Raw genomic sequence first — 288358 nt, 5'->3', positions numbered from 1 at the left:
AAACCTTCCCAAATTTTGCAAAGGACATAAATTTATAGGTTCAAGAAGATCGACAAATCCTAAGCAAGATATAGAGAAAACCACGCATAGGTCATCAGAGTCAAATCAGTGTAAAGCAAAAATAAAGAGAAACTTTCAAAAGTAACCAGAAAAAAACATATTACATGTAGAGTCACAGTGATTCAAATGACCAATGACTTCTCATCAAAATCTCCAGAGGCAAGAAGACAGTACAACAGTATCTTTAAAGTGCTGGAGAAAATCAAAACCGACCATCTAGAATTTCAAATATGATGAAAATATCCTTCAAGAATAAAAGCAAAATAAAGACATTTTCAGATTAAAAAAAAATTTAAGTAAAACCATGAATAGGCATGCACAATAAGAAATGTTAAAGACATTATTTAAGGCTAAAGGAAAATGATATCAGATGGAAACTTGAAACTTTAGGAAGGAATGTAGAGAATAAAAATATATATATATCTAAATAAAAAATCATTTTTTCTCAGTTTCTTTAAGATACGTAGGACTATTTAAAGCAAAAAATTATGACATTATCTTGTAGCATTTATAATGTATGAAAGTGTAACACTTATGCTAACTATAGCATAGAGGAAGGGAGTCGGGGGGTAAAATAGAATTATACAGTTGAAGGTTTCTACATTTTATGTAAAGTGGTACAATATTAATTCATTAACTCTAAGTAGGCAATGAAAATTTAAATGATTCAAAGAAGTATATAGGTAAGGTCAGAAGATAAAATGGAATTCTAATACAGTAGGAAAGTAATTACAAAGAAATAAGAAATGGATAAAAAGAAGACAAATAATAAAATTGCAAAATTAAATACATCATCAATAATTGCATTACATGTTAATGGATTAACGACTCCAATAAAAGGTAGAGATTGTAAGAATGGGTTTTTAAAAAGCAAGACCCAACTTTATGTTGCCTACAAGAAACACTTTAAATATAAACACTCAGGTAAGTTGAAAATTAATGGAGAAAAAAGTGTATGAGAAGGCAGAAGTGACTTCATGGATAATAGGTAAAATAGACTTCATAATAAAGAGCACTACTAAAAATAAAGAGGCTCATTCCACAATAATAGTTCTTTCATTAAGAAGGTATAGCAGGGGCACCTGGGTGGCTCAGTCGGTTAAGTGGGTCTGACTTTGGTTCAGGTCATGATCTCACAGTTCATGAGTTCAAGCCCCACGTCGGGCTCTGTGCTGACAAGCTCAGAGCCTGGAGCATGTTTCGGACACAGGAGCCTGTGTCTCCCTGTCTCTCTGCCCCTCTCCCACTCATGCTTTGTCTCTGCCTCTCTCAAAAATAAATAAACATTAACATTTTTTTTTAAAAAGAAGCCATAGCAATCATGATTGTTTCTTTAATAGCTTCAAAATACATGAAGCAGAATTTGCAGAAATAAAAGGAGAAATAAATAATTGTACAATCATAGAGATTTTAACATCCCTCTCTTATCAATTGATAGAAATAGGTAGTACAAGTTGATAGAACAAAAAAGTCAGTAATGGCAAAGATCATCTGAGAAATTTCTTTAGGGAGAAAAGGAATTGATGTGTTTTACTACTGGGAGGAATTTGGCAATTCTCTTCAGAGAATTTGTGGGAAGAATTAATGATAGTTATATTCAAAGTCAAGAAAATCATGAAAACAAGACTAGGTTTGAGAAAAACAATAAGTTCAAGAAAGAAAATATAATTGTAATAAATAATATGTGAACACATAGTGATAATAATGTAAGCCCTGGCTACTGACCTAACCAAAAATTTTATACAACTTTATGATATTGGGAGGCTGGTGCTAGAAGTGGATGTCAGATGTGGTATAAGAAAGTTAAATCCTCCCTGAAGATGACATTAAGTTCTAAAATACATAAAGCAAGAATAGCAATATACAACACCATTCAGATATAAAGTGGTAGAAATCTCTAAAGGAGTTGGAAAGTATCTGCCTCTAGGAGAGCCAGACTCAGAAACATGGTGAAAACTAGGGCAGAGGATTGCTGATTTTCATTATAAGCCATATACCCACAGTTCTATTTGACTTCTTAAATTCTGCACATGTATCACTTCTATAGATTTATAAATTAAATTTTTTGATTGGCTCTGTGATTTCACAATTCCACATTCAAGATTCTAGGCAGTTGTTACCTCTACATTAGTGGCACCACCGAATTCAATAACGTTAATAAAAATTAAAAATCGGAAGTAAATTATCAATTCACTCGAGAAATATGGCATGGAATATTTTATGTAGGAATACAGGCATGGAGAATCAAAGGTCCCTGTGTTGAGTGGCAGCAACATATGGTGATGGTTTCAAGATGAAAACATTGAAGTTTTTTAATGCTTTCCTTACAGTTTACTCTCCCTTCCAAAACTCACCACAGCTACTCCTTTATTTCATTGCATTCCATGCTTGATGAATTTTATAGTATTGAGAAAAAGTTTACAGTCCTTTTAAGAGAATCTGAAGGAAGAATTAATGACAGCTACCTCTGAAACTGAGCAAATTGTTAAAACAAAGGCAATAGTTAACTTTAAGAAAAATACTTTTGTTTGGGACTGTTAATGAGCTGTTAATCTCCTCTTTACACCCAGTCATGCATATTAGACTGTTCTGGCCTTTGTGTTCTGAATTTGCCTATTATGCTAAAGTGATTTCCATGAAGTGGACTTGGAAAGTAACAGAATCATGGATCACTCCTTCAGTGGCCATCTTTGTCTCCACCTTCTGTAGGAGATAGTTGTAATAATCAACAGATTCTTAGCTACTAATAAAAAATGAATAATTTGCCTTCTAAATCTCCTCTTCTCAGATATATAATTTGTTTCTGTGTTTGGGAGGATATATGGATAAATATGGTCTCCTGGGGGTTGAATGCTATGCAAACTGAAGGAGGGAGTGCAAAATAGACTCTTCTTTCCAGCTGATGAGATTATATGTATATCCATGACAACTGCATACTGTGCCCAAAGCAGCCAATATTTCTCTCAGCTTGTAACCAGGCTTGACCAAGTTTTTATTGAGTGGCTACTATGTGCTCATGACTATACCAGGCACTGCGTGGGAAATACAGTATTGAGACATGGGCTTCATGTGAATGCCCAGCTGGGATTACTCACAATCCAATCCCCAGTTTTCTTTGATGACTCCCCTAGTGCCTTCACACACCAACTGCGCCTTCTCTTAAACTCTATTGCACAGTGATCTCAACTCAGCACAGTGCTTGGTACAGAGTTGGTACTTAATAAATATGAATGACTGCTTTTTTATACAACATATGACCATAAATATGTTATATATATATATAACATAACATGTTTTATATATATATATATATATATATATATATATATATATATATATATATAACATAACATGTTTTATATATATATATATAAACCTAGGTTATATATGGTTATATATAACCTAGGTTAGGTTATATATATATATATATATATATATATATATATATAAAGCCATCTTTAAATATATGAATATATATATATTTAAAGATGGCTTTCCTGACCACCCAATCAAAAATAATGGCCTCCCTACCCCCTTTTCCTATTCCTTCACCTTCTAATGCTTATTTTTCTTCATCTTACTGAATGACTTTACACTAAATTCTGCCATTATTTGCCATTATTCTGACATATGCCATTGTCTTTCTTTTCCCACTACAGCAGAATGACAGCAGTGGAGCATCAAGAGTGAAGGCAGGGGAACAGCTCACCCCAGGAACAGGCAATAAGGAAATGCATTGTCTGTTGGGAACTTAAAAACACTACTTAAACCTACAAAAAGCCAGTGTGCTTTTTATCATCACCATGCACCACCAACTCAGAGAAAAATTCCTGGGTGTCCTGCCAGGGAAGACTGCTTCCCAACACACTGCCCTTGGTAAACCATTAGCAGCGATTTCATCTGTTTTGTTCACTGCTGTACCCCATCAACCAACGAGAGAAATAACTGCTCTTGAAAATGCTTTCTCCAATGTTTTAAGTATGCGATTTACCCTCCCACATGGATATCTGCATTAAGAATATGTCTTAATACTGTGTGTATATATGTGTGAGTGAGTGAGTGAGTGTGTGTGTGTGTGTGTGTGTGTGTGTGTTCTGCATAGTGCCCCGGTAGTGAACGTGTCATAGGCACACAATAAATATTTGATCGAGCTTGGTTAGAGCTTGTACCCACTACCTGGAAGTTGGGATGAGCAAGAGTCTTGGCAGAAATGTTGTCAGTAGATAAGGTAGTCCAAGAAAATAATTTCTTGACAAGGCAAAGGAAGTATGATGTCACCCCACCCCTCCAGCCCTTTATTGGCAAACTGCAAGGACCCTGAGCCTCTTACCGCCACTCCTCTGCTGCTTTAGAAATAAACTTTAATGGAGAACCTGTTCTGGTCCAAGCACTGAGCTCTCCCTTTGCATGTGTTATCTTATCGAAGCTCTGGACCATCACAGGAAAAGCTATGCCCCTGTTCCACAGGCAAAGAAACTAAGACTTGATGCAGTTAAATAACTTATCCAAGGTTATTCATCTGGCAACTAGTCAAGCTGGAGTCAAATGGTCTCCCACCAGAGTTAATGCTCTAACGAACACAGTGATTTAAATACAGACTATCCTGGGGTGCCTGGGTGGGTCAGTCGGTTAAGCATCTGACTTCGGCTCAGGTCATGATCTTGTGGTTCATGAGATTGAGCCCCTGCATCAGGCTCTGTGCTGACAGCTCAGAACCTGGAGCCTGCTTCGGATTCTGTCTCTCTCTCTCTGCCCCTGCCCTGCTTGCACTCTGTCTCTCTCTCTCTCAAAAATAAATGAACATTAAAAAACATTAAAATAAATTAAATAAATACAGACTCTCCTAATCAAATTAATTACTATAGGTGATTTCACTTCCCACAAATATCTTTAGAATGGAGACATTGCCAGTAATGCTTCAGCACAGGATTCTGTTTAGCCTTCTCCTACTGCATCAGTTTGAACCCAGAAGCCAAGCTGGTCACACGGCCTTTGACAAGCTCTTCTCACAGAACTACACGTTACCTCACCCCTTTCACAACACCACAGTAAAGAGCTTATCGGCCCCACTCCACTGGCGGCAGAACGAAAGCACGCAGCTGGTCATTGACTCCTAGCTTATTTTGTGGTCCAACCCCAATGAGCCAAGTCCTAAGTAAAACCCAGAATAAGCTCCATCATTAGAATGAAATATTGATTATAGTTGATTCCTCACAGACTTAATGTGCCTTTAAGGTCCCCCTCCTGTGAAGTCACCCATTCAAACCTGTGAATAGGTGTTACCTCAGTGCCCTCAGCTAGTTCTCTCTTACTCCACAATCAGGACCCCAAGGCCAGCCTATAGCCTGATATGATATGACCCCCACAGAGCACACTTACTCAAACCATGCTAAATCATTTGGATTGGAACATAGGAGGGGATGGGGAAGGAGGCATGTTTATGTGACCTAAAGCAGGGCTTCTCAAATTATAATGTGCATGTGAATCCCATGGGGATCTCATGAAAAATGCAGATTTTGATTCAGCTTTTCCAGGGTAAGGTCTGAGATGCTACATTTCTGGCTCACAGGTGATACGGGTGCTGCTGCTCCCTGACCCACACTTAGAGAAAAGAAAAGAAGCAGGTGAACCTCTGGGCATTTTGAAAGAAATAAAGCCTGTTTTCAGATTCACTAGTCCCTTTTCTGGAGTCTTCCTTTCACACACACACACATACACACACACACACACACACACACACACACACACACTTCTTGTCCTTTTTTCCTGCATCCTCCAGGGTTTATGCTATCTCTTAAAGCTCTACCCACCCTCCCTTCAAGCAGCTCTCCACACCTAGACATTTCCCAGTACGTCCACCACAGCTTACCTGTGTACCTAGTAGGTAACTGGCTGGCTAACCTAGGGAAACCAGAGGACTTCAGCCTGCTCCTCCTGGGCAGACAGCTGCCCTGGACTCTGCCACACAAGGAAACAAAGGGTTAAGGGCAATATTTAGAAATTTCCATGTGCTGACAGGACTGTCCCAGCTCAACATACCAATTAGATTTACACAGAAAGATGAGAAAGTCCTGAGCAGCATATCCCAGTGCTCATGTATGAGTGCATGCCTCCCAAAAGGGGTTCATGGCCAAATAAATTTGAGAAACACTGCATACCATTTCCCTTCTTCAGTTGCACATTAGCATATCAAAAGCTCTGAAAAGTCCTGCAGCGAAGTTCATTTAATATTTTTTAAGCTAGTGAATCATAAGTTCATTTGCTCATCATGGAACTTTTATTTTTTTATTTTAAAAAATTTTAATGTCTATTTATTTTGACAGAGAGGGTGAGACAGAGCATGAGCGGGGGGAAGGGCAGAGAAAGAGGGAGATACAGAATCTGAAGCAGGCTCCAGGCTCCGAGCTGTCAGCACAGAGCCTGATGCAGGGCTTGAACTCACAAACCACGAGATCATGACCTGAGCTGAAGTTGGACATTTAACCGACTGAGCCACCCAAGTGCCCATGAACTTTTATTTTTTCCCACAACATCTCATGGGACCAGTTTTCCATACAGCATTTAGGGGTACCTGTTTTAGAGGGCCAATAATTCCAATTCCATTTTTTAATATGACTGAGACATGAAAGTCTCCCTATGAGATTTAAACTGGCTCTCATCAATTTTGCAGCCCAGTAGTCTCAGATCGCTTAGGAAAAGAGTTGTCACTGACATTTTTTTAAAGCACAATTCATAGGCAATATAATAGAGAGGAAGTAACTCAGGATTGGTAGAAACTCAGGTTTCAATCCCAGCTCTGCTACTTATTAGCTGTGAGCCCAGGCAAGAAAACCTACATCTCAGGGCTGTTATGAAAAATGCAATAACCTGCAAAAAAGAGCCAGGTATTTAGAAATACTCAACACTTGGAATATTTCAATAGGCTGCACTAATCATCATTGAATCACCTGAACAGCCCCATGGTCATGGACTGGAACTGTTTCCACTTGTTCTCTCTCTGACTTTTATTGCAGCCTCATTTAACTACATGCAGCTGAGCAGTTTTTATCAAGCAATGACAGGTTATCTGATCATAGGACTTTTCTTTAATGGGCATGAACTCTGACAATCTTTGCAAACTATGGCTCAGATCCATCCTGAGTCACATCTTTTGTCAGATAATTTTAGATGCATTGAATGTATTTCCCTGAGATTCACATCCTCCTAAATATCACCTAATTAATGTAAAAGCTGCATATAGAAGAAAGGGCATGTGTTGGAGAGCCAGGTACATTTTAATCCCAGCTTTGCCACTTATTGACCTGTGGACTTACTCTCGTTCCACCTCCATATTTATAAAATGTAGATATTATTGTTTCTATTTGGCAAATTTGTTCAGAGAATGAAATGTGTAAAATAAAAATCAAATGTGTAATTAAATAAATGAATATGTAAAACACAAAGAACATTGCCCATTGCTTGGTAAGCGCTCAACAATATTAATTCCCTCCTCTACCTCTCTTATACCCAACCACCCCTAAAGGTAGAGAATGAATCTGGTTAGGCAAACCAATAGTGATAGCCCATGAGGAGATAACTCTGGTTCTACAGGAAGGGCCATTATTATCATGGAGACTAAGATCATATAGCAGATTTCAGACCTCCCAGATAAGAAGACCATTCTTTGAATAAGACTTTTGTTCACTTCTCCCCACCAAACAGCCAAAATTCTTTCTGCTAGTTATAAAAGTGACCCAGATGATTAGAACCCTGGTAAAATTAGCTGTACTTTCTCTTAAGGAGCAGTTACATAGAAGAGAGACTAGACAATTTCTGGCAGATTGTTTCCAGGCCAGAGATGGAAAGGATACATCCTGCCCAGTCTTCCTACAGGGACTCACATCAGTGGTTTGGATGGAGTGAGGGGGAATGTGAGGGCAGGCACAAGGGTAATTAGTGTCTAGGTTCAACCCACGCAGTGCCTACAGCAGAAGAGCTGGCTCAGAGTGTGGGCTCACACATTTGGCAACCCACTAGCTGTGTGTGTGTGTGTGTGTGTGTGTGTGTGTGTGTGTGTGTGTGTGTTTAACTAGCTTGCAAAATGTTGAGCTGCCCTTTTTCCATGGTCATTTGGCAAGGATGTTCTTGTTGGCAAACAGCAGCAAGAGCCAGGTACCAGAGATATCCACAAATAGGTTTTCTCATTACTGAGATTCAGGTCTGGTTTCATTCTTTTCACAGCGGAGAAGAGGGAGGACATTTTCAGGTATGCCAAGATAGGGTTAATAACAAAATGAAAATAACAGAGGAGGGTCAGTGAACTTAAAGACAGTGAATCAATAGAAATTATCTAATTTGAACAACAGAAAGAAAAGAAATTGAAAAAATAAATCAACTGAGACTCAAGGAACCCATACAGTATCCAAGGTCTAACATTTGTATCACTGGAGTCCTAAAAACATGTAAGAAAGACATTATTACAGAAAAACAAATATGAAGAAATAATAGCTGAAAACTTCCCAGATGTCATGAAAATTTACAAAGTCAGCACATACAAATGTGCTATAAATTTACAAATTCAGAAACAATATAATCCCAAACAATATAATCTCAAAGAAAACTATGCCCATACCCAGCCACAACATAATAAAACTGCTGAAAACCAAAGATAAAATATCTCACAGTCAGAGAAAAATGACATATGCAAAGGAAAAATGATTCAAATAACTGTCTATTTCTCATCAGAAACCATGGAGGTCAGAAGACAGTAGGTCAAAATTTTTTAAGTGTTGGGGAAAGAAGTATGAATTCTAAATCCACAATCATTCTTGAAGGCTTAATATTCCTCTCACACTAATAGATGAAAGCAGTAAAAAATCAGCAAGGATAGAGATAACCTGAACAACAATGTCAACCAACTTAACCTAATTAGCATTTATAAAAGATCTTACCCAACAATAGCAGAATACACATTCTTTTCAAGTGCACATGGAAAATTTACCAAGATAGACTCTATCTTGGGTCATGAAGCAAGCCTTAACAAATTTAAAAGAATCAGAATCATACAAATTATGTTCTCTGTCCATAAGAGAAATAAACTTGAAATCAGTAACAGAAAAACATAGAAAAAAATCACACATATTTGGAAATTAAGAAGCACAGTTCTGGCAACCCATGAGTCAAAGAGGTGGCCTCAGGAAAATTAGGAAATATTTTAAGCCTGAAGAAAATTAAAATATGTCAAAAACTGAAGCAGGCAGCTAAAGCCATAGAGAGAGGGAAACGTACACATCAAATGCTTATATTAGAAAACAAAGAATGATCTCAAATCAGGAACTAAGTTTCCACCTTAAGAAACTAGAAAAAGAAGAGCAAACTGAACCTAAAGCAAGCCAAAGAAGGAAATAAAGAGTAAAAATCAGTGCTACTGAAAACTAGCACAATACAGAAAATCAATGAAACCAAGAGCTGCTAATAAAACTTTTAAGTGTCTAACCGGATTGATCAAGAAAAAAAAAAAGATAAAAGAAGCATATTATCAATATGATGAACAGAAGAGGAAATATCACTACAGACTCAGAGTCCGTATGGGGCTAATAAGAAATACTTTGAACTGTGTCCATATTTGAAATGGACTTACTCCTTGGGGGCAACAGAGAAGGAAGACAAACTACCAAAATCACTAAGCAGAAAGAGATAACATGAATAGTCTTATATCTATTGGATAAATTTAATCTGTAGTTAAGATCTTCCAACAAAGCAAACTACAGGCAAAGATGGTTTCACTGGTGAAGTTTACCAAATATTTAAAGAGGAAATAAATCCAATTCCACACAATCTTACCCAGAGAATTTAAAAGGGTGGAACCCTTCCCAAATAATTTTAAGAAGCTATTTTACCCTGACACCAAAGCCAGAGAAACACCATCTATGAAAACTTCAGATCAATATCCTCATGAATGTAGGTGCAAAATCCTCAACATAATACTAGTAAATTGAACCTAGCAATACGTGTAAAGACAATACCTCACAACAAACTGAGGTTTATCCCAGGAATATAAGGTTTGTTCAAAATTTAAAAGTTAAGGAGAGGAAGCAAGAAGAGAAGAGAATCTCCCTCAGTTAAAAAAAAAAAAAAAAAAAGCACTGGGGCACCTGGGTGGCTCTGTCAGTTAAGCAACTGGCTCTTAGTTTTGGCTCAGGTCATGATCTCATGGTTTGTGGGTTTGAGCCTTGCATCAGGATCTGTGCTGACAGCACAGAGCTTGCTTGGGATTCTCTCTCTCCCTCTCTCTCTGCCCTTTCCCTGTTTATGCTCTCTCTCTCAAAATAAATAAAAAGACATTTTAAAGGGGGAAAAAACATTGTATCATACTCAATAATTTTAAAAAACTGAATAATGGCCCTCTTAGATTAGGGACAGGGCAAGTACATCTACTGTCTCTACTTCTCTATTCAACATTATACCCAAAGTCCTACGCAGTGCAATAAAGCAAAAAAAAAAAAAAAAAGAAAAGAAGTATCTAAAGGCATAGAGTTTGGGATATACAAGTGTCCTAATTTGCATATGACATCATTGTAAACACAGAAAATCCCCAAAAATCTATAAAAAAAAAAAAAGATCTTAGAACTAATAAATGACTTCATTAAGTTGCAGGACCTAACCAATATATAAATATCAATACTATTTTTATATGTTGGTAATGAATAATTGGAACCTAAAACTGAGGAAAAAAACTATTATTTATAATGCCTCAAAGAGAAACATGAAATATTTAGACATAAATCTAACAAAATATGTACAGGATTTACATGCTGAAATGTATAAAACATTGATGAAAGAAATCAAAGAAGGCCTAAATAAATAGAGATATATACCATGTTGATGGATCGGAAGATCCAATTTTGTTAAGATACCAACTTTCCACATATGGATCTCTGAACTTAATACAATTCTAATCAAAATCCCAGCAGGACTGTACAGATACTAACAAGATAATTCTAATATTTATATGAGAAATCAAAGGAACTAGAATAGCCAGAATTTTGAAAAAGACAGATTTGGAGCACTTACACTATATGATTTCAAGACTTATAATAAAAGCACAATAACCAAGATAGAAATCAGAGTTTTGTTTTGTTTCTCATCTTCTCCCTTTTCCTCATCTGTTTCTATTCTGTCTCTTAGGGCTGAAAAGTAGGGGGGAATTTTTATGTGCAGAAAATATATCCCTTAAAAATAGAAATTCCCTGGAGTGCCTGGGTGGCTCAGCTGGGTTAAATGCCCAAATTGAGCTCAGGTCATGATCTTGCAGAATGTGGGTTCAAGCTCCATGTCAGGTTCTGTGTCGTCAGTTCAGAGCCTGGAGTCTGCTTTGGATTCTATGTCTCCCTCTCCCTCTCTGCCCCTCCCCTGCTCGCTCTCTCTCTCTCTCTCTCTCTCTCTTTTTCAAAAATACACATTAAAAGAGGATATTTGCAAATGAGAAGACATTTATTAAAAAAACAGAAGTTCTCTATTAGTCCTATCCTATATTCCCACGGCCTCATTTTATGTCTGATTTATCTTCACTGTGTGACAGAGTTGGTTTTTTTTTTTTCTCATCTTCTCCCTCTCCCTCATCTGTTTCTATTCTATTTCTCAGGGCTGAAAAGGGGGGAGATTTCTAGCCAGAAAATATATCTCTTAAAGATAGTGTAGTATTGGCAAAATGATAGGCACAGAGATCAATGGAACTGAATATTTGTCTAGATATAGATCTACATAAATATGGCCAATTGATTTTTTGCTAGATAAAAAATACTACTGATTTTTTACTAAAAGTAATTCAATGGAGAATGGTTATTAAACAAATAAATCTGGAATAACTGGACATCCATACACAAGGAAATTAATCTCAACTTATATCTCAAACTTTACACAAAAATTAACTCAAAATGGATCATAGGCTTAAAAGTAAAATGTAAAACTCTAAAACTTTTAGAAGGAAACAGAAGAAAATTTGGGGGAACTTAGAGTAGGGAGTATCTATATTGCATAGATATAAAGCTTAAACTGTATAGGAAAAAATGGATAAATTGGACATTATAAAAATTTTAGGGGCACCTGGGTGGCTCAGTCCAGTTGAGCATCCGACTTCGGCTCAGGTCATGATCTCACAGTTCGTGAGTTCGAGCCGTGCATCGGGTTCTGTGCTGACAGCTCAGAGCCTGGAGCCTGCTTCAGATTCTGTGTCTCCCTCTCTCTCTGCCCCTCCCCCGCTCATGCTCTGTCTCTCTCTGTCTCTCAAAAATGAATAAATGTTAAAAAAAAAATTTTTTTTTTTAATTTTTAAACTTTTGTTCTGGGAAAGACACTGTTAAAAGAATGAAAAGTTACAGACTGGGAGAAAATATTCACAAATCACAAATCCAATGAAGTTCTTATACACAGAATATTTAAACAATTCTCTAAACTCAAAGGTAAGAAAACTTCAATGGGCATAAAATTTGAACAGACACTTTACCAAAGAAAACATACAAATAGCAAACAAGCACATTAAATGATACTCAACATCATCCATCATTAGGAAAATGCAAGTTAAAACACAGTGAGATACCACTATAGAATGGCTTTTTATTACAGAACAGCTATAAGAAAAAAATTTTAAACTGATAATACCAAGAACTGGCAATAAAGAGAAGCAATTGGATGTCTCATATGCTGCAGGTAGTAATGGCAAATGGTATGGCCACGCTAGAAAATTTGGCAATTTCTATAAAGTTAGGCTTACACTTAAAATACGACCCAGGAGTCTTTATTCTAAATATTACCCTATAGAAATTAAAACTCTTGGGGCACCTGGGTGGCTCAATCAGTTGTGTCTGACTTTGGCTCGGGTCATGATCTCAGCTTGTGAGTTTGAGCCTCGCATCAGGCTTTGTGCTGACAGCTCGGAGCCTGGAGCCAGCTTCAGATTCTGTCTCCCTCTCTCTCTGCCCCTCCTCCACTTGCACTCTGTCTCTCAAAAATAAATAAACATTAAAAAAAAAGAAATTAAAACTCTTGACCACATAAAAAACTGTGCATTAATATTTAAAGAAGCTATTTGTAATTGTCCCAAACTGGAAATAATCCAATGGGCAAGTGGATAAACAAAATGTATTATAAACAGTCAACAGAGTCTTTCTCAGCAATAAAAAGGAATGAACTATCGATCAAAGACTTTATGCTTAGTGAAAGAAGCCATACTAAAAATGTTATATACCATAGATTTCATTTATGTGACATTCCAGAAAAGCAAAACTATAGGGACAGAGAACAGGTCAACTGTCACTAAGGTCTTGGGATGGGTGATAAATTTCCCTTATGAAGCATCAGGGAAATGTTTCAGGTGAGGGAGCTATTGTTTGTGCTGATCATGATAGCAGTTCTACAACTCTATGAATTTGTCAAAACTCACAAAACTATATACAGGATAAAAATTTAATATTACTGTATGTAAATTAAAAATAAAAGAAAGCTGAAGTAGCTATGCTATTAACGGAATATAAGAGCAGAAATCAATGAAATACAGAACAGAAAAATGATTAGGAATATAAATTTAACCAAAGCTGGATCTTCAAAGGGTTTGAAAAACTGATGAACTTCTTGCCAGATGGATCAAGAATAAAAAGACACAAATTGGTAATATCAAGAACAGCAAAAGGATCATCACTACAGATTCTATAGACATTCAAAGTAAAATAAGGGAATATGATGAATAACTTTATGCCAGTGAATTTGACAACTTAGATGAAATCAGTAAATTCACTGAAACACAAAAACTGCCTAAGCTGACAACTACCAATAGATAACCTGAATAGCCCAGTATCTAGTAAAGATATTGAATTAGAAAGGGAGGACCTTCCTATAAAGAAAACTCCAGGCCCAGCGGACCTCACTCAGTGAAAACTGCCAAAGATTTATAGAAGAAACATCAACTCCATCCATGCCTTTCTGGAAAACAGAAGAGGAGAGAACACTTCCTAGCTCACTTAACCATCTCATAACTTTTAAAACATCAAATGGAGAGCAGTACTTTCATTACTTACAAGGCCCCCAGATCGAAATCATTGCCCAAGAATTCCTCCAGCAGACTTGTATCCAGCGTCGGGTTCCCCAGACTGTCACTGGTCCCGTGAGCTGCGAAGGCAAATTGAAAATCTTGAGATTCATGAAGATTTCAGAATGGCTAACAGCTAAAGATATTGACATGGCTACACCCAAGAATTTTAAAGCAACTAAATGGCATAATACATTTACTGAGAGTGTGATCTTTCTTCCATTCAAATATTTCCTTAGAAATCTTTTTAGATTTACTCTCCTTCCCTGCCTGTCTAAGGCTGGTGTAGGTACCCTTTTTATGTGCCTCCATTAACACCCTGTGCTTTGCCTTATACACTATTATAATTGCTTGCCTTTGTGGCTGTTTCTCCATCTAAAGTCTTTAGGAGCAGGGGTGTTGTCCTTCTTAAAGTAGCCACATGAATCTATGATATAAAAAAGGCAGCAATAAACATTTATGGGATGGATGGATGCATATATGGATGGATGATGGATGGATGAATGGATGGACGGATGAAGTGAAGGAAGGAAGGAAGGAAGGAAGGGAGGGAGGGAGGGAGGGAGGGAGGAAGGTGGGATGGTTGGGCAGATTATTTCCAGTTAAGCTCAACAAGAAGTTCAGTATCTTGCTTCACATTTTTGTTAGACTTCACAAAATGTAACACAATATTTCTATCCTTTTCCTTGATTTAAAAAAATGAAAATAAACTTACTGGTTTCTTTCTGATAATAATAAAGATGTTAGAATTTAAAAAGAATATAAAACATAGGAATATATAATAAAGAAACAAAACAATATTTGTAGAAATATTTGTAGAACAATTTGTAGAAACAATATTTGTAGAAAATATGACTCTATACCTAGTAAATTCAGGAGAAAAAAGTGACAACAATTCAAAATAACTGGAAAACTCAATAAAGTAGTTGATTAAAAGTAAAAAAATAATTACCTCCTTACACACAAAAAATAACCAATCAACTATTCTGATAAATATAGTGCAGAAGATTCCATTCAAAATGACAAAAAGTATAAAATACCTAAACATATATTTGGGGACAATATTAAAAAAAAAACTCTATGAGGGGTCATAGGAAGAGATTTGAACAAATGGAAAGACATTGATCTTAGACTAAAGGATTCAGTATCATAAAACTTTTACTAGACATTATTGATAACATCTGCCAAACCCATATATTCATTTTCTAAGAACTTTACCCTTGTGAAAATAGTCTCTAGCAGCCATATTTGTAACACAACCTCTACAGGCACCTGAATCAGGAAGAACCAATCCATTGGCTAGCCAGTGACCAATTCAATTATTTCTCCTAAGAATTTGAACTAGATTTTATTATTTTTAAAAAATGTTTACTTATTGGACTCTTAAAAACTGAGAACAAACTGAGGGTTTGGGGGGGGTGGGAGGGAGGGGAGGGTGGGTGATGGGTACTGAGGAGGGCACCTTTTGGGATGAGCACTGGGTGTTGTATGGAAACCAATTTGACAATAAATTTCCTATATTGAAAAAAATAAAAATAAAAAATAAATGTTTACTTATTAATTTTGAGAGAGACAGAGTATGAATGAGGAATGGACAGAGAAAGACAGAGAGAGAGAGATAATCCCAAGCAGGCTTTGTGCCATCAATGCAGAGCCCAACACAGGACTCAATCTCACAAACCCTGAGGTCATGACCTGAGCCAAAATCAAGAGTCAGATGGTTAACTGACTGAGCCACCCAGGTGCCCCGAACTAGACTTTAGAGCTGATGATTGAGATTAAGTCATATAATTATTAGGCAAACTAGAGTAATAGTCTAAATATCTCCATAACATTAACCCAGGTCCTTCTTGATTTTTTAATCCTTACTAAAGCCTGGTTGTTTGACTTTTACTCCAATTAGATGACAAACTCTTGCATATACCCTATTAACCCCTTTGAACTGGTTTGTGTGTTGCCTGAAATTAATCCCCGAATTAGAGTGTTCTGAAGTTCTTCTAGAAGAATAAATAGTCAAAAATCACCAGAAAAATTATGGAGGAGGAGGTAAATAAATATTGAGAAATACACGCAAGGACACATCAAAGGATGTAGGATATATCCAGGATATATCAAGAAATATCACATATACATGTAACATATTAGGACTTTAAGTACACAATAAACAAATCCTTCGACAGCAGTGAGAAAAGAGTGATTATTCAATAAAAGTTTTGGGGAACACTGGTTAGACATATGAGGGGTAAAATATGGATTATTTTCCTACTTCCACACCAAAATTCCAGATAGAGCAAAAATTCCAACATAAATAAATAAAACTATAGAAAGAAGTGTGAGTTAATATTCTTATGATCTTGGGGTACCTGGGTGGCTTAGTCAGTTAAGTGTCATACTTCAGCTCAGGTTATGATCTCATGGCTCATGGGTTCGAGCCCCATGTTGGGCTCTGTGCTGACACCTCGGAGCCTGGAGCTTGTTTCAGATTCCGTGTCTCCCTCTTTCTCTCGGCCTCTCCCCCACTCGCACTCTGTCAATCTCTCTCTCAAAAATAAATAAACGTTAAAAAAATTTAAAGAATATATTCTTATGATCTTAAGATAAATGTTTCTCCAAACACAGCCTAAAAGCCAAAAATTATGATGAAAAAGATTGATAAATTTAACTTTGTGCATTTTTTGAGAGGGAAAGAATTTTTAACAATTTATTTTGAAATAATTTCAAACCCAAAGAGAAGCTACAGGAACTCACTTGCATCCTTCACTTATATTCATCAATTATTAACTTCGTGGGTTTTTTCCTAGGCACAATTTAATATATAACACATCAACTGTCTAGCCCTCACACCAAATATTCCTCATGTAATCCAGTTCCTTGTATTCTTCCAGGGGCAAGGGACGCTCACATTCAGATCACAGCACTAGTGACAGGAGGACCATTGTATGTTTAGCTTTTGGCTTTCTACTTCACCAATTAAAATAAAATTTTTAAAATCTTGAGCACCTCCCAAATGGGAAACATTGATGGATATCAGAGACAGGTGGAAGAGAGGGAGGAAGAAAGAGAAGAGGAGGGAATGAGAAGAGAGATCACCCACTTTTTTCAGTGACATAAACTAAGAGGGAAATAGATGGAAGATATTCTTAAGTGTTGCGATGGTGAGAAATGACCTCATAGTACATACTGGAGTTTAGTCTTGAGTGAGATGTTAAAGAAAGAATAGGATGGAGATGAGCAGGGGAAGACATATTCGTTCTATCACTGATTCAACTAATATTTATCAAGCACCTACCGGGGCACCTGGGTGGCTCAGTCACTCGAGCAGTTGAATGTCTGACTTCAGCTCAGGTCATGATCTCACAGTTGGTGAGCTGGCTTGCTGCTGTTAGTGCAGAGCCCGCCCGCCTCAGATCCTCTGTCCCCCTCTCTCTGCCCCTCCCCTGCTTGCACTCTTCTGAAAAAAAAAAAAAAAAAAAAAAAAAAAAAGCACCTACCAAGAGGGGGTAAAACAGACAAAAAGACAAATTCCCTCAGGGGGCCTGAATTCTAAGGGAGGGAAAAGTGGCATCAATGGGGGTCAGGGGAGGACTGATGTGACATATAAGAAACAATAAGTAAACAGGATATTTTCATAAGAAAGTGAAACAGACTGATATGATAAGCTGCAGGCTTATCATATCAGAAGGAAAGAGTTCCTTCTGATTGGAAGGGCGTCTCAGAAAAGAGCCAGCCATGCAAAGACCAAGAGCAGTGCATGGAAGGCAGAGGAGAACAGGAAGGGCAAGAGCACAGGGCTGGTTTGAGAAACAATTCCAGGGTGGCTAAAGCACAGGAGCACAAGGAAGGGGCCAGGGGAGGTGGTCAGAGCAATGGGAAGCCTTTTGAAAGCGATATGATATGCTTGACATCTTTAAAAGTTTTCCTCCCTACAGCCACTGTGACAAACAGTATGGAGGTTCCTCAAAAAATTAAAAATGGAAATACCATCTGATCTAGCAATTCCACTATGGGTTATTTACCCAAAGAAAATAGAAACACTGATCTGAAAAGTTATAGGGGCACCTGTGTGGCTCAGTCAGTTGAGCATCCGACTTTGGCTCAAGTCATGACCTCACAGTTTGTGAGTTCAAGCGTCACGTTGGACTCTCTGCATCGGTGCAGAGCCTGCTTTGGATCCTCTGTCCCCCTCTGTCTTTGCACCCTCCTGATCGCTCTGTCTCTCTCTCCAAAATAAGCATTAAAAAAAATAAAAGATACATGCAACCCTATGTTTACTGCAGCATTATTTACAATATCCAAGATATGGAAGCAACCTAAGTGTCCATCACTGGACTAATAGATAAAGAAGATGTGGTATATGTCTACAACGGAATATTACACAACCACAAAAAGGATGTGATAGTGCTATTGGTGACAACATGGATGGACCTAGAGGGTACCATGCTAAGTGAAATAAGTCAGACTGAGAAAGACAAATACCATATGATTTCACCCATGTGTGGAATCCACAAAAAATAAATGAATAAACAAAAAGAAAAAAAAGAAGGCCATTCTGGTTGCTTTGTGGGAAAGGACTATAAAGGGATAAGAACAGAAGGAAGATGAAGTCCAGAGCTATCATAACGGTCCAGGGACATTCAGAGGTAGCTTGGATTTTTGACTCTGAGCCAAGGCAAAGAGAACCACTTTACCTAACTCATTAATCCTCATAAGAGCCCTAGGAGGTGGACACTAATGTTTCCAGCTTACACAGAAGACAAAGTGGTTACATAGGTAACTAGCTTGTCCAGGGTCTCACAGCTAGTAAGTGGTACGCAGGGAATCCAAGCAGGCTGCCTGATTCCTGAGCATGCGCCCACTCCCCTCCCCACCATCACCACCCCATCCCCTGCTCCAAATTGCAGACAGGACTGACTTGCTTCTACTACTTCACTGGGCTTTGGTCAAGCCAATTGCTAAGAGAAGCAGATGGAGGGAAGGATCTGTTTAATTTCCCACTGAAGCCCCTGCTGGTGTCCCATCTGCTTTATACAGTATGCTCGCGCGCACACACACACACACATACACACACACACACACACACACACACTGCCCCGGCAAAAATTGGAGGTGGCCAACAGATGCTAAGACCTGACCAATGTATCACTTGCTTTCTATGACCCATGCTCCCCCACCTCCATCCCCCAGGCAGAAATAGGAGACGGTCCATAGCTCCCAGGACCTGCCCCATGTAGCCTGTCCAAACACTTTAATGAACAAGGAGAGTTGATCCCCGCAGTAGCCAACTTTCTCTAGGACTCTAAAATCACATCTATGCCTTCCAGACTCAAAGGAAATTACTCAACAAGATAAATCCATACTGTCAGATAAAATTGTTTTCAGAAGGCTTTACACGCACACAGGGAAACTCTTAAATGACTGTTAAATAAATCTCATGCTTTTAAAAATAATCACTTTGCTATAAGTGTCTTAAACACTTATTTATTACACCCAAGCCTGCAGAGATGGCATTGTTAGGCAGCCCACCCCCTGTCAGGGAGGCTTGCTTTCAAGCCTGGATTCTACCCTTTTCTACATTTGTCTTTTGTGGCTGTCACCATCCTGCTCAGAACGGGAGAAGCTGCCCAAGCCTCCTGGGAATGCCAGAGAACTGCCCTCTTTATTGCTCTCAGAAAGAAAGCCCTTCTTCACCCTAGGTCTCTGCCTCCCCTTCTAGGCACAGCGACAGCTGACACATGGTAACTTGTCCTGCTACCCTTCGGCCTTGGACAGACAAGAAAAAAACACATAGTTAGGGGATCAATCCACTAGGGATTAGCACAGACAAGTCCAAGTTGAATACACAGGACTTGTTAGGAAACAATACTTCTCCAGAGGTGTGAGTAGGGAGCAAGAACCTTCCTTTTATTTATTCTGCTTTCTCCATCCACCTGCCCATCCACCACCCACCAGTCCTTTCCTGTTACCTTCTGATAGACTCCCTTCCCACATCACTTTCCTCAACCCAGATGCCACCTGTCCCTTCCTTTACTGACTCTTTCACCGTTTGTCCTGCAGCATCCCTGTCCAGAGCACTCAGACAACAGCCAAGATGACAACATTTGTCTATTACAACAACTCTAGGTTTGTTTTTTTTTTTTTAGTTGAGAGAGAGAGAGAGCACGAGGGGCAGAGGGAGAGAGAGAATCCTAAGCAGGCTCCATGCTCAGCCTGAAGCTCAAGGCAGGGCTCGATCTCATGAACCATGAGATCATGACCTGAGCTGAAATCAAGAGATGGTCACTTAACCAACCGAGCCACCCAGGTGCCCCTAGGTTTTTAAAAGATTCTAAAAAGCAACAGTGAGGATCCCCCTAAATGGTTGCCCTTTGGGTTTAAACATAAAGATAGTTTCCCTATGATACACCAGTGTTCATGAGAAATTCAAGCAGAAATGCTAATGAGTACTCCAAAGGAGGAGTAGGAGGGGTAGGAGAAGAGAAGATGGAGGAGAGGAGGAGAAACCAAATTCTCTCATTTGCTAAGGACATTTTGTTTTGAAAATAAAGCTGGATTATATATATACATACATCTGTTTAGATGTATGTATATATATACATATATATACATATATCTATACAGATGTATATATACATACATCCATGTACATACAGGTACATACATACATCTGTACAGATGTGTGTGTGTGTGTGTGTGTGTGTGTGTGTGTGTGTATATATATATATATATATATATATATATATATATATATACAATTTATTGTCAAATTGGTTTCCATACAACACCCAGTGCTCATCCCAACAGGTGCCCTCCTCAATGCCCAGCACCCACTTTCCCCTCTCCCCCACCCCCCATCAACCCTCAGGTTTTTTTCTCAGTATTTAAGAGTCTATTATGGTTTGCTTCCTTCCCTCTGTGTAACTTTTTCCCCCCTTCCCCTCCCCCCTGGTCCTCTGTTAAGTTTCTCAGGATCCACGTATGAGTAAAAACATACAGTATCTGTCTTTCTCTGCCTGACTTATTTCACTTAACATAACACTCTCCAATTCCATCCACATTGCTACAAAAGGCCATATTTCATTCTTTCTCATTGCCATGTAGTATTCCATTGTATACATAAACCACAATTTCTTTCTTTTTTCTTTTTTTTTTTAACGTTTTATTTATTTTTGAGACAGGGAGAGACAGAGCATGAACAGGGGAGGGTCAGAGAGAGGGAGACACAGAATCTGAAACAGGCTCCAGGCTCTGTCAGCACAGAGCCCGACGCGGGGCTCGAACTCACGGACCACGAGATCATGACCTGAGTCGAAGTTGGCCGCCCAACCGACTGAACCACCCAGGCGCCCCTAAACCACAATTTCTTTATCCATTCATCAGTTGATGGACATTTAGGCTCTTTCCATAATTTGGCTATTGTTGAAAGTGCTACTATAAACATTGGGGTACAAGTGCCCCTATGCATCAGCACTCTTGTATCCCGTGGGTAAATTCCTAGCAGTGCTATTGCTGGGTCATAGGGTAGACCGATTTTTAATTGTTTGAGGAACCTCCACACTGTTTTCCAGAGCGGCTGCACCAGTTTGCATTCCCGCCAACAGTGCAAGAGCGTTCCCGTTTCTCCACATCCTCGCCAGCATCTATAGTCTCCTGATTTGTTCATTTTAGCCAGTCTGACTGGCGTGAGGTGGTATCTCAGTGTGGTTTTGATTTGTATTTCCCTGATGAGGAGCGACCTTGAGCATCTTTTCATGTGCCTGTTGGCCATCTGGATGTCTTTAAAGCTGGATTTCAAATCTAATGTCAGTGTTTAGAGCCACAGCCAATTCAGAGTTAGATGAGAAAAGATGGTATTTCCAATCATTAATTCACTAATTTTTCCATTCATTTATTCAATATATACTTAGTGTCCACTTTGTGTCCGGGAATAAAATCAGAAATGAGTTCACAATCCAGTGAGAGGGACAAGAAAGTCAGCTAGAGCCGTACGAGTTAAATGTTAGGATGGGTGTAGACATGAATACTATGGGAGCTTTCAATTAGGCTGGCAGGGGTGGGAGAGGGGAAGGACTCCTTGTAGGTGACACTTGAGAGGAATTTTTAAAGATAAGTAGGTAGTTATTAAGAAAAATTCTAAGAACAGAGAAGAGCATGTACAGATGAATTTATAAAACCAGCAGCAGGACTCCTGTGGAAATGTGCCAATAGCATGGCCAGAGCCAGGTAAAGAACACGTCAGAGACGGAGACAATGCCTGTTGCAGACCCTGGTGAAAGCTGAATGCACTTCTGTTCCAACCCCTGTGGTTGTGTGGTGTGTGTGTCTCTCTCACTAACCTCTAAGCCTCTCTAGGGGATAAACTGCCTCTTTCGTATACATCCTAGAACAAGGGCTGGAACCTTGTTAGGCCTAGCTATTCAATAAATATTGCATCTGTTGTATAAGTAATAAAATTTGAATGAATAAATGTGATGATGAAGAGTGGAAGGGGCATCTAGAGAAATTAATAGCCACCAGATCATGAAGCTTCATAGGTACCAAGGTAAGGAATTTATCTTGAAAGTTATGGAGACATTGCAACATTTCCATCAGAGGGGTAATGTGAGCAGGTTTATAGTTTCTCGCTGTTGGGAGACTGGCTTGAAGCTGAGTGAGACTAGTCAGGAATGCTGCCAACATGAGCCTTCCCTTATTAAATCACTCAACACACCTGCTACGGACCAGGAAGAGTCCCAACTGCTAGAGACACAAAGACGAAGAGGCCTTAGTAGTTAAGGGTCCTGGTTCTACAATCAGGCCTGGGATCAACTCTGGCTGTAGATTTGTGCAACCAGCTGTTCAACCTTGGGCAAATCATGCAGCCCCTCGGTGCCTCAATTTCCTTACCTACAAAATGAGGATAATAGGAGCATCTACCTCATAGGATTGTTCTGAAGATTAAATTTTCTTTCATGGTTGTTTATTTATTTTGAGAGAGAGAAAAAAACAGAACACGAGCAGGTTAGGGGCAGAGAGGGAGAGAGAGAATCCCAAGCAGGTTTTGCACTGTCAGCGCAGAGCCTGATGTGGGTCTCAAACCCACAAACCATGAGATCATGACCTGAGCCAAAATCAAGAATCAGATGCTCAGCCAACAGACCCAGCCAGGCACCCAAAGATGAAATGAGATAATGCATTTAAGATGCTTAGCATAGTTCTCAGCTCAATAACTACTACCCTTTGTCAGTACTATCAGTTTCTGTGCTCAGCAAGTTCACAGATTAGTGAGAAAGACTGACATAAACACATACCACAGCAATGTGATATGACAACAGAGATGTACATATGGCATTATGGGTCACCTAAATGACCTAATAAGAACAAAAAGGTGCCAGGCAAAGCTTCCAGGAATAGGGGTCCATGAGGCTAGAATTGTCAGCAGGGACAGATCCTGGGGTCTTAAATGCCATGAAACTCTGATCCAGTATAGCAGCAGCGGGGAGGGGGTGTCGGGAAGGTGGAAAATCCCTGGTGTCCTGGAGCCAGCTTGTACAAGCGTGTGCACATCTCTTCCCAAATCCCTATTTGCTGTGTTGTGTTAGCAGCTTGCAATTGGCCACAAGGGAGGGTTTACACCATGGAAATTGGCAAACACTACAAATTGGGAATTCTTTCCCCAAAGAGTTGGTTGTTTCACCAGCACACCACTGGATGAGAGTAGTATTTGAGAAGGGATACCTACTGGACTTTGTGACTGATTGGAAGGAAGCTAGGTAATTCTCTAGTCTAGTCTAGTTTTGGTGATTGGGTGGGAGGTTGTGCTCATGCTTTGAGGTAAGAAATATGAGAGATTTGGGTGAGGAGCCTGAGAAGGAGCTTGGAGATTTCATCTGCTCGTGTCATATCATCCTGTTTTTGCACTCGGAGACAGAAGGGAGCAGCAGGGCACTGATCCCAAGAAAAACTCCACCTAATGACCTAGAATTATTGGAGTCTCCCCAGTTCCCCTTGCACAGGAAGTCCTACATTGATCCAGGAAGAATCTAATCAGTTCTTTTAACCAGAGGGAACATGACCCATTGTTGGAAATGTGACCAAATTAAAAGACTGTCTGGACTTTAACATGATATGAATCACCTGAAATTTATGTGCCTGATAATCAAACGATAAAATAAAAATTAACCTTTATGCAACTTGAGTAAATAAATAGTTCCAGCACATTGTGTAACAGGATGGCAACGCCCACACGGGGCTTCCAGAACTGTCACAGATGCAAAATTCTAGAAAGGATCACTAAAAACTTGGCTGCCGGACTCTTACAAACAGCAGAAGACATTGAAGAGTCTTCATGTGCCCACCAAAAACTAGCCAGGTGGGTGAACTTCATTTTCTTGCCTGTCCAGCTGCCTGAGACTGGCAGATCAGGAGACTCTCCATGGAAATGTGTATCCTGACTTCAACTGGACACTTAACAGAATTCTTAATTCATTCAGCATTTGATAAATATTTAATGAAGTGTGTATATGCTAGGCACTGGGTATACAATAATGAGCAACACTCAATCTTACCCTCAAGGTGAGGGAGGGGCACAGGAAAAAAAACCAAAAAACAGGCAGCACCAACATAGTGTGGTAAGTCAGGCCCAAGGAGATACCTGGGGGGCTTCCAATCCAACGTGGGGAGGGGCAGTCAAAGATGGTTGTATTTGTAGCTAAGATGGAGAAAGGTGTGGAAATTACATTAGCGTTAGGTGAACTTATACCTGGGAGAACAACTGTACCCCACCATGGTAACCGAGAGAAAAATCCTAAAATTCAGCACAAAATGACTCTGCTCTCATCCTTGTCAATAAGGGTATTTGTGATTTTTAGAAGTATAAAGAAGGCAAATTGGCCAAGTATGGAGATGGCCTAAAGGAGGTAGGCGGGGCACAATATGTTTTGAAAGAGTCAAGTCGAATCTCGCTGACTGGGTTGATGGCTAACTTTGACAAGATGACATTCAGCAGGTGTAGCATTAAGCTCTACATTGACTTTTTAAATTATGTAAATAGGAGTTGGGGAAACTTGGCGTATGAGTGAATAGGTGAGATGAATAGGTGAGACAAAGTTCCTTTCGTTGGGTCATCATGAGGAAGTATTGGGAAGACAAACTAATGTTGAATTATACTAATAAAATCACTGAGTACAGAAGTAGGATGGTGAGGTCCCTGTTCCTCAATGCATAGGTCCAGCCATGATGACCTGGGCCCCATAATTTCAGAGGAATGTTGACAAATAGGGTGTCTAAGGGAGATCCAACAGAGTGGGAAAGAATCACAAATCAAGCCACATGAGAGATGGTCAATGTAGAATTATAATAATAATAATAATAATAATAATAATAATAAATACTTGGTAAATTTGTTGAGCACTTTTTGGGTACTGATAACATGCTAACAATTTTACATTTCTTTCTCATTCAATCCTCATAATAATTTTATTCTATCAAATAGGTCCTATTATTATCCCCATTTTTCAGAGGAGCAAATATTCTTAGCCAGCTTACATAACTTGTTCAAGTTGCAATAACAAATTGTTCTTGCACGGACTCAGGTGTTTTCTACTATACCATAATGAATGTGTTCTTGAACAACCTTGCTTTCTGCAAAATCATGCGAAAGAATGTAGGAAAGTAGGGTTGGGACAAACCACTCAAAAACTAACAGAAATAATAACATTCCTAATAAAAATGTAAAGGACATGTCAAGTTATTAATATTGTTAGGTGCTTCAGCAAATAGAGAAACTTACCCTTTATAAAAAGGATGATGGAAGAAGGTTGCAAAAAAAAAAAAAAAGTTACAGCTGCTGAATTATGAAGAGAAGGGGAGAGAGAGGAGGAATTTGAGATTGTGATAACTGGTTTAAATCAATTACATTAGAGCCTACCCTTCCTCAGCTCAAGGACTCTCCTCTCTCTAAAGAGATTAAGCTTCTGCCCGCAGAAAAGAAGGTGGCTGGACCACTACTGGGAAGGCAGCTTATAGCGTCTGCCATATACAGCTTAAGAATGTAGTAGATCTATGATCTTTCAGCACTAACGTTATTATAATTCCATATGAATGTGCCCAATTTGCTTTTTCACAAACTCAGGAGCCATTCAGTGTAAATAATAAATGATTGCTCAATACCTTTGGAGAGCTGCCCTTGTGGTGATTTGCATAGCTTCTCAGTGAATAATCTAAAAATTTGCCTGGGATTTAAAGTAGGTGAAAATGGTCAGTCTATTGCATCACGTGACCTCAATTTTCATGAAAGTATTTCAATGTCTTCATTAGTTGCTTATCAAGTTCACACTTCTTTTCCTCTCAAATTAGTGATTTGAAATATAAATTAGGCAAGATCCTCTGGACTTTCTGGGGGTCTGGGAATCCATTTTTCAAGGAGTTTTGGAACCTTACAGCTGAACTTCCTCCTAGCCCTTCACCATGAGGATTAAACTTTTATGCTTTGTCAATTTTCTCTTCAATAGCACATACTAACATTAATATATACAGGAATAAATAAATCACGATCAACTGCATGTTAACCAATACTAATTTTTAACTGTGGAAGATTCATTTGGGAAACAGAAGCTGAAGCCTTTCCTTCTTTTTTTTTAATGTTTATTTATTTTTGAGAGAGAGAGACAGGCAGGGGAAGGGCAGAGAGAGAGGGAGACACAGAATCTGAAGCAGGCTCCAAGCTCTGAGCTGTCAGCACGGAGCCTGACGCAGAGCTTGAACTCAAGAACTGTGAGATCATGACCTGAGCCGAAGTTGGATGCTTAACCGACTGAGCCACCCAGGTGCCCTGAAAACTTTCTTTTAAATGGTATAGGAACACATCAAGGAATCCCATTTGTTTTACGTTGAAGATTTTGAAGAATTATTGTTCTGGTTTGGTCTAATGTTGCCAAGGGCCAAAAAGGAGGAAGAAGAGGAAAAAGGAAAAAGACGAAGAGGAAGACACCCCACAGGAAGGTCAGCTAAAGTGGGGATGTCCACCCACAGTCTTTGCGGGTGGTTTGGTTCCTCTGGAATGGGCAGTGTTGAATATGAAATTGATGCCCCAGTGGGCAGACCCTGCATGGCACAAATTAAGGAAAATGTAACGCGGAAGCTGCCCACCCTGTGGCTTTCAGGCATATCTGTCCTGCCGCAGCAATGCCTTCCTCCTGCCAAGCCAGGCGGATATGGAAGGGACAGCCCAGCAGAGCACTGACTGAGGGCTGAGTCTTCAGTCAAGTGTAGGATGAAGGTTCACGTCTTCTTGGGTAGGAGAAATAAGGAGGGAAGCCCAGCAGACTTGGAAAGAGGTCAGGCTTGGGGTATTTATTGACTGGTTTCATAAATATGTTTGAGTGAATACTATGTGCCAGTCCTAGCTGCTGAGGCTAAAGGAATGAATGAGACATATTTCCTTCCTTCCTGTTGTCCATAGGAGACGGACACAAAAAAAGGCAATACACGCTTTTAGAGGTGAAGTACAAAATACTATGGAATACACAGGAGCCCTCAGGGAATGATGCCAAAGTGGAAATCTCAAGAGTGCACAGCAATCAGCCAGGTGAACACGGCAGACTAGGGCATTCCAGAAGGAGGCAGCCCCATGTAACCTGCAGGCAAGGAAAGAACGAGATTTGGAAAACTGCAATCAGGTCAACTTGGGGTCAATTCCACTTCTACTGAACCTCTCTGGGCCTGTTTCCTTATCTTGGGCAGGGGTGAGGGGGTGGGGGAGGAGGTGGGAAAAAAAGATGAGTTTTAGCACTGTAGAGCACTGCTCACAGACTAAATGTGACATGTCATCCTGCTGCTGTCAGACTGACTCCAGATCAAACTCTACTCAGGCCTCCTTGACCTTTTCAACAAGGCCTACTTTCATGTTTCTGTCTGTATCGTCCAATTTGAGCAAGAATCCTGACAAATCAGCTTAACCAGAATCCCCCATCCTCCATATCTGATCACCCTTGCTGTCTGATCAGCTTCCTTACCCCCACCTTGCCCCAGGGGGTGTCTGGTCACCTTGGTCAGCTCTCAGAAAGAATCCTGTTAGGTTGGTCTAGCCAGAATCCCCCTTACCCTGCTCCTTGGCTATACCCATGAGGGGTTGAGCCCAGTCTCTCTCCCCTACTGCAAAATTCCATCACAGCTGTCACTATACCTGTTGTGACACTCCTTCCCTTGAATAAAGTCATCCTTACTAGGCTTTAACAAGTATCACTGATTTTTTTTTCTTTAACACTGCTAATGTTCAGCACATAATAAATGTTCACTCCTTTCTTGTTCCTTCTCTGCTACTTGCCCCCAACTCCCAAACACAGGACTCAGAACAATGAACCAATTGCTGAAATCAGGGAAGATCAGTTTCATCAAAGCAGGGTGTTAAGCGAAGGCCCAAATAACAGGAACTTGCTGGCCCTGCTCTGGAGAGTAGGTGCGGTGGGGTAGCCAGTGGCCAGTTTGTGGGAAATTAAGGTGGTAACTGGGTTTCAGGAAGCAAGAGGACGATAAAATGGAGGAGCGTTTTCCAAAGACCTGCTAAGTTTACTGAAGTATTTGTCTGACATCTACCCTAGACTATGGAAGCCAGTGAGTCATGGCCAGTGTTATCTCTTTTTCCTTTGGGAAAGCAAAGTGGTATGAACATGGAAAGAACATTGGACTGGGAATGAGAAGACAAAGATTTTGCCACGACCACTGGCATTTACCAGTGTGGTTTTAGACACGTCAACTTCTTTAAGGTTCCGTTTTGTTCATCTGTAAAATGCCTTCCTCCCAGGGTTGCAAGAGGGACCAACGAGTGACGGAAATGAAAAAGTCTGTAAAATGTCAAACTCTATTATCCACAAGCATAATACAAATGGAAGGGTGAGAAGAAAACTTTGAAGATGGGTAGGAAGGAGCTGGCGAAATAAGAAAATGTAAAAATTTGGTGGCCGAGTAGGGACTTTTATTTTTTTCCCAACATTTCCATAAACAACCAGCAAAGGGAAGACCAAGTCCTGAGCACAGCTTGTAGCCCTGACACCTCAGTACCATGAAAGGTCAATTCAGATTCTCACACAGGAGCCTGATGCCCCCTGGGGAGAGGAGCAGATTATTGTCTGGGTCTTATCCCCATGCAGATAAAAAGAAGAAATGGAATTTTTCCAACTGCTTCTTAAGACACAACTCTTCTGGAGATGTGTGGATAATAGATTTTAAAGTGCCCTTCTACCAATCGATTGGAATTAGCCTACTCATGCTAACAGCCAGATCTTACTCTTTTATACCCGCACACAGAGTCATCCCAAAGTACATTTACTCTTAGCAGAAGAGACTTGATTAGCTCTTACCTTGTAAAATTTATAAGAAATAGTTTGTAGGTGTCCTTTCTGCCTCTTCCTGCATATAATACATCGTATGTGACTTAACAGATTTGTCTCAAAGCAACAAGCTTGCCTAACCCAACAAGGGAAGAAAGGAAAGAGGAACATTGCTTCTATTCTTTCCATCTATAGAATCCCACTGCATAGTAGAATTCCCATTGGGATACTCTAATCTGCTTTTGCACTGTTTTAATACACACAAATAGAAAAATAGCTATGTGGATTTAAAAACTGTTTCTATGCATGCTTTTATGGGCTTTTAAAAATATAAGTTGTACTTATACTTTACAGGATGTTAAACAGTAATATACTCTTTTGATTCTTTTTGGATTTCTTTTTTTAAATATTTTTTAATGCTTATCTATTTTTGAGAGAGAGAGAGAGAGAGAACATGAGTGGGGGCGGGGGAGGAAGAAAGAGGGAGACACAGAATCTGAAGCAGGGTCCAGTCTCCCAGCTGTCAGCACAGAGCCCGATGTGGGGCGTGAACCGGCAAGCAGCAAGATCACGACATGAGCCGACATCAGACAGTGCCCTTCTTTGGATTTCCAACCTTTACTTGCTGATTATCCACAGGCAAAAACAACAAAAACAATTAAAAGCATTAATACCTTTCAAAGAAGAGAATTTAGTTATGTGCCTCAAAGCCAGCTTCCCCAAACCCTGCCAATGCCCAGTTGAATGACCTGTTTGAGGTCAGTGGTTACCAAGGTCAGCAGATAACACCTCTCATATGAATTTTCCACCCCCCACCCCCGAGCCTTTCTGGAAAGACACTGACAGATCAAAGATCTAGTTCTCCTACAGTGAGAACGTCTCAGAACATAGGTTACACAAAGCAAGTTCTCTCCTTAAACTAAATTTGCAGTCTCCCGTCTTCAGAATTTCTTACAAATGGACTGTATAATTAGCACAAAATTCTTTAGGCTATTCAAGAACAGTACAATAATAACAATATATTCCTTTCAGTTTTGATTCTATCCCCAAACAAGGAATGCTCATGAAACCTTGGAAATACAGTACTTTCACTGTTCTGCCTTTTCTGAAAAATGTTGATTTCAAGACCAATATGGAAAAGCTGAACCTTTTGCAATAAAAGGAAATACTCAGTACTTTGTCCTATGTTGCTTGGCAACTAAGGGCTATAAATGGATTTTATGATTATAAAGGCTCAGGAATTAATGTGAACATGTAAAAGTTGTAATAACTCCCTGGAGACAGAAGTGTTTCTTTGGGAAAAAAAAAAGTGTGTGTGTGTGTGTGTGTGTGTGTGTGTTTGTATATAGCTTGTACTCATTCTTATTTCAAAAGAGAGAAAGAAAGAAAGAAAGAAAGAAAGAGAAAGAAAGAAAGAAATTTGGTTCCTTCACCTTGAAAATGTTATAATAAATCAATAACTATCATTTATTTCGTCATTAATCCTCACAACCCTAAGAAACAGATGTTATTATACCCATCCTACAGGTAGAGAAAACTGAAATTTTAAAAATGTTGAGTAACCGGCCCAAGGTCACATAACTAAGGAGCAGAGGAACCAGGATTCAAACCCAGGTATGCCTGAACCAAGGCCTATGCCATCATCCACAGCCATAGATTCATAGGAAGCATATTTCTCGGCTCCTAATATTTGAGGATATTGGTCACTTTAACCCTATGGGAGTGACACTATTTCCAACTATTAAGTCATTTAATGTTATCCTTAGAACACATGACCCCACATGGCTATATCTGACAATTGTGTCTTTTTTATTTTTAAAAAATTTTTTATTACATTTTTTTATTTTTGAGAGACAGAGTGAGACAGAGCATGAACGGGGGAGGGGCAGAGAGAGAAGGAGACACAAAATCCGAAGCAGTCTCCAGGCTCTGAGCAAGCGTTCAGCACTGAGTCCGACACGGGGCTTGAACCCATGAACCATGAGATCATGACCTGAGCCGAAGTCAGACACTTAACCGACTGAGCTACCAGGCACCCCGACAATTGTTTCATATGCTGCTAACATCAGGGTATCAAATATCAGGGTATCATCTCACTGGACTATTTGTCCTGACTCTGGTTTCCAAAAGCCAAGGAGAATTAATATCTGCTACTACACTTGTGAGCAACCCAGCTGCCTAAATTCTCTCTATAAATTTTTGGTTTGCACTGAGCAGTACTGTAGGCCAGCATTGGTGTTCTTATATCCTTGTATTCTTATTGGTAGCCTTATATTTTGAGTGTCTGTAGCTGCCTCCTCTATGAACATAAACTATTGCCCTTTTACCACTAACACCTGAGCTGGACTTTGCCAAAAAAATGCCAGAAAGCACTAATATACCAAGCACTCACACTCCAGAATAATTTCATCTAAGGAATGGAATTACGTGCAAATTGTCACACACACACACACACACACACACACACACACACAACCCTGGTTATCTGAAAAGGAGCCATAATTTCCACAGCTAACTCTACAGATGTTCCTTCGCAACCTGTCTAGAAGACACCGTGCACAGTGACTAGGAATCAAACCTTAAGAGAAAGATTTCTATCCAACTTCAAGCTCTGCTACATAATGGCTGTGTTGCTTTAGGCAAGGTACAAACCTTCTCTGAATCTGTATCCTCATCTGTCAAGTGGTGATAATATTATCTCCTTGCTCATTTTGTTGTACAAACTAAGAAGTAATACACCTGAGAGTTTAGTACAGTGTCTAACATAAGGTCAAGTGTTCATTAAATGGTAGTGGTTTTCTTCCTGATCACACAGGCTGCTACAGGGACCTCCTTTAAAAGAACAAACACTTGGGGCGCCTGGGTGGCTCAGTCGGTTAAGCGTCCGACTTCAGCTCAGGTCACGATCTCACGGTCCGTGAGTTCGAGCCCCGCGTCGGGCTCTGGGCTGATGGCTCAGAGCCTGGAGCCTGCTTCCGATTCTGTGTCTGCCTCTCTCTCTGCCCCTTCCCCGTTCATGCTCTGTCTCTCTGTCTCAAAAATAAATAAACGTTAAAAAAAATTAAAAAAAAAATAAAAGAACAAACACTTTCTTAATTATAGATTACTGATAATACCACTTCGCTGGGCAGTAACTGTGGGTCAGGCACGATGCAAAGTACTTCACATATATCAGCTTACTGAATTCTCACTCCTCTCCTATGAAATAATATCTACTTCACTTCATAGATGAGGAAACAGTCTCAGAGAGACTTTGCCAAGATTGCATTGTAAGTCCATTATAAGTAGAGGTGGGATTTGATCCCAGGGCAATCTGGATGCAAACCTGTGCTCTAACCACTATGTCACTCGTCACCACACTTGCACATTGGAGTCAGGAGCTTGGGGTTAATGTGTGCGATTTGTAATGGTGCCCACTTTCCAGGGGCAATGTGGGTGGGAAAGCTGTGTAATCAGACAGTCCCCCCAAGATCATTCCCACAACCCCCAGGGCCATTACTTTGACTGTTTCCTGGTGCTTGGACCTTTAGTTTTCTCCAGACTGCAGCTTCCACCTGTCTATTTTGACTGCAAAGCCTCCTAGTGACTTCTTCTTCTTCTTTTTTTAAGATCTATTTATTTTAATTTATTCATTTATTTTTGAAAGAGAGAGTGTGAGTGAGTGAGTGAGGGACAGAGAGACAGGGAGAGAGAGAGAGAGAGAGAGAGAGAGAGAGAGAGAGAGAGAATCCCACGAGGTGCAGAGAGCGAGAGAGAAAGAGAGAGAGAGAGGATGCAGAGACTGGAGTGGGGCTTGAGCTCACCCAACGCAGGCCTTGAGTTCGTGAACCGTGAGATCATGACCTGAGCCGAAGTCAGATGCTTACCTGACTGAGCCACCCAGGCGCCCCCTCCTAGTGACTTCTAAGTATTGATTCTGATTCTCAGCGCATGACCCAGTTTGAGTTAAAGCCTTAACCTGTTATAAAGGGACTAGGGTTTTGAATCTGCCTGTCCCCAGCCAGCACCTCCGCCATGCTTTCTACTGAGCGCCACACCACCTTCATTCCCTCCCTACTAATAGTTGCTTTTAAGGAAAACAGAGTTACCACACACTAGAGGAAGATCATTACTATAGGTCATGGATCTAACAGTAATCTACATAACCAGTATTGATGAGGAGCTGTGACTTCCTCTCCAGAGCTGGTTTGGATATTAAAATGTCGGTGAGAAAATGAACACAAACTGAACCACCATGTATAATAAAATAAGCGCCCTGCTTCTCCACCAGAAATTCTGGTCAAGAATCTCATTCACGGAACACATATTCAACAAACATTTCTCTAAGTAAGTGCTCCACGCAAGACATTGAGCCTGCAGAGGTGAACGACCCAAAGGCAAATCCTCACACGGAGATGCTTAAAGTGTCTTCTGTGGGAAACAGACATGTAAACACACAACTTGAACTTTAATGTAAAGGGTGCATATCCAAAGGTATGGACAAAGAGCTGCAGAAGCATGGAGAACTGTACCTCTAACTTTGCCCAAGGAAGTTGACTGGATAAAGAAGTAGGAAAGTACAGGGGCGCCTGGGTGGCTCAGTCGGTTAAGCATCCGACTTCAGCTCAGGTCACGATCTCGCGGTCCATGAGTTTGAGCCCCGTGTCGGGCTCTGGGCTGATGGCTCGGAGCCTGGAGCCTGTTTCCGATTCTGTGTCTCCCTCTCTTTCTGCCCCTCCCCCGTTCATGCTCTGTCTCTCTCTGTCCCAAAAATAAATAAACGTTAAAAAAAAAAAAAAAAAGAAGTAGGAAAGTACATTCTGGGCAGAAGGCACAAAGACCCAGCGTTAGGAAAGGGAAAGTAAAAGAATGTATTCAAGAAACCATGAAAATCTGTGTAGCTGGGGTACAGATAAGAGTAAGAACGATACTGAAGATAATAATAGTAATAACAGGCATACAGAATCCAGGTACTATTCTGAGCCTCATGTATACTGAATCATTTAACTTGCCCAATAACCCCAGTAGACAGTTACTAGTAACACTCCAGTTTTATAGATACATAACTGAGGCACTGAGAGATTAAGTACAGCTTAATCACACAGCTAGCAAGAGGCAGAGTCAAGATTAGAACTCTGGCCCTGGAACATGCTCTTAACCACCTGTACCAAACCACGTGCAATAGATATCAGTATGGGGGGAGTCCCCAGTGTAAGGATGCCCGGAATGTTATATTGGGACAACTACACTGAGCTCAGACAATGGAGATTCAACAGCAATGTTTAAGCAATGGCATCCACATGAGCCAATGGCAAAGTGGAAGGTGGTTAGCACAGGGACAGACGTTAGGAGGCTCTGGCAAGAGATGAATATCTGAACAAAGGGGAGGTTGCAGCAGGGAGACATTTCACCTTAGGGTGGAAGCAACCATTTGATAAAGGATTAGCTATAGAGTATAGGAGTCATCAGGAGTGTACCCCAGTTTCTAGTTTGGGAGGTCTGTTGGAGAGTGAAGGGAACACGGAGGCAATGAAGACTGAAATCAGGGAGGGAATGAGTTCCACATTGAATGTGTTGATTTGGGAAAACGGAGATCCATCCATACATATATATGTACCTTAAACAGCTATAAATATAGGTCTGAAACCTGGCAAATACAGGTCTGAAACTTGGGATATGCTGACCCATGGGAATGCCCCCTCAGGGTAAGCTTTTGGTGTTCAAATAAAAGAGTTTCTGAGACAGGACTCTTGGGCAGACAAGGAGGGGGTGAATTACTGAAAGCATCCGAGAGGAAACAGAGGCTGGAGGAGAACCAGAGTGAAGGTGCCATGGAATTACATAGGAGAGAGCTTCCATGAGGAAACAATGGGCGATGGTGACCAATCCCAGAGACAACACCAGGAAGATGAGCGCTGAAGGCTTTTTTAATATAATCTAGCAATTGGAAGAAATTTCAGAAGAGCAAGTCAGAGCAAAAGCCAGATTTAATTGGGCTTGAGATGCAAAGAATAAAGAGAATGGGTATTTTTCAGAGTTTGGTGATGAAAGAGAAGAGAAAGAGAAGTGAATGTCTGGAAGGAGGGATAGAGTTGAGAGAAGAGATTTAAATCTCCTCACTGACCCATTGATACCTGAATTTTGCTATTACTCCCCGCCCCCTGGGAGTATATATTGTTACCCTTGCCTTTCCCTTGTAGGGACTTTATTATACCAATTTTTAAGGTAACCTGTAATGTAAAGTATTCCCAGAATCTTTTCAAAAGCAGGCTAGGCACAAATAATCAACAAATGTCAATCCATTGCCAAGAGCTTCCTCCTGGCTAACTGGGCCTCCGGAAGCATCTCTTCAAGTGCTTCTGGAACAGCCCCCAGGGATAGAAGGAAGCCCAGTGCAGAGGAAATAATCACCCTTTTCTGGTCACGTCAACTGCTAGGGGAGAAGTCATGTGGTTTTCTATACCCACCAATGAAACTGAGAGCAGACTTTTCAGAATTCACTCCCTTTTAGGTTACAGTATCATTCTGGCAGGAGTGTTTTCCGATACAGTTACAACTCAGAATATAGAGATGAAACAGTTATTTTTTTTCATCACTGCTTTTAATCATGTCATCAAACCTCCCTTTCCCATCTCTTAACCACATTTTAAGTAGGGTCTATAAGTTTCTAGACTCTGATCGTTGAAACATGCCCCAGTCCAGGATCTTCTACTGGTTCAAAGTATGTCCTCTCCACCATGGGTGGCTCCAGGCTCTGGCTCCTTCAGGAGGAGAAGGTGAGAGGAGCTGTCAACGGCCTGAGACCAGCGCAGGGGTTCCTCACATCTTCTGAGTCGTAGAGCTCACTGGGCCTCCAATAAAAGGTGTGGAGACTTTCCCTAACATATGAGCCTACACAAATACCTACTTCCACTCACTGCCAGAGGCTTGGAGCCCGCCTGAATCTTACCCTTGGTTAAGGACTCTGGGAATAGAGTAACTTTTTTAAGTCAAAAAATGAAAATATCAGGCAGCCATAACAGTGAGAGTCTACAGATTAATTTTTTTAAAATTTCCTGGCAGAGGGGCGCCTGGGTGGCTCAGTCGGTTGAGTGACTGACTTCGGCTCAGGTCATGATCTCGCAGTTTATGAATTCGAGCCCCGCGTCGGGCTCTGTGCTGACAGCTCAGAGCCTGGAGCCTGCTTCTGATTCTGTGTCTCCCTCTCTCTCTGCCCCTCCCCCACTCATGCTCTCTCTCTGTCTCAGAAATAAATAAACATAAAAAAAATGTTCCTGGCAGATAATTGGGCAATACTTATCAAAGAGCTAATTAAAAAAAAAAAAAATTCTATATGGCAGTAACTCTATTTTGAGGAAATTCATGCAAAGCAAATAACTAAAGGTTCTCACAGGTAAGAATCTAGAACACACCCGAATGTCTAGCAATAAGAACTGGTTAAATTATGGAACATCTCGGGGTGCCTGGGTGGCTCCATCGGTTAAGCGTCCAACTCCTGATTTTGGCTCAGGTCATGATCTCCGGATTCACGGGATCTAGGCCCATATCGGGCTCTGGGCTGTCAGCACAGAGCCTGCTTGGGATACTCTCTCCCTCTCGTTCTGTCTCCACCCCCCCCCCCCCCGCAAAAATAAATCAATTTTGAAAACATTTATGAAACACTGCAATAGAGGTTCTCCCACATGTCCCTGGGGGCTGAAAATGGGAGGTGTTTTTGGTCTTCACTGCTATTTCCGGATTAGCTTCCCTCCTCCCTTCTTCAAATGAAGCAGATCCCACATGACTGGGCCACCTCCTGGTAGTAGCATCTAGCAACCTCTTGGTCGCTCACTTTGTTCACCGTCTGGTTCCCTCTTTTCCTCCCTGCAACACCACTCTTGCCATCACTGCTGGTGGCTTCAACATCCACCCGATACTTCCCAGCCTCTTGAATTCGTAAACTCCTCACCACTTCTTCTACCACCTTTACTCCACCTCACCTCATTCACCTCCTCTCTTGACACGCTGCTAAACCCTAGCATCAAACCAGTAACTGCATCAACCTCTGAAATCTCATTTCCACCTGCTGTATTCTCTGACCGGCCCATCCTTTCCACTCACTGACATTTATGCCTCTACTCGAATCAGTTCACCCACTGGGATCCCCTATTCATGAACCTTATTACCACTTTTCCACACCTCTTCACGCCCCTGCTATCCCCATTTCCCTTCTTACCCAGCTTAGATGTCAGGGCCCATCACTCTAATTACTCCCTTGCAAAGACTAGTCACTCTCTTCCCTTCTCTCCATCTGCAGGATTCATCTGGGAAAACCTCAACTTTGCAAAAACCCAATTCTTCACCCACCCCAACCCTGCACTTAAGCCTCTGAATGTTGCTCAGAAAATCATCCAAGTGTACTGACTGGCCTCACTTAAAGTAATTGAACACAAATCTTAAGTGGACACAGCAGTGACCAGCAATCCTATTTCCTAGCTTATTTGCTTCTTTATTTTCTGTAGTGAGTTGAAAAATGCCCCCCCCCCCAAAATGTCTGACCGCCCACGACCTCTGAATGTGAACTTTGGAAAAAAATGTCTTGGCAGAGGTAATTAAGTTAAGGATCTCAAGCTGAGATCATCCTGGGTGAAGGTGGGCCCTAAGTCCAATGATGACTGTCCTGATAAGAGAAGAGACTCACAGAGAAAATGATGATGTAAAAACGGAGGCTGAGATTGGAGTTACTAGTCTACAAGTCAAGGAATACCAAGGATTGTCAGCGTCACCAAAACCTAGGTAAGAGACGTGGAACACATTCTCCCCTAGAGCCTTCAGAGGGAATGCAACCTTGCCAACACCTTGATTTTGGACTTCTGACTTCCAAAACTGTGAGAGGACACATTTCTGTTGTTTTAAGCCATCAATGTTGCCGTTGTTTGTTATGTCAGCCTAGGAGACTAATATACTCTCAAAGAAAAGAATTTCACAACTTATTCTCCCTTCTAACGCCCCCAAATAGTCCCCTACCACACTCCGGCCACCAGCTCCCTCCTAACACACCTCACACTTCATAGGCAAAGCAGAAGTAACCTGTCTTGGGTTTCCACCCTGAAATCTGCCATACCACCTGCATCTGTTCAGATACTCCACCTCTGCTGCTATCACAAGACAGCAAGCGTTGCAAGCGTCTCCAGGTGCTCTGAATCCCATCCTGACCCACCTTCTCAAGGTTCCTCTCCCACAATTAATGGCCCCTCCCTCTTCTGCATCATGCAGTACTCCTCTACACTCAATCATTCCCACCAGCAGACCATGCTTCGTTATCTCCCATCTTTATTTTTTTAACGTTTTTTTTTAATGTTTATTTATTTTTGTGAGAGAGAGAGACAGAGTGCAAGCAGGGAGGGGCAGAGAGAGGGAGACACAGAATCCGAAGGAGGCTCCAGGCCCTGAGCTGTCAGCGCAGAACCTGACACGGGGCTTGAACCCACGAACCAAATCGTGAGATCATGACCTGAGCCGAAGTCAGACATTTAACCGACTGAGCCACCCATGCGCCCCAGTATCTCCCATCTTTAAAAAACAAAATTATCAACAACTCTTGCCTCTATACCCCCTCTGGCTTTGGCTCAACTCCTTGGCTCATGGGACAAAAGAACTTCTCAAAAACATTACCCATATTAGCCACTCACCGTCTGTTCCCTCTTCAACGCCATGGACTGGGCTTTCTTCCTCCACTACATGGAAACCGCTTGTCAAAGTCACTTAAACCTTCTTTCCCACATTCTATGCTGTTATCTGACATTTCAGAAACACTTAAAACATATGATCATGTTCTCTTTGAAACACTATTCTTTCCTAGCTCAACACCGCAAGCTCCCCTCTTACCTCATTTAACATCCCTTTGTTAGTTATTCTCACTTGCATCCCAAAGTGTTATCATGGGTCTCCCTGGTCTAGTCTGTCTCCCTTCTCAGGATCTCATCTTGTCTTAGGGCTTTAAATACCAACCATATGCTGATGACCCCCAAACTGATATGTATATCCCTGATCCCTTCCTTGGGTTCCAAATTCAAACATCCAATTGCCTTCTCATATTTTCCATTTTGCTGTCTAAAAGGTATCTAAAACTTGAAGTGCCACAAATGAATTATTGATTTCATATGTGTGTGTGTGTCCACATACGTACACACACACACACACACACACACACACACACACACACATATACACCTGCACTTCTGCCTAGTCTTGCACACCTGGGTACATTGTACCAACATCCACCAATTATTGGTGCCAACACCAGGGCATCATCCTTGACTTCTCTGCCTTCTTCATCCCCCACATCCTACCCATCTGCAAGTCCTGCCTATTCTCAAGGGTTTCCTATCACACTGAGAATAAATATTCAAATTCTGACGTCATCCCCTACCACCCTCCTCATTCTCAGTTAACACTGTCCCCTGCCCCCTCCAGCACGCTCTTCACCCCACCCCACCTCCACCTGCCCACTCCAAGCTCAGGGACTTTGCACTGGTGTTCCCTTTGCCTGGGATGTTCTTCTGATGGATGATGGATGATGACTGGTGGGCAACTTGCTCGAATATCACCTCCTAAGAAGATTCACTGGTTACCTTAGCTTATGTAACCCGCTCTCCCTCCCATCCTCAGTGTCTCTCTGCACTGCTATCTGGCTTTATTTTCTTCATAATTGATGACTATCTGAAATCATTTTATTCACTTGCTTATATCTTTATGGTCTTCTTTCTTCAGCTAGAAGAGGAGTTGCTTTGGGAAAAGGCCTCTGCTTGTTCACCACTGAATCCCCAGCCATTAGGGCAGCATCTGATTGCCTGGTTAATATAAACAAAGGATCGGAATGAATGACGAACTTGTAGCCACTTACTACCTGGATGACCTTCAAGCAAGTTCACCTCTGCCAGCCCCATGATTCTCATGGGAGGAAAAAAATCTCTCACAGGGCCCTTTTGATGTTACACAGAGAAAATGATAACAGGGTAACAATGAGAATTATAATAGCTACCATTAATTGAGCTCTCTGTGCCAGGCATAGCCCTTTACAACCACATTTCGAGATGATACAGTTATCCGGATTTTATAAACAAGGAAACTAAGACCTGCAGAAGTTTACTTCTCCATCATCCCAGAGGAAATGAATGGCACAGCCAGGATTCATATCCAGGATTACTGACTCCAAAGCCATGGTCCTAATTAAAATTCTATATCTAGCACATAGTAAATGCTCAATAAAAAAAAAAAAAAAAAAACAGTCCTTGGGGCTCCTGGGTGGCTCAGTCTGTTAAGTGTCCGACTTCGGCTCAGGTCACGATCTCGCCCATGAGTTCGAGCCCCGCGTCGGGCTCTGTGCTGACAGCTCAGAGCCTGGAGCCTGTTTCAGATTCTGTGTCTCTCTCTCTCTCTGACCTTCCCCCATTCATGCTCTGTCTCTGCCTCAAAAATAAATAAACGTTAAAAAAAATTTTGTTAAGTCCTTATTTCTAGTTATTATTGGAGGCTGTTGCTAGGACACAACAGGATGTCTAAAATTCCATCATTAGAGAGCAACCAAACCTACCCTTAGAGAAGGTGACTTTTTTGATTCATTTGACCAAACATCTTTGTGTTCTCTGAAAGTACATTGAGTGTAAGACTCTATAGAGATGTATGGTGGCATCAGATTATCTGCTGCTTGTACCTTGTGTGCAAGCTCAGGTTTTATTGGGACAGAAAGAGGAGGGCATAAGGGTGCTGGGAGAGTGAGAAAGTGGTGGTCCCCACGTGCAAGAAAGACAAAGGATTAAGAGGCTGGCCTGAGGTCAAAGATACCCTTTACCCAGGGCATCTGGGTGGCTTAGTCGGTTAAGTCTGACTTCAGCTCGGGTAATCATCTCGTGGTTTGTGGGTTCAAGCCCTACCTCAGGCTCTATGCTGACAGCTCAGAATCTGGAGCCTGCTTCAGATTCTGTGTTTTCCTCTCTCTCTCTCTGCCTGCCCCCCACTCATACTCTCTCTCTCTCTCTCTCTCTCTCTCTCTCAAAAATAAGTAAATAGATAAACATTAAAAAAAAAAAAAGATACCCTCTACCCACAAGACTGCCTTGCCCAGGGCCAGTCCCAGCACTGTAGTGTCGGCCTTCTGTCCTGCTTTCAGCTGTTCAGAGCTTCTGATTCCTCTCACGGGAATTCAGAGTCACCAACCAATTAGAGTTTGGGGGTCCCTGTCCCCACAAACTTCAGTGAGTGTGCTGGAGTTTCAGTCTCTCAGTGTCTTTCTTGTGTCTCCTTGTTATCTGCTCCTAGTAGGTGGTTTTCCCCACTCCATTCAATCAGGGCAGGAATGAATCTCCTCTTCTCCTTTCAGCATAAGCCAACAGGCATTTGAGAACCTACTTCAGGGCATTACCAAGAGCATGAGCTAAATATCTTCTCAATTCAGAAAACCTCCTCTTTAAAAATTAGATACAATGAAAAACTAAATAGTCTTCTCAAATCAATTTTTATAAAATGTTCTAAAAAGCCTGGGAATAAAAAGTGAGACCTCTGATATCATGGCAGTCCCCAAAAATACCGATGAGGAAAACAAATTAAGAATGTGAAGTCACAGCTTTCAAAAACAAAGGAAGTAAACTGAAGAACTGAGATTTACTGTATTTCATTTTCTTATTCCTTTTTACTCAGAGAGTTGTAAGAATTAAATGAATTAATGAACGTAAAGGCAACAGCATAGGGGTGGGCATATGGTAAATGCTTAATACATGTTGTTAGTAATCAGGGTCAAACTAAAGGTGAAATTGATAAAGTTTCCAAGTTAACCAACTTAAAATAGTTACCCATCTCTTTTTAAAGATAAAATCATGACTTTCTTTTAAAAAACAATTTTTTTTAATGTTTATTTACTTTTGAGAGAGAGACAAACAGCGCGAGCGGGGAGGGGCAGACAGAAGGAGACACAGAATCTGAAGCAGACTCCAAGCTCCAAACCGTCAGCACAGAGCCTGATGCAGGGCTCGAACTCAAGAGGCGTAAGATCATGAGCTGAGCCGAAGTCAGACGCTCAACCGACTGAGCCACCCAGGTGCTCCAAAACCATGACTTTCATACAAATATAGGATGGATGCCTATCAAAGATTTTATTCAACTACCTAATTAATGAAGCAGGCAGGAAGATGTCACAACTGGCTCAAGGAGAATTCAAACGGCATTTCTAGATCTATATCTACCCCATTTGTATCTATCTAGCTACACCATGCAATGAATTTACAAATAAAAGCAAAACTGTCTTTTACTAGAACTGTTGATCCCACTAAAAGTAAATTCATTTGCATATCTATAGACAAAAGTCATTTGCATTGATATCAGTTATCTACAATGTATAGAGTTTTAATATACCTCTAAGACAATAAAAGGTGTAAATCCCACAGAATCGGATAGCCCAGAAGGATGTGATCTTTTCTACGGAAGATGTCCATAATCTTTTTCATCTGTGTCAATGTCTTTTGTAATTTTTCTTTAGACGTGGATCTTAAACAGAAGAGTTTTGCTGAATTAAAACTCATTCTCCTCTATTTAAGATAATCGGATTATAACATAATACATTTCAATTATGAAGCACTTAGATAATAAAGTATAAAGAAGAAAATGAAAATCGACATATTTTTACCACTAAGAGATAACAACTATTAATACTTGAAGTGTATTCATCCAGTTGTTTCTATGTATATGTGTGAGCATGTATGTATATATATTAAATATTTTCAGATCACTGTTAATAATAAATTTTGTTCTGGGAAGCTACATATATAAAAATATTCAATTGTATATACCAATTTACAAACCACTTTTCCCCTTTATATAATAAACATTTTTCCTCATCATCATTTTCAATAGCTATAAAATATTCCATTATATGGAAAAACCATAATTCATTTAATTAATCCACCACCATCAGAAATTTAGATTGTAACCAAGTTTTAGTTATTAAAAAGAAAATAATATGCTTCTCTTCTGACACCCTTTCTCTTGTAGTGGTACCAGCTTTGTTGAAAAAGCCAAACATTTCACATGGTATCAGTCTCCAGAGGATGTTGGGATCCCTAGCACACCTGATCTGCCTCTGCTTTAGTTAATGGGCCTACCTGTGGCATCAGGGGCAGACAGGGAATTAGAATTAGAATTAGAATTCCAGCTACCCGAAACCACCCTTTGTTCTTATCATTTTCCTGAGACACATCGTAAAGATTTAGACATATTTGAAATTTAAAATAAAAACTAAGATCATCCTGAGCTTTGACCCTCAAGGCCATTTATTGTCAATCCAGATACTTTTGTCAATCCAGATACTTTTTCATACAAATGCGTTCATAAGGAAAAATGCAGCTAGGACTGAGTTTCTTAGAACAAAGAGTCTGAGGAAACAGAAAAATAGCTTTCAGCTGGGTAACAAATTGCCAAAACTTTTCTTGATTTTTCAGACCTTGTTTTTTTTTTTTTAATTTTGTTTAACGTTTATTTAGTTTTGGAGAAAGAGAGCGTGAGGGGGAGAGGGACAGAAAGAGAGGGAGACATAGAATCGGAAGCAGGCTCCAGGCTCTGAGCTGTCACCCAGAGCCCGACATGGGGCTCGAACTCACAAACCGTGATCGTGACTTGAGCTGAAGTCAGATGCTCAACCGACTGAGCCACCGGGGCACCCCTGGATTTTTTTTTTTTTATACAAGATCTCATTTAATTAGAACCGACACATCAACACATCAACAGGAGAACAATGAGCGACAACTGGTCCTCCTCACTAGAATATCACTGCTGTCCTCAGTCTAAGGAATACTTGAGAAAGGAAATCATTAAAATCTAAGGGAAAGACTTCAAAGCCTTATAAGCTACCACTTAAGGGAGGTGGTGTTGGACCAGGCACACAGCAGGTACTCAGTATTTGCTGAATAGTGGAGGTATAAACATTTGACAACGAGCTGTGTGGTTTTCAGGGGGAAGAGAATCATTTAAGCTGATGTCTCCATTTTTTATTTCTAAAAATGAAGAGAAATGACCCCTCCCTCATGAAAAAAAAAAAAGGTTTCAAATGGAAGACCAGGGTTTGGTTTAAGCTAAGAAAAATACTATTAAAATAATAATCAGATATTGTAGCAAGTGACAGAGAAGACTGGTGGAAACTATATCCCTGGAGACTTCTGAAAATAAGACAAAGATAGTATAGGAATCCTCTAAGTACAGCAGAATTTCCAAAGAACAGAAGGTAGACCACATTCGCTTTTCAGGTCTTCTCCAGTTACAGAAGGAAACTAAGACTCTATGCTTCTATAAAATGAATGGGTGGTTTCTCTAAAATAAAGCATATGGGGCGCCTGGGTGGCTCAGTCAGTTGAGCGTCTGACTTCGGCTCAGGTCATGATCTCACAGTCTGTGAGTTCGAGCCCTGCATCAGGCTCTGTGCTGATGGCTCAGAGACTGGAGCCTGCTTCCGATTCTGTGTCTCCCTCTCTCTCTGCCCCTTCCCTGCTCATGCTCTGTCTCTCTCTGTCTCAAAAATAAAAACATTAAGAAAAAAAATTTTTTTAAATAAAGCATATGTATGGAACTGTAGCCTGGGGCTTGCTACCCCCTGCCAGGATGAAAGTTACACAGAATATAAAATCAGGCAATAACAATCGATCAATGCAACGTTAGCGTGCCTACTGTGTACAGAGCCTGACCCAGGTAGACACACCGATTTGGCTACTGTCAGAGACAGAAAATTCAATGGGATAGATCATGACTGAGATAATGTGATAATTCTCTTGGTCTTAGCTTTCTTCTTGTCACTTCTGGCAAAATCCAAGCCACAGAAACTACCATATTGTATGTGATTCTTTCTGATGGTGACCTAGAATCTCACTAGTTCTTTGGTATGACCACTCCGTTATTTCGTACTGTTTGGTGTTGGGTCAATTCCATTCAACCTTTTTGCATCTAGAATTTGTCAGGTACTTTACTGATCACCAGAAATGCCAAAAGAACTCCTCTATATGCTGGTAACTGCCCTCTGGATTCTGTGAATAAACAGGTCTACCCTCAATTCTTCTCATACTTCCTCCTGAGAAATACCTTTGAAATGTGTAAAAGCTATGGTCACATTTCCCTTCACATGGAAGTCTGAGCATTGCTGATAAAGAACCAAAGACTGAAGTCTCTGATGGCGAGTCTTTGCTGACATTTTCAACAGACCCCCATTAGAATATCAACCCAATTAAATAATAGAAGCCAGTACTGCCAGTTTAGATTTGTAAAAGAAAGAAAATCTCTGTAACCACGTCCTATAATATGCCCCTCCCTTAAGAAAGAAGTACTCATTTCTGTAGTATGGCTCTCCTTTCAAAAACCAATCATTATTCGGTTGCACATTTTTAAAGTGTTGTGAAAAACAAAGATGAAAAGGGGAAGGAGGTGTTCTTTTACTGTTTTATATTTAATTTTACTAACAGAAAAACTATTTTAAATGAAATCTTACACCTTTCTGGTGCTATACTCAAAAACTTTAGAGACAAGACAAATCTGTAATTTTTGAAATGTAGGGGATTAGAAGAAATATAATCTAGCACAGGACAGAGACAAACCCTAGCCACATAGATACGCTGACCCTGTGACTCTTTTAACAACCAAGCTAGAAGATGGAAATCCTGTATTCTTTTAAATCACTACCTATACCATTGATTTTTCCTATGAACAGAGCAAATAAACCTCCACTTCAGATTTCAGGACAGTTAGTACGATAGCATTTCTTCCAAGTCCAAGTTTAAGTGAATTCCAAAAAGGCAAAACAGCAACTGCGAGCAGAGCCAGTTCTCAGAAGCAGGGACTGCATGTTGGAAAGTGGGCACTTACCTTCAAAGAACTGCTGCAGGGCCTCATTTTCCCCCACCACATCCATGGTGCCGCGGTCCCAGTAATGCTTCCTCACAGAACAAGGGTTCTCAGACCTCAGGAACTAAGTGCTCGTCCTCTGGACTTGACGCCTATGAATGCTCTTGAAAACTCTTCATTTTCTTTTTATTGGAGTGAAGCATATCTTCTGCCAACAAATTGTGTCCAGAAAGATGGTTAAATTCTCCAAATGATTGTAAGACCAGGCTATGGGACCATGCAGGAAAAAAAAAAAAAACCTTATGAATAGGGAAGTGGTAACAAATCTATCTTACTGTAGGGAACTGTTTCTACTCTGCCTTTTGTCTTTAAGGACCTTTGTCCTTAGTGACACATGTAATTACATAAATGGGCAATAAATACATAGTCTTATCTCTTATTTGTCCTTTTACACCAATATATTTATATCTCCCCCTCTGTCAACCAGGTCAATTTAGCCATAACCAGGCAAATATACAGTGTGTGTGTGTGTGTGTGTGTGTGTGTGTTTACCTAGAGAAAGGGGGCAAATCAATAATCACTTTTATAGATACCTAGAGGAGCAGATAATTTAGACAGACTTGTGATAATGAAGAGTTGGGATTTGTTAAGTATTTCTAAATTTAATCACAATGAAAACTTACATTCCCTGATACACACCTAGTCTGTCTCCTCCAGATTTTATTTTCTTTGAAAGTATAAACTAGAAAGCATGAGAAGTGCCTCTGATGAGCAAATTTGATTCGGTAATTCTTACAGTTGAGCATACACTTCACTTTTAGCTGGTTTCACTCCTAAATATAAAACTACATGCAAATAAATGTTTTGCTTTCACTGCTTAACTACTAATTTACTTCATAGCCTAAGAATATAATTAGGATATTCAATCGGCTCTTTAACCCTTCATTTTCTTTTTCCCCAACTTTTCATTTTGAAAAAGTCTTTAACCTATCGAAAAGCTGAAAGGATAATACCATGCAATACCCACCTACTCTTCACCCAGATTTATAGTTAATATTTTCCCACTTTTGCTTTTTCTCACTTGCTATATACACTTTTGGCTGAGTCATTTGAAAATATTCCTGACATCTTGACATTTCACCCAGAAATAATTCTGTATATGTCTCCTAACAAATAAGGATATTCTCCCACATGACCACAGTATTGTTATACCCAAGAAATATAATAGAAATTTAATACTAATATCTCATTAGTATTAATACCTTTGTCCCCCAAAATATCTTTCATGACTTTTTGTTTCCTGGTCAAGGATCTAATGAATGTTAATGCATTGCATTTGGTCATGTTTGTTTGTTTATTTATTTACTTTTAAAGTTTATTTATTTATTTTGAAAGAGAGAGAGAGCATGAGCAGGTGAGAGGTAGAGATAGATGGAGAGAGAGAATCCCAAGCAGGGTCCACACTGCCAGTGCACAGCTCGATGTAGGGCTCAATCCTACATTGAGGAACTGTGAGATCATGACCTGAACTGAGATCAAGAGTGGGATGCTTAATTGACTGAGCCACCCAGGTGCCCCTGGTTATGTATGTCTTTTTAAAAGATATAGAACATTCTCCTTTTGTCATGTTGGTTAGTTGCTTGGCTTTTTATGACATTGACACTTTTTTAACAATCTAGACCCACTGTCTTATAGAATGTCTCAATTCTGAATTTGTCTGTTTCATTATTGTTAGATTCAGTACAGGTGATGTGGTATGCTTCCTAGTAAGTATTTTAAAACTTCATACATATAAATGGTTCCCTGAAAACAGGCAAGCTAATTCTATACTGGGGGGGTGGGGGGGTGGGGGGGGGGAAGAGGCTTAGAATCCTATTTCAAAGCTCACATCGGGTTCCAGACCTTTAAGGACAAGTCAACAAGTTGCTTAAAGAAATTCATCTTCTAGTTTTTGCAACTAATTTGTTTAAAATAAAACAAACATAAAAGTAAACCAAAACACTGTCAAGGGCAAATAGCATATATGTGAAAACATGATTCAGCCTGCAGGACTTCAGTTTGCAATCTCCGGGTTAGAGCCTAACCTATAACAACCAACATGGTTTGAGGCAAGTAAAGAGAATGTGGAAGAAATTTGTTGGAATGGCTGGACAATATATCTGTATTAATGAATGAGTCCAGAGCACATAGCGAAAGGCGCAATCCAGCTGGTGGCCATGGGGATTTAAGGTTTTTCGCTCTCAGAGAATAACAAATACCATCCATATTTCCTTGATTCTGGTCTTTAGTCTCCACATCTCTAGTATCTTCTAATTCTATTGGGCATCCTATGTTGCACAAATTTGGGGGAGATTAGTTTCTTGAGAAGTAATCTAATGTAGCTGTGGTTTAGATTTGTTTTGGTATTGACGTTTCCTAGAGAACTCCAATAAATAAGTAGGTAGGAGCTGAGCTGCTGTGGTTAAATCTGGTGACGTGGCTCAAGTTGGGAATGTAATGATGGGAACCTTTTCTCTCTCAAGTCTGTCCCTGAGGTCTACAGCTCCAGTATTCACAACACAGTGCTTCATCTTGATGTTAGACCATGTGTGGATCTGTACTTCCTTGAGAGCTATTAGGGTTTCTATTCTTCTCTTTACTTCAGCAGCTTTGCTCATTTGTGGTATTGTAATTTTTCTTTTAGTTTTAAAAAGATGCTGGCTTGAACTCAGTGGTGGTAGTGGACATGGAGAGAAGTAGACATACCTAGTCAAGGTATGTTTTGCAGTGCTGATGTGGTTTGCTGATGGACTGGATTGGAGGTGGTGGCAACAGAAACCAAGAATAAGCCCTAGGCTATAGCTTAAGCAACTGGGCCAAGAGTCAATGTTAGGTTTGAGATGCACTCATTAAAATTTCAAGTGGAGTGGCCAATAGGCAAATGAATACAATAGCCTAAAGCTAGGGAAGGGATGTCAGGGTTGGAAATGTAGTTTTATATGGAACTGATATTTGGTTTTCAAGGTCAGGGACCCAGATGAGATGATCTAAAGAATATTTAGATAATGAGGGACGCCTGGGTGGCTCAGTTGGTTGAGCGACTCAGCTCAGGTCATGATCTCACAGTTTGTGAGTTCGAGCCCCGCCAGGCTCTGTGCTGACAGCTCAGAGACTGGAGCCTGTTTCAGATTCTCTCTCCCCCTCTCTCTGCCCCTCCCCTGCTCATGCTCTGTCTCTCTCTCTCTCTCTCAATAATAAATAAACGTTAAAAAAAAATTTTTAAAAGAGAATATTTAGATAATGATAAGGGGGCTCAGGCAAAACTCTATAGTGATTCCAGTATTGAAAGGCTGAGCTGGGGCACCTGGGTGCCTCAGTCAGTAAGGATCGGACTAATGATTTTGACTCAGGTCATGATCTCCCAGTCATGGGATCCAGCCTCGTGTCAGGCTCTGTACCGGCAGCACAGAGTTTGCTTGGGTTCCCTCTCTCCCTACCTCTCTGCCTCTCCCTCACTGGCATGTGCATTCTCTCTCTCTCTCTCTCTCTCCCTCTCTCTCTCAAAATAAATAAATAAACTTAAAAAATAAAATAAAATAAAAGCGGAGCTAAGAAAGAGCCAGGTAGAGTTGTGGCCACGGCTGTCACAGAAAACTTCCAAATTCGCCACCGTAGCTTACTGGACCTATAGGTCTGACCCCTGCTTACCTCTCCAGTTTTCTCTTACCAATCTCCCCGCCACCAACTGTACACTAGGTCTTTTTGCCATTTTTCAAGTATGTCAAGTGCAGGTCTTCCTCAGGGGCCTCCCACCAGCTTTGAGTGCTCTCCCTTGCCTGCCTCTCTTCATAGGCCTGGATCTGGTCAGAGCCCAGCTGAAAAATGTCACCTCCTGATTTGGCCTTTCCCAACCACCCAATCTGAAGTAGTCATCCATTCTCCTTCTAGCCCATTACCCCCTTTTAAGTACCTACAGAGCACCTGTTTCATCTTCTAACATTAGTCTCTTTGTCCACTCGTCACCGAACTGAGAGCTAGCCCCATGAGCACGGAGCTCCCCAGTCTTGCTCATTGCTGTATCTCCAACACCTGCAGTCACAGCTGGCACACACGAGACTCAAGTGTGTGGACGATGAGGTGGAATTCTCTCTAGAAGTTCTGTACAAAATTTATAGAAACTACTGGGTCCTGATTTGCCTATATATCAGAGACAAGAAACTTGTCTGCTGAGATGGTAATTGTACTGCACTCTGTGAAAAAAACGAAGAACTATATTTCTTTCTTTTTTAATTTTTAAAAATGTTTATTTTTGAGTGAAAGACAGAGTGCGAGCAGCAGAGGAACAGAGAAAGAGGGAGACACAGAATCCGAAGCAGGCTCCAGGCTCCAAGCCATCAGCACAGAGCCCTGACGAGGGGCTCGAACTCACGAACCGCAAGATCATGACCTGAGTCAAAGTCAGATGCTTAACCGACTGAGACACCCAGGCATCCCTTTCTTACTTGTTTAAAGTTTATTTATTTATTTTGAGAGAGAGAGCACAAGCAGGTGAGGGGCAGAGAGAGATGGAGAGACAGAATCCCAAGCAGGCTCCACACCATCAGTGCAAAACCCAATATGGGGCTTGAACTCACGAACCTTGAGATCCTGACCCAAACTGAGATCATCAAACACCCAACTGAGCCACCCAGGCACCCCAAAGAACTATTTTCTAGCACAAAAGTTAGACACAAATATAAATTCACACTGCTTTGACCTCTCCTCGTTTTAAACATTGTGTCAAAACTACTGAGGGAAAAACACAACAAAGAAAACCTTTGAAAACAAAAGCTTTGAATAAAAGCACATCTACTGTAGACTCTGGCTGCACAAAACAAAAACACACAGAATTCATGCGGTGGTGCTAAGTAGGTAGGTGGGTGGTGGCAAGTTAAGTGCTGAGATCCAATGCTCGGTAACCAAATCTCTGTTCTGTTCTTCCAGTGTAAACGATGAGTCAAAGGTTGTGGATTGTCTTAGAGCTGGAAACACGACAGAGGACACCTGGTTTAGCCTTTACTGAGGAGACCAGATGGAATGGTGACCTGCCTAACTGATCAGCTTTGGGAGCCAAGCCTGAAGAACGCAGGTCTCCTGAGTGACTCCTAATCCAACTTCTCTCCATGAGGTCAGGCTCTCTCCTCAGCTCTGAACCTATTTACAGAAACTTATCAAAAAGTCTTTTCTTCTTTTTTAGAGTTGGCAATCTAGGCAATTGAATTCTGTCCAGATATACTCTCCAGAGCCGAAGTTAATCAACACACAAATTATTCCATCCCCTTTGCCTTGCCATTCCTGCTAGCTCCTGTCTTCTCAGGATTTTTCTCTCCCTGTCACGGTAACACAGGGCCCAGTGCCATACTTCTCCATATCCCTTAAGTGCCTATCTAATCCTATGGCCAACTACCCCCAAATGTATGGCCTACCTTGACCTTATCATTGGATTTAGACTTGTGTATTGATACCAACTTAATTCTCCACTTTGATGCTTCACGGGCATCTCGATGAGTCACAAAAGGCGTTCTCGTCTCCATTCCATGCACACATAATTTGAACCTACCCCAGATATCTCTATATCAATAAATTGTAGTAACAGCTCAAGCCAAAAGCCTAGGACTCAGACCTGATTTCTCTTCTTCCCTCTGTCCCAAATCCAACTCGTCAACAGGTCCTGTTTTCTGTTTCTGAATGCAGGAGCATATAATTGGATTCATCGTTAACTCTTGGTTCGTAACACACTATCAGTGGTCTGTGCATGATTCTCTCCATCCACATATTTACTCTTAATAACAAATGAACCCATCATCCAACCCAGGGACGAGAATGTTCACAATGACTTACTCTTATATTTAGTTCCCCGCTTCTCTCCCTTTTCCTCCTCCATACCAGAGGTAACGCTATCCTGAACTCTGGGTTTATCACTATTTGGACTTTTTTTAGTTTCGTTCAGTTTTAGTTTTTGACCTTTATGAGAAAAGCATTAGGTCATGTTGTCTTCTGAGCATTTTGCTTTTTCACTCAATCCATTACATTAAGTTGCTGTGCTGCCTGCAGCTGATGTTCATTCATCTTGCCTGCCATGTGACTGTCCACTATGTGAGCACACTTTACTCTCCTATTAGATGGACATCGGGTTTCTTCTAAAACATTCTTATATTTGTATTCTGGGGCACTTTGTGCAAGTATTTCTCTTGTGTATATGCCTACAAATTGAGTGGTGGGCCATGGGGAAGGTTCAAGTTCTCAAATGAATGGTTTTTCACAATAGTTATACCAATTGACACTTTCACCAGCAATATAGGAGTAATCCTATTGAAATTCTCTGCAACATTTGACTTTGCTGGACTTTTTGCCAGTTGAATGAATGTAAACCTGTTACTGCACTCTTGATTTGCTTTCCCGGAGTATTAATAAATGAAAACCATTTAATAGGTTTACTGGCCCATAATAGGTTTACTGCACTGCCAACTCGTGGAGTACCTGTTTCAGTCATTTGCCCATTTTTCTGCTAGTGTTTGTTTTTTTCGTTGTTGGTTTGTATAATTTCTGTATATATTCTTGATGCTAACCTATTATTGGTTATGAGTTTTGCGAATATCTTCTCATAGCTTGTAGCTTGTCTTTAAAATGCCTTTTGAGGGACAGAAGTTTTAAATTAACAATTTATGATATAGCACAATTACTTTTTTATGGTTCTCTTGTATGGTTTCTTTTGCCTGCAGTTTAAGAAGTTCTTAGAAGCAGGATCAGGAAGGTATCCCTCTGTATTTTCAAAATATATTTCACGTACAATTTTAACTAGATTTTCTACGTCAGAAGTTCTAAAGTTTTGGGACATTTAAACAGTTGTTTTGTGTGTGTGTGTGTGTGTGGTATGAGGAAAAGATCCAATCTTGTATGTTTGTTTTTGTCAGCTCCATTTAATTATTAGTCCTGTCACTGACCTACCATACCATCTCTGTCAATATGAAATTTACAAATACGTGTGGGCCTGTTTTGGGGCTCTCTATCCTATCCATTGGTCATTTTCTCTATTTTTGCACAGTAAGACTTTCTTAAACACCTCAACCTCATAAAAAGTCCTTCTGGTAGGATGAACTCTCCTTCCTTTCTTGTTCTTCAGAAGTGTCTTGGTCATTATTCATCCTTAAATCTGCCATGTAAATTTTGAACAGTTTGTCAATTCCAGCAGAAATGTTGGGATTTAGTTTGGAGATGCAGTAATAAATCTATACATCCATTTGGAAAGACTTTTTAATTGTCTTTCTAATGAACACAGGACACTCTAGTCTTCTTTAACGTCTTTTAGAACTCTCTGTACACAGATCTGGCACATTTTTGGTTAGCTTTATTACTAGATACATCAGAATTGTTTTTGCAATTATTTGTTTTTTAAAGTTTATTTATTTTGAGTGAGCACACGTGAGTGGGAGAGAGGCAGAGAGAGAGAGAAGCTCAAGCAAGCTCTGCAATGCTCAGTGTGGAGCCTGACACAGGGCTCGAACTCACAAACCGTGAGATCATGACCTGAGCTGAAACCAAGAATCAGATGCTTAACCAACTGAGCCACCCAGGTGCCCCTTATTTGCTGTCTTTTTAAAACTCTTATTTTCTAACTGTGGCTGTATATAAGTAAAATTCACAATTAGACATTGGTCCTATATTTAGGCATTTGCTAAACTCTCCAATTATGTCGAATTGGTGGAAGACTTTTGATTTTCTATGTAGACAATCACATCCCAATGACAGTCTCTTCCCAATCACTGTAACTTTATTTTTCTCATCTTGTTGCACTAACACAGTTACAGTACAATTTTGGATAAAAGTGAAGAGAGCAATAATTTTGGTCCCAGTGTTGATTTTAAAGAAAATGCTTCTACTATTTCCCACCTTAGGATGGTGTTTACTGTAAGATTTTTAAAGATATCCTTCATCAAGCTGAAAACATTAAATGTTTTTTTGCATCTATTGATCAGGCAGGCAGTTTTTCACTTTTGTTCTATAAATGTGAATTCCATTTATAAATTTTCTAATACACCATTTTTGCATTCCTGGCGTAAATGCCAGTGTGTTACAGTGTTTGCTTTTGCAGATATCTTCATGACAAAATGAATCTATAATTTTCCTTTCTTGTATCAACTGTCCCAATCTGGTTTTACTATCAAGATTATATTGGTTTTTGATGTGCAAGACATACTAATCCTATTCCTGGAAGAATGTATCTGATTAGAATAACTCTTCACTCTTTAAAGTTTGTTAAAATCATCTATGCCTAGAGTTTTATTTGTGAGATTTTAAACTACTTCCTTTCCTTGAATAGTAATGGCACTGTTCAGGTTTCTGATTTTTTTCTAGATAACATTTTCTAGAATTTTGCCCTTTTGCCTAAATTTTCAAACATACCGGCATGTTGTTCACAATATTCAGCTGTTTAAAATCTGCAGTATTGATAGTGACATAACCTTTTTTATTCCTGATATGGGTTATTTGTGCATTTTCTTTTTCTCCATAATAAACTTATGGGAAATTTTTGTTCATTTTTTCAGTCAACATAGGACTTTGTTGATCCTATTTCTATTCTATTTTCTATTTCTGTTCTTATCTCTTGCTTTAGCTTTATCTTGTCCTTCTGAAACTTCAATTGAATACTAGCTCATTTAAAAAAATATATATATATACATATATATACATATATATATGTATATATAAAGATTTAAAACTACAAAATTTTCCTTGAAGCACTACTTTCTCTACACTTTTCAATTGAAGTATATATGACATATATGTGACATATATATATATATATATATATATATATATATATATATGAGACATACATTTTAGGTGTACAACATAGCAATTTGACAATTTCATAGTATTATGCAATACTCCCCACATGAAGTATGGCTACTATCAGTCACCAAAGTTACTACATTATTATTGTATAATTATTATAATAATATAACTAGAATATTATTGTATATTACTATATTCTCTATGATACACTTTTCATCCCCATGATTTATCTTAATCCGCTTCACATTTTGCTGGAAGCCCACTCCCCTCCTCTCTAGCAACCACCAGTTTATTCTCCGTGTTTGAGTCTGTTTCTGTTTATTAATTTGTTTTTGTCGATTCCACGTTTAAGTGAAATCATACGATATTTGTCTTTCTCGGACTTATTTCATTTAGCATTATACTCTCTAGCTCCATCCAAGTTGTTGCAAATAGCAAGATTTCATTCTTTTTATGGCTGAGTAATGTATCATTATACCGTATCTTCTTTATCCATTTGTCTACTGATGAACACTTAGGATGTATCTTGGCTACTGTAAATAATGCTGCAATAAACATAGGGGTGCATGTATCTTTTTGAATTGGTGTTTTCATTTATGTTGGGTAAACACCCAGCAGTGGTGGCATTACTGAACTGAATGATATTCTATTTTTCATTTTTTGAGGTACCTCTCTATATTGTTTTTCATAGTGGCTCCAATTCACATTCCCACCAAGAGTACATGAGGTTTTCCTTTCTCCACATCCACGTCAACATTCATGATTTCTTGTCTTTTTGATACTAGCCATTCTGCCCGCTGTAAAGTGCTGTCTTACTGTGGTTTTGATTTGCATTTCCCCGACGATTAGTGACATTGAACACCTTTTCATGCGTCTATGCTTATGGCTTCTTTTGGAAAAATGTCTATTTTGGATGTGTGCCCATTTTTAATCAGATTATTGGCTTTTTAGTGCTGAGTTGTAGGAGTTCTTTATATATTTCAAGTTTGGTATTAGTCACCCTAGTATTTTTAAGTTTCTTCAATTATTTCTATTACTATTGGTTTTCTTACTGAGTTTTGAACTCAAATTTTAGCACTATATATCACCTATCTCTATCCTTAATAATGCTTTTATTTTAATGTGTGTTTTGTTGGATAATAGCATAACCACACTAGCTTTCTTTTAGTATTTTCCTATCTTTTTTCCATGCTTTTATTTCAACCTTTCCATGTCCTTATGCTTTGTGTATAAATATATTATTTCCCTACCACTCTATTCACTTCTTTAGTTGGTCTTTTTTTCTTTTTTCTTTCCTATTTAATTAGTATGTTTCTCTTCCTTCTAACAAGATAGGAACTTTACCCTCAAGATCTCTGGTTTCCTCTCACTCCCACTATATTGATGCTGTAAAGAATTTTAATTCTACATTGTTATGCATATACTTTATTTTCTTTAGCCTTACTTTTTATTCTTTTAAAGTCATCAACAAACCTCATAAGTATCTCTTTTTATCACCCAAATCTCTTGTAGCATCCCTTGGATTTGTTTATCTTCATCCTTAGGTACTTTTTCCAAAAGTTTTTTTTTTTTTCTTTTTTTAAGTGCTTTTAACTTGCATCTTTGTGTGAAAAATTTTCTGAAGTTTTGAAAGTCTGAGAACATGTTTATTATGCCTTCACATTTGAGTAACTATTTATCAGGACAGAAAATTCTAGTTTCAAAGATCTTTTCATGCTCAATTTCAGATTCTTGAACTGGGCAGGGTAGTGATGGTTTCTACCAGTCCATACCATTCCATACTCAAATATCCTTTTGTCTGTAGAGTCCCATCCATTTTGGTGACTGAATCTTCCATAGGTAAGGTTGACCAAGTCTTTGAGGACAGGATTGAAAACAAGGTCATCTTCAGATCGTATTTGTAAAAATACAATCAACTGCTGTAGAGGGCAATGTGGCAAAGCAGATCAAATATTTTAAAATATACATACACCTTGGCCCAACAATTTTACATCTAAGCATCTACATGAAGGAAACAACCCAACAATGTGCAAAGAAGTATGCATAAAGATACTGATCACAGCATTATGATGCAAAAAATAATTTAAAACCTAATTTGCAAACAAGTTATATGAACTTCCTATAGTCAAACCATGTAGTAATTAAGAGGTGCAGAAAAAATATTTAAGTTAAAAAAGTAAGTCTAAGGGGTGCCTGGGTCGCTCAGTCAGTTGAGCATCCGACTTCAGCTCAGGTCACGATCTCACAGTTCGTGAGTTCAAGCCCTGCATCGGGCTCTGTGCTGACAGCTCAGAGCCTGGAGCCTGCTTCGGATTCTGTGTCTCCCTCTCTATCTGCCCCTTCCCAGCTCATGCTCTGTCTCTCTCTGTCTCTCAAAGGTGAATAAACATTAAAAAAAAAAAAAAAAAAAAAAAGTAAGTCTAGAGGGGGCACCTGGGTGGCTCAGTTAAGTGTCTGACTTCAACTCAGGTCATGATCTCATGGTCCATGAGTTCAAGCTCCGCGTCCGGCTCTGTGCTGTCAGTTCAAAGCCTGGAGCTTGCTTCAGATTCTCTGTCTCCCTCTCTCTCTGCCCCTCCCCCAATCACGCTCTGTCTCTATCAAAAAATAAATAAATGTTAGAAAAAAATTTTTTTTAAAAGGTAAGTCTAGGGGCACCTGGGTGGCTCATTCAGTTAAGCATGTGACTCCTGATTTCCACTCAGGTCAGGAATTCACAGTTTGTGAGTTAAAGCCCTACATCGGGCTCTGTGCTGACAGCACGGAGTCTGCTTGGGATTCTCTCCCTCTCTCCCAAAATAAATAAATACACATTTAAAAAAAACATTAAAAAAAAAGGAAGTCTTTTTGTTTCAGAAATATGCATATGCAGGGAGAAAACATCTGAAAGCCAAAAAGCTATTCTTCAGAAATACTAACAGTAGCTTTCTCTAGATGGATATAGTGAAGTGTTTTTTTTTTCTTTCTTTCTTTAAATAAAATCCTTCTTTGAGGCTCAATATACAAAACAGACAAAAATAGAGTCATTCTTGTGGGGGTATAGAGATGATCCTGTCCACTCAGCCTTCTTCTTGTCACAGGCTGCTGTGCAGTTTGAAAGCTACAATTCAATACATTCAGCTTACCCTACATACCATGTCAGAGCTAGAAGAGAAAGCAAAAACATATTCAATCTAACATTTATGTACTTATTTATTTAGCTTTTATTTTTGTTTTTTGGGCAACTATAAATTACAACCACTAGTACACCTGTAATTCTCTATAGTGTGTTCAACTAAAGAGTAAGCAAACACAGCATAGGTCAATTTAAAAGAAATCACAGTACTTCTTAGTGTAATCTGCAAAAGAGGGAAAAAGTCTTGGGCCCACTCCTTGGTAATAAATATCAAGTAACCATAAAAATATTCAGCCATTTTCCAGGTATTCAGGGAGGTTCATGCATGGTCCCAGGCAGAGAGCATCAGAGTTCCTCTTTGAAATATCCCAGCTTTGCCAATGACATCTCTTTTCTCAACTGCATAACTTCCCAAAACATCTGATCAACTATACAAATAGAAAAGGAGACACATAAATCATAAATTACCATCCTCATTATTTTTTAACTGTTTCACTGAGAATTTAACATTAGCTGAAATGCCAATTGGGCATTTCTGAATGACGTACCAAATGCCTCAACATTTTATTGCTATTTCAACAGAAACTTTTTCGTGTTATTTGTGAGCATCCCACTTTTATCACAACTGTTTGTTAGATACATCGATGACCACGTTAGCCCAACAGAAGGCAGACACTTTCAGGGTCCTGAATAAATGGCAATCCTAGCACCTTCATAAGTAATTACACTCAGTCCTCAATTATTCTAACTCATGGATCTTCTTGCTCTAGTTTGCTACATCTTGGCCATTCCACTGTTTATTAACACCAACAGAGAGTAAAACAGGAGAAAAAGGAAAACAAAAGACAGTCCAGAAAACTCAGTAACAGTCTTTGTAATAATAAGAAAGGTTTTGTATATGGCTCAAATTAGAAATAAAAATAAATGCAAAGGTTGATCTGTAAATTTCAATTATCTCTACTTTGGCAAGCCACTTCTGTAACTTGAAAAAAGTGGCTTTGTATTTCAGACAAAAGGTCTCCCTCTGACAGACACATCATCCGATTGGATTGATTTAGATCAGTGGTTCTCAGCTAGGGGAGATTTTGTCCTAAAGGGTACATCTGACAATGTCTGGATACATTTTTCATTACTGGCTTCTACTGAGTAAGGCTCAGCGATGGTGTTAAACATCCTACAATGCACAATATAGCCCCCACAACAAAGAACTATTCAGCTCAAAATATTCATAGTACCAAGCCTCAGAAACCCTGCTTTAGATTTAGCTGCCCTAAATCTTTTTTGGCAAAAGGCACAATTAACAGATTTTAAAATTAATGATAGTTATTTGCTATAAACTCGCAGAGTATATGATGTGTACCAAGTACTATGAAGTGGAAAAGTAACAGAAACCAGAGAAGAGACCACTCCTATCACCATCACCCCCACTACCACCCATGACAATTTCTTACTATTTTCATAAAGGAAATTATCTTTCATCTTCCCCAGAAAACCTTTTTTTTTTTTATTTTAATGAGAAAAAAACACGCTTGACAATTTAATTTAACATAAATCATCTGTTCTGTGGCTTAAATCCTATGATCTACCAACAGGTATTCAAAAATATTTCAATTTTATGAAAAGTCATAAAAAGTACTGTACAGTTTAAAGACTTTGCTGCTCAGGTTGAAATTAAACATTAATGAGAGGTTTCACCCTTATTCTTTTAGGCATTAAAATCTAATTATATGGGATCTTAATCAATATGTCTCTTCTCAACATACCAGAGCTTTAGAAATACTAAACTAAGTTTTTATCAGCATAACTAACTTTTCCACAGAATTAAGAGTCACTGGTTTACATGACCGAAAGATAATACGTTTCTTCCAGTTTTTAAATATAAAAGTATTTTCAGTGCCTAAAAAAAATATGAGTAGGAAATTCCCCTAACATCAAATACAAAATGGGTATGGACTCATCCCTAGCTTAGTATTTGCTATTTGTTTTAAAATAATCACATGTACTCAAGAAACACTGCTTTAGAGCAGTTGGGCCTTATTCATTTTTATGCCTGGCATTTAAGACATTTGGCTACAGAATCATCAGTAATCATGAAAGACTGTATTAAAAGTATTAAAACACTTGCATCATGTTGGCTCTCCTGAATATATCATCTACATGTTTCTGCTGATTCAGAATACAGTAATCTTTATCCCATTCAGAACTATCTTCATGACTGCTTTATTAATTCATACATAAAAGTAGGAAATATACAAAAAAATTATTGTTAGATCCTCATGGTTTCTACCAATTAAAATAAATCTGACCATGTCTAGAGCTTGAATAATAAAAATGAATTTATTATTGAATTGAATAATAAAAATGAATATTTTTATTTCTTAGGAGTAAATTCAATGAGCTAATTACTAGTCCCCTCACATTTACCATCTGGTTTATCATATATCTCTTAAGAGTTATAACTGATCCTGCTTAAAACTCAAAATTGGAGTAAAATGAGGCAAATACAATGATTGAATCATTTTAAGAGACATCAGTTCCCAAATTCTCCACACATTAGAACTGTAAGAGCTTCAATATAAATGCACCAATAATAAAACTTGAGCATTACTACTACGTTCTATACTTTTTGCTGAAGTCTTATGTAAACATTTTATAACCAGTTAAGAACACTCACCATCCTGCTGTTTCACGAGCCCCTGCTGAATATATCGAATGTATGTAAAAAAGTTACATACAGAGGTGATCTAGGCCAAAAGGAAAAAAAAGTCATTAGTCAAATGTCATATCAAAGCGAGCTTTATTAAAATTCATGGTTAAGTTACTTACCCTGTATCTGCAAAAGGGAGAAATATAGTAATAGTTGCTTGAGTCCCCTAATTTAATTCTGTGTTTACAGGACTTACTCTGGCCAGTTAGAGCACATTTTCTGTAAAATAATGACAAATTTTAGTTTGTTGTTTTTTTAATTAAAAACATTTTGCTCCTACCTTCTGTACAAGTTTTACATTTGCTAAGACAACAAATATTTCAGACCTACTGTGTATCAGGCACTGTTCTAGATGCTGGGCTATCATGATGAAAATGACAAAGACCCTGCCCCCTTGGGGCCTACATTCTAACAAGTTCAACAACAGAACATTCACCATGGTTTTCGAACAGAAACTAAATGTTTCAAATATATGTCCTATCCTGAAGCAAATTTACAAATGAGTAACCAGCCACAGGGCAGTTCTGAGTTTCCCATCAGGACTTCAACTACTTCCTCAGTTTCAAAAAAACCTGATGATGAGTGTTCAAGTCTCAAAACATGTTACTAAAACAGCTTGCAGGATAAGTTTCTAGATGTGGTACTTTTCGGTGGGTCTGGTTGAAGTATGTGCATTTAATGTGGCTCCAGGCCTGAGAAATACAGAGGAACAGGCCACCTTACAAAAATATTGACCCTCAATAATTACACAAAGTGCACTATATTCAGACATACCATCCTTTCTGTTTGCATACCATGGACTCTTAAGATTTGGTATGAAGGCTTTCCGGTTGCAATGAGGCTGTAAGTCTCTCGAGGATGGGGACTGTACCTTATTTATCTTTAAATGCCAGGCACCAAGCATGTGCCTGGCATACAGCAGACATTCAATAATTGCTGGCTAAGTGATGAGCCCCTGGTCACTGTACAGCTCAATACAATGATGTTGGCTTGTCTGCCAGAGCAGACCTACAGCAGCCCAGCTGGTACCCTCCGAAGCAAGCACCATGCTGAACACAACTACCACTCCCTCTCAAGGCAAAATGAATATAGTTGTAACTAAGATAAAGTGGCCAACATTTTAAATGACATTATAAATTATATAATAAAGAAAACTACGTTACACGAACATTAAATTTCAGCTATACTTGTAAGAAATATGATACAAATGCACCTCCATATTAAGAAAACAAATGGAGAATGTGTACTTAAAATAGGATAATTTTGGAGATGGCCATTCCACCCACAAAAGAATTCTCATCTTTTCAGAGAAAGTTTGCCTCATTGCTCCTTTCTTAGAAAATTCCATGGGGTGCCTAGGAGGCTTAGTCAGTTAAACTGTCCGACTTCAGTTCAGGTCATGATCTCATGGTTTGTGGGTTCGAGCCCCACACTGGGCTCTGTGCTGACAGCTCGGAGCCTGGAGCTGCTTCAGATTGTGTCTCCCTCTCTCTCTGTCCCTCCCCTGCTCACACTCTGTCCTGCCTCTCTCAAAAATAAACATTAAAAAAATTTTTTTTACTAAAAAAAAAGAAATTTCCTTTAATGATCTCTAAAAAGAAATTAAAAATACTAATTACTAGCTTGGGAAGGATAGAAGATCAAGAAATTTCAGGCACAAGTGTCAAGAATCCTTGGAACCGCCAAAGGGGTAATTTACACAAGAAGGAAAAGTTGCATTGAACTGATAAAAGTCAATTGATACACTACTCTTCCAGAAACAGACATACACCTGTTTGTCAAGTACTTTGTTTGATTTTGAAAGTGCTTTGCTAAAGTGGTTTCAAGTATCAACTTTTGAAATAATGACAGTGTTTATCTCATTTATAAAGCCACCTGTGAACTGTCACAGCCAATACATTTTCATTTGAGGTAGGATCCAATGCCAAGTCTTCTGACCTCCAAGTGCATTTTGTCAGGCTGCTACAGAACCTTGGTAGTCTGAACAGCTCTAGTCCCCAGATTTCAAACCCACACCTGCCATTTTCACTTGGGGAGGTCAACATGTCTATATGGAAACGTGGCACATCTCTAGCTCTTCTTTTCCCAGCCCCCACCTGAATCTCTTCCCTCCAAAATGCTCTTCAGATTTGTCACATCTTTCCCATCTACACACTCACCATTCTCTGATTTTTCCAGGCCTCCAATCACATGTACTTTTCTTTACTCAAATTCTACCCATGCTTCGAAAACCCAGATCAAATCTCCCCGCCTCCAGTAACAGCCCCTCATCACCATCACAAGACTGGTCTTGGCTTTCTCAACGTTCCTACAGCATGTGCCATTTACTTAGTGATTACCTTCACTTCACTACCTAGTCCAGGAGAGCCCTGGCTGGGGCCATACTGCACACTTCACAGAAGAGAGTATCTTCCTTAAGTTTTGTCACACGACATGCACTCCCAAACACCTGACATCTAACCCCACTGCCACAAGCACAATATCCCTAAACTATGTAAAGTGTTCCCTAAACCTGACATCTATAATTATTTTACCAAAACACTACATCAATTCGCTCTGATATGCTCATTTGTCATCATATGATATTTGCACATGTATAATATGTGTTCTATATAACGCAAGTAGAAATTTAAATTCTGTAATAAAAACTGCTATATGTTACATTTAAAATAAGGTACACATAGACCTCCAAAGCACAAAAACTGTTATAATTGATCAAGATAAAAACACTTGGGTGTTTGTTGAAAGAGTAGAATTTAGAAATGTAAATTTAGAGATTCAGAGGTCGCTGTGCTACCAGCACATGGGAGCATAAAACAGGACACAATGCTAGGTGGATGTGTGGCTCGCAGAGCAAATACTTGACTAGGCACTCCCCACAAACAACTATCTGAATACTAACATTGTGTGATCCTGTTAAAAATGGCAATGTGCAGCGGCACCTGGGTGGCTCGGTTGGTTAAGTGTCTGACTTCGGCTCAGGTCATGATCTCACGGCTCGTGAGTTCGAGTCCTGCATCGGGCTCTGTGCCGACAGCTCAGAGCCTAGAGCCTCCTTCAGATTCTGTGTCTCCTTCTCTCTCTGCCCCTCCCTCTCTCTCTCCCGCCCTCTCCCTCTCTCTCAAAAATAAATAAACATTAAAAAAAATTTAAGAACGGCAATATGCACAACAGGAAATGAGAAGAAGCACACAACTCCTACAGCAGGCTTTAACACAGACCTACTGGTTAATCTCAAAAAGCCCTTTCCTGGGGCGCCTGGGTGGCGCAGTCGGTTAAGCCTCCGACTTCAGCCAGGTCACGATCTCGCGGTCCGTGAGTTCGAGCCCCGCGTCAGGCTCTGGGCCGATGGCTCGGAGCCTGGAGCCTGTTTCCGATTCTGTGTCTCCCTCTCTCTCTGCCCCTCCCCCGTTCATGCTCTGTCTCTCTCTGTCCCAAAAATAAATAAAAAACGTTGAAAAAAAAAAATTTAAAAAAAAAAAAAAAAAAAGCCCTTTCCTCCTCTGCCTTCAAAATGACTCAGACAGGAGTCAATTACTGCTTTCTAGGAGCTTTCTCAGGCTTTCCAGTCACATATATACATCGTTCTGAACCACCAAGTAAGCAGCTTCCTCCAAATCTTTTCCAAGTCACTTTGCAAACATCTATGCCAAAGGTTCTAGGTACCACTGGTTTCAGTCTTTCCTCCTAGGACTGGACAGAAAAAAGCCTGCTCCACTATGAAATGTGGGAGTCTTACCTCTGAAGGTATATAATTGCCAAGTAGCTCTCATGTAAGACAGAACCGATTATTTACCAAAGTGAGAATCCTTTACACGATAGCATGAAACGGGAGGACTATTCAAGTCTTTCTGGTGTCCTGCTTTCATGCTTGATAAGACCTGGGCTAATTCACTGTCTTTCCAAACTATTTTTAACGGCAACGTTAGGAAGAAATATTCTACACCAAAACCTACTACACACAGCTATTTGTATATGTATAACAGACAAATATTCTGCTTATGACCCACTAAACTGATTTTATGATCAGTTAATGAGTCACAACAGATGGTTTAAAAAAATGTTTCTAACACCTAAGCTAACATATATGTATACTTTTGAATTAAAAGGGCTCTCCCTTTGATGCTACATTTGAAATGCTACAGCTTGCACTGAGGATTTGTCTTTAGCTGCACAAAATAGAAAACTAACAAGAAATTTAACCATTTAAAAGTAGGAAAACGAAATATTTGCAAATGTAACATTTTTAAAACTCAGTGTTTTCTACAAGACACAGTTCTAAAAACATACTTTGGTCCTCCACATTCGACTGCAGAAGCTTTCACAAATCGAATAGGTTGTAATCCCACTGGTTCAATGCTTAGAGTATTGTTTTCCACAGCCTCCAGAACGGCTGAAGCCAACTTTAAAAAAACAGAAAGTATCAGAAGCTATGCTGACATAAAAATATTAAAATTGTATTCTATAATAAACTAATCTTTAAAATTATTCTTTCCCCAAGCTCTACTGTAAGCTTAGTCTTAGCCAATGAAAAAGAAAGAAACTATACAATCTTGGTTTGAGTATTTTTACAACTCAAATATTATTATGAAAGGCAGGCAATTCAGTCATAGCTAAGTAACTTACCTCATTATCTGGAAGAGAACTGAAAGCATTAATTCCAATCTCTGTCCATCTCTTACCCACAATTAGCATCCACTATTAACACCACTTCAAGATGAATACCCTAATGCCTCATTTTGCTAAATTTATGCATATTTTTGAATACCAGTCATTCATAACACAGCAATATATACTAATTACAGCTATGTATTTTCTGAACTTGTACTTATGTGCACAAAAGAACTAGCTGAATTATCAAATATTAAATGCCCAGATGGAGATGGTAGCAACTGATCAACAACAGCTGAAACCAGCACATTGCTTCAGTCTGGCAAGATTACTAATACGGAATGGCCTACCTAGAAACAGACACAGAGACACAGTGAGTAACATATCTACATATCAAAAGTGTTTTACTGTTCATTTTAACTTCTCCTGACAAGTAAGGTTATAATTAAATCCTCTGAAGACTTAACATAAGACTCTTAGGATTACATTTCTTAGACACTGATTGACAGGATATTTATACACAAACCTTCCATATGTACAAATTAAAACTGTGACCTGACATTGGTATAGTACCCTACATTTTAAAAAAGTTTTTGTATGTACTTAATTTGCTTCATTTTAACCTCTTAACAGCCCTGTGACATAGGCAAGGAAGGCATTTTTTTCCATTTTAAAGATGAAGAAACTATGATTTTTTTTTATCATATATACATAAACCTAATAAACACCTCAGAGTATAGAGAACTTCCCTTACCCTGAGTGTTGGGCTAAGTAACAATCAAGAACTAAGCCCTACCCCCAGTGCACATTTAATACTTCACTCCAGTGTAACTAACACTTCACTCTATGAATGACCCTCTGCTCAAATAAGCAAAGATGTTCAGCAACTGAATGCCAAGAAATTATCATGATCTTAATATGGAATAAAGAAAATGGTAAATCACAACATGTTCGAATAATTTATTTACATAATAGAAAACATACAGCATGATTTAGCAAAAGGTACAGGAACCACTCTAATGCATTCCTATTAAAATAAAAAAAAAATTACCTCACTTTTTGAGAATGTTAAACATGGAAAGATATCTTCCTGATAAATTTTGTCTAAGAAAGGACACGATCTATCCATTGTGGGATCATCCTTCCAAGATCTGAATTCATTATACAGAGATAAGTCAGCCTGACAAACCAAAAACAAAAAAAAAACAAAAAAACCCATAAAATAATCTTTTTAAAGGTACAAAACATAAAATCACTTTATAAAACTAAAACCTAATTTAAACATTACTGAAAAAGAAATCCTACTCATTTAAAATAATGAACTGAACCATTCTTGATTAGTTGCAATACATGGTACCAACTTTCTTTAAAAAATTCAAGCTCTCAAATCCAAATGAGCCCTTTTCAACGGACCCACTATGGTGTCCAATGATGCTACCATTATCTCCACCCCACCCCTCAAAAGTGCTGGAGTTCCTCTTAAGACAATGTGCACACTGCTCTGAATATAAAACAAATGAGAAGTCTTTTCTGAAAATAATCCAAAAGTAATCTGGAGCGAAGTTAATTAAATAAAGTGTTTGACTAAATGGAGACTAAGTTGTGAAACCTAGTTTGGGTCAAAGGGGACACTAACTGTTCTGCTATCACCTGAAGGCACTTTCAAAAGAATTTTGAAAATGTTTCTTGTATAAGCAGCAGGTTTAAAAGCAGCATATATGTACCCTCCTAAATTGACTATCGTAAAACGTAACATTTATTAAGGCGTATTTTGCCACAGCAACATCAATGACTACTGTCTGAATTATCAACAATAATCCAGGCTGGCACCTGCCTCCCGATTCACTCTTCAGTTGTCCTTCGTTCCCCCTCCTCTCTTTAATGAACTGTTCCCCAAGTATTCTTCCCTCCAGATGCCCTCTACTCAGCTCAATACCACCTGTCACATACAGAGCCACACCTGCCCCCGGCTGCCCACTCAAGGTAGTGCCCCTCATCCAGCTCTAAGCCACTCTTGTCCAGAAGCACTGGACACGCCACAAACGACACACTGACTACAGCTCTGGCCTCTAGGACAGCTTAATCACATGTGCAGGTGGTTTCCATGGAAGTAATGAAAGGCTGAGTCTGAAATCCAAGCTTCCCCACAGACTTTCTTTTAAGGTATATAACAATACTTACATTTCCAAATTCATTTTCTTTGTAAAGTCTACCCTTTAATGGACATAAACCCCAAAGCAGGTTAAGTGGTATTCTAAGGAAAGATTCTAGTTTAAAGGCAGTAACTTAAACTATTAAGAGCTGACCCTGTGCGAGGAACTACGGTAAGCACTTCCTAAACACTTAATCCTCACAGCTGTGCGAGACAGACATTCTGCTCTTCACTGTTTTAGAGAAGGAAACTAGGGCTTAGAGAAAAAAGTAACTTGCCTAAGGTTACAGATCAAAAAACCAGTACAAGTTCAGATTCGTGTCTAAGTGACTTGACTGCAAAGTCTTGCATAATGTGTGTGCGTACACGCACGCACGTGTGCTTTTAAGTGCTTTCAGCAGATACGCTGCAAATATCGTGACTACCTGTCACTTTTTTTTACAGAAACGTGGGCATGTTTCACTTTCTCTCCAACTGTTTTACCTTCTTCTAAGGCTTACACAGGTCAACTTTGTGTGTTTCCTTTGTCCAATAAAACTTTTTGAGGGGCGCCTGAGTGGCTCAGTCAGTTAAGTGTCTTGATTTCGGCTCAGGTCATGATTTCACCTTTAGTGAGTTAGTAAGTTCGAGCCCTAGGTTAGCTCCAAGCCCACTTGGGATTCTCTGTTTCCTTCTCTCTCTGTCCCTCCCCTACTCATGTGCTCTCATTTGTTCATTCTCTCTTAAAAATAAATAAGTAAACATTAAAAAAAAAAACCTTTTTGATAAGTTTTCACAAAACATTAGAATACCGAATATATCTACAAACCAAAAAGTTGTATGTTACCTATTCACATTTTAAGAGTTCATAAACTAAGAACTTTAAAACGTTCCATGAGAAAACATTTAAATTTCGTTAGTGTAAACAATGGAAAACAAGGTATATAATCACACACACTGAGAAATTGCAGCAAAAATGCAAGTTGTACCAAGCAATTAAAAATGTTAATTAAATTCAAAGAAATTAAGGTTATAACTTAAAAAAGTTTCTTAAGTATTTCACGAACATGGATTTTAGATTCTGTCACATTCAGATCTGGCCACATATTGACCTTCTCTCTCACTAGCATCCTTTTTATTAATAAGTAAACAAATGCAATTCAATTAAAGTAAGTAACAACCCTGGTTATTCAATTTAATAAACTCCTGGCTTCCATGCAAAAACTTAACCAAATGAGCAAATACAACTTCTTAAAGATTAATGATGAACCTGAATAAAACAATGTAAAACAGAGCTCTAAAAAAGTGGGGGGAGGGATGGCTTAGTTCTATTTTTTGTTGCTTAATTATCTGAATTAACTCTAAGACTCAGTGAAAGAATACAAAACTCTACCTCTCCTAGAATTTAAGTAAAAACAATGTTCTGTTCAAGAAAATCACCTTATTTTCACACATTTCTTACATTCATATTTTGTTAGAGCATCCTACCAACAAATTCTGACCAGCCAGATCATTAAAGCCACCCACTCTCCTTTACATAACACAAGACAGTTTGCTCCCTAAATGAAATAGCAAGATGAAGAAACTTACCAAGTTTCTAGCAGGTACTCCAAGGTCAGCCAAGTAGAGAATGGAACTGGAGATTCCCTGAAAGCAGCCAGCTCTAGATAAAGCCTCCCCCATCTTAATATTGCATATTCTGTACTACAAGTTTTGCTGGCAAAAATCATAACTGACACGTCAGTGATGAGAATTACTAAGTATCAAGAGAGTCAGAGGGGACAGTCCTTGACGCGTTACCTCTTTGCAGTCTTTTACAATTGGCTGTATCACACTGAGGTCCTGATGACTGCCGCTCATAGCGCTGCTTGTACTTTTATTTCTTGTATGCCCCCTTTTAAAAGGTGTCTTTCCACCTGGCAGAGGCTCTTGTGTGGGTGATGTTGGAGAACTGGACAACACGAGTGTCTTCAATGCGGCTACTTCAGCTTGAAGTACATCAATCTTGAAAAGAAATCAACATAGTCCCATACACTAAGTTTTATGACAGATTCAGCTGAATGTCAGCAATTTGATCAAAACCCTTTCCTTTCAAAGATGAATATAAGTTTAATTGGTATTTGTTGTGGACTAACAAAAAGAAAGTAAAACCAAGTTTTTTCATGTTTCTTACAGTTCAGATTCAGCTGCTATTCACAATGTTAAAGGAAATTTTTCAAATTATCAAAATGTCTAACACAAACTTCATGTGAATTTTGAAAATCTCCAAATAGAATAGTTTATGATTAGTTGCGGTTGATTCCTAAAATAATAAAATAACAGTTTGGTGGGGGTTTTTTCAGTGAATTAAGAAAAATATTAACTTTAAAATGTGATTGTCTAGTCCTTTTGAGAATACATGTGATTCACAAGACTTTAAATCCTTTGGTTCTAATATCAGTGAACCCCAACTGTTCACTATTAACCCTATCTGTGTAGTGGTTATTCCCTACTTTATAGTTTCCTGCAGTTTCCAAATCTTCTAAAATAAACACTAGTTTACAATAGGAACAAAAGCCAATCGATGTTAAAGTATCCTTAAAACAGTAATCACTGATTTCTTTGTACTTTTTTACTATGAAAGCAGCAAAAACTTACTTTTCCTTGTGCTTCCTTTAGCTGCTTTTCTGCTGTTGCCTGCTTAACATTTGCTTCTCTCACCATCTTATGAGCTTCCTGAAAAAGGTGAAATCTCAAATTTCGGAAACGTATCGAGCATTTGTTTTCAAAAATCTCTCAAAAAGTATCTACAACAGTAGCAAAAATGTACTACCAACTTTTAACCTGAAAATGAAGTATTCCATGTCAATTTCTGAAATAACAACAGTCGTCTGACAGAGAAACTAGTAGGAGTTAGGAATAGGTACCTTCTTTTAGTACCAGTATCACTGAGGTAGCCAAGTTCAATCCTCCTGGTGAATGCTTGTGTAAAAAGACTATGTGAAACAATAAACATCCCACATGTCAAACCCAAATTCTCAGTGGTTAGGTTTCTGTAACTTGGGTCACAATATGCATACTCATATTATTAGTCATAGCAAAGATATACTGAAGGGACAGGTAAAAATATTAATACATCAATAATGCTGCAGTTTGTAGGAATGACAGCTGAAAAGCCTTAGGGCTTCCAATGAAAACATTCACAAAATGATATTAAGTGACAATTCTGTGCAGAGTTAATCTAAAAGGACAAATCAGAGATTAGCCTTTAGTAAGGTCTTAATTTTTTGTACAATAACTATGAAACTCTGGGTATTTAATTCCTTTTTCCTTTCTTATATTTATTCATCAAACATTTACTCATGACACCTTTTTGTGAGGTATTATTCCAGGTGCTAATAACGTACTGGGAAAAGAGACGGGTCCTTGTCTCTTAAGGAGCTTACGTTCAGTTTACATTGTAATAATCAAATAAAATGTCCAAGGAAGAATTCTGGCTCTTATTCTAAGTGCAATATGAAGCCTTATGATCTTTTAGAGGAAGACAGTCACTGATCTTTATTTTTAAAAAATTACTCTGCTGTATGGAATAATCCCATAAAGGATTAAGGACGGACTGGAACAGTACATAGGGTGCTTGAGATAATCCCCTGGGATTTAAGAACACATATGTTAGAACTACATTTTGCAGTTTATGAGAAGGATGAAAGAGAGAGAGAGAGAGAGAGAGACAGAGAGAGAAAGAGAGAGAGAGAGGAAGGAAGGAAAGGAGGAAGGAAAGGAGGAAGGAAGCAAGGAAGGAAATCAGCTTCAAAGACATTTAATACATGTTTGACAATGGCATCCTTACTAAGTCTGTCAACTTTTCAGTGGATGAGTAGACATTCTCCACATCAGAGTAGACAGCAGCATGCCCATTTGTTCATTTGCTTTTCCAGTGCTGTAGTGAACTGCAGTTTGTTTACATGCCCATAATATGAATTTACAGATCACATTAGCTTAAATAAGAGATGCTTTACTATCAATGCTTTATAATGAAATGAGATGAACTGAAAATCTTCCAAGCACAATTACGCTGGTTATCTTGTAACAAAGTCCTTAAGAGCTGCCAATTTAATAATGAGGTATGCATTTTTCTTTTAAAAATAATAAACGTTCCAGATTTGCTGAATTCTTCTGACAAGTGGCTGTCAACAGATCTCTATTTGGAAGATATTTTCAAAATAATAAACATATCTCATCTGACCCTTCAGGATAAGTGACATTTTAACTATAAACGCCAAAGTAACTCATGTGAAGGAGAGATTATCTGTTTAAATGTTTGGAAATGCACTCTGCCTTCCTTAACAGCAGACTATGCAATTTGGACCAAACTTCACATGGAGAATAAACAGAAAAGCTGGACAAGGACAAAATTTTTTTAAATGTGTCTGAAGGCATCAGAGAACTAACAAAAGTAAAGAACTAGGGGACCAAGATCCAGGAGAAGATGTAAACCCAAAGAGAGCTGGAATTTGGGGTGCCTTTTCCCTTAGTGATATGAGGGATACAATAAAAGAGAGTCCCTGGGGTCCCAAATGGAAACGTAAGAGAGCTAGAAGGAGGCAGAAGCAACAGCTAAAAAGATAACGTATAGGGTTTTGCAAGTTGACAAAAGACATCAAAAAGTAGATTCAAAACAAGTTGGAAAATTTTCTATCACTCTGCCATTCTGAAAGCTGGAAAAAATGCAAGTATCAGGTACACCAGGAGTCAGCAAACTTTTTCTGTAAAGGGTCACACAGTAAGCAGTTTGGGCTTTATGAGCCATACAGTCTCTGCTGTAATACTCAACCCTGCTACTGCAGTGTGAAAGCAGCCACAGACAACACGTGGACAGTGAACGTGGCCGTTTCAATAAACATTTATCAGCACTGAAGTCTGAATTTCAGGTTGCATGTCACAAAATACTCTCTTGATTCTTTTCCCTAACCACTCGAAAGTGTAAAAACCAATCTTGGCTCATAAGGCTGCACAAAAGTAAAGACAGGCTGTAGTTTGCAGACCTGATATAAACATTCATGTCTATACACTTCCAGAATTTGAAAACAGAATTTTTTTCCTATCTGGTTAGCAGTGATTCAAATGAAGGTGTTTTTACTCTTTCTTTAAAATAACGTTTAAACTCAACATTTGCTGATTAATTCACAAAGACATCGTTGATATTAGAGAATACAAATTCACTAGAGAATATTCTAGAAAAACTTTCACATAACCAGGAATGGAACTGAAAATTCAGTATAATGATTTAATATAGAGAAAGATGTATTTCTTCCATTTGGATCCATGTATTTGTGAGTTATTAGCTGCATTACATTTAATTTAAAATATGAAATTTAGACCAGAACTTCATCTGAATCATAAATTAAGATTAAAATTCTCTAGAACAAGGTAACATATGCAAGTGTACTACTTTCACTAAAAAAATATATACATACGCACAACATATTTTAGTGAGAATAAAACATTTCTGTACTATTATAAAAAATAAGCATTTACGATTGAGTTGCTTTATAAACTGGTGTTTTATAATTTATATAACAATTTATATATATTAGTATATACATGTAATTTGTAAGTAAGTATATATGCTTTTAAAACAGTGCCTGTCACATAGGTAATTCTCAATATTACGTATCTTCATCATAATAAAGGTACATGCTCAAATTGTTCTTTTATAGATTGAGTACATGATCAAAAAATGTGGCATCTACTGGGCTAGGTAATAAATACTAATGGCTTGTAAAATACGGACAGTCTGAATATGAGAAAAAGGAGAGTCCTCAATGATGACTCCTTTTCTGTGGCTTCAGACGAAGAGAAGTCCCATTTATGATTTACATAGTACTTAAAGTAAGGGTTGGGGTTATGAATTTGAATCTCAACATTGTTCCTTAACTTCTTATGCCTCATTTCCCTCACAGATAAAATGACAAAAATTTTCATTATATGCCTCATGGCATTACAGAGAGAAAACTAGGCATATTATAGACATTTACTAAAAGTGGTTGACAAAATGTAAAAAAAAAAAAAAAAAAAAAAAAATCTTAAGGCTACCCCCTTTTTTTCTTTGTAAAGCATTATTTCAACTGATTTCATTCTATATTATCTCAAAATCTGAGATACTAGGTGGGAATACATCTATATAACTTTAGAGTTCTTATTTTTGATAGTTTTTTTAAGACACAACTTTGCTACAAAGTATATTATATTCAAGATGATTCATACACAACAAACTCCTAATTTGAAGTTACATGTTAAGTTTGCCAAAGTTGTACAAATTGTTTATTCAAAATAACATTTAATTCTTAAAAAAACTGTATGTACATATATCTAAAATGCAAGCAAAAAGCTTTTTCATAATACAATGGTAAACTGAGATCATGAAGGCATAATTAAAAAGACCACAGAAAAATGTTTAGCACCTTTTCACAAAATTCATAAATAACTGGTTTGAAGACAATTCTCTTCATTACTGAAATCATCTTTAATTAATGTAACTTCTTTCCCAGAAAGAATACATAGTATCAAGGTTATTAGCCATTGTAGGATCAGGGATAGATCAGGGACCCAAAACCTTTTTTTGGTAAACTTTTTCATTCATTGCAAAACCAGCATTTGTGTTCCTTCACATCCCACTATGGAGAGGGAGAAGTTTCTCCTGTTTGTTCTCCTCCTACTTCATCTAATAGAATATACATACAAGTGCAAACAAGAGGAACTAAGCAAGGCTAAAATTATGGGCAGGCACGTGAGAAATTTAACACATTTGCTTTCTTATCTAGTACCTATACATCATTATGAAACTTTTCTGGCCAGACAATACTGGATGAAAAAGTCTAAGGTTTCTGCATACCCCTTCTGCAAACAAAAATGTGACAAGTCCTACAGCTCTTGTCTTCTAGAGCTTTAATTCCCCACTCTTCCCATCCTTACATTTATCTTTCTCTCATCTCTGAGGACTAGCTAACAAAAAATAATAATAGATCAGTTTTCCAATGTTCATGAAAGAAAATGATCCCAAAAAAGACAGAGGAGGGGCCAAAGGTGTGTGGCACAGAAAAGTCCACATCTGAAGAAACCCCCATTTAACCTGTTATGATGTTACTTACAACATTAAAAATGGTGGAGTACGTAAGTTGATAGATTAGGACTATCACTGCAATGACCATGTAAGTTAACACAAAAACATGTTATTTGAAGAAAAAATACAAAATATATTAGGATTACAATTATGTAAGAAAATACGCATACCTCTAAAACTGAAAAAAATGTTGCATAAATAAAAACAACAAAAATGGAAGAAATTTTTCTAAAATCTTTTACTACAAAGTTTTAAAAACAAATTTTTAGAGAAAAAAAAGAAATTATTGATGTGATAATGACAGTAGTCATTCCAGTAACACATCAACCTTTCTGAATAAGGAACTTTTATCTTAGGGCCAACACTAAGTACGATGGTTAATTTTATGCGTCAACTTGACTAGGCCACTGGATGCCCAGATATTTGGTCAAACATTATTCTGGGTGTTTCTGTGGAAGTGTTTCTGAGATTAACATCTGAATTGGTATGTGCAATAAGGCAGACTGTTCTCCATACTGTGGTTGGGCTTCATCCAATCAGTTGAAGGACTGAACAGAACAAAAAGGCTGATCCCCACAGAGTACAAGAGAAGTCTTCCTGCCTTCAAAATCCAAGTGAAACATCAGCTCTTGTTGCATCTCAAGCCTGTCAGCCTTAGGACTAGAACTGCGCCATCAGTTCTCAGGTTTCTCAGACCTGTGTACCTGGACTATAACTACACCATGAGCTCTCCTGGGTCTTCAGCCTGTTAACTCACTCTGCAGGTTTTGGGAACAGCCAGCTTCCATAATCACAGGTGCTGATTTCTTAGATCAATCTCTTTCTATATACACATCTTATTGGTTTCTGTGTCTCTGGAGAACCCTGATTAATATGTCAAAAAATGCAAAATGACAATGTCAGTGGAACCCTTAATGAGAAACACTGCTAGAACTGGGCAGAAATTTTGGTCCTGTTGGCAGGAGGGAGATAAGTGTGGGAATGCGTGAGTGGCTCAGTCGGTTAAGCATCCAACTCCTGATCTCAGGTCAGGTCATGATCTTGCGAACCGTGAGATCAAGCCCCATGTCAGGCCCCATGTCAGCTTGGGATCCTTCCCCCCTCCCCCCCAACCCCAATTGCTCTCTCAAAAATAAATAAACTTAAAAAAAAGAAAGAAAGAAAGGTAGGTGAAGTGTGCCTTCTAACAAGTAGGTATGCTTTCTAACAATCCTCAAACCATCACCTATCAGATAGCTACCTCAAGGGTTTCCCATCTTTGTTCTGGAGTCACATTGTAAGATTATCTTAAAGTAGCCCCTAAATACTTGATAAAAACAGAATTAAAATTTACAACCTTTCTTCCCACACGGGCATTTTTAAACAACCTGATTGATACTGGTAGCTTACGGTATCTTTTCCTTTTCCCATCATTTTAAATTGTAGACTCCATCTTAAAGATTTCATTTTTCTTAGATGATTTAGAAACTATGTAAAGCTAAGCATTACTTTTCCAAGATTCCCTCAAAGAACAAGTCTATGAATATAAAAAAAGCAAGACGTTGCTCTTGGCCAAGACATAAATAGACCAACCTCAAACAGACTGGCTGTGAGCTCCTCCAGTTCCTGTCCGAGTTGATCTCGTACTTTAGAAAGCCTCTCACACTCTTCATCTTTTAACTTCAGTTCCTATGAGAAATTGATCATTTTACTTTGAATCTCCATAGTTTGAAGTTAGATTCAACAGACTACATAATCTTTACTAATAAAATTACAAAATATTAATACTGTCCCCTCCTAAGGTTCACACTGAAAATGTTGATCTAGCACTTGCTGTGTGGAAAACAATGAGGCAAGTCTAAAATTACAAATATTTCCAACTTAAATATTTAAATTTTAATGTTTCTGTCATGAGACATACAAAGATTAAGATTACATATTATATGTGAAATATACAATTCAATAACTTCACTCTTTTTCCCCTTAACTGTTCTCTGAAGATATTTATTTCCATCCAGGAGGGAATTTCTTTAATTACGCTTATCCATCTCAATAAAAGTTCAGTGTGGTTTTTTCAAGTTTATTTTAAAATTTGTTCACTTATAGATAACTACGTACCATATGGCAATTAGTCTAAAATTTCCATTAGTAGACTATACCCATTTAGCCCTGCAACCAGAAGTGAATGAAACATATTTGCATTTAAAACTAAGAAAAATGTTAACGACAAAATCACTTCCTAATATTTATACATGAGTTCTCAAAAGGCATCAAACAGATGTTTAAAAAATCCCTTATTAAGATGTAAATAATATGCAATTTTATATGCTGTCCTAAATTAATCTTTCAAATTTAGGGCTAAAAAAAATCCCACCTTCCTATATATTGGTCACAATTACACTAATGAAATCATGGATTTGTTGTGTTGTAATTGTGGTGGCAGCATAGAATCCCCCAAGGGCAACTCCTGAAAATTAAATATACCAACTGGAAGGTCAGAAGAACCCAATGAGTACACCTTCAACAAAACTACGGAAGGAAATCCCCACAAATCTTAGACTGTGAGAGAACGTGGCTACACTACCAACACCAAAGAATCAGCAGCTATGTGGAAGGGGCAGCAGGAAGTGGAAGTGACTACAGAGGTATCGTTATGAAGCCTCAGAACCCAAAAATCATTACAAATACCCCAAAGGAGAGGACTCAACCTCTCTGAAAACTGGGAGAACAAGTATGAGAACAAATGGAGAAAAAGGAAAAGGTTTTCACAGGCTCCAAGTTGCAGGTGGAATGCAAAAATGTGTGTGTAGTCCTGACACAGCAAACAGTGCTGTAATGCCCTAAACTCTGAGGAATCACGCAGCATCATTCAGCTGATCAGGAATGATTCCTGATCAGGAATCATTCAGCAAAGAGACCCTTCTAGTACAAAGCCCACCCAAAGGGAAAAACTCTTGGAATCTGAAACCAAACTGCAGGACAGGAATAATGGACATAGAGAGAAAGAAGGCTAAGATATCAAAGGAGAAAGAGGGTGGCAAGGTTCCAAAGGATCACAGAAAGTAGTGTAAGAAAAAATAATTATCTTTTCTTATATTTCTACTAGAAATATCATTTTTAGAGATAATGTTAAGCCTGTAAAGTTTGCAGAGGCACTGGGCTAGAGGAGAAACCTTCCTGAACAAGGTTTACCTCTGAAAGACAGAAGTGGTGACACAGATACACCAATAACAACAGAAGGGAAAGCTCTTGAACATGAAACTCCTTGGTTTATCCTCCTCCTTCACAGGAACCTCCTCCTAACAGTCCAGGAAAATCCAATTCATTTAAATATGAAAAACAAACACAAATATGTGAAGTTACCATTATAAAAAAGTTAAACACAATCCAAGTCACCTATAAGGTAATCAGATTGGTATTAAAATGCCAACAGCAGTTTATTCTAGAAAACACCAGAATAACATTTTTTAAAAACATTTAACTTTATTTTTGAGAGAGTGCAGGTAGGAGAGGAGCAGGGAGAGGGGAACAGAGGATCAGAAGCAGGCTCTGTGCTGACAGCAGAGAGCCAGATGTGAGGCTCGAACTCCCGAACCATGAGATCATGACCTGGGCCGAAGTTGGACACTCAACTGACTGAGCCACCCAAGTACCCCCAGAATAACATTTTTAAGATAGTCAAGGGAAACACTGTGAAATGAGAATTTTATATTTAGCCAAAGGATAAAGTCAGAGACAAAGAGTTATAAACCTGCAGAACTTCAGAGAATCTCTCTCCTATGAGTGACTGAGTGACCAAGTAAAGAATGAGATTCAGATAATCCAGAAGAAGCTGGAGAAGCTTTAACGCTAAGGACTGAGGGTGAGAAGCAAACATATTTAACTGTAGAACTACAACTAAAAGATGACGATATCAAGAGAACGAAAAGACAAGCCTGGGAGAAAATTTCTGCGAAAGACATACCTGATAAGAGACTATTATCAAAAATATAGAAATTCTTAAAACTCAACAGTAAGAAAACAAACAACCGGATTAAAAAATGGGCAAAATACCTGAAGAGACAATTCAACAAAGAAGATATAAAGAAGGCAAATAAGCATATGAAAAGATATTCTGTATTATAGGTCATCACGAAATGCAAATTAAAACAACAATGATATCATCACACACCTATCAAGAGTGTCCAAAATCCAGAACACTGACAATACCAAATGCTGACAAGAACGGGAAGCAACAGGCTCTCCCATACATTGGGAATTTAGCATGGCTCAGCTAGGTTAAAAGACAGTTTGGCTGCTTTTTATAAAATTAAACACACTCTTACCATATGATCCAGCAACTGCACTCCTTAGTATTTACCCAAAGGAGTTGGGAACAGATTTACACAAAAACCTGTACACAGATGTTTATACATTCCTAATTGCCAAAACTTGGAAACAACCCAAATGTCCTTCAGTAGGTGAATGAATAAACTGTGGTACGTTGAGATAATGGAATATTACTCAGCATTAAAAGGAAATGAGCTACCAAGCCATGAAAAGACATGGAGGCAAATAAATGCGTATTATTAAATAAAAGCATCTAATCTGAAAAGGCAACATACTCTGATTCCAACTATGACATTCTGGAGAAGGTAAAACTGTGGAGACCATAAAAACATCAATCATTGCCAGAATTTGGGGGTAGGGAGGAATAAACAGGTTTAGAGGATTTTCAGGGCAGTGAAACTATTCTGGGTAATATTACAACTGTCAATACATGTCACTACACACTTGTCAAAATCCATAGAATACAGAACACCAAGGAAACCCTAATATAAATTCTGGATTTGGGGGGATAGTGATATGCCAATATAGGGTCATTGATTATAATAAATGTATCATCCTGGGGTGGGATTGGATAGTGCTGAGGGACCATGCAGGTGTATGGGAACTCTGTATTTCTCTCTCAATTTTAGGTGAACCTAAAACCGCTCTAAAAAAATTAAGTCTGTTTTTTAAAAAGGGATAGAGCTGACAAAACAGCTACTTAAATGTGATGAGCTTTAGGAATATAAAAATAACAAACATTGAGGCACCTGGGTGGCTCAGTCAGTTGAGCATCTGACTTCAGATCTCGCAGTTTGTGGGTTCGAGCCCGGCATCAGGCTCTGTGCTGATAGCTCAGAGCCTGGAGCCTGATTCTGATTCTGTGGCTCCCTCTCTCTCTGCCCCTCCCCTGCTAGCACCCTGTCTCTCTGTCTCTTTTTTTTTTTTTTTTTTTTTTAATTTTTTTTTTTTTCAACGTTTTTTTATTTATTTTTGGGACAGAGAGAGACACAGCATGAACGGGGGAGGGGCAGAGAGAGAGGGAGACACAGAATTGGAAACAGGCTCCAGGCTCCGGGCCATCAGCCCAGAGCCCGACGCGGGGCTCGAACTCACGGACCGCGAGATCGTGACCTGGCTGAAGTCGGACGCTCAACCGACTGCGCCACCCAGGCGCCCCTCTCTGTCTCTTAACATAAAAATGTTAAAAACAATTTTTTTAAATAACACACATACACACACACAAATAAGAGAAAGATGAAATTAAAGTCATAAACTTCTCAAATATTCATGGGGAGCAAAGGTATACAACTTGAGACTCACAACTTAACTAGTATAAACCTAAACATATCTAAGAGCAAGATATTAAAACTGAGATAAAACTTTAAAATTCAATGATACAAGAGAAATAAACAGGAACTAGATAATTTCAGTATTGCTTATGGCAGGGAACAAAGGCAGTATCTCAAGAAAGGCTAGGAGATATATACATCTTTGATTAAAGGAAAGTAACAACTAGAACGGAAATCAAACCTTCCAAAACACCAAAAAGGAAGAAGACACGAAGAAAACAGAGCACATAAGGGTCTGCATACACACCCAGGAGACATCTGAAAGCTATGTGACAGAAACCAGCCCAAACGTAACAAATTTATCAATAAACGTGCATGGGCGTAACTCACCTAATTAAAAGAAAATGATTTTCAGATTGGCTTAAAAAAGCAAAATTTATCTCTGTACTGTATACATAAGAGACACGCCTAATACAAAGTGATTCAGACAGATTAAAAAAAAGAATGGGCGAAGTATGCTTTAAAACGTAATACAAATAAAAATAAAATAAGAATCTGAATCTTGATATCAGAATACAGGGCAAAAATCACTGATGACAAAACTTCAGAACGCTGAAGACCACAATGCAAAATGAAAACTTTAAAATACTGCCAAATACAAAAATACAGAAGTAGTCCTAAACAAACAGGAAGGACACACCATGTTTTTGAGTAGAAAGATCTCATAAAGATGCCAATTCTCCCTGAGTTCATTTTTAAATCTGTAACTGCATAAATCTAATGCCAGATTCTTTCAAACTCTAAAATTTCACTATTTTACAATTTCCTATGAAAACTAAGCCAATTTATTCAACATTTCCTACTAGGTGGTCCCTATGGTAATCCCTCAGGATACAAAACCAGCTAAGATACTGCCCCTAGAGAAATTTCCAATCCACTAGAGCAACACACTGTCGTTCATGAAGGCAAAATTCTTGAATAGCTCCCTATCATTTACCAAAGTGGCACGGACCTCACTGTAATACTAAAGGCCCTCTACAACACGTGCTCAATTTCCCTTTCGAGTTATCTCCCTTGATCCATACTCTAGAGTAAAACTGGCCTGATTCACTCGTTTCACTCCCCATCCGAGCCCATCCATCTGGTTTAACCTTTTCCACGTAAATGTCTGACTACTTTCTCTCTATGCCTCAATGTCTATTCTCAGTCTACCTATGTGAAGTTGAATTTGTAATCCGTGTGACTATTTCTCAGAATTTGTACTTTTCATTATCAGAATGTTACACCGTAACATAGTTATTCAAGCTTCATTCCTTCAAGAAACATTAATTTTGTGTTGATTGAATGCTGATTCTTCTGTTAGCATCAGGCATTCATCTAGGTGCTGGGGACACTTAGAAAAGGAGTAAACCCCCATTAATGATTTTCCTGTTCAGCGTAGCAAATCTTTAAACAGATTCACGTGGCTATTTGATAAGGACTATAGTGATGCATACATACCAGAAAAAGTAGGAGTTTGCCAAATGCAGAGGAAGAAATAAAAGAGTATGTTTTATAGTAGCTAAAGACGAGGAGGGATAACCACCACAAAAAGATAATGCCAGCAAGTTAGGTTTATGACCTGTCCTGAAAAGCACTGCCTTGGAAATCAGGATTTCCTTTAAAGACAAAGGGAAATTATCTCAAAGGCAAATGGGAAGTCACTGAAAGATTTTAAACAGGATAGCAACAATCAGATCTGCAAATCAAAATGGTAACTTGGAAGTGTAGAGAGGTTAAAAAAAAAAGACTAGATACAAGAAAAACAGTTCACTGATCACTGGTATACTTTAGCAGCAGATACAAATTTAGAGTGGTAGTACTAAAGAAAAGAAATTTGAGAGATACTCAAACCACAGAACATTAGGACTCTGATCAAGTATATTCCAAACTTAAGACTATTGTATTTAAGATAAACATATAATACATCAAGAAAGAAAAAGTGCTGTCAATGAAACTATGTTTTTTTTTCCACTTGGAATTTTCATTTTACACATATAGGAAGAACCTTTTTAAGCTGACAGAGACAGAGATTTTTATTCTTTTTTTAAATATTTTTCTGTTTCAATGCTATCATAATGAGGTCATTTTGAAGACATTTAAGCCAGTAATTAAGACCAACAAATAAACCCAACTCACAGAGTTCAACTGAATTAATCACAACATGAACAACTACAACCAAGTTCACACACAAGTAGGCAATGATGAGTGTCATGAAGGTTAAAATCGGAAAAAAAAAAAAAAATATACAACTCCATATCAGTAAACATGACTGTGTATACATGTCTTTTCTCCCCAGCTAGTAAACACCTTAAAGACAGGGTCAAGTCTAATTTATTTTTGCCCCCTACAGGGCTTTGAACAATGCTGTTAATACTTTGGTTACTCAAGAAATATATCTGTTTATAAAAGAACATAGTACATGTTTATGAACATCCATGGCCACAGTTAGTAGAACCATGCTGAATATGGATTTGATACAGGTACATGTTTTTGAGTGACTTTATCTGGCTGCAAGTCATTCCACTGAATTTTATTTTACAAGTTATTTCACTCTCTTTTAAGGAAGAATAATTAAAAGCTGAAAGTAACACATTATACCAGTGGGTCTCACACTTAGTAAATATAAGAAACAATGAGGGAGTTTATTAAAAATGCATATCCCCAAGCCTTAGCACGATAATATTATTTCAGCAGAATCTGGGACAGAGTCCAGGAAGCAACACTTTATTTTATTTATTTTTAATTTAAATCCAAGTTAACATATAGTGTAATAATTTCAGAAACAGAATTTAGTGATTCATCACTTACATAACCAGTGCTCAGCCCAACAAGTGTCCTCCTTAATGCCTCTCACCCTTCTAGACCTTCCCCCCACCCAATACCCTGCCAGCAATCCTCTGTTTGTTTTTTGTATTTAAGAGTCTCTTATGGTTTGTCTCTGTTTTTTTATCTTATTTGTGCTTCCCTTTCCCTATGTTCATCTGTTTCTTAAATTCCACGAGTGAAATCATATATTTGTCTTTCTCTTGTTTTGCTTAGCATAATACAGTGCACTTTCACATTGTTGCACATGGCAAAATTTCATTCTTTTTGATTGCCACATAGTATTCCCCCACCCACCCACCCACACCTTCTTTATCCGTTCATCAGTCGATGGACACCTGGGCTCTTTCCATATTTTGGCTACTCTTGACAGTGCTGCTATAAATATTAGGGTGCATATGCCCCTAAGAAACAGCTCTCCTGTATCCCTTGGATACATACCTAGTAGTGCAATTGCTGGGTTGCAGCATAGTTCTATTTTCAATTTTTTGAGGAACCTCCATACTGTTTTCTAGAGTGGCTCACCAGTTGGCATTCCCACCAGCAGTGCAAAAGACATCCTCTTTCTCCACATCCTTGCCAATATCTGTTGTTGCCTGAGTTGTCAAGTTTAGCCATTCTGACAGGTGTGAGGTGGTATCTCATTGTGGTTTTGATTTGTATTTCCCTGATGATGAGTGATGTTGAGCATTTTTTCATGTGTCGGCTGACCATCTAGATATCTTCTGTGGTAAACTGTCTATTCGTGTCTTTTGCCCATTTCTTTACTGGATTATTTGTTTTTTAGGTGTTGATTTTGATAAGTTCTTTATAGATTTTGGATACTGGCCCTTTATCTGATATGTTGTTTGCAAATATCTTCTCCCATTCTGTCAGTTGCCTTTTACCTTTGCTGATTATTCCTTTTGCAGAAGTTTCCTTTGCCAAAGCTTTTATCTTTATGAGGCCCCAATAATTCATTTTTGCTTTTGTTTCCCTTGCCTCTGGAGACGTGCCAAGTAAGAAGTTGCTGTAGCTGAGGTCAAAGAGGTTTTTGCCTGCTTTCTCCTCTAGGATTTTGATGGCTTCCTGTCTTATGTTTAGGTCTTTCATCCATTTTAAGTTTATTTTTGTGTATGGTGTAAGAAAGTGGTCCAGGCTCATTCTTCTGCATGTTGCTGTCCAGTTTTCCCAGCACCACTTGCTGAAGAGACTGTCTTTATTCCATTTGATATTCTTTTCCTGCTTTGTCAAAGATTAGTTGCCCATACATTTGTGGGTCCATTTCTGGGTTCTCTATTCTGTTCCATTGATTTATGCGTCTGTTCTTATGCTGGTACCATACTGTCTTGATGATTACAGCTTTGTAATACAGCTTGAAGTCCGGAATTATGATGCCTTCAGCTTTGGTTTTCTTTTTCAGGATTGCTTTGGCTATTCAGGGTCTTTTCTGATACCATACAAATTTTAGGATTGTTTGTTCTAGCTCTGTGAAGAATGCTGACGTTATTTTGATAGGAATTGCAGTAAATACGTAGATTGCTTTGGTTAGTACCCAAGAAGCAACATTTAAAAAAGGTAAACCAAAGCCCAACTTCTACTTCAGAATTCCATCAAAACTGCTCTTCAGCAATGACCTACAGAAGGCCAAACAAGTGAAGAACTACAGTATCATTTCTGGCATCTCTGTACCTCAAAATCAATGATCACATTAGTATTCCCCCTACACATGGTATGGATTTGTTGCTGGGAAGTGGTTGCCCAGTAGGGACTACATTTCCTAGCCCACCACACATCTAAGTATCAGTATGAAATTGGTTTGCAATGGAATGTGAGCAAAAGTTGTGTGTGTCACTTCTAAGTCAAGGCTCTTTAGAAGCCAGTGTGCCTTCTCCAAGATTTCTTTTCCCCTCATCTCACTGGTTAGATATAGATAATAAAATTCCAAAAGATTACAAACATCCAAGACAGAAGAAAAAGGAGCCCTGAATTATTTCATAAAGATCTGCCTAACAACTATGCACATCTATTCCAGAATGGTCAATAAATAAAAGTTAACTTCTTTAAGTTACTAAAATTTAGGGGTTGCTTATAAGCAGCTAGCATGTCCCTAACTAACAAGTGTGTCTATTCATACAATGATGTAACTGCATACATATATATACATTCATTTAATCAACAAAACGTATTGAAAACCAATTATGTGTTCAAAATATAATCATGAGCAAAAAACAATTATAGCACAAAGGTAGGAAAAGAAGAGACAGGCAGTACACTTTTGTAAGGTTCTCACATTGTATGTGAGATAATATAATGTCATTAGAAACTAAACAGGGATAAGTTAATTATGTATACTATAAACCCTAATGCAATCATTGAGTCAGCACAACAAAGATATATACCTAATAAGCCAAAGGAGACAAGATGAAATCAGCAAAAATATGGAATTAATCCAAAAGCAAGCATAAAAGAAGGAAAAAGAAAAAGGAACATATGGAACAAACAGAAAACAAAAACAGTAATGATGGCATATATAAACAAAACCATATTAATAATCACATTAAATGTAAATGGTCTAAACACACCAATTAAAAGGCAAAGATTAACAGAATGGATAAAAAAGCAAAACGATAGCTATATACCACCTGTAAAAAACTCACTTTATAGAAGAAGATAAAAATAGGTTAAAGGTAAAAGAATGGAAAAACAATAACTCTCTGTAGTCTCTTAAAAGAATAATCAGAATAAAGAGAATGGTCGTTGACATAATTTTAATTCACAGGCTGATACAATCAAGAAATATTTTCATATTCAAGACATTTTCAAGACTTAACCTCTAAGTATTAATACTATCTTGTACATTCATAATTCACCATATGTATATGTTCACATGTCATTACTATTTCAATTACCTCAACAGGACCTCTAAATACAGCAAATAAGACTTTAAAAGAAATTCTCAACTGGAGCTAAGAAATTAGCAATCTGTTCTCATCAATAAGTAACCACAACATATTCTCAATGATAGATATATATGCTCAATAGTTCAGCTCTACATAAACTGTGATTGCACTTACTACTGTGTATTAAGACAACAGAGTCTGATCCAGATGGCTTCTGCCAAATACAATCACATATCCCTTCCCTTTGGAAAAAAGATAAAAAGGCTACTGATTTTTCTTTTCGATAAAATATATTTAACCAGAAATGTTTTAAAATATCTGTGTGGCTATTTTAGCTATCAGCCATTCACTGAAGCATTCATAAGGAAGCATGAATGTCAGGCATTGTACTGAATTCTGCTAAGCACTAGGGATACAAACAACAATTTACACTCTTAAGAGACAAATCTGGTAGCAAGAGAGAAGGAATATGTGTTTGTGAAATGTCATAACATGCTAAAAATTACACATTTAAAATATGCCCTATCTTCTCAAGTTTCTAAATGTGAATTGGCCCATTTGACCTAAGTTGTCAAATTTATATAGGAAGTTGTTCATATTATTCCTTTATTGTATTTTTGATGTCTACAGAATCTGTAGTGATATCCCATTTCATTCCTGCTATTAATAATCTGTGTCTTTGTCGGTCTTGTGAGAGGTTTGTCAATTTCATTATTTTTTAAAGAATCAGCACTTTGTTTCATTCATTTTCTCTAGTTTTTCTGTTGTCAATTTCATTGATTTCTGCTCTTTATTATTTTCTTCCTTCTGCTTGCTCTGCTTTTGCTTTTTCTAGGTTCTTTTTTTATAATTTTTAAAAATGTTTTTATTTATTTTTGAGAGAGAGAGAGCGCACACGAGTGGGGGAAGAGCAGGGAGAGAGAGGGAGACAGAATTTGAAGCAGGCTCCAGGCTTTCAGCTGTCAACACAGAGCCCAACATGGGGCTCGAACTCACGAACCGTCAGATCATGACCTGAGCTGAAGTCGGACACTTAACCGACTGAGCCACCCAGGTGCCCCTTTTTTTCTAGGTTCTTAAAGTGAGAGCTTAAGATTGCTGATTTGAGACTTTTTCCTTTTTCTAATTATGAATATTTAGCACTATAAATTTCCCTCTGAAACTTAACTGCAGTCACAGAAAAAGAGCAAGACATAGCCACAAATCTGGGAATAGCAGAAATTTTAAAGATGACCAAATGGGAAACAGAACAAATTACCAAAAAAGGAAAATTCTCCAAGATACAGAAAATATTCAAGCCCAGCTGAATGGCAAAGGGAATTATTACTAAAACAAATCCCCCCCCCAAAAAAAAATGACTTGAACTAAATGACTTCAAGTGAAGGACCATAAAGTCAACCATATACAAGAAGGGGAAAACCCACACATGGAACATAACCCATCAAATCTGTGTTAATATTAATGTAAGACAGGGAGCAGGCAATGTAGTGGTTTCAGATTCTCATTTTTCCAATTAGTAATCTTAGATGAGCTTTTTTACTACTACTCCACCAATTTCAGAGATTCCCAGATGCTGCCCAACAGGAGCTGAGGCTACACATATAAGAAGGTAGGTATAAAACTACAATGATTTCATTTGAGTTGCCCCACTTCATGAGTAAACATTAATTTCAAATACAAAACATGGAAGAATAAAGCATCTTTTCTGCTTACCCTCTGAGCTTTTGCAAGTTCTTCTTTTAATCTTTCATAGCCCTTTTCTCTGACTTCCAAAACAGATGGGCTTCGTAAACGGGACAGACTATCAGTACTCAACCCAAATATATCGTCACTGCCATCACAAGCCTCTGGTATAGTAGCACCCTGTAAAAACTCCCTCTCTGCATTACAGTTGTCCTTTCTCGCAGTTAATTTAGTTAACCCAGCTGTGACTGCAGAGGTAGAACAAGGCGCTGGATCTGTAACATGGATGCTATAAAGGAGAGTTCAGGAAACATCAGCATATGCTCATACAAAACTAGCATAAACACAAAAAGTCTGGAATGGCACTAATATTTAATTAATAGCCTTAGCTTTAAAACTAAGGTAATTTATAAATTATTTATTAATTAAAAAATCAGTCAAAGCTAACACATTTCAAGTCTAATAGCCACATACGGCCAATGGCTAGCACATTTTCATCATCACAAAATTCTATCAGATAGTGCTACTCTAGAACTGGGGTCGGCAAATTAAATGTAGGCTAAATTCAGCCTGCTACCTGTTTTATAAGGCTCACGAACCAAGATTCATTTTTACATTCTCAAATGGTTGGGGGGAAAAAATCAAAATAAAAATACTTTGTGACATGGGAAAACTATATAAAATTCAAAATCCAGTGTCCATATGTACAGTTTTATTGGATTTTTTTCATTTATGTACTGTCTGTGGCTGCTTTCACATTTTAAAGGCAGAGCTCAATAGCTGCAACAGAGACTGTATGGCCAGCAAAGCCTAAAATATTTACCACCTGGCCCTTTACGTAAAAAGACTGCTGACCCCTGCTCTTCAACATTAACATGTATTGCTCTCTTCATGGACATGCTTTTATTATTTAAATTTTCTAAAATATTAAAACTGAAAATAAGGCAAACAAGCAAGCTGTCATTTGTTTAACATGATACTCCAAAATAAGTATCTTAATGATCTCCTACCTGATACTAGATATTTCTGCACAATTTAAACGTCTGGGGGATGAATACACAGGTTGTGTAGGAAGGTCGGAAACATCTAAGGCATTAGCCTGAATGGGGGCAGAGCACAGAGCTGAAGGATGTGGCCGGTAGATGACACTTGGTGAGGTAGTCTGCTCTTGAGTTCCTGATTCATACACACCAAGAAGGTCTGGAGAAGTAGGTGAAGCAAGATTTACTTCATGGAAGCCTTCCAAGGGGTCATTAGCCATAGCAAAAGCCTCATCATAAGATAACCTATGTTAAAACAAAAAGCGGAGTTATTTTGATAGTGCCATTTAAAATTATATTAACAAAATAAAACTAAATTAAAATTAAATATATAACTTGTAAAATGTTTTTTTAATGTTTATTTATTTTTGAGAGAGACAGAGCATGCATACAACCAGGGGGTAAAAAGAGAGACACAGTGAGAGAGGGACAGAGAGAAGGACCACACTGCCAGCAGACAGCCCAACACAGGGCTCAAATTCATAAACCATGAGATCATGACCTGAGCCAAAACCAAGAATCAGACGCTTAACTGACTGAGCCACCTAGGCGCCCCTTTATAAAATGTGTTTTTAACAACAGTCCATTATAAAGAATAAACTTCTAATAAAAATATTTAAAAAAACACTATTATCACTTAACATTTATTAAGGGATCTCAGAGCATAAATATTACAAAATACAAACAATCTGATTTGGAATAAACTTGAAAGTTATAGCTAATGTTGTCAAAGTGAGTAATTTAATAAGTAACAATGAGGAATAAATAAAAATTTCTTTGATATTTTTAACTTTTCTATCATATGATATTGGTTAGAGTAAATAGAAGATGCAGTAAAGATATGTGTATGTATGTGTGTGTATATATATAAAGATATATATACATAAAGATTTATATACATATCTATATATATCTTTATATATATCTATATACATGTATGTATATCTATATACATGTCTATATATATCTTTATATATATATACACACACATATATACATATATACTCACACTTAAAATGAGATATATACACTATACTATATAGTTGACCTTTGAACAACACTGTGGTTGGGGCACCAACTGCTGAAAATCCACATGTAACTTTTAACTCCACAACATCTTAACTACTGTTAGCCTCCTCTTGACCAGAAACCGTAATGATAACATAAACAGTCAATTAACATATATTTTGTACTTAAATGTATTATATATTGTGTTCTTACAATAAAGCTAGAGAAAAGAAAATATTAAAACCATAAGGAAAAGAAAATACATTTATAGTACTGTATTGTGTTTATCCAAAAAAAAAAACCCCACATAAAGTGAACCCGTCCAGTTCAAAGTCATGTTGGTCAAGGATCAACTGATAAATTCAAGTTCAGGTAAGAGCTGCAGAATTTTCATATACCTTTTACCCAGATTATGAAACTGTTAACACTTTGGAACCACTTGAGAATAGGTTTCAGACATGATGCCCATTACTGCTTAATATCTCAATATATGTATCTTAAATGCAAGGACATTTTCCTGTCTAACCACAAAACCATCAAAATCAGGAAATTAACACTGATTGATATTACAATCTATTCAACAGGCCCCAGTCAAATTTCACTGATTGTCCCAATAATGGCTTTATTTATAGATCCAGGATCCAATCTAGGATAATGTGTTGCATTTCTCTAAGCCTTCAATTTCTCCTGGGGTGCCTGGGTGGCACAGCTGGTTAAGCATCAGAGGCTGATTTCTGCTCAGGTCATGATCTCGTGGTTCGTGGGATCAAGCCCCACGTCAAGCTCTGTGCTGACAACTCAGAGCCTGCTTGCGATTCTCTCTCTCCCTCACTCTCTGCACCTTCCCTGCTCTCCCTCTCTCTCAAAATAAATAAACATTTAAAAAAATTTAAATTTCTCCTCTGATAGGATGAGAATGAGAATGACAACATTGTCTCCATTCTCCAAGGTGCTGTAAGGATTAATGGGGACAATCCAAATAAAGTACTTAGTGGTGTACTATGTACTTGGTACACAGTATGGCCTCAAAAAACATTTGTTACCATAACTGGCCATTAACAATAACATGTATACTTCTGCATCTACATAATCAAAAAATATTTCATATAACCACTCAATTATATCACAAAGTTTACATTAAAACTAAAAACTGTACCACTCAAATTTTTCACTTGAATGTGAAAGAACTCATAAATCCTTTATTAGTTTTCCACTATCTACAGAATACAGTCCAAACTAAACAGCCTGGAAACCAAGTCTTCTATGATCTGAGCCCAACACCTCTTCCCAATTTTTTCCTTCCTACAATAAAACTTTGATAATCGTGAGTGATACCCTACCAAATTTCTCAAACGCAAGCACCAATATAGTACCTAATTTCTTCATAAAATACAGAAAATTTCATTAAACTGAAAAATTATACTTTTATATCCTTTAAAAAATGTTTGAAACAAGACAAGTAGAAAACAAAAAGGCCGCAGTAAAATTGGCAAAGAAGACAGGTGACCTAATATAATCTCTCGAAAGTGCAATTACAACATGTCACAAACCTTCAAAGATATATACGGACAATGAAAGCTATAGCTATTATATCTGCAACTGCCAAATTTCAAATCCAGTGTTTTCTCTGTTGTAGCAAATAATTTTAGTCTTCAAAATGAAACTAATTCTTGTTTTTTCACCCAAAATATTCACTACACCAAATGAAAGGTCCTATTAACAAGGAATTTAAAGTGTTTAATACTTACTATTTTTCATCCAAAAGAATATTTTCATTGCTTATTCATAATACATACATATACCAAACAAACATTAACCCTGAAAATTTCATTTTCATTTGAATACGGTTTACTAATCACACTCACTTTTAAGCAGAAAACAGGTTTTCTCATTAACCTTTCGACATTTTCTGGGTAACCATTTGATACTTTCTTTCAACCATCCCATATACCTTTAATTCATGTCTTTACACCTTGGAAGTTCATGGAATCATAGAATGTGAAAGCATTTGCATTTCTGGAAATGCAACATGGTACAAACCCTATTGAGGAAAATTTGACAATATCTGGCAAAATGACATATTCATTAAACCTATGACCCAAGATGCCTACTTTTAGGGCTTTATTCCAAAGATAAACTGGCAAAATAAAAAAGAACAGATAAATACATAAGGCTAGCAACATTAGCAAAAGTCTTGTTACAGCAAAAGACTGAATGAGCTAATAATGTACATGCTCATAATGAAGCACTATGCAGCTGTAAAAAATAAATAATATCTACATACTGCTATGAGGGGATTTTGAGGCTACAGTAACATTAAAAAACAAAATAAATAACTATGCACAGGAAGCTACCTTTTACCTAAAAAAGGAGAAAATACAAATTAATTTCTATGTCTATATGACATATAGATGTATTACTACGTATACATACTTATATTTTAAAAGTGGAAGGATAAACCAAAACCTAATAGAAATGGTTATCTATAGGAAGAGGGAGATAATAGGAAGAGGAGATAGGCATGAAAACTAGACTTTTCCAAACGGATTTTGCCTTGTATTTGAATTTGACCTTGGAACCACATAAACAAAAAAAGCAAGATTAAATTTTAAAAAAGAATCTCTAAAAATAAAACAAATGATTCAGGCTATGTACTGAGATGGTGGCTTACCAACATAGAAAAGAGCTACTGCAAATGATTTTAAAACATTAAAACTATACAGAATATATTCTAAAGATAAAAAATGTGAAAAGAGTTATAAACTATTTTCAGTAATCGTATTAGTAATGTTGATATCCCTATTCTGAAACTATTTTATATAATACCAGGCAAATAAGTTATTATGCTAATGTCATTCAGAATTAAGATTTTCAGCACATGAGAAGAGCTATAAATATAAAATCAAAGAAGCAAAAACTCTGAAGTTCTACATTTGAATCAGAAAAATCAGAAAAAAAATTTCTATTAAAACAAAAATTCCTAAATGTATCCACTAAGGTGGTGTAACAACAGTAACCACTCAGGAGCAATGAGTAATGCCCAGAGTAATACCATTTCCTACAAAAAAAAGAACGAGGGCTCCTCAGAGGAATGGCTGATTTCCAGGCCAAGGGCAGTAACGTACAAAAAGACCCTGGAACATCCTGTTATACCAGGAAGCAAGAAGCCCATCAAAGACTACTGGAGTGGCATCAAAAGGATTCCCACTCACCAAAGATGAGACAACCTGAACATCAAAAAGATATTATCTGTAAGGAACGAAAACAAAAATATTTTTAAATTTATGAAACTCATGATCATAAATAAAAACAAAATCTCACTGATCCCCTTTGATTGGTGCTAGGGAGCTGATTCATTATTTTGAGAACTGGTAAAATAAAGAATCAGGTACTTACCCTGATTTTCTTGTACATCAGAGAACTAAACAGTTTATGAGAAAACGCTCTTTTTAAAAGAATTCCATTTAATAAATATGAATTTGCAATCCTAATAAAATGGGTCTAGGCATCAATAATGAATAGCTATTAAAGCCATAAGGTAAAAAGCTATGTGGGGAACTTTACAGTTAGTGGATCAGAACAACAGGACCTGAACTCACTGATGACATCTTATCACAAAAAGAAATTAAGACATTATGGGATTATGTGGTGAAGTAAGAAATGGACAGCACCACCATCCATGAAGCATTCTTGCCACCCTCAAAAAAAAGGGGGGGATCCCAAACAAATCAAGCCTGTAGGTAGGTCTTCACAGAAAAAAAACAAACATGTTAAATAACACCACAGGGACAAAACAGCAAAATCTAGACTTTGGGAAACTCTACTAGGCAAACCACCTGGTTTTTTCAATAAAATAGAAAAAAAAAAAAAAGGTAGAGGGAACTTACAAATTTAAAGAGAATTAACAGATATAACTAAATACAATGTGAGGATCTTGTTTGAATTTTTGAATAAAGCCAACTAGAAAACAAAATTATGAGACAAACAAGGAAACTTGAGCACTGGATATTACTGATGTTATGAATTACTGTCAATTTTTAGGGATAATGATATTATGGTTATATAAAAAAAAAAATCCTTACCTTTTAGATATATGTACTGAAAATTACTTGGATTTGCTTCAAAATAACCCAGAGGGAGAAGGAGGGAACGGGACTCTGAGCCATCCAACTACCAGTCCCAATCATATAGGATGGTAGGGCAGTTTCTCTCAGAATAGCAGCTAGTATTTTTTGAGCACTCACTAAATATCAAGTGTAGTTCCAGTGCATTTATAAAGACACTGCAGCTTAAGACAGCCAGGACGAAGACCTCCATCTGTTGAACTCCAGACTCCGAGCTCTTAACCACAACATACTACCACCAGTTGAACTGCTTTGCCATTCCAGTGTTAGACTGTTTGAGTAAAAATGTTTCTTATGTTGGAATAAAATCCATCATCCCTGCAACATCCATCTTATTTTTCTGACCTATATACATACTATTTCAGCTATTCTTTCAACAAGTATTTTGAGGGCCTGCTATGTGTCAGGCTCTGGGGAAAGAAGATGAAAAATTGTCTCTGCTCCCAAATAGTCTGAAGAAAGTAGGAGACTGCCAAGTAGAAGCAATGATACAGTGTAATAAATGCCACAGAAGACACAAAGGGTATTAAGAGACCAGAGAGGAGGGGGCAAATGAATCACAAGAAAGACTTCCAGAAAAAGTAAAGCCGAAGAAAAGACCCAAAGAACAAGAAACTAATGAGAAAGATAAAGCTCTTTGAAGGGCTTTTCAGGCATGTCTGAGGTGTGAAAGCAAAGCAGAATAGACTATAAACTGAAACAAAAGTAACGAACATAAAATGCAAGTCTCAAAGAGAGGCAGGTTTGAATTCACTTCCGTCAAATTATTGGGCCAACCCGTGCCTAGGTTTCTCATCTGGAAATCTGTGCCTGGGTTTTCTACCTTATATGCTGAGAAATAAAAGAAACGTACATAACACTTGGGACAGCACCCTTGGGCAGGGCATCTACCTACAAGTTTTCGTTCTGGAGGATACATTTAAACTTTGTTTAAATTCAAGTCACTTCTGAAAAAGATTATTTTAAGATTAAATTCAGTGCCTTTTTCAAGCATGTACAATTTCCATAAAATGTAACTTAGCTAGTAATCAGCCACCAATCACACTGGTCTGAAAATCTTTTGCTCTTTAAAATATATGGAAGCTTGGGGCACCTGGGTCGCTCAGTCAGTTAAGCATCCCACTTCAGTTCAGGTCATGAACTCATGGTTCACGAGTTCCAGTCCCACACTGGGCTCACTGCTGACAGTTCAGAGCCTGCTTGGGATTCTCTCTCTCCCTCTCTCTCTGCCCCTCCCTCGCTTGCAACTCTCTCTCTCTCTCTCTCTCTCTCTCTCCCTCCCTCCCTCCCTCCCTCTCCCTCTCTCTCTCTGTCCCTCCCTCCCTCAAAAATAAACATTTAAAGAGGTGCCTGGGTGGCTCAGTCAGTTAAGCAGCCGACTTCGGTTCAGGTCACGATCTCGCAGTTCATGAGTTTGAGCCCAGTGTTGGGCTCTGTGCTGACAGCTCAGAGCCTGGAGGCTGCTTCAGATTCTGTCTCTCCCTCTCTCTCTGCCCCTCTCCCACTCATTCATATTCATTCTCTCTCTCTTCTCTCTCTCTCTCTCCCCTTCTCTATTTATTTTGAGAGGGAGAGAGAGAGAATTCCAAGCAGGCTCCCTACTGTCAGCACAGAGCCCAACCCAGGGCTCAAACCCACGAACAGCAAGATCATGACCTGAGCCAAAACCAAGAGCCAGATACTCAACCAACTTAGCCACCAACACACCCCAAAACAGTTTATTTCTGATTAGCCATATGCATTTCATGTTATTTCTTCTTTTTAGAAGTCAGTATTATCACAGCTAAAACAGCAGCCAATATTTAAAGTTAACTCTGTGTCAGATATTGTTGCTAAAAAGTTCATATGTATTAACGTATTTAATAAATGCCTAGAAAATTTCCAGTAACTTGTCATAAAAATTCTTTTTTCTATTTGGAGTGAATTTTCTAACTGAAAATAAAAAACATCCCTAGAATAACTCAAGAAACTAAGATGAATTGCTGCTACAATATTTTCAATTAAAAACTAAAGCACTTGGATAAAATGGATATACATACACAATTTAAACGAAATCGAGAAACTCAATTTCTATTATAGTCCAAAAGAACAAATAAAATCCATTTTCTCACAAAAAGCATATTCCCCTTATTTGACTTACTTAACAAGAAACAAAAGATTTACCTCTAAGGAAAGAAAACTTTAAGGCTGTAATTTTAATCTTTTTTAGACCAATTTAATATCTGAAAATTAAATAATTTTAATTCTATATTTACTAAAATTCCTCCAAGCTATATGCACCACAGCAGAACAGAAACACCAGTACCTAAAGAAGAAAGTTCAAGTCTTAGCTTTGATCAACCTCTAACTTACACCTGCAAACTTGGGCAGGTGAATTAAACTTCTCTGAGCCCCAATATCTTCATCTATTTAGCGATGGAATTGGAACCAATGATCCTGATTATAAGGTGGTGGATGAGTGTATCTGTAGGCCAGAAGGAAGACCAGATTCTGACTTTCTGATGGGAAGAATTAACAAGTGTTAATCTAATACTTGCCAAATATCAGCACAAACATCATCAAGAGAAAAAAAAAAAAAAAAAACAACGGTTGTTTTGTTTGGTTTAAAAATATTGTTCGGGGCGCCTGGGTGGTTCAGTCGGTTAAGCGTCCCACTTCGGCTCAGGTCATGATCTCACGGTTCGTGAGTTCAAGCCTCGCGTCAGGCTCTGTGCTGACAGCTCAGAGCCTGGAGCCTGTTTCAGATTCTGTGCCTCCCTCTCTCTCTCTGACGCTCCCCCGTTCATGCTCTGTCTCAAAAATAAATAAACGTTAAAAAAAAAAAATTAAAAATATTGTTAAATTATAGGCATACTGTTCTAAATGTTCTTCCTCAACAAAGCAAGCATCTATTATATTATATTATATATACTGTATATAACATACAGAAATGTTTACATCTGTATTATTTTCCTCTTTCAACTTACTGAAAGACTGCTGGAGGATGGAAAGCAGGGAGGAAGGTACAGATGCTTTTAGTAATTCCCAAATGACTCAATTCAGCATGAATTATGGAAGAAACAGCCTGTCATTAAAAATTAGATTGCTATCTCAACAGTGTATAACGAATTAAAGTGTTACAAATTCCATCGTCACTTCCTTAAAAACCACCAATATTTAAATTTTATTTATTAAATACATTTATCCATATATAATATTAGTGTATTTAATAAGTTTTTTTTATCAATTGTGTCTATTCTATTTGGAATGGAAGGATGATTGCCAGCTTCAACTCCTCGGGGCAAATCCTGGCACCAAGTTCTAAGAATGGTGCAATGAAATGGGACTAAAGAGAAGGTACACAGCCTGTTGTGAGCCACTAAATGATTACCCTGAGGGCTGGGGGAGGGAAGGAAATGTTTCAGGAGAAGTAAAATATAAGTTATAAGTAATATAAGTTATAAAATGTAAATAAAATATAACATAAAAAATAAAATTTTAAACCCTGTGTAGGAATTCAATAGGTCGACAAGGCAGGGCAATAATACAGGACAGTCAGGGAATAACAGTCTGGCACTAATGAAACTAACAAAGAAGAGAAGGACAGAACATCAGGCTAGAGAGGCAGATATGTGACAGATCATTAAAAGCTTCATTTAACATGGAAAATGCTGCTTGTAGTTTATCCTGGAGAGATGGTCAGATCTACATTTTACCAAGTGTAGATACACTTTGATGTAGTAAAGATTAGTGCAGTTAGTGTAGATTAGAAAAAATAATTCCCAAGGCAATAAGGACTTTAACTAGAGAGAAGAGACTAGAGGCAACTGGTCAAGAGGTTACTGCAACAGGCTAGCCAAGAGATTACAAAGGTCTGATCTAATGTCAATCTCGATACTTTGATATTGGAAGGAATGGAAGTACACACACATATATATACACACACATGAGAAACCTTCAGGACACCGTCATTTGTATTTATATACACATACATGCACATACACATTACACACATACACACCTATACTCTGCATGTGTGATACACACACACACAAACACATTATATACATTATTCCAGTTATTCCTCACACCAACCCTTTGAACTGGTTCTTACTTTTTTAGTTTTTTTAATGTTTATTATTATTTTGAGAGAGAGAGAGAGAGAAAGAGCAGTGAAGGGGAAGAGAGAAAGAGGGAGACACAGAATCCGAAGCAGGCTCCGGGCTCTGAGCCATGAGCACAGAGCCCCGATGCGGGGCTCAAACTCAGACTGTGAGATCATGACCTGAGCCGAAGTCGGACACTTAACTGACTGAGCCACCCCGGCGCCCCTCGTATCTTTTTTTTTTTTTTTTTTTTTTTTTTTTAATTTACAGAAAAAGAACTTGAGGCTCAGAGAGAATAATTAATTTCATCCAGATCAAACATGCCAATAAATAACAGCTAGGATTCAATCCTGGTGTGTCTGATTCTGACACCTGACTCCACTACATCCAAGAATCACTTAAAAGATAAAACTGATGGGGGGGAAAGGCTAGATTCAGATAAATGGTAGATCAAGACAGATGCACTCTAGGGCAGGTCTCACCCAACCATAAGTAAGTGAACAATCTAAACAAGAACACAGTTTAATCTTGTACTTACTTTCAGAAAGGGAAAACTAAAGTTTCTCTAATGCACAGCTGCTAAAATAAGCATTTGCTATTGCGATGTGTTCTTTCTATTCTTTCTTCCCACATTCTCTTTGCTATCAACATTTCCTCCTCTATTTTGCTATGTGGGGTTTAAAATACTTATTTAGGGGCGCCTGGGTGGCGCAGTCGGTTAAGCGTCCGACTTCAGCCAGGTCACGATCTCGCGGTCTGTGAGTTCGAGCCCCGCGTCAGGCTCTGGGCTGATGGCTCGGAGCCTGGAGCCTGTTTCCGATTCTGTGTCTCCCTCTCTCTCTGCCCCTCCCCTGTTCATGCTCTGTCTCTCTCTGTCCCAAAAATAAATAAAAAAAAAAAACGTTGAAAAAAAAAATTAAAAAAAATAAAATAAAATAAAATAAAATACTTATTTAGCCTCTTATAGAACTTAGGGGAATGAAGGAAGCATATAAATAAAAATAAAGAGACTTGATTTTATTATAGCGGCCTTATTATGTACTCAAAAATGTGTGGATATTTGATACAAAGGAATTATTGTTAATTTATTTTTATTTTTTTAATATTTATTTTTGAGAGAGAGAGAGTACACACATGAGTAGGAGAGGGGCAGAGGAGGAGAGAAAGAGAATACTAAGCAGGCTCTGTGCTGTCACCATAGAGCCCAACACAGGGCTCGAACTCATGAAGCAGGAGATCATGACCTGAGCTGAAATCAAGAGTAGGATGCTTAATGTACCAAGCCACCCAGAAACCCCTATTGTTATTTTTTTTTTTAAGTGTATAACAGTATTGTAGCTAACTGCCCTTCACGCTTTAAAAAAACATACTGAAATATTTACAGATGAAAGTATACAATGCCTGGAATTTGCTCAAAATAATACAAGAAGGAGAGAAACAGATGTGGCAGGACTGACTCTTCTTGCTGACTACTGGGGTTAAATGACAGGAACTTTGAGATCCATTACATTTTTGCAACTACTTATTTGAAATTCTCCATTAATTAGAGAGCTTTCAAATTTATTCAAACACTATATAAATAAGGAAAAAGACCAAAACAGTATGTTATTTACATATATATAGATAGATATAGATATAACAGTATGTTATTTATATATAAATCATTTTCTCTCGGGGGTCTGGGCGGCTTAGTCAGTTAAGCACCTGACCCTTGATCCTGGCTCAGGTCATGTTCTCAAGGTTCATGAGATGGAGACCCAAATGGGGCTCTACGCTGACAGGGGGGAGCCTGCTTGGAATTCTCTCTCTGCCCCTCCCCCACTCGTTCACACACTCTCTCTCAAAACACATAAATAAACTTTAAAAAAAGGAAAGAAAAGGGAAAACAAGTTTTTCTTTCTGATGTCTAGGGATCAAATATAATTCTTTTCCTAAAAGGAAATTAATGCACATTTACTTATTGCCTTTTGAATTTATTTTGTTTTTGTTTTTTATATTTTACCCTGATGTGTCAACCAGGTGCCCCCAAATACTCAATACTATTATCTGGACACATAGAATTACAATGCACTCAATTGGTTCAAAGCTATCATTTGTATGCTCCTATAAACTTCTAAGGTACTCTCACATTCTTCCATAGATTTCCTTTATACTAGATTGTCAATTCATATATGTAGAATTCTATTAACTTCCATTATGCTTATGTTTACAATCCTGTTAACTACAGAAATTTTCATTCTTTTCCTCTGATCTAAGTAATCTCAGCTTATGGCTATAGCTATCTAATTTTGTGTTGCTGATATTCTAAGATAAATCACTTCTTTCTAACCATGACTAGATACAGCTGAAGCTTATGAAACTGCCTCATTTGTTGTAAACTGAAAGGGAAAGCAGAAGAGAAAAACACAGAGAGCAAGTTAATGCTACCTGTTGGAAGTATCCCTCTCTTCCTCCCCTTAGCCCACACAGTTCTCACTCTGAACACATTTCCATTACTACTGCTAGATGACTTTCAATACATCCCGACATTCCTCCACTGACACCCATCACCAAACACAGCCCAGCACCTACAGGTATACCAGGCCCAGTTCAAACGCTATAAAATGGGCTAGGATAACTTAAGTCCTGCCTTCAAAGCATGTGCACGCTAGAGGAAGGGAACTCAAGGTCAACAAAACTTACAGGACAGTATGAATACCAAAACTAATAAATATCAAAATAGAGGCATTTACTCAGTGCTCTGGAAGAATAAAAGAGAAAAAAAAAAGTACTACCTAGCAAAGCTAAGGAGATCAGTAGAGAAAAGGAGAAATTAGCTAGCCAGGAGTTTTCAAAAGTTTTGTTATTTTATTTTTAAATATCAAGTGTACTTAAGTAACTTAGTAACCAAGTTACTATCCTTTATTGAACTATACCTTAACCAAAACTCTACACAAGACAAAGCTTTTACACTTGAAAAGTGTACCTCCTCAGAATATCCTGAAAGCTCTCCCTCATTACCCCAACACACAGTATCTCTACCCACAACTCATCATTTCTCTCCACTCTCCAACTATTCTAGCACTTTGTGTTATTTGGCACTCGTTAAAATTACAATGGGGTGCCTGGGTGGCTCAGTCATTAAGCGCCCAACTTCGGCTCAAGCCATGATCTCATGGTTCATAAGTTTGAGCCCTGCATCCGGCTCTGTGCTAACAGCTCAGAGACTGGAGCCTGCTACAGATTCTGTGTCTCCCTCTCTCTCGGACCCTCCTCTGCTCACACTCTGGCTGTATCTCAAAGAATAAACATTAAAAAAAAAATTACAACAATAACACATATATGAGAAGTGCAGATGCCTTCTAAATTTTGAGGAACTTATCAAAGCTACAGGAATGATTATAAGGTCTGCCTTTCACACTCCATGAATACTTTCCTTTAACCCCCACGGTGACCTGCACAGTAGATGCTCAATGAATATTTGATTTAAAAATCTCTGGTGACACATAAAGAATTACTTATTATGCTAAGTATCACATAAAAGCTTAATTAAAACAATTCTTCAGCATGACAACCTACACATGAAGCAGCAGAGCAAAGTGGTTAAGAGCACTGCTCTCTGTGGTTAAAGATAAACTGCCTGACTTCTAATCTAGTCCTATCATTTAATTAGCTGTGTGACCTTAAGGAAGCTACATAACCTCTCAGTGTCTCAATCTTCTCAACTATAAAATGGGATAAAGCAGGAGTGCCTGGGTGGCCCAGTCAGTTGAGTGTCCAACTCTTGATTTAGGCTCAGGTCATGATCCCATGAGATCGAGCCCCACATCAGGCTCTTGCTGAGTGTGGAGCCTGCTTGGGATTTTCTCTCTCTCTCTCTCTCTCTCTCTCTCTCTCTCTCTCTCTCTTTCTCCCTTCCTCCGCCCTTCGTCCTCAGTTGCATGCTCTCTAAAATTAAAAATAAAAATGAAATAAAATGGAATAAAACAGTAGCTAACTCGTAAGTCACTGTAAGAGTAAATGACTTGGTACAGTGTTTATACCAGAACCTGACACAGAGTAAGTTGTAAGTTCAATAATAGTAGTAGCAGTAGTGGTATTGCCATCACCAAAAAACCTGGATACTTTGTAGCCAGAAATTCAAATGATAGTAACACCTTTTATCTGAGGTCTCCTTATAGTTACAAAGTTCTTCCACAGAAGATGTAGAAAGGAATGGAAGAGCAAGCATGTTAGGAGTTCCATTAACCCTGGCTCTACCATTAATCATCTACAGGACCACTGACAACTAAGTACCCACAGGCAAGTTAGTTTGCCTCTCTGAGCCTCAGTTCTCTGATCTGTATAATGTGGTAATACCATCTATACCCCAGGAATGTCCTGAGGACAAAAGGGGTCAAGGTATGTAAATCAACAAGCACAGTGTATGGCCAACTACCAAGCTAATAATATCTGTTCCTTTCTCCCACTCCCATACCTCACATGGAATATCCCATTTTATTCTCATCCCCCCATTATGATATTCACATCAGGCTGAACGACATTAAAAAGAATCGAGGGGCGTCTGGCTGGCTCAGTTGGAAGAGTATGAAACTCTTGATCTCGGGGTTGTGAGTTTGAGCCCCCAGCTGGGTGTGGAGATTACTTAAGTAAGTAAATTAATAATATATTTAAAAATAAATAAATAGGTAAAAATAGTTGAAAGCTGGCAAATTCACTCTATCCATTTACAAATAGAGAAAATAAGCTCAGAACGGTTAAATGATTTACTCAAGGTCACATGCAGGGTAAGTAATGAAGCTAAAGCTTTAAAACAGATTAAAATTTTTTCATTTCACTAGCTAGCTAACTGGTTAGGTGAGTCCCTCTCAGGAAGGGGAAAAAAAAAAAAGGTATACTAAGTACCATAATACATGCAAAATTACTGTAACCTACAAGTTTTTGTTCTGCCATATTAAAAATTGATGGGGACCTAGATTTCTAAGAAACCTTCCATTGTAAAAATTATCTGTGCAATGTCTATGTATGTGTTGTGGTGAACTAAGGGTTTAAAGAAAATTATAGGAAAAAAATATTAAAGGAAGCATATGCATAACTATACTGATTCAAAAAGTACAACTGGATCTAATTAGAAACCCCTCAAGTAGCTGAACAGCAAATGTCCATCCTAGTGAAAGGGTACAGGTATCTAATACCACAGCAGTATTGTTTGCCCAACACACAAGGAAGAGTTATATTAAAGTGTCCACTTCGGTTAACAAAGGTATGGACTAATATGTAACTTTACTGTAGTGAAAAAGAAAAAAACTCATAAGGCTTTTCTTCCAGTAGTAAGAAATGCACTATTGTAGTACAAATGTAGAACTGCTAAACTAACTTCTATAAATTCTACATGGGCTTTAGGATTAGATCACATAAACCATAGTTGGGATTCAATGTCTGCCCGAACATGAAAAGTCCTAACAAAATGCACAGTACTGGTAAATAAATGACAAATGTTAACAGAACAAGGCCCCATAAACCTGGTGGAATATTTAACAGTATCAAATATTTACTGTGATCAGTCTACAAATGTATTCTGCTTCTTTTCTCCTTGATTTGTCATCCACCATTTTACAAAAACCCTACGGACAACAAAATAAGAAAGAGGATAATGAACAAAAACTGGGTCTTTCAACAGATTTACATAGAACAGTTTTGTTTTAATCCGCTTATGGGTCTCCTCCAATTATGTAATCATTCCACGGCAAAAGATTACACGGCTTTTTCCTACACTGAAAGGAAGGGGTTGGAGGGAGAAACAGAGGAGTGTGAAACAGGTAGCCTCAAAATATGCTATATTTCCACGAAACTAAACTGTCTGCTTCTTAGGGACCAGTATGAACTCAGCATTCTTAATTTTCGAGACCTTACCCTTTAGCCATTACAGATTTGTTTTCTTAATCCCATAACAACTGGCAACTCTTCACGTGCTGCAGATTCCACCTAACATCATCACTTCTAGAGTCCATTAGAGCCGGCTGGTCCCAGGGCGGTCAGAGAGTTGTCAACGCTGAAAGGGCAGTGTAATTACAATTACGTCGGTGCAGCTCTTCTCAACTCCCCGAAACAAAAGTCAGGCTGAAATGCTCTGCCACCCTAAGGCGCGCGACTCCGGGCGCTCGCTCCGGTCCCCCAGGTTTCGCCGAAACCCGCCGAGCGTGACCTCTACGCCTCGGCACCGAGCCTCGCTTGTCCTTTTCTACGACCCCAGGTCCAAGCCTACGGCTTCATCCTGCTCCAGGTCCCGCGCAGCGCGGGGCTGCACACTTGTTCGGGGAACTCTCTTAGACCCCCACCCCCTCCGCGACCGCAGGTCCCCAGCTCCCGGCCGCGCGCGCCCCGCCGACAGGTAACCGGGATTCCGGCTCACAGCCGCGGGCGCTCGGGACCGCGCAGTTAATGAGTAACGCGCCCGCGTCCGGGGGGCGGGGGAGGAGCCGCCGCCGCCCGACGCCCCAGCGGCCCCAGACGCCCCGAGGCGCCGCGCCGCGTCCCCCGCCGCCGCCGCCTCCACCGGGGTTCTCCGAGCCCGTGTGCCGAGATGGGGGAGCGCGCTTGCCGGGCAGGGGCGGCCGGGCCAGGTCGTCGCGCGCCGCGCCCGCACTTGCACCTGCCACCGCCGCCCCTCCAGGCCGGCTCGCGGGAGAGAGGCGGGCGCGCGGGCGCCGAGGGGGGCGGTGCTCCGCGTCCGGGGCCTCTCCCTCCCGCGGCTGCCCTCACCTGCCGAAACCACCGCGGTCGCTGCCTGCGCTCAGGGGCGCTCGCAGCGCTGTACAGAGCCTGTCCTGAGGCAGCGAGAGGAAGACGAGGACTGCCGGCCGGTCGACGCCGCTACACTCAACGAAGGTGGGCGCACGGCGCTGGGAGCCGCCGAAGGAGAGCGGGACTGCGCCTGCGCTGGGAGCGGAGCCGGGAGCCGGGAGCGGCCGGGCCCGGTGGAGGGAAGGCGGGGCTGGGGGCGGGGCAGGGGCGGGACTGGCGTGGGGCTGGCGTGGGGCGGGAGGAGTCGACGCGCTCCCGCGCCCCCTGGCGCCAGGCGGGGCTCTGCGCAGGTGCCGAGGGGCGTGCCCCAGGTGCTTCCGCGGGCGGTTGCCCTGGGAACGAGCACCCGCGGCGCTGAGCCAAGTTTCCCTGGGCTTTATGGGCGCCTCGAGTTAACTTCGTGTTGGACTGTCCAGGAGTCGGGAAATGAACTTTCGATGTGAGTTGAGGACTACTAGAACCAACCTCAAACTTGGCGTCCATATGTATCTTACAGCGTGTGCGTGTGTGTATGAGGGATGGAAGCAGAGGAAGTCTGATAGAACCAGATTCCATCATCTGATCAGTGGCTAGAGCATTCGAGAATGTCCTTTCTGTATCCGCCTTCTCTCATTTTTTGTGTCAACTCTTTTATCAAACTTCCACCGCACTTTAGGTTCTCTGGGTAGGAAAAGTGAAAATACAGAACCAAGCTCCCCAAATCTGATCAGTAAGAAGCGATCGCCATATGTGTCTCTGTGTTTAGTAAAAGACATGGAATTTATGTGATAGACATACTGACCAGGACCATCATTCTAAATGTTGATCACATCTGTTAGAGGCAGTAAAGAAGAGTAGATTATGTGTATGACTATAGCAATCAGGATTTCTGGGATTGAAATCACTAGTGCTAGCTGGGTGACTTTGGTCAAGTTGATCTCTAATAGTACCAATTTTCTCATCAGTAAATGGGGATAATAAGAGTATCCACCTCTCTGACTCGTGAGAGAGCAAATGGTTTAGTACATGTAAAATGCTGTACTGCATGACAGAATGTCTAATGAATATTAGCTATTATTATTAACAACATTATTACTGTTACCATCCATGTATCATCCAAACAGAAACCTGAAAAGTCATTATTCACTTTCACCAATATAGCGAGTCTTATCCATTCTAATTCCCAAGTCATTCTTAAACCTATCCCATTTCCTATTCATTGTCACTAGATAATAACCTTCGTCCATTAACCTTCTTCCTAACTATTCTCCCTTACCCCCTGTCATTCATGTCATGTCCTGAATGAATACTGTTATTCATCACTTACTGTGCTCCATCTCTGTGCCTACTGCTGGACCTGGGGACAGAGAAAATATTACACACTATCTCAAGAACTCAAACATTGCGAGGGAGACAAGCATAATAGTAGCTACGTGGAATGAATAACTCTGCATACAGTAAACCACTTGGGTTCTCCACTCTTCTCATACTCTCTCATGTATCTCATGTTTACATATGCTACTCCTTTTTCTTGTTATGTCCTGACCCTCCACCTTTTTCTTACCTAATTCCTGTTTATCCTTCATTATTCAGACTAAGCATCAATTCCCTTCTGAACCCTTCCCTGTTGCTTGCCACCTAGCCCTGTCCCACCCCAGTATGGGTTAGGTGCTCTTAGCTGTGCTCCCATAGGACCTTGTCTCTTTCTAGCAGTTATCACATAGAATGGTAATGGTGGTTTTGTCTGTTTTCCTACTAACTATTAGCTTCTTGAGAACAAGCACAAGACCTGACACGTAGTAGAACTGGCTCAATAAATGCAGATGAGTAAATGACATACATACTGACACGCTGTCTTGGTATATAAATGTTTAGAGGACAGGCCCTGTGATCTGTTCTGCATAGGAGTTAAGACATCAAGCATCTACAGGAAATAGTAAACAGTAGCCTTATGCCTGAGTCCCAGGCTAATCCATTTGCAAATTAGCTACCATCCTAGAGGCTCTTTGGAATGTACTCAGAGGTGTCTCCTCCCACATGCTTAACCTGGAAGCATAGTTTAAGAATGAAAAGAGCCATATGAGTAGTTACCTGTAATAATGCCTTGGTGTCCTTGCAACAGAGAGACCAAGGTATGTTGCAAAGTGTGAGACACTCAGAGTCTCAGCCTACAAAATCTGTAAAGTGTCGTAAGCATCCTAGGTTAGATTGCTCACCCATATATTAAAGAGACAGACACTTCACAAACTTTAAAAATATGATGATAGATTTTGCTGTGTGCTCAAATCTGCCTTCTTTCTCTTTCATTAAAAAAATAAATTATACAATATATAAGATGATATTGTATTTTTTAGAGAAATCTTAAGACTTCCACATCCATACCTGAGGCCAGAAAATGAAGGAGATGAATGCAAATATCCAGAAATTTTTAATTGACAAATCATCAGTTATAATTTTTTATTGCTTATTTGCCTCTTTTGTTTTTCCAAGTCCAGACAATGTATATTTACAGGGTACTTTCCAGTTTCAAACTAACTTCACACAAATTATCTCATGAACCTTTTACAAAAAACAATTTGACATAGGTAGAAAGGTAATCTTCATCTTTACCGACAGGGAGCTTGGACCACCAAAGTTAGGGCCTTGGTCTTCAGAATACAGGGTAATATCTTACAGACAAATGAAGTTAAAACTCTAAAAAGCATACCGGACTTCATGTCCAGCAGTATGGCAAACTAGAGACTGGCTGATTGCCCCACCAAAAGCAACTCAAAGTGCTAGATGAAATATATAAAACGTCTTATCAAACATATCAATAAGCTGATAAGAACATAAGAAATCCTCAAGGGCAAAAAAAACTAGGTAAAAGCAGGAACCCAGACAGTAAATAATAACAATGCAAAATGGAAGAAGGAAAGAAAGAAAGAAAGAAAGAAAGAAAGAAAGAAAGAAAGAAAGAAAAAAGATGTTTACAAGGGGAAATGTACCAAAAATAATATTTCCTTGTCTAGCAAAATAATTATTTGCAAGCTAGGGTTTGCATTCCCACAAAAATTGGCTTTCATAACTTCTGTACAAAAGCAGAGCTGTCTCTGAAGTGTCTTTTATTAGATCAGTTATGGACAATTCTGCATTTCAGGCCCTTTTCCTAATGTTGGAATAAACAACTGCAAAAAATTGGAAAGCTGAGAGAAAAAGGTTAACAGAAGAGCTTAGACTCTAAAAAGTATGGTGCTCTTCAAAAGAGTCACTTTAACAAGCTACATACATATAAGGAAAAGTTTGGGTAATTGGCTTCAGATCTATAGACACCCAAATTGCCATCCATTGAACGCATATTTATTTATTACTTCTCTATGCCAGATATATAAATAATCTGCAGTGAGAGAGAAGAGGAGAGGTGAGACACAATGAGAGGACCTCTTGGCCTCCCCACTGTCCCAGGTTCCAGTCTATTCCTGAGGCTTTCTTCATTCCTACCCATAGGTTCTGTGACAAATCCTTGTATGTTTAATTCTGCCATTTTGCTTATATTTTCAGTGGATTCCTATCATTGGCCACCAGAAAATTATCCTAAACAATGTATTTTCATGGAGGGATTGGTGTCTGTAGCAGCTAAAAACTCAAAATAGCAGTAGCTTAAATAAAATAAAATGTATTCCTCTTATGCTGATATGGTAGCTTTCTGATCAACACAGACACAGGCTCTCTCTCTCTCTCTATCATGTGGCTTTACCATCTTGAACATGCAGCTTCTACCTCATGATCCATAATGGCTGTTCAAGCTTCAGCCATCACATCCTTATTTCCACCCAGCAGAAAAGAGATAAGGGCAGAAAAGGACATCTCCCTCTATTTAAGAACACTTGCAGTGTATACCTCACTACACTTACCCCTGATTGGTCAGAACTTAACTCTTTTTTTTTTTTTAAGTTTATTTATTTTGAGAAAGAGAGAGAGAATCCGAAGCAGGCTCCACACTGTCAATGCAGAGCCCAGTGCAGGGCTCGAACTCATGAATCGTGAGATCATGACCTGAGCCAAAACCGAAGAGTCGGAGGCTCAACTGACTGAGCCACTCACCTGCCCCGGAACTTAACTATAAGTAATGTAGAAACACGTCATTTCTACTGAGTAGCCATGTGCCCAGTCCTGACACTAAAGAAAAAGAGGAGAACAGATATTAGAGACCACTAGCAGTCTCTGGCCCATCATGTGAGATCAGACTCAGGATGAGAGAAATGGCAACGGAGTAGAACACGCAATAGAGCAAAGGCATCGTAAGGAAAACGTGCGATGGGTTCAGTGATGATGAGCACATGGAACAAGTGCCTGGAAAGGTATGTGGGAGTCACACTGCTCAAGATTATAAGCGCCAAACCGAGGAATGTGGGAGTCAGAAGAAAGCTCCTGAAAGATATTGAGTTCGAGGGTGAAATAAATGGTCAAAACAATGTTTTAAGACGAGAAAGGTGGTAGCAATGCCTAGAAAGTACTTGGCGGGGGGGGGGGGGGGGGGGGGGCGGGGAATAAGAGGCAAGAAGATTAGATGGGAAGCTACTATGAGATAGTGAGTGCCTATTCTGCAATACGTACAGGAAAGGAGCAACGTTTCAAAGGATGCATTTGTTGATGCTGTTGATGCAACAAGTGATTCAATATCCGTACTCCCCCCCCCCCCCCCGCTTTCATGTTCAGCATGTATTATACCTTTTTGAAATCAGCACAATGATTTTATTTGGGCAAGTGTCCTTTCATCACGTGTAGTCCATAGGATTCAAGTGGAACTGAATTCTACCGCTTCAAAGGTAAGCATGTGACTCAGGCTTAACCAATCAGACAAAACACGTCGATGGCTATCGAGCTCAGAAAACCACAACAAAGCACACTTTCACACAATTAAGTGACTTACCCTAGGGGCAAAACCAACAATCCTGCATTTGAAACAAGGAATCAAGTACTAAATGGGTTGGCAGCAGTGTCTCCTCGTGAACCCGATTTATTATAAAATGGAAGTAAGGCACCGTTGAAAGAGGAATGTTCAAAAGCCTTCCGTTGATGAGGCAAGATGAAAAAAAGAGTCCGCAAGGGGAGCAGCCCTGCAACTCCTGGTCTCTTAGAAGGAGGAATTAACGGTAGTCACGCACGACCTTCCTATCCTACGGACTCCTATTAGCGGGCACGTGGTCCTGGCCCCTCCTCAGCACAAACCTTCTGCAAGTAGCATGTCTTGGAAAACTTGGGAAATCTCTCCTGCTTCAAAGATGAGTAATCAATTAGAAAGGAACCAGCATACAAAGATACCATGAGAAAAAAAAAAAAAGCAACAGGAAAAAAAAAAAAGCCAAATTAAAATGTTCATCCAAAAAACTTGCCATTAAGCAAAAGAAAATTTTAACCAAACCTATAGCCATAAATTTTAAAGATTAAAGGTACAACTTAGAAGAGGGTCTCCTCAGAACCCAACTGGACTGGCACTCTGATTTTGAACTTCCAGCTTCCAGAACTGTAAGAAATAAGCATTTCTGTTCTTTATAACCTTCGCAGTTTATGGTATTTTGTCATAGCAGCCCGAACGGACTAAGCAGGCTTATTTGTGGTGGCAGAGTTGGAAGCACTCTAGTGTTTATCACCAGGAGAGTAAATAGGCAAAAAATGGGTATAACTACTATTATACCAGTTAGAAGCAACTGATTAGAAGGCCACAAAGCAACATGCACAGACCCTACATAGTGCTAAGTGGAAAAAAAAAAAAAAATAGATGTATGATCAATATCATGTATGTACATTAGAAACGATATACATAAAAATAGCCATTTTATAAAAACACATAAAAAGATACACACCTAACACATGTGAATGGTTGCCTATCTGGGGGATAGGAATAGAAATAAAAAGGAAAAAAATAACACTAATCTTGCATGATCAATTACGATAATGTGGCCTGAACTGATAAGTATGATTTATGATTTAAGTATGATTATGATTTATGATTTCTTAACTCTGCTTGAAAGTTTTAAGAATGAAGCAAAACCACTACAAGAGCTTAAACATAAATTGAAGAAGAGGGAGGAAAATATTAAACTATTTCAGAAATGAAGGCAAACTTGGAAACAGCACAAAGGAGAATAAATTTTTTTAAGGAAAAAATCAAAAACAAAATAAAGCATTTTTAAAGAGTCATAGAATACCAGATTAAGAAAAGCAAGTAAAATGAAATGGAAATGAACAAACAGAAAGGATTAGAGAGAAGATTATGTAAATGGAAGAGAAACAAAAGAAATCCACCATATGCATAATCAAGGAATAAAACCAAGAAAAGAATCTAGATATTGGAACAGAAAAAAAAGAAAAAACTTAGATAACTGTTTTGAGAGACTTTTCAGAAATAAAAGAAGACCCAAACTATAAACATAAATGTATATAATAACCCAAAGGAAAAAAAATGGCACAAAAATAGTCAAACTAAGACCTATTGTAGTAAAGCTATTGGATTTCAAAGCTAATGAAAATCTTTTGGATAACTAGGTAAAAATGATCAAGACATCTGTAAAAGGAAAAAATATCAAAATGTGACCCAAAGGATTTTATGCTCAAGAATTTTATAACAAAGAAGTTTGTTTAAATACAAATGTAATATACATTTTTGAACATGCATGCAATATAGTTTTCATGAACCCTTTTGTAAGACAGTAGAGAATGAACCTCAACCAAACAAGAGATGAATTTAGGACCAAAACAAACAAACAAACAAACCCACAAAAACAAACAAAACTGACAGTGATCCTTGAATCCACTTAACTGTAGAATTATGTCTAAAACAAATATGAGAAGGATATGGTCATAGAACAGAGAGTAAATTATAAATCCTGACAATGTATCAATGAAACAACCAATAGAAGTTGAGAAAGAAGAGAAACAAGGTAAACGTTACAAAAAATAATGTAATTAGGGAATGGGAGAGGAGGCGCAGGAAATATACTGCTTACTGCTTTGAATAATATCTAATATATTCATAAATATATAATAATATATATAATATATATATTTATATATAAGTAATATATATATATAAATATATAGTTATAAAGTTATTAAGATATCCACTGGAATAAAAATGCATGCCTTTCAAATTCAAAAACATGCATACCAAAGAGTACACAGGCCATATAGTGACAAAAAGTTAAATGAACAGTATAAACTAAAAGCATAACCAAAAAATGGTAGGTGGACTAAAATAGAACATAACTTACATTTCACTATATATAAAAAGATTAAACTTACCAATTAATTAAAAATTTTCTCAGAAGGAATATCAAATCAAATCCCAACTCTCTGCTGCATACATAAGATAATGAAAACAAAGTGACTTAGGATGAAAATAAAAGGATAGACGAGAGTATACTAAGCAAATGAAGCCAATATCAAAATTTTATCTCCAACAAATCTCGATTCAGGGAAAAAGCATTAAATGAGACAAAGACAGGCACTTTATAACAATAAAGCATGAGGTACAAAAATTAAGATCTCACACTTCTAAATATCTATAAACCAAATTACATAGCATTTAAAATTTATAGAGGAAAAATTACAGCAGATCCAAGGAGAAATCAACAGGAAACATGGCTAATTAATTTACCTCTTGTGCAGAACAGATCAAGTGCTAAAAAAATAATAAAATAAGTAAGAATAGAAAAGCCCTAAGTAACATAATTAATAAGGTAGATTATATACGTGTTTATACACTGCTATACATAGTTGTGAGAGAGAATAAAACTACCCCTTTGATGCATAGTCAATTTTTGTAAATTACCCATGAACTATTTACAAAAATTGACTACATATCAAAAGGGTTTTCAAACAGGCCCCACCCTAAGGTTGGGGAATGCTTTTTTTATTCTCGGCCCCCTTTAGTACAGCTGGCTGCTCTTTTATTTCCTTTACACATCGAATTTCCAGATGTAAAAAAAAAGGAAGTTTGAAAACTACTGTGACACACACACACACTTAACAATGTAAAAATATTTATTTTATTTTAAATTTAAGATCCACAGCCCACGTGCCAATTGTATGGAATGGAATGCTATAAAGCAACAGTGTCCAGTAGGTGACCTAATTGACCCTGGTTAGCTGGAACACAGAAAGTTTTCAAGGGCTATCTGCCAGCAAGGAGTTTGAGAAGTTTGGCATAAACAGGGGTGTTTAGTAGGGGTGGGGCACCAGCAATGGAGTGGGGCAGGAGTGCTTCAATACTAACTCAAGACAAAGGAGAAGTCTGATCCTCCTTGCTTCATTCAACAGGCCAGCTTGTGATCTGAGCTGTGTAAGATTCTTTTCCTGGCATAAGGATGAAAGTTGTCATGGTTGTCAACATTTTTTATGCCTGTGCCCTTAACCATCACCGGGTTGGACAAAGACAAAGCATCGTGTACAGTTGGGTTGTGTTTTAATGCAGCCAGAAGGCTAGATTACAGGAACTAGTTAAAGAGATGTTTTGAGGTCAAGGACTTTGGGGAATTGAAAGGACTCTCAGAGGCCCAACTTACTCAACATGCAGTGGCCCGAGAGATTGCACTTTCTTGCTGATCTGATGAAACACCTGAAGGTACAGAGCTTAAAACCACAGGGAAAAGGAAGGGCTTTTTTCTCAGGAAATGAAGATCTCAGGCTCAAACCAGGCATGTGAATTGAGCTAATGGCAACTGGGCTTAATGGAATTATAGATTTTGAGGAGTTGCTGTACTATTTTGGTAGACATAAAGTCCACATTTCAAAAGACACAGATTTTGATGAATATGAACCATACTTTACATTTCTGCAGCTGCTTTTGGCACGCAAACCTCAGGATGTGTTTGAACTACCAAGTAACTCTCATCCGTGCAGCTTGGTGGCAAGAAGAATTTAATTTCACAGACCGGAAAAGAAACTATACTATCAAAGACACAATTTAATTAAAATTGGAGAAGTGGCATATGAGTCACAAAATTGTCCTAAATGTCTTCCTACATGGCTCTCTTTCCTGCAATCTAGCAGGAAACTGATGGTAACTATCAGTAACAAAAACTTGGAGTAGAAATTCAACTGTCCATATGCTTCTTGAATATAGTCCAGATGTCTCAAGAACTGTTCAGCCATATACCTAACTATATTGTCATTGTCATGATGAAAATTAATCCGTGAGTTTCTGTTTTAGGTAAATACTTTTCAAGACCAGAAATACTCTGACATCATCCCCATGCGAAATAAATCCAGCTAGACGGGCAGACACTTTTGGCTGCAAGGAATGGACTTCTGTCCCCCATTCAGTGCCAGCAATGCCAGCTTAGTACCCAAGTGATTCAGATAATTGTAGAATCTGACCTTGAGGTAAACTAGAAAGTATGGGAAATACCTGAATACTGCTTAGCATAGTATTTATACAGAGCAGATGAACAATATAAACCCTTAATTAGTCTGTCTATTGGGGTCTTGAAATTTCCAGCATGTTGTGTTCTGAGGCTTTAGTGAGGCCTAGCCAAGAGATCTGAGTCATCCCCAGTTTTGGTAGGCTGTAGCACATTTTATTAATAGTTGACTAAGTAATCTTGAAGGACTCTTAATACTATCCTAAAAATCCATAATTTTGAATATCGTTAGGAGAGAATTCAGACCACACACATGAGTTTCTGATTATCTGTAAAATGTGGTATCACTATTCTAAGGAATTAGAGAGAACTTTTGGTATGGACATGACTAGCTTTATTAGTATTTTCTCTTTCCATCTTTGGAAATCATGTAAGAGTTACGAAGACTAAAAACACAACCTACACCCCACACACACATATACACATACCAAAATCCACAAATCCTTTTTTTTTTCTTCTTTTGCAAACTAGGGCATTACCATACTGCCCAGATTCTAAAACATGTATAGGAGTTGCCAAAAGCAGCTGAAGTTGAGTGGAAATTGTATGGGAGAAAGTAGAGAGAAAAAAAAAACACAGGGGTGGATCTCAACAGCAAGAAGACCCAGGTAGGCACTGCTAGTAAAAGTGTAACACGTGAAGGTAAGGAACACATCCTGAGTTGAAGAAATTTTATCCTTTGTTTGCAAAAGAGGGTGGGGAACGTGGGGCAAGCCATGCTGGCAACAAAAGGTCTTGTACTCAGTTGGATTCAGAATAACCATGCAAGTGATGCTACACAAAAAATCATACAGATAAGCCATATTTGCAGGGAGCAATCTCTTCCATGTGGCAGAAGAGAAGAGAGCCCACACCTAGTAAAAACCATCTCCTTCCTGTCCTTACTCCCACCTATACTGGAAACTCTTGTAAATTGCTGGTCCAGGAAACCACATTTCATCCAATGATGAGAGAGAAAAAAGGAAGTAACACAGCACCAACATAAAGAAACTATAAAGAAAATTGGAGGGGGGGGGGGGGGAGCAAAACACAATATGCGAAGCTCTCTTTACCAGTAAAATGTCACTATGGCAAATATATTTTTGGAAAGATATCTTCCTCTGAATTAGAAAAATAAATGAGGCAATCACCTCTATAAAAAGAAAACAGACTCCCTCTCTCTGCCCCTCCCCTGTTCACATCTCTCTCTCTCTGTCTCTCTCTCTCTCAAAAGTAAATAAAACATTTTTTAAAAATTAAAAAAGAAAGAAAACAAAGAAACAAAGATATAGTGAAAGATATAGTGAAGATATAGTGAAAGGAAAAATAGAAGAACTCGGAAGAAAAAAACCAAAACCTTCAAAGAAATAAAGACAAAATTAGAAGGAAAGAAAGAAAAGAAACTTAAGAAACGATAAAAATATAGAGAAAAGAAATGAGAAAAAACACGCAAAATAAAATGACAAGTAGAGTAAAAAAGATCAGAAACAAAACAATAGATACAGAAAACAGGAAAAGGAGATTTTCTAAAACTTATAATTGATGCCCCTAGCCCCCAAGAAAGCCCCAAAATAATTGAACAAAATAAATGTTTAAAGAAAAATTTGCTCAATTAAAAGACAACTCTTCTCTTGAAAAACTGTATTATAATCCAAGGATATTTTACTTGAATAGCTAATGACTACAAAGAGAAAACAATATTCCTTTCTGGGAGGTTACAAATAGTCAAGTCAGTTATAAAGGGGAACTGTCAGGTGGCCTTACATTTCTATGCAGTAATGTTCATTATAAGAGGACATTAGAGCACCATATATAAGATACTCAAATATGGGCACAAAGCCTTTAAGTCTAGCCAAACTGCCTTTCAAATATAAAGACTAGAGACGGAGTGTGAGTGGGAGGTAGCGGGGTACAGAGAGAGCCAGAGACACAGAATTGGAAGCAGGCTCCAGGCTCTGAGCTGTCAGCACAGAGCCCCACGCGGGGCTCGAACCCACGGACCTCGAACCCACGGACCTCGAACCCACAGACCGCAAGACCACGACCTGAGCAGAAGTCTGGTGCTCAACCAATTGAGCCACCCAAGCGACCCAAGAGACAAAGAGTTTTTAATGTGCAAAAAACACAGGTAACATTGTTCCTATCGGCCTTTGTAAGAAAATTACTAAAAGATGAACTTCAGGCAAAAAGGAGATTAGGGGCAAAGAAGTTCTGCTTGTGAACATTATGTAGTTAAACGGAATCCTTCCATTGTGCCCTCTGGAATTCAGCCATCATCAACCCAAGTCCCTGTATCCTCAACCTCTTCTCTGAACATTTCATTCACCTTGTTGCTCTAGAAACCTGGCTCTTCACTGAGGATACTGCTTCCCCTGCAATCATCCTACGCAGCAGCTGTTTTTCTCCCACAGTCATATACCTGGGCCTTGGGTGGGGTAGTCCACCTCTTTGCTCTCATTGTCACTTGCAGACTTTTTTCACTCCCCTCACTAAAATTCCCCAGCTTCAAGTCCCATGTTATCAGATTAATTCACCTAACAATGTTCATTTTTGCGATCATCTCTTGACACTTAGGTCATTTGCTCTTGTTTCTCAATGATATTAGCTACAGCCTGATAATCTCTCTATTTTTAATTCTTGGTAATTTTAATAAATATTGTAGGTGATCTTTCCAACACCATAGTCTCTCTGTTTTTTTAATACCTCCACTCAAATGACATTGTTCTTAGCATACCTCATTCATCACCCTATAGTCATGCTCCAGACCTTGTCATTATCAATAACTTCATAATCTTAATTCTATCATTCTGTTTTCTGACATTTCACTTCCTACCTTTCCAACTTACTCCCTTTACTGCCCCAACTCCCAGCGATCCTTTGATCCTATAGTCAAGGAAAAAAGATGGCATATATACCAAGTTATTCATTGCAGCATTCTTCTTAATAGAATACTAAAAACAAACCAAATGTACATCTTTAAAGGCCTCGTTAAAGGATTCGTTTAAGGAAGGAAGCAGTTACTTGAACCAGGAAACTGGAAGACTGTAGGGAGAAGGCTGCTTGACAGGAGCTGTCACCTTGGTGACTCGGCAAGGACAGAACTACAGAAGTATCCACTCTCCCTTGTCATTCTCTGTTGTTTTCTGCCACTAACTCAGAATCAAATAAGAATTATTAAATTGCTTTTTAAGGCCACTTTGAGAAGAGTATCAGGCAGGATACAAGTGTTACATTAGTACAGTCTAAGAATTGATACGAAACCTTGCCTAAGGAAATGGCTACCAACCTGGGGTCTCTGGAAGCTTGAGGATATGCAAAGGTCATTACGTGGCTGAATAAACTATTTTCAACATTTCAAAAAATGTATCACATAGAAATTGTATCACAGGAGAAATTTCTCCTCCGTAAGCAAATGGAAATGTCATACTTTCTAGCTTTGAGCTGGTATAGTGTGAACTTCTGCTGATCATGTGATAGGTGGTAGGCATTTCCTGATCTTAGAGATCACCAAATCTAGGAGGTATAGTCTATAATTTATGAAATTGATTTATCACTAAAAATCACAAAATGTATCCCATTATTAGAATATCATAACTAAAATATGGTTGTTGTTATTTGTTCACCTGAAATTACTGACTAATTTTCCAGGTTTAGAACAGTAAATAACTAATACAGTGGTATAAGATATGTGAGTTAAAATATTAAATGGTAGGGCACCTGGGTGGCTCAGTTGGTTAACCGTCTGACATTGACTCAGGTCATGATCTCACAGTTTATGAGTTTGAGCCCCATATTAGGCATCAGAGCCCGTTTCAGATCTTCTGTTCCCCTCTCTCTCTGTCCCTCCCCTGCTCACTCTGTCACTCTCAAAAATAAATAAAATATTTTTTAAAAATTTAAAAATATATTAAATGATATCACATAAAATAAAAACATACTGTTTTGGTTCTAAATTCAGTGGTCAGATTTTTTTTTTTCTAAAGACTGTAGAAGCATTCTTTAGTTTACTCAACATTATTAGTCAAATACCATGAAGGGCTAAGTTACATTCACAATTTTATCTTTTCTGTTTGGTCTGATCAATTTTTTAAATAGCTTCATGTAGAATTTGATTTATATTTTATAACCTATCCATGTTAATAACAGATTCTCTCAGAAAGAAATCAAAAGGGTACTAGACTAAAGACTGACTTTTGAAGTAAAGTGATGGGTTTTTTATAGTCAGAAAAACTGCAGATTTGAGAAATGCCATAGTTAACCCCTTTAGGATAAGTGAGGAGGGAGACCAGAGTGATGGTCTTCAGAGGCTGTCACGCTGGAGGCTAAGGGGGATGAGCTGCCTGGAAAAACGGAAAAGCAGATGGAGTCCCGTTGTTCCCCATAAGGGGTCATTACCTTCAAAACTGTCAAGATGTCAAAGATTTAAGATAAAAACATAAGGCAAAAGAGTTTTCCTCCAAAGTATGCCTGAAACCTGAGACAGAAGATATGTAAAATTTCCCACGTGGGCTGTTTTTCTTATCAATGAACACTTCAACCCCCTCGTCAGGGAATATTTAGTATCCTATCCAAGTTCTCACCCCTAGGCCATTGCCTGACTAATTACATCTCCCTAGATGATAGCCCTCAGGAAAACCAGGCTGGGCAAGTCAGAATGCATAGAATTTCATTTCTTTATTTATTCAAGGCACTTATTCACTGACAAAATAACTCAAATGGAAAGGCTTTGGACATATGCAAAAATGGGAAGTAATCTCCTCTCTGAGTTAGGACCCTCCTGGGAGAGTAGCATGCCTTATCAATGTTGCAGACCTCCATCTGAGAAGCCAGCAGATTGCAGTCATGGGCATAAACACAATTGCCTGACTCTGGGCAAAATGCAATAGGGCATAATTAATGCAGTCACAAGTATCAGATCAGTAAAGCTTCAGCTAAGTGTGGTGACTGATTTTAAATAAGATCTTTCTTTTCAGATTATTTTTAGCACTTTAAATATGTCCTCCAAAGAGACTCATACATAGTGCTTCAAGATAATTACTATAATGTGGAAAATTGGGAACAACGTGAATGTCCATCAATAAGGAAATGACAAAATAAATTATGGCATATGCATTCTCTGGAATCTTAGGCGTTTGTTAAAAAGAATGATCACAATATACTGAAGGGAAAAAATGGCTATGACGTTTTAAGATAAAATAAGAATTAGAACAATATGTATGATTCCCTTTTTACAAAATTTCCATTTTGTAAAGCAAGTATATCGGATGCAATCTTTGTGCACTTTCTCTGATTTCCTCTACTACCTCTTGCTGAAGGTAACCCCAACACCCCTACTGTATCCCTAACATAACCATTGCCTTTTCTGACCTTCCTAGCTGGCCAGAGTTCAAGTTGGAACCCTGGCCCTGCATAGCCCTTACTCCCCACACACTAACCTTATTACATCGAGTTGTCTCTCTAGATTTGGGTGCAATGCCACACAATTGGCTTCCTCAGTGGCTGCCAAGGGCTGAAAATATAAGGAGTTACCTCTCAATGAGGTGAATGTTGGCTGATAGGAAATGAGAGGCAGGAAGGTTCTGAGCCGAAAAATCTCCCCCTCTTCCTTCTTGCAGAGGACTACTCTGAAGCATGGCTTCTGCTTGCAGCCTTTCCAGAGGAGTCCCGCAGGCCAGGTATCACACCTACCAAGCACCCGCTATGTTTTTGCAGTCCCATGAAGAAGCAGCAGCCATGTGGTGACGCATCACATCCCATTGCTTTGCATCTTTTTTATCTTTTCCGTTGTTTCATCACCCTCACCATCTTTGACTGGCATTTCCCAAGTAAAGTCACCACACTTTAATCCTTGTTTCTGGTTCTCCTGGCTTAAAGCACCCAGACTGAGACCACAGCAAACTAAATGCCGAAGCTATACAGTAGTCCCCTTTATCTCAGAGGAATACGTTCAAGATCCCCAGAGGACGCCTAAAACCAAGGACAGCACTGAACACTGTTTATGCCACGTTTTTTCCTGTAAATACATACCTGGGATAAAGGTAATTTTTAAGGGACTACTCATCTGTGGTTTCAATTCCCAAGGTTTCAGTTCCCCATGGTCAGCCACAGTCTGGACAGATGATCCTCCTTCTGACAGATTGTTAGAAGGTCAGTAGGAGAGTAATGCTACATCACTCACAACGCCCATGTCATTCACCTCACTGCATGCCATCACATTGGCATTGTATCATTGTATCATCTCACATCATCCCAAGAAGGCTGAGTACAGTACAATAAGATACTCCGAGAGAGCCCACGTTCCCAGAACTTTTATTACAGTATATTATAATTGTACTATTTTACTACTGGATTATTGTTAATCTCTTCTGTACCTAACTTACAAATTAAACTTTATGATAGGTATGTATAGATAGGAGAAAAGATAGCGTGTCTAGGGTTGAGTACTACTTGCAGTTCTGGGCATCCCTGGGGGTCTTGGGATGTATCCCCCCACGGATAAGCAGGGAGGCCTACTGTCACCAACTAAACTCAGCTTTAAAAAGAATTCTGTTCTTGGTCGGGTAGCCCCAGGGCTTGAGAAGAAGAACCTAAATAAGACCATGACAACAGGACTTGACAGTCCCCAACAAAGAATGTAAGTTGGTGGTGGACGTAGCAATGACCACCAGTGAGAGCTACCATTGTGTGACCTAGGTCAAGGCCTTCATCCTAAACCTGGTCCCACAGCCCTCCGTTTAGTAGCTTGAGAACTGCAATAACGAAAGTACCCGGCTTTCAATCATAGCTATGGGCGGGGGAAACAGTTGACACAGGCGAACGATACTCATTTATCATACTCATTTACGTGAGTTTTATCATTACCATGTGCCAGGAAATGTTCTAAGTGCTTGGGATTCAGCAGTGAATCCCCACCAACGTGGAGTTTATGTTCTAGAATTGGGGGGGGTGGGGAGTGGGCTGGGAAGGAAAGTAACCAAAAATTTCAAAAATTAATTTTAGCCCTTAGCTTCCTAGCAAGGCCAGCTCTGAAGAAAACGTGTCAGAGCAACCGAGTTCTATTATTTTCTTCCCCCTCTCTCTTTATAGCCTTGTCTGCTCCCTTTTGCTTCTGGCTTAGCGGCTTCCCCACCCCTCATCCTGCTCACGCTGGGCTGGGTGTCTGGTCAACTGAAATCCCAAGCTCTTTGGGATGAAGCCCACCAATCTTTTTTTCCCCCTAAAACCCTCTCCAGATGGATGGTTCAGATGATCAGCCAGCCTGCTCCTCCCGGCTGCCTCCCATCAAAATTTGCCCAATTTGTGTGTTTTCCCCCCCAGGACTTGCTCACTACATTCCAAAGTGGTGCTATTAGCTCAAGCTAATGTGTGACTTTATTTTAAAAACTCCACGATACTGCTAGTCCCTGACATTTGCAGAGTGCTTTTGTATTAGCAGAGCATTTTCACGTACAGAAACAATTTGGGTCACGTTACTACCCCAAGGAATAGGCAGGGCAGGATTTATTTCTCTCTTTTTACTGCCGAAGAGACTAAGCCTCAGGAAAGTTGAGTCCTTGGTCTAGGGTCATTCCACTGGAAAGAGCAGAGTTGGTTTGAGGATCCTTCCAATTCCTTGACTGCACTGTTTTCTCCCCGGTTCTTTTGCGCTGTTCTCTCCAGATGATAATTTGAATTATTTTGGTAACATTTTGTTATAATTCTAAAGGTGGACATGCCAAGCACCAGAGTGGGCTGACAGAAAAGAATCCTGGAGCAGGTGTGCCTTTGGTGTCCTTAAATCAACTAGAAAGATTTTCTGGTCCACCTTCAAGTAGAGCCAATGCTGTCAGAATCAAAATCATTATCAACTGATAGATACAAGGCTGATTGGACTAATTAATACAGCCCGTGGGCCAGTGTTTATGGGCAACTGGGCTGCTTTCTGTCCCTTCAAGGGCTGCTGCCTGCTCCTTCTCCTACAAGCTGGCCGTCAGGAGCCAACTGTCCCTCTCGTACACCCCCCTCCACTGAAGAGTCAGCCTCCAGATGGTACCACTCTTTCCTCCCCTCTCCCCATAAACAAAATTGCTAGGGTGATCATAGACCTTATTCTCCAAAGCAGAGCAATTTTGAGAGAAGACAAGGGCACTCTTAATAATTAAGCCAGGGTAACGTGTAGACCAAGATTGTCCTGGATAAACCCTACCTATCGCCACCAAGTAAGTTGTTAAAACCTTTTTAAAAACACAACTGGCTGAATTAAAATTTGGTTTTTCTTTCTTGGTGTGCTTCTGATAAAGGGGCCAGTACATACAACCATATCTTCACAGGACACAAAAAGAAAATATTCCTGAGAGCTTGCATGCTGTGGAATGCATGAGAAAGCTAGTTAAGGAAACTTGTGAATTCTTTGGAAATGTAAAAAAAAAAGTAAAGTAAAATAAAATAAAATCCCTCCACAATGCCCTTCCCTGGTCCTCTGTAAGGGTGTAAAATTTAAATGTTCTGTAACAGTGTCTTACCAGGTAGTAATTTATACTGGCGACAGTTACCCATAGGAGAGTATTTAACTCTCACAAGAACCCTGTGGAGCAGCGTAACCCGAGGCACACTGACAGATTACTGCTTTGTTGAAGCATCCTCCCGGAGCAGATACTGCCGCCCATCCTAGCAACAAAATCCTTACTCATAGAGCATTTGCTTTGTGTTTTAATATTGTAAAATAGCATACACTCATTGTGCATGAAAATATATTGAAAAACACAGACAAGTTAAAAGCAGGGAAACATCATTCATAATCCTCACCTAGTAACTATTATTAGCATTCTGTATATTTATTTCCAGATATTTATATAAGTATTTACATACTTAAATTATATTACATGTATTTCTCCATGTCATTATACATTATTTATGAGCATCATTTCAAATAACTGCACAGTAATCCATCATGTAAAGAACATCTTGTTCACTTAACTATTCCCAGCTTATATGGGGGATGGGGGGGGGGGGCGGGATTTAGGTTGTTTCCCACTTCTTATAAATAACGCCTCAATGAATGCTTTATACTAAAAGCTTTTTCTATGCTTCATGTTATTTCTTGAGGCTAGATTCCAGAAACAAATTATCTTAAAATACACAAACATATTTAAGATTCTTATTATATGTTATGAAAAGCCTTCTAACAGGCTTTCATCCGGTTTATATACCCATCAATAATAAATATGGCCCTCACCGGCACAGAATATATTCGTATGCAAAGCATGATATATGCCTTTTGTTTTGCATTTCTTTGGTATCTAGAGAGGCTTAGCTGTTTCCTATATGCTGGCTAACTAATTGCATTTCCTATTCCATGAATTGTTTGTTTACATCATCTATACAGCAGAATTTTTACTGATGTGACAAATTAGAAATATGTATAAAAAGCTCTGTATGTTCAGACTTGATAAAAATAGCAGAAAGATCCACTGAGAATTATTATACAAATTATGGAATTAGAAAAAGATACGATTTTCTATAGAGAGAATTCAAGACTTAAGTATATAAGCAACAAAATAGTGATATTCAGTGAGATCCTGATGTTAATGTCCATCTTCATCAAGAACTGACAAAACTCTGAGCCAGGGAGGCAATGAAGACCATGCCATCAGTTCTAGTCGCCATGTGTCAAATTCTATATTCACTGTCTCAGTTCTCTGCCTTCCTCCGTGTTTGAATACTTAATCATTTCATGCTTCCTGCTGTAGAACCTGAAGCAGCTGTTATTGTCATCTTTCCAAATAAGAAAATGAGTTCAGAGAGGCATGTAACTTGCGCAAGCCCACACAGTAAGGAGTCAAACACTTTCTGATTCTAAACCTCATGCTCTTTTCACTAACACGCTCCTACCCAAAGTCAGATGCTTAAAGGCATTCGAGGGGGTGCCTGGGTGTCTCAGGGTTAAGCGTCCGACTTTGGCTCAGGTCATGGTCTTACGGTTCGTGGGTTCAAACCCCATGTTGGGCTCTGTGCTGACAGCTCAGAGCCTGGAGCCTGCTTCAGATTCTATGTCTCCCTCTCTCTCTGTTCCTCCCCTGCTCATGCTCTGTTTCTCTCTCTCAAAAATAAAATAAACATTAAAAAAAATTAACAAAGGCATTCAAGAAAACAAGAAAGCAAGGGACCTGGAAAATTTATTACAATAGCAGCTGTAAGTGTCAGAGATGCCTCAGCCAGACTACACTGAGCATTAGTAACATAAAAACATTCATTTCAGGCTCTAGATTATACTTTTCAGGTTTTATACAAAATTCCTCCCTATCCACAGCCTGGTTCTTTTAGATACTGGCTCACCTGCAAGGCAGTATGGCACGGTGGATAAGAGTACAGGCTCTGAACCCACCTTCCTGAATGTGAATCCCAGCTTTGCCATTTGCCACACTGTAACCTCGGAACATCACTCAAATGCCCAGTGACCTCAGGTTCCTTGGGTGTAAAAAACAGGGAGGAGATGGTAATAACAGGACTTAACAGAGGTCTAGAGAAGAGCAAGTGTAGCAATGCATGCAAATCACTTAAAGTGATGCCCAGCACACAGAAAATAGTCAATTAATGTCGGTTGTTGCCGTCATTATATGTATTAATTCCTTAAACTCATTACAACCCTGTGATCCTACTGTGATCTCCCATCTACTGTTGAGAAAACAGAAAAACTATACCAATTATAAAAAACATAGCATCAATACCATTCAAATCTAAAAAAGGATCCCTGGCTAGAGGTGCGAGTCAGATTTGAAAAACACAGTATAAGGTATTTTCGCATTAGTGAAGTATATACAACGTTAAGGGAAACAAGTTACATTTTACATCAAAAACAAAATTAACAGACACTAACATAAAGCTTTTTTTGTCAACACTGAATGTGCAAAAAAAAAAAAAAAGTTTAAAAATTGAATGTGCAAGAAATATTGCAGAGATTTTTTTTAAGCACTTTTCTTAGAAGGCTTAAGAAAAAGACTGTCACTGACTGTCCTAGAGCAGTGACAGGGATGCTGATAGATGTAGTAATCATCCTCCGCTGTCCTATTTCAACGCTACTTATCCCTATTCTCAATAAGCTTGAATGCTTGGTTTCAGATGCCTGTGACTCACAGTTGTGAATAATAAATGTATTAAAAACATACTTTTTGCATCAACATATACTTTCACCTTGAATGAAAAGCACACACACCCAAAACATGTTTGTTTTTTTTTAATCAGTCTTTATCCTGAGAACAACCATGCATCAAAATCCTAGGGGAAGTCAATATAACTAAAATATTTTTATGAATGCTGTCCTTAAGAAATACACTGGGGGAAATGGTTACACTCCTTTCCTTCCTCCTCTTTCAAATAGAAGGGAAAACCTTAGCTGATGGATGGGCTTCTGACATGTTCTGGGAACCCCAGGCCTGACTCAGGAGGGCAGGTAAACTAGGAGAGCGGAAGATGGGTTGCAAATGTGAAGTCCTAGAAGAACTTACCAATGAATGGCAATCCTCACGTGAGAAGCCTGGAGAAAGAGGAGATGCTAGTCAGTGAAGAAATAGGAAAAATACAGACAACAGAAAAAAGGAGAGGAACAGATCGAGATGAGGACTGGAATGGCATGGCTGCTCTAGCTGATAGGTGAGATTCACGGATTTCAAAAGGAAATCAAGCTACTGAAGAGATCCCTGGGCTGAGGTGAAGTTAAATGAAATGGGTTATTTCTAAGGGCACTGCAACTATTAAGTCCAAGCCAAGAGGTATAAAGTATGGCGCAAAAAAACAAAAACAAAACTTTTCTTTGTGTTTACAAGATTTACACCCTCCGCTGACAGCAAGCAATCTAGTTATCTACTTAAGTCTACTTATATGTAAACTTGACTTGTGGTTTCTCCTGCTTTTCATCTACTGTAGTGATTTCATAGCAAAGACGTCTATATCTGCAAACGTGCAGAAGTAAATGTTATCATCAAACAGCATAGCTGCACTGCTGGTTGTAACCTGTGTTATTTCTTGAACCATTTGGCTTCCTTGATTCACTTTAGCCATCCTGGAGATCGTTGACTTTCAGGTCAGTATTGAGTCTCCCTGAGAAGTAAAATAAATATTGTGTAGAGACAAGGGAAGAACATTCAGATGTGTGGCGCTCGAGATGGGCCATATAAAGAGAGCAAGTTTGCTAACCCAACTCAGAGGGAATGGTTCTTTCCTCCTGACCACTACCCTTCAGTCACACGGACCCCCTAAAGTTCCCTGAGTGTGTGCTATGTCACACCTTTGTGTTAGCTACCCAATTAGAGCAGGTTGTAATCTCTCCCCACCTGACAATGCTGTGCTTTTATGCCTGACAGCCCTTCTAGACAGTGAATCCCTTGAAGGAAAGGATGGAGTCTTACTCATCTTCGTATCTCTTAGCTCCCAGCACCAAGCCTGGCACATAGCTATTACTCAATATTTATTTGTTGAATGAGGGAATCATTCCAATATATTTCTTTTTTACCTATGCAACTTTTTTTTAGGAAACTTTCTTAAAGCCTGTAAGGTAAGATGGAACGCACGGTTTTATGTTCAAAATCACATTGGCCCCTGTGGCAGTCAATGGAAATTTATATAATCTGATCATTTGTTATGTTACCAAACCTCCAGAGTTAGACACAGACTGGAGGGTAGACCCAATTAAGAAAGACAGAGACCATATGAGAACTTTGTACAACAAACAATAAATTAATAGAAATAAAATGAAAGGTTATTAAAATTCACATCTTGGAATAAAGACAGTCTCTTCAGCAAGTGGTGCTGGGAAAACTGGACAGCGACATGCAGAAGAATGAATCTGGACCACTTTCTTACACCATACACAAAAATAAACTCAAAATGGATGAAAGACCTAAATGTAAGACAGAAAGCCATCAAAATCCTCGAGGAGAAAGCAGGCAAAAACCTCTTTGATCTTGGCCACAGCAACTTCTTACTCAACACGTCCCTGGAGGCAAGGGAAACAAAAGCAAAAATGAACTACTGGGACCTCATCAAAATAAAAAGCTTCTGCACAGCGAAGGAAACAATCAGCAAAACTAAAAGGCAACCGACAGAATGGGAGAAGATATTTGCAAATGACATATCAGATAAAGGATTAGTATCCAAAATCTGTAAAGAACTTATCAAACACCCAAAAAACAAATAATCCAGTGAAGAAATGGGCAAAAGACATGAATAGACACTTCTCCAAGGAAGACATCCAGATAGCCAACCGACACATGAAAAAATGTTCAACATCACTCATCATTAGGGAAATACAAATCAAAACCACAATGAGATACCACCTTACACCTGTCAGAATGGCTGACATTAACAACTCAGGCAACAACAGATGTTGGCGAGGAGATGTTGGAGAAAGAGGATCTCGTCCGCATTGCTGGTGGGAATGCAAACTGGTGCAGCCACTCTGGAAAATAGTATGGAGGTTCCTCAGAAAACTAAAAATAGAACTACCCTACGACCCAGCAATTACACTACTAGGCATTTATCCACAGGATACAGGTGTGCTGTTTCGAAGGGACACATGCACCCTCATGTTTAGAGCAGCACTATCAACAATAGCCAAAGTGTGGAAAGAGCCCAAATGTCCACCGATGGATGAATGAATAAAGAAGGTGTGGCATATATATACAATGGAGTATTACTCGGCAATCAAAAAGAATGAAATCTTGCCATTTGCAACTACGTGGATGGAACTGGAGGGTATTATGCTAAGTGAAATTAGTCAGTCAGAGCAAGACAAAAATCATATGACTTCGCTTATATGAGGACTTTAAGAGACAAAACAGATGAACATAAGGGAAGGGAAACAAAACTAATATAAAAACAGGGAGGGGGACAAAACAGAAGAGACTCATAAATATGGAGAACAAACTGAGGGTTGCTGGAGGGGTTGTGGGAGGGGGGATGGGCTAGATAGTTAAGGGGCATTAAGGAATCTACTCCTGAAATCATTGTTTCACTCTATGCTAACTAATTTGAATGTAAATTTTAAAAAATAAAAAATAAAATTAAAAAAATTAATTAATTTTTAAAAAGGAAAAAAAAAAGAAAAGAAAATTCACATCTTGGAATTAACCCTAAAGTAGGTATTCTTAACACGAGGACATGAATCTTTAGCAAGCATCCTTAGTGAGGATGAACTTCAAAGGGTGTATCTAGGAACCACACAAAAAAGTCAAAGTCAGAATGAGGTATATGAATATGTGTATTTTGCAAAGGAGGTGGTCCATACATAGCTTTCATTAGATTCTCAAAGATGTCCATGATCTAAAAATAATACAATCCATTAATGCAGAGACACTTGCAGAAACATGAAAAGAAATATGCACAAGGATGTTTGTCACAGCATTGTTTGAAAGTGAAAAATCAGAAACAATCTAAATGGACTTCAATAAGAGAGTGTTGAACACATACATAAAACATACGTGATGTGCAGCATACATATCACGGCACATTGTTCCGTGAAAGACCAGATTACCACACAGTGTGTATTATATGGTCTCACTTATGGAAAATAATGTGCACGTGTATCTAGGCACAGAGTGTGTCTGGAAAGACAGTCACCAAATGTATTATTGTTGATTGGTGGAATTTAGGATGTTTTTGTCCTTCCTTTTCACTATTCTGAATTGTTTAAATTTTTACAGTGGGCATGTTGTCAGTTTAACCAAATAATAATACCATTTTCAAGAACCGGATAGGCTATTTAGAGAAATGTAAGGAAGGCGGAATCGTCATTGACGACTACTGGAAACCTGGAAATTATTAGCCTTAAAGTTGGCATCCAAGAGATCAGTGCTGCTCCTCGAGTGGACAGCAGAGTGAGATAAATCATAAGGCTGACCTGGCACAAGAGTTCCTCCATCTGAGTTTAAGAGTGTTTAAAGGCGGGCACCTGGGCAGCTCAGTCCGTTAAGTGTCTGTCTCCTGATTTCAGCTCAGGTCATGATCTCGCAATTGATCCCGCAGTGAGATGTTAGCTGTTAGTGCAGAGCCTTCTTGAGATTCTCTCTCCCTCTGTCACTCGTGCTCTCGCTCTCTCTCAAAAAAGAAAAAAAAAAAGTGTCCAAGGAAGTGACAATTGTTCGTGGAAACTTCTGGCTCCATCTAGCTCACCATGAACTGGTTTTTCTGTGAAGACACAAGAACTCTGTGCAAGAATAAAACCATGTACTAAGAAGTAGAAATAATTGCATATTTTCACTTGTGGTTGTGTTAGTCAGCCTGGTATGTGGCACGACCAGTTCCTGGAACAGCTCAAGCTACTCATCATCTGAATCAGAATCAGATTAGAATCTTTTTTTTTTTTTTTTTTGCAATGTTTTTAACAGCTTTTTTGAGGTATATTTGACACAATTTTATTTAAAAAAATTTTTTTAAATGTTTATTTTTAAGAGAGAGAGAGAGAAAGAGCGAGAGCAGGGGGAGGGGCAGAGAGAGAGAGGGAGACACAGAATCCAAAGCAGGCTCCAGGCTCTGAGTTGTCAGCACAGAGACCGATGGGGGCTCGAACTCACAAACTCCGAGATCATGACCTGAGCCAAAGTCAGACACTTAACTGACTGAATCACCTGCGTGCCCCTATTTTTTTATTAAAAATATTTTTCTAATTCCAATATAATTAATATACAGTGTTGTATCAGTTTTAGGCATACAATATCGTGATTCAACAATTCTATACATCACTCATGCTCATCATGGCAAATGTACTCTTAATCCCCCTCACCTATTCCACCCATCCCCCCCACCTTCCATCTGGTAACAGTTTCTTCTCTATAGTTAAAAGTCTGATGTTTTTGTTTGTCTCTAGAACCTTCTTTCCTCCTAAGTGGGCAAAGACCTGCTTTCCACCTTAGGTTTGAAATGTGAAATGTTTGCTTATAAGATGCAAACCCTTCTCAGAGGGACAATGTATGAATGCACATTTCTGTGAGTAACCGCTGCCCCTTTCCATAGTTCTTCATTGAAACTCTCTGGTTGGTTGTCACAGGTATGTGCCTCAAAAGCTATGCACTTTCAAAATGTCCCTTTGTTTGGTGCCCTCAAAATTTCACATCTTGGAATAATGCATCACAGTGGTATTTGAGACGCCTGAGAGGAACGCTTTCCTTTCATCAAGTAGGAGAACATTTATGAAAAGAAAAGCACATTAATTTTAGGAGAGAATACATATATATATAAGGAAGTTGTGGGTCTAAAAACTGACTCACTTAAAACTCTTCATGCCCTTTTACCACCTCAAAACCCTCATGTGTACCAGAGGTATGTGTACCGCAGTTTGAAAACCCCTGCTTTAGTCTACCTCATTTATTCATAGATACGGAAACTGAAGTGCAGTGTAGGGCCCAAATCAAGACTGAATGTAGTGTTTTAATTTGCAAACCAATAGGTTTTCAGCCCTACTATACTGCCTTTTATTGTGACATGGGAAAAATTTTCCCTGTCACTGAGGCTTATTTTTCCCATCTGCAAAACGAGAGATACACTAGCTGATCTCAGTACTTGGTGCCTTTCCATTTTTTTCCCTCCAGATCCCCTTTCCAAACTTCTGTACTCTGTTATGAATCTCTAGAGGTGGAAATGTTTAAACTGACCTCCAGCTTCTGGATGGGTGCAGCCAGTGGGAGGCCCTGGCAGGAGCTGAGACGGCAGAGGAGGAGTAAGACTGGGCCATTTATTCACCTCGCAATCTCAGATGGGTATTGTGGGCTGGTTGTGTCCTGCCCCTGAAGGCACCCACAAATCCTCTCCAGCGTTCTTTTCATTCAGCTATCCTCTCTGGGTTCCACCAACTTCTCCTTTCCCTCTCTCATTCAGGTATAGGGGTGGTGACATTTTTCCAGATCATTCCACATCATTCCACATCATTTTTCCAGATCATCCCATCCCACTGAATCTCCCCGCCCCACCATTTTCCTATTTCAGTGAAATATTTTCCCTAGGAAGGGAGAGGGACCAGAGGCAACTTAATTTAATAATCCCAGTTTTCTTCCTTAATCCCTCAATTTTTTTTTGAAAGGGAAATTAATGATGTCACTCTACACATATTTTCAAAATCTTGGCTCAGCTATATGTGACGGCAAGCAAAATAAACAAAAAGATTTTGAGTGAGAAAGACTTTTTTGTTTTTAACTTATTCTGAAAAATTTTAGATTTAGAGATAAGTTGCACCAATAGTACAGAGTTCCCATATGCCCTTCACTGGGTTTCCCCTAATGTTAACATCTTACCTAAGCACAGTGGTCAAAACCAGAAAGTGAGCACTGACACGATACTATTAATTAGTCTGCAGACCTTACCCAAATTTAACCAAGTTGTCCCACTCATGTCCTTTTTTCTGGTCCAGGATCCAGTTGTCATGTTTCCGTAGTCTTCTCCGGTTTATGACCGTTTCTCAATCGTTCTTTGTCTCTCATATCCTAGACACTGTCAAAGAGCGCTGGTCAGTTATTTTGTAGAATAGCCTTCCATTGATCATTTGTCTGATGTCTTCCTGTGATTAAATTGAGGTTATGCATTTGAGGTAAGAATACAGTGTAAGTGAGGGTGCACTTTCTCAGCACCTCATCTCAAGGGTTCTGATGCCAATGACTTCTTACTGGAGAAGTTGACTTTCATCGCTTGGTTATACAGTTTGGCCATGTGTAATCTCTATAAAGTTACTATTTATACTTTTGTAACTAACACTATCTTGGGAGGAGGTACTTTGAGACTATGCAAATATCCTATTTCTCAACATTCTTACCTTCGCTGCTTTTAAGTGCCCATGAACTATTCTAATCTTTGCCTTTTGGTGATTTTCTATTCCTATCATTCCTTTATTATTATTATTATTATTATTATTATTATTATTATTAAAGGAGAGCTGTTTCTTCTCTCCATTTGTTTATTTATTTATATCAGTATGGACTCAGGGACGTTAATTTCACTTTCTACATCATAATCCATTACTATCATTATTTATTTTTTAGCTCAACTTGTCCCAGCTTCCAATGGAAACTCCTTCAAGTTGGTTCCTGTATCATTTTTACACACATCATCATTTTTAGTGCTTCCATACTTTCCAGTACCTTAAGATATTCCTAATTCATCTTATATTTTCCCTGGAATCAATCATTTCTCAAAGAAGCCCTTTACTTATTCAATCCTAGTATACATATAAAGTAGTTCCAGAATTGCTAACCCATACCCTTGAGGAAAAAAATTTGCTAACTAGGGTATAATATTTGCAGACAGTTCTGTCTTTAGCCTTACATTACACAGTCCAGAGTTGGTTTGTTCTTCACCAACTTCTTTTGTATGGTTACGATAATAATCAGTAATACATTTACATCCATTTGTTACTCTTTGTATTCTAATTTGGGCTCCCCCTCCCCCCCCCCCACCTCCTGGTTTATTTTAATTCTTTATTTTGGGGATATGTGAAACATTACCATGCTTCTAAGAGTCAGAGCCATACAAAACTACAAAATGGAATATCAGGTAAATGGCATTCTCCCAACCCTACTACCCCATTCCTGCCTCCTCTTTCTTCCCACTCGACTCCCACTCAATCCTGAGTAACCAATTTCATGAGGTTTAATCCTTCTTGTATTTCTTTTGCATAAAGGAATAGATACATGTATATTTTATCTCACCTCTTATCTTTCATGAAAGGAGGCATACTACAGGAACTCTTTCTTTTATTATTGAAGTACAATTCACATAATATAAAACTATCCATTTTAAAGGGTACAGTTTGGGGGGCACTTGGGTAGCTCAGTAGGCTGAACGTCCGATTTTGGCTTAGGTCATGATCTCAAAGTTCATGGGTTCAAGCCTCACATCAGGCTCTGTGAAGACAGAGCCTGGAGCCTACTTCAGATTCTGGGTCTTCCTCTCTCTGCCCTCCCCCGCTCTCTCTGCCTCTCTCTCTCTCTCTCTCTCAAAAATAAAACCAAGATGAAAAAAATAATTAAGTGTAAAGTTTGAGGTGCCTGGGTGGTTCAGTTGTCTGACTCTTGATTTCAGCTAGGGTCATGATCTCACAGTTCATGGGATCAAGCCCCGTGTCCGACTCTGTGCTGGCAGTGCAGAGCCTGCTTGGGATTCTCTCTCTCCCGCTCTCTCTGATCCTCCCTCACACATACACACATGCTCTCTTTCTTGCTCTCTCTCTCTCTCTCTCAAAACTACATAAATAAACATTTAAAATAAAATAAAAAAATAAAGTGTACAACTCACTGGTGTTTAGCATATTCACATGTTGTACAGCTACCGTCTCTGTTTAGTTCCACAATATTTTTTTGCCCCTCAAAGAACACTCATACCTGTTGAGAAGGTACTCCCCAGTCCTCCTTCCCCACAGCCACTGCCAGTGACTAATCTGTTTTCTGTCTCAGTGGATTTACCTATTCTGGATATTTAATCTAAATGGAATTACACAATAGGTGTGAACTTTGTATCTGACTTCTTTCACTTAACATAATATATTTGAGGTTCATCCAGATCATAGCATGTGTCAGTACTTCACTTCTCTTTTTGGCTAAAAAGTGTTCCATTGCATGGATATACTGCATTGTGTTTATCTGTCCGTCAGCTGATGAACATTTGGGTTGTTCCCACCTTTTCGCTATTGCGAATGGGGCTGCCATGAATATTCATGTACAAACATTGGTTTGAATATCTGTTTTCAATATTTTGAATACAAACCTAGAAGTAGAGTTGCTGGGTCCTAAGGGTAATTTCATGCCTAACTTTTGGACAGTTTCATGCCAAACTGTTTTCCAGAGCAGCTGCATCATTTCACGTTCCCGCCAGCAATGTACAAGGGTCCCAGTCTCTCCACATCCTTGCCAACACATCCTAGTGGGTGTGCAGTGTATCTCAATGTGGTTTTGACGTGCATTTTCCTAATGACTAATGACGTAAATATCTTTCTTTCCATGTGCTTATTTGCTATAGCTACTCTTTTGCATTTGCTTTTTTCACCCAATGCATCCTGGAAGTCACTCCATATCAATTTATAAAGATCATTCTTATTCCTTTTTGCATGCGTGTAGTATTCCATTTTGTGGATGACCATAGTGTATTCAACCGCTTGCCTATGTGAAAGCATTTAGGTTCTTTCCAACATTTTGCAGCTACAAATAATGCTTTAATTAATTTCCTGGTACGTATGCATTTTTGCATTATTGGAGGAATACATCAGGGTGGATTCTTGGAAATGGGATTACTGGGTCAAATGTAAGTTAATATATAATTTTGTAGCAAAAGAACAGAAGAAGCTAGCAAAGAACAATTCTAGTTCTCGTAAATAGTCTAATGATAAATATAATAAAATTAAACTTTTTAAATTTTTTTTCCTTTTTTAAGTTTTTTTTTAATGTTTATTTTTGAGAGAGAGAGACAGAGCACAAGTTGGGGAGGGGCAGAGAGAGAGGGAGACACAGAATCCGCAGCATGTTCCAGGCTCCAAGCTGTCAGCACAGAGCCCAACACAGGACTTGAACTCATGAACTGCGAGATCATGACTTGAGTTGAAGTCGAATACTTAATCAATTGAGCCACCCGGATGCCCCAACAAAATTAAACTTTTTTTTAAAAGGGTTGCAGAAGGGAAGCCCAAGAGAAAGAAGCACCCACCTAGTTGTACCACGAGGAAAAGGAAACTGTATATAGCTTACCTTTTTCTTTAGTCCTCTTACAGCAAGATAATACTGTGCTAAGGGAGAATCTGTAGTCTTGTCCACACACAAACAGACTTCATTTTCCTGAAGGCAAGATTTATGTTTTTATAGGATGCCATGAGGTCTGGTAGAGGCTGAGTTCTATGAGTTGGCTTTTATGCAACTCATTTTTGTGTTTTTAATTTAGTCTAATCATGAGTCTATGTGAAAAACAGATGAGAGTGAACATGAGTCATCCCCAAGCTATCAGAGTATGTAGAGGGTGGTAAGGAATGAAGACAGGAGATATACTTAATTCTCAATTTAACTCCATTTTTGTGTCACAGAAATATTGAAATATATCAGAATATGCTCTGAAATACCACCTTATCAGTGCATCTGAATATCGACACCCCTCATATTCTATTACTCTGATATTGGATTTAGTCATTATAATTACCCTAAAGGACTTTTGTAATTTAATCTTCACCAAGAATCCTATCCCCTATCCCAGAAGGGCATTCAAAGTCAAGAACCTCAAGGCACCTTATGAGCCACAAGAATGATATCACCACCACCGAGACCATCATCAAAGAACATTTACTGTATTCATCCTTTCATTACACTGCTATTTTAATGGCTGTGCAATGCATTTGTCACCAGCAAAGTGAGTGCTCAGTCCCATGCCTGGAGCAAAATGATGCTATGGAAGAAGTCAGTAGGAAGTAGAAGGAATCAATTTATTTCTGCCTCTTTCCTTATTGTTATTTAATGGACAGTGGTATCCTAGTCTGAATCTCCTTGAGGTCAGTAAAAGAAAAGAAAAAAGAAAAGAAAAGAAATAGATAAAAGGTAGGCAGATGGGTGCCTGAAAGAGGCCATTCACACCCCGATTCTCTAAATTCCTGAGTTATTTAGCTAAGGATAGAGAAACCCAGGAGAGAGGTGACCACACAATGCAGGTGTAGCTTCCCACAGTACAGAGAGAATGCAAAGTCGGTACTCAGAGGTCCCTAAGTGGTATCAGTCTTTAGTTTTCTGGTGCGCTGTAAAACTGCTGCAGAAAAAATACTGAGTCTTTTCATTTTCATTCTATAAAAACCATTTATATGAAAAAGATGGGCTAAAATCTGAGTGAAAATGTATGTTCTCTTACTCATTTCACTAATATTTATTGAGTACCTATTAGATGCCAGACACTTTTCTGGGCATTAGATATAAAGCAAGTTACAAAATAATGGAATCTGTTCTCATGAAATTTACATGACAGAAAGCGGAAATCCCTCTAGTCTTTTTAGATTTATTTATTCAATAAATATTCATTGAACTAGGCATTGGATGCACTTTGTTCTCATCAGTGAACAAAACAGATGGCCCTCTGCCCTCATGAAACTTCCAATTTAGTACAAATACGTAGACAGTAAACACAATAAATGTGTGAATTAGATGGTATATTTAAAGGAGATAAATGGCATGGATAAAAAACAAAAGGATAAGGGGGGGTCAGGAGGGCAATGGAGAGAGAGGTGTGCTGGGTCAGTATTCAATTTTAAGTAGGATTATCAGATCATTGAAAAAATATTTGAGCAAAGATTTGAAAGAATGAGGGAGACAACCGCTCAAATATCTGGAGGAAGGGCATTTCAGGCAGAAAGACGAGCCATTCCTAAATATTAGAATGGAACAATGCTGGATATGTTGGAGGAAGGAAAGGAGAGAGTAATAGGAAATGAGACCAGAGAGGAAATGGGGCAAGTCATGAAAGACCTTGCGGACCACTGAAGGACTTGGGCTTTTACTGTGAGAAACAGGGAGCCATAGGCGGGCTTTGGGCAGAGGAATGACACCACTCACCTGACTCACTTTTAGTATGAGCACTCCTCCTTTTTGTCAGATATTGAAGGGAGCAAGTGGAAATCAGGGACGCCTGCTGGGAAGCTGCTAGAATAAGCTGGGAGAGTGATGATAGTGGCTCTGGGGAGGTGGGAAGGGAGGAGACAAGGATGTGAGAAGAGAATGAAATAACAGATTCTGAGTATATTTGGACAGTGGAGAATTTGTGGATGGATTTGTGGAAGACTGAACAGCGATATGAAAGAAAAAGAGGAGATGAAAGTGACTCCTAGGTTTTTTATCTTTTGGAAGGAAGGAATTTTCATCAACGGAGATGAAAGGTTGCAGGGGGAGCATGTTTTGGGGAAAAGATCAGGGTCCCAGTTTGAGGCCTTTAGGGTTTGGGATATTGTTGAGAATATTAAGGATATTCTGGAGTTGGGTGTAAGATCTGGGCTGGAGGAATAAATTTAAGGTAAGATTTTTTATCGCATATGATTAAATATGAAAATATGGATGGTATTTTAAAAATACAAAATTATATGGAGTACAAACTGAAGTTCCTTCTTCATTCTCTTACTCCAAACCCACTACTCTCCCCACAGTAGCCATTAAGGAGCAATCCACCTTATGGGAGAAGCAGAACCAACAACTGGTTTTCAAATGCACACGCATTTTACCGCAGATAAAAGGGTGTCTTAGACGTATCCAGATATTTGTGCATAGAATTTTTCTACCTACCTGTATCTTCCCTTTACCCACATGATTTACCCCATGATTTCCAGATGGCCATTGCAGTGGTGAAGTAACAATTTCTCAGCGGTTTGGAACAAACAACATACTTGGATTTGCGTGCTTTTTCATGTAAAACGAAACTGTTTTTGAATTGGTTCTATGTTGCAGGGGTTTTTTTCTTCAGCAATCAGGAATGTACCTGAGCTAAGCGGTACCATCCATTTAAGAAATATCATTGATTAGAAAGCACAGGATACACTTTAAGTACCATAGTAAGGATTCTCTAGACTCTGAGCTTTCATCCCTAAAATAGAACAAAGCATCTGTACCTCCCATTAGAAAAAGGTAACCTTCAGAATTTGAACTAATGCATTTCTGTTTTGCTGAGCTGGCAATTACTCTGTGTAAGGAAAGTAATGATGACTCCTCAAATATCCAGTCACTTATGAGCTTAGAGCTTCATCTGTAATAAAATTCAATAGTCTTTCTCATCCTAGAAGTTCTCTATTTGTCCCCTGAAGTCAAAAAGAAAATAATTAATTAATCCCACTTGGATTTGATTTTTTCGGGAGAGTTCTATCACCAACAACATATATCAGAAATCTCCATTCATCTGGACAGACACAAGACTTGTCCCACTCAGCTGCTCGTTTCGCAGCTATGGCATCAATCGTGGCAGCCAATACATAGGGGAAAAATAAGAAAGAGTAAGGCAGGTGTTCTCAAGAGGATTACAGTACCACTGAGCCAATAAAAAATTGTCTGTAGGGAAAAATATCACCGTGAGTGGTTCTCAAACCAACTGAACCAAGGTATTCTGATGTGGGGGGAAAAATGAATGAATGAATGTTCTCAACTGGAAGTTTACTGTATCAATTTTTCTTGGGCCTTGGCACTGACTACCGTCTTTTTTCTAGAGAGATCCAACGTATAGCAAAATGAGTAAGTGCCAGAAGAATCATTATTAACAGAATTATTAACAGAAAAACTGAAGATTAGCTAATCAAACATAATTCAACAACTTGACTTTTGATGCACACATGAGCTCCTCTTTGTGATTTTACTTTGCATCCATTTTTTTCTAATCAGAAACATCTTAAAGTCACATGGTGCCCTACAAAGAACTGTGTCATTTGAACAAATCCGAAATATTATGTAGTTCTCATTCTTCATGAGCAAGCGGGCTCAATGAACAAAGCAAGCGTCCTATCAGACTTCTCTTTCCTCCTTTGGCTCCCCCTTCAGTCCGCCCTCCTTTTTCTCCCCCCAGTGGTAGTTTTCTTCTGGACTTTATCTCACCATCCTTCTGCATTCCACTCACCCACCACCCCACTACCGACAGCCATAATAACTCCAAACCGGTTCCCTCTCTATAGTCCCTGCCCAAATACATCACACACTCTTCTCACAGACTCCCCTGTCTACAACACAGATTTTTTTCCAGCCCTTTTCCTGTGCAAAAACATTTATGATTCATTGTTCTCCATTTAGTAATGTCCAAAAATCTGAGAGTCGGAATAAAATTCTCCAAAATACAACAATTTCTGGTCTTGGAATATTTATTCGTAAGTATTCTCTGCACCCAACGTGGGGCTCAAAATCACAACCCCAAGATCAAGAGTCGCATGCTCTTCCGACTGAGCAAAACTTGGAACTTTCTTGAATGCAAAGTTTTGTGTGCACATGACCATGTTCAACCAAGCACTCAAAAGAAATTTAGCAAAGATTCCTCACATCAATGATACAAGTAAAAGAGTTTAAAATGAATGTGGGGCTTTTTCATTTTTTTTAATGTTTTATTATTTATTTTTGAGAGAGAGAGTGAGAATGGGGAAGGGGCAAAGAGACAGGGAGACACAGAATCTGAAGCAGGCTCCAGGCTCTGAGCTATCAGCACAGAGACTGACACACGGCTCAAACCCACGAACCGTGAGATCATGACCTCAGCCAAAGTTGGCCGCTTAACCAACTGAGCCACCTAGGTGCCCCTATATGTTGTTTTAATTATTAATAAGCATATGTTACTTTCAGTATCTGGAACATGTCTATTTTAAACAAGAGACTTTAAAGTTTTCTTCAAAAAATCATATAAACAGTTAACTTTGCAATTTGTTTGGGTATTTTGAAATAAGCTATAGTGGCTTGTCCCCTCTAATGAGTTCATTTCTGAATGGCATCTTTTGGTATGTGTTAGAAATAGCCGCCAGACTCAGAGCCCAATAATGAGAGTTTGTACATTTAGTCTAGTCATTATTGACTAACTTGCATTTAGAATGCGTTCTGAACCATTAATTAGTCATTCCTCAAAAGAGCCTGATGGGAAATATGAACATCATTAACCTTGTTTAAAAGTGAGACCAGCCAACAGTGCCCCAAAGATGAGGCAGACTCCCCAGTTATGCAGTCGTGATTGCTGGGAATCATGCCACGTTTCAGGGCCAACCACACATCCAACAGGAGACACAAACGCAAGAGGTTTTTTTTAATGTTTATTTATTTTGAGAGGCGGGGAGGGACAGAGAGAAAGGGAGAGAGAGAATCCCAAGGAGGCTCTGCACTGTCAGCACTGAGCCCGACTCAGGGCTCTCATGAACCGTGAAATCATGGCCTGAACCTAAATCAGGAGTTGGTTGCTTAACTGACTGAGCCACCCAGGAGCCCCCAAAAGTGAGAATTTTTAAAACTACCTCCCACGTTTCTATTTCATAAGCACTTGGGTTTAGATTTGCTCAAACTCTATAACATTGATTAGTCTTGCAAACCTTTATAAATGCAATGTCAGGTCTATCCAGCCACTTTTCATGGCAACCAAATAGAAAATATGTGCTTTCAAAATGTTCACAAATTTAAATAAATAAATAAATAAATAAATAAATAAATAAAATGTTCATAAATTCCCCCAAATGTACTGACAAAAGTATCATAGTGACAAGGTGATAATCAAACGACAGATGCATATTGAATATCCATTATACACAGGGCTTCATGCTGGAACTATGAACAGGGATGGGGGCAAGAAATCAGACACTATAACTCTTTGCTCTAAGGTGCTTATAGTTTGATAAAGAAACCAGGCAAATGCATATAAAATTTAAGACTGCTGTAAAAAAAAAAAAAAAAACAAAAAACACCACCTTTTAAATGTATATATTCTCAATTTTAGAATGAGTGTCTTTTTACTCTTCTTTTCTCACAAAAATATATGGGTTTTTTTGGTAGTCATTTTAGTTAAGCTTAAGTTGCAATGCTGGGTGCACACATTACTTTAGAAGATTACAAAGTCCCCAGGAATTGACCCTGAAATTATTTATTTCATTATCTAAAGAATACCAATGAACTCTCTCTTTCAAGAAGGAAACTATGGAAGTCATTTTGAATAATTTACAATTTTTCCTAGCTGACATGGAAGGATAACAAACGTAATGAATGAATCAGGGTGTTATTTTCCGCTACACTAAGCCATCACACATAATAATTTTCTATGCTCTGCTAAAATGCGTGCGCACACGTGCGCCCACACGCACACTGAAACACGTATGCTTGTTGCTTTTAATGGGAGAGCATTCTCAATACCTCTCAAATGAAAGAAAATTCTTATCTGCCCCAGTTTATGGCTTCACAACAACTCATTCTTCATTTTAAGCACACACAGACTGTCCTAATTCCCTTTTTTGACCAGTGGAGCCTCTTCAGAACCTTGTAGGGGAAAATGGATCTCTCTTCCTTGATCCCAGGGTAGAATCAAAATGAAAATAACGTACTTCAATGGCCCAATCTCCTTCACGTCACCTCCGACTTCTCATTCAAAGGGGTACTTTGGGCGGCAGGTGGAGTTATAATTATAGATGAGGAAAAAGCTACATCAGCAGCTGTTGCTTCTGTTTGTTCCCGGCTATAACTGTCATCAGTGGGCAAATTGGCATAAACAGGCCTCCACAAGTGGAAAAACATTTAACTCCTGTACTTGTCACCCTCTGGGTCTTCTCGGTGGCCAGGGAAGGAAAGAAAATCTGACTGTGCGTGAGTGAAGAGCGGAGCCGAACGCAACACCGACCTGAAGGCACCTCTTCAGGGGGAGCCTGAAATTGGAAGATTTTCTTTCCCGTCGGAGACTTGAAACCAAAGAAATAGGTTAGTGCACAGAGAGTATATCTATGCATTTTAATTCTGATCTCTACTCTGTCTGATCTTAATTTTTCTGATAGCCGAAATAGAAGGGTGGATGGTTAAACGAAAAAAAAGTTGAGGACTGTTATTTAAAATGATGCTGCCCACGAGAACAAATTATAAAATGTGCTTAATTTATTAGGCTCCTCTCTCCCAGTTTTGACTGTACTCACATTACACAGATAGACAAGGTAAAATGGAAAAATGAAACTGGCTGTGGCATGATTCCCGTCCTCTCGTAATGCCACTTACTTATGCCAAAAGTCCTGGTTTCTTTACTAAAATCAGTGATGCTGAAGGCTTAAGTTTGTGAATATAGTGCCAGAGTTTTATTTCTTTAGGGAAACTAGGCAAATTGGAATTGGATTGTTTTCCCACCTCTGAAGAAAGACAGAACATCTTCCCGTTTAGATAAAATGTGGGTTGCAGGCTACTTTATATGAGAAATCTGCCCACTTCTACCTCAGACCTCCATAATTTCCATCTAAGTAGCTCTGGAAGACTCCCCTCAGAGATTCTTTTGAAACAAGAAAGATTTCCGAGAAATTTCATTTTCTCTGTATATGCTCCATGTTAGAAAGTGGTGGTGCAGGATTTTCAAACAAAGATTAGTTCGGGGCCGTCTCAGGACCTGAATGTTTGATGTCTTGTTGAAAAGCAATGAATGCCAGAGAACTCACTGAAACGAGGCATAGGGGTCCAATTCTCATTCTACCCGTATCTGTGGAACAGATCCACGTGGAGAGAGCCCTAAATAATGGCCTTATTTTGGTCGGCTCCAAACAGAAAGTGAACCTCCCTAAGCCTTTTACGCATGACTTCCAAAGGGAAGTGCACCTTCTGTCCTATCCCTGTGGCCCTGCCTTTTGAAATGTACAGAGAGTCAACTGTGCACTTGCAGCTCCGCTAGAGAGATACCCACATCCAACTAAAACCACCAAAAGTGACCCATCAATTAAATTATCTTAAGAGTCTTGCTTCTTTTCAACAATATCTCCTGAGTTCTAAGAAGAGAGCCATTAAGTTCCCCTCACGAAATTTAAGGGTGAAATAAACACTTCTTTACATACTGTAGCAAATAAAGACCCAAACAGTAAGTATGGCCAGTGCCTTTGAGAATGTCAATTAATATAGCGTATCAGTACCCTGAATCTTCCCGTGGGTTAGGAAAATACATGACAGGTGATTCTACAACGTATTTCATATATCATATTCATTCATTCGTTCAAATATTACTAAGTAATGACTATAAAACCTGAAAATAATATTTATAAATTAAGCCGGGTTCTAATAATACTCTTTCCAGAGACTATTCTCCTCCCCTTTTCTACTAAAAGATTTAACATGGAGATGTTGGTTATCTCCAAATTCCAAATGATTTAAACACAGAAAGGCAAAATGGGGAGACGGTTGACTGGTGACCGGCTTGGGTTTCTTTGAGACACAGATTTATGCTCCATCTTAAGCACTGCTTTTTACTTGTGTTTTGTCTTCTTGCTCTTCTAGAAAAAATAGAAAAACTATCCGAGATGACTGTCACGTACTCCAGTAAAGTAGCAAATGCGACTTTTTTTGGATTTCATAGGTTACTCCTCAAGTGGAGAGGCAGCATCTACAAACTACTGTACAGGGAATTTATTGTCTTTGCTGTTTTTTACACGGCAATAAGTTTGGTGTACAGGTACCTTCCTTTGCATGTCTCCTTAAACGGCCATCAAATATCATGTAAGAATACAGTCTCAAAAATCTGAGCCTTGGGTTGCCGCTGACTTTTGCCTTATGTAATCTTCTCTTTTGCATGATCCTCTCTTGCATTCTTCATCTCAGGGTATTTTAATCCACACTTAACCCATGCTTAGGGATCTCAAGTAGACTCTATCATGTTCAGGTGGCCCTCATGCCAGCCCCATGTGAATTGATCACAATGTGGCACCCTGTGCCACAGACACCCTGCCAGGATTTTGCCGGAGGCATAAAATGGCAGATTTATTACTTAAATCCTCACTCAGTGGTGATTTTGAGTGGCAAAGGCCACGAACAAATAATCATCGGTGCCTCTCTCAGCTATGTCATTGATAGTTTCAATTTGTGACTTGGCAGCTTATAGCCACTACCTACATAATTGACATGTCCGTGAAGGGTGTCTATCAGGTGACTTTCCTTTCTTTTGCCTGGAATGACAAGATCTCATCCAGGGTGGTGCCGAAGCCTGAAAATGAATTTATTTTATTTTTGCCCTCTGAGTGCGGGGTACATTATATTCACAACAGAAGATGTTTATTCTTTATACCATCACAACCTAAGCCCGTCAGATCGACAGAAAATTTGAGCAAAATCATGTTGAGGAAATACTTCTGTGACTAAAATTATAGTCTTAATAAAATGTTACCAGTAGTGCAAATGGGAAGCTTTATGAGTTTTTTTTTTAACTAATTTTATTTTCTTTTATTTTTATTTATTTATTTTTAAATACTTTATTGCCAAGTTAGCTAACATACAGCGTGTACAGTATAGTCCTGGCTTTGGGAGTAGATTTCCTGTGGTTCATCACTTACATACAACATCCAGTGTTCGTCCCAACAAGTGCCCTCCACAATGCCCGTCTCCCATTTTCCCCTCCCTCACAACCATCACCCGCATCAACCCTCAGTTTGTTCTCTGTACTTAAGAGTCTCTTACGGTTTGCCTCCCCTTCTGTTTGTAACTTATTTTTCCTTCCCTTCTCCTGCGGTCCTCTGTTAAGTTTCTCAAATTCCACGTAGGAGTGAAAACATGTGATATCTGTGTTTAGTTTTTTTTAATTAAAACTTATTGCATACATTTTTACTCTGGGGGAATTTAAAACTTAAAATAGAAAAGCTAAAGGTTTTTGAGGCTGTATTTCCACCTTTTCTATGTACTTCAGTTTGTTCTTTCTCTCCCGCATACTGATGAACGACTTCGTATTATCATTGCTCTTACCGACCTTCTTCTTTGCAGCCACAGGACTCCCTTTGACCAAGAGAGATAGTAATTTGGCCAGCTGATAATTGTCAGAAATAGAATAGGAAGGGCTATTTTGCTGCATATCAAAATATCTGTAAAGGGACATCAGGGGTTTTATTTAAAAACCTCTAATAATTTTTCAGATGTGTCTTATAAGTACAACGTTATTTTGACAGTGTATTTTTGTATCACCTAATGCTTCAGAATATGAAATAGTGGAAGACACATGACGTTTCAGAAGAATTGTCTCATTAGTTTATTTTTACTAATGTGAGTTTATTGCTGCTACTGCTGCAATAGTACTCTGAATAGCACTCAGAGCAGCTGCGTCGTGGCCAGAAATCCTCCACGGGGCCTCCACTCTTGCCTCAATATCTTACTTATACCCCACAAAATTGTATGCACGTATTTTTGCTAAAGACCAAAGAGTGCTTACATTTATAACAACGATCAATCGTGGAAGTCATTCTTCATTTTTGTAAAGTTCAGCTATAAAATCTCGTCAAAATATATTCTTAATCTTGATTGAAGGTATACCAACCACTATAGGTTGAATTTATCAAGAAAGTCAAACATACCTGTAGAAAATTATAGCATCATTCTCATGTCTACTAATCATCCTAAGTTTTAAAATTCTATTCTAAGCAAATAATGATACTTAGCAAAAATCATGAGACAAAACCAGACTTCATTACTTTTGAGTATGCCTCTTTTTATTTTGGGGTGAATTCGACAAAAATCACCATTTTAGTACTTTTTAGCTAGTAAACTTTCTACGGAGCTATTAGCTAAATATTTTTTCCTTTGGCCAGTTGTTAATAATAACCACCACTTTATTATCGAAAAAGTATGACACTGTATGTTTGGTGGTTTTATATATGATATATTCTTTAATCCTCATAATATTCCTAACACATAGGCTTTATTGTCCCCATCTACAAGTGAGAAAACTGAGGCTCAGAGAGATTTAAAAATATGTTCCAAGTCCAAATTTGTAAGTGGCAGATCTGGGATTCAAACCTGGCTTTGTCTGACCTTAAGGTCTGTGCTTTCTGCCTTTAAATCCTCTTGGACCATTTCTATTTGAGTGTCGGAAACTGTTATGGCTGTGACTTGTCATTGGCATGACCTTGACAGGCCTGTGCAGCTGAATAAGAACAAGCTGAATAAGAATTTCTGAAACCTCCTCAAAGCTGAGGCAGGAACTCCAAGCCCATCCTGCACCCCAAACTCCTTTGTCACTACCAGCTCTTCACATGCAATCTGATTGGTGGCTCGCTGTTACCCCATCATCCCTCTGCTTCCTCTATCAAAATTCTACTGACTCAAACAGGCCTTTTGACATATGTTGTAATGGATCTTTCCCAGGGATTTCTTCCTCCCTTGGAACAGCTGTACCATTCATTTATGCAAATTCCTTTGCATTGCTTCTCCTTGTAGGTCTCGACATTACGATTACCCTGCCTTGGGACGTCTCTCCTGACTGCAAATCCCCTCCCTGTAACATAAATATCAATAATAGTTCCATTAAATGAACTTAGGTTTAGCCTAAGTTCATACCAGAAAATGGGTTTTGGTGAGATGCATAATATAAATTTTGATATTTATATTATGCAAACACAAACCCACCAAATGCAGGAATAAAAGTTTTTACTCCTTGTTGGTATGTGTTATTTTATATTTTAAATAATTGTGGTCTTTAAAATTAATGGGTATAATAGCCTTTGAAGTACAACACATATAATCAAGAATGTGCTAAGTAGCATTCTCGTAAGATCAAGATGTCAAGGTTAGGGTTATAATTTAATCCTCATAATTACTTAACAACTGTAGCTCACTTAATCAAGACACCCTTTTTTTAAGTATACCTGATGAATAATGGAAAATTGGACTCTTTAATGAGTTATTTTGCTCTAAATCCAATGTACTCATCATATAAAAGTTTAAAATATAAAGTATTTAAAAATAAAAGTTAAAAAATATATAAGTAAATGGAAGTTAATAAATCCCACTGTCTAATGGCCAATAACATTTATGTACTGAAAACATTGGTACTTGAAACATTCAGCAATTAAAAAGCTTTTGAGATCTATCAGCTTAGGTAGAAAAAAGCATTATCGCTTCTTAAAAAAAATTACAATTATTTGTGCTTAATTGTTTGCACTGAATATCACTTGCAAAGCAGGTGCAGAAGTATAATATCATAAAGGGCTGTGCATTTTATTTTTGCTCCAGATTGTTACTTACAGGAGCCCAAAAACGTTACTTTGAAAAATTATCAATTTACTGTGACAGATATGCTGAACAAATTCCAGTAACCTTTGTGCTTGGTAAGTATAGGTCACACACAGAACGCAGCCATACTGTCTCTGTTCGGATGACATCAATGACTCTGCATGGGAGTGTTTCCAAGCTGAGAGGCATGCCTGAAAAGCCGCTGCTTGCAATAGAACCAGAATCATCCATAAAGTTTGCCCTCAGGGCTGCTTTCGCTAAATTAACACCAAACAAGTTTGAGGTAATAATTTGCTATCAGACAATCAAGCTTTCTCTTCACTAACTGCCCATTTTTGCCATCAATATTTGAATTCTAATACCCACTTACTGGGTGCTATGACATTGCCAGGCACAAATTACATTTTTATTTTTTTTTGGAGGGCAAAGTCATAAATATGGATAACAACATATTTTTACACCCCGATCCCTGAAGAGGCTGAAATTCTGCTAAAAGCATCAGTGTCAACATGTCTGCTATAAGAAATTGCTTTACAGCTTCCTGTTATTTTACAGGGTTTTATGTTACTCTGGTAGTGAACCGATGGTGGAACCAGTTTGTGAACCTGCCCTGGCCAGACAGGCTGATGTTCCTCATCTCCAGCAGTGTTCACGGAAGCGACGAACACGGGCGCCTGCTCAGAAGGACCCTGATGCGCTATGTGAATCTCACGTCCCTGCTCATCTTCCGCTCAGTGAGCACGGCTGTGTACAAAAGGTTCCCTACGATGGACCATGTGGTTGAAGCAGGTATTGTGAATGACTCTTCCCTCCACGGACTCCTCTCATCCTAGATGGGAACCTTCAAAATTCCTTTGAAAAGGTCTTTTATTTATTCATTCATTCAAGGAACATTTATTGATTACCTACTATGTGCCAGACAGTCTTAAGAGGCAACGATGAATAAGACATAGTTACTGCTCTGGAGAAGTTTGCCAGGGCGGCGAAGGAGGGGAAGCAGGAGTCAACCTTAAATTAAGTGGCAGAGAGTCACTGGCCTTTACATAAATATGCCAGAGTAAAAAGTATCATATTTATTAAAATCATCTTTAATATTGTATGATCTTTTTCTTTTTTTTAACGTTTACTTATTTTTGAGAGACAGAGACAGAACATGAGTGGGGGAGGGGCAGAAAGAGAGGGAGACACATCCCAAGCAGGCTCCAGACTCTGAGCTGTCAGCACAAAGCCCGACTCGGGACTCAAACCCACAAACTGTGAGATCGTGATCTGAGGCAAAATAGGAGGCTTACCGGATTGAGCCATCCAGGCACCCCTATTACCTGATCTTTTCTAGCACTTTATGGTTTATCCATTTTCATAAATATTATTTCATTTGGATCCAAAAAAAAAAAAAACCCCAAAACAAGACACGAGAAAGGTAGGAAATAGATTCAGAGGGGTTATAACTGGAGCACCTGGGTGGCTCAGTCAGTTAAGCCTCGCACTTAGGCTCTGGCCATGATCTCGTAATTCGTGAGTTCAAGCCCCATGTTGGGCTCTGTGCTGACAGCTCAGAGCCTGGAGCCTGCTTCAGATTCTGTGTCTCCCTCTCTCTCTGCTCCCCCACCTCCTAGCTCATGCTCTGTCTCTCAAAAATAAATAAACACTAAAAAATTTCTTTAAAAAAGAGAAAAAAGAGAGGTTGTTACCGGCCCTGGACCATTAGTAGAGGAGCCAGAATTATGATACAGGCTCAAAACTCCTAAGGTGAATGCTTTTCTCCAAACAGAAGTAGATTCTAGTGGGAACCAGGAAGGTGAGTTTTCATCCAGGCCGTGCGGGTATGTCGTCTCTCTCATGCCTCAGAGTAGATGCAGGTGTTCTACCTGGTCCTCCGGGACACAGTGTGCTGAGAACAAGTCATGGTGGAAGGATGGTTCTCTTCGGTGTGTTAATATTTAGGAGAGAAGCGGTTAAAGCGGCCTTCAATGTGAAGCGCTTTAAATGAGATCATTGCTGGCACACACTGAATAAAAATTGGCGGTTGTGCTGGGCTGTTGTTAGCAATCTGCCAGTTTGTTGGAGTATAGTAGTGAATACGTAGACCATATAAAAACCGTGAGACGACTCTGCCTTTATACTGAGGACAGTCTCAAATTAGGTTGCCGTATCCCGTCTCCTTTTCTGAAATGTCCTTGAAAACGGATTTTTAAAAAAGAATGGTATTTGGGATTTTTTTTTTTTGAGGCCTTTTTGGCCTGGATTTGGTTTTGCCTCCTTAGATAAACAATATAGGGGCGCCTGGGTGGCTCAGTCGGTTAAGCGGCAGACTTCGGCTCAGGTCATGATCTCGCAGTCCGTGAGTTCGAGCCCCGCGTCGGGCTCTGTGTTGACAGCTCAGAGCCTGGAGCCTGTTTCAGATTCTGTGTCTCCCTCTCTCTGACCCTCCCCCGTTCATGCTCTGTCTCTCTCTGTCTCAAAAATAAATAAACGTTAAAAAAAAAAATTAAAAAAAAAAAAAAACATAGGTAGTGACTCAGAACAAAGGAGGAGTTCAAATCCTTACTCCACCACTCACTAACTGCATGGCCTGCGTGATTTACTTAACCTGTTATGTTCAGTTTCCACATCCATAAAACGCGCTGATGAGAACTTACAATACCACCCCACTCATATACCTCACAGGCTTCTGTGAGGATTAAATAAATTAATATTTGCACAGCGTTCCGAACGGTACCTGGCACGTGGTAAGGATGCTCTTGCTATCAAGAATGAAAGCACCTAGCACAATGGCATAACGTCACCCTTCGCTCATTTTCGAAGACTCACTTGATGTGACATCCCGGGTCTTCTAGATCTGCTATGACCAGGTGGTCATGGAGGAGAGTAGAGGACGGTGTTGCGGTACAGGGTAAGACGTGAGAAAATAGTGCGGTCTGGGGTGTAGGCTAAGGATTCAGATAAAGGATACAAATGGCCTGGCATACACACAGGTCTGTGATGATATAAAGCCAGGAGGGACTTTTAAAGAATTACCTGTCACCCCTCCTCCGAATTTAAAAGCTGAATACTGTTTCAGAATGACCTAGTTGAAAATGCCACGTGATGAGTTAATTTTCTTACCCTGATGTCCTGAGGATCAAAAGCAGTAAGAGTTTCCACCTCCAAAGAAAGTCCTAAAAATGAGCAAGAAGGGTTTGACCTGTTCCAAATTGACGAGTGAGAGCTGAAGTTTACTTCGATGCATAAAGATGGTGTGTCACTGGTCCCGACGCCTCCTTGGGGGAGAGGAGACTGTGTTCGGACAGGAATCAGGCCGCCAGGCCCAACTCTCAAAGCAAATCCCTTCCAGCGTCACCTTCATATTCAAAGCACAGCAGGAGGAAGCCAGGATGGCTGGCGATGAAGAGGCCTCTGGGGCCTCTGGTCACAGCTGAGCTCAAAGAAGGCCGAGTCGTGCACGGTTCTGAGGGGCGAGCTGATATGGAGGACGAATAGAATGATGTGATTTCATTTCCTGTACGTGTATCTTTCATAATGCCAAGGTTTACCCCTTGTCAAACTTGTGCAAATGCCTGTTTTGCACCTGTGTTTACCCTCTGCCCCTTTCCAAGGCGTTTGGAATATTGGACTCCTCTCTCCCCACCACCCACATCCACGACCATTCTAAGCGAATCTGGAAGTATTCACTCCTTGATGTGCATTTGGACAAGTGTGTCCCAAGGTGTAGTCTGCAGACCCACAGGCACTTCACATCTTGAATTCCTTGAGTTGTTTATTTAAAATGCATATTTCTGGGCCCTACCTCAGACCTGCTGGATCAGAACCATTGGCTGTAAAGCTCAGCAAACCTGCACTTAACCAGGCTCCTAACGTTGCCGCCGTGTTAAACGCTGAAGTTTGAAAAGAATGGATTCTTTTCTGGGATGCTTTTTTTTTTTTTTAACCCCTTTTTCTCACCCCTGGGGTAAAAGGCTTTGGCATCCACTGAGTAATTCATTACTAATAGCAAAGTAGCAACAACTAAGAGAAGGGGGGAATTTGTGGTTTTGACCACACAAGAGGCTCCAGAATTGGAGAGGGGCATCGCCACCAGTCTGTTCAGAGGCTGCCATCCAGGGTGCTTGAATCAGACCTGCATGGCCATAGTGGGCATCATTCTGACTTCAATCTCTCGCTCGGTTTATGTGGAGCCTCTGAAGGAGGAGAGAACCGATGGAGCCAGGAGGGGGCTGAAGCCTTTGCATGTGCCTCTGGGGTCCTCTCGGACCTCACAGTGGACACGTCCCCACTGCTCTTATAAGTAGTTTTTTTCTCAAAAAGCAGAAAAGGCAGCTTGGGCCCCCAGGAGCATAAAGTCTGTGCATCAGGCAGCGAGGCAGAGGGTCCAAGCCACTGCCCTCGAAGCTGGGGGACACGCCCCAGAGGCAGGGTCCTTCCTGACCGCCCCATGGCCCACCCCACGACTGGGCGCCCTCTCTGCCGACTGGCAGCACTGACTCACCAGACTTCTTGCTCCTTTCCCCAGCAAAGAGGGCTGACTCAGTCTGCACATGGGGCTAGTGTCCAAGCTCCGACAACTGGACACACGCCTCCGCCACTGTCTGACTGTCCTTGGCCTGTGCCAACGTTTCTGGGAAGAACAGGAAGTTCAGGGATGGCGGAAAATGTCTGGCAGATGTCCTGAGCCACAGCCAGGACACCTGCTCCACCTAAGGGCAGACGGGGCTGGTGAGTGGAGCACAGGGGCCCCCGAGGAGTGGGGGCAAAGGCTGGAGGCACTGTGGAGGACACAAAATACCTACTTCTTGCCACTTTCCTACATAGAATCACGTGTCAGAAAAAAGTGCATGTTCTCAAACCTCAGTGCACATTAGATATTGTTCAAAATCAATATTGCCAAAAATGCAGATCCCAAGACACCACCTTCAGAGATTTTGACTCAGTAGACCTGGGGTGGTGTCCAGGACTGAATGTATTTAATCTGCTCCTGGAGACTTTGAGGCGAGGGGTCCCCAGATCACATTCTGAGCAAAATAGGCTTTAAGGCCATCGGAGTTTCCTTCTAACCTTTTCTTTGCCTTGCTTCAGGAAGGGTCCCTGCCACAAAGATTCAGGGCTGGCCAGGAGGAACTGAGTGAGAGGGCAGAGAGAAGGAAGATCAGCATGTCCTTCTGAAGCACCTGGCAACCCCTAGACCAGAGCTGGATGGGCTGGGGCTCTCACCTGCTGGTCCCTAAACTTTCCTTGCTTTGAAGTTGGACAGTCAAGTTACATTAGCCTGGAAAATCAGAAGGACCAAATGCATGCTACCAGGGTAATGCATATGCTCTGATGTTACAGGTTAAATTTGTCAAATTAAAAATAAAATAGTTTTATTTCTGCTCACATGAAAATAGAAATAACAATTGAGTGCAAAATAGTATCAGTTACGCTAAAAATTCCCTGAACTGGCCTGTCATCAGTTATTTACCAGAGGAGCTGTGACAGAAGAGTCTCTCTTATTTTGTCTATTGGCAACAAACCTGTCCTGGAAAATTCCAGTCATTCCAATCACCAACCCTGGAAGATGTCACTCATTCTAAGTCAAGTCAGGTGCACAATTCCAGACCTTCACCGAGTCAAGTGATGGCCTTAATTGGGTGTTTATGTTATGGCATGAGACTGAACTGAAACATTTTATCTGGCGTTTCATGGTGACCAGGAAAAAAAAAATATTTCCCTTCAAAATTACTCACCAGAAGCACAAAAATAGGTAATGGGAAATTATATGCATTCCTCTAAAAGAAATGTTACTAAAGCTGTTGTTACATCTGTCTTGCATTTGCTTATTTAAAAAAGATCTATTGAGTGTATATTATATGCCAGGTGCTGTGCTGAGCACGGGAACACAGCGAGAAGCAAGAATAGGTATGGTCCCTGTCCTCAAGAATCCATAAAAATTACTATGAATCTTTTCTCACACGAATCATTTTCAGAGACAAGCACAAATATATTTACGGCTAAACTTTATATCTCTGCATTGTATCTCTATTTCTCTAAAATAGTTTCCTTCTGTGTTTGGTGGCCAGTAAAAGTGGTCAGAAAAGGGGCGCCTGGGTGGCTCAGTCAGTTAAGCGTCCGACTTCGGCTCAGGTCACGATCTCACGGTCCGTGGGTTCGAGCCCCGCGTCGGGCTCTGGGCTGATGGCTCGGAGCCTGGAGCCTGCTTCCGATTCTGTGTCTCCCTCTCTCTGCCCCTCCCCCGTTCATGCTCTGTCTCTCTCTGTCTCAAAAATAAAATAAAAAAAAACGTTAAAAAAAAAAAAAATTAAATAATAAAAAAAAAAAAAAAAAAAAAGTGGTCAGAAAAGAGTAAAATTTGAGGAAAGGGCACTCTTCAGTTTTCTTAAAGCCCTGGAATCTTAACATGATATTCCTCAAGCTTCTTCTACAATGAGGAGACCCCACCAGCAATGTTAGCAACACTTACAGTTAACAGACATTAACACAACTAACCAAGCTCTCAATTGTCAAGTGGCTGTTAAGATACAAGTTCTGCCTTTAGATGCACTGGTTGGAAGGCTAGCCCCATACTTAGCTCACGTAAGCTGTGATCTTCTCTCACTAAGTAAAATCAAATAGATGTTGTATAATATTGACTTTCTGCCCTGTGGTCTGCTGTTCAATTCTTCCAGAGGCATTCCCTGGCACTGGGGCTCCTCGGTCTCTGTAAAATCTCCAGCTGCTCCGTGCGACACAGAGATGATCAAGGAGACGGTGGTATTCACGGGTTGTGCCAGTTTTCACTCTCTTGGCTGAACTTTTACAGGCTGAGTCAGTTACCCCTGTAGTCTCACATGATGTGCCCAGAACAGACAGAATGTCATCCTGTGAGTGAAACTTGGCTCACCTATGCACACTTGCTGTATATAGGAGAGAGAGTGCACGGTAGAACTAGCCCTACTTGAGTTAATGCCATGATGGGTAGTCTCAGCGGGTCAATGTTTGAAGGTTACACACAGTTCTAAGAATTGAATCAAAGCAGCCGCTCAATGTTTCTCAAACATTCACTGAATTATCAAAAGTACTTAATTTCTTTTAGATGTTTTTAGTGTTTATTTATTTTTTGACAGAGAGAGAGACAGAGTGCAAGTGAGGGAGAGGCAAGAGAGAGGGAGACACAGAATCCAAAGCAGGCTCCAGGCCCTGAGCTGTCAGCTCAGAGCCCGACATGGGGCTCGAACCCACAAATCGCAAGAACGTGACCCGAACCACAGTCGGACGCTTAACCGACTGAGCCACCCAGGCACCCTCAAAGGTACTTTAAATTTAAATTACAGGTTCCCAGACAGCTGACGGAATCAGAATATCTGGGGCTTACGACCTAGGAGTCTCCATTTTGAACAAGCTCCCGGAAGCACTGCAGGATGTTTGACTCAGGCCAAGAATGCTAAAATGGCCAGCTTGCTGTGTATTCTGTGCCCAAGGGTGAATGATCCTAAATTTTGTCAGAAGCCAAAATCACTAGGGTTTTTTAAAAAATACTGATGTCTGGCTCCCACCCCCAGACATTAGGATTCAATAGATGTCTGACGAAACCTGGGCATCAGGAGTTTTTAAAGCTCTCCAGGCCGTTCTAATATGCAGCAAAGTTTAGGAACCACTGCACTAGAGCCTATCTATTAACTCCTTCAGCTTCACCTGTAGACTGCCTCGAATCTATTCGTTCAGGGCAAATGTAATTCTGGGCCACCTAGACAGGTAAGCAGTTAAAAGCACTGATTTGGGCTATGTTATTTCCTGTGTGTCATGTGTAGAAGGCAGTGAACTACCAAATGGGATATTAATGTGGGGCCAGGGATATGGCTGAGTAGAGATGTTTTTCCCCATATCAGAAAAAGAGAGGAGGTTCTATCTCTCTGTTCAGTATTACTCCCCCAGAAACTGATTTTACTCAACCAAATCCTATTTCAAGCTTTTCAGACTCTGGGCTGTAACTCATTATTGGGTTCTTAAATCATTTCAATGGCTTGCTAGCAGCATTTTTAATGGAATGGAATAGAATAGAACAGAGATGAACACTAAATATTAAAGAGCACATTATGTGAAAGAACCACTAATTGTTTGGGGAACCATACATATCTTACCGTGGTTCATGGTAAAAAAAAAATAAAAATAAAAATAAAAAAATTCTGACATTCTGCCCAGGACAGTGGTTTCACAATGTGATTCCATCTCTCTCCCTCAATCTCATTTTACCTCCCTTTGATTTTCCCAGTTGACAAGGATTTCTAAACCCCTACCATTGAGTTTAAAGGAGAGCTATAGTTGAATCCAATGGCTTCGTTCCATTCATTTAGAAAGTACAGTACAGAGATGAAAATGAGCCAGGCACGTTGCAATCTTCCTGAAAAAGCCATCTCTCTGGGAAGGGCTCAGATGCTGAATGCACAACTTTCTCTTACAGAAAGAACTGGCAACAAACCCATTCTGCCTCCAAGTTTTGAGATGCAGTGCTTTCAGTTCTTCTGCTAAGAGAGGCTCATTTGCACACTCTGCTTTAAAAGCTAAAGACACCTGCCTTGACTTCAGCTGAGGCAAAATAGACAAACCATGCAACAGGCAAAATCCATAAAGACTGGCATATTATCAGTGGACACAATTAGGCTTTTGGCTTGAGGGCTGTAACATTTTGCCTTAAAGGAGCAGGTCTCACTTACTCCACCAAACCACAATTCAAGTCGCAAGTAAACACTGTGTGCGTGTGTGTGTGTGTGTGTGTGTGTGTGTGTGTGTGTGTTACCTTGGTTTGAAATATTAAGGAGGTTTCCTGGGATAAGCAGTATGGAAATTGCCGAACAGAGCTGAACTGGCCAGAAAGCCAGAAGGAAAAGAGAGCAAGGAAGTTCTGGGCAGATACAACAGCAAGATGAAATAGTAACGCCAGGGGTGTGGACAGGGCCCGAGGGAGCACGGCATGAAGACTGACATATCAAGGTCATGGGGTTGTGTGAGGACCGGCCAGTTAACAGTGCTACCAAACTGTGGCGAATCAGTGCCTGTGGTTCACATAGTCCTAGAGATGAGGATTATGACCACATCCTGAAAAACATCACTGGCCTGTGGTGATAATGACCTGACGTGCTGATGAGGATAACCTTCCATTTCATAATAAATGTTCTTTCAATTGATTTAACCAACAGTCTATAGATTTCCTTTTGATGCCCGATACCTTGATTTTCAAAGAGAGGGTTTACTTTAGATGAGATGTGTGACCCTGCAGGGAATAACAAAAATCACCCTGCCTGTGCGCTCTTGCAGGACGCGTCAGTGTCATCGTCATTAGTGTCTTGTCATTCATCTTTCACGGAGCCTAGCAAAGCACTCAGTATGTTTGGGCTAAAAATTAAAAACCACCAGCTTTCCTTGCTCTACACGTCCCCTCCCAGTTGGTGGATGTGCTGTATGGGGGAGGACCTAACTCTAGCTTTAGTGCACGCGCTGAATAAACCCTCACTCGGCATATTGCATTCTGCTAAGCCAAAAAAAGAACTCACCAGCACAATTTGATCCATACTCCTGAATAAAAAATAACCAGAGGTAAAGTTATTCTTGGGTCAAATGACAGCGATTGCAGCCAGGATATAAATGGGGTAATTTTTGAAAATTGCAGTAGAAATCCCAAGAATAAAACTGCTAGACAATTGACATGAAATCTCCAAGAACAGGCTTCTAGGTAAAGGGTGACCCATTGCCTCAAATCTTTAAGTACAGAGCCAGGACAGGTCAAGTTTATTAACTTCTCATAATAAGGTTTACTCACGCTCTGCAAGTCTTTAAAAAGAAAAAAAAAAAAGCAGATTATCTGGATCATGCAAAAACTTGAGACGTACTGAGAAATAAGAAAAGAATGATCAGGCTCATTGTTATTTTGGACATCCGGAGAAAGTCCAATTCCTCAGGGATGGGCAGAACCACCACCCCCCTTCTAAGCTAACATAAATAACCTGAGTATTATCTAAAATGAGTCTCGTGTTGGTAAATATTGGCTTTGTAGTTGATACTCTGTTTACTTCAAATACTGAACAAATAGGATCTTCATTCGGTGGGGCAGTGATTTTCAAATATTGCGGTGTGCTAGAATTTGCGGCAGAGTTTGGTACATGTGTGACTGCCTGTATCCAATTCCATTAAGTCAATCAGGAAGATTTTACATGGATGCTGATGCCCGGATTCACTGTAGACCAATAGAATCAGAATCTCCAGGGATAAGGCCAAGACATTGGTATTTGCTAAAAGTACCCACATGAGACCCTAGGGTGAAGACCTGGGTTGAGAACTTCAGCACTACTGAGTCCGATTTAGTAGGAAAGGGTGGAGCCTCACCCTCTCCATGTGTAATAGATGTCACAAGTGACTCGGGTACCCATGATCTGTGGACCTTATTCTCAAAAACACTGACCTAGACCTAGGTATTTCCAAAGCTCCATGAACCAGAGCACATCTCACTTCTCCTTTGACTTCTTTTCTGTTATAGTAACACCTCTGAAATAAAACTACATGGTAAAGAGGGCAGATTAGTCGAAGCGGGATAATCAGATTCATAAATTGATTACAGATCATTAAAGATATTAACTGTGCTAAACTGGGGCAAAAGTGATTTTCATCTGAATGTGTTAGAATTTCATAAGCAAATGATTACATTCCTCCTGAGACAAAAGTCACTCAAAATCAATATCTAGCAAAACTCAGTTTTTGAAAAAAGCATTAGTTCAGAAAACATTATTTGTACTAAATCATAATTAACATTGAAAAGTCCACTTAAAAAGTCAAAGGAGTAAGTACAAGGATAGTCATGGCATCATTGTTTTTGATAACAAAAAAATTTAAACAATTTAAAGGTCTACTCAAAAGAGGACTAGTTAAAATATCGTATAGAATTAACTAGAATGCAGCCATCAAAAACAATGATGCCACTCTCTATACGTTAACAACAACAACAAAAAAGATCTCCAAGATATAAACAAAAAATAGAAGCAAATGGCAGATATGCATGTAGTAGAAAGCCATTTGCCTTCTTAAAAATCAAGCCTGTATAACTGGAAAGATACACAATAAATTCATTGTAGTGATTCCTTCAGAGAGGGAAACTGTGTGGCTGGGAAAATGAGACTTACTTTTCCTATTAATATTCTTTTGGCCCTTTTGGATTTCTGTACCATTTGAGTGATTCAATCAAATTTTTAAAAAAAATAAAAAGTCAAGTGCAAACTGTAAGCTTTTAAAGTATATATTTGTATGAATGAACCCTGGCACATAGTAGATATTCGGTAAATGTTTATTTCTTAAATAAACCTACTTAATTTCTCCTCTCAACTTTTTCAAATCTCTTCTTTCCTCGGTGTGCAGGTTGGAGGTCGGGTAGATAGCTAAAATTTCATAATATATTATGCCTTTGCACTTATCGAGTGCTAAGTATGTGCTAAGCATTATGCTAAGCTCTCGACATGTTTCCATCATCTCAGGTAATTCTACAACATCCCTGGGAAGTAGATATTATCATCTTCCTTTGGCACTTGGGAAAACTGAGGCTCAGAAAGGTCACTGGGAGCTCAGGCAAACTGTGTTGTACACACACATAAATAAAGATTATAAAAATTATACTTTCAAGGTATATGCAAACCGCTGTGGGGACTACGAAGACAGTATGCTCTTGGCCCTTCCCGTGGGTCTTGGCAGGCAAAACCTTTATGTATGGCATTACTACAATATAAGGCAACAGAGAGCACTGTGCAGGGAGCTTTGAAGGGGAGAAATTCCAGGGGAAGTAGAAGAAAGAAATCAAGGAAGGCTTCACAGAAGGGGTCCTGGTTGATCAGGACTGTGAAAGGAGTGAGCAGTCAGGAGGAAAAGTATGTGATTCACGGGTTCCATGCTATACTAAGTGTGTTGTATGTGGTAACACCTTTTACTTTTTTAATCCCAACATTTCTAAGTATCCTTGTTCCCAATTTTAGATGAATAAACCAAAACCTAGAGAAGAAACTTTCCCCAGATGTTCTAGTCCACATTTAATGTCACCTTACTTTCTACTGGCCATCTCTATGAGGGATTACCAACATGTCTTGCCTTATGTATTACTGATATAAAACTTGTGTGTGTGCACTCGCACAAACGCATTCCTTATCTCTAATACAAGCATAAACTACTTGAGGCAAGAACCATCATTTTATATATTTTTAATATTCCCCTCACTGTATGCTCACATACTAAGCATGAAAATATTTATGGTAATGTTATTAGTACTAAGCTAATTCTGTAAAATTGAGCTATCTTTATTTTGTGCTAAAGGTTTTATGACGGCAGATGAAAGAAAATTATTTGACCACCTCAAATCTCCTCATCTGAAATATTGGGTTCCATTCATCTGGTTTGGAAATCTTGCAGCTAAAGCCCGGAAGGAAGGTAGAATCAGAGACAGTGTTGATCTGCAATCACTGATGACTGTAAGTACGTCACAAACCATCCATAAGAGATGCTAATCAGAGACCAACAGGGACCTGGATGTAGCAGGTCAGACCAGGATGTGTCTGCTTTGTTCATGCCTGGTTCCAAAGGAACCGGAAAGACTGGGCTAGTATTAGAACCCTTAACATGCAGGACAGGGGTAGTATACAGGTTTTGACTCAGGTTGATTGGTAGTGGTTTCTTAGAAATTCTGTCTAAACAGAATTTGGCTTTGTCATGGGCTCTGTAAGAAAGTGTCCCTTAATTGATTAGCAACATCTGTCAAGGGCTCTGAATGACCTGGTGTCCACATGGCATATTTATCATCCCCCAGGATCCTAGAGTAAAATCTGGAGTAGAAATAAACCTGCCCAATCAGTTCCCCCAAACTAGAAGTTCCTGAGGTTAAGCCAACTTGTCAGATGCTCCAGGAAACAAAATTATGTTTTCATTAAACGAAATAACCCTGAATTCATCTGAGAAACACATTTATGGAAGGGCTAGATAGATATGCCCTATGACAGTCTCCTGCCTAGATTCGGCCAAAAGGAGTGAATGATATAAAAATAGCTCCCAAATTAACATAACTCTTTTTCCCAGGCTTATATAGTAATTTATGTGTGATAAAGGAGAAATCAGTAGATTCAAGTCCTTTCCATTCCAGACAGATATTTTCAGTCAATATGAGTGTGCTAAAGTCCTCATTTGTGGGGGAGAAAGGTTTAGGAGGTACTTCTTTTTTCCCCAAACTCTACAGTAAGCATGTTTTCAAAAGAAGTCGAGAAACAGACAAACAAACAAATCTGCTCTCCATATAAATTTACCAAAATGGATAGAAATTACTTATTTAAAATACTAACCCCTGCCTTCCCATCAACACTTTGGATCAATATACATGTTGGAAATCATGGATTCAATAGAGTAGGCGATAGTTCTATAAAGTCCTGATTTATTTTAATATTTTTTTTTAAATATCCATCTGTCTCCATCCTTTTTGCACTGTTGAATGGCGTTGATTGTCATTTTCAGGATTTTCCTTTTGGACTAGCCTTCAGAACCAATTACCAGCCTTACAAAGTCAGCCTTGTCCTTTTACAGACATGTTCATAAAAGACATGGCCACGTTATGAATCCCAGGAAATATTTATTGCCACACGCATCGTTTAGCAAACCATGTTTTATCTGTTTCTGGCTTAGGAAATGAACAGATACCGCTCTTGGTGCAGCCTCTTATTTGGTTATGACTGGGTTGGGATTCCGCTGGTTTATACCCAGGTATAAAATACTTTGCACGTGTGTTGTTTGTCCCCCCCCCCCAAGTTAGTTAGTTATTTATTTTGAAAGAGAGAGAGAGAGTGCAAGTGGGGAAGGGCAGAGAGAGAGAGAGAGAGAGAGAGAGAGAGAGGGAGAGAGAGAGTGGGACGGGCAGAGAGAGAGGGAGAGAAAGAATCCCAAACAGGCTCTGTACTGTCAGTGCAGAGCCCAATGCGGGGCTTGAACTCACGAACCATGAGATCATGACCTGAGCTGAAACCAAGAATTGGATGCTTAATCGACTGAGCCACCCAGGTGCCCCTGCATGTGGTTTTTAGCTACTTGCCCACTTAGGCACTCTGGCCTGCTGTGGGGGTCCAGCGCTGTGTTCTCACTCAGACTTCTCTCCGTTGCAGGTTGTCACTCTGGCTGTCTACACCTTCTTCTTTGCCTGCCTGATTGGACGCCAGTTTTTGGATCCCACCAAAGGCTACGCGGGGCATGACTTAGATCTTTACATTCCAATCTTCACTCTCCTACAGTTCTTCTTCTATGCAGGATGGCTCAAGGTAGCCCACCATCTCTGTGCCTGAGACCTGCTCTGTAATCTGTCATGTTCTGTCCTTTGCACCCTGGTCCTTTACTGAGTCACTCGCTCATGAGCGAGTCAAAGGTAGATTTAAGATTTAATCACTCAGAGATGTTATTACTTGTAAACTAGGGATTCAGGTGATGTGGTGAGTACCATATTGCAGCAATCTAAGCAAAGACGTTGCAGTAATACTCTTTTACGGCCAGTAATTTAAGTCTTTGTGTGCTCCCATTAGGATTATAATAATGTAATTAAAGTAATAACTGTGACTTCACTGATATTTTATGCCACAATAAGCCAGTAGGCAGAGTAAAAGAGGGTAAATAAGAAGCCTTGTGTATCAGAGTTAAGTATTCGTATTATATTATTTCTTGGTTCTGTTCAACTTTGTAAATAGTTAACTGTGATTCTCTGCAATCCCACTAGCTGTCCCCCATTAAATGCATCCCATTTTCAAAACCAGAACCAAGACTCAGAAAATGATTCAACAGAATCAAAACCAGAAACACCAGGATTTGTGACGACATTTGGTTTGCCAGGAAATTAAAAACAGGTCAGAGCAGTGAGGAGGACTTGTCCAGTCATGGGTGCAGAATTGTATCTGCTCCAACCCCCGCCCCTCCCTGCACCCCTTACCCTTCCCTGGATGCACAGGTAAATACCAGAGCCGGAGCCTGGTAGTGAATGGAACACACACACACACACACACACACACACAAAGACAATGGCTAAATCAAGGTAAATGAAATCTAATGACAGTTTGAAGATGAATAAAATCGAATTTTCAAACTTTTGACCTTTTGGCCAGCCACATGTTGACATGCACCGTGGAGGCCTTCCAGGCGGTGGCAACATTTTCCCTGCCACTGCCTTTACCTTCACTGGTTTGAATCTTAACCAAGAATGATAAATACGTTGTCATTTCAAAAAGTAAAAGCATGTCCTTTATAAATGGCAAAACCATTTTCAACCAGGTGATGGTAATTCTTAATTATTTTTACACATTTAAGACAGAGAAAGAGCAAGAGAGACTAATAGCTCTCCTCTCCCATTAGTGAAAAAAGTAGACTCGAGTTTTATAAACAATAAATCACTACAAATGGCCCAGGTGCCCAATCATTCTAGTCTTTTATTGCCCTTTCCCCTGAGTTGTGCTAAGCTTCTTATTCTTTGCTTTGTGTCTACGTGAGGTGTTGGACCAGCCTGTTAGGAACAGTTAGCAGTTCCTGCCTTGGGAAATGCCCTCTAAAATATTGTTGGGACGAGCACCAGGTGTAGTATGTAAACGCTGAATCATGGGAATCTACTCCCAAACTGAAAAGCACACTGTAGTTTAGCCAACTTGACAATAAATTATATTTTTAAAAATAATAAATAAAATATTAACTTTCCTTTCCTTTATAAAATATTTTTAAAGGCAAAATATGAAAATACCACATTAGCTCCTTTAAGAGATAGACAGTCCTAGGAGAAGTGTTTTCCCACTCAATGGATTATATCTCAATTTCTAAGCAGCTGTTTTATCTTGTCCATTCCAATATTTATAAATATTTTCAAAGTGTAAAAATCCCATCTTAACCTTATAAACAGTATATTAGTTACCTGCTGGAAATGAAGCCTCCAAAAGAGTAAAGGATATTTTTTGAGAAAATCAATTCTGAAACATAGGTATCATTTTGAAAGTTAAATGTAGACTCTCATACTATATGCAGGACTGATCCCATAAAAGTGAAATTCTGGTTATAACAAAAATATTTTCCAGGCCTCTTCAGTGGCCCACTTAGGGAAAATCTCAGGCAAGGAAGGATAGACAGGCCCTGGAAAGGACTTTGACGTGGATGTCGCTGTGAGGCTGACTGATTCTGGGCTCAGGCCCTGCCCAGTCTGGGGAAGTGGGGCGACGTATCTCTCTAAGTTGACGGTTCTCAACTCCATCCACATACTAAAATCTCTCGGGAGTTTCACCAGGTGCTGATATCTCAGCTCAACCTCACACCCATTTAATTAGAATCTCTAAGGGAGGAACCCAGGCATCAAGTTCTTTTAAAGCCTTCCTGGTGACTTTGATCTTCAACCAAGGTTGAGAACAACTGCTCTAAGTGGTTAGTGGTTAGACTTAAGTCCTAAAAAATAAGTAGGCAGAATTTCTACAAAATGGTCTCAAAACATAGAAATTCAACTAATCAATGGTGTCTTTATTTTATACACTTTTTTCCCATTTAGACCGAATGTAAAATCTCTCTCTCTCTCTCTCTCACACACACACACACACACTAGATAATAAAAACCAAGAGATTTAAAAAGAATAATAAAGGAGTCATATTTGACATATAAATCTCTTATCAAGAAGGCTATTCAATGCCAGAACATGGTTAAGATCATTTCATATTGACCAACTATTAGAAAATATACGGTAAGACGCTGCCTCAACTTTTCATAGTGGGGAAAATTGACCCACCGGATAAAAGTAAATCCTTTAGAGTAAAACAAAGTGAGACAAATTCCAGCTTCATAACACCCCCCCCCCCCGCCCCCGCTCTCTGACTTTTCATTCAACAGTTGGATCCAATAATTGTGAAAACTCCTTGACTTAATTTTCTTTCATTGTGGTCTACATCTCCAGTGTTTTCCCTTCCTCATGGTTACATTTTGTCTCATCACTTGGGCCCTTGTAAGTTCCTTAAGCCCCCAGGCTACGTCGCCCTGGACGTGCCGCAAACGGTGCCTTGCACCTTATGTGTGCTCCTTCGACATTCACGGGTTTGAGGTGTACCCGAACATCGATCATTTGGCTCCTACATGGCACAACTTCTCCTGAAGGGCCTGTGCTGTCACCAGCTGAACAGACAGGTCCGCTGGAGAGCAAACCCACGCAGGTGCCTCGCTCGTGGTCTGAGAGCAGTGTCGCTTGCCGGTAAACATCGGTGTCTGTGGAACCACCCACTCCCCTCTGGGCTTCATATTATGAAAGTGGCAAAGGGCATCACCTCCGTCACCTTTAGCTTGCATTCCTAGTTTTCACAAGCATCACGATGGACCTATTCTATGTTCTCCACCGCAGGTAGCTGAGCAGCTTATCAACCCTTTTGGAGAAGATGATGATGATTTTGAAACCAACTGGTGCATTGACAGAAATCTGCAGGTTAGAGGAGCTTTTCCTTCCTTTACAAACATGAATAATGAATCATTTGTGACGTTTCAGATCTGAACAGACTCTGACGGCAGGCCCCTGAACTTCAGAGCTGCAGCCACAAAAGAAAGAGGTTTGGCTTTTCAGTATCTTGCCTCAGCTCCTTTTGGAACTTCACAGGTCCTGGGTCTCAGTTGCAGTGAAGTTTAGTCCCTTGTAAATAGAATTTATTTTTATTTTTATTTTTATTTAAATCCAAGTTAGTTAACATATAGCGTAGTTTGGGAGAACTTAGTGTTTCGTCACTTACATACAACACCCAGTGCTCATCATAATAAGTGCCTTCCTTAATGCCCATCACCCATTTAGCCCACCCCCTCCCCACTCCCCTCCCCTCCAGCAACCCTCAGTTTGTTCTCCGTATTTAAGAGTCTCTTATGGTTTGCCTCCCTCTCTGTTTTTATCTTATTTTTCCTCCCCTTCCCCTAAGTAGAATTTCAAGCCCGTTTTCTTTGTAAGTTTATTAACTTTACACAGCCTCTTCCATCATACTGCAGAGCAATGTTTTAATTCATTCTTTAATCTGGTTTCTGTTGCCACCCAAGTGAGATTAGCAGGGACAGACAATGGCAGCCAGAAGTGATCTGGTGTGAGTTCCCAAATCCATGTCATGAAGTTCCCTGCAGTCAGATGTCCAAGCAGATGGACACTGGAAACGTGGGCCATACCAGCCTATGTCCCAAATCTGACAGAACTAAACCTAATGGACCCCAGGACCCTTACCCCCAAAGCATTATTCCAGAGAGGTTTTTCTTAAAGAATCAGCATGAGAGCATTTTCCTTCCAGGCAGGACTCTCCTCAGACCATTCTCTGTCCTCACAGATAAGGAAAGAACTTCAACTTGGCTACTTGCTTCAGGCCCTTGCTCAGTTCTTAAGCAGGTTCAAATGTTTCACTATGTTTCACTGTTGGTTCACAAACTGGCCGCATACCTAGAGGGCTGGGAGAGATGGAAGAAGGAAGCCCAACTTGGATCCTCTGTCTCCCTCTCTCTCTACTCCTCCCCCTCTCGTGTTCTCTCAAAAATAAATAAACATTAAAAATGATTTTAAAAAGAAATGACATCAAGTATAAGTATGTTTATGGAATCAATGGAATGGGATATTAAGAATCTTCTCCTTCCTATGATATCTGGAATTATAAGGTTGCTGTAAGGATAGCCACTAGACAATACAGTAACTTTGAACCAAGAAGGAAAAGGAGTCTCTCCTGCCTCCTAGTAAAATGTAGCTAGCTCCATTCTGGGCATGTGGCTTGATAAACCAAGTCTGGGCAGTTTTATAGCCCCACTTAACCCCCATTGCCAAGTGCCCTCACGCAATAAACATGTGCAAGTCTCTGCAACGGTCCTGGTTACAGCAAATATGAACAACGGACATTTGTGTATTTACTCTCTCAGACTGCTCTATCCTGCTGCAAATCCCATCCACCCATTGGAGCTTACTCTCTGTCTTTATACAATCCACATCCAAATTATTCTAACAATAAAACAATGATTTTAGGTCTCTCTTTTAGCTGTGGATGAAATGCACATGAGCTTACCCAAGATGAAGAAGGACATTTACTGGGATGATTCTGCTGCTCGACCACCTTATACACTGGCAGCCGCTGACTACTGCATACCCTCCTTTCTGGGGTCAACAGTTGAAATGGGGTAAGTGCATTTTTTTTAATCATCAATATTTAGAAAATAAGTTGGTCACTGTTCTGATTTTTTATGCTCTGGTCTTGAACTCACTTTCATGACAACTCTCAATTGGTAACATCTTATTTCAGATTTTCAGGTATAATTAATATGCCCGAGGAAGTTTGAGAGCAAAGAGACTATAGCTTCTGGTTTAAATGTGGTGTGTGTGTACATGCAGGCATGTGTATTTGGGGGTAATTTGCATTTTACCTTGTTTTTATACCACAGAAAACTTTTCCAATAGTTGTGAAATTATCCTCTTTTTTCCTTCCGATTTGAAAAGTAGTTTATTCAATTATATAATCATTTATTACTTAAGATGTTCATAACTGAATGTATTTCCAACAAGTGTTTATGAGGCATATACCACATGCAGGCACTGTGTTAGACTACTTGGAGACAAGCAAATCCTAAGGAATGAGATAAGTTTTCTCTAAGATTTTAATTCAACTATGTTTAGTAGACAAGTCAGTCTCTGTTCTGTGGTTTTAACATAACAATCTGTCCCTATGTACTTAGCTTTAAATAAATGGGCTGAGGCCTGAAGTAACTCATGCACACTTCTCGAATAATTTTATTAAATCTGATAATGTATTTGATTTTGGAGAAATGTGTGAATGTGGGGGAAGTTTAAGTATTTTTGCTCAAGGCAGATGCCACAGTTTCCAAGTAACTTAAAGAGAAGACTGTGGACAAATTTAGAAAAATAAGGAGAACCCCCTTAAAAAAGAGGAAAACTTTTGCAGGATTTTTCTTACAACTTGTGACAAAATTGTGGTTTGCTGTTGAGACCAGCTCTCGGCAGATTTGTGAGGCAAGTTCATGTCCTGTAGTTGCTACCTGGGACCTTCTTTCCTCTCTCCCACAGTGTTCAGCCCTCCTGTTTCCCAACCACGAGGATATCCAGCTTCAGCCCTATTCCCACAAGGCTTCACTCTTGGCTGAATGTCTCTTAATCCTAACAGGTCTTCAAGACCCAAAGGAAAAGATGACCAAGTAGAATTTCAGGAGTGGGGTCAAATGATGAGATGATTTAGGAGCCAGGAGGTTTGCCTGTTGTCTTCAAAACATACCTGATAGAAGGTTGCACACCCCAGGCTAGGCTTGCCTTGGCTTCCAGATGGCCCGACAAGCCTGGATTCTCCTGGGCATCCCAACCCCAGCTGGTTGCTCAGTCTCCACAAAGAGCAATTCACTGTTGTTCGCCCTTCTCGGCAGTTTGTGGTGGCAGTTTCATGGGTTTTGAAATCCTTCTCAATTTTAAAAATTAATAGATGCTTTTCTGTGGATTTGTTCTTGGATAACTCAACAGGCTTTAACCTTTCTCTCCCTTCCCATCGCTGATTAATGCACAGAATTGAAGGTCTAATTTGTAAGAGAAAAGAGACGAGCACATTTGATAGGGCTGGAGAATCATCGTGGTATCACTGTTGGGACTGTAAGTGCCCTTGTGCTCCATTTCTATCATCCAGTTAGTTGTTTTTGCAGGATGGTTACAATGACAGTTTTTGTTTGGTCTCAAGATTTTCATTTTGGCCTACATATTCATCCCAAGCATCATAATATTACATTCTTCTGTGTCCATGTTCTTTAGAAATTATTAAAATATCTATTTCTATTTCTAAATATAGAGACACAGAATTAGGGATTTTATAAGACCTCGAAGAAAATATCTACCCCAATTATTGAGAATATTAAATGAGATTGGAAACATCAAAACACTCTACATGTAACCATAGAGCATTGTTAATATTGACTCATGTAAGTACCCTATTTGTGGATGTCAAAATGACTAAAGATTAAAGAAAGATTAAACAAATCTAAGCTATTTTTCATATTAAGCTAGCACTGGAAATTTGGAACAGAGAAAAAATTCTTGAGAGAAAACTGGGAGATGTGATATTTAAGAATGCAGCAAAAAGTTTTTAGTTATCAGAGAGAATTCCTCTAATTAAGACAGCCTATTTACTAGCATGATGGGAACGGCCACAGGCAAAGGCCAGAGTCTATTAGGGGAGGTTTCTGGGAGGCATTTAATTGGACTCTGGAACCAAATGATCAAAGAAACAATTAGGCAAAAGTTCACTCGATCTTGATTTTCTGCATGAATGAGGACCATTCAAAGGGAACCTCACAGTCCAGGAAAAGTCGCTACAGGAATGCAGGCTTTTGGAGTATTCACAGAAATGCCCACTGTTGATTCTTTCCAGGACTGTGCTGTTACACAAGTTGTTTCTGCTCGCCTGTGTTGGAAAACCAACTCCAGCTAACTTAAGCAAAAAGGGGTTTCTTGGGTCACATCTGGAGACTAGCCTAGCTTTGGGTGTGGCTAATTTCAGAGGCTCAAGATATGTCACCAGGACTCACTATTGCCCTCTCTATCTCTTCAGTTCAGCTTTTCTCTCCACTGGCTCAGGTTTCAGACAGGCAAAACAGCAAGATGGCAGCCAGCAGCTTTACAACCTATCCTCTCAGCAAATCCTGTGGCAAGAACATGACTCTTAAAACTAAAGTACTGAATTAACTGGCTGGGCTTGGCGAACGTGCCCATTCTTGAACAGGGAAGCACAATATTTTGATTAGCTGAGGCCTGTTCACATGTCCATCTTTGGACCAAGGGGCATGTGTCAGCCCCAAGCAACCATAGGGAGGAGGTGAGGTCTTAAGAAAATTAGAATGGTACTACCAGGAATAGGTGAATGGTTTGCTAGGCTGAAAGCAATGATTGTCCTCTAAACTCATAAAAGATCACTCCCTAAGAATTTCACTGTTCACTCACCAAATACAAAGTTAATATCAAGTGAGCCATCTGACGAAGGCTCAGGGGAAAAGGGAAGGTGATATTGTTGATGATGACTGAGTCAATGAGCCCTTTGCATTAGGATAAAGACCGGGTGTCAAAGTACTACGGATTCAAGTGTTTCAGAAAAGTGTTTGCTGCTTGATGAGCATATAAAATCCTTTCCTGGTTGAGTAAGTTTTTAATTTTCTTATTCTATTTAGGATGTACGTTGCTAGCATATTTAATTCAGAAATCAAATTTCCCTTACCTTTTCACATCAACGTTTCAAGCTTATGATCACAATTCCCATGACCCAGAAATTCTAAAATCAAGGCAATGCCCTTCAATAACTGAACAAAAGTACTATCCAAGAGAAACCTGAGAAATTACTCTGCCTCCTATTTTCTTTTATATTCAGGAGACTACTCATTTCCACATAAAAAGGAAAGTCCTTAGGAGGGCCTGAGTGGCTCAGTTGGTTAAACATCCAACTTAGGCTCAGGTCAGGATCTTGTAGTTCACCAGTTTGAGCCCCCCTATCTGGCTCTCTGCTCTCAGTAGAAGCCTACTGTCCCCCAACTCTTCCCCTCCCCTACTCTGCCCGTCCCCCACGGCGTGCAGGCTCTCTCTCTCTCTCTCCCCCCTCTCCCTCTTTCTAAAGTAAATAAAAATTTAAAAGAAAAAAGAAAACTCCTTAGAGATGATTCCTCTGTTCTCTATATTCAGGGACATATTCAAAATATCGTCATATTTTCTACACATTTACCAAATGTACATTAGTGAAATAAAGTAAGATTCTCCCCATATTTTTATCTCAAATACAAATTTAAAATATCACGTTTTTCCTCGTATCTTCACATATAGAATGAACTCATCCATTTATTCAGGCAAATTTTCTTTCAGGGCCTGGTATACGATAGGTTCTATTTCAAATGCTAGGCATAGGCGAAAAAACAAAAACAAAAACAAAACAAATACCTCTTCAGCTCACTGACACAAGGAGACATGTTCTAGTACCATGTGGTAAACCCAGCAATAGAGAAACGCTCAGTCTTATGGGAATAAAAGAAAGGTATGTTTGACCCAGCGTGGTGAATGAGAGACGGCTTCTTGGAGCTGAGGAGTCCAATGTGCATCTTTAAGACTAAATTAGGAGCTAGCACAGAAATAGGAGGAGGAGATTCAGCAAAGGGTAAATTCCAAGCCAATATGAGCACAAACAGCAAGGAATGACAGTGTATGTAAAGTAACAGTTTTTTTTTAATTTCGGCTTTATTGAAGTATAATCGACATAAAAATTATGAGGTATTTAAAGTATACACTGCGGTGATCTGCTGTTTTAATTAAGGTGTCTTTTCATTATCCTTACTGTTGGAGACACTATTAACCAAGATGAAGAGGTCACCCACAAGCAGAGGGAAGAGTTTTCTGTAAGATGCGTGTGAAGAAAACACGCCCAAGCCCTGAAATGCAAATGACTCTTCTTTGGACAATAGCAAACACTTACACCTAACATACTAAACTTTACCAAAACAAACCTAGAATGTTTAAACTCAAGCCAGCATTGCTGAAAACAAATTTCTTTTTTTTTATGTTTATTCATTTTGAGAGAGAAAAAGTACAAGTGGGAGGGGAGCAGAGAGAGAGACGGAGACAGAGAATCCCAAGCAGGCTCTGCACAAATTAGTGCAGAGCCTGACACGGGGCTCAAACCCACAAACCACGAGGTCATGACCTGAGCCGAAATCCAAAGCCGGATGCTTAACCAACTGAGCCACCCAGGTGCCCCAAATTTGTTTTTATTCTTATTTATTTATTTTAATTTTTTTTAACATTTTATTTATTTTTGAGACAGGGAGAGACAGAGCATGAACGGGGGAGGGTCAGAGAGAGGGAGACACAGAATCTGAAACAGGCTCCAGGTTCCGAGCAGTCAGCACAGAGCCCGACGCGGGGCTCGAACTCACAGACAGTGAGATGGTGACCTGAGCCGAAGTCGGACGCTTAACCGACTGAGCCACCCAGGCGCCCCCCAAATTTGTTTTTAAAACAAACAGAAAGTGGGGCGCCTGGGTGGCTCAGTCGGTTAAGCGTCCGACTTCAGCTCAGGTCACGATCTCACGGTTCATGGGTTCAAGCCCTGCATCCGGCTCTGCTGACAGCTCAGAGCCTGGAGCCTGCTTCAGATTCTGTGTCTCTCTCTCTCTCTGACCCTCCCCCGTTCATGCTCTGAATCTGTCTCAAAAATAAATAAACATTTAAAAACAAACAAACAAACAAACAAAAAGTAAGATCCAGGGCTAGCCCATCACAGCTAGCCAGAGGTAGAATGCTATTCACATGACAGCACCATGGGTCACTCCAAAACTCGTTCTTTTTTAAATACTTAGGATTATCCATTAGCACAAGTGTATAAGTCTCTGAGGAATGGAACACAAGGAAATTAAAGTCCTAAAGTCTCATAACTCCCTTTAATCCTATCTCGAAAATCAAAACCCCCAAGAGCGAAGAAGCAATAACCCCTTAAGGGCATTGGGAAAACCCCACTGAAACATCTATCCATAGCAGCTAAAGGATTCCAAATCCTGGAGAAGAGAGGCAGTAGCTGCTTATGAAATGGATCACTGACATGTGCACACATGGACGTGTGCTCGCTCTAAGGGTCCTGCTGATGTAGAAGAGTGCTCTCAGCCCGTGGACTTGCTGCGATACCCTTTAATGAACACCGCTTTACTGGGCTTTCTGCTGTCATTCAAATATGTCGCAACTTCCTCACACTTAGAGTGGTCTTAAGGAATGGATCTATGAAGTCAGTTAAGGATGCACTTAGCACAGAGGAGAAAGATACAGATTTTTGCAAGCGTTCCTTCTGGTTAGGAGCGGAGGGATTTATTTAGGATTTATTTGGTGCTGTAAAACTGCAAACACCCAGAAATAATGACTTTTACTTATCTATCTTCATTCCAAAGGCTCTCCGAATGTGTAGAAATAATATAATTACTTTTTTGCAATTGTACGTATGTATTTAATGTGTACAAAACATTCGGGTTGCGTAGCACAGTCAGAAGTCTTCTTGGCGGTATTAGTTCAAATATACCAAAATATGTATTTAACAAGCACGTCCTTTATTAAATTGTGGTTAAATATACCTCTAGATGGATGTTTTAGTAAGTTATCCTCTCTTAGCTAACTATATTCAAATATTATAGCTTTTACAAGAAAATACATAGTCTGATACATACTATTGCATGCTTGTGTTATAAACTACCAAAAATATCTCAAAATTCTGAAGCACTAACTTCGACAAAAACGTATTCTTGGAACATTGATTTTCACTTAATGTACCAGAAAGGAAGGAGAAACGGAGCCTCCCAAGGAGATGATTGTGCGTTATTAACTTTAAAATTCTAGAACCTTCTCAGGGATTCTTTCATATGCCGACATAGGCTCACCATTGGCACTCAATTTTCACCTTCTAAAAGACATGACAGGTATAGATGACTTAATGTCCTTTTCTCACAAAACTCCCACAGGATACAACAGCTTTGAAACGTGGGGGACTTTAAATGAACCCCCATTTGGGGCCACAACTTATTTTTGCATCAGCCAGCGGAGGGCCCATGAGCGTAACCAGAGTAGTAACGGGAGTCTAGATATGCCCGTTCTTTTACCAGATTTGCTGTAATCCTTGGCCCAAACTAGCAGAGAGGCAAGAGAGTGGTAGCAGGAGGGTCGCCAGCTCTGGGAGCCCCTATTGTGAGCTAAGCAAACCCCCCGTGATGCTCCCCTACTCCAAACTGTCCCCCAGCAAAGGAGTCAGGAGGGGGTGCTGGGTGGATACAACCTCTGTCCGCTGGGTTTTCCTCCCAGTGCTTGGCCCCCACCTCCCAGCTCAGCACGAGTTACCTTTCCCATCTTATAAATCCTAGGCTACGGCTCTGACAAGATTCTGCAGAGCAGAAGGTTAAAAATAACAGCACTTGCCTCTAATGGGTTTGAAGAGTACATTTTGCTCTGCTGTGAATAAATGTCCCTCCACACGGGCTCTGCCCGGATAGATTTTCAGGCAAATCATCAGCTCCCTCCAAGGCGGCTGCCTGACTTTGAGGAACACTAGCAATTTGAAAATAATAAATCTGACCTGAGAAGTAGAATTCATCATATTAAATATCAATTTCCTAAATTCCTCATTTCAATTTTGTTAAAATGACCTAAATTAACTGAATTTAAACTGTCAAAATACCACTTTTTAAAAATTTTTATTTGTTTTTGAGAGAGAGAGACAGAGACAGAGCATGAGCATGAGCATGAGCAGGGGAGGGGCAGAGAGAGAGGGAGACACAGAATCCAAAGCAGGCTTCAGGCTCCCAGCTGTCAGCACAGAGCCCAATGTGGAGCTCGAACTCACGAACTGTGAGATCATGACCTGAGCCAAAGTCAGACGCTATCAGACTGAGCCACGCAGATGCCCCTCAAAATAGCACTTTAAATGTTGGCACAACAGCAAACAAAATGGCCACTGTGAGGTGAAGATGTTGACTGAATTTACTGAGGTAAACATCCTATAATATACACATATGTCAAATCATCACATTGTACACATTAAACTTAAAGAATGTTATATGTCAGTTATATATCAATAAACCTGGGGGGAGGAGGTTAAAAAAAAAAAAAGGTGGCTCAGAGAAAGAAAGGCAAGCATTATCAGTTTTATCCTTTAATCTTGTGAAGCTCTGTATTTATTTACCTGATCACACGCATGAGAAAGCTTTGTGAAAAGCTTGCTTCGGAAAAAAAAAATAATGCATCAGATCTCTCAAGTTAGGGGGGCTGTTTTGGTCTTTCCATATGAGACACACTCCATGAATTCTGAAAGTCACTGCCGTCTCCAGCAGTCCTGTCCCCTCTTATTATGGCAACAGGAGGTGACAAGTGTTCTTCTGTGCCCTGAGCAGCCCAAGCGTCTTTTCAAAAGCCGTGAAATCACTGCTGCCTGTGCCCTCAGAAATCTGTCACTGGCAAGGGAGTCTGTGGGGCTGATGGTTCACTGGGTGCCCAATAGATATTTTGAAAGTGCGGGTTGTTGGTCTTTTATAACAGTTGCGATTGAAATAACATATCCCAATCCTGACGCCAGTGCGACCTGGAGGATGACGCCTGCTCTCCCTCCTAGACTCGGCTACAACCACCTAGCCCGCCTGGCTTAACATAACCTGTTCTCTCTCCCACACCTACCCTTCTCCACCCTTTCAAAATAATGCCCAATACATAGCACAACCTTCCTCATTCTCATCTCTTCCATATTGAGGATTTACATTGTGCAATAAATGTTAACTGCAGGATTTGGCAATGTCTGCAAGAAAGCCACCTGATCGGCCCCATCTTCCTTCTCCCAAATAATCAGCTTTCTCCTGTCCTTATGCTTCCTCTCCATTCACTCAGTTCCCTCGTCTAACCATTAAGTGACTGTGAGAGTCATCCCTTCTAAGGTGTTCATTGTCAGATGGCAGCACCAAGGTGTAGTGACATTTTTCTAAGTATATTTTGAGAGAGACAGAGAGAGTGCAAGCTGCGGAGGCACAGATAATCCCAAGCAGACTCTGTGATGTCAACGCAGAGCCCGACGCGGGGCTCGAACTCACAAAACCACGAGACCTGAACCGAAATCAAGAATCAGACACTTAACCAACTGAGCCACCCAAGGGCCCTGGGGTAGTGACATTTTATTTTTTATTTTATTTTTTTTTATTTTTTTTAAATTTTTTTTTTTTTCAACGTTTTTTATTTATTTTTGGGACAGAGAGAGACAGAGCATGAACGGGGGAGGGGCAGAGAGAGAGGGAGACACAGAATCTGAAACAGGCTCCAGGCTCCGAGCCATCAGCCCAGAGCCTGACGCGGGGCTCGAACTCACAGACCGCGAGATCGTGACCTGGCTGAAGTCGGACGCTTAACCGACTGCGCCACCCAGGCGCCCCGTGACATTTTAAAAATACACTCTCGGAGGAGAAAAGGGATTAACTTTCAGGCAGACGCTATCATTTCCTCCAAGCAGGTGCGAGAAGTCAACAATGACTTGGAAATCACCTCTGAAAGTCTGCCAGTCATTGACAGAGTCCTTTTTGTATTGTCTACTCTTCAAAGCTTTTCCACATCTATTACTCTTTTGAACTCCCCCACAGCTTCTAAGGCAGGTAGAGGAAGTATTGTTGTCACTAGTTTTCAAGTATGATGCTGAGTCACAGAAAGGTTAAGTGGCTCTCCTAAGGTCACACAGCTAGTTAGAATCAGCCCAGGCAGCAGAAATCCTGGCTCTACGAGCTCCCGAATAAATCATTTTCCTCACCACAGAGGCAATTCTCAAATTCCATCTTCTGGACAATAATGGCTGCATGGCACTTTCCATGAATGTCCTCCTAGCTCTAATTACTTGCCTAAGTCCAAGCGAATTCCAGAACCTTTTTCAGCTGACCTTCTCTAATGTATAGCAATATAATGAGCGCACTTATATTCTACCATATAATGTTTCTGCTATAGTTGTTTTGGGGTGATATTTGGGCCTCAGGATTGTACTAACCTTGTACCAAAAGTACACTTTAAAAACCAAATAAGGAGAAGAAAGTCTGAAAGGACCTAAAAGGTACATCCAAGTCGCCCAACTTGGGAAATGGAGCATCTTTCAATGTAGTCTGTTCTGTGTGCTCTAAGCTTTAAAGCATTTTGTTCTTAAACCACGGTTTCTGATGTCCTATTGGGAACCGTGACTTTCAGAGAAAGGAGATGGGGATTGTGTGCTGGCAGTGAAACATTCCCTCACGGACACATTTGGAAGAAAGGTCATTAGGTTCATCATGTGGGGGGGGAGGGGAGCTTCACGACTGCTCTTTGATAACATAAACACCCAAAAGGCTTCCTTCACCACTTCAGCATGACATTCATAAAACTGCCCCTCCCCCCCAGAGCACAGGCCACCAAGTGTTCCTCCAAAGACCCACCGATAGGTCTTTCTGACTAATAGCGTAGAAAGTTCCCATGTCATGTTTCTTACCCAAAGCATTTCTGCACGACAACATTCATCAATGTTGCTGTCCACGTAGTTCTTCCAGAACTACCACAAAATAGCACAAGTCTACCTATGCCCTTCGTTCGCAAAGGCAGCCCACAGTTGCCCCCTGCCTTTGGGATAAAGTCCAAATCCCTCTACCTGGTACATAAGACTCTAACACAATCCAAGGCTACCTTTTCAGCTTTATGCCTGACATTATTCTGTGCTTGTACAACTCAAGTTTTTCCCATCTTCACACACAAACACCCTAAAGTTTCCCCCGACTTACTTGTTCAAGTCACTTCTTCCATCGGAATGCTCTGCCCCTTCTCTGCCCATTTGATTCCTTCTCGATGTCAAAAAGTCAGCTCAAAAACTTACTTTGTCCCAATTTAGCTAATTATATACGTGCCTTCTCCCTCCTTTTAAACTGTGTTATACAGTTCTTGATGCAACAGATTTACTCATAGTAGATGCTCAATAAATTTAGTTGGGTAAGTGGATAATTCTCATGCGTCCACGATACAGTCTCATGAGGCAGGAAGGTACAATAGGGTGTCACTGGCAGCCCTGCCCGGTGTCAGTTGGTGAACCAGTAGAACATTAGCAAGAGCCCTGGCCTTTTTGCAGTTTGCTCTCTGTAACTGGTCTGTTTTTCTCTAATTTGTGATGCAGGGCCTTAATCTTCTTGCCCCCATTGAATATACATGTCCATCATCAGCATAGTTAGAAAATTTTGTCCTTAGGATTTACAAAGTTTTGAAGTAATGATAGTATAAACATGTTTCCTAGAAGATTTTTTTTAAACGTTTATTTTTGAGAAAGAGAAAGACAGAGTGTAAGCGGGAGAGAGGCAGAGACACAGAATCTGAAGCAGGCTCCAGGCTCCGAGCTGTCAACACAGAGCCTGACGCGGGGCTCGAACTCGCAACCCATGAGGTCATACAGAACCTGAGCAGAAGTCAGACGCTTAACTGACTGAGCCACCCAGGCGCCCCTGGAAGATTTTATCATTCTTACAAGGCAGTGTGGTTTAGAAGTAGTTGAGAAAGAGAAATCGCAAATAAGAAGTCAAGATCTCAAATGGAGGACAGAGGCTCGCCCTATAAAGAGAGATTGGCAGCCCTACTTTGGATTCCCAGGGCACATCCAGCGTGGCGATCTTAGTGAACAACTGCGCTTGTCGCTCCTCTGGTGTGACTGGAGATCTGACCTAATGAAACTCGGCGAGCTGGGTCACCGGGGCCGCTGAGACATGAGTCTGCATTTCTCAAGTTGGCGTAACTGAATCGGAGCCATGCACGGCCGAGGTGGGCCAGAGGCTATCTGGTAGCCAAGGACACTGCTGGGGCTTTAGGATAACAGCACAAGGTTGTAATCGGATGCCATCCCGGGACACTTAGCCAGTTAATCATCTCGATCAGCCATCTTTTATTCATAAACACGGAGGAATGATGTTCTCTTTGCTGCTCACTTTACCCTTTCAGGTTACACCAACATCCTGCTGCCCCGACACTCCCCTCTGTGTCACACAAAGCGCACCTGGCATTGTGAAGGCATCTTGTCACCAGGGCTGTCGATAGGAACATTGGAACCAGGGCGGACCAAGCACTGTTGCTCCCGGAGCTGGTGTGAGCATTTGCGGTTTAAAGGCAAGGCTTTAAGTAGCTCCTCTCTGAACCCCATTAAGACCACAAATCCACCGACACATGAGACAACCATGTAATGTGAGGCGGGAGCAGGCCTTGCGACCCCATAGCCCTCGCTGTTATCCCAATTATCCATTTTATTTCAGCCTTGAAGGAGAAGGTTCAAAAGGCTAGGGTTATTCGTTTTATGTCTCAAATGTTGAAAGTTCAACATTACCAAATCTATCAAACTTCATCACAGGGGAGCCCAGCTACATCGAGAGACCACACACGGCCCTCCTCGATGGATGTGTGGTCCCATTTCTCCTTCTGTAACCCTAGATGAGTGGACCGGGGATGTTAACAAATTACCTGTGGGCAAGGATTGTGTTTTACTCATTATTCTGCACCCCACCCCCCAGGCTCTACCTCACCATTGACACCCAGGTAGCAGACTTTATATAAAAGGGACTGAGAACGAAGGCTTTGGAGTCAGATTTCTGGGTTTGGCCCTCAATGGCTACACTGTCTTTAGCAATCTCTCTGGGCCCCAGTTTCCCCATCTGTAAAATCTGAATAATAATAGTACCAACTCACACAATGAATATGATAATTAACTGCATTAAGGCATGGGAGGTCCTTAAATAAATGTAAATGTGAGCTGTTTTTGCATTGTCTTGAATTTGGCTATGATGCATTATTGGGGGGGGTGGGTTACAGACCCTTAGTTCATGACCTTGGTTCACCTGCAATAAAGGAGAAAGAATACACACTATATCTTCTTTTTAAGGTCCACGTCTGTAGATGAGTGATTTTCAAAGTGTGGTGTGGGGAACTCTGGGAATTCCCAAAAACCAAAACCCCAAGACCCAAGTCCTTAAGGTCAAAATTATTTTTGTAACAACACTAAAATGTTATTCACCTTTTCATTCTCATTCTTCCCTGACTTTCTGGAAAAGTGGAATTTTCCAGAAGCTACATGCTATGTGATGATGTCATCACTTAACATTTCATGGTATGAGTGCTTATACATTCTTATGTGTGTAATTTTTTTATATTCCTCCGTTATTTCTGACACAGTAAGTAGCAATAGCTGTAACCCACATAAACAAATCTTTTCGGGGTACTCGATCATTTGTAAGAGTTTAAAAAGGTCCTGTGACCAAAAGGTTGGGGAATCTCTGCCAGACAATCTCAAGTTAAAGTCTCCCCCATTTCAAAATCTGTAATGTGAAAATACAAAACTCAGTCCTGATCTCTGAGACTCTGCCCACAGAGCTGGGGCCCTGAAACTGCTCTGCCTGCATTTTGCCATTGTGTGTTTCAGACTGTCCGGGTCGGATCTCCCTGGTGAGGAGTGGCTGTGGAGTTTCGAGAAGCACGGCCAGCGCCATTCCATGATTAGAAGAGTCAAGAGGTTCCTGAGTGCCCACGAACACCCCGCCAGCCCCAGGAGGAGAAGCTATGGCAGGCAGGCCAGCGACAGCTCCATGTTCTTCCCCCCAAGTGGCGACGTCAGCCCAGCCAGAGATCTGCTGGATGTGCCCTCGAGAAGCCCCCACCGTGCCTCAGCCGCCCAAAGGCAACCCTGCTCCCCAGAGGGGAACCCCAAGGCGTACTCCAGCCTGGGGGAACTGTCCACGATCAGGGAGACCAGCCGGACAAGCACTTTGCAGAGCCTGACTCCACAGTCGAGCGTGAGGGTCTCCCCCACCAAAATGCCACAGGTCCCCGAGGTACTGATCACAGTGACCGAGGCACCAGGGCCCACATCACGTGACTCCACTGCCTCCATCCAGAGCGCAGAGTTTACCGGGGTTGAGCCAAGCAGGACTGGACAGCAGGAGGTGCCTGTGGGATTGATTGCATTCCCCTCAGAGAAAGGGACACCTCCTAGGGACCCCAGTCCTCAGACTAGTTCAGCCAAAGATGAGAGAAACATCCTCACGTCAGCCTCTGGGGAAGACCCTAATGATAATGACAAATTCCCCAAACGGTGGAGCCTCCCCGGTTTCCTGGCGTCCAGCCACACCTCCCTGACAGGCCTAAGTCCAGATCCCATCAGTTCTGAGCCCGTTCTTTCACTTGACACAGAAACATCCTCAGAGACCAGTGGAATCAACATTGTGGCTGGCTCGCGAGCCTCTCCTGATGTGCTATACTTACTGGAAAACCTGGACACCAAGGAAACCGACATCGTAGATTTTAATAATGAGCAAGCTGAGGCATCACCCAACGGAATACCAGAAAGGTCTAGGACCTGGTTCTAGCCTAGATTCTTACTTTCCCAGAAGTTCAGCATTAGTTCCAGAACATACCTAAGGACTGGTCAATTTTTTAAAAAGCTATCACACTGTATAAGCTACTTTTTAAACTGAAGGGCATTATGATCCTGAGTGTCTGAGAACTGAGAAAATCAAACACATTCACATCATCCATTACAAGGTGACTTTCATAAAAGTTACACAGACCACAGTGACATATCTTAACCAAATAAGGAATCTTAAAAAATATATATATATATGACTTATAATTCATAGATTGCTAGCTTTGTAGATAGATAGTCCAGTCTCCTGATTTTGCCTATAGGGAGACAAAGGAGTCTCTCCTCCCCTCCTTTTTCTTTTCTTCTGCACTTCAATTATAAACAGAGGGAGCTGGGTCACACAATGCCTCAAAAGCCCCTTCCTAATTCCGACTCTTTGAGGCTTTCTGTCTCACTCCTTTCTAGAACTATTACCACTTCTTGATTCGTAAGCTCTATCAGCATCACAACCTCCATCTCCCTTCAATTTCCTTTTCTCTGTTTTCTTTTTATTCTCTCATCCCTTCATCCTTCCCTTCTACTCCGTCCCTCCTTTCAAGTGGTAATATTTTCTCTTGCTATCTCTGCTGCTTACTTCTTGCCACAGTTTTCAAACCATGAGGTGTTGGCAATGCCTCCTACGGGGCGATCAAAGATGTCTGACACATGCCAGCCTCCTAGTGGAAGGGGTGTGGGAGCTGATGGCACCCCACCACACCCTCGGCCGCCATTGCTGTTCTTTCCATATCCACTCTTTGGTCTTGAACACTGGAGAAAAATTGGAAGGACAAGGAACCTGAATAACCAAATGATATGGAACCAAAGAATAATAAGGCTTGAGTGTGTTTAACTTGAACTCTTAAAGCAAAAATCCCCATCATGTCCCAATCTGGGTCCAGTTACCATGTCTTCCAGGTTGTTTGGCATGAGGTAGGATCTCGGAGCTGGGAGGTTAAGGGGGTCCAGGACTGCACAATGGGGATGGGATGTTGACCACCTCCCTCCAAAGGGTTGTGGGGGTTGCAATTGGCTGGGGCCTCCAACTTTGTCTGGAAGGCCATGTCTTAGGAGTACTGCTGTCACTATTTCTGTTGAATGATGAGGCTCGACTACATATGACTTACGAAATAAAGTAACCCTAGTTGCTACCCTTTATCAAGTGCTCAAGTCCAGGCAGCAGTGCGTAAAGTTCACAGAGAATCTCACTAATCCTCACAGGAATCCTATGGGTCAATATACTATTCTCACCATCTTATTCTAGTTTATTTTTAAAATTTATTTATTGATTGATTTTGAGAGAGAGAGAGAGAGTGAGCAAGCAGGGGAGGGGCAGAGAGGGAGAGAGAAAATCCCAAGCAAGTTCTGCACCGTCAGCATGGAGCCCGATGTGGGGCTTGAACTCACGAATCATGAAATGACCTGAGCCAAAACCAAGAGTCAGAGGCTTAACCAACTGAGCCACCCAGGCATGCCATGTTCTCTCCATTTTAAAGACGAAGAAAACAGAGCCTTTGGAAAAGTAAAGTAGCGTGACTAAAATCACATAGCCAGAAAGTGACAGAGCTTGGATTCAAACCCAGGTTTATTTGACTCAAGAGCCCACACTCTTACCCTGGGTGCTCCCTCACTGTGCTGTGCCATGCGTGAGGTGCTGGATCTACCAGCAGTTTGCCCAGAATTCCGGACGATGCCCCACGTAAGCCAGACCTGAGCTTCTCCAGCCTTGGCAACCCCTCCGGGTCCTCCCTGCTTGAGTCTACCTGGTCTTTTATGCGTGCACACAGGAGGGTGTCACTCCCTCTTCGAGCCCAGCCATGATCCTCTCCATTTTTCTGACAGAGGAAAGTTGGCAGAACCCCTCCTTACCCCTCCCCACTCCTCCCAACATGCAGTGTTATCATTAGCACATTTTGGCAAGACATTGCATCCAACTGGGCCACCCCAGCTGCATGACAGTAGTGACATTTACATTAACTGGTTTTTCTCAAAAGACTAAAAGGAAATAATATTGAAAGAAACACTATACATTGATGCTTCTCTGTGTTGCTTGAGAGCATTAGTACCTAGGAAGGGACCAACATTCCCAAAGCATTAAGTATGGACTAGAGCATCAAGCCCCGACATAACACCGCTGAGAGGCAGGAACCCTAAACCTCCCCCAGCCTCTTAATGCTATTTTCTTGGCTGTTGCAACTTAAGTCCCTCTATTCTCTTCTCTTTGGCTTTATCTATTGCTCAAATTCAAATAAATTTCCACTTCGCTGCTTTTGAAATATAATCAATTTTTGTTCATAAATCCAAGGTGATAAATTATACACAAACAGAATCATAGGTTTCATGGAGGACTAGAAGAGTGTTCGTTCGTCTCTGCTTCCATCCATCCCTTACGCACCTTTGTCCAGAGAATTATTGAATCTCCTCAATATTTCATCAGACTCTGAGGTGGCCTTCCATTTCTTCCTGGCACTGGAAACTGAATAATGACTCATTCAATGAGCCCGTGTAGTTGAATTCAGCTACAGATTCGAGCCAGCAACTGCCCAGATCAGATGAAGAAATCCTCTATTCATTCTAAAATGAGTTTTTACCCAAGACAGACCAACATCGCAAAAACAAAATTATTTCTTCTCTGGGGCCTGATTTCATTGCCTGCTTAGCCCCTTTTCTCCTGAGCTCTGGAAACTTCTACCCCCTGCATGAATGGTCACATGGCCTGGCGGCTTAGTCTTTTTGGCTTGTCCCTTCCAAGAACAGGCTCGTGCGTTAGATGTAATCCCCCAGCCAGAGAGTACAGTGAGGCCAAACCCCATCTGCTGCCTTCTCTCTCTGCCCTCTGGACATAGCTGTGCCCTGATGCCTGCCCACAGGACAGTGAAGGTAAAGGCCCGTGAGCTTTTTCTCTGTCGTCCAAGAATTTAGGCATGATTGGCCCTCCACGAAACAAGGAGAGCTGTTCTCTCCCCTCTTGAATCGTCCTGTGTACTTCATGGCTCACGGCCTCTACCACTCCAGGTGGTCACTTTTAGCCATGGAGAAAGCACCTTTTAAATGGAATGGAGAAATGTAAAATTTATCATTCATTTGAAGACTCACACATCATCTTTTTCAGTGTGTTCCCCCTCTAGCTTCTTCCTTCTTCAGAGAAACTGATTCCGTGCTCAATCATTTTTCCAAAATCTTCGTGTCATAACGTCTACTCTCTGAGAACCCGCCAAGCCCCAGCAGCCATGTGGTGTAACGGAATGAGGAATACCAAACTGGCGTGTGACTTCTGCCTGCATAGCTTTATGAACTTGAACGAGCCCCATCCCTCTGAATCGCATAGTCTCAGCTGGGAATTGGGCTCTTCTCTGCATCATCTCACTGGCCCTTGTGAGGGACTGAGGGGGGGTTAAGAGAAAAGCCTGGGAGCCCAAGCAGCGATGTCTGGTTGATGGGCACGGCTGGACTCGATGCCCCCACCATTCTGCAGAAGAAAGGACTTGTTCCTTTCCACTTTAGCCATTCACTTGTCAAGATCCCTTTATTCAAAAGGATTCTAATCTCTTTCATTCAAGAAAGCTTATCATTTCTCTTTTGGCTTCTTTTTTTCTTTCATATGCTTCCCAGCGTCTCCCACATCTTCCTTCTCACCAGTGTTTCCTGTCATTCCTTCACTCCTGACCCTACATCCCCAGGCCTCACCACCATGGCAACAAGTACCTCTCCCTCCCTAGTGTGTGTACCAATCCCCTCAATCAAAATGTGGAACTATATGGGCACCTGGGTGGCTCAGTCAGTTAAGCGTCTGACTTCGGCTCAGGTCGTGATCTCACAGCTCATGGGTTCGAGCCCCGCGTTGGGCTCTGTGCTGATAGCTCAGAGCCTGGAGCCTTCTTCAGATTCTGTGTCTCCCTCTCTCTGCCCCTCCCCATTTACACTCTGTCTCTCTCCTTGTCTATCAAAAATAAATAAACATTAAAAAAAAAAGTTCTTTCCCACAAAACGTGGAACTAGAGAACAATTAATTGCTTCTGTTCTTTCCACTATAATCCTAGGGGATTTAGCACCCCTGGTTTGAAGTCAGAGGACCATCTTATGGCATCTAACCTCCCTAAACCTGGTTTTACATCAGTTAATTTTGGAATAAGCATGACAACTGTACTCCTAAGCAAGAGCCAAATTCGAATCTGATTCCACCTGCCCTTCCCTCATCACAATCATCATTTACACGATCCACAATAAACATTTTCTAAACTGGTGTGGTATTAACAGTAATAACCAAGGATTTTCTTCGTTTCTTCTTATCCGACCATCTCACGGAGATTCTCAATCCTTTCATGTGTGTTCTGTTTTTCTTAGTTCTATGAACCCTAAATTTTAGGACAGTCTTCCCCACTGAAATGGCCACTGAGTCAAAAGAATCAATTCAAGAATGCCAGCCTTGTTCTCTTATTGCAAATCATGGAAAACCCAGGAGAAGGATCCCAACCCTGGCACAGCTTGAGAGACGTGATCCCAAAATTCACCTCTTTCCAGCCTCCCTTTGCACCTCTGCTGAGCGTGGTCATCATCCCTGGCCAAGGCAAACAGATGACAGGAGCAATGACCCTGGAAAGTAGGGGCACAAGAACCACATTTTCCCTAATTACTCAATTAGCTCAGACCAGGGATTCCATTTTTGTGTTGTTTTGTTTTGTTTCTGGATTAACTCAGGAAGTAGGCCCAGATCTTTTTGCCACAGGTAGATTTGGCCAGATGACTACCTGGAACCATCTTCTCGGAGCTTCTGGTTTTAAACATTTACTTAACAGAGTCAGCCAAGGGAAGGCTACATCATGTATCCTGAAACAAATAAGAACCTTTCTAAAATACATTTGGTACAGAAATGCTGATGTGTCCCCTGGGTTCTTTGTCCAGGCTAGTGCTTCTCAACCAGAGGCGATTTTGCACCCAGGAGATATTTGGCAATGTCTTGAGATATTTTGGGTTGTCACGGGGGGGGGGGGGGGGGGGGGCAGGGGGTGCTACTGGCATCTAGTGGGCAGAGGCCAGGGATGTTTCTAAACATCCTACAGAGCAGAGGATGACCCCCCCATGACAACTATCGGGCCCCAAACACTGAGGTTAGGAACCCTGATTTAGGCCAATAGGAAGATTAAAACAAAACAAACACCAAGGAGATTAATGAAGAGAGACAAAGAAATAGAACTAGAAGAGATCAGATGAACCCAGCCACTGGCTAAATTCCTATTCTGTGCACAAGCTTCACCCCTTCTCCTTGATGCAGAAGGATCTGATATGTCAACTCCTGAAATACTGCGGGCAAACCCTGAGGTCCACCCTTAGAGAATTCCTTAGAAAGCTCCTACCAGTAAGAGTAGCTAACTGCCACGGCTAGCCTGACAGTGTGGCTCACAGAAAGGGTGACAGTAACATATTCTACCAAATATCACACAGGAACCTGTGCCAGTAAACTGCTAGGTAATGGAGAGAGATCTGCTCCAGGGTCAGCCTTTATATATGTCTCACTTAGGACCAAACAAATAAACCATATCTTCTAGAGAAATAACTTGGCATTTTATTTTGTAGAGAAGGGACATTTTAGAAGAAAGTTGTTACAGTGGGTAGGATGTCTACCTCCTTCCCACAGACCACACAACCTCATGGATTTCCCAGCACCTCCAGGAGAATAACGTCCGGGAATTGGTAAAGTCCTGGATGAGGTCACCACTTGGACTTTTATTCACAGTCATTCGTGAGACATTAGGCAACTCCTGAGTGTCAGATATTCAGCTAAGCTTAGTGGTGGCACTTAGGACCCTGGGCCTCCCACGTCATCTGTCACTGTCTTCTGTGGCTGTAGGGGAATAACGCTTGGCTTGTTTGTATGTTTATATGTTGCCTTTCATCCCCAATCCTATTCGCCTCCCAACTATTTTTTTCGAGAATTCTTTTTTTAAAGTTTATTTATTTAGAGGGAGAAAGAGAGAGTGCCAACAGGAAGGGGCAGAGACGGGGAGAGAGAGAATCCCAAGCGGGCTCCGTGCTGTCACCACAGAGCCCTGTGTGGGGCTCAGTCTCACCAACTGTGGAATCATGACCTGAGCTGAAGTCAAGAGTCAGCCACTCAACCAACTGAGCCATGCAGGCACGCCCTCAGCAACTATTTTCACGTGTTTAATGTAAAGCCCTTTGTTTGTAAACATTCTTCCACGATGTGTATTTGGGTGCAAGTGTTTTCAACTTATGTAAATGTTTTTTTATTATAGGTCTCATCTGTTTGCTCACCTCAGTACAATGTTTTTAAGATCCTCCCTTCCAAGTTCCCCTGTGTAACACCTCTCATCCGTTGCTTCTAACACCCAGGTGTTCGAAGATGTCTTATAGTATTCATCTGTTCCCCCTCTCGCCTCCACCCTCTCCACAGTAAGCTCCTTCAGACGCTTCCTTTATGGCCCCCATGAGCATCATATATCCAGGAGCAGAGTCACTGGGTCACGGAGCTTGGATATACTTAACCTGACTATGTACTGCCAGACGCGCTCCAGAATCACAGCGCTGACTGGTCGCCCACAGCACACTTTCTCCACCACCACCTTCCTGCCCCATGCCTGGCACCACCTAGGTTTTGGATTTTTCCAGTCTAACAAGTGTGAAGTGACCCCTGCTTGCTGTTGAATTGACATTTCCTTGCCAATTAAACAGTATTGATCGCTGTATGATATTTATCTGATTTACTAATGACATTAAGCATCCCTTCATATAATTCTTAACTCTTTTGGGACTCTCGTCTGAACTGCCTCGAGAGAAAGAGAAAGGAAAGAAAAGAATCCAAACTAGACCCGAAGTTAAGAGACCTGGAAATCTCCATCAAATGTGACCATAACCTTAGCTGTGTGGTCTCTTCGCTGTGTTCAAGTAACTTGATTACTTGACTTCAGTTTGCTCGGCTCTAAAATTAATGGTTAGTGGTGCCTGGGCTCAGTCAGTTAAGCATCTGACAGCTCAGAACCTGGAGGCTGCTTAGGATTCTGTGTCTCCCTCTCTCTCTGCCCTCCCTTGCTCATGCACGTGTGTGTACGCGTGCTCTCTCTCTCTCTCTCTCTCTCTCAAAATAAATACACATTTAAAAAAATAATAACAAATAAATCAAATTAATGGTTAGATGAAGTGATTTAAGGTCTCATCCAAATGCTGGTTCTAATAACATTTCTGGAGATTCTATACATGGGGGAGAAAGGAAGAAATAGTTATGATGGATATTGAGAGTGGCAAAAAGAAACAAATGGCAGAAAGAAACAAAACGGTGGGGCGGTGGGACAAGGAAAGAGAGAGTGGACACCCATCGGGTACTGGGGTACGCCAAGTGTTTAACATCTATCACGTCAGCGGATCCTCAGGAAGCACTGTTACCCATTCATTACATGGGAGGAGACAGAGACGTTAAATAACTTGCTGAAGGTTACCCAACGGTTAAAATTTCAATCTTGGATTTCAACCCAGGTCTCTTGGGCTCATTGCTGATTCTACTCTTCCACACTGCATCTGAAAAACAATGAACTAGGATAGGATAGAAATTTCTGTATTCAGAACACAACAGATTAGCAGTCAATTGCCATAACTACTCAACCAGCTCTGTTGATTTTGCTTTCAAAGTCTGGTGGGGACTCTCAGGAAGCCAAGGTTGATTGAATACCTATTATGTTTCAGTGTTATGGGAGGTGCTGGACATACATGATCCCGTCTGATTCTCTTAATAAACTGTGAGGTGTCACGATGCCCATTTTACACCTAAAGACACTGAGGTTCGGGAAGGTGAAATAGTGTACCCATGTCACAGAGCTGATAATTGGCAGAGCTGGGGTTCAGAATCAGGTCTGCACATAAACTAGGAGGCAAAGGTTTCATCTCCCTAAGGAATAGCCCAAACCTAAAGCCTATTTATCCATAAACAGCTTTCTTGCAGGTAAACGTGTTCTCTTCATGATCCCTGTCTTCAACTAGGAACAATTTAAGCCCCTGAGTTTAATAGAAGATTGGGTATAATATAGGATTGTCCTTTGTCATTAGTTAAAACTGGTGTGGGTGCCTGAAACAAGTCTGTGGATCTGTGTAAGACACCAATTTCTTCTCCTTTGCGCACAGGTGAGCTGTGTAGGTGTATCCTTGAGAATGATGGAATCATATGCAATGTGTGTGACATATATGAATTCAACTATGTGAGTTTGACCAAAGAAAGAGAAGCACTTGTATATACATATAAGTAAAAGACCTTCTGGGACGCCTGGGTGGCTCAGTCGGTCGAGCTTCTGACTCTTGATTTCGGCTCAGGTCATGATCCTAGGGTCGTGGGATCAAGTCCCACATCAGACTCTGTGCGGATCGTGAAGCCTGCTTAAGATTCTCTCTCTTGCTCTGGCCCTCTCCCCCACTCCCCCCCTCCTTCTCTCTCTCTCTCTCTCTCTCTCTTCCTGTCTCTCTCTCTCTCTGAAATAAAAAGAAAAGACCCTCCTCACTTCCCCCCTCCCCCAGGGAACATATACCTCAGCGTGAGTAGGAGATGGAAGATGAGAATTCCATTCAACCAGCCTCAGTTCCAAGGAGAGTGAGTCTGGCATTTAAAGGCACAACAGTAGAACTCCTTAAACAGCGTGGCTCCTAAACACAAGCCAAACATCATCTGCTGTTCAACTGAAAAACTTCCAATGACTTTCAGCATCCGGGCACATAGGCTTCCTGAGAAAGATACAATAAAGTGCCCCACGCAGTACCTCCCTAAGAGATTCTCAGCGGTCATTTCTACCCCACCAGTTTTCTCATTGGGTGCTGAGTTTAGGGCCGAACCTCTGCATAAGCTCGCTGTGATATGTTCATTACCCAAGGATTTACACTGGGGCATCCCGGAAGCACAATGGGGACAGAGTGCAAGGGTAGAAGTATGTACAACATACTCAGGTAACAGAGGTGAGGCAGCTGCAGAGAAGTGCCCTGGTGGCTGGGGGCCTGACCCCAACCCCAAATGCTGGCGGGACAGAGGGAAAGGCTCCTTTCTAATCTGATGTTGGGCTTCCTATTTCTTGTTCTCAGTCTCCACAGGGCTCCCTGCCAAGGGAGGAGTGTCCCTTGAAGTATATTCTGAGGAAAGTGACTCTGGACTCGGTATTAGCTGAACACAAAGCCAGTGCTCATCGGGGAGAGAACTCATAGACACAGGCTCATTCTTGCCTCTTTTATTTGGTATTTCTCCTGGTGTACAGTTTTTTTTTTAATTTTAATGTTTATTTTTGAGAGAGATAGACCACGAGTTGGGGAGGGGTAGAGAGAGAGGGAGACACAGAATCTGAAGTAGGCTTCAGGCTCTGAGCTGTCAGCACAGGGCCTAACGCGGGTCTTGAACTCAGTAACTTCAAGATCAAGACCTGAGCCAAAGTTGAACACTTAACTGACTGAACCACGCAGGTGCCTCCGTTTTTTGTTTGTTTGTTTTTAATATTTTTATTTATTTTTGAGAGAGAGAGAGAGAAAACAAGTGGGCAGGGACAGAGAGAGAGGGAGACACAGAATCCAAAGGAGGCTCTAGGCTCTGAGCTGTCAGCACAGAGCCCAACGCAGGGCTCGAACCCACAAACTGTGAGATCATGACCTGAGCCAAAGTTGGATACTAACCGACTAAGCCACCCAGGTGTCCCCCCCCAACTTTTTTTTTTTTAAATCAACTTTTGATCCCTTATAGCTGTTAGAGGTTTTCCCAAGCAGTGAGGGGATTTGATCTTCTCAGCCATCTCTTCTCCACACCAAGAGAATTTACCAACGAGGGCTTAGCTGCCTATTCCTCTACTCACCGACCTGCCCTTTTCCTTATAGGGGTGAACCTTTTATCTCCCCTCTCTGTGGAGCTGCCCCCATTATCCCGTGTTCCATGCAGTTTGCTCAGGAGCTGACCTCAGACTGAGGTCAATAGCTGGAAATAGCAGGAGGGCTCCAGGCAGCCTCTGCCCGTGGCAGGAGACAGCCAGCCTGCCGGGGACTACGAACGGCAGCTGTGGCCGCGCAGACCCGCGTGGAGAGGCTAGAGTTTCCCCAGTGGGGACGACACAGAAATGACATGCCGTTCCTGGGTTGTCTGGATGGGACATTCCTGCAAGGCCTGAGCCAACGGGGCCCGGTCAGGCACGGTTGGCTAGTGTCAGAGTCCCTGCGTCTCAAATGATTCGCACTGTCATTGAGCCAGGGAGAATTCTGAGTGTACAGTTCACCCAGAGAAGCAGGTCAGAAAGAGGAATGAATACAGGTTTACGATGTCTGAGTGCTAGCATGGGGCCGGAGCTTATAGCAGTGACGAGAAAGATGACCTGACATCATTGGCTTTGCACCTTCTTATTCTTTCCGTATTTGCACAGTTTAGGGAACTCACGGTGGTGGAGGTCCCCATGGAGCCGCTGATGCTTTAGTAAAATATTGCCAACCGAAGATACCCACCGGGGCCAAATAGACAACAACTGAGTGAAGCAGGCTCAGTGTAGGGCAATAGGGAGATGTGGAGACTGTGGTAAACTGGAGAATCCTAGATGAGTAAGAGCTATCAGGAAGTCAGATCCAGGCCACCAGCTTGCCACTGCGGCCCAAAGTTCTACATCTACCTCTGGCTCAGACAACAGGGTATGTTGTATGATTAAATAATAAGGGGATTAAGAGCTGGGGGACCAGGTTCTATTCAGGCTCAAGTGCTTCCTAGCTGTGTGACCTAAGTCAAGTTACCTGACCCGCTTTAGCCTCCATTTCAGCAATGATAAAATGGCATTAATGCCCATACCTTCCTCACTGGGCTGTTTTAGAAATTAAATGAAATAGTGGGCATAAAGCAATTCACACAAGGCCTGATGCAAAGTTATGGCTCCATAATTGTTAACTGTAGTTTATTATTTAATGAAGAAGGCCTGATTTTAGAACAAAAATAAGATTTGAGACTGTATAATATTTCTTCCTAAAAAGTATAAAAATGACTCCTCTCCTGAATCAAAGATCTGTAGATAATTCCTTAAACTTCCTGCCTTAAAAACTGAGTTGAGAAAAAAGCATATTGCAAACTCAACTTGCAGAGGCAAAGGCCCACAAGGGGACCAAAGGCGGGGCGGGGGGGGGGGGGGGGGGGGGCTGGTTCTCAAGCAGCACTGCCCCAACCTGCCTCCGGGTGGCAGCATTTTAGCATGTTGAACTTCCCGGAAGTCCCTGGTCAGACCATCCAATTTCATCCACCCAAACCAAGGGTCATCATGATGTTTATCCCTGAGGGGTGCTGCAGACACACTAGAAATTGCCTCTGGGAGAGGAAGTTTGGGACACAGACAGGACTGGGGAGTAACCAGGGCCATGACTAGGTTGTGCAGGGCTCCTCTCTGTATAAGCAATTTGAGTCACCCCAAATCGGCATGTCCTTTCTAGACACTGAATTTTATGCCAAAAGAGGAAGCAGCAGCAGAAAAACAAAATGACACTCACCCCCGGAGTGATCCACTGGCCAGGCAGGTCCCTCCTGAAACCAGGGCCTGGCCACAGGGCACAGGACACCTTCATTAGCCTTAGGACCCCCTGCTTAGATGGCATGGCCAGCTTCACCCTCACCCCAGCCCCAGCACCGGGGAGGGACTTAAACATGAGAAACCAGAGGAAGGCATTCCAAAGCATGGAAGGGCTTGGGTGGGAACAATACTTCCTAGGGGCAGGGATCCCCGGGTCTAAGGTGATGAAGGGGAAAATAAAGGAAGTATGGGGTGGTGTGAGAGAAAAGGGGAAAAAGCAAAAATGAAGCAGGGTATCCCACATAATCCCCCAGGCCCGCTCAGTAACTCAGTGCCTTAGGCTGCATACCTCCTCCTTTTTCTGAATGGCAGGCCAAATGCTCCCTCCTGTCACCCAAAGACATTACCAGATAGGAACTAAGGACAGCCCAGTCACACATAATTTATTTCTTTTAATTTTTTTTAAATGTTTATTCATTATTGAGAGACGGAGAGAGACAGAGCATGAGCAGGAGAGGGGCAGAGAGAGAGGAAGACACAGAATCCGAAGCAGGCTCCAGGCTCTGAGCTGTCAGCACAGAGCCCGACGTGGGGCTGGAACTCACGAACTGCGAGATTGTGACCTGAGCTGAAGTCGGACGCTTAACTGACTGAACCACCCAGGCGCCCCACACATAATTTATTTCTTAAAACTTTGGTTAACATTTCAAATCTCTTCCAAGTGGGTTGTTTACCAAAGAAAAACCTAGGAAGTTGGCAGCTAAGGGTCTCATCGGGAGGGAAAACAATGCAATAAAGTGTTGTCTGAGATCAAGGGGGTGGCTCAACAAGCCTCTCCAGATGTGCTCAGTGCCTGGGGACGTAGGTCAGGGTGAGGAAGTACATCAGGATGGGAACAGAGGAGGCAAGACTGCGCCAGTAAAAAAATCTGACACACCAGTCTGAGCAGAGCTAGGGAGGTTCGGCGTATTTTGGGGCCCCTCAGATCCAGCTGGCCCTCTCTTCTTGAATGGATGGGACATTATGGAATAGAGAGTCTCTTCATCTGCAGGACACCAAGGAACAGACAGACGTCTGAGGCTGCTGATACCCCAGTGGCACCAGGCTGGTTACAGAAACGTACTCACAGTGGGTCTCCATATCACTGATCAGTTCCTAGAAACTCGGAGTGGGAAGGAAATTTTGGTGTCACCTAGTTCATTACCCCATTGTGTGACAGAATTCTCTCTACGGTATCACTGCCAAGATTGTTCCCACCAGAACTCCTCCAGTGAAAGACAATTCGCCCCTGGAGCACTGCATGCTGGGACATCACTCAGTAGATGGCCTTCTCCACATCTGCCTCCTGGTAACCATTCTCATACCCCCTCTGGGTTCATACCTAGATTGTCCATCCTTCTCCACACCGAGGACCACCCTCGGACATTTGAAGAATGCCATTATGCTGCATCTACATAAATCCCAACACACATACACACGCACGCGCCCACACACGCACGTACACACACACTGTTTCTTGAGACCAAATCTTGCCAAATAATTCTCTACATCTCGTGGTCCCTTCACCAACGTTCTCTCTCTCTACTGGAAGTGTCATAATTTAACAATGGCCCTACTCACATGTGTCCCCAGAAGCAAACACAACACTCCTCATGTTTCTTCGCATTTTGTTTTTCCCACCAGCGCACAGGGGAGCAGCACAATCAGCTTCCTTGTTGCAGACATTTGGCCCCTATCCACATAACGCCATAACAGGGGGATCGCGCCTGTTCTGTTCACCGCTGTACCCCTTCTCCCCAGAGATTAGACCACTATCTGGCACTGGGTGGTCACTCAAGAAGTATTCGCTTAGTAAATGAGTGACATTTTGGGAGTGTAGGCTCATTTTGGGTTTTGTTCTAGTAGTTGGTGGTGGTGGTTGTTAATAGTCGGGAAGAACGGTTTTATTTGGGGCATAGTTAGCCCTATCCAAGTAGACACGTCAAATGGACAACCGGATATTAGACACGTCTGGAGATTAGAGGAGAGGACAGGGCCAGAGAGAGAGAGAGGAGTCACCAACTCACAGGAACGCGGCCCTTTTTCCACATGGCCTCCTGAGGCCAGTGACCATCAGCCTCTCCTCTGCCCCCCACACTCATCCCAAGCAGAAGAGCCCCCAGACTCATCCACCTTCCCCTTCTATCCCCATTATCCCTGGGAGATTCTAGTACTGAAGGGGAATGCTCGCCCTCCTTGCCCAAGGGGACGTCACAGGAAAGATCTGAATCAATCACATGTGCATTTCTGGGAGCAGCACAGGCAGCTTCCACTACTGCTAGAGAAAGTCAGCCACTTCCAACGCTAAAATGAATTTCTTTCTCAGCACACGGCCGGGAACTTAGAGATCAGCAATCAAGGAAGGGGCATTTCCGTGCTGTCCCCTTACATCAGTCTCCATAGGACAGGTGCACGATATTGGAGTCCTGGTGTCCCCTGGTAGGGTGGGCTCTCGAGGCCAGCAGTGCCCTCTGGTGGTCATAACAACACTGATGCTCATGAGAGTAACACCAGGAGCCAGTTAGTGATCAGAATGACTACCCCTTGTCATGAGCATTTACCATGAGCCAGACTTGTAATAAAAATTTTACCCAGGGCACCGGGGTGGCTCAGTTAAACGTCCGACTCTTGGTTCCGGCTCAGGTCATGATCTCATGGGTTCGTGAGTTTGAGCCCCGCCTCGGGACCTTCGCTGACAGTGCGGAGCCTGCTTGGGATTCTCTCTCTCTGCCCTCCCCCACCCCACTCCCACTCACGCTCCCTCTGTCTCTCTCAAAATAAATAAACTTAAAAAAAATTTACCCAGATTATCCCCTTAAATGCTCATTCTAACCTTATCAAGCCCTACCACTCTGTTTGCCCACATTACAAGTGAGGAAATTGATCACAGCAATTAGATGATTTTCTCTAATAAGTCACAAAGGGCAGAGGAAGTTGGCTGGTCTGTTCCTGTCCCCTTCAAACGCCTCAAAATAGACATGAGCCACCCCAGAAGGGGAGAATTTAAAGAACATATATTTTCCATTGTAAAAGTAAACACAGTAACTATTTTGGAAAAATTGGAAGGAAAAATAAACATCCCCAAGTCAAAACAACTGTTAGCATTTTAACGTGCTTCCTTTCAATCTCTTTTTTTTTCTCCTTTCCATCTTTTTGTCCCCGTAACTGTATTCAAGGTATAGTTATAAATTCTCCAATGACAAATATTCTTAAAGATTTTTTTTCTCCAAGAATTTTCTGTTCTTAGATGTAAATTTCACATTTCCTGGTCAAAGCAACAGGTATTTACTTGAATTTCCAGGAAGAATCTGGCCCAGAAGTCCTCGCCAGGACTTCTGTGTCCCAGCCTCAAGTGTGCTTCCCGGAGAGCCAGCGTTGCTATAGAGACAGAGTGTGGCCATGGAACCTCAGGACAGGTCAGGGCCAGTCAGCCAAGTGCACTGCCCTCAGGGCAGATGTCGAGGGTGAACTTCAGGGACTTGTGCCTGGCTCCCTTCCAGCAGAGGTTAGCACTGAGCTCTGAGCACGGCAAGCTCCCAGGCAGCCATCTATGGGACTTGAGATTCTTGGCAAGTTTCCTTCTGGCCGCCATAGGGACGTGGCCATGTGGCAGCCCTCTCTGCGAATCTGTTTCACTGACCAGAATGGCTGCCATTTATCATGAGCATAATGTTTTTTGGAAAGTGTGTCTACCTCTCCAGAAGCTCCTGTGCCTCTACCTTAGAACTAAGATACTCCCCTCCAGAGTAGTCCCTGTAGAGCTGTGGCATCTGAGGCAGACTCCCAACTCCGCCACTTACCAGCTCCATGACCTGAGCATGGCTGACCGTCTCAGAGCTGTTTCTTCATCTGGAAAATCAGGGTAACTCTTCAGATTCACAGAGTTGTTAGGAGAGGTAAATGGACATTTATCTGAGTACTGAGTATACAGTAAAAGCTCAATAAGTGGGGGCTATTGATCTGGAAACCTTCTCCAGGGAGATGGCTCATGAAGGAACGCATAGAGCGGCTGTCTATGCAGCAGGTAGCTGGAGACCACGGGGTGAACAACTCATCATTCATCTGGAATGCCCGAAGTCCCACATCCTCTTAGTTCCATGCAAATGCCAGGGAGAGAGGCATACTGCCTGAATCCTTTCCTGCTCCTCCTTGCCTTTCTCCCCCCTTCCCTGGGCCCTTTCCCAAGAACACAGGAAGGACTCTACCAGGGGCAATACTCAAATTATGTAAAAACTCAGACTGAAGAAGTATGACATCGGCCATGGAGCTGAAAGAGGGTCCTGGAAGCCTTCTGTTGCACCAGACATCACCACCCTATTTTATAGATTTCAGGGAAGTAAGGGGTCTCAGGAGAGGGTCCAGAGAAGCTGGCACACTGGGGAGATTCCTCAGCAGACTCTAGGGAATGGTTCTTTACCAGCCAATATAGCAATATGTTTACATTTTAACAACAAATATGACCACACCACCATGTGCCAACCAACTTGCCTCCAGTTGAGACCCTGAGAAGGTCATTATGGGACCCTCCTCCCAAGAATACAAGGGGCCAGAGAATGGATTAAGCCTATTTGGGGTTCATGCCCTGCTTGCAGAGTGAGTGAGTTGGGGAGAAGAGCTTTACTGCCTAAGAGGCTGCTTGAGTGTTAAAACGCCCCTAGCCCTGTCATTCCTCACTGCATGCCTGGCTGTTGCAGTAGGAAGAAGAGATCCAGAAGTGGGATGATCCCAAGTCAAACACCATGGTGAATTCCTGAGGTGGGATGTCAGTGTCGGTGACCTTCTAGCCTGGGCCTGAAAAAGAAGCACCACACCCGGTGCTGCGGTCCAGCACCGGCCCTATGGTCATTCAGTCATTAATTCCACTAACACTCGTTAATCCCACATTAGGCACCAGGTGCTGGCCTGAGGGATGCGCAAACGACAGTGAGCAAGACAAGTAGCGTCTCTGCCCTCATGGAGCTCAGCCTAGCAGAGGAGCCAGACATAAAAGCATAATACAGGGTGACAAGAGCTACAATAGGGAAAAGACAGGGTGCTAAGAGAGCAAAGGGGGGCACCTAACCCAGAAGACTCACTGCAGGAAATAACGTGTCGGCCAAGATCTGAGGGCGGAGCGGGAGCCGGCCACGTGAGGAGATGGGAGAAGCAGGCAACAGCCCGTGCAAACACTAGACACTGGCTGAGCCCCCAGAAGAACAGAACAGTTGACATGAACTTCAACATAATCATTTTGATGTGTCAAGATTGGGGTGCAATTAATGTTTAACTTGTGAGCCTAACTTCTTGCTTAACCAGAGAATGGTCTGGAAAGACTATAACCCTGTAAGTCTAAATTTCCAAGCCAAAGATGCAGGTTGGCAGGGAGACCAGGTTGGGAGGGAGGCAGTGTCATAAGTGTTGGATATTGGTGTCACCCGAACGCATGTTCGAGCCCCACCCAACTCTACTTCTTAGCTGGGTGACTTTAACTGAGTCAATTCAACCTCTCTAGGCTATAACTTGCTCATCTGAAAATGGAGAACGATGCTGGTATCTGCTCTGTAGCACAGTAGTAATCAAATGAGAGAGTATATGAAGTCCTCAGCATGGGAAAGAGCATGGGGCCAACTCTCATTATTAAAAAATGGACGCTCAGTCCATTCAGCGTCCGACTCTTGGTTCCAGCTCAGGTCATGATCTTGCTGTTCATGAGTTCGAGCCCTGCATTGGGCTCTGCACCAACCGTGTGGGAGCCTATTTAGGATTCTCTCTCTCTCCCTCTCTGCTCCTCCCCTGCTCTCTCTCAAAATAAATAAATAAAAACTTAAAAACATAATAAATAGGGGCACCTAGGTGGCTCGGTCAGTTAAGTGTCTGACTTTGGCTCAGGTCACCATCTCACAGTTCGTGAGTTTGAGCCCTGCACTGGATTCTTTGCTGTTAGTACGGAGCCTGCTTTGGATCCTCAGTCTCCCTGTCTCTCTCTCTCTGCCTCTCCCCCGCTTGCACGCGCACTCTCTCTCTCTCTCTCTCTCTCAAAAATAAAACTAAAAAATAAACATTAAAAAATAATTAAATAAATCATGGAATCCACCCCCAACATGAACATCATTTTGTGCCCAAGAATATCAAGTGTTTTTGAGAACAGAAATGCGACCTAATCCAAACATCATAGCTCGTATTTATTGAGAGTTCATACACGCCAGCCCCGTCCTACATGCATTACGTGGGTGGTTTTACTTCATTCTCATGAGAACCCAATAATAAAGGTGCCACTGTTTTCCAGGTTTTGCAAACTAGGAAACCAAGGTGGAGAGGTCTAGTAACTTGCCTCAGGTCATCAAAAGCTTCAAAAATGTAGAACACTGACAATACGAAATGCTGGCAAGGATGTGGAGCAACAGGAACTCTCATTCATCGCGGGTAAGAATGCAAAATGGTACAGCCACTTTGGAAAACAGTTTGACAGGTTTTGACAAAACTAAGCATTCTCTTCCCATAAGATCCAGCGATCGTGCTCCTCGGCATTTACCCAAAGAAGCTGAAAACTCTATTCAAAATTGCCAAAAAACAAAAACTGGGACGTAACCAAGATGTCCTTTAATCAGCGGAGGGATAAACTATGATACATCCAGACACTGGAATGTTAGTTGGCGCTAACGAGAAATAAGCAATCAAGCCATGGAAAGGCATAGAGGAAATTTAAAGGCATATTACTAAGTGAAAGAAGCCAATCTGAACAGACTACATACGGTATGATTCCAACCATTTGACATTCTGGATAGGGTGAAACTATGGAGACGGCGAAAGGATTAGTGGTTGCCTGTGAAGGGAGAGGGAGAGATGTGTAGGCAGAGCACAGAGGATTTTTAGGGCAGTGAATCTACTCTGTATGAAACTACAATAGTGGATGCATCACCGCACATCTGCCCAAACCCATAGAAAGTACCACCCCCAGAGCAAATCCCAGTTAGACTCTGAACTTTGGGCACTAGTGACACGTCAGTGTGAGCTCAGTGTGATTTTAACAAATGTACCGACCGCCGCGTGGGGGATGTCCATAGGGGATGCGGCATGTTCACGTGTGGGGAAGGGGGTATATAGGAACTCTCTGTAACTTCTGTTCAATTTTTCTGTGACCACAAAACTCTAAAAAATTAAGTTTACTAATTAAAAAAAAAAACAAACAAAACCAAAACCACAAAAAAACAAGCTTCAAACCCAGGAAGTGGGGCTCTAGAGCACATCTCTTTGACCACTAGACTATACTAACCTCCAGCTTCTAGCGGAAAGAAAAGTCCAACTTTGGATAGAAGGACAAAAGAAAAAACAGGTACATGTGAAGGGAAACAAAGAGATTGCCGGGGTTTGGAATGTACTCACGGCTCAGGACGCCAAGCTTTCCTAATCCTTTCTAGAGGGCCGGCCAGACTTCCAGGCTGATGATGCTGACTCTCGCCTCACACGGAGTGTTTGACAAGAGGCACCTGACATGTGGCCTGAGGCCAGCATCCCCTGGGCCCTTTGGTCTGGAAAACAGCTGTGAGTAATTGGGGCACCGGGAGGAGAGAGTTTTATCAGCTGGCCTGTCCCGAGGCTGCCGGGAAGACTAATGTGCTGGTGCAGACATGCCTCCGGAAACTGCCCTATTTTTAGAGAAAGGCATTCTTTCCCGGGCTGTGCTTCTGACAAAGGAGCAGGGTAGCCCTCTGCCCAAGGGGCAGCCAGCGAACATCAAGCCACGTCCACTGGTTTGCCTGACGTGGGGCTCGTTTTTCTGCAGGTGTGTGGACCACCATCCAAAGCATTTTACCGAAGGAGTTATAAGGTGCTCACTCGGGGCGCCTGGGTGGCTCAGTTGGTTAAGCGTCCGACTTCGGCCCAGGTCATGATCTCGCACTTTGTGGGTCCGGGGCCCACGTCCGGCTCTTGTGCTGACAGCTCGGAGCCTGCTTCAGATTCTGCGTCTCCCTCTCTCTCTGCCCCTCCCCTGCTTGCACTCTGTCCCCCCAAAATAAATATTTAAAAAAATAAAATGCTTGCTCACTCTCCAGCTGAGAGAACCCAGTGTAATGCTGATTTCTGCCCCTGGAAAGGGAACATACAGACGTTGTAAGGTACTGTTCAAACAGTAGCATCTTGCCAACGTTTCAAAGAATACCATTCAAGGTCAGTACAAAGCTGTCTTTGCTGTAAAGGGGCAAATGTCTGCAAGGGAGACCATAAGATTAATTTCTGTTTTAATACACCTGCTGGGAGGAGATGTTGGGGGAGTCCATAGTGGACCAAAAGGATATAGGCTTGGCCCAGTAGGCTTTGGGTCCCCCCAACACCAAATCAGGAAACCAGCTAGGGCCCAGGAACTGAGAGAAATAACACCAGGGCTGGCCCAAGGCTCCACTCTCTTGATCATGCATTAGGACTCCCTGGAGTAATCCCAGCCCAAGAGCTAATAATAACACTAATAATAAAAGGGTAATAATATCAACCATTTTTTTAAGTGCCTTCTATGTGTAAGACACTTTAAACACATTATGTCCTGGCAGCCTCAAGCAGTGGGTATAATTACTCCAGTTTTGCAGGTGAGTGAACTGAGGCTCAGAGAAGGGAATGGCAGAAATATGTTTTAAAAAAAAAAAGTAAAAAAGGAATGCTGGGTCAAGGTCTTTGTCATCTTAACCTAGTGTCTGGAATTTAAAACAAAAACAACGCTGTTTTTCTCAAGCACAGTCCCCGCCCCATTTACCCGCCCTGACCTGCATTTGCCATGAAATGTCATGGAAATCTCCACTGCCAAGCTGGATGGGGACCTTAGGGACCATCTCGTCCAACCCTCTGGTCTCCAGATGAGGGGAAGGAGAGCATGAGAAGTTAAACAACTTGCCCACGAGCACACAGCCGTTTGGAGAAGTTCGAACACAGATCCCTGGAGTCCACGTAGGGGTCTCTCCCATAGCACCAGCCCACCCATCGGTGTGACTCAGGATTCACACTGAGCCCCACTATCTGAAAGACACCCTCGATCGGGGAACACCGAACGAATGCTCCTCCTCCCTCCAAAAGTAGATGGGAGGAACTCTCCAACTGGAGAAAAACACAGCTTGCCCTGGGCCTCTGGGGAGCCCAAGTTGGTTTGTGGCCTTACAGAGCTAGATGTCTCCAGACCCCCAGCAATCTACTCACAGAATGTACCCCCATAATCACATAACTGCTCTTCTGTCATTCTCTCATGTAAGCACACTTCCTCAGGGGAGTGTCACAGATGTCTACCCGCAAAAACTTGTGGCTGGTGGTCTTTTGAGAACTCCTCCAGAGTCCCTCCTTCTCCAACATGACACCTGCTGGGCTTCACTTGGACGAAAGAAATCCTGACAAGCTAGAGAGGGAGGAGTGAGCTTCCATGGTCAGCCCCTCCAAATCAGAACCCCCAGTTCCAATTTGTCCCATCCCACTGTCCGTTCAGCAGTTGTGTGGGGAAGAGCAGTTGACATCAAGGAGAGACGATGTCACAGCCTTCAGCTTTGCCCATGTTCCCTTACCTCTCCATGCCGTGATGATCTGAAGGCACAGCAGAGCCACCAAGATCGGCTTCACTGTCCTTGTTCGGTGGCTGCTCTCTACTCACCATTGGTTGCAAAGTTGTGAGGTTGCTCCACCCATTCCAGGAGGTTCTAAGTTAGCAGCAAGTTTAATGATGCGGTTGGAGCTGACCACAGACTTGGGCAGATATTGACATTCCTTAAAGATGTGATGTCGTACCAAGCAAGTACTGATGAGAGAGAAAGTACGCAGCGGGGGAAGGGGGAAACCTGACCTGTATTAAGCTTCTAGTATGTTCTGGGCATTTACTATCACTTAAACCTCACCATGACATTCTTATCATCTCCATTTGACAAAGGGAGAAAGACCTTCAAAGGTATTGAGCAACCTCTCCAAGGCCATCCAGGCAGGAAATGCTAGAACTGAAACTCCACCCCAGACCCTCCAAACTACCAACCCACATATGCTAGACGTTCCCATGGCAGGCACTGCTGGTTTCCGACCTAACCTCTCTGTTCTTCCTTGCTAACAGAACCGTGGTTGCATTGAGGCAGCAATGCGCCCAGTTCCAGGTGGTACCAGAATTTAGCAGCATCAACCATCCTCTGAAATCACTTCTAGCTACTGGGACTGATGCTTGAGCTTGCAGTTCAGAATCCATTTCCTTCCTCGTAGAAACCATCCTATATACAGAAGTCAGTAAGACTGCAATCACTGTATCATCACCGTACTTTTGTTGTTTTCTGGAATAAGCCAACCTGAGATGTCACCATTTATAGTATCATTTCTACTGGAAAATGCATGGAAGATTCACCCACCGCCTGCCCCCTACTCTGCAAAAAACAAACAAACAAACAAACAAACAAAAACCCAACAAGTTATAAGAGACTTCATGAGTCCTTTATAAAGTTTGTAAGCAATTCCAATTTCCAAAGCTACTTTCACATTATCAACCCTTTACTTGTCAGGAAGATCTAAGAATCTCAGGAATGCCAAAGGAATTTCTTGAGAGTATAGTTATATAACGGGTATTTCTGTACTATCCTACTCGACCTTATTAAACAGAAAGAAAATCTTCCCCATGACTGAAAAGAATACACTCCAGTCAAGATAAAACACTAGCTATTGTATCCAATTTACAAGTACGGTGCTGCTTTTCCTGGGGAGGACTGGCTGGCATCAGGACACCCCAGGGTTTTTCAACCTTGGCATTTTGACATTTGGGCCCAGACAATTCTTTGCTGTGGGGGCTCTCCCGTGCGTTGTAGAATGTTCAGTTGCGTCCTGGCCTCTACCCACTAGATGCCAGGAGCACTCTGAGTCGTGACAAACAAAAATGCCTTCAGACATTGTCAAGCATTTCTTGAAGGGCAAGATCAACACTAGTTAAGAAGCACTGGCAGGGCGCCTAGGTGGCTCAGCTGGTTAAGCGCTCGACTTCGGCCCCATGTGGGGCTCTGTGCTGACAGCTCAGAGCCTGGAGCCTGCTTCAGATTCTGTGTCTCCCTCTCTCTCTCTGCCCCTCTCACACTCTGTCTCTCTCTCGTGCTCTCTCAAAAATAAACAAACATGAAAAACACTTTTTTTAATTGCCAAAAAAAAAAAAAAAAAAAAGAACCACTGGCCAAGGTCGACAAACTGGGAGGACCTACTTACTCCCAGAGTTGCATTAAACCTGACAAAGCCGTGAAACACTGCAGTGAAATAGAAAATACTGATCTGAGTTCTGGTAGCAAATCCTACCCTCCATAAAGTAGAGAAGCAGAGAGGCTCACTGAAACGGCCTTCAGCTGTAATCATGGGCAAGGTCTATCACCCCAGGCTGTCAAGAAACCCAGCTTCAGAACAGGGATCCCCTCGCTCTGGCTCCTAAGGGTTGCCAGGCAGAATCCCTTCGAGGCCAATTTTCCTTCCTATCACTCACAAGCAAGCTGGAGAAAGGCTGCCTTTTCCAATCGCGTTCCTTTCTCCCCGGGCTCTCCAGCCGGTGAGTGGATGGAACGCTTTCAGGGTTTGTGTTTCACTGCACTGCTCACTTTTGAAGCTCCCTTGTCTCTGAATAATTGTCTTAGCTCAGCAGCTGCTATTGAACAGATTCCAGCAGTTCAGCGCTGACAGAGCATCTAATGAACTTCAGAGTGTTCTGGGAGGCTACTCTGGAATCCACCTTTGGACCTGTCTGCAGAGCGGGCTCAGCATGCTCCAGAGTCAGGGGCTGAAACCCCAGAGCAAGCCCTCAGCCTCTGCCCCAGCACTGTGCTCCGGAAGGCACAAAATGGTAGTTTGTCCTACAGGTTACCAAGCAAATGTGAGTTCCTTTCTGGGTGCTTCCAACACTATGTGATCTGGTCAACTATTCTGAGTAAATTCTGAGTCTTTCTCAGAGCCCCGTCTCTTAACCTCAATGATGATCAATGGTAGAAAAAAAATCTACTTACTCATTAATATATATTGTCAAGCTACTGGCTACTAGCAGTTTGAGTGTCTGTTATCAAACTGAGACTAATACATCATTCATTCATTCATTCATTCATCCAAATGTTCCAGGAAGGCAGGGAATTTTGTCTGTAGTTCATCGCTTATTTGTGGAATAAATCACTGCCCACTTTGTCCGAGGTGCTGTCATTGTGCTAAGAATGCAGCAGAGCGGACAGGCCTCAGGGACTTTGCAGTCCAGCAGGAGTGGGTGTGTGTGTAAAACTCAAGGTTTTTACGAAAGATACTATCTATAGCAGCGCTGATGGGGATAATAAGTTAAATTTGTGTTCTTTCCTATATTTAGTGCTGTCTTTAGTACTTAAAAATAATTTCCTGTGTGGGGTGCCTGGGTGGCTCAGTCAGTTAAGCGTGTGACTTCGGTTCAGGTCATGATCTCGCAGTTTGGGAGTTCGAGCCCCACATTGGGCTCGCTGCTGTCACCGAGGAGCCTGCTTCAGATCCTCTGTCCCTGTCTTTCTCTGCTCCTCCCCTGCTTGTGCCCTCGCTCGCTCTCTCTCTCAAAAATAAATAAAAATAATAATAATAATTTTCTGTGGGCAAATCAAGGCGGACTTCACCGGCCGATTAGCATCAGCTCATTTACTGCCACTTGCTGAGGACCAGCTAGGTGCCAGGTACGGAGGCAGAGACGACAGATTCAACAGGAAGCCAATCCCAGCCGATGTGCTGAGTGGGGATTAGAATCCAGCTGGGGATGGGGTGCCTGGGTGGCTCAGTCAGTGAAGCATCCGACTTTAGCTCAGGTCACGATCTCGCACTCCGTGAGTTCGAGCCCCGCATCGGGCTCTGGGCTGATGGCTCAGAGCCTGGAGCCTGCTTCCGATTCTGTGTCTCCCTCTCTCTCTCTGCCCCTCCCCCGTTCATGCTCTGTCTCTCTCTGTCTCAAAAATAAATAAACGTTAAAAAAAAAAAAAAAAAAAGAATCCAGCCGGGGAGATGGGTGATGAGTAAGTTTTTACAGGGGAGTACTGTCAGCACGGTGCAAAATCACTAGGTCGGGAAACGACGTGTATGGTGCAACAGCACAAATGAGTAAGAGTGAGGGGAGGGGCCGAGGGGAGGGGAGGGCATTCTAGGCAAAGGGGGCTGCAGGGGGGAAGGCCCTAATGAGGAGGAAGGTGGGCACATTCGATGAACCAGAGGAGGCAGCAAAGGAGGAGGGTAGCCCTCAGCGGGCTGGAGAGCTGGGCAGGGGCACATCCTCTAGGGTCCTGTAAACCTCACTGACGAGTCTGGGTTTCGTTCTACGGGAATCAGAAGCCCCTGCCCAGACTTGAGGTGGGGCTTCTACGGTCCCACAAGGAGGCATTGTGGCTGACAGGGGGGAAACGGGTAGGTGGGGGTCGGGAAGGGCACAGTGGATATTTAAGCAGATGAAGGGCAGAGGTGACATGGTCAGTGCTCTTTTTGGAAGCTTCAAGATCACAACCCTGTGTGCCTTGAGCAATGGGAGGCTGTGCCCTTTGCAAACCCCCCAGGAACTAGTCATTGTCAGGATCAGGCCTGTCTCCCCTATCTCTTGCTTTAAACTGCTGCCTTCTTATACCCGGGCCACCGTTCCGACATTCCTTTTCAGAGATTATCACCAACTTCAGTCCTTAAACTGAGCCCTGAACATCTCCCACCTGTCCCTTAGATAAGCCAGTTCAGAGCCCTCTGGGGTCACAGGAGTCATATGACCCATTTGATAGACTCACAGACATCTGTGGCCAGAGAGGATGTGGTCTTTCCAGTGACTTTGTGAAGAGGGACGTGTGGGTCTTTCACAGACACACTGTAAGCAACCTAGATGCCATTGAATCTGCAGGCTGTCCCCTTGCCAAGGACAACAGTCGAGATGGGCCAATAAAACAATCATGGTAATGGTCAATTCATAACCCTCCACGCTTCCCAAGGGACGTTTCATTCACTTTGAACCTGACACAAAGGCATGAAAAATAAGGGCAGGACAAACTCTGAAAATACTGTAGTGCGGCTGGTTACAATCTGCTTTCGCCATTTTTTTTTTCTTGATTTCTTTTCTTCTGCTTATTTCTGTCTCCGTCCACACAAAAGGCCTTTCTCAACCATTTGGTTATCCTTAGCTCCATGCTCGTATTTAGGGGATGGCATTAAAGTGCCCAGTGGAAGTTCTGAGTGTGAGGCCAGAGTTTGTCAGCTGGTGGGACCTTAATTCCAGGAGGAGAACCCCACCCCGGCTCTGGTGGAATTGTGTAGTTTGTGAGACAAGGTCCTATCCTGTCTATCTCGTTAGCCACAAGATTCCTTGCCTCCAGAACATAGTAAGTGCTCAATAAATATTTGATGTTATTATTCAACCTCTCGGACCCTCAGTTTTCTCATCTGAAAATTGGGGATAAAAAATATTTCTCTGGCAGGTTCCGAGAAGAGAGAGTATATGTAAACCCTCTGGCACAGTGTTTAGTGTTTAGCCAATTAGTTACAAATAATAACAGGTGGCAATCACTGTCATCATTACTTCTAGGGACAACAGGGCAGCTGTTTCATGACCATCTGTGGTCACAGTGGCCAGGCTAAATATAGAGGCAAAGCATAGTACTTGTCGAGAGGCCATTTATTTATTGTTTTCAATCTATGAAGTTTATTGTCAAATTGGTTTCCATACAACACCCAGTGCTCATCCCAAAAGGTGCCCTCCTCAATACCCATCACCCACCCTCCCCTCCCTCCCACCCCCATCAACCCTCAGTTTGTTCTCAGTTTTTAAGAGTCTCTTATGCTTTGGCTCTCTCCCACTCTAACCTCTTTTTTTTTTTTTTTTCCCCTTTCCCTCCCCCATGGGTTCCTGTTAAGTTTCTCAGGATCCACATAAGAGTGAAAACATATGGTATCTGTCTTTCTCTGTATGGCTTATTTCACTTAGCATCCCACTCTCCAGTTCCATCCACGTTGCTACAAAGGGCCATATTTCGTTCTTTCTCATTGCCACGTAGTACTCCATTGTGTATATAAACCACAATTTCTTTATCCATTCATCAGTTGATGGACATTTAAGCTCTTTCCATAATTCGGCTATTGTTGAGAGTGCTGCTATAAACATTGGGGTGCGAGTGCCCCTATGCATCAGTACTCCTGTATCCCTTGGGTAAATTCCTAGCAGTGCTATTGCACTGGGTCAATAGGGTAGGTCTATTTTTAATTTTTTGAGGAACCTCCACACTGTTTTCCAGAGTGGCTGCACCAATTTGCATTCCCACCAACAGTGCAAGAGGGTTCCCGTTTCTCCACATCCTCTCCAGCATCTATAGTCTCCTGATTTGTTCATTTTGAGAGGCCATTTATTATAGTAAAAATCAACACAGCAAGGAGGAGCCTCGAGATGACAGCCTTTGACTTTCAGTGTGTAGAAAGTCCAAGGACACCAGCTTCAGTTGTGACTGAGGAGAAAGGTGGGTGGTGGCACTGCATCACCAAAGAGTTCTGTGGAATGGCCATTCCCGCAGAATGTTCTTCTGCTCTGCTCAGTCTATTAGGAGCAATTTAGCAGCAAAGGTACTGGAGGATGGTAAAGAGTTTGCTGAGACTCCCCCAGCCCTGGCTCTCTCCCATACAGCAGGCAGGTTGATGGATCGTCTCACTTGGAATGGTTTTTAAATAGATGTCTATAGTTAAAAAACGAAACAAATACAAGAGGGTACTTGCAGAAAGATGGGAATTGACCTGAAGCTTTGAGGGTGTTAGGAATGTTAACCTTTCCAGGGATCCAGAAGGACCAAGGCCCTGTCAGTTTCAACATGTGACTTCCACATGGTGGCAGTTAAGGTCACCCTGGGTGTTGATATCCAGCAGGCAGATGGAGAGAGTGTGGAGGTAGGCGGGGTTGGTTTTAAACGAGCCAGGCCTAGAAGAGACAGGTATCACTTCTGCCCACATTTCATTGGCCAGAATTAGACTCTCTGACCTAGACTCATACTAGAAAATGTCCTGGCTGGGCAGCTGCTTCCCACAACTGGACACTGTGGAAGAAAAGCACAAACCTTTGATGGGCAATTAGCTGTTATCTGCCGTAGATGAACTGGAGAATTATATCCTCATTTATTTAAGCTTCGAGAGTCTGACTTTCCTCTTCCCTCTCTTCTGCTTTTCCACTTGTCTTTTGTCAAAGGCAAATTTGTAAACTATGGAAAACTATTACCTGGTAAGAATGAAGAGTTCAGAAAATGGACACCTGTTGGCGGCTGGGTGGCTCAGTGGTTAAGCATCTGACTTTGGCTCAGGTCATGATCTCACGGTTCATGAGTTTGAGTCCCACATCAGGTGAGCTCAAGCCCCACTTTGGGTGAGCCCCCCTTCTCCCTCTCTCTCTCTGACCCTCGCTCACTTGCACACTCTCTCTCAAAAAAAAAAGGAGGTGGGGAGAACCTGGGTGGCTCAGTTGGTTAAGCATCTGACTTCGGCTCAGGTGATAATCTCACAGTTTGTGGATTTGAGCCCCTCATCAGGCTCTGTACTGACAGCTCGGAGCCTAGAGCCTGTTTTGGATCCTGTCCTCCTTTCTCTGCCCCTTCCCCGTTTGCACTGTCTCTGTCTCTCAAAAATGAATAAACATTATAAAAATTTAAAAAACAAACATGCGTATCTTTGACCCAGGAACACTTCTAAGCCCATTTCCCAAAGAAATCAGTGGTTAACTCTCACAGTGCATGTACGAGGATATTTATAATAGTGACACATTATAAGCAATCTAGATGCCAATAGACGACAGCAGAGAGCTGTTTACACTTCAACGATGCCTCCCAATGGAATACAGGTGTTTAAAATGATTGTGTAGATACCTGCAAACACAAAAATATGTCCATGTTATGAAAAAGTAAGACTCTTAAGCAGTATGAATTTTTTTTTTAATAAATTGGTTACTTGTAGCAAAAGCTGGAGGACATACCTTAAAATGTTTAGTGTTCATTCCTGGGGAATATGGCTGTGCGTGTTTTTCATTTTTTCCTGTTACACCTTTACATGATGTCTTACTGTTTTATCATTAGAAACAACAGTGAAGCTATTTCCAGCTTGAAACAAACAAACAGAAAAAATGTAGATAACGGCAACTGGGGCTTAGGTGACTGAAAGTACGCGAATCAGGCCCGGCCTCCCCAGACTCTGTGCGTTGGGCCTGTCACCCGACACTCAAGTCGCTATCACGAGCACTTTTCTCTGTTGAAGTGACTGGCTTTTGTCCCGCCAACCCCAGGTTATAATGGGAGAGGAAAATAGGCCTCAGGGCAGTCGGCGGCAGCCCCAACCCGCAGCGGGCCCCGTGGGTGAGTCAGTGGGCTGGGGCTCACCCTGCCTCCGGCCTCTTCATGGGGAACACCATCAGGGCCCTGGTGGCCTTCATCCCTGCTGACTGCTGCCAGAACTACGTGGTCAGAGATCTCCGGGAGATGCCCGTGGACAAGATGGTGGATCTGAGTGGGACCCAGCTACGCCATTTCCCCGGGAACGTGTGCTCCTTCCGGGAGCTGGTCAAGCTCTACCTGAGTGACAACCACCTCAACAGCCTGCCTCCTGAGCTGGGGCAGCTGCAGAATCTGCAGATCCTGGCCCTGGATTTCAACAACTTCAAGGCTCTGCCCCAGGTGGTGTGTACTTTGAAACAGCTCTGCATCCTCTACTTGGGTAACAACAAACTTTGCGACCTCCCCAGTGAGCTGAGCCTGCTTCAGAATCTCCGGACCCTGTGGGTCGAGGCCAACTGCCTCACCCAGCTGCCGGAGGTGGTCTGCGAGCTAAGTCTCCTAAAGACTCTGCATGCCGGCTCCAATTCTCTGCGTCTGCTGCCAGGCCAGCTCCAGCGCCTCCGAGAGCTGCGGACCATCTGGCTCTCAGGCAACCTGCTGACTGACTTCCCCCCCGTGCTGCTGCACATGCCCTTCCTGGAGGTGATCGACGTGGACAGGAACAGCATCCGTTACTTCCCCAGCCTGGCCCACCTGTCGAGTCTGAAGCTGGTCATCTATGACCACAATCCCTGCAGGAACGCACCCAAGGTGGCCAAAGGCGTGCGCCGCGTGGGAAGATGGGCAGAGGAGACGCCAGAGCCTGACCCCAGAAAAGCCAGACGCTACGCCTTGGCCAGGGAGGAAAGTCAGGAGGGAGAGATACTTGTCCTGCCTCCTCTACTTCTTCCTCCCAACTCCTGAGGAGCTTCAGTCGTAGGTCAACGCCAAGGATCCGACTCCAGCATCTTCTGGAGATCTCTCCTTTAGAGGGTACAGGATTGCTCTGGGACACACGGGATGCTCTGCCAGTGGGGAGTGATGGAAGTCCAAAGAAACGCCTCACTCACATCAAGGGAGAATTTCTGGCCAACATTTCTCCCAAAGTGAAGTTGGGTGCTATGGCCGGCCTCACTCTCTGCAAGCAAATCAGCTCCTCCAAATAGGTATTTTGCAACATTGAAGAGTACGAAGGGCTACGACATTCTGTCCTTCTCTACTCCACAAGCGGCTGGTCAGGATGCTCACGAACTCCTCAAATAAGGTATTTACTAAAGAATTCACCTGAGAGTTCAGGTGGCCTGGCTCCAGCCCTTTGCAGGATATATTTTACTAGGAATGACCTTAAGTGATATGAAAATAGGGACAAACTCAGGCCACTTACAAAAGACATTTCTACCTAGTCAGTCAGACTCTCAGACTCCGTGCTGTTGCAAAGGCTCAAGATGAAGCTTTTCCCCTGTAGTTGAGTGAATGCTGAGAGGACCTCTGGTAGAAAATGCCTCCTGGTGGAGTACGGCTGCCACCTTATACACTTGACACTGGTTCATGCTGATTTAGCTTGTTTTCCCTAAAGGTCAAGGTTTGACCCCAGGTCTGCTCTCAACTGCTTACTGTCACTATAATACTACAAGTCCTCTAGGAAGTAGAACCTCTTGTTGGCAATGTGGTCTTATTAAAATCGAGCCTAGTTGTAACCTGCCTGCCTCCGTAGAGCCCTCCCGTTTATTCACATTTACGAAGAACTGAACTGAATCCCCTTCCGTGGAGGGAAACCACTTTCCAGGATATTAGGTTAAAGGTAGCAGGTGAGAAATCTGTTTACTTGAAACAAGCATTTGGAAATCTGCGTTGAAGGTTGTGGTATATATAAGACACTTCTGCCTCTAGCCTCAGTTTCTTAGCCTTTATTTGGATTTGATTTTTCTAGATAGGGCCTTTTGATGGTCAGTGTACAAGCTTAGACATTTTGGCCATTTTTTAAAAAGTAAATTGTGACCTTTTCTTCTTCCCACAAATACATCAACCTTAAAGATACTGCTGTCTGTGGGTGACTTAATAACAGTCATGTTCTTGAACCCACAAGGACACAAAAAGTGTCATAACTAAAACTTACATGTGTTTGGCATTTAAAGTTACTTTTGCCATAAAAGCATCTTAACTCAGCAAAGTTTGGCTCTAGAATGACGTTACCCAGCAGACTATTTTCATATGTTTTCCTACCATAAATATTTCTTGCTAAACCACCTCCCAGTCTGTAGAATATCTGCAACCCACTGATTAGCCTGCTAACAGATCCCTTTAATCTTAAATGTTATAGGTTTTCAAATATTTAACTCCTTTCGTAATGAGTACAGATTCCCATTACATAGCTAGGATTTATAGTTTATTTTTTCATGCCTAATGACAAACAAAACTGTACTGTTGATGCTTAAAACTTTATGCTAACAGAATTGCCTCCGAACTGGGTCCACAGCCAGCCTTACAGATGGCTCAGACTTTTACCTTTGACCCTGTCTTCCTCCTCCAAAGATTAATGTTCCCATCTCTTCCAGTACAACTGTAGGCTAAAGCCACATAACAGCATGAAGCCAACAGATCTAATGAGCTAAGTGGTCTGAATCAAATGTCAAATGGTAAACATTTGGCACACAAATGGTTTTCTTCTAAAATAATACAGAACATTTCCCAAACAATGGTTGAATGTTCAACACTGATTTTGCTATCCAAAAATGTGTTCACTATAGGGTTTCAGTCAATCTTATAAAAAAATAACCATGTAAATGTATATTAACATTTCCATACCTCTCTGATGTTTTCTTGAAATTCTGACATAATTACAAAGTTAAAAAGGGGAAATGAAGCACCAAATGTAACTTTACTCCTAATTTTAAAAGCCCCGAAACACAAAATGTTATGCACCAGAGAAATTTATACAGAATTTTATTTAGCTTCTCTAAATACAAATGATGCCCACTAAAATCTTTTATCTGAAATGCAACATCACTAACAGTTCATAATTTTACACTTAAAAAGTGGGCTTGCACCCTAAAAATCAACTATATGCAAATTTTAACTAGAAGCACATATCCTACACACAGTAACACAGCAGTGTAGTATGATGGTAAAGAGCATGGCCTTTCTAACTACGTGAGTTCAAATCCCAGCTTTGCCATTTCCTAGTCACTTACCATCTGTGTGTCTCAGGTTGCTCATCAGTAAAATGGCAAATTTCCATCTTTGAAGGCACTGTAAGGATTAACCAAATTACTGTGTAAAAGGCACATAGAATAGTGCCTGGCAGGTGACAGCTAATGTTTACGTAACATGTTCTTTTTATGAAGTGTTACACCATGCAGCATGGTATTTCTACTTACAAGCAGTCTAATTCTTTGGTTGAAGGGAAAAACATGATGCTAATAGAACAAAAAGGCCTTTTCTGGCTCGGTAAAATTTCCAGCAACAGTATCTATAGTCTTGAATATAAGAAAAAGAACAACAATGTGGTGAAATGCTTCTGGCTTATCTAACTGGGAAAATACACCAACATGATTACCAAGCATTTATTCAATTTCTAAATGAATATACTTTGCCCTTTTCCTGTTACTCTAGAATGTGCAAAATCACCAAGGTACATACTTGGAAAATGTGACTATTTCTTGACACAAAACCCATGCATCCTGAGAGGCAGGAGGCACGGGAACCGAAGACACGGGCATGTGTCTGCTGGACATTGCTCTCTGCTTTTTGTCACTGTATATATACGCCCTATAATCTCACTACTGTAGAAAGAGTATTAATGCTATTTATAAAACTTAAATTTACATGCTTTTCTTCCTTTCTAGAGGATCCACTTCCGCAGAATAGGAAACAAATTTTGAATCCTCGGTGCCTAGTATAATTCTTCCACGTTTACCTGGATTTTGGAGATTTTATCATACGCCAGCCCACAGGGTAGGGGGACAAACATTTATGGAGCACATCTGTAGGGCAGTCAGGTACTATCTTCAGAGTCTTGTGTAAGTTAATTCATATAACCTTTTCAATAAACCTTTGAAAGAAGTGTTAGGTGTTGCTCAACTTAAAAATAAGAAATCTGATGGGGCACCTGGCTCAGTTGGTTGAGGGGCCGACTTCAGCTCAGGTCACGACCTCCTGGTTCATGAGTTTGAGCCTTGCATCAGGCTAGGCTCTCTGCTGTCAGTGAAGCCCACTTCAGATCCTATGTCCCTTGCTCTCTGTCCCTCCCCCACTTGTGCTCTCTCAAAAATAAATAAAACATTAAAAATAAAATAAAATAATAAATCTAAAATCTGGTTTGTCCTTATTATTTTGACAACCTGAAACATTCTATAGTAATTCTATGATTAAAAAAAGTTAAGTCCTCTCTACACTTTTACTGATGTTCTAACACACTAGAATAGGTACAAGGCAAGGCAGACTTTAAGAAAAGGATTTTGGATAAGAGTATTCTGTTGACTTTTATCAGAGCAAGAAAATGCATTTTATCCTGGCAAGAAAATGCAACAAAATGCAAGAAAATGGAGAGACCTTAGCAAAGAACAACTGCTGGGCAACATTGGGAGAAGAGGGGATTCAAGATAATACTGAGGCAGCTGGTGTAGCAATTGCCACCCGTGAGGCTAGATGAACAGGGAAATGTTACCTTCACCTATTAAGAGCTAAAAGGCACGAAAAAAGAGGCTACCAGGGGTGTTGGGGAAGCCCTGTTGGTTAAGCGTCTGACTCTTCTTGATTTCGGCTCAGGTCATAACCTCCCGGTTTATGAAATTGAGCCCCACATTGGGCCCTGTCCTGACAGTGCGGAGCCTGCTTGGGATTCTTTCTCCCTCTCTCTGCCCCTCCCACGAGTGTGTACGCACTCTCTCTCAAAATAAACTTTAAAAAATAAAGGCGGGGAGAAGATCTACCAGTGAAGCTGTAGTGGTAGGTTTCACAGGGATGCAGTCATCTCCAAAGAGCAAGCTACGCAGGAAGAAAATACCGAATGCCGATCCCCATGTCCTGCCAGTACCTCCTGAGTTAAACCACAGGAAGATGTGAGACTGTCAGCAAAGGTTAAGTGGGCCCATGGCCTCCCAGCAGGCAAAGAATGGATCCTGGCTTAAGGATAATAAAAGAATTACCAGTATACATATTATCCTTCAAAGAAAAACGGAAAGCTACCTAGATTTTTAAAAATTATTTTAGTTTTAGTCAACACACACGTACCTAGAATGGATTTAAAAACCCTAAATACTCAATTTTTTATATAGGTACTATTAACATACATTCCAAACCTCTAATTCCATATCACAAAAATTTTGCAAAAAACTGCTTCCATATTCAGTTTGAGTTAAAAGAAACTCTATCCTAAAACTGTTAGAGGAATTATAGAGGGGCATAGATTGCTATTTTACCTCTGAAAGTGAAAAGACATTAAAATTTGTAAACTTGAGATAATCTCGGTTTATGAATACATCTGTAAGGGCTTCAAAGGATATGAATTCAAAGAGGTAAAGAGGCACGGGTTATTCTTGGATGTAACAATGAAGCTCCCATGTTTCTACCTCTTTTTAGATTAACATTTATTGTTGTATTCTTTTTAAGACCTTTAGAGAAAACATGCCCAAGTATCCTTAAAGATCAAGATCTTACTCCAGGGTATCTAGTACCTTAAGACAGATATTTAAACCCACTTCCACTGAAACCTGTAGGTTTTCTTGATCATGATATGCTCACTTGTTCCACCTGAAAACTGATGTCATGATGTGATATACTTAAAAAAAAAAAAAAAAGATCAGTGTAATTCTCTTTGATAATCTCAGGAAAAGTCCCTCCTTTATGTGAATGTTAGAAGACATAAACTAGTACCAAAACAAAGAAAACCAAGTTTTCCTAGTTTCAGTAGCTTCTACAAAAGTAGTATTAAAATGTGGAGACAAACTTTTTAGACAAAAACAAAACAGGTTGGGAGCACCTGGCTGCCTCAATCAGTAGAGCATGTAACTCTTGATCTCATGATCATGGGTTCAAACCCCACGTGGAGCCTACTTCAAAAAACAAAAACACAACAGAAACAGGTTATTTTATCAGTGTTTCCTTGAAAACCCTTTTGCTCTTCTATGGGAATAAAATGTCTCTCCATTAAGCTAGCACAGATACCCTGTAAAAACTTATAACCTACTGCTGCACTTTATTTCTTGGGCATTCTGCTATACACTGATGCATTAAAATAACTTCCAAAACTAAATTCACTTTTAAACCATTAACAAAGTACATACCTATCCCCATTCTCTCTCCTCTTGGCCATGTGCCAAAACCGAAAAGCATTAACAAAACAACAATCAGTAATGCTTAAATCTAACCACATCCATGTTCTTTAAGAGGATATTGCCCTTTAAAGCATCAAAGGTCCTTGAGAAGCAGCTTGTAACAAGCAACTTTTAAAATAGAGGACTCTTTCGGGACACCTGGGTGGCTCAATCGGTTAAGAGGCCGACTTCGGCTCAGGTCACGATCTCATGTTTGGGGAGTATGAGCCCCATACCGGGCTCCATACCGGGCTCGCTGTCAGCACAGAACCCGCTTCAGATCCTCTGTCCCCTTCTCTCTCTGGCCCTCTTCTGCTCACACACTCTCTCAAAAGTAACATTTAAAAAGTAAGTAATATAGGACTCTTTCAAACTTGAAATAATGTTTACACCATAATTGTTTCCTATATAAGAGACGGTACTTCGACTATACAAAATTAAATGAGTACTTTCACTAAACAAAATTAAATGGCTAATAAGTTATATAGGATTAAAAACCAAGAGATTAACCTATGTTTATCATGTGTGACTTGGACTTGATAATTATTTCATAATCATGTAAGGCCAATCATTAGTTAAGCTGAACAACTCTATACAGAGTATAATCATTTGCTCCCATTACATAATTAAAAACAGAGTACAAATCACTAAGACAGGTAAGAACAGATAATTGTTCAAATTTTTATTTTGATGCACAATATGAGAAACGAACTTTTAAATCAACTGAGTTTTATGGAAAATGAAACAGCAAATAAATTAGACCCATGTTAAAACAGATGGTCAGTTAAATGTCCAAACTTAAGGATACAAGAGCCACAGATAAACTTCAATACCACAGTCTTCTTTAATAGGTGGAAGTCTTTCAAACACAACTTTGCTATGAACTACCTGGTCCAGAGCTCAACAGCACATGGGAATGTTTAACAGGGGTGGTGATCAGGGACACGTTTCCTGCAAGGATTATAAAACAAACACTTAAGAAAAAGGCAATGGTAAAAATGAAAAGCATGACTGTAACCAAAGATTTATAGCAAATACAAACACAGCTAAATTCTTAATTTTATTAAAACCATTATAACCAATTCTCTGTAACAAAGATGCTGTTTCTACCTCATAATTAATATCCCTCAATTACTACTACACTAGTAAGAGGACATTACAAATCTATGGAACGTGAAGACCTGTAGGTATTTAGCAATACTCTATTTCTCATCCCAACAACCTACTTAACAAATACATATTCTCCATTAAAAGGTTAATGCATGTTTTCAGCAAATGCATTAGGGAATTCTACTACTAAATTAGTCAAAGACAAAGACAGGTACTCTTAACCACAAGTTGTATGTAGAATGACAAGACTTTGGGGCCTCCAGATTAAAAATCTCTATTTTTCTTGCTATTCTAAACGAATGAAAACAAATGCCAGTAGGTAAGCTGGGAAACTCACTAAAGTATGTCAACAGTGCCTTTCATATACATCTTAGATGTTAAACTTTTATTCTTTGGTGAGAAAATAACAAACCTCTCAGGAAGGAGGCATGGCAGAGGTACTAACAGAATTTTACTTACTGCCTGTATAAGCACTGCTTCTAAAGACAAACACAGCAATCATTCCAGAGAAGCAAAGTCTAAAAACACTGAAAGAGTATACTGGGACCATATAAGGAAATAAATCTTTCAACCTTGGAAGCTTATGGGAGTAGGACTAAAGGATGCTAAAAGATGTCAATATAGAAACTTATCAAGCTGTGACAGTTCACAGGGCAACTGGTCTGGAATGGAGTAAGAGTCCCCTGGTTAATAATGGGTATGAAGAGTCCCCAGACCAGTATGTTTGGGAAGGCTGAGTTAAACAAAATTATTCAGGTTTCTTTACTGCAATTACGGAGAACATCTACTAAATTTAATAGACACTTAAACCACTAAAACAGTGGTATCAGATCAAATGAGGTATATACCAAGGAACATATTACAAACGTGGTTGAGGGTGTCAAGTCATTGCAAAGATTTATGAGGGCAGGGCATGATTATGTGGCCTATTAGGAAAACTTTACAGACCAGTTTCCTTTTGTTATCATTCTGCTTAAAGACAGGAGAAAACAGAACTGCACAACCATCTCTGCTGGCACAGCTTCCAAAACTTTCAATTTCTCCTTCCCTCACCAACTTTCCATTTCAAAATGACTGCTCATTTCCCTACCACAGAGAAACTATTTTCAGCCCAGGCCTTCTTCTACTACACCACAGATTTAAATACCATTTCCCCCTTTTCTTTCCACATCCAAATCACTCCTTTCTACTCTTTCCTCTTTCTAATAGTAATGGGATGTAATAGAAAAAAGCACTCAAGTGGATGCTGCACGACTGCACAAAGAAATTCCTTGTACCTTAACCTTAGTCCATTTAAGGTGCAATTTCCTAATGATGTTCCTACTTCCCTCCTGTTCCCAGGGATGAACTCCCCGTGCTTCCAACTAAAACCAGCACCCCCCCTCTCATTCTCCCACTCCTTCTCACAGCTACTCAGTGGGCTGCTCCCTCCTTCTGCATTCATCTCCCCCTACGAGATCACTCCACATAGCACTGAACATTCACAGTAAAGACCCACACATCCTCTAGCTACCATCCCACTTCTCTGCTTCTATTCACAAGAGACTCACATAAGAGAAACTTTATTTCTCCCAACAAGAACCTTGGATTGGATTATCCTTCATTCCTTTTCCTTATACCTTATATACAGCCCATCATCAAATTCTGCAGGCTCCACCTTCAAAATCTATGATCAACACCTCCTGACCGCCCTCACCTCTTATCTCCTGGTGCAGGCCACCATCCCCTCTCAATTTCATGAACTACCACTTCAACAGGTAAAATTAATATTTTCATAACTACTAGTAAGAACAATTAAGTTAACTAAATCTTCAGAAGTTAAGATATTCTGGCTAACCATTTTTTACATGAATAAGTTTCTGAAAAAATTTGACACCTTAAAAAAACTGCTGAAATGGAACATATAAGGAACTCTGGACATCATGTACTTAAGATTACCTATATGAAAAAGTGTACCCAGGATAGAGGACTATAGCGGACTCATCCTGGTAAAAAGACATTCATTCTTACTACTACAGCCCTCACCCCCATGCAGTATGGTTCTTAACCTTTCCAAGCCTGCCTCTTTATGTCAATTCTGAGAGCTCTCCTGTGTTACCTGTACCCCTCTCTCCCTGAACTTTTTTGACTTTAAGAGTTATGACTACAGATTTTAAATAACATGCGTAATACTTTTAGTTAGGCAGAAATGGCTCTATCAACTACAATTACCAAACATACCCAGTTATCTATTTTTTGCTTCTGTGTTAATTTTTTTGTAAGAGGGGCACCTAGTGGCTCAGTTGGTTGAGCATTCAACTCTTGATTTCAACTCTTGTTACGATCTCACAGATCATGGGATCAAGCCCCACACTGGGCTGCACCCTGACAGTGCAGAGCCTATTTGGGATTCTCTCCCTCTCTCTCTGCCCCTCCCTCATGTGGGCACGCTCTCTAAGTAAACATTAAAAAACAATAATAATTTTAAAAAACAATTTTTTTCTAAGAAATGTGTGTTAAAGTGCTACAATACCTTGGTGCTGCTTTGATAATGTTGTCCACACGCAGAATCACCTCTGCTGCTTCAGCTGCACTCAAAAGAACTTGTCGCTTTACTTGGAAACTTTCTGTTATACCCAGTGCTGCCATATCTCCAATGGTACCTTCCTTCATATCTGAAAAAAGACACAGTATTTACTAAATAAACTATAGCTGTTTTTTTTTTAAAAACATTTATTTATTATTGAGAGACAGAGAGACACAGAGCGTGAGCAAGGGAGGGGCAGAGAGAAGGGGAGACACAGAATCTGAAGCAGGCTCCAGGCTCTGAGCTGTCAGCACAGAGCCCGACGTGGGGCTCGAACTCACCAACTGTGACATTGTGACCTGAGCCCGAAGTCAGTCGCCCAACCGACTGAGCCACCCAGGCACCCCTAAACTATAGTTTTAGCAACTAAATTATCAAAATATCTCTAATGACTTACAACAAATAAAATTAATGTTTATAAAAAATGAGATCACAAGACCCAACCACTCAATTTAATTAGAGCATTCTCATCAGCCTATCACTCAAGGCTTTTGAGAAAATTAAAAGGTCAACTACTAATCATCTGTATTAATGGAGGTCAACTAGGTCAAATAATGGAAAATGAATATAGAACACTCAGTTTTTTTTTAACATTTTTAAGTTTATTCATTTATTTTGAGAGACAAACAGAAAGCAAGTTGGGGAGGGGCAGACAGAAAGGGAGAGAGAGAGAATCCCAAGCAGGCTCCACAATGTCAGCAAAGAGCCCGACACAGGGCTCGAACTCACAACCTGCAAGTTTATGACCTGAGCTGAAACCAAGAGTTGACACTTAACATACTGAGCCACCCAGGCGCCCCTCAATCACCTATCTTTATCTACGTACATATATATACACGTGTGTATATGTACGTACATGTGTAAAATTACCGCAGGGAGCAGTGACTTAGTCAGTTAAGCCTCCAACTCTTGCTTTCAGCTCAGGTCATGATCTCATGGTTCGTGGGACTGAGCTCCATGCTGGGCTCTGTGCTGACAGCATGGGGCCTGCTTGGGATTCTCTCGCTCTCAAAATAATAGTAAAAAATAAAAACAAAAGTAAAATTACTACACATAAGATGTGCTTATCACTAATTACCATGGATTCTTTTTTCTTTTAAGATTTCAATTTTTAGAAGTAATCTACACCCAATGCGGGGCTCGAACTCACAACCCTGAGATCAAGAGTCCCATGCTCTACCAACTGAGCCAGCCAGGTGCCCCTACCATGGATTCCTAAAACTGGAAGAGAATTTAGAAGTCATCTACTTTTCTTCTTGTGAGAATCCCTACTTCACCTTCTGACAGATCATTTTCATTACCTCTCTTCTGCAGTGCCAGGATTATCTACCCTCTTACTATTCCTGTCTTGGACAGTTCATTGGGAAATTTTTCAATTTGAATTAAAATCTGCCCTTTTGGCCACTTTTATCTATGTATCAAAGATCCACACTCAAGAATGTCTCATAGTAAGTTTCCTAGGAGATTAAAATTGAATGTTGATTATACTATAATAAACTTAACATTATGTTTATACTTATTTGAAAATATTCGTACTGTTTATGTATTTCAATCTCACAGTCATAATAAACTAGTTACAAATCTTCTAATTAGTTTTATACCCTTTATGGAAAAACAGTTCTGGCAGTGTTGAGAATATGAAGTTAAACATTTTCCTAAAATATGTAACAATTACAGAGGCAAGGGCCACAGGAAACTTTTTTATGGTTATTATGAGAATTCAGCTTAAAGAAAAAAAGAATAACTTGGTAAAGTTACTACCAAAATTACTACAAGGTTTCATGCAATTTCTTACCCAGTCCAGCAGTTGTATTGCCTTCACTATGGGCAGCTCGGAGCTGCGCCACGAGATCTGCACTGTCATAGCCTGCGTTATCGGCGATGATAGTTGGCAACTACAAGGTAAGACAAATAGCAAATATTCTATAAGAAAGTGGATTTACTTCTAACTAGGACACCTTTTTAAAATTATACATTTAGAAACCATGTAAAATTGTTCCTTTTAATTACTGCTCATAAAAAAGATAAACTCCAGAATCAAATTTAAGTGGCGTGAACCAGTTTTCTTAATGCCAAAAAGGCAAACATGTCTACAATAGGAAAATGTATTCATTTAAAAAACCATCAATACTCACAAAATGGGAGTTCAGATCTCTTTATCAACTTACCATTCTCAGTGCTTTAGCATAAGACTCCATTGCAACAGCTTCTTTGCCTGGTGTTCTACTGGCAAGCTGTGTCACAGCATGAGCCATCAGCATCTCGGAACAGCCTGCAGATTAAAATTAAATTCCAATTAAATATTTTATTTAATCTCCAAGACCCTGAATTACTTATTTCCCTTAAGATACATCAAACATTTTAAAATTAAACTCAAAAGTACTATATATAAGCTTTCTAAAAATCATTAAAGCCAAAACCATTACTATACTTGAATAAACCATGTTCAGTATTTTTAAAACGCTTACCTCCTCCATAAACTGTTCTAGAATCCTTCACAGTTTGGGCAAGAACACAGAGAGCATCATGCAAAGATCTTTCTGCTTCATCTAAAATTTGTTGAGTGGCACCACGCAGAACAATGGTACAAGCTTCACCTAAAGTTAAAAGATAAGATTCTTAGGTCACAGTGAACACTTAGTTATAAAAGACAAGTTTGCCTTCTAATCTTTATGTAGATATTGGTTATAATTATTCTTTGGTTTTAAAAGCGGACATGTCCTCTGCTGTTGTACATTCTTTTTGCTAATAATCCATGTTCACAGTAGTTCTAAGGTACCTAGAAAACAATCATGTTGAATATACTGTTCACAAAGGCAAGATTAACATGAGGCTTATCTCAAAAGAAACTGAGATTAATATACATCATGCCTCTCAAGAATTAAGACACATCATATTCTAGTAAATACAGTAACTACTTCTTTTAACTTCAACAGAGTCTATCAAACCTTTAGGAACCTAAATCAGGATCTATATAATCACTCACCAAGTGCTACCCCAGAAAAGTGGATCAGTTTATCTTCTCCAATCATGACTTCCTCAATAAGCTTACAACTTCCAAGCTTCACTAGTTCTGGGTGGTCAAAGGTAGAAGCAATTTCACCACCTATGAACATAAATACACATTAATTAAATGCACAACACATTGAAAAATCTGTTTTCCAGTAAGAACTAATGAACTGACATTTTTAAAGTTGACTGCTTACTACATGCCAAGCACTTTGAAGCACTTCAAATAATCTATTTAATCTTTACAACCCTCAGAGATACTGTTAGGAAATACTAAAATCAAGGCAAAGAGATATTTAGTTTCTTGTTCAAGATTACATAGCACTAACAAATACAGTAAAGTGGAATTCAAATCCAAGCAGTCTCTTTAGACCTATATGTGCAGCACACTGTAGAATACAGATTCCCTTTTGAATCCTGTCTAGAAAACCAGTACCCTTATGATCCAATTTCTCAAAACATAAGAATATTTGACTAATTCTACTATGTCAACAGATGTAAACCTTAGAAACTGCTTAAAGGAGCACCTGATACCTGCTAATCATTACAGTAACTACAATCTCAGAAAGCCTAGAAAAAGGGAAAACGTATACTGAAAATTTCCCAGAGCAAACCTAGTGAGATGTCAAAAAAATTTTTACTTTACTCCTAGGTCTTATTTCTATTCCTATTTTCCCTCCATCTTCTATGGTGTAAACTGAAAAGTTCAGCCATTTCCTTTCCTCGTTAATTAGGCAAAAGTTAAACTTCCATTTTAAAATCCCTTTCTCTACCTCACTACTCTCATCTAATAAAGTAGATTTCCTCTACCATCAACCAACCCCTCTTTTCCTACTTTTTTACTGTAACTCAGAATAATGGATGCTTTATATCTATTTTACAAAAAAAATTATAGAAAAAGACTCTGGGTCATTTTTATACTGATTTATACTCATCCGTACAGCTGAAGTTCTTTTGACTTTTGATTGGCAAATTCCTGAGACTGCTTTGTGTTCTAGATGTGAGACACAATACATTTGGGACATCACATCCCCAAAATGAGACTAATTTGGCTTATGAGAATTTTCACTTATCTTAAATTCACTAACTTCTCTATACTGGCTTAGAAAAAACATGTATGTGTATCCTTGACGTTTATGAGAACCAATTTCACACATCTTAAAAACAAGTAAGCTAAAGATAGGAGGCACCAACGGGGTAAGATCAACTTTGCAGTTGGGTGTGCTTGGTGCAGTCAATTTTCCTCTGAGTGTATGTGGCAATTTCATGTATCAAGTCCTTATGAGATCAACTTATCCTATGAATGTGCTATCATTCACATTTAATTCTTAGGGCGTATCTTTAATTTTGTTATCTTAAAGGAGGAATTACACCCTAAATTTTATTACCTTAAGCATCAAGTATGTAATTGCTCGTAAAAAACTTTAAAGTAAACCTATTTCAAAGTAATTAAAGAAAGAATAAACCCATTTCAAAGTAACTAATGAAAGAAAAAAGTCTTTTTTTAGGTCAGAAGACCACACTTCTCAAAATTATTAAAAATGGTTGAAAAAGTTACTCTGACATGAAACCAATACTACCCTTTACAATAGTTAGTATACTTTTATTTCTAATACTCATGGCACTTGAAAATTCAACATTCCTAGTGCCTTTACATCTCAAACCCCTCTCCTTAAATTCTCATTGCCAGATCCCAAACCACCTTTCCAACATATTCATTTATTTTCAAGGGCCTAAAAATTAGAGAATAAAGGTTGCTACACTTACGTCTTTAAGGTTACTTTAAAAACTATTACCCCAACATAAACAAATTACACTCTGTCATTCTGATGTAGATGTGATCTTACTGATAAATATATTTTTATTCCACACAACTGGGATTATGAAACTCATACCTCTACCGAAGCATATTAGAGTATACGAAACTTTTCGTTATTCATTGCTGAATTGTTTTCACACTTAGTTCAACATTGATTACCCACAAATTTAAATGAATTAACAAAAACAGTGTGCAAGCACTTGACCCACTCTCTGACATATAGTTAAGTGTTCAATAAAGGTTATTATGGTAACTTACTACCACAGAGGGCACAAAGCATTGGACTACTCACCACTAAAAATAAACTAGATAAAACCGAACACTCCTTTTTTAAGTTTTTGTTTCTTTAGATATAGAACAATGGTCCTGTGGGTTTGTGAGAAAAGATCTAGTATCTTTAAAACAATGTAACAAAAAAGGAGAGGGAAAACCTAGCATATAATTTGGTATATAGTAAAATAACATAACTAAAGATGTCAAAAAACCATAAATCAGATTTCAGAATAATGGTTTATTTTCTAAGCCCGCTAAAGGTACTTCTTTGTACTCTCAGCAATAAGTTCCATACACTAACATTTAATAAATCCAAGAGCGATTAGTGTTTGTTGGAAATTAATGCCTTTTAGGGCGCCTGGGTGGCTCAGTTGGTTAAGCTCTTCCTTTTTGCTCAGGTCATGATCTCAAGGGTTGTGAGATCAAGACCTGCATCGTGCTCTACACTGACCTCACGGAGCCTGTTTGGGATTTTCTCTCTGCCTCTCTCCCTTTATCAAAATAAACTTAAAAAAATAAATAAAATAAAGAAAGAAAAAAGAAATTAATGCCTTTTTCCCATACCTGTGACAAGAGCTAAGCGTTCCACACCTGCAAAATCTGCATGTTCAATAGCCATAACACCAGCAGCACCAAAGAGCTGTTCAGGATAATTATAAATTAACTGCCTATAAATAAAATAAAAATATTGTTCAAAATTGTTATTTCACAAGTCTAAAATTCAACAGACTAAAAAACATGGAACCATTTTTACCTCACCAATACAAATTTTACCGTATCTTCCGTATGCAATAATTTATAAATTACAAAACTTAGTGCATTCATGCTAGTACTGAAAACAGGTATTTTATATTGTTAACTAATAGGATAAACTAGACCCATAATTCTGAAAAGTAATGTAGCAAAAAATGCATCAAAAACCACGTCAGGGGTCAGTTAAGTATCCGACTTCGGCTCAGGTCATGATCTCACAGTTCCTGAGTTTGAGCCCCACATTGGGTTCTGTGCTGACAGCTGGGAGCCTAGAGACTGCTTCACATTCTGTGTCTCCCTCTCTCTCTGCCTGCCCTTTTTCCCTCCCTCTCTCTCAAAAATAAATAAGCATTAAAAAAAAAACTTAAAAACAAAAAAACCCCACGTCAATGTTCACATGCTTTAATTCCACTCCTGAGGCTCTACAATAGGAAAATAAATTTAGATATTAAAAGATTTTGGGGTGCCAGGTGGTTCAGTCAGTTAAGCACCTGACTTCAGCTCAGGTCATGATCTCACAGTTCGTGGGTTCGAGCCCCGCATCAGGCTCTGCACTGACAGCTCAGAGCCTGGAGCCTGCTTCGGATTCTGTGTCTCCCTCTCTGCCTCTCCCCCTCTCATGCTCTGTCTCTCAAAAAAAAAATAAACGTTAAAAGATTTTAATGATGATATTTGTAAAAAATTTTTAGAGAACAGCAAAACCTGCCAACGACCTTAATGTCCACTGGGGAGTGTTTGTGCAGATCACAATTTACCAGTTATGAGAACTTTGTAATTTTAAAAATATATTAGACTGAAAAAAAAAAAAAAAAAACCAAGTTACAAAAGTTTACAGCATGCCATCGTAAGTAAGTGAAAAACTGAAGCTAGAACACTACACACACAGATCAGCTTAATAAAAGAATTTCAGGAAGGTCAGACCCTAGACTCTGTTCCTTCTTTATACGTTTCTATTTTCCAAAACGAGATTTTTTTTAAAGTTTGTTTTGAGAGAGAGAGGGTGCACAAGCGGGGTAGAGGCAGAGGGGAGAGAGAGGGGAGAGAGAATCTCAAGCAGGCTCCACACTGTCAGCGCAGAGCCCAATGTGGGGCTCGAATTCATAATATGTGAGATCACCACTCAAGATGAAACCAAGAGCCAGGCCCTTAACCAACTGAGCCACTCAGGTGCCCCAATGGGGTATTATTTTTCTATCAGGAGTATAAAAAGGACATGTTTAAAAGTTTGAAACTTAATTAAAAAAAAAAGGCTAAAAAAAGTTTTAAAAATAATTATTATAAAGCACTGTTAGGCAAAATGCATGTTCTCAGATTCACAGATCACACAGTTTACAAACTTCTTTTTAAAAAGCCCACAAGCATGCCTGGGTGGCTCAGTGGGTTAAGCATCTGACTCTTCATTTGGGCTCAGGTCATGATCTCACATTTGTGAGATCAAGCCCAGCATGGGGCTCTGTGCTAGTGGCATGGAGCCTGCTTGGGATTCTGTCTCCCTTGCACATGCTCTAACAATATAAATAAACATTAAAACAAACAAAAGAAGCCCACAAACATCTGGCCTAGAACAATTATTTTTCATCAAATATTAACTGTCAAAGTTAACCAAAGTTCACTGACAGAAACATGTTGTTCCTCTTGGCATTTTCACCATTTAAAACAATCCAAGGGAGCCAACCAGAGGGAAAATTAGGTACATTAGAGGCCCTGAGGTGGGAATGAGTAAACTGAATTCAAAGCAGTGGTTTTAGGCCCCCTGAACCTGGAAGAGAATAGAGGACTCCTTGCCAAAACTCCAGTCTAGAGTTCTTGCCTCTAGGCCTTGCCAGGAAATGGCCCTCACTACTATTGGATCCTACATGTTCGGCCCTATAACATCAGGGCCCCAAAGATGGAAGCTGGTCTGAGAGCCATGGAAGCAAGCTACGGGGCCCGGAGTGCCTGACACCTGATTCCATTTTACGCTGCCTCAGACCACTGGAGTGGATAGTGTTGTGACTTTTTATTGACTCTTTTCTAGTTTTACTGAAAAAAAATTTCCATTGCCTTTGTGGGGGGAAAAAAAAACCCAAAAATGCCTTAGACACTAACAATTAAGAAACATGGGGAAAGGCGTCTGGGTGACTCTGTCAGTTAAGCATTCAACTCTTGATTTCAGCTCAGGTCATGACCTCACAGTTCGTGGGTTTAAGCCCCACCTTGGACTCTGCTGATAGCACTAAGCCTACTTGGGATTCTCTCCCCCACCTTGCCCCTTCCCTGCGTGCATGCTCTCTCAAAATAAATAAACTTTGAAAAAAAAAGAATACACAGAAGCAGCATACACATACTTTTTCACAGAAATTAAAGAAAACAGGTGCCTGAGTGACTCAGTTAAGTGTCTGACTCTTGACTTCAGCTCAGGTTATGATCTCACAGTTCATGAGTTCAAGCCCCGCATCAGACTCTCAGCATGGAGACTGCTTGGAATTCTGTCTCCTCTCTCTCTGTCCCTCCCTACCTTACTTGTGCACAAGCATACACTCTCTCAAAAACAAACTTTAGGGTGCCTGGGTGGCTCACTCGGTTAAGCATCCAACTTCAGCTCACGTCACTCTCTCATGGTTCGTGAGTTCGAGCCCTGATCGGGTTCTGTGAAGACAGCTTGGAGCCTGGAGCCTGCTTTGGATTCTGTGTCTCCCTCTCTCTGCCCCTCCCCTGATTGTGCTCTCTTTCAAAGATAAACATTAAAAAAAATCAAAATAAATGATTTTAAAAAACAAGACAAAATTCTTATCTAAAACTTGATCTCTTCATTCTTGTTTTCTTTGGTATTAATTTTTTGCCACTTCAAACTCTCATCATTTGATATGGGAATTGAACCTCTCCACCAGATATATATATCACACACACACACAATTAGTCCAAAACTCTAAAACTGTAACTGTCAAATCAAAAAACTACTTTGTGGGGTGCCTGGGTGGCTCAGTCGGTTGAGCGTCCGACTTCGGTTCCGGTCATGATCTCACAGCTCGTGAGTTCAAACCTCGCGTCAGGCTCTGTGCTGACAGCTAGGAGCCTGGGTTGCTTCTGATTCTGCGCCTCCCTCTGTCTCTGTCCCAACCCACTCGCATTCTGTCTCTGTCTCTCTCAAAAATAAACAAACATCAAAAAACTTTTTTTTTTTTTTTTTAACTATTTTGTTATTAATAAAAAAAGGTTTGGTAAAGTGTATTAACATAAAACATCACCAAAATCATAATAATACAAGTGCCTTGCCATAAAATTCTAATTATATTCAGAAAAAACATGTTTCTAAATAACAAGTCACTAATTCCATATTAAGTATTTCCATAAGCCTTCAAAGACATAAATCATGTATTACATTATTATAACTATTGTTAGCAAAACCACATACGGACCTGTTAATAAAGCAATTTATTCCATGCTTAAGAATACGTTCAACTTTCTCCTTCATTTTTTCCTTTTCTGCGTGTTCTATTTCAGCCACTTTTGCTGTAGAATCAACTCTTACCCTGGAACCAAATATCTAAAACAAAGGAAAGCATAAAAACAACACTTAAGAGTCTCAACATAAACATTTTCACATAAATACACTGAAATTATGTATTTGGATACATTCATATATATTCTAGGTTTTTTTTTTAAGTGCAAGTGATTCTCAGCCTGAGTTTATAAAGCAGCTAACAATTAGAATTCCAAGAAATGTAGTTAACATACCTTTATTTTATCTGTATCCATACCCGTGTTTGCAATAAGAATTTTAGCATTTTCAATTCGCTTTGGTTGATTTACTCCAATTTTTTTATCCAACAGAAAGCCTACAATACAGAATACTATATTAAATACTTGAAAGCTATATTGATAAATCTTCTATAGATGTCTGCTTTATCAAATTACTTTCAAAGAACACATTTGAGTCCAATTCTTCAAGCTCCTAGAACCTATAAAGCATTCCATTAAAGCAGTGATCATAAAAATGAACTTAGCAGGTGGAAATGTAAGAGTACAGCACAAACTTTAAGAATAAACACAGTATTTTGAAACTTTTGTTCCACAAAATATACAAAATATGCAGATGTGGATTACAACATAATGCTAATAAATCCACTTTCATTCCTTTAAAGCCAACACAACAGAAAAACTGAGGATTCAGAAAAACAAGGTATTCCTAGAGATTACTGAACTTTTTGAAGCACTGAAGCCGGTTAAGAAAATGAAAAAGTCATGTATAATGGAGTCAGACAAACCTGCCCCAATCATACTCATGCTGCTTACAGGCTATGTACAGACTCTTGGACAAATTAATCAACCTTAGCTAGTCATCTGTAAAACAGGAGTATCACCAGTGGCACAGATGCTCGTTTCCAGCCTAGAGGCCTGATGATTTGGAACTCTTTCTCCAAGCTTCTTTTAGAGGCATACATAACTTTTACCTTTTCCATTTTCATGTTGGGTTTTCCACCCTATTAAGATGAACCTAATTCTCAATCACTGGATCAACAACATAATGAGGGATAAATAAAATTTTAAGTTAAATTCCTATTAGAATGCTTGGCACAGAATATTCAAGAATGTAGCATTCAGAAATGGTAGCTATCTTTGTTTTCATTATCCTTACCTACCCACTAGCCTCTTTTAGAAATGCTACACAGCCCTCATAGATAAATTCAACACAGAGTATTTTCAGAATTGTTACTGCCTTGAAATACAAATGACCTATAAATGAAGTACGAATCACTGGTAAAACACAACTTGTTCCTGTTTCTCCTCTATAGAAGAGAACGCCTACACATTCCACTCCAGAAGTCATTTTGTGAAGTAAATACAATGTAAAGATGTTTTGAAAAATTCATATTCTAAGAACAAAATACACTATTAGTAAGAAAATAGCAATTGCTAAGACTTCTGTATCACTTTAAAAAACACCAGCAACTATACCCTCAATACCTACACCAACTAAATGATATGACTTAACACAAACCCTTGCTGGAAAAAGTGCTATTTCAGAGTAGCTGATTTCTACTAAGACTACAATTTCTCCTTATTAGACACTGCAAGTAATAACTTCTTGGCATAAGTAAAACCTAGAGATTATCAAAGAAATGCTGGGATGGAGTGAGATGAAGCACATAGTTACACATAATAAATGGATCAGAATGACAAAAATGTATTTGTATTCTTAAAGACAAGTTTTCTGGCTTTGTGAAGTGTCACTAGTCCTGACTAGCTAAAAACAGGATTCGCTATTTAGCCCTCAACATCTGATCAAACCTTGTTTTCCCATATTTAACATATACATACCTTCATCTAAATAGGAATCTGCCAGACTTCCTCCTAGCTTCTTGATGACATGAATTGCCTCCAAATTACCAGAGCCTTTCAGTCTGAGAACAGCTTCTACAGCTAACTGAGTAAAGTGGTCTTTGTGATGAGTAAGAAGTTTTGAGGATAATGTTGTTCCTGCAATGTTCATTAAATCCTGACGGAACTTAACTTCGTCAGAACTAAAAAAACAAAAAACAAAAAAACAGAAGACTCATGCCTGTTCTTAAAATGCTTCTCCAAAGATATCAATCCTATTTTTCTTTTTGAAATTTATCCAAATAGGTGTCAGTAGATCATTTCACCCCAGTCAGGGCTCTAAGCCACAGAAAAAGAATTAGAGCTCACCACCAATAATCAAGAAATGCGAAATTAAAAGTTACTAATTTCCCACCTATCTGGCAAAATACCAATAAACGAATAAGCCAACAAAAAAATAGCAAATGCTCCAAGAGCATGGAAAAATAGGTATTGCTATACAGATATTGGGAGTGAGAATTAATGTTTTCTAGAGAGTTACTGGTAAATAAAAATGCCTTAAAATACACATATACCTTTGGACTCACCAATTATACTTCTTGAAACATTTTTTTAGGAAAGAGATTTGTCACATTACTATAAAGCTAAAAATTATCAATCAAAACACAGATTTCCAAACACAAATAGATAAATTATACTATAATCAAATGCATACCTCTATTAAAACTAATAATGCAGAAAATACTAACACTCAGAAATATCCTTATTATTCAACTAAGTTAGAAGCTGTAAAATTCTCTACACAATACTATTTGTTTCTGTGTGTTGTGTGATTATATCCACAGGAAACTGGAAACCCAGCCTGTATGTGAAGTGAAACATGGAGGGTTTGTTTTGTTATCAGGGCAGGATGAGGCAACAGGGTTATGTTTGTAAATGCTTTTATTCTCCAGACTTTCTGTATGGAGCATATTTTGAAAAGAATGTTAAGGGGCACCTGGGTGGCTCAGTCAGTTAAACATCTGACTCCTGACTTTGGCTCTGGTCATGACTTCACAATCATGAGACTGAGCCCTGAGTCAGGCTCAGTGCCAAGCATGGAGCCTGCTTGTAAGATTCTCTAAATCTCTCAAAACTAAACAAACTAACGGGGCGCCTGGGTGGCTTGGTCGGTTAAGCGTCCGACTTCGGCTCAGGTCAGGATCTCACAGTCCGTGAGTTCGAGCCCCACATCGGGCTCTGTGCTGACAGTTCAGAGCCTGGAGCCTGTTTCAGATTCTGTGTCTCCCTCTCTCTCTGCCCCTCCCCTGTTCATGCTCTGTCTCTCTCTGTCTCAAAAATAAATAAACGTTAAAAAAAATTTTTTTAAAAATAAAAAATAAAAAAAATAGACAAACTAAGAAATGTTAAATACTTAAAAATAGCATTATTTTGGTATACCAACCCATGATCAACTGCAGAATTCAACAGAGCCTGTCTTGCTGCCTTTGTGGCTTCTCTCCAACCAGCAATGATGGTCTGTGGGTGAATCTTTTTTGCAATTAAAGATTCTGCTTCCTATTAATAAAGAGCAGAGAACATTCACAACAGTAAAGACATAAAGGGTTCCTGGGTAGCTCAGTCAGTTAAGCATCTAACTCTTGATTTCAGCTCAGGTCATAATCTCCTGGTTCATGGGACTGAGCCCCACTTTGGGCTCTGCTCTGTCACCAGAGCCTGCTTGCGATTCTCTCTCTCCCTCCCCCCTTGCTCATGTGCATGCACGCTCTCTCAAAACAAATAAACTGAAGCCTGAAGCAGGACCCAATGACTTCCGGTCCAAGAGCAAAAAACAATAAAAGGAGATTGAAGTTGCTCAGATATTCTTACCCTTAGCAATTCTGCTGCTAACACAGTAACAGAGGTAGTGCCATCACCAACTTCATCATCTTGAACCCTTGACATATCTACAAAAAGGAAGCTATAGTTACTAGCTCATTCTTATGAGATTCTGCATTCTAAATTACTTCTCCATAGCTTACCTAATTCTCTAAACATACCCACCACCAATCTGAATCTCACTTATCTAGGTTTCCTCACCTGACAAACCCTGGAAATTCTCAGTCTGAAATGTTTTATCATTAATAAATGCATGGTACTCTAGAAGCTTGTAATAATGATAACAATTAAAAAGTAGACATCAATTAATCACAAGTATAGTTCATCAACACAACCTATTTAAAAATGTGTTTCAAAATATTAACGAAACCTTATCATCCTCATACTCACCAACTAAAACTTTAGCTGCTGGGTTGTCCACACCAATGTTTTTTAGAATAGTTGCACCATCATTGGTTACCATGAGAGAGGCATCTCGTCCACTGCTTAATAGAATTTTATCCTAAAAGGAATAAATAATAAATATGTGGTTCAAAATATAAATATATCTGGAAAAATGCATGGATCAACCCGTATTCTCATATACTGTTGATGTGTAAATACTCTGGATGGCTATTTGGCAGTATCCATTCAAATTTTTCAATGCATACACTCCATAAGCAAATCTTGGTGTCTACCCCTAAAAACACTAGAACAGGGAAATATTAACAAGGTTGTCTCAGCATTGTAATAGCAAAAACAAAGGAAACAAACTAAATGTCCCTCAATGTGGTCATAAATAAAATTTAAACATTAATGCTGAAAGGAATTTTAAAAAACTACCTACAGATAAAGTACACATGTGTAGTGCCTATGATAGAACAAAATATATGCAACAAAACACATAACGCACAGATAAATCTACATAAATATATTGGGAAGACTTACATCCAGATATAACAGTGGTTGTCACTGGGGAGAGGATCCAGGATGGTGATCCAAGGGAACTTTAGCTTTATAAGCACTGTTTTCATTTTTAGCAAGAAGAATATATCCACATCTTACGTGTGTAAGTAAGAGTGAACTTTCCAACATTAAAAAGCACCCCCCAAATTGAGTTATTAACTGTATTTCCACCAACGGCTCTAAAACAATATCAAAACATAAAAATTCCTAGTTTTCCTTACCATGCCCTTAGGTCCCAAGGTGCTCTTTACCAAGTCTCCAATAGCGATGGCACCAATAAAAGAGGACTGGAGTAAAAATCAGAGATTGAAGGTAAGAATCAATTTTACAATCTTAAAATTCAAAAAGTACAATCGAATCTTCAAAAGAATGGGAGAACAAGGCTTACCAGCCGAGCGGTCTCTGCTCTCTCTTCATCAGCTCCAGCCTTGAAGATGTTAACGGGTGCGAGGGAAAGGGACGCCTAAAAAGGAAAATTAACAATCAGTTTGAATACCAATATTTAACAAGTATATTCAGACGCATGGAGATAAAATATGCAGATATTAAAGACAAGTTTAATTTACAGCACAACATACTTTTTCAAAACAGTGACGTTCTCCATCACTGGGGCATTTACTTAAGGGGGGAGTGAGGGACTTATGCAAGCTGCACGGCAAGACGACCTTGCTTTTGGGATCTACTAGGGCTCTGCGAGTAAAAATTCTATACCAAAGAGACTGTTAAACATGGCAAGACTTAAAATGGTTTTTTAAATTTTTTTTTAACGTTTTATTTATTTTTGAGACAGGGAGAGACAGAGCATGAACAGGGGAGGGTCAGAGAGAGGGAAACACAGAATCTGAAACAGGCTCCAGGCTCCGAGCCATCAGCCCAGAGCCCGACGCGGGGCTCGAACTCACGGGCCGCGAGATCGTGACCTGAGCTGAAGTCGGCCGCTCAACCGACTGAGCCACCCAGGCGGCCCAAGACTTAAAATGGTTTTAAGCTAAGCATAAGGCAGGCAAGAGTTGTAAGCCACTAGCTCAACAACCGCCCAGTGGACGAGGCAACGCGGTCGAGCCGCCTCCATCTTCACCGTCCGGTCCCTCCAGCCCGGTCGCCATAGGCTCCTCCCCAAGAGAGGGCGCGGCCTGCCGCGCCGACCCGCCCGGGGCACTAGAAATTTCTTCGCTTGGGTTGAGCCCCGGGCCCCGGGTTCTGGTACTGGGAGAGGCCTAGTAGGCCCAAGACGCTGGCATGGAGGCCCGCCCCTCCCCCTGCTAGGCATGGAGGGCTTCACCGGCGTGTGGCCCGGCGCAGGCCACACGCCGCGGCCCGCGCCATGTGCGGCGGCCTAAGGAGAGACAGACACAAGGAGTCCGCGGCAAAGGGAAAATAGAGGGGACAGCGAGGCGGCAGGGCACGGCGGGACGTGGTGGGGCTTAGACAGGGCTAGCGGGGCCAGACTCACCATGGTTCCGTGGAGTTCGGCACACACGCTAATCCCTCACAGCTCACGCCCGGGACCGGAGGTAAGAGAAGCCGGAAATGACGGCACACGCTCTACTGCAGGGGGCGGAGCTCCGACCAGCGCGAAGCTCGGGCCAGGCGCCGCCAGCTGGAGCAGTGAGTGGTGCCACTTTGAGTGGAGCAACGCGGTCGGAAGCGCGGCTCCTTACGCTGGGGGGCGGGGCTTCGGCTCGCGCTCCGCCCCCTGTGGATCCGCCTGCCAGAGACCTGGAAGGGGTGGGTCCGACATCTAGCTTGCATCGGGGCAGGTTGGGAGTTGAACTCCCGAAGAACAAAGGGGATCTCGGGACGTCGGGCTGCCATAGCAACGGCGTTCTTGCTCGTGCGTTTAATTTTTCTTAAATTTAAACTTTTAAAATTTGCCTGAAAGTACCACATATACACAATTTAAAGTGTTATATACTAATAACGAAAGACAATTCACCAACCTCACCAATTCTTTCCCGGGAGGCAAATACATTCAGCTTTTTCGGGTTTTGTTTCTTTGATTGTTTACCATTATATTACTAAATAATATTTTATTGCTATTTTAATTTTAAACGTTATTTATTGAGTATTACGAGGAAGACTTACATTCCTTTTGTTGAATTTTAAAAAGCTGTTTTTAATTGGACGTTGACTGTCCGGGACAAAGTCTTGTGAACTCTCATGGAGACATTTATCTTTGCCCTGCCTGCTCATTTTCAGGTCTTAGCTTTCACTCGATTTTTCCCCCTCCACTAGTAGAGATGACCAATACCCTCTTACATAATGTGTTGATAGAGACCAAAATCAATCCCAAATATTTCAGTTTATTAAAAAACAAAATTTTCTTACTCCAAGTTGACCCCCTAGGAGAGTTAAAATTTTTGTCCTTAAAAAAACCTATTGGTTTTCTATCATCCACTGATACCCTTTTCTCCCTTTGACTAATGCATCACTCAGCAAGCTTGTTAACATTGATAGATGTTTTCAATTTTTAATCGTTTTCACCTTTCAGATTTAAGAGGGTTAGTTTACATCAGGGAGGGGTGGTGAGGGAACCAAATCCAACCTGCCACCTGGTTTTTTATGGCCAGAGAGTTAAGATTGGGTGTTACATATTTAAATGGTTGGGGTAAAAAAAGTGAATATTTCATGATACATTAAGATTATATGAAACTTGTATTTTGGTGTCCATAAAGCTTGGTGGAACACAAGCATACCCATTTTTAAAATAATATATATTTTTAAAGTTTATTTTTTAGTAATCTCTACACCAATGTGGGGCTTGAACTCACAACCCCAAAGTCAAGGATTGTGTGCTGTTCTGACTGAACCAGCCAGATGCCCCTACCCATTCATTTTTATACTGTGCAATGTGATATAGAATTATACAATGGCAGAGTGGTTGTGACAGACTGTCTAGCCCATAAAGCCTAAAATAGTCACTATTTGATCCTTTACAGAAAAAGTTTCCTGACCCTGGTTTACACTATGCTCAACTCAGGTCCATCGTGAAAACAGGTGTTCATACTGGACAAATTGTTGTTTTAAATCTATCAAGAGTTTTGTTTTGTTTAAACTTGCTCTTCTTTTAAGAAATGCACTTTAATGGGGAGATCCTAAATCATATACTGGACTGAGAAGAGTCACAATAATGAGAAGCTGAGATGCCTGCACAATATTGAAAAAAGGCTGTTTTCATTGCGGGCAAAGTCACTTACTTGGAAATACTATGTCCTCTGGCAGGCCCGAGTCTTACCTAAGCCTGAGACTATGGGTGATGGAAAAACCAATGCCCCTTCCCTCCTGGGCTTTAGAGAAGGTGGGGGCATAACGGGGGGCATTTGGATGGGGACTAGGAGGCAGGCCTTGCTCCCAGTGGTGCTAGGCCAGAGACCACCAGGAGGAGACCCCTTATGAGGGGACTCTGAGCAATTTGTCCTTTCCCCATTGCATGTGTTTTGACTCGTCACCCTTGTCCCCTAGGGGTTAAACACTCAGGTTTCTGGAATCAGGCTGCAAGGGTTTGGATTTCAGTTTTTCTATTTACTAGTTTTGTAACTTTGTAACTTTGTCACACAGCAATAACTAACCTACATACTCTTTCAACAATGCCTTTGAATAGGTGTTCATCCAGTTGTGTTTCCATTTTTGTAAGAGCTTCTGAATCAGTCTCCCTGCTTTATTAAAATGTCATGCCCTCCAATGTTCCTCCATGTTGATGCCAGAGTAATCCTTCTCAACTATTGTTTCTCCAATGTTTAACATCCTCCAAATACTCACCATTTCAATTAAGACAAAATTCCTACGTGATCTCATTTCTTCCTTCTTCTCTATCTCCCATCCTGCCTTTGCAACCTATGCTCCAGTCATATGAAACCCCTTGCCAACATTGAGCAACCATGATCTTTGTGTACCTTTGTGTCTTTGCACATGTTCTTCCTTCTCAAGACACCCTATCCTCTCTTCTTTTAAATCTGTGAAGACTCTCATCAAAAACCTTAGGGATTACCACCTCTAGGCTTTTCTTGAAAAACTCCATTCTTAGACTGAGTTTGATGCCCTTCTTTTGTATGTGCCTTTATCATACCACTTATACTAGGAATTGGGAGAAACACTTTTTTCAATTCTCCTCAGGTATATAGTTAGTACCATTCTAGAGGTATCAGAGAGAATTTATCATATACAATTTGTCTTAGGGCTTAGTTCTCTGCGGGGGGAGGATGGGCATTACCCTCATTAGAAGGGCTATTCTAAACCACAAATTCTTTCGAGTGCAAGGACTATCTTTATTAGTAGCATAGGGCCTGTTTGTGCTCATTCATTAAATGAGCTATGAATAGCTGTCTTCAAAGGAACTCAAAGGAAAAATACAGAAATAATCCAAAGAAGTTTTTAACTTCTGAGAATGAATGTCCAAATTTTCCAAGATGCAGTCTCTGCCACATCTTAACCAATTTATGGGTCCCATGGTATCTGGCACATAGTAAATAGCCAATCATTTGTGGACTTGTCTATGCCCTTCATTGTTTAAGTGATCTCCATCTTGAGCTGTACCCAAATAGGCTTTGCAGTACCAACCTATTGACTAGGTTTGGAGTTCCAAAGCTGAGAACTACTCGTTTGAATGACCACATAGATAAAACTGTGAGGGTCTGTCAAATACTTGTAATTTCATTTCTCTGATGAAACGTGATCATTAACCTATTATATGTTCACTTTGAAAATGGATGCACCGATATAAGACTAAGAAAACCTCTTATCATAAAGTTTTAAGAAATGTGTAAAATATAAATACAGGAAAACTTTAAATTGGTATCCAACCAAACTTTTATTGGGGTTTTATTGCAATCTACTTTCGGCAATAAGGGGAAAGTAACCATAAGAACTCCGATCAGATTTTATTCAACAAAGCAGTTTTTCATGAATGCTTAAGGTCAGTGTATAGTCAGCTCAGCTTCCAGTATCAACTTGAGTACCTCATTACGGAAATTTATGCCAGAATGACAACAGTAAGGCATTGCAATATCCTAAATCATCTAAGATTAAACCATATTTTACATATAACTTTTAGGACAGAATACTAATACTCTACAATAAATAAGAATTTTTAAAATGTGTTGCTTAGCCCTTGTTGAACTAAATTCAATTATTAGCTTATTCTTTAAGTACTCCAGTTAATAAAGGTTTGATTGTACTTCAAGAACTCTGACTTTTCCAAAGATAAAAAATTAGTTCTTATTTGTTATGACAAAAATTAAGCTTAAAAGCACATTCACACTTGTCCTTAAAAGCATGTTTACATCATATATGAAATAACTTCTCATGCCTGGAGATATGGTTTATATGGCAAAAAGTCATATGCAAAGAACAACTAGAGGGCAATCCTCCCAGCTCCACGTCCTCCAAAAAGCCACACTTGGCCTCAGTGTAAAAGTTATATTTTATTGCCATGCTACAAAATGTATGAAGTTGGCACTGATAGGGAAAACAGAGAACAAAGGGTGGGAAGGGAAAGAGGGCAAAAGATGTTGTTACATGTATATAACAAGGTTTTAATCAACAGTGGTAAATTTTGCCAATATTAAAAATGCAAACCAAAATTTAAAATGCTGATATGAAACAGCATTAATATACAATTTATGCATAGTACAGTATCACTTATGTCTTTTATTAGAGAAATATGGAATGTTTATAAAAGAAATTAACCATAGGGGATAAAATTCCTATTTCATATACAATTTGGCAATGGTAGTCCCACTGTTAGACAATTTTTTATAAAAGAAAAAATTAAAAATCTAATAAGCTACCTTTATACAAAGTTGCTATATTTATGCCTTTACGTAGGAAAAAAACATTTATAATGCAAATTAGGACATACAATAATCTTACAATATTATACAATGTAATGAAAATAAAAACATAACACAAAATTTTTCCTTTATAAAATGTATATTTTGCATTTACTAATGCAAATGTGGCACACCGGTGACTACTGTACTATTAATACCAGTCTGTTTCCATGCTATTGTTGTCCAATTGTCATAGAATTGCAATTGTATCAATGCTACAAAAGAATTGTGTTATACCCCCAAAATATGAGGAAACAGGAATGGGGAATAGGGATGTGAAGAAGGAGGATAGATAGGGTGCTGGTTTGGGCAGAGTATATTGTAGTATGTTGTAAAATATCTGTTAATTTTTCAAGCCAAAAACATTTTCTATACATTCTGTAATTTCGTACCAATGCCTTTATTCAAATTTGGCAAAAATCAGAGAAAGGGTAATTAGTACCATATACCTCACATATCAGAAATATGAATAAGATGCCAATACATCAGTTACTTCTGAATGTTGTCTTTGATGGTATGTCTATTTCAAGGAGATATATATAGATATAGATATAGATATATATATATGTATGTATATCCACACATACATACATATATATTTATACACACACACGCTACACATTGCACAAAACAACTGGGCATTACGGATTACGAACTGCACAGGGGGAAGTGGGAAGTACTTTTTAGCTTGTTAAAACCTTTACCTTGAGGCAAAAATACGGTGGCACATTATTGGGAAATTATGAAAACATAAGGCCCCTGTCCCATTTTTAATAGAACATTATTGAGGTACATTTTTATATGTTGTGCCACAGATTTTTTTGAGGGGGAAGGAATAAACAAACACTAGCTTGACTTATAACATTGAACTGTGGGGTCAACATTAATATCTATAAAAACAAAGATTGCTTGGCAAATTTTCTTAAGTCCCAAATGTGATCTATTCTGGATATACTGGGAAGTGAAAAGCTTTTTGCTGAGTCTTCAAGAGTAAAGTGCATATCTCATCACTCCACAGCAGCAGTAAATAAAAGGAACTATTTGCCAATCTTCCTGGAGGGAGGGAAGGCACCATATTTTCATTTTTAAAAGAAGATGAAACTGGGAAATAAAACACATGAAGAAAAAACACAGGTAATACCCATATCAGTTTCCAACCCCTGATCTGGGATAAAAAGCTGTTATCGCCTGTATGGATAAAAGAGGACTCTATCAGGGGGAGAGCATATAAACAATGAGTATATTTCCAAAACCAGTAAGTGGGATCGTATGGTCTGTCAAAGAACAGAATAGCTAAAATTAGGTCTGTCTCAGAAAATCTGAAACGTATGGCCACAATTATATCCCAATAAAATATCTCGTTCTAAAATGTACCTAGTCACTGGTACATTCTCCCAGGACAGAGCTTAATGCCCATGGCTAGACTACTGCAAAGGACAAGTAGTGTTCCACATCACTTTTTATTAAATAGGAACACAGGTGATTTCCAGAGGCATCTAGAAATAAACACCAGTTGTATACATCTTCCTAATACTCATAGTACCTAAAATCAAATTCTTAGCAGACAAATTGGTCCCATTTTCATTTTTAAAGCACACAGTATTTAAAGCATAAACTGCAATGATTATATCGGAGCTACCTAAAATATATAAAGACTAATTAGAATCTGGAAGGAAAAGGAAAATGATGAGGAAAAGAAAGAAAATAAAGTATCCAACCTCCAAAATGAATCAACAGGTCAGCCCTTTCATTTGGAGGCTCTGTCTTGCCTGCTTGTTTTGGAGAAAACCGCGTGTACTGGTTCCATTATTATTCTTATTCCTCGTTAAAAAACCAACACATAAATTTGGCACGATTAGCATTCTACTCAGAAGAAAGCATAAATGGAACAATATATTAAAAATGGAAACTGCACACCTATACCGCTATTCTCTTTTTAGAGAACAGTGAACACTTTAGTCAAGCACCAAGTTCACAGAAAAGAAAAGAAGAAAATTCTGCTATGCACATAAACCGATGGCACTGAAAATAACAGACACCTTTAATAATTTATTTTCTTTATAATGGTCCCACTCTATTATTCTGCTAATCCAGTCACTGTCCTATATAATTAGGTTATTTACTGATCAGGTTGGGTGCTATATGACTGAAATCTTTTCATGCTAAATTAACGTTAGTTACATCAGATAGATCCAAATCATGACCTCAAACGCCCTCATATTTAGAGAAAACAGTACCCTAACCTTTCCACTCTACCTTCTCTTGTCTTCTCTACTGTTTGAGAAACTGGAACATTCTGATTTTCTAAGAGTTAGGCATGTGGAGTCTCATCAGTTTATAGAAACTTCAATTCGGTTTAAATCCTAAATTATGACACAATCTCATTGCTAGAAGACTTCCACTGTACCTGCTATGCTGGCAACAATGCTAACACTCTCCTGAAATCAAGGGATCATCAAAGACCCAGCTGTGAGAAGGGACAGCCGAGCCAAGGAGCACTACCGTGGGCAGAGTAAAACCGCAGCCGTGTGATGAGGGAATCACTGCTAAAGTGCCGGGGGGGGGGGGGGGGGGGGGGGGAGCGCCCACAGAGCAAACAGTACCGTTAGGGAGCTCTGCGTGTTAAAAGTTGCTTCCTTTTTGTCTCAGCTGTTAGAGATCACCAATGGACGCAAGGGAAATTTCAAATCGAGCGAATGTTTTTATCAACTTGAAAAGTAAACAGCATATAAATAAATACTGGACAAGGGCAACCCTGTTATAGAATAACAGTAAGTTCCAAATGAACCTTCAAAACCACAATTTGACAAAAATGCAAACTAAACAATGAACACATAATCCAATTTCAAAACTATATACAAACTCAAACATTTTAAATTGAAAAAGACATCAAGCAACAAAATAAGACATCCCAAACACCAAAGGAAAAAAACTGAAGGTAAATGGCAACCTGATGTCACAGATGCCTCCAGAAAACAATGTTATGGTTAATAATCTATAGGAGAGAAACTTTCAAGAGATCGTGGTTCAGATTTCCAAAGTTTTTGGGTAAAGTGACCTGAGACTGATTCTTGAGTCTAGTGGAATTCTCATTAAGATATCTGGGCATGCCCTTCAAATGACATCATGAGATGAGTGAACAGAAAATCTTGACTCCTTCCTGCCCTTCAACACACCAAGAGCAAACCACATTCACGGACATAGGACTCTTTCTAGTAACGCAGAAGGCAAAGGAACTGACTGGTATATAAGGAGGTGTGGTACTTCTACTTCCTTTACATATGTTTTGGCTCAAGTCAAAAAGCCTACAATTAACGAAATAAAGGATTCCTCACGTTACATGCCGGAGGCCATATACCATGAATAGTGAATCTACAAATATTACTTTCAAAGCCTAGAGTTATCTGTTAGCAATGCACATTATCAAGAGGCTTTATAAAATGTCTTAAACGCCAACCATGACTTAGACATGAATGATGTGCGTACGTCCGGAATATTGATACAAATCAACCAGCATTGTCACTCACTTCAACTCTCATTTTAAATAGGCACTGTGAGAATGGGGGTGCTGCTGGACAGTAATGAGTAGTATATACTGAAATGAGTGTTCTTTAAGGAGTACCTGCTCTACATTAATTCCCTTTAGTTAAAGAAGCACAGGAAATATTCAGAAAAAAAAAATCTTATCAGTCTATAAAAGGAGTTAGTGTTTAGAAATGAAAAATGAAGCACTCGCATCTTCATTTTTGAAAACTTCACAAAGGTGCAAACAAGGTAATGCTTTCCCGGCTCACATGGGCAGATCAGTACTATTATGTCTAGTCTTCCTAGATGTGCCATCGTCTCGTGGCAGTGCTTTCTGCAAACTTGACATAGCAGCAGTTCTCTCGATGTCGATCACAGCATACAGCTCTGTGCGCCTGGTAGGGGTCTGTGGAAGGGGAGTGGTAGGCGTTTTTGGAGTCTGAGGGTTGTCAGAGTCACTGCCACCTTCCAAGTCGACCTGTATGTAATTGAGCTGCCTGTGTTCTAAACTTGGGCGCCTGATATCAAAGTTAAAGACCGTCGGCGTACAGTCCCGACGCCTGGAAAACTCTATTTTGTGAGCACTTGCCGGCACTGTTACATTCTCTGTATTTACATAGTTATGCATTGGATCTAGATTATTATGGTAGCCATTTAGAGATGGGGTCTTTGGTCCTAAATTGTCATCTTCATCCCTACTTAGCTTGCGGGCTTCCCAAACAGGAGGCAAAGATGGTAAATTTTCATAGTTTAATAATGCAGTTCTTCTCTGAGCTGAGTTGTTGATATTCTGGGTATCTGAGGTACTGCTGGATGTCAGACGACCTCTCCTGACCCCTGAGGCACTAGGGATAGATAACCCATTTATATTCTCATACACCAGTTTGTTCACAGAGGGTGCCTCTCTGCGCTCATCGCTGTCATACCCAGTGTCCCATTCCGTGCTGTTTGCACCACTCCCACCAACTTGGTCTCTTCCAAGTTGCTCCAGTTTCTCTTTTTCCATTAACTGCTTTTGAACAGGGGTTGGTCCTAAGACAAATTTGACTCCTTCAGGTTCGAGAAGAATCTGAGGGTCCCTGTCCTCAATACTACTTGGTTCTTCTTTTGGTGTGTTGCTTTCAGCATTAGAGATCCTCGCCTCCAATGGGACATGCACGCTTGTGTGGTGTTTCCGCTCTTCCTGCACTCCTGTGGTGTTGACATAGGTATGGACCTAAAACAAGACAGGAAAGTGAATCAATAACTTGCTTAAAACAAAAACAAAAATCGGTGACCGTATCAGTTAATTTTATCGATTAACTTTCTTGATACACTCTTCCTTCAAAGCTTTTGTATCCATTTTTCACTAATAAAAAGGTGGGGAGAGGGGAGGAATGTAGAAAGATCTTCCTCACTTGATAAAAAAAAATACTCTAAAATAACACATCACATTGTACTTGATACATGAAAATCAGTCTGTTAAAAAAAAAATAAGGAACAAATTGGGATTATCGTTTTGATGTTGTTTTAGAAATTCTCATCAATGCATTAAAACATGAGTCAGAAATAAGGAATAGTGGCGCCTGCGTGGCTCAGTTGGTTAAGCGTCTGACTTCAGTTCAGGTTATGATCTCGTGGTTCATAGGTTTGAGCCCCACATTGGGCTCCATGCTGATGGTGCACAGCCTGCTTGGGATTCTCTCTCTCCGTCCCTTCCCCGTGTGAGTGTACGCTCTCTCTCTCAAAATAAATAAATAGACTTAAAAAGAAATACAGAATAACAAGTATTAAAAAGAAGAGACAAATTTATCATGACTTACAGACGCTGAGACTATAAAAAGAGCATCTACTGGATTTAATAAGAGTACTGTAAAATGCATAGATATAAAATAAATACCACCTGCTAAGAAATCATCACTATTTAGAAAAGGTCAATGGTATCGTGAGGGAACAACACAAAAACATTTGGGAGACTATACATAAAATGTGAAAAACTCAAAATTAAAATGCAAAACTGAGGGAAGTATAATTATAGTAAATAACACAAGAATTCATTTACTATGTAAAGAACACAAAGAAATAGGTTTCAAAACAGTAAAAATCTCCTAATGATACGGAGATATACATATGGAGATATACAAAGACATACAAAGATATACAAAGATATGTATAACTAATTAATATAGAGACAATGTTCAACCAAATACTTCATTTCTCAACTGAAATACTCTGGGAGTAATACTCTGGGATATTAAATAGCTTCATAAAAACCCTGACAACAAAATCTACCTTTCTGCTAGTAGTCCACTAATATAAAAAGCAGCAAAAATTCCAAAAGCATTGGAGGTTATTATAACAGGAACTGGCCATTAGTTATATTTGCCTTTATCCATAGACACATCTCTCCTGTGAGCCTAAAAACTACCGTAATGCTACGTTTCCCTCCATGCTTGTAGATATTTGGCCTATGTCAGAAAATATATGCTGTTTCCTCTGACTCTTCACCACAAAAGTCACATACAAACAGTGAAAGCTACAATTCAAATGGACTAAAATGTTCAAGTATTGGCGCAGCAACGCTCTAACCCCACACAATCTATTATCGCATCAGACAGCAGCGCACACTTACTTGCTCCTCAGCCACAAGCAAAGGATGAGTAGATTCTTCACCCACTGAAGGCAGGCGTGCACTTCCCACAGAAGGATGTCTGCTTGAAGGATGCGAGGAAGCATCTCCAAATGAGGGATATCGGGGATATCCATTAGGTAAATTTTGAGCAGCAAACCCTGGAGCTGAGTTTTTGTTTATTGGTTTAAGAAGGAAAGCAGGATATGGGGGGCAGGACAGACAGAATAAAAATGAATGAGAATCGAATAGGCCTGGAGAGAATTAAGCAAGGTGTTTCTGGTATGACACAGCAGAAACCAGAGCACAAATAACACCCCCTTCCACTCCAACTTTCCATTCACATTTTAGATAATATGGAACTTCTAATGTTTTCCTAATTAAAATATTAAAAATGTTTCTATTATAGATGTAACAGTTTTTTAAAACTGATGACCATTATGCTTATGTTAGCCAATGGTGATCTCTAACATGTTACAGATTAAATAATCCATAATTCATAGTTTATAAATGTCTGTTATTCAAAATACAAGAGAAAAAACAGGTACTTACTTGTAGGTGTTCGAGGTGTTCTGGGGACTTCCAACTCTGTCTGATGATTATTCCTTTCTACAACTGGCTCTTCCACCACATTTATACTATTATTTTGCATAATCTCTTGCAACATGTTAAATAATTCTTCTGCACGAGCACACTTAAAGGCGAAGATTCCTACAAATACAAAATAGAAGGAAAAAATAGTAGCCACAGCTTTAAAAAAGATACAGGAGCACTTGTCAAAGAAAAAAATTGTGAAGTTAAGTATTCTATGCACTGACAGCAAGAAAGGCCTTTTAAATAAATGTCTGATAAATTAATGGCATTCTGTTTCAAAACATAAGCCCAAAAGGAAATCCACAGAATAATTTTCATATGTCTAAGGGAGATGGCCCAAAACAAGGCAGACAAAAACAAGATTTGAACACTTACTTTAGACTGCTTCTTAACAGCAGGGGGAGCCCAAATCACCGTTATGGGCAGATGATCCTTTACCATTTGACTGTCCCTTACTTGGTGGTTTACGATCCTTACCTTGTTTAATTATTACAACAATTCTGTAAGGTAGGCATTAGCATACCTCTCTGATGGAGCAGAAATCTGATGTTTGACAGAAATCGTGTAACTTGTCCGAGGCCTTTCACACAGTAGGCAGCAAAAAAACCAAACTATGTTCTCTTTGACTCCAAAGTTTAGGTTCTTTCCCCAAAAAGTAATAACAGTAAAGAAACATAGCCAATTTACTGCAACTAATCATATGCTGAAAATCTTAAAGTTAATAATATGAGTCAAAATTCTGGACACAGAATATGCTTAATGAATGCCTGATAAATTAATACATAGCTTATTATATCTCTGAACAATCCACTTCTTTGGGGGAATTTTTTTTCTGACAGGAGAGAAGTGAAGTATTAATGTAAACCTTATATACAGGATAAATGAAAGAACAATTTTCAAATGTGAAAATGTTTGTAGAAAAACAAAAAGGCTCTACCTACCTTGTCCAGTTTGACACCTTCGACCACTTTCAAAAGAAAAGAGATTTGAATCATAGCCATAGCGCCGCAGGCAGAGGTAGTGCCATTTTACTGAATCACGTTTGCGAGTGTATAAAATCAGTTCTGTGTCTGTAAGTTCCATAATGCCAGAACCTAACTCATTCCCATCATCATCCACATTAATGACCTAAAAAAAGGAAGTTCAATTAGTGCTAACCTGATGCTCCCACTTGACGGTCATACACACATTTCACCAATTTGTCGGCAAAATGCACTATTGTTGATTGGTTCAGTTATTCGCTCTTTTGTTAGCTCATTCATCAACCAATGTGTTTTCAGGGCACGAACTATGTAGCAATGTAAGATCTGCTTCTATCCACAAGCGACTCACATTCCCAGTGAGAATATAAGATATACAAACATGAAATCAACAATACAAAGCTGTATAGGAGTAGTAGACAAATGGGTGCAACATAGGTTGCAAAAGACAGCAACTGTGGCCTAGGGTTGCTGGAGAAGTCTTCACCAAAGAGGAGGAGGGACTTCAGCCGGGCCTCAGGAGAGAGCTGGTGGGTCAGGGCTTGTAGGGCATATCCTGACGATGCAGTACTATAGCACAAAGAAGGTATATTTCAGAGAGACCAAGAGAAGACTGGTACAGAGTTCATGGAAGGGAAAGCCTTGCACTGCTGAGTTTCTGAAAAGGGCCAGACAGGTAACACTTCAGGAGAACTGTCTATATTCCTGGGGTAGGCAGAGCGCTTTGCACATACTTTTCCCATTTAATCCTCGTAACAATCCTAAACTGCAGGTAATACGATTTTCTCCACTGTACTGTACACAAACGGAACAAACCTGCCCAAGGTCACAAAGCTACAAAGCCACAGGGTTTCAACTTACACCTAGGTTTGTGTGATCCAGAGGCTATGACTTACAACAACTTGAGGTCAGACTACGAGAGACACTAAATGGCTGTGAATAGGTAAGAAATGGAACATTTATGCTCTAGGTAACAGAACACCATGGGAGTTTTAGGATGATGAAAGAGTAAGATCAATATGATGTCAACTGCAGGATGGATCACAAAGGTGACGGACTCAAGGGTAGAGTCCAGCTAAGAAATTATCCAGGCATATGAAGCAATGACTGGGATGTGGTGACCAGACTGAAGAGGCACCTATAAAATGGCATTTAAAAAAGTATTTCTAGAACCGTATGTCATCATTTGTTAAAACAAGAAAAGGCAGAGTGGACACAAAGAGAAATAAAAGGGTCCAGAGATAAAAGTAAGGAAGTAAGATATATTAAGGGAAGAAAAAGAACATCCAAGTAGGCAGTGAGAGATGTAACTCAACCAGTTTTACTAACCTTAAACTTGTTCCGATGGTTATCTGGGACAGTGTCTTTATCTGGACAGCTACAACAGCTACCCATGGCTTCTTCAGAAGACCATGTGAGCGCTACATGAAAGATAATTTGGAAAAAATTATTAAATGTAGGATATAAAAATCGTAAAACAGAAAAAGACTTTAGAAACCATCTAACACAGGGGCACCCAGGTGGCTCACTCGGTTATGCGCCAGACTCTTGATTTCACTTCAGGTCATGATCTCACGGCTTGTGGGTTCCAGCCCCTGCGACGGACTCTTCGCTGACAACATGGAGCCTGCTAGGGATTCTCTCTCTCCCTCTCGCTCTGCCCCTCCCCCACTCACTCTCTGTCTCTAAAAATAAATAAACTTAAAAAAAAAAAAAAAAGAAAGAAACCACCTAACACAAGTCCTGCATTATTTTGATGAGGAAAATTAAGCCCAAGAAGGTATAGGGCTAAGCTAGATTTCACACATGCAGCTGCCGAATTTGCTCAGTGATAATGAGAATAGTTGCATGAGGTAGACTTCACAGAAATCTCAAATTTCCAGTTTAATTTGCAAAGGTCTGCCTATTTTTAAATTACCTTAACAAAAAACCAATTTAAGGTCTTATCTCATATGTAACACTATTTAAATGAAGTCATTTATGGAATTAACCCTTTATGGTTTGTCAGGAATTTCATATCTTTCTTTTAATAAATTTCTAAAGGGATGTTGGACTTCTAGGTTGGCAGGTATTTTGATTCTTATTATTCACTGTAGTATCCTTTATGTACCTAACCAGGCCAAAGCTGACTGGTAAATAAGACACAAAAACAAATTTGGAACAGTTCATTAAGAGAGAAAGACAACCCAAAAATCAAGCAGTAACTTAACACAGAGAATATTGGCAAACTGATACAGCATGTCTGTGTAATCCTGCTTTCCCACACAAGGTCAGAGATAGTAGGTTATAGGTGACATTAAGTGTTCAAGAACACTGCAAATGAACAAAGATAAAATTCAAAACACTACTTACAAACAAGGGAAAGAATCAGAATGAATGTGATAATATTTGAAAAAGTGGAAGGAAAGGAAGCACAAAAAGCTACTAAATATTCAAAAACATAAATCTGGTAAAATTGGTTTAAAATTCTTCAGTTGCTCTTCATTATCTTCAGGAAAAAAATTTGAAGCTTGTCCGCATGACATAAGGTTCTTCACAATCTCATCCCTGGCCACAGATCTAGTCTGAACTCTCCTTGTCTCTGCTTCAAGCCCTACCCAGTCATACTAAACAGTCCCCAGAGCAGCTTGTCCCCTCACACCCTTCCATGCTGCTCCTTTCCTTTCTCAAGATCCAATCAGAATACAGTGATTCAGGGAGGCTTCGCTAATTCTAAGCAAACTGGGAGGGTTATTACACTTTTTATGTATCCCCCAAGGCACCCTGGGCTTCCCAGTATCACAGCATTTTCACACTGTTTATTTAAGTATCGTTCTCCCTGCTCCCCCCTCCCACTCCCCCGCCCCGTAAGCTCCTTCCTAAGCAGGGACAGACCTTATCCAGTTTTTGCATTCCCCATGCCCTAACACGCCACCTAGCACCACAGAGCGGGGAGCTCTAAGTCTCTTGTGAGCTGAATGAATTGAACTGTACTAAATAAAGGTAAAAAAGGCTGGCAGGTATAAGTATGAGGCAGATGAAAAAGTATATTAGTGTACAAACCAAAAGAAGCGATAAATTAAATAGTAAAGTTAAGACTCATGTTTGGTAGTTTGCTCCAGGTAATATGCCAGCTAAATATCATGGCATAAAGATGATTAAGCCACAGGGGCACCTGAGTGGCTCAGTCAGGTAAGTATCCAATTCTTGATCTCGGCTCAGGTCATGATCTCACGGTTCGTGAGTTTGAGCCCTGCATTGGGCTTTGTGCTGACAGCATGGAGCCTGCATGGAGCCTGCTGACAGCATGGAGCCTCTCTCTCTCTCTCTCTCTCTCCCCCCCACTCTCTCTGCCCCTCCTCAGCTCCCATTCTCTCTCTCTTAAAATACATAAATACATAAAACAAACATTAACAACAACAAAAAAAGATGATTAAGTCACAGTATGTACTTCTGAAAAGTCATGAGTCTAAAGGGAAAGACAGAGATGTAAATAGATAATGCATTATGTTTAAATCTTAGAATCTGAGAAGAGTTCTGTGGGCACAGTAAAGGGAGCAAATAACTTTCTGGGTTAACAGGGCAGGAAGCACCATTTGAACTGGTACTTAAAAAGGTGAGCAGAAACAGTGTGCTGGACACAGAACAGAAATAGGTAGTTGAGACAGATAAAAGAGTACAAAGGTCAAGGTCATGAAAGATCATGAAAGGTGATATTGCATTCAGGAGAAAGTGAGGTGTCCAATACAACTAGAATACAGGCAGGCTGTAACAAGAGCAGGGGCCAAACCATATAAAGGGTCCTGAACAATGAGGTAGGATCTGGGACTCCAACTAGCTAGACGTCCTTCAGTGTCCTCCTAGTCACACGGACATGACTCTATCATGGCATTTATCATATTCTATTGTAATGTTTATCTGTCTCAACATTCACTTCACTGTAATTTCCCTAAAGATAGGAGCCTTCTCTAAGCACTAAGCATATCACCTGACATAGCACATGGTTCATCAATATTTACTTTTTAAAAATTAATGCAACTGGAGACACCTGGGTGACTCGGTTGGTTAAGTGCCTGACTCTTAATTTCGGCTCAGGTCATGATCTCATGGGTTTGTGAGATCTAGCCCCACATCAGGCTCTGCAATGACAGCCTGGAGCCTGCTTGGGATTCTCTCTTCCTCTCTCTCTCCTCTTCTCCCACTCTCTCTCTCTCTCTTTCTTAAAATAAATAAACAAACATGGAAAAATTAATACAGGCGTACCTTGGGGATACTGCAGGTTTGGTTCCAGACCACAGTAAAAAAGCAAGTATTGCAATAAAGCAAGTGAAATCAACTTTTTGGTTTCCCAGTGCATATAAAAGTTATGTTTAGGGGCACCTGGGGGGCTCGGTCCATTAAACCTCCAACTCTTGATTTTGGCTCAGGTCATGATCTCATGGTTTGTGAGACTGAGCCCCATGTCGGGCTCTGTACTGATGACACAGAGCCTGCTTGGGATTCTGTCTCTCTCTCTCTCCCTCTCTCTCTCTCTCTCTCTGCACTTCCCCTGCTCGTTCTTTCTCTCTCAAAATAAATAAACCTTTAAAAAAAAGTTATGTTTACACTATATGACAGTCCATTAAATGTGTAGTAGTGTGTCCAACAAAACAATGTACTTTAATTAAAAAAGACTTCCTGCTAAAAATGCTAACCATCATTTAAGCTCTTCAGTGAATCATCATCACTGATCTCAGATTATCATAATAAATACAATAATAAAAGAGTTTTAACTATTGTGAGAATTACCAAATGTGACACAGAGACACAAAGTGAGCAAATGCTGTTGGGAAAATGGCATTGATAGGCTTGTTCAAAGCAAGAGTGTCACAAATCTTCAATTCATAAAAATCACAGTATCTGGAAAGCACAATAAAGCAAGGCACAATAAAACAAGGTATGCCTGAAAATATTTAATAAATTATATGATGAGAAAGAGACAAAAGAATATTTAAAACATTTTTTTAAAGTAGAGGGATAATTGACAGAAACAAAGGCTTTTGAAAATTATACATCTATCCTTACCACTGACCTGCTCATGAATATAAAGAGCTAAAAGAATACTATAGTGTGGCTTCTGCCTCAAAACATTCAAAGGAGTGTTTTTAAATAATTCCTCAAATGAAATAAAAAATCATCCCTCTTTTTTGTTGTTGTTGTTATTGTTTTGTTTTAAAGATTTTTAAATATCTTTCTAAGTAATCTCTACACCCAACTTGGGGCTCAAACCCACAAACCCGAGATCAAAAGTCGCACGCTCCACCAGCTGGCCCGCTAGACGCCCCTAGAAAATCATTCTTCTATTTGCCACCTTCATGGGCTACCTGTTAAGGCAGCACCTCCCGTGCGGTCAGGGACATTTGAATGGCGGTGCAAACTACTTAGAAACTCTATCCACACTGAGTGTTTCAATTCGGCACAACAACAATTAATGAAAAGCCTAGCATGTGACACAAAAGCCTCGTGTGCCATGCTAAGGAGAATGGATTTCATCCTACACATGATGGAAAGCCAGTAAAGAATGGGAAGCAGGAAAGCGAGTTGCTCATGACTTCATTTTAAATATATCCACCTGCAGAATAAATTTAAGTGGCAGTTCAGTTCAGAGAAGAAAAACCAGTTAGGGAATATTGAAAAATGAAATCTGCTACAGACCTAAAACCAGTGCAGCAGTAGTAGGGAGACACAAGAGATGAATTTGTAAAATATTTAGGAAGGCAAGTGAGCAGCACGAAGTGGCTGGCTAGGCATACGGGAAGGAAGAGGCAGCTTCCAGTGTGGCAGATGAAGGGGGCTGGTTCCATTACCTGAGACAGAAAAAAGCATGGTAGTTTTCAAGTGGAAGTGATGGTGGTTAGCTCAGTTTTAGCCATGTTGAGATGCTAGAGAACAACCAAATGGAGATATGCAACAGAGAGTTAAATACATGAGTATAGATTTGAGGAAGGGGTAAAATATTGATACACACAGAATATGTGAAGCTGTAAAACAGAAAACACTGCCCAAGGATAGTACCGAGAGTGGTCTACAGTTAAAATTCTGGGGAATGCAAATGTAGAAATACTGGAGTAGAGGTAAGCGAGTGAAGGAGGAAAAAAAAAAAATCAGAATCGTACAAACTGAAAAAAGAAAGTGTCAAGAAGGAGGGTTCCATCATGGGAGACTGGTAGAGGCGGAAACCAAACTGAAGTGAACGAATGGAAGATAAGGAAGTAGCCCCCCAGAGAACAGAAACTGCTCTTTCCCGAACAGGTTCAGAAAGGGAAGGGCAGAGCGTGACAGCGTAGACAGACATGGTTTCAAAAGAAAATATGCTGCTTGAGTTATTTGTTTTCAGATGACATAGATTTACACAGGTTTGTAATCAGTAGGTCAAGAAAGGTTAAAATTTTTAGGAAAAAAAAAAAAAACAAAGGAAAAAAATGAGTTATATGGTAGATCAAGACAGACAGGGAGACTGGAGAAGAGGAGTTCCAGGGCTCAGAATGAGAAGTCTGCCCACAGAAGCAGGACTGCCTTGTCCTGAGGAGAGAGGGAAGAAAATAAGAATGGGTGGAACCCAGCAGAAAAACTGAAGTAGGTAACACCTATCATCCTAAATTCCCTTTGTAAAATAGAAAGCAAGTTTGCAGAATGAGGGACTTGAGGCAAACGGTAGGATTATTCACCAGGGGGCTACCCACAAAAGGGAGCAGAATTATTCAGTAGGCTGCACTCAGAGTTCAGCAGAGGTTGGAGAGGAAGACGGCACTGTTTTTGCAGCAGTGCTCAGCCGTCCAGAGGGCAGATGGTTCCGGCGACCCAGGCTCAGAGAGTAAGAGGACAAGGAAATTAGAGGATACTGGCAATAAGGGGGTTTGAAGTGATGGAACATCAGGTCCGGTCGGGAAAGAAGTAAAAAAAGAAGAGGGCTGATGAAATGGAAAAACCAGAGGCAAAAAGGAACAGGAGGCCTCCGTAAGGTTAAAGAAAAGGCTCAGTCTGAGTGAGAGACTAGACAGCTGGAGCAACGGGAGGTTGTGGTCAATCTTCCAACACAGAAGGAGACTTTTTAGTGTGGAGCTCTCTTGCACATTTCTGACTCCTCCTCCAGAACCACAAACTCCTAGGCAAGGGGAAAGGCAAGATACTAGATATTCTGCATTTATGACCACCAGATTAATATTTGGAGACCACATCTGAGTTACGTAAGACTTAATAATGTGCACTAAAACTGTAAATACTTGATAAGAAACCATATGATTTCACCATCTTACCCAACCAAATTCATAACTCAGCAAAAACCTATATAGACTAACTATGCTCACTCAAGAAAGTAGCTGAGATTACATTCAAGAACAAAAGATAGCTACCGTTTGGGAAGATTGGTATTGCACCAAGTTGCCTGAATATTTTTATTTTTTTAATGTTTATTTATTTGGCGGGGGGGGGGGGGGGGGGGGTGCATGCAGAGAAAGAAGGAGACACAGAATCTGAAGCAAGCTCCAGGCTCTGAGCTGTCAGCACAGAGCCCAACACAGGGCTCCAGGGCTCAAAGTCACAAACAGTGAGATCATGACCTGAGGCAAAGTCAGATGCTCAACTGACTGAGCCACTGAGGCGCCCCTGATTATTTTAAATTTGTAAACATTGGCTTAGTTTAATTAAAGCCACTTGTCCTTATTCTTTGGAGGGGCAGCAACTCAGGCCGCAATGTGACTACATTCAAGAAAACAATTAAAATATCTTGTTTAATTTGTGGGGAAAAAAAAGAGAATATAATTTGTGAACTTAATGTTTTTCTTTTTTTTTAAGATAAACCTCAACTTACCTAGATCTAGCCATTAATATTCTTAGCCTCTTCTGCAGCATCAGGAGTTTAATCATTCTTCAAAATACCATGTTTTCTTTGTTTGGTGACTTAACCTAGAAACAGAAAAAAGGCAAGAATTTATTTCTCTTAAAGCAATGATTTTCCTTATAAGACTTCCAGTAGCACTGTTAGTTCAGTTAATCTATTTAAATAAACTCAAAAGTATAAAAATCTGATAAATATAGAAGATCTATTTTTAAAATTAAAATGACATGTACATGTTACCATTCACACAGCCTTTTCAAAGGAAGAAGTAAACATGCTATATAGTCTAAGTTCTATAATGTTTGGATATCAGAACCTTCATAAGTCATTGACTGGCTTCTCCACTACAGCTATGACACTGGACAACTCACTTCTCTATACTTATCTCCTCAGCCATAAAATGAGAGGTCAGACTAAACCACCTCCGACGTTCCTTTCCAACTCTAAAACCCCATTTCATCCTGTGGCAGGCTAATTCTCCACTTCCAGTCACTTTTCTTAAACCTTTCTGGCACTCCTCCCAAAGAGCAGACTTTAGAGTCCACTTGCTGTACCTTCCTAGTCTACAAGACCCCTCCAGAACCAAATCAGAGGAGTCAGTCATTAGGACTGTCATTAGTCAAGTCAGTCATTAGAACAAGCATGTCATAGAGTCACAGGATAACGGTATAACTTATAGCAATAAATTACAATTTAAAATTTCAAGAGATTCCAACATACTTTTGGGAAATTTCTGGTCAATCAATTCCCTTTTTATAACACAGAAAAATACCAAACTTAAACATGGGCACTAACATTTACTGAATAACTACACTGTATCAGGCATGAGGGGTTTTGCAAATAGTCTCATTTTAATCTATATATTAACTAGAGTTAACAAATGATTGATTCCCAAAATGAACATTTCCAGGTATACCTGGCCGGCTCAGTCTGTTGGGCGTTTGATTCTTGATATGGCTCAGGTTATGATCCCAGGGTCATGGTCAAAGGATTGAGCCCTGCATCGGGCTCTGCACTGAGCGTGGAGCCTACTTAAGATTCATTCTCTTTCTCTCTCTCTCTCTTTCTCAGGGCACCTGACTGGCTCAGTGGTATAAGTGTCTAACTTTGGCTCAGGTCATGATCTGGCAGTTTGTGGGTTTGAGCCCTGTGTTCGGCCCTGTGCTGACAGCTCAGAGCCTGGAGCCTGCTTCAGATTCTGCGTCTCCCCCTCTCTCTGCCCCTCCCCCACTCACACTCTATCTCTCTCAAAAATAAACATTAAAAAAAAAAGATTCTCTCTCTCTCTCCCTCCCCCTCCCCCCACTCTCTAAGAAGATAAAAATTAGATAAATTAAATAAAATAAATTTAAGAAACTACAAAATGAACATTTCTAAATCATGAATCCACATGCAAACAAAATTTTCAATTTTGGACTTCGAACCTATATACAAAATCAGCAGTTCAGCCAGGTGTGTTGTGCCCCTCATAAGCTGCTGCTACAGCCCATGTTAGAGCGGGCGGCTACCCAGTGCCTCTGCTTTAGCACACCCTTCTTTTCTCCAGGAGATTAACATATATCATGCTTTTTGGCTTATAAAATTATGTGGCTAATTCCAACACAAATCATTGCTCTTACAAGAATACACATTGTTTGTTCATCTCTCTCTCCTGAGAGATGTCAGCCAATTAACTCAGGAAAATCTCTCTTCTCATTGATTCCACTTACAAGCATCTCACAACCTCCTTTCTGAAATAAGTTTAATTATAGTAAATATGACTAACAGAAGTGACAGTGATCCTTCTATAACCCTATACCAAGGAATAATCTTAAGTTTTGAAATAAAATATATCAAAGAATCAGTGTACCAACCTATAAGGCTCTAGAAAATATTGAAAAGCATCCAACAAAATCTATGAAAACTTTTTATTCTGTCCTACCTTCAGTCCTCTTTTTTTTTCTTTTCCTAATTTTTTTTATTTGAGTAAAAGACACATAACATAAAATTGATTATCCTATCTATTTTTAAGTGCACAGTTTATGAGAGTTAGATATATTCAATATTGTTGTGCAACCAATATCTAGAACTTCTTCATCTTAAAAGATCGAAACTCTGTACCCATTAAATAGCTCATTTCCCCTCCCAACTAATGCTGGCAACCACCATTCTACTTTCTGTTTTTATGAGTTTGACTACTCTAGGTACCCGTATATAAATGAGATCACAGTATTTATCTTTTTTGTGCCTGCCTTATTTCACTAGGCATGATGTCCTTAAAGCTTACCCATGCTGTAACAGGTGTCACAATTTCCTTTTAAAGCTGGAACAATATTCCACTACACACACACACACACACACACACAGACACACACACACACACAGACACACACACACACACACACACACCAGATTTTGCTTATCCATTCATCTATTGATGGACATTTATCCACCTTTTAGCTACTGTGAATAATGCAGCTGCTAACATGAATGTACAGATATCTTTGAGACTGTGCTTTCAATTCAATGCTGCTGATCACAGGGTAATTCTATTTTTTATTTTGTGAGGAACTGACATTCTGTTTTCCTCAGCAGCTGTACCACTGATGTTCCCACGAGTATGCCTAAGAGTTCCAATTTCTCCACATCCTCACCAACATGTTTTCTGTTTCTGTTTGTTGGTATTAGCCATCCTAATGGGTATGAGATGTTATCTCCATGTAGTTTTGATTTGCATTTCCTTAATAATTAGTGATCTTGAGCATGTTTTTATGTGCTTAGTAATCATTCATATATTTTCTTTGGTGAAATGTCTATTGGCCTTGGCCTATTTTTGAGTTGGTATGTTTTTTAGTTTTGGACTCTAAAAATTTTTTTTAAGTTTATTGATTTATTTTGAGAGAGAGACAGAGAGAGTGAGCAGGGGAGGGGCAGAGGGAGAGGGAGACAGAGAATCCCAGGCAGGCTCCGTGCTGTCAGTATGGAGCCTGATGTGGGGCTTGAACTCATGAACCATGAGATCATGACCTGAGCCGAAGCGAAGAATCGGATGCTTAACCAACTGAGCCACCCAGGTGCCCACCCCTGTTCCGGACTTTTAGAAGTTCTCTATATATTTTGCATATTAATCTCTTATCAAATATGTGGTTTGCAAATATTTCCCCCCATTCCGTGGGTTGCCATTTTCAGTCTGTTGAATATTGTCTTTTCATGTACAAAATTTTTTATTTTTCGTGAAGTCCAATTTGTCTATTTTTGCCTTTGTTGCCTATGCTTCTGGTGTCATACCCAAGAAAGCAGTGCCAGATCCAATGTCGTGAAGCTTTTGTTTAATGTTTTTTTTTTCTAAGAACTATATTGTTTTATGTTATATTTACGTCTTTGACCCTTTTTGAGTTAATTTTTGTATGGGTGTTAGGTGAGGGTACAAGTTCATTCTTTTGCATGTGGATATCCAGTTTCCCGAGCACCATGTTTTGAAAAGATTGTCCTTTCCCCATTGAATGGTATTGGCACTTTTGTCAAAACTTAGTTGACCATATATGTGAGGGTTTGTTTCTGGATTCTCTATTCTATTCCACTGGTCTATCAGTCTGTCTTTATGCCAATACCATACTGTTTGATTACTGTAGCTATGTAATAAGTTTTGAAATCTGGAAGTGTGAGTCGCCCTGTTTTGCCTTTTTAAAAATACTTTAAAAAAATGTTTATTTATTTTGAGAAAGAGAAAAAGAGAGTTCAAGCAGGGGGACTGAGACAAAGAGAGAAGAGAGGGAATCCCAAGTAGGCTCTGTGCGTCAGCACAGATCCAATGTGGGGTTAGATCCAACAAACCATAAGATCATGACCCGAGCTTTAAAATCAAGAGTTAAATGCTTAACCAACTGAGCCACCCAAGTGCCCCCTGTTCTTTTTCAAAAAAATGTTTTGGCTATTTGGGGTCCCCTGAGATTCTATATAAATTTTAGGGTGGGTTTTTCTATTTTTTGAAAAAAAAAAAAAAAAACACCACTGGATTTTGATAGGGGTTGCACTGAATCTGCAGCTCTCTTCGAGGAGCACTCACATTTTAACAATATTACATCTTCTAATCCATGAACACAGGTGTGTTTAGTTATGTCTTCCTTAATGTCTTTCAGCAATGTTTTGTAGATTTTGTTGTACAAGTCTTTCACCACCTTGGTTAACTTAATTCGTAAGTATTTTATTGATGCTACTGTAAATGGAACTGCTTTTGTAATTTCCATTCAGATTGTTCACTGCTAGTATATAGAAATGTAACTATTTTTTGCATATTGACTTTGTATCCTAGTATTTTGCTGAATTTGTTTATCAGTCCTAAAAAATTTTTGTGTGTGGAATCTTTCAATACATATGAGATCATATCATCTGCAAACAGATAGTTTTACTTCTTCCTTTCCAATTTGGATGCCTTCTATTTCTCCTTCTTGCCTAACTGCTCTGGCTAGAACTTCCAGTACTATGTTGAATAAAAGTGGTGAAAGCAGGCATCCTTGACTTGTTCCAATCTTAGAGGAAAGTCTTACAGTCTTTCAGTACTGAGTATGATGTTCACTGTGTGGTTTTCAGAGGTGGCTTTTGTCATGTTGAGGTAGTTTCCTTCTATTCCTCATTTTTTAAATTTTTCTACGATGAAAAAATATTGAATTTTGTCAAATGCTTGTTCTGTATCAGTTGAGATGATCATGTGGTTTTTTTCCCTTCACTTCATTAATATGGTACATTATAATGATTGATTTTTCTATGTTGTACCACTCTTGCATTCCAAGAATAAATCTCACTTTGTCATGTGGGATTTAATATGTTTCTGATTTACATATTAAATGTATGCTTGTATTTGCTAGTATTTTGGGGAGGATTTTTGCAACAATGTTCATAAGGGATATTGGGGGGCACTTGGTTGACTGACTCAGGCAGTGGAGCATGAGACTCGATCTTGGGGTTGTGAGTCCAAGCCCCATGCTGGGTGTAGAGATTACTTAAAAATAAAATCTGTAAAAAAAAAAAAGGATCTTGGTCTGTAGTTTTCAGTGTCTTTGTCTGGGTTTGGCATCAGGGTAATGCTGTCCTCATGGAATGAATTAAGAGGTGTTCCCTCTTCAGTTTTTTGGAAAAGTTTGAGAAGGACTAATGTTAACTCTTTAAATGTTTGGTAGAACTCAACAGTGAAACCAATCCTCTTCTAGTCAGGATATTTTTGATTACTGGTTCAATCTCCTTACTAGGCCCATTCAGATTTTCTATTTGTGATTTTCTTGGTAGATTTTATTTCTAGGAATTTGTCCTTCATCAATGCTATCTAATTGATTGTTAGATACATTGTTAGTGTACAATTGTTCATAGTACTGTCTTATAGTACTTTTTATTTTGGTAAAATCAGTAATAATATCTCTACTTTCATTTCTTAATTTAGTAATTTGAATCTTCCCTCTTTTTTCTTTATCTAGTAAACATTTGCCAACTTTGTTGTCTTAAAGAATTAACTTTTTATTTCGTTGCTTTTTTTTTCCTATTCTCTGTATAACGTATCTCTGCTCTAAACATCATTATTTCCTTCCTTCTGTTATCCTTGGTTTCAGTTTGTTCTTCTTTTTCTAGTTCCTTAAGTTAGTTATGTTGTCATTTTGAAGTTTTCCTAATTTTTTAATGTAAGCACTTATAGCTGTAAATTTCCCCCTTAGTACTGCTTTCTCTGGATCCCATTCTTTTTGGCATGTTTCTATTTTCACTTATCTCTAAGTATTATCTAATTTTCCTTGCGATTTCTTCTTTGATACACTGATTGTTTAAAAGTGTGTTAATTTCCAGAATTTTATGATTTTTCTCCAGTTTTCCTTCTGTTGTTGATTTTTAACTTCACCCCCATGGTTAGAGAAGATACTTTGTATGATACCTATTTTTTAAAATGTATTAAGAATTAATCTACAGCCTGACATATCATCTATCCTGAAAAATGTCCCATGTGTACTTGAGAAAAACGTGGATGCTACTACCATTGGGTAGCGTGTTTCGTTTGTTTGTTAGATTCAGTTGGTTATGTACTCTAGTTCCTTAGTGATATTGTCTAGTTGTTCTATCCATTATTGTGAGTAGGGTACTGAAGTCTCCAACTACTATTGTAAAACTGTCTATTTCTCCCTTCAATTCTGTCAGTTTTTACTTTGTATATTTTGATGATCTGTCATTAGGTACATAAATGTTTATAATTGCTATACTTTCTTGCTCTGTTGAATATTTTATTAATATATAATATTCTTGTCTCTTACAAACTTTTTAAATTTATAGTCTATTTTATCTGATATTAGTACAGCCACCTCCGACCTCATTTGGTTACAATTTGAATGCAATATATATTTCCATCTTTTCACTTTCAATCTACTTGTCTTTGGATCTCTAAAGTGAGCCTCTTGTAGACAGCATATAGTTGGATCATGTGTTTTTATCCATTATGCCAATCTGTCTTTTGATTGGAGAGTTTAATGAATTTACAATTAAAGTAATTACTGATACGAAGGGACTTCTGTCATTTTGCTATTTGTTCTCTATATGTCTTAAGGTTTTTTGTCCCTCATTTCCTACATTACTGTTTTTGTGTTTAGGTTTTTTGTTTTTTTTTCCTGTAGTGAAATGTTTAAATTTCTTTCTGATTTCCTTTTGTGTGTGTTTTCTACAGATATTTTCTTTGTGGTTATCATGGGGATTAGATCACATCCTAAAGTTATAATAATCCAATGTGAATTTATACCAGCTTAACATCAATAACATATAAAAACTCTGCTTTCTTACATCTCCATCCCCACTCCTTTCAGTTACTGATGTCCCAAAGCTCTGTGCTTATACTCATAGTGCCCAAAAAGATAAACTAATAATTCTTTTCCGATGTTATTAGTTTCTTATATAGAAAACAAAAGAATTACAAGCCACAATTACAATATTAGCCTTTTTTCACCTTTAAATGTTATTCGTCTCTCAATCATGTAGAAAACAAAAAATGCAGTTATAAATCGTTGTTGCAACAGTACTAGTTTTTATAATTCCCCTGTATTCATCTCCAGTGAGATCTTCATTTCTCCATATGGCTTCAAGTTACTGTCTAGCATCCTTTCATTTCACGTTGCAGAACTCCCTTGAAAATTTCTTACAGAGCAGGTCTAGTGATAATGAACTTCCTCAGCTTTTGTTTATCTGGGAATGTCTTAATTTCTCCCTTACTTTTAGAGGACAGTTTGGCCAGATACAGAATTCTTGGTTGGCACTTTTTTTCTATATTTATTTTTCAGAGAGAGAGAAAGAATGCAAGCAGGGAAGGGGCAGAGAGAGAGGGAGACGCAGAATTCAAAGCAGGTTACAGTCTCTGAGCTGTCAGCACAGAGCCCAACACAGGGCTCAAACTCATGAACTGTGAGATCATGACCTGAGTCGAAGTCGGATGGTTAACCATTGAGCAACCCAGGTGCCCCAGGCAGTTTTTTTCTTTTAGCACTTTGAATATATAAGCCCACTGCCACCTGGCCTCCAAAGTTTTTAACTTTGCAATTTACTGATAACTTTATTGAAGATCCCTTATATATGATGATTTGCTTCTCTCTTGCTGCTTTCAAGATTCCTTGTGTTTGGCTTTAGAAAGTTTAATTAAAATGTATCTTGATGTGGCAATCCCTATCAAAACAACACCAGCATTCTTTACAGAGCTAGAATAAACAATCCTAAAATTTGGAAACAAAAAACAAAAAACAAAAAACAAAAAACACCCAAATAGCCAAAGCAATCTTGAAAAAGAAAACCAAAGCTGGAGGCATTACAATCCCAGACTTCAAGCTGTATTACAAAGCTGTAATCATCAAGACAGTATGGTACCGGCACAAGAACAGACACTCAGATCAATGGAACAGAATACAGAACCCAGAAATGGACCCACAAACATATGGCCAACTAATCTTTGACAAAGCAGGAAAGAATATCCAATGGAATAAAGACGGTCTCTTTAGCAAATGGTGCTGGGAAACCTGGACAGCGACATGCAGAAGAATGAACCTGCACCACTTTCTTATACCATACACAAAAATAAACTAAAAATGGATGAAAGACCTAAATGTAAGACAGGAAGCCATCAAAATCCTCAAGAAGAAAGCAGGCAAAAACTCTTTGACCTTGGCTGCAGCAACTTCTTACTCAACACGTCTCCAGAGGCAAGGGAAAAAAAAGCAAAAATGAACTACTGGGACCTCATCAAGATAAAAAGCTTTTGCACAGCAAAGGAAACAATCAGCAAAACTAAAAGGCAACCGATGGAATGGGAGACGATATCTGCAAACATATCAGATAAAGGGTTAGTATCCAAAATCTATAAAGAACTTACCAAACTCAGCACACAAAAAACAAATTATCCAGGGAAGAAATGGGCAAAAGCCATGGATAGACACTTCTCCAAAGTAGACATCCAGATGGCCAACCGACACGTGAAAAAATGTTCAACATCACTCATCATTAGGGAAATACAAATTAAAACCACAATGAGATCCCACCTCACACCTGTCAGAATGGCTAACATTAACAACTAGGCAACAACAGATGTTGGCAAGGATGCGGAGAAAGAGGATCTCTTTTGCATTGTTGGTGGGAATGCAAGCTGGTGCAGCCACTCTGGAAAACAGGAAGTATGGAGGTTCCTCAAAAAATTAAAAATAGAACTACCCTACAACCCAGCAATTGCACTACTAGGTATTTATCCAAAGGATACAGGTATATTGTTGTGAAGGGGCACATGCACCCCAATGTTTGTAACAGTGCTACTGACAATAGCCAAAGCATGGAAAGAGCCCAAATGTCCATCGATGGATGAATGGATAAAGAAGATGTGGTATATATATACAATGGAGATTATTCAGCAATCAGAAAGAATGAAATCTTGCCATTTGCAACTACATGGATGGACCTAGAGGGTATTATGCTAAGTGAAATTAGTCAAAGAAAGACAAATATTATAACATAAAATATTATATGTTCACAGATGAACATAAGGGAGGGGAATCAAAAATAATATAAAAACATGGAGGGGGGGCGCCTGGGTGGCGCAGTCGGTTAAGCGTCCGACTTCAGCCAGGTCACGATCTCGCGGTCTGTGAGTTCGAGCCCCGCGTCAGGCTCTGGGATGATGGCTCGGAGCCTGGAGCCTGTTTCCGATTCTGTGTCTCCCTCTCTCTCTGCCCCTCCCCCGTTCATGCTCTGTCTCTCTCTGTCCCAAAAATAAATAAAAAACGTTGAAAAAAAAAATTAAAAAAAAAAAAAAACATGGAGGGGACAAAACATAAGAAACTCTTAAATATAGAGAATAAACAGAGGGTTGCTGGAGGGGTTGTGGGGGGGGGGATGGGCTAAATGGGTAAGGGGCTTAAGGAACCTATCCCTGAAATCATTGTTGCACTATATGCTAATTTGGATGTAAATTAAAAAATAAATAAATTTTTAAAAATGTGTCTTGATGTGTGTCTCTTTGAGTTAATCTAAATTATTCAGAGTGCAAAGAGCTCCTCGGACGTTTACATTCATCGGTTCTTTCATCAAATTTGGGATGTTTTCAGCCCTTATTTCTTCAAATATTCTCTCTTCTAGCACTCCAATATGTATGTTGCTCCACTTGACTGTATCCTACAGGTCTCTTAGATTCTGTTCATTTTTCTTCAGTTTGTTTGATCTGTTCACTTTTTTTCAATCTGTTTTCTGTTCCTCAGACTTGATAATTTTCATGGTCCTATCTTCATGTTTGCTGACTCTTTGTTCTGCCTATTCACATCTGCCTTTGAATCTACTAATTTTTCCATTTTAGTTATTGTACTTTTCAGCTCCAGGATTTGATTTCTTTTTATTTATTCCTTTATTGGTATTTGTTTTCCAAATCTTCCTTTAGTTCTTTCAGTATCTTTAAGACAATTGTTTTTGTCTTTGTGTAATATATCTGTCATCAGGACTTTTTCAAGGGCAATTTCTGTTGATTTCTTTTTTTCCTTCAAATGGGCCATACTTTCTTATTCCTTTGCCTTGTGATTTTGTTGTTGTTGAAAAGTGGTATTTTAATCTAATGTGGTAGAAATCAGATTTTCCCCTTTGCTGTTTTTTGCCATTTTATTTTTTTGATTGTCATAGGCTCCCTCTTTTGCCAATAGTCAGCCTAAGATATAAACTTAAGGTCTTCTCAGGTCTTTTCTGGGCCTTTTTCTGGGCATGTGTAGTCACTTTTGAAATCTCCCTGTATATGCAGTTGTTTTAGAATGTTGTAGTCTTTAATGTCTGTTTCCCAGAGGGGGAGAAAGAGAAAACTGAATGGGGCAAAAGAAGGTGCTAGCCCTTTAAATCTCCCAGAAGTCACTTCAGCTGGAGGGGAAGAGCTTACAACAACAGGGAGAGGCTCAACAACAGTGGTTGACTGCCCATCTCTTCCTGTGTACCTCTGTGATCAGAAGCAGCAGTCAGTGACCCAAGCACAGATTTCTGACATTTGGAAGAGAAGATCCTTTTTGCCTATCTTGGCTCTCACAAGCTATGTGTAAGCTACACAGGACTAGGAGAAGAAGATGGGTAGCTGTGCTGAGAGCTGAAACTGACCAAAATTAATCACAATTTATAGCCAAGCCTTCTCCAAGCAGATGCAAATCTTTAATAACTCCAATTTACCAAAACAGTTATGTAAGATCCTGCCAGGGCAACTGTTGCCGATGTGGGGAGATTGATTCCTGATGCTTCCTATTTTACCATGTTCCCAGAATTCTCTCTGAACCTCTTTTTGAGTATCAATATATATATTCATTTTTGTTATTTTATTACTTGATTATTAGCACTGCCAAAGTACCATGAAGTTCTTTGCTTGCTTTTTCTACGCAAACATTTAGTATGTCAGTTGTATCAGGGATTAATAGACATTATGGCCTCATTTAAAAGGATATACAAGAACACATTCTGAGTTCTGAATAACTGATATACCAAAGCACTCCTGGAATGAAACAACCCAATGGACCACAGTGTCCTGCCTTTGACTCTGAAACATGAATGTCTCAGATACTCTCCATGACTTCTTAACTGTCTTTGGTTTCTTCCCAGAAGCAGAAGGCTTACAAAAGGTGATTTGGAGGTAGTGAGAGGAAAGAGATAGTTATAGACACTACATGGAGCCATAATCTTGCTGTAACATGGATATTACTTTATAAAATACATATCTACATGAGAGCAACTATGATTCCACTAAAGCCCTCACTATATGCTAGACAGACTCATTTGGATTATCTCAATCTATACAACCACCCAATGAGGTAGGTACTAGCATTATTTCTCTGTTCCAAATGAAGAAACCAAGGCTTAAAGAAGTTAGGTAGCTTTCCCAAGTCAATAGCTGATAAGAAGAAGATCCAGGATTAAATCTGAATCTAACTCCAAAGCCCAAGCTCTTATTAATTAAAATATATAAAAAGCTTAAAACAGTGTCTAGTATATAGTAAGCAATTAGATGTTAGCCACTGAAATAATAATAATTGATTTTAAAACGATGTTTTAAATGGCAATCAGTCAACCTCTCTGTGCCTAGGTTTCCTCATTTATAGCATTAGGATACCTATTCACAGAGTTATTGTGAAAACCAAATAAATTCTAGCTATAAAAACATTTAGAAAAACATATATAATATGTGTATATACGTTTAATAATATGTTTAAAAAGACAAGGAATTATTATATCACCACTACAGGTAAAAATCTCTTGTATTACAAAGGGGCCTTTTGCTCTCTAAGCACAGAAGCCTAGAACTTAAGCACTATCCTCATAACAAGAGTTACATTAATAAATTTAGTAAAGCTGTCCTAAATCATTCCAATATGATTCTTGCAGAATGACAAGCAAAGAGAACACTGAACTCTATTCATGAGTGTGATTATAAATTTGGTGCTTAGGAAGGTATATTTGCTCTTTCAGTTCACTAGCACTGTGGGTGAATTTGGCTTATACTACAGTAGTTCTGTTCAAATGTAGCCAGGACAGAATATCTATAGTTAGAAGCATAGCAATATAACTCTAAATTTGGGGCACAGCTAACTCCACATTTAATTATATTAAAACAATCAAGAGAATGGTATTCAAAAACCTTGTTCTTTGTGTCAGTGGTTTGGTTATTTTTAAACTACTGGGAAGGTCTTTTTTTTTTTTTTTTTTTTGATTGATACATATTAGTTTTCTGCTTATTTTAACACTGCTAAGGATTTTTTATTATTTATATTATTCTAAGGAAGAGTTAAAAAACAAACAAACAAGCTAAGGGGAGAGATTTCTCAGTATATTCTGCTAGTCACAAAACCAGAGCCATTCTGTGAAAAGTAAGGACACCTGCAACAGTTTCCTTGTTAGCTGAAAAAATTTAAAGTACACATGGACACACAAAACCAAAAAGTTCCCAATTATCTTTTAAGCTTCTATCCATGAATATGGTTGTATCTGCATATTCCTAAATAGATTTTTCTTCCTTTAGGTTTTTTATTTTACTAGGGGCTATGGTGGTGAACCACTTTGCAGTTCAGAACCCTTTAACCACCCCCTCCTTTTTAAACTTTACAAAAAAACAAAAATAAAAAACTCTTCAAAATTAATTATATTACTTACAAATCACTTCAATATCTGGTACTTTATTTTCTGGAAACTCTTTATGTCTAATCTAAATTCCTGGTACTGCAATTTAAACCAGATTCCTCTCATTTCTGTTTTCTCTGTAAGAGATAAGTAAAACCAGGATGATCAAGAAAAAGTAAGCACATACTTATATATATTTAAACTGTTGTCAATTCATTTTCCTGTGAGTAAATCTAAAATGTTAACAAGGCAAGGGCAATCCAGATCAAGAGTATATGCAGAAGCACAGAAGTCTAATAGGGCATGGCCTGCTCCAGACATAGCAAATAATTTCTTACAGCTGGAAGACAGGGTATGCCTAGGAAAATATTAAGAGATATAGGTAGGAAGACAGGCTCGTGCCATTTCCTGAGGGGCCAGTTTGTACTTTCACAGTTCACATTCTCCCTTAGAATCTGAAAGATGCCACTCATGTCTTAACCAAAATACCATCCTATAGAGGCAGAAAATCTAGAGTACATACAAGGAGAACTTGTAATTCCTAAGAATACAGTCCATGGTGTTTTACTTTCTATGATGCCCAAAGTCTAACCTACAGTCACAGTCACAGCATCCATCTATAAACATGAATATTCTCCTAACAGCATCTGAACTTGCCTGCAGTGAGTGTGTCACTGTAGGACGATGACCTGAAGTTCAGATACTTCTTCCAGACCTAAAAAAAAGTTACCCACTCTGACTTCATATTTCACACTGATCTGAAAAAAGTCACTTTCAATCATGCATTTTAAGAATGAAATAAAAGAATCTGTAGCTATATCTTTACTATCTATCAACAATTGTGTGTGTACTTAGCAAATACTGAGAAAGTGGTATTAAAATGGCTTGCTAAAAATAAGAGAAATTAAAATGGAAGATTATATAAAACACCACTCTACCTTTAATTATACTGGTCATAATTCAATCCTGGAATCATCTATAACTTTGGAATATATTACACCTAGAAACACTGCTAATGAAATTTATATAATTAAGTTTGAGTGTCCGTAATCTCTGTCCCAAGATATAAAAACACAACTACACATGTGCAAACCCAGAAGATGAGTCACTCTACTCTAGCTAAGTCAATAATGGTAATCAGTACCAACGGCAACAATTCCAGCATCTTCAAGCATAGGAAAAAAAATCAACCTTGGGACCTCTCAAACCCTTAGTTTAGAACTTTATATTGCAATCTAAAAATATGTACAAGGAAATCAAATACTGTCCTCCAGTAACATCAAAGTGCCAAATATTCTATATGACAGATCATGTAGCTCTCGCCACTAAAAATCCACAGACCACACCACAGAAAGCAGTCATGTAAGACAGCAGTAAGAAAGAATAGGTGTTCTCCAGAAATGCCTGAAAACTGGAATAAATATATTTGGTCTTATGGAGATGGTGCATTCAATTTTCTGTGAGTATTGTGTAACAAAATTCAATGTTCAGATTCTTCAGCTCAGTTATTTCTATATATGAATTCATACAACTGCATCAAATTAACAAGTGATAGCTTAAGCCTCAAAATAAACTTCTAGCTTATAAATTTAATAATAGACAGTAGTTCACTAGCCTAGATCGAACTCTAGCATAATATTTAACCTATGACATTTTACTAAACTGAGCAACAGCAAGAGGTAAAATCTAAGTATCAATTTTACAGAATTTTTCTTAATAATGGTTCTTAAAAAGCATTTGGCTTTATTCTTTAAAACAAAACACTAAATGCAAGCCACTCTAACTTCAGACGTCATGTGAAATATGCAACTTATTCAATATCAATCAAGCAATAAATATCCATAAAATGATGCAACATTGCAAGAGAATCTCTAGGCATCTTCGCTTTTTATATTATATGCTTAACCTAGAACTAAATAAACATTAATGAAAGGAAATAAAGTGGTAATTTGAAAAACTGAATATGTAAGTGGAATATACCATAAATCTGTATTTCCAAACACAGGTGGATATCATGCTAGTACAAGACTCCTATTAAAAGCCTAAATATTGACTGTGTGTACACAGAATGTATACACATAATCTACTTAAAGTAAGGTTAGCCAAATGCCAAGCAACTCTAAATAACCCTCAAAACAAATTGCTTCATGAACAGCTCAGATTCTGCATTTAACTCAATCTAAAAGCTCTTAAACATAACCTCAAAGGAAAATAAACTTGATTATTTATTTTCCACTTTTAGAGCAATGCATTCAAAATTACTGCTATAATCTAGCATTAAAATTATCTGATTCAAGTACACCATTAATAAAAATGGTTGATATATGTGTTTTCTAACACTCCCCAACCTCCCAAAATGCCCCCCACCACAAAGTTAACCAGAATTAGTTACATCAGAGTACATCTTTCCACGTATGGGGCCATTAATAAGCATTGTTTAAAGAACATTTAATGACCAAAAAATGTTCATGGTATAAAGTTAAAGCAGGAAAGAAAGAACAGATCTGTTCTTTTAAAATGCAATATGGTATCCTGGATTGGATTCTGGAACAGAAAAAGGACATTCGTGGATAAACTGGGGAAATCCAAATAAAGTCTGTAGTTAACAGTATTGTTAATTTCTTAGTTTTGAAATATGTGTCACAGTAACTATATGAGATTAACATTAGGGAAGGGGCGACTGGGCGGCTCAGCTGGTTAAGCATCCAACTCTTGATTTCACCTCAGGTCATAGCTCATGGTTTCTGAGTTCAAGCCCTACATTGGACTCCGCGCTGACAGTGTGGAGCCTGCTTGGGATTTCTCTCTTTCTTTCTAAGTAAATAAATAAAATAAACTTAAAAAAAATAAAAAAGATTAACGTCAGGGAAAGCCAGGTAAAGGGTATATGAGAATCTCTGCAGTATCTTTTCAACTTTTCTGTGATTCTAAAATTGTTCCAGAAAAAAAAAAGGGTTTTTTTTTTTTTTAAACTTACTCTTTGTGCCCAGTAGCAAAATAAGAGGCTTCTCATTTTAAAAAATAACATCCACACTTATTTTTCTTTCTCCCACACCTACACAAAATACATGCATCCAGAAAAAAACACTACATTAAAACACACTAAAGTATTAATATTTGGTTCACCGATGGTAGGATGAAAAGCACATTTTTCTCTTTATATTTTCTACAGTGTGAATTACTTTTATAATCAACAATAAATTACTAACTAAAGAATATACAAATCAATACTTTATTAAGACTTCTTGTGAAAGAAAAGCTATAAATGTCTAGGCAGAGCCCAAAGGCAGACTATATACAAAACAGGTTAGGGCAGCGTGTGGAGAATGTGGTGGCCAAGGGAAACTGCCAGGAGTATTTAAGTAGGCATAACCCAATTAGTAAATGTTGGAAACCTGCCAATACACAGAACTTAACATCCACTCTGAGGCTAAAGGTGCTCACGGCCAGCAAAGTTGTAATCAGAATTCACGTCTTAGGGGAATGTCCTGAAGGGCCCCCACAATACTAAATTTATGGAGATGTATAGCTTGGGTTTATTCCAAACAAAAATAATGCAGTTGGGGGCACCTTCCTGGCTCAGCTGGTGGAGCATGCAACTCTTGATCTCAGGGCTATGAGTTCAAGCCCCACACTGGATGTAGAGATTACTTAAAAAAATAAAATCTTTAAAAAAAAATGCAGTTGGATATCTGGTACACAACTACCCACTGAGAGCTTCTAGAAACATTCTTCAGTACCATGGTGTGCTCTTTAGGTATTTCTCCTCTACTTAAGAACACTAAGAAGAACAAGAGAAGTATGTTAAAATCTCTTTGCTTTGCTTTTCCCAGATGCTAGAAGACAGTTATAATCAAGGATTTCAGAGTGTCCAAGACCCAATGTTCTTTTGAGCCTTGATAAATATTTGTCTAGAGAACAATCTTTCAGTGAAGACTGCTGGGAACTATTTTCTTCATTCTTCAAATGGGGAAATGAAGTGAAAAAATTAATCAAAATTTCATTGAAAGCCAAATTCTGAATTTTTAGTTTTCTTGTCTACCACTTTAACAAAGACAATATGCACTTTTTCCCTAGAGCTTCCATGGTTTGTTTTCCTTCAGTTGTACCTTGATTTTAAACTCGAGATATCGATCAACCAAGGTGAACATAATGCCAAAGAGCTATATTCAAAAGTATAGCTAAGATCACTGGGGATATTCCCTCTGAGCACTCTTATGATAAAACATAATTTTAAAGCAATGATGAGACTATTTCTTCCTTTTTTAAAAGCAAATGTGGAGAAAGCAAATATCTACAGAAAACAGTGAGAATTTCTCTTTTTTTAATGTTTATTTATTTATTTTGAGAGAGACAGCATGAGCTAGGGAGGGGCAGAGAGTGAGGAAGAGAGAGAATCCCAAGCAGGCTCCACATTCAGTGCAAAGCCCTAGGCAGGGCTCAATCTCACAACCATAAGACGATGACTTAAGCTGAAATCAAGTCGGATGCTTAATCGACTGGGCCACCCAGGCATCCCGAAAACAGTGAGAATTTCTAAGATGTTTTACCCTGTCTCACTTTCATAATATTTTTTCACCAGTACTGGCTGAAAAGCTATCTATGCTAATTCCCTTTTAAAAAAGAAATCTGGGGCTACGTGGGTGGCTCAGTCAGGTAAGCATCCAACTTCGGCTCAAGTCATGATCTCACAGTTCATGAGTTCGAGCCCCACATGAGGCTCTCTGCTGTTAGCACAAAACACTTCAAATCCTCTCTGTCCTCTCTCCCTGCCCTTCCCCCACTTGCACTTGTGCTCTCGCTCTCTCTCTACAACAAACATTAAAAAAATACATAAAGGGGCGCCTGGGTGGCTCAGTCAATTGAGTATTCAACTTCGGCTCAGGTCATGATCTCGCAGTCTGTGAGTTCAAGCCCCTCATCGGGCTCTGTGCTGACAGCTCAGAGCCTGGAGCTTGCTTTGAATTCTGTGTCTCCCTCTCTCTCTGCCCCTCCCCGACTCATGCTCTGTCTCTCTCTCTCTCTCTCAAAAATAAACATTAAAAAAAAATTAAAAAATAAACATAAAAATCTGTAAACTTAATTCAACAGTTAGCTACAAAGAATATTAGTCTCATATAATTAGGTACATATGACATTCTGGTCAAAGTCTTGAAATTTTTCCACATGCACGGGCACCTGGGTGACTCAGTAGTTGAGTATCCAACTTCATTTCAGATCATGATCTCACAGGTTGGTGGGTTTGAGCCCCACATCAGGCTCTGTGCTTACAGCTGGGAGCCTGGAACTTGCTTCAGATTCTGTGTCTCCCTCTCTCCCCTCTCTGCCCCTTCCCAGCTCGTGCTTGCTCTCTCTCTCTAAAATAAATAAATAAATCCAAAAAAGTTTTTTTTCCACAGATATTTTTCCACAGATATTCCAAATCTGAATTCTCTGAAATTATGAACTCTGCTAAATATAAGGCAGAATGCAGCTAAAGCAAGACTTTAATTCTCATATAATTGATAAATGGCCTACAACAGCTCTACTATCCTAATATGTTTTAAAATACCATATCAGAACCTAAAATAAAAGGCTTTGTTTTTAGCATTTTAAATTCCTCTAGCAGAAGGCAGTATGAATCTCTGATAATGCCAGCAAGGCAGCATGATAAAATGAAAATATCATGGGCTTTAGGACAACAGAAATCTCAATTCTTTTTGTTTTGGGTTTGGTTTTGTTTGTTTTTTGTTTTGTTTTGTTTTTTAGTTTATTTATTTTTTGAGAAAGAGAGAGAGAGAGAGAGAGAGAGAGCGAGCGCCGGCTGGGGAGGGGCAGGGAGAGGGAGAGAGAGAAACCCAGGCAGATTCTATGCTGTCAGTACAGAGTCCAACAAGGGCTCCATCTTACAAACCATGAGATCACAACCTGAGGGGAGATCAAGAGTCAGACACTTAACCAACTGAGCCATCCAGGCACCCCCAGAAATCTGAATTCTTCTTTAATCTCTCTGAAAATAGAGGAAGACGGATTAGAGCAAAATGTAAATGTTAGCATCAGTAATATTTGATGACTGATTAAACTGGGAAGGAAAGCAAGATTCAAAGAATGCACTCACATTTTCATTCAGGTGACAGTACACTCACTGAGCTGGGGAACACAGGAAGGACACAAGATTAAGCAATTTTGAATGTACTGTGATGCCTATGAGATATCCAAATGGAAATGGCCAACAGGCAAACAGAAACACAGGTATGGAGGTGGAAAAAAGATCTGAGTTGGAGATACAAATCTGGGTCATCTTATGGATGCAAAGCATGGGACAAGATGAGACTGCCCAGTGAGAAGAAAAGTTAAACCTACAGAAATAGAAAAATTAAACCAATATTTAAGGGAACTGCAGGGAAGAGAAGTCCACAAAAGAGCTGGATAGGCACTGTCCAAGAACCCATAAGAATATCTCCAAGAGTATGCTATACAAAAGCCTAGGGAAGAGAATGATTTAAGATGACACGGGATAAGAAGAGGTGTCTCATTGATAAGATTGCAAAAACCATGGAAAGCTAATTTAAAGAAAAGAATATTTATGGGGAGCCTGGGTGGCTCAGTTGATTAAGCATCCGACTTCAGCTCAGGTTATGATCTCACGGTTCATGGGTTCGAGCCCTGCGTCGGGCTCTGTGCTGACAGCTCAGGGCCTGGAGCCTGCTTCAGATTCTGTGTCTCCCTCTCTCTGTGTCCCTCCCCTGCTCGCACTCTTTCTCAAAAATAAATATTAAAAAAATTAAAAAAAAAAAAAAAGAAAAATGAATATTTAGCAGTAAGGAAAAGCAGAGTAGAAACAATCAGCTATCTTCAAATTTCTGTCTGTTTCATGGAATAACGGACTTGACTTCCTCCTGAAACAGAAATTGAACCAAAACAGTAAGAACCAAAACATAAGAAGTCAGCGAGAATAAAACATATCTCATCTAACAAAGAACTGAGTTACCAGTCATTGGCAATGTTCAGTAGATTCCACTACTGGTCAAAAAGTTGATGAGATGACTTTGAGCTTTCTTTCAACTGAAGTAATTCAAGGACTAAACTAAATCTGAAATATTTGCACTAAAAGGAACAAAGGGATTGATTCAACAAAAAAGCTCTTATATACTTAGAAATATAAAGTAATGACTCCATGGAGTTTTAAAAATCATATTCAGTTAATCCTAAGTAAAACACATAAAAAAGAGAAAGGCATCTTTAACTGTGTGAGTCCATTACATGTCTGGTTTTTTTATGTTTATTTATTTTTGAGAGAGAGACAGACAGAACTCAAGCAGAGGAGGGGCAGAGAGAGAGGGAGACACAGAATCTGAAGCAGGCTCCAGGCTCTGAGCTGTCAGCACAGAGCCCAACATGGGGCTTGAACTCAGGAACTGCGAGATCATGACCTGAGCTGAAGTCAGACGCTTAACGGACTGAGCCACCCAGGTGCCCCTAACCTTGTGAGTCCAAAGTAAAACATTTAATACGAAATAAAAACTTTTAGGAGGTGATCCAAGATGGTGGCATAGGAAGAGCCTGAACTTATTTCCTCCCATAGACACACAAAATCTACAGCTACATATGAAACAATTCCCACTAAAGAAGAACTGAAAACTAGCCATCTGAACAGCTCCCTCCATAAGGGATAAAAGGGCCACATCAAGATAGGTAAGTGAGGCAGAAACATGGTCTTACCTCCTCAACCCCACTACAACCACCCACAATAGGGAGGGATCTCACAGACCAGAGCCTCTCCCTGAAGTGTGGACCTACAACAGAGGGATAAAAATATCTGGCTTTGGAAACCAAGAAGGTTTATGTCCAGGGGATCTGGGGAGCTGTATGGATCCTAGATACTCCTTTTGAGGGGTTTGTGTGTGGACTCACTTATCCCTAGACCCAGTGCAAAAGTAAGCAGTAGTTTGAGAGGTAACTGGATAATATATGAAGATTTATTCACTAATCTTAAAAGTATCTGCTAAAGGAGCAAGGACCAGTTGGGAGTTTCTTTGGGGAGGGAAGTACCAGCAAGTACCATTTTTGTACTCTCCCTCTATGTTACTACTGCAGGTGGGCACATGCAGACACAGCCTTGCCAAGGCCACAGGCATTCCTCCACCCCCCAAAACTCTTTCCTTGCCTCACTAAGGCTTACTCTGACCCCGGCACCCCTCAGCCTCTCTAAAACCCATGGGTGAGCATAGTCCACATAGGGGACACCCCTTGATCACTTGGCCCTGGTTGCTAAAGGGGCTTGCATTTCTGGGCTCCACAGCACTATAAAAATCAGAAAAACAGTTAGTTCTAGACAGGTTATTACACCAGGGGTACTGCAAAGACAGCAAACAGAAACACATCCCCAGGACCAGTAGGTACAGGCTTCAGGTTTGCCACACCCAAGGGACACCTCCAGATCTGCTGGTCCAGAAGTCAGCAGGGTTTATGATTGTAGTCCCACAGGACTGTATGTATTTGCATACATTAAAAGCCTACAGATCTGGCTTCCAATCAGCCTGAAACCAGGTAATGATTGAGATCACTCCCTTGTAACACTGGCAGGTCTTGGCACATTCTCATCAACTGGGACCTTTGAAGAATAAATCAGGCTACTCAGACAATCACAAAGGTTTGAGAAACAACCAAGAGCTAGAGCAAGGCTGAACAATAGGCTCATCTAGGTTCATTGTCTACACAAGGCCACTCCTTCAAGACTTGGAAAGAAAGGTGATTTACCTAATAAATAGAAACAAATACAGAAAGACAAGCAAAATGAAGAAACAGAGGAATATGTTCCAAATGAAAGAACAAGATAAAATCCCAGGAAAGACCTTAATGAAACAGAGATAAATGAGATAATCTATCTGATAAAGGGTTCAAAGTACTGGTCATAAGCTCACCAAATCAAGAGAAGAATGGATGAACACAATGAGAACTTCTATAAAGAGATGGAAAATGTAAGAAAGTATCAGATGGATGTTACCCAGCTGAATGAATATAAATGAACTGAAAAATACACTAGAAGGGTCCAACAGCAGACTAGATGAAGGCAAAGAAAGGATCAGTGACCTGCAAGACAGGGTAGTGGAACTCACCCAAATAGAGCAGCAGTCAATCAATCTATGAATAAATTAAAAGTAAAGACAACTTAAAGGACCTATAAGACAAAATCAAGCAAACCAACATTCGTATTATAAAGGTCCCAGGGCAGGGCGCCTGGGTGGCTCAGTTGGTTAAGCACCCAACTTCGCCTCAGGTCATGATCTCATGGTTCATGGGCTCAAGCCCTGTGTCAAGCTCTGTGCTGACAGCTCAGAGCCTGAAGCCTGCCTCGGATTCCGTCTCCTTCTCTTTCTGCCCCTCCCCCACTCATGCTGTTGCGCTCTCTCACTCAAAAGTAAATGCACATTAACAAATTAAAAAAAAAAAAAAAAAAAAAAAAAGATCCTGGGGCACCTGAGTGGCTAAGTCAGTTTAAGCATCCAACTTTGGCTCAGGCTATAATCTCACAGTTTGTGGGTTCGAGCCCCACAACAGGCTCTGTGCTGACAGCTCAGGGCCTGGAGCCTCCTTTGGAGTCTGTGTCTCCCTCTCTCTGTCCCTTCCTGCTTGTGCTCTGTCTCTCTCTAACGTAAATAAACCTAAAAAAAGTTTTAAAAAAAAAAAGGTCCCAGAAGAAGAAAGAGAAAGGGGCAGAAAACTTATTTGAAGAAATAATGGCTGAAAGTTTCCCTACCCTGGCAAAGGAAAGAGACATTCAGGTACAGGAGGCACAGAGTTCCAAATAAGATGAACCCAAAGGGATTGGCACCAAGACACATTATAATTAAGATGGCAAAAGTTAAAGATAATTAAACATAGCAATAGAAAAACAACATATTACCTGTGAAGGAACCCTCATGAGACTGAACTTTCAGCAGAAATTTTGCGGGCCAAAGGAAGTGGCATGGTATATTCAAAGTGCTGAAAGGAAAAAACTTCCCACAAGGAATATTCTACCCAGCAAGGTCATTCAGATTGAAGGAGAGGTAACAAATTTTCCAGACAAGCAAAAGCTAAACCAGCCTTACAAGAAATGTTAAAGGGACTTCTTTCAGCTGAAAAGAAAAGGCAATAACTAATAAGAAAACACAAAGTAAAAATTTGGGGTGCCTGGCTGGCTCAGTCCAAAGAGTGTGTAACACCTGATCATGGGGGTTGTAAGTTCAAGCACCACATTGGGTGTAGAGATTACTTAAAAATAAAAATCTTAAAAAAAAAAGTAAAAATCTCATTGGTAAAGGTAAATATATAGTAAAGTTGGTAGATTAGCCACTTACAAGTTAGAAGGAAGGTTAAAAGACAAAAGAAGTAAATTTAATTAGAACTATTAATGGTTGAGGGATACACAAAATAAAAAGATATAAAATTCGACATCAAAAACACAAAATGTAGGGAAGGAGAAGCAAAACTGTAGAGTTTCGGAATGCATTCAAATTTAAGATTGCTACCAACTTAAAATACTGTTAAATGCTGCTCTATATGAACCACATGGGAACCACAGAGCAAAAATCTATAATCCACAGAAGATAATGAAAAAAAAAACCTCTAACCATAACACTAAAGAAAGGCATCAAAACGCAAGAGAAGAGAGCAAGAGAAGATGAAGAGAGAGGAACTACAAAAACAGCCAGAAAACAATGAACAAAATAGCAATAAATACATATCTGTCAATAATTCCTTTAGCCCTTCCACACGGTCATGCTGAGCTAGTAGCAGCAGCCACAACCTCAGCCACACCTGCCACCTGCCACGGCCTCTCGACCATGGACCCCCACAAAGTGCACGAGCTCCAGGCCTTCGTGAAAATGTATAAACAGGATCCAAGTGTTCTGCAAACTGAGGAAATGCGCTTCCTGCGGGAGCGGATGGAGAGCATGGGGGGTAAAATACCACCTGCTACTCAAAAAACTAAGTCAGAAGACAGTATGAAGGAAGAAAAATCATAGTAAGAAGGTGGAGGAAAACATAAAGATAGATGAACCATCAAGTAAGGAAAAGTGATCTAGAAATTGACAATGAAGGTGTGACTGAACCAGATACTGATGCCTCTCAAAAAATGGGAAATGAAAATGTAGAGATAACCGAGGAAATGACGGATCAGGCAAATGATAAAAAAGTGGCTTCCACTGAAGCCCTAAACAACAGTGAACTACAGAAAGCCACTGACTTGTTCACACATGCCTTTAAGTTGAATCCTCGCTTGGGCACTGTGCATGCCAAGAGAGCCAGTGTCTTCATCAAATTACAGAAGCCAGATGCTGCCATCCAAGACTGTGACAGAGCTATTGAAATAAATCCTGATTCAGCTCAGCCTCTCAAGTGGTGATGGAAAGCACGCAGACTTCTGGGCCATTGGGAAGAAGCAGCATGTGACCTCGCCCTTGCTTGTAAACTGGATTAAGACGAAGATGCTAGTGCAATGCTGAAAGAAGTTCAACCGAGGACCCTGAAAACTGCTGAACATTAGATAAAGTATGAGTGAAAACACAAAGAACAAGAAATCAAAGAAAGAACAGAAAGGGTTAAGAAGGCTCGGAGAGAACAAGAGAGCACCCAGAGGGAGGAAGAAGCCAGAGCTTCTTTCCCAGGTGGCTTTCCTGGGGGGGATGCCAGGTAATTTTTCTGAAGGAATGCCTGGAATGGCAGGAATGCCTGGTAATTTTTCTGGAGGAATGCCTGGAATGGCAGGAATGCCTGGGCTTAATGTAAGTCTAAGTGATCCAGAGGTTCTCACAGCCACATAGGATCTAGAAGTTATGGCGGCCTTCTAGGATGTGGCCCAGGACTCAGCAAATATGTCAAAATATCAGAGCAACCCAAAGGTTATGAATCTCATCAGTAAATTGTCAGCCAAATTCAGAGGTCAAGCATAATGCCCTTCTGACAAATCAAGCCCTTGCTGAAGCAAAAGCAACTTAGATCACCTGGCAAATGTCACAATAATATAAACCAGTGTACCTCTGACCTTCTCGTGGACAAAGCTGGGATGCTATGAAGAGAATTCCTACCCCTCTGCCCCACATGCAACTGAAACATTTTACAGTGGTTTGCCATTCGGGTATTTATTCAGATAATGTTTTCCCACCAGACATTAGAAACTTTAAATACTTTTTAAACCTTCAAAATACTTAAAAACATATTAAAAGGGTGTGTTAATCCCTACATTTTTCTTTACTAATCATTTGAGGGTTTTTTTTCCTTTGGATTAATTGGGCAAGGAAGATACTTCAGTATGGAAGACTTATTACTCAGTTTGAGTGAAATCAAGGTCTATTAGCAAGAGGCAAACAGAACATTTAAACAGATGAAGTCTGAGTTGGATATACGGTTACTGAGGCATTTTTACTTGTCTTTTTAAATGCTTTATTTTTTAAACATGATTTATTTTGATAAAACCATTGGGACCACCAAGTGTTGCACTAGGACCTGGGTAGGGACCAGAAGTACTTGGCAGGACAACAGCAACCTTACACCTTTTATACACCATGCACCCTTGTGCAGATGCATTTAAATCTTACAGTGTGGTGAAGGAATGATATTTATAATGCTGCAATAGCATTGGATTACTTAGCCGTGCTCTTGTCTGATATAGAAAAGAAACGTTTTGCATCATTTCAAGAAAATAATACTTTATTTTTTTATTTATTTACAGAGAGAGTGTGCGTGCATGTGCGCACAGGCTCACAAGTGAGGGAAAGGCAGAGAGAGAATCCCAAGCAGACTCCGCACTCTCAGCACGGAGCCCGACATGGAGCTCCATCCCGTGAATTGTGAGATCGTGACCTGAGCCAAAATCAAGAGTCGGACGCCTAAATGACTGAGTCACCCAGGCACCCCAATATTTACTTTAAAATAACTAAATTCTCCAATCATAGACAAATAATGGCTACACAGATATTTTTTTAAAAGACTTATCTATATGTTGCCTACAAAAGACTCACTTCAGATCTAAAAGTGATGAGATGAAAAAAATATTCCATGCAAGTGGGAAAAAAAAGAAGGCTGGTATGGCCATACTCCTATCAGACAAAACAGACTTTAAAACAAAAAGCATAATAAAAGAGTATTACATAATAATAGAGATCAATCCAACAACAGCATGTAACATTTATATACATTCATGGACTAGCATAGGAGCACCTAAATATAAAGAGAAAATATTAACAAGTCTAAAGACAGAAATGACAGCAACACAGTAATAGCAGGGAATTTTATATCCCACTTGTATCAATGGATAGATCATCCAGAAAGAAAATAAAAGAAACATCACCCTTAAATGACACATTAGACCAAATGGATTAATAGATACACACAGAACATTCTACCCAAAAGCAGCAGAATACACATTCTCAAGTGCACAGGGAACGTTCTCTAAGACAGATCACACGGTGGGCCACAAAACAAATCTCAACAAATTTAAGAAGACTGAAATAATAGCAAACATCTTTTTCGACTACATGGTATAAAACTAGAAATCAGTTAAGAAGAAAACTGGAAAAATCACAAATTTGTGACAATTAAACAACATGCTACTCAACAGCCAGTGGGTCAATGAAGACATAAAAGAAAAAAGAAAAAATACCTTGAGACAAATGAAAATGGAAATTCAACCATCTACAATTTATGGGATGCAGCAGAAACAGTTCTAACAGGAAAGTTTACAATGATCCAGGCCTCCTTCAGGAAACAAAAGAAATATCAATCTAATTTTATACCTCAAGGAACTAGAAAAAAAAGAAAAAGAACAAAGCTCAAAGTTGGTAGAAGAAACTAATAAAGATCAGAGTGGATATAAATGGACTACAGACTAAAAACCGACAATAGAAAAGATCAATGAAACTAAGAGCTAGTTCTTTGAAAAGACAGAAAAACCTTTACCTAGGGTCACCAAGAAAAAGAGAAGGCTGAAATAAAATCAGAAAAGAAAGAGAAGTTACAATAGATACCAGAAAAATACAAAGGATCATAAGAGACTACAATGGACAATTATAAGCCAACAAACTGGATAACACAGAAGAAATGGTAAATTTTAGAAACACAGCTTCCAAGACGAAATCATAAAGAAATATCCGAATAGACCAATTACTAGTAAGAAGATTGAATCAGTAATAGAAAACCTTGCAACAAACAAAAGTCAGGACTAGACTTCACTGGTAAATTCTACCAAACATTCAAATTAGATTTAATACCATTTTCAAGCTCCCAAAAAGCTGAAGAGGAAAGAAGCTTCAAAACTCATTTTACAAGGCCAGCATTATGCTGTACCAAAACCAGACACAACAAAAAAAAGGAAGTTACAGGCCAATATCCATAATGAACATAGATGCAAAAATCATCAACAAAATATTAACAAACTGAATTCAACAATACATTCAAAGGATCATATATCATGGTCAAGTGGGATTTATTCCAACAATGCAAAGATGGCTAAAATCTGCAATCAACATGATACACCACATAAACATGGCAACAGATGGACACCAAACTCACTGTGGTGATAACTCTACAGTGTATACAAATAATCAAATTATGTTGCACACCTAAAACTAATATATTATATACCAACTTACCTCAATTAAAAAAAAATTGAGGACACCTGGTTGGCTAAGTTGGTGGAACATGAGACTGTTGATCTCAGCTCAGGGCTGTGAGTTTGAGCCCCATGTTAAGAACATAAAGATTATCTTAAAAAGTAAAATCTTTAAAAAAAGAAAAACAAAAACAAAAAACGGGCGTCTGAGTGGCTGGCTCGGTTGGTTAAGCGACCGACTCCTGGTTTCCACTCAGATCATGATCTCAGTTTCATGGGCTCACGCCCTGTATTAGGCTCTGCGCTCGCAGTGCAGAGCCTTCTTGGGATTCTGTGTGTCCCTCTCTCTCTACCCCTCCCCCACTCACTCTCTCTCAAAATAATAAATAAATTTAAAAAAAAAACCAACACAAACCTTTTAAGGCTTAACTGAATTTTATGGCTGATTTTTGGCTGTAATAATCCTGTTTAATGTCACTAAAACCTTCCCAACTGAGTTTTTATAACTTCTACTACTGGGGCGCCTGGGTGGTTCAGTCAGTTGAATGTCCAACTTTGGCTCAGGTCATGATCTCATGGTTTGTGAGTTCGAGCCCTGCATCAGGCTCAGTGCTGACAGTTCAGAGCCTGGAGCCTGCTTGGGATTCTGCACCTCTCCCTCTCTCTGCCCCTCCCCGACTCACGCTCTCTTTCTCTCTCAAAAATAAACATTAAAAATAATTTTTAAAAATAACTTCTACTACTATGTTCTTTCTTTTCTTTGTTTGCTTACTTGTTTTTATGGCTGAGTTTAAAAGTTATATGCAATGCTGGCTATTTTCCATTTGACCCTCCAGAGCCACTCTACTCTTTTTGTAGGAGCCTGACCTGCATGGAGCACCAACAGAACAGACTGGCTGTGGCTCCATTGCCTGCTAAAGCTTTTCTGATGGCCTCTATCAGGCAACCCTCTCCAGTAAGTATGGTTCTTGCGGGTTCAGGTAAACACTTCCTCCCCTGTTCCTTTCAAGACCTAGAAATATTAACAGCTTCATCATTACCTGCTCCTTTCCCTTAACCTGCCTACACTCTGCAAATAATCCCTTCACTGAATTCTTTTAGATTACACTTGTCAGTGTCCTATTTTCTGCCAGAACCCCAACTGATACAAGTTGCTACTGGTGTTTCCAATACAGTAATTATATATTGCATTCTAACCAGTGCAGAAAATACCTTATGAGAAAAGAGTCATGGTCATCAGATGACTCAGATGAATGAATAAATAGGTACTAGATGTTTCAAAACTGCAACATAACTTACTGATAAATTTTGCCCCTGAATTTCTTCAACATAAAAACATATCAATAAAACTACATCCAAATAATCTTATATTTTTACTAATTAACATATGTAACTTAATAGTTACTTATTGTTTTAGCAGGTTTTTTAAAATCTTTTTTTTTGTTAATGTTTTATTTTTTGAGAGACAGTGACAGAGTGCAAGCAGGGGAGGGGCAGAGAGAGAGGGAGACACAGACCCCGAAGCAGGCTCCCAGGCTTTAAGCTGTCAGCACAGATCCCAACACAAGACTCGAACTCACCAAGTGCGCGATCATGACCTGAGCTGAAATCAGATGCTTAACTGACTGAGCCATCCAGGTGCCCCACTTAATACTTATTTATAAAGATTACTTTTTAAAGTGGAGCTCAAAATGTATTACTTATTGGTCTGAACACTGACAGTTATTTCGTGAAAAATGCTTTAAGTAATCTCTATGCCCAACGTGGGGCTCAAGCTCACAACCCTGAGATCAAGAGTCACATGTTCTACAGCCTGAGCCAGCCAGGGTGCCCTTATAAAAAATGCTTTACAATTTAGCATATTGGGGGTGGGGGGAAGGTGCCCGTGTGACTCAGTTGGTTTAGCATCCAACTCTTCATATCCGGTCAGGCTGTGATCTTGCAGTCATGGGATGGAGCCCTGCATTGGGCTCCCTGCTGAAGAGGACGTGCTTGGGATTTGCTCTCTCCCTCTGCCTCTCCCCTACTCACGCATGTGCTCTTTCAAAATAAATAAACTTAAAAATTTAGCATATGGTGGCACAAAATTTCTCTTAGAAGTGGCTGTCAAAATGAGCAAGTATACGCACAAGACTTAGGTGGTACCAGGTGTCCTCCTTTTCATACTACATATATTCAAAGACTCATTTGAGTTGCAGTTTTTATAGCAAATGTGATGCCCAAAGAGTCTAACTGGGCAAGTCAATGGCCTAAAAGTCATTACCCAATCTGTTATCATTTCCTCCAAGCATTGTCACTCCTTGAAGTTTTACAGTCTTGGCAAAGACCTGGGTGAAGGTGAACAGACTTCTAGATTTATGTTAGATTTCGGATTCTAAATCTTTCCCAAGCTCTTTTAATTTTTAACCTTAAAAGATGCCAAACATTGATTAGTATTTTCTTTGAGTAACACCTGAATTACCTGTAATACACAATTCCAATACCAGTATCTTTGGTCTAAGTATTTGGTATTTCTTTGGTCTTGTTACTTGGTAGTTATTTCTGCTAAAAGAGGAGTATGATTACACAAGTGGAAAACATGAGTTTGGAACATCACAGGCTAGTGAAATGATTTAGCTATTAATTTAGCTTCTTCAAATATTTTCTTTCTTTACACTAGTTCACTCAAAAATCTGCTTAAAAATTCAAAGGGAAAGAGAACTCAACTTTTTCTTCTTACATCTATAAGTAGACCAAAGGTTAAGCTAACCAAGTAAGGCTTAGTTCCTCCTATTGATAAGGCTGCAATTGTTTAAGATTGGGTTTGTTACCATGCACATTTTCAGTTTTTAATTAAAATGCTACAAATTAATATGTTTATTTTGTCAAAACTAGTATGTCTGTTAAGGGAAAATATCCAGTACATGCTTCTCCACCCCACCCTCCAACAAGAAAATAGGTGGGCTGGAGGCAATAAATACTGTTTTCCTAATATACAGCCCCAGTGACACTTGCTTTAGTAATAAAAAGATCACCAAAATCACCATTCAAGTGCTTAAGATAAATTTATTCTGCAAAGAGAGGTACAGATTACTGTTTGAAACCAGTATCTCTCTTTAAATTATTAAAAATGTGTTAAGATTAAAACTAATGTAACATTGTGTGTTAATTTCACTCAAATAAAAAAATTAATTTAAAATGTGGTAAGATTATCTCGAATAAGAAAGGGCTCTTAAGTAATAAATTATACATTCAAACGTATTGTCAGTATTCTTTAACAAAAATTTTGACTGGCTTGAAGCTTAAAAACTTAAAATGATAACAAAAGACTTAAGACCATAGTAAATACAACCTTCTAACATTTGTGAGTAGGCATTCAGTTGGCATTAAATACGACAAAATAAATGTTAGGTCTGTTTATAAGAATCAATTATGCAATACCCTCAAGCAAATTGTTCTTTTACTAGATTTTTTTAAACTTGGGTTGCCTCCAGGAGTAACAGTATTTAAGAGTGAAAATGAGCAAAAAATCTGGTAAAAGTTGTGAAGTACATGATTTCTGGGTTTAAAAATATACTTGAGGGACTCAGTTGGTTTTTTTTAATAAAACTTATTTTTTAGAACAATTTCAGATTTGGATAAAAATTGAGAATACAGAATTCCCATAGACTCCACATCTGGTGTTATATATTAATAATACCTTACATTAGTATGGTACATTTGTTACAATTAATAAACTAATACGGATATGTAATTATCAACTAAAATCCATACTTTATTCAAATTTCCTTAGTTTTTATAGAATATGCTTTTTTTTTGTTGCAGGATCCTATTCAGGATACCATTATTATAATTAGCTATATCCCTTTAGGTTCCTTTTGGCTACAGTTTCCCAGATTTTCCTTGTTTTTGATGACCTTGACGGTTTGGGAGAATACTGGTCAAGAATTTCGTAGAATATCCCTCTACTGCAATTTCTTTGGTGTTTTTCTCATGATTAGATTGGCATTATGAGTTTTTGGGAGAAAACCAGGGAGAAAAATGCCTTTCATCACAGCATATCCTTGGAAACATACTGTCAATATGACTTATCACTACTGACCTGGCTGAGGTAGTGTTCATAAGATTTCTCCACTGTAGTTACTCCTCTCCATCTCCTTTCATTAGTGTACTCTTTAAAAGGAAGTCATTATGCACAGCCCACACTCAAGGAGTGGAGAGTAATGTTCCACCTTGTTGAAGATGGGAGTATCAACACACATTATTTGGAGTTACTCTGCACAGAAGATGTGTCTCTTCATTATTCATTCATTCATTCATTCATTCAACAACCTATTTATACCATATGGAGCCTTGAGTACTTACTTTATACTCTGGGTTATAATCCAATACAACTTTACACTTCAATTCTTGTTCAAATTATTCCACCTTTGACCACTGGGAGTTCTTTCAGTTGGCTCCTATGTCCCTTTGACATAGTCCCATCATTGTGAGTTTGTTTAAGCACATTCTTACTTTTCGGCACTACAAGATGCTCTAAGCTGATCTATATATTTCTTGCCCCAGTCCTTAAATCAGCCATTTCTCCAAGGAGCCCTGGTTCCTTTTAGTACAGAACTTATTAGAAACCAAGATCTGGAAACCAGGTGTACTCTTACTACTGGGATGTCACTGCTTTCAGGAGGGTCTGTTTTTAACTGAATTTTATAGTATTTGGGGGTAATTTGCATAACAAAATACAGAAATACATCCATGAATAGACTGTAGTAGGCCTATAGAGTTTTAAAATTAGTTAATGCAACTATAGGTATATTTATCATCATTTAACAGATTTATTATGAAAATAATCTTAAAACTATAAAGGAGACTGAATTTTTTTAAATTTAAAATTGGGATACCACTTTTTTTTTTGAAAAAGGAAAGGAGGACAAATGCATAATGTCAGAAATAAAAATGAAACATCATTGTGATCTGTAGGTCAGCAACCAGTTCACCAACTTTTTGGTTGCAGGATCCCTTTACACTTTTAAAAATTATTTTGAGGGGCACCTGGGTGGCTCAATCGGTTAAGCATCTGACTTTGGCTCGGGTCATGATCTAGTGGTTTGTGAGTTCAAACCCTGCATTGGGCTCTGTGCTGACAGCTTGGAGCCTGGAGCCTGCTTCAGAATCTGTGTCTCCCTCTCTCTCTGCCCCTCCCCCACTCATTCTCTGTCCCTCCCTCATTCTCTCTCTCTCAAAAATAAATACAGCATTTTAAAAAAATTATTTGAGAATTTTTCAGAGTTTTCCTTCAACTGGGTTCTTATCTATTGATATTTACCAAATAAGAAGTTAGATCTGAAAAATTTTTAATAGATTTATTAATTTATTAAAAGAATAATAAACTTATGATATGTTAACGTAAATAATATCTGTACGGGAAAAAATTAAAAACTTGATAAGAAAAGCGACATAGTTTTGCAAATGTCTTTAATGTATAACTTTATAGATGACAGCTGGATTCTTATGACTGATTCTGTGATGTACTATTTTGGTTAAAGTGTATAAGTATATGAAGAAAATCTAGCCTCATACAGAGATATAGCTGGGAAAGTGAATATTTCAATAATTATTTCAAGTAACTGTTGATAGTCTTGATACTATACCTGAACTTAACAAATGGTAGTTTTCTGAAGTCTAGTTACTTCTATGGTTTCTAAAACCATATCAATGAACTTTTCACGTTCTATTGCATTAAAATTCATTGGTTTATCTAGCACTTTTACCCATATGTGATTTTGTATCATTATACATTGGTCATCTGGAAAATATTCACTGAGTTATTTAGGTATTCCAAACTGACACAATTCAGAATACAATATGACAGAAAAGAAAACCACATTCTTTATTATCATTAACCACTTCACAAGAAAAGCCTTTTCTATTTTTATTTTTGTTTACTGATTTTTTTTTTTGAAAGAGAGAGAGAGAGATTGGGCACAAGTGAGATAGGGGCAAAGAGAAAGAGACAGAGAGAGAATCACACAAGGGGCAGAGAGAGAGCCAGGGAGAGAGAAGTGGGGCTCACCCAAAGTGGGGTTCATACTCACCTGAAGGGGGGCTCGAGCTCACGAACCATAAGATCATGACCTAATTTGAAGTTGAATGCTTAACCGACTGAGTCACCCAGGCGCCCCAAGAAAAGTCTTTAGGTATCTGGGAAGCTATCAAGCTCCCGGTGTTAGATACAAATTTTCCAAAATTCTTTCTCTTTAATTTTTTTCTAATGTTTATTTTTGAGAGAGAAACAGAGTGCAAGCCCCTGGGAGACGAGCAGAGAAAGAGGGAGACATAGAGTCTGAAGCAGGCTCCAGGTTGAGCTGGCAGTACAGAACCTGACACGGGGCTCAAACTCATTAACCGTGAGATTGTGACCTGAGCCAAAGTCGGATGCTTACCCAACTGAGCCACCCAGGCGCCCCAGATACTAAATTTCACTTGAAAGTTTAATTTTTTTTTAATCACTGGCTACAAATACAGCTGTTTTTCTTGAAGTGTTAGGCCCACTCAGTTCATTTTTGAGAAAAACAAATATCAAATACATAAGTTCAAGTAATCAGTTTGCCTATCCAGTTCTTTCAAGGAAAAAAAAAAGGTATTCCAGAAAAAAGCAGCTAATTCAGCTCACAAGTCAGTTGAGCAAGGACTTTTTCTGAAGACGACTATCATGCTTCAGTACACAAAAGGAATGCTTTATGAATCCTTCTGTCACACAGAATATTTTTTTTTAATTTTTTTAATGTTTATTTACTTTTGAGAAAAAGAGAGACACAGAGCATGAGTAGGGGAGGGGCAGAGAGGGTGGAAGACACAGAATCCAAAGCAGGCTCCAAGGCTCTGAGCTGTCAGCCCAGAGCCCGATGCGGGGCTCAAACCCATGAACCGTGAGATCATGACCTGAGCCAAAGTGGGACACTTAACTGACTGAGCCACCCAGGCACCCCTACATATCAACTTTTAAAGGGCAAAAAAATCAACTGACCATTTAAAAACATGAAAGAGAATGTAAACAGAAAAACAATTACTACAAAATCAGAGTTGCAGTTCAAAATCCTTCCACTAAGAAAATTAAGCCCAGATAGTTTTATAGTCCTACCAAACAGTGAATGAACAACAAACAATTACAACCTTAAAAAAATTCTTCTAGAGAATGGTAAAAAAAAAAAAAAACCACTTCCTAATTCATACCGAAACGCAACCAAGACAAAGGATGCTAACACCATTCAGTGGAGGAAAAGACAGTCGTTTTAACATATGGTGCTGAGAA

At 39.9% G+C, this 288358-nt stretch overlaps 6 protein-coding genes and 1 pseudogene across 15 annotated transcripts in view; 3 read left to right on the top strand and 4 right to left on the bottom strand.

Moving 5' to 3' along the window:
* Window positions 1-46627, bottom strand: part of MYRFL (myelin regulatory factor like) — a 128220-nt gene extending 81593 nt beyond the window's left edge. For 3 of the 4 annotated variants that reach the window (XM_078449685.2, XM_078449686.2, XM_078449687.2), the window contains exons 1-2: window positions 46282-46626; window positions 14112-14202 (exon numbers count right to left, since the gene is read on the bottom strand). In XM_078449685.2, the coding sequence (XP_078305811.1) occupies window positions 14112-14202; window positions 46282-46327 (137 nt within the window). In that variant the 5' untranslated portion in view covers window positions 46328-46626. Of the gene's footprint in view, window positions 1-14111; window positions 14203-46281 lie in introns of all 4 variants that reach the window. The other variant, XM_078449688.2, reaches the window with a different exon arrangement.
* Window positions 46628-58248: 11621 nt separating this feature from the next.
* On the bottom strand, window positions 58249-198769 carry RAB3IP (RAB3A interacting protein). 5 transcript variants are annotated; one of them, XM_078449689.2, is made up of 12 exons: window positions 104748-104855; window positions 103899-104037; window positions 88760-89035; window positions 87780-88038; window positions 76313-76408; window positions 70276-70353; window positions 69439-69642; window positions 66559-66687; window positions 65187-65299; window positions 61016-61115; window positions 60864-60933; window positions 58249-58617 (listed from the first exon to the last, which is right to left on the bottom strand). In XM_078449689.2, exons 2-12 carry the CDS (start codon window positions 103907-103909, stop codon window positions 58535-58537), a joined length of 1419 nt encoding a protein of 472 aa, XP_078305815.1. In that variant the 5' UTR covers window positions 103910-104037; window positions 104748-104855; the 3' UTR covers window positions 58249-58534. The 5 variants fall into 5 exon arrangements, with proteins under 5 accessions (XP_078305815.1, XP_078305816.1, XP_078305817.1 ...); XM_078449690.2 differs by lacking the exons at window positions 103899-104037; window positions 104748-104855 and adding an exon at window positions 198639-198769; XM_078449691.2 differs by lacking the exons at window positions 103899-104037; window positions 104748-104855 and adding an exon at window positions 105255-105338.
* On the top strand, window positions 143049-185116 carry BEST3 (bestrophin 3). Its single transcript, XM_060656990.3, has 9 exons — window positions 143049-143242; window positions 146782-146876; window positions 147337-147570; window positions 159097-159251; window positions 160450-160527; window positions 160923-161075; window positions 164160-164240; window positions 165792-165943; window positions 178759-185116. The coding sequence occupies exons 1-9, from the start codon at window positions 143091-143093 to the stop codon at window positions 179699-179701; spliced, it is 2043 nt and encodes a 680-aa protein (XP_060512973.2). The 5' UTR covers window positions 143049-143090; the 3' UTR covers window positions 179702-185116.
* Window positions 198770-208470: 9701 nt separating the features above from the next.
* On the top strand, window positions 208471-209543 carry LRRC10 (leucine rich repeat containing 10). Its single transcript, XM_060657009.3, has one exon. It carries the CDS (start codon window positions 208616-208618, stop codon window positions 209453-209455), a length of 840 nt encoding a protein of 279 aa, XP_060512992.1. The 5' UTR covers window positions 208471-208615; the 3' UTR covers window positions 209456-209543.
* Window positions 209544-215512: 5969 nt separating this feature from the next.
* Window positions 215513-234083, bottom strand: CCT2 (chaperonin containing TCP1 subunit 2). Its single transcript, XM_060657004.2, has 16 exons — window positions 233953-234083; window positions 232888-232962; window positions 232721-232786; window positions 231945-232056; window positions 231546-231622; window positions 231121-231233; window positions 229677-229879; window positions 228093-228193; window positions 227774-227901; window positions 224187-224290; window positions 221508-221627; window positions 220990-221118; window positions 220690-220793; window positions 220317-220416; window positions 218468-218609; window positions 215513-215796 (listed from the first exon to the last, which is right to left on the bottom strand). The coding sequence occupies exons 1-16, from the start codon at window positions 233953-233955 to the stop codon at window positions 215766-215768; spliced, it is 1608 nt and encodes a 535-aa protein (XP_060512987.1). The 5' UTR covers window positions 233956-234083; the 3' UTR covers window positions 215513-215765.
* Window positions 234084-237289: 3206 nt separating this feature from the next.
* FRS2 (fibroblast growth factor receptor substrate 2) overlaps window positions 237290-288358 on the bottom strand; it is a 110782-nt gene continuing 59713 nt past the window's right edge. For 2 of the 3 annotated variants that reach the window (XM_060657005.3, XM_060657008.3), the window contains 6 exons: window positions 253863-253957; window positions 247364-247455; window positions 245996-246182; window positions 245013-245171; window positions 244464-244627; window positions 237290-243068 (listed from right to left, as the gene is read on the bottom strand). In XM_060657005.3, coding sequence (XP_060512988.1) covers window positions 242118-243068; window positions 244464-244627; window positions 245013-245171; window positions 245996-246182; window positions 247364-247429 — 1527 coding nt within the window. In that variant the 5' untranslated portion in view covers window positions 247430-247455; window positions 253863-253957 and the 3' untranslated portion in view covers window positions 237290-242117. Of the gene's footprint in view, window positions 243069-244463; window positions 244628-245012; window positions 245172-245995; window positions 246183-247363; window positions 247456-253862; window positions 253958-266528; window positions 266633-288358 lie in introns of all 3 variants that reach the window. The other variant, XM_060657007.3, reaches the window with a different exon arrangement.
* LOC132694083 (hsc70-interacting protein-like) lies at window positions 277304-278413 on the top strand (annotated as a pseudogene).

Source organism: Panthera onca, chromosome B4 (assembly GCF_046562875.1).
Source record: "Panthera onca isolate mPanOnc1 chromosome B4, mPanOnc1 haplotype 2, whole genome shotgun sequence".
In the NCBI taxonomy this organism is placed as follows: Eukaryota; Metazoa; Chordata; class Mammalia; order Carnivora; family Felidae; genus Panthera; species Panthera onca.
This window is presented reverse-complemented; position numbering and strand designations above follow the sequence as displayed.

Bases quoted from the DNA above. Each gene is read 5' to 3' on its own strand.
- RAB3IP (XM_078449689.2), bottom strand. The intron at 88,039-88,759 runs GTAGGAGATCAT...TCTCCTTTATAG, and splicing joins GCAGAAATATCTAGTATCAG to CATCCATGTTACAGATCCAG. The intron at 69,643-70,275 runs GTAAGTTTTTGC...TTTCTTTTCAAG, and splicing joins TAAAGGAAGCACAAGGAAAA to ATTGATGTACTTCAAGCTGA.
- CCT2 (XM_060657004.2), bottom strand. The intron at 231,623-231,944 runs GTGAGTATGAGG...TCCTTTTTGTAG, and splicing joins AGCAGCTAAAGTTTTAGTTG to ATATGTCAAGGGTTCAAGAT. The intron at 229,880-231,120 runs GTTGGTATACCA...TTGTTTTTTTAG, and splicing joins AATTCTGCAGTTGATCATGG to TTCTGACGAAGTTAAGTTCC.
- LRRC10 (XM_060657009.3), top strand. From the start codon at position 208,616: ATGGGGAACACCATCAGGGCCCTGGTGGCCTTCATCCCTGCTGACTGC.
- BEST3 (XM_060656990.3), top strand. From the start codon at position 143,091: ATGACTGTCACGTACTCCAGTAAAGTAGCAAATGCGACTTTTTTTGGA. The intron at 146,877-147,336 runs GTAAGTATAGGT...GTTATTTTACAG, and splicing joins TCCAGTAACCTTTGTGCTTG to GGTTTTATGTTACTCTGGTA. The intron at 161,076-164,159 runs GTAGCCCACCAT...TCTCCACCGCAG, and splicing joins TCTATGCAGGATGGCTCAAG to GTAGCTGAGCAGCTTATCAA.